This window comes from Caretta caretta, chromosome 6 (genome assembly GCF_965140235.1).
Source record: "Caretta caretta isolate rCarCar2 chromosome 6, rCarCar1.hap1, whole genome shotgun sequence".
In the NCBI taxonomy this organism is placed as follows: domain Eukaryota; kingdom Metazoa; phylum Chordata; order Testudines; family Cheloniidae; genus Caretta; species Caretta caretta.
In genome coordinates, this window is record NC_134211.1 from 64,755,640 (window position 1) to 65,036,674 (window position 281,035).

Below are 281,035 nucleotides of genomic sequence, written 5' to 3' on the forward strand. Positions count from 1 at the left end.
GAAAACTGCCACTAACCAGATTCCTCCACCCCCAGCCCTTGCCCACATTATCACGGTGACTAAGGGGCCCACGACACCCTCTTGTCACCCTCCCGCCAGCAGCTACTCCCATGGGGCCTAGGCATAGGGAGACGGGGGTACTGCCAGGTGAGGCGGCTCTTTCCGAGCCTCGGCCCTGCTGCACGCTCTCCTGGCCGAGGCAAGCGGCAGCCCCTGCGCTGCTGACTCAGAAGTGCTGTTCCTCCTCCACGCCGCACGGGGGCACCCCAGGCGGGGCGGGCTTTGCCGGGGCCGCCGCTCTATCAGGCAGCGCCGCTCGTTGTCTCTCCCTGGCAGCGGCGAGAGGGGCGGGCCGCTCCAGCCGCAGGGGCTGCCGGTCCAGAGGCGGCGCGGGGGCGGCCGGGGGCCCGGACCTAAGATGGCGGCGGCGTTGGCGGGGGGGAGGCGGTACTGGCGGCAGCGGGCGGGCGAGCTGTCGCGGGGTGCAGGCGGGACGCGGCTCTGGCCGGGCTCGCAGGGCGGATAGAGCGGGGCCGGCGCGGCGGAGCGGGGCCGCGATGGGCTCCCAGGCGCTGCAGATCCTGCGCCAGGGCGTGTGGGCGGCGCTAAGCGGTGGTTGGTACCAGGACCCGCACCATGGCGCCGGGGTTAACGCGCTGCACCTGTATCTGTGGCTCTTCCTGCTGGGCTTCCCCTTCACCCTCTACATGGTGAGTGCGGCCCCCACCCCTCCGTGCGCGCGTGCGGGGCAGTGGTTGCGTCTGCCGGGGCGCTGCCGCTGTCAGGGCTTTCCCCTCCCCCCCCCTCGCGGGTGCGGCGTCTGCTGCTCGCGAGCTCTTCGGGCTGCTTCTGCTCCACCGAGACTGAATCCGAGCCGAAGCCTCGTGAATACCCTAGCCGCGGGGGCTGGGAGTGTACGGCCCCGTCCCTGCCAGCTCCGGCGGGGCCCTTCCTGCTTAATTCCATTTATGGTTAAAATTCCCAGGTGCGGGAAAGACGAGAGAGTCCACTTGGATTTACTCTAAACTTCTTCAGAAAGAACAGGAGTACTTGTGGCACCTTAGAGACTAACAAATTTATTTGAGCATAAGCTTTCGTGGGCTACAGCTCACTTCATCGGATGCATAGAATGGAACATATATATATTCATACAGAGAACATGAAAAGGTGGAAGTAGCCATACCAACTGTAAGAGGCTAATTAATTAAGATGAGCTGTTAGCAGGAGAAAAAACTTTTGTAGTGATAATCAAGATGGCCCATCTAGACAGTTGACAAGAAGATGTGAGGATACCCAACATGGGGAAATAGATTCAATATGTATAATGCCCCCGCCACTCCTAGTCTCTGTTCAAACCCAAGTTAATGGTATCTAGTTTGCATATTAATTCAAGCTCAGCAGTTTCTCTCTGGAGTCTGTTTTTGAAGCTTTTCTGTTGCAAAATTGCCACCTTTAAGTCTGTTTCTGAGTGACGAGAGAGGTTGAAGTGTTCTCCTACCAGTTTTTGAATGTTGTGATTTCTGATGTCAGATTTGTGTCCATTTATTCTTTTGCGTAGAGACTGTCCAGTTTGGCCAGTTACATGGCAGAGGGGCATTGCTGGCATGTGATGGCATATATCACATTGGTGGATGTGCAGGTGAACGAGCCCCTGATGGCGTGGCTCATGTGATTAGGTCCTATGATGGTATCACTTGAATAAATACATGAACAGAGTTGGCATCGGGCTTTGTTGCAAGGATAGGTCCCTGGGTTAGTGTTTTTGTTGTGTTCTGGGTACTCTTCTGGCTCTGTCAATCTGAAGTCACCTACTACAGAGCAGGCGCAACAAAGAAAGTAACATAGCGCCACTAGCCATCACCTTCAGCTCCCAACTAAAACCTCTCCAGTGCATCATCATAAAGATCTACAACCTATCCTGAAAAATGATCCCTCACTCTCACAGATCTTGGGAGACAGGCCAGTTCTGAAGCAAATACTCATCAGTAACCACACAACAAAAACACTAACCCAGGAACCTATCCTTGCAACAAAGCCCGATGCCAACTCTGTTCACGTATTTATTCAAGTGACACCATCATAGGACCTAATCACATTAGCCACGCCATCAGGGGCTCGTTCACCTGCACATCTACCATTGTGATATATGCCATCATGTGCCAGCAATGCCCGTTTGCCATGTACATTGGCCAAACCGGACAGTCTCTATGCAAAAGAATAAATGGACACAAATCTGACATCAGGAATCATAACATTCAAAAACTGGTAGGAGAACACTTCAACCTCTCTGGTCACTCGATTACAGACCTAAAAGTGGCAATTTTGCAACAGAAAAGCTTCAAAAACAGACTCCAGAGAGAAACTGCTGAGCTTGAATTAATATGCAAACTAGATACCATTAACTTGGGCTTGAATAGAAACTGGGAGTGGCGGGGGCATTACACATATTGAATCTATTTCCCCATGTTAAGTATCCTCACACCTTCTTGTCAACTGTCTAAATGGGCCATCTTGATTATCACTACAAAAGTTTTTTTTCTCCTGCTAATAATAGCTCATCTTAATTAATCAGACTCTTACAGTTGGTAATGCTACTTCCACCTTTTCATGTTCTCTGTGTGTGTGTGTGTGTGTGTGTGTGTATATATATATATATCTATATATAATGTTCTATGCATCCGCTGAAGTGGGCTGTAGCCCACAAAAACTTATGCTCAAATAAATTTGTTAGTCTCTAAGGTGCCACAAGTACTCCTGTTCTTTTTGCAGATACAGACTAACATGACTGCTACTCTGAAACCTGTCTAAACTTACTGCTCTTTCTGTGGGACCGAGAGCCAGTGAGGTGCTCTCCTGTGCCAGCCTGGGCAATAAGAGTCAGAGTTTCCTATAGCTACCATGGAAATGTCAAAGATGACAGAATCCTTTAGGTTTGCAATGCATATCTGAACTGGTTTAAACTGATGGTTGCTGCTATAATGACCTAGATAAAATAAAAGTTTCATATATTGTAAATTTCCACAGTTATAGAGCAGCAGACAGGGACTAAGGAAATCTGGTTTCCGTTCCCTGGCTCAGCTTCTGGCCTGCTGTGGGAGACCTTGGGCAAGTCACTTCACCTCCCTGTGTCATAGTGTTCCCCATCTGTAAGATGGGAATAACATGGCTTATTTCCTTGTTAAAGTACTTTGATTAAAAGTGCTATGTAAGATCTAGGTGGTATTGCAATATTTTATTTTCACATAAATGTTTGCAGTCTGTGTCTACAAGAACCTTTGGATGAGACATTGACCATGGTTTTGTCTGGTCTAATTGCAAAGATTCTGTGGCTCATCTCTTAAAATTAGAGGATATACTTCAAAGATCATAGTCTAAAGGTCCATTCATATATTGTGTGCACTGTGTGGTGTCTGCTCTCCTGTCTTGACTGTGTCGTAGGAGTAAGGGAAGGCATTCTTATGCCTTGCAGCTTGTAAGGTGGTTTGGGATCCTCTGGGGGAAATAGATGCTGCAGGAATATAATCTGCTATTAAAGGTACCTTCGTATTTAGCATCTTGTTTTGTTTTTAGGTTTTTTAAAGAGGCTGAGTTGCAAACCCAAAAGCTCCTCTTATTTTTTTGATGACCCTTTGTAGGTTCCCCCTTGCCTTCCATCTAAAAAATCCAAAAAAATTCTAGATGTTAATATGTTGTGTTTGGGTTGTGGGAAGGAGGGCAGGCAGACTGTGTGTAGCTTCCCATTGTATACTACTCACCACTTTTATGTTTTAGCATCAAATTCTGACTTCTGTGTCATCTATGATGCACATTAATATTTCAGTTTATGGATTTCTCAGCAGTTGTACAGTGTGATCACTTAGGTGTGACATGATTGGTCTCTGGCACAGTCAGATCTAATCTGCAAATGTGGGAAATGAAGATGCTTTGACAATTTAAAGTAGAAGCTGGCTTGTGAAAAATGTATGTGGATTAATGAATGAGTCCCCAGGGTAAAACCCAGTGTGAGTATGTAACTGCAGGAGAACTAGAGGTCATAGGTCAGGCTGCTAGATTCATTAGTAAACACTACAACTTGGTGGAGGAGGAGGGTAGACTCAATATCAGTAATTAGAATATATTAAGAAATTAGTGAGATGGAGGAATCTTGTAAAATTTTAAGACTACAGCCTTTGAGATTACTTCTCCTTTTGTATTTTGGTGTTCTTTGGAAAATGAAAAGGGCTTTTCACGTTATTGAAAAATAATACATTCCTGACAAGAAAACAGGAGGCTGTTAATTAACAGCTGCCTTTTTTTTTTTTTTAAAGCCACAGTGTGTGTAATAGATGAGCAGTCTAATCCAGTTTACAACTAAATGGATGTTGTATTGGGAATCTATTTCCATGCAAAGGCAGGAAGATCCTTTAGTCTTCTGCTGAGGTGCAAGCTTGTTGTAGTTTGTTCTGTTCTGCATTTTTATGGTAATTTTCTATATCCAGTCATGCTTGACAAAATAGCTTATCTAATTAGTAGTGTCACTAGGGCTTGCCATAAACATTGTAACAAACAGCAAGATGTATATTCAGGAAACTCCTTTAGAAAGGATCTTCTCTGTCCTTTTCTGATACCTGATGGAATTGGAGTAACATCTGAATCTTGTGCAGCTTTTGCAGCATGAGTTGGTGCTTTAGGGATGTTTGCCTTGAGCGAAACTTTAAGCACTATTTCTGCCTGTGTGTTTTGATAGAAAGAAAAAGCAGGCAAAAGCAAACAAACAAGCTGTTTCTTTTTGAGGTAGTTAGAAAAAAATTCTCCATTGCCTTTGACAAACAAAAGATGCAACAGCAAATGCCAAATGTTCCAAGAATAAGTAGGAAGATTAGTCACAAGTTAAAGCAGATTGAATCATATTTGGCTGTTCTCCCTTTTCCACCCTTTGCCGTTTTTAAGTGTTGTCTAGACATAAACTAAACAGACAGAACGACTGTGGTCATCTTATTCCTGAATATCCTTCTCTTTTTTTTTTGAAGCATCATTTACTGTTGGTATTCTGGAACTGTATCTTTGCAGAAATTGCACAGTTAAGTAGCATTTGTTAAACATCCCTGGAGGAAACCAGGTGTGTTTGTTTTGTTTGTTGTTTTTGGAGTGTGGCTCATAACTATGTGTAGGAGAGGATTTCTAAACTAGCTTCAAAGTAGTTTGCTGACAAACAGCCTATGTTATTTTTAAAACAAAGATTTCAAATGCTGGGAGATCTTATTACATTTAACTTTTGTAAAACTACTTGTGTTTTCCCACAGTAGGAAATTCTAGGAACAAATTCCCACTTGTTTTGCTGCTTTAGGGTAGTAACGTTTGGGACTTCTTCCTACCACAGGATATTTTAGAAATGCCACAAAGTCCCTCCAGTTCTTTGCTTGTAGCAAGCTCTCTGAGGGTAAACGTGACTTAAGTTTTTATAATCAAATTACATTCAAGTGTAACTTAGTTTTTAGGCAAGAAATACTTTATCTGAGAGGATGCAGCTTGTCCTTCAAAGTATTAAGTTCAAATATACCTCCATTGTCTAAAGATGTAGTTTGTTGCACCAAAAGTCTGTGGGACTGTTCTGGTTGCTTTAGCATCAGCTGTTAACCTGTTCTGTTCCCAGAGATGTACAGATACTCAATGATCAGTATACATACAGCAGAAAACAAAACCTTGTTAATTTCAACTGTTAGATTCCTGTGCCTCAATCCAAGTCTACAGGCCCATTGACCCATGCTCCCTCCTGGAGACACCACATGAGGCAGGAACCTCCATCTACTGGAAGAGAGAGGCTGGTAGGGGGCAAAGAGGGTTGGGCTGGGCTCCGCAGCAGCCCACCTCCTTCACCCTCTCCCCAAGGGGCAGCCCATAGACAAGTGCTCTTCAGACTCCCCGAGAGGTGGAGACAGTGGAGCTGTGCCACTGCAGCATTTTAAATGTATACAAGCCCTGCAGCACAGGAAGGGGAAGTGACTTGTCACAGCATCATCTAGCACGGGGGTGGGCAAACTTTTTGGCCTGAGGGCTCCATCAGGTTTTGGAAATTGTGTGGAGGGCCAGTTAGGGGAGGGAGGCGTGGCCCGCCTGCCCCTTCCCTCCCTCCCCCCCGACTCCTGCCCCATCCGACCACCCCGTTCCCTGATGGCTCCCCTGGGACCGCTGCCCCATTTGGCCCCCCTGCCCGCCCCCTGACTGCCCCCCCGCTGCGCCGTCCAACCCCTCCTCTCCTTTCTGACTGCCTCCCCCCTCCGGGACCTCTGCCCCCATTCAACCCCCCTGTTTGCCGCCCTCTGACTGCCCCGACCCCTATCCACCCCTCCACCCCCTGACCACCACCCTGAACTCCCCCTGCCCTCTATCCAACCCCCCTGCTCCCTGCCCTCTTACCGCGCTGCCTGGAGCACCGGTGGCTCGCGGTGGTGCGGCACAGAGCACCGGGTCAGACCGGGCTCTGCAGCTGCGCTGCCCCAGGAGCTCACTGCTCCGCTGCCCAGAGCATTGCGCCAGCAGCTGAGCTGAGGCTGCGGGGGAGGGGCCGGGGGTGAGCCTCCCGGGCCAGGCAGGAGGGTCCCACGGGCTGTAGTTTGCCCACCTCTGGTCTTACAGGTCATGCCAGAGACAGGAGTACAAGTCTCTTGAAATGAATATTATATAAATGCTAACTGTTAGTCCAGTAAATGTAGTATTCAAATCCCTGCCCATATTATTTTAAACTCTCCACTCCCCCATCCAAAACAAAAACAAAAGCACTCAGAAATGAAATGGGGGAAATCTTGGCTCCACTGAAGTGAATGGGAGTCTTGCCACTTACTTCATTGGGCCTGGGATTTCACCCATTATTGCTAAGTGTGGGACATGTTTACGGAATATGTCTGTATCTATAAGATCTCTTTAGATAACTGGAATTGATATAATAGCCAGACATACGTAAACTGGTCACTTAAATGTAATGTAGAAGTGAGTTTTATGGTAGGACTTTTTAGATAAACAGGTATGGTTCCTTGATTACAGTGAGGAAGCCTAGGCACTGAAATGCCTTTCAGTTAGATGTTTTCCCTGTGACTTTGTGCTTGCTTTCTCTAAGTGGTACTTAGTGTGGTGGTGGTGTTCCCAACTAGATTTTTTTTTTTTTCAGAAAATCCCATTATTCCTACTCTTTATTGTAACTTAACAGTTGAGGTCATAAATGCATCATACAAAAAAGAACTAGATAAGTTCATGGAGGATCGGTCCATCAATGACTATTAGCCAGGGTGACAGAGATGATCCCCCATAGCCTCTGTTTGCCAGAAGCAGGCAATGGGCGACAAAGGGTGGATCACTTGATGATTACCTGTTCTGTTCATTCCCTCTGGGGCACCTGGCATTGGCCACTGTCGGAAGATGGGATACTGGGCTAGATGGACCTTTGGTCTGACCCAGTGTGGTCATTCTTATACTTGGGGGATGTCTTTACAGATTTTGAGAAATATAAGTGAAAAATCTGGAATTATCTTGGGCTTGGGCCCAGCTTTTTTAGTGCTTCAAGTATTATCTATTCTTTAAGCTTTAAATAAAACTAACAACTAGATGCAGCATACAAAATGTGGGACCTTACTTCTTGCAATTAATAATATTGCAGCGTCTTGTTCTACAGGCTATCTAAAAACATTCAGTATTGACTCCAGTTTGGTCAAACTTTAACTCAAACTGTAGCACTCTACATATTACTGCAGAGGAAATGTCATACACTTCCTGTTAAATCTCCTAGGACACCCAAATGCTTCAAAGTCAGAAGTTCTTAAACAAATATTTTTCAGTTTGGATTGCCTGAAGCCCCAGTATTGGCTGTTCCAAAACAGAGGTATAAACTTTATGGAGAAATCTTTGGTTCAGTAGCCCGAATTTGCATATTGTGTCTAGCCAGTTTTAAAACATAAAACTTTTTTTGCTGAGTTGAATTAATTTGTACGTTTAAAAAGCTCTTTTCCACCCTGTCATAAATATAAAGGGAAGGGTAAACCCCTTTGAAATCCCTCCTGGCCAGGGGAAAGCTCCTCTCACCTGTAAAGGGTTAAGAAGCTAAAGGTAACCTTGCTGGCACCTGACCAAAATGACCAATGAGGAGACAAGATACTTTCAAAAGCTGGGAGGAGGGAGAGAAACAAAGGGTCTGTGTGTCTGTCTGTAGTCTGTCTTTGTCGGGGATAGACCAGGAATGGAGTCTTAGAACTTTTAATAAGTAATCTAGCTAGGTATGTGTTAGATTATGATTTCTTTAAATGGCTGAGAAAAGAATTGTGCTGAATAGAATAACTATTTCTGTCTGTGTATCTTTTTTGTAACTTAAGGTTTTGCCTAGAGGGGTTCTCTATGTTTTTGAATCTAATTACCCTGTAAGATATCTACCATCCTGATTTTACAGGGGGGATTTCTTTATTTCTATTTACTTCTATTTTTTATTAAAAGTCTTCTTGTAAGAAAACTGAATGCTTTTTCATTGTTCTCAGATCCAAGGGTTTGGGTCTGTGGTCACCTATGCAAATTGGTGAGGCTTTTTATCCAACATTTCCCAGGAAAGGGGGGGTGCAAGTGTTGGGAGGATTGTTCATTGTTCTTAAGATCCAAGGGTCTGGGTCTGTAGTCACCTAGGCAAATTGGTGAGGCTTTTTACCAAACCTTGTCCAGGAAGTGGGCTGCAAGGTTTTGGGAAGTATTTTGGGGGGAAAGACGCGTCCAAACAGCTCTTCCCCAGTAACCAGTATTAGTTTGGTGGTGGTAGCAGCCAGTCCAAGGACAACGGGTGTAATATTTTGTACCTTGAGGAAGTTTTGACCTAAGCTGGTAAAGATAAGCTTAGGAGGTTTTTCATGCAGGTCCCCACATCTGTACCCTAGAGTTCAGAGTGGGGGAGGAACCTTGACACACCCTATATCTAATGAACAAGCAGTTCTTGCATTTTGTCTACTTGATCTTTTGAAGTATATCCTACCAATAAATAGTTCCTTTTAAGAGACAAGTCAGTTTCTAGTAAAGGCTTATGATTTTTATCTGTACCATATAGTAGAGCTGCAAAAATATTGTAGAATAAGCAATATATGCAACAAACTAATGAACAGGATTTCTCTGAGGTTTAAAATGGGTTATTTATACAAAAGAGGCAGAGTAACAAAAGCTAATAAAACTAATGTAACCTCTCCAAAGTAGCAGCTTTGTTTCAGTCACAGGTGAGAGTGAGGGCTTGTCTACACTGGCAATTTACAGCACTGCAACTTTCTCGCTCAGGGGTGTGTGGAAAAAAACCTCCCTGAGCGCAGCAGGTTTCAGCACTGTAAAGTGCAAGTGTAGACAGTGAACCAGCACTGGGAGCCGCACCCCTTGTGGAGGTGGTTTTTTAGAGCGCTGGGAGAACTGTGCTGCAACCACACAAGGCACGTTAAAGCGCTGCCATGGCAGCGCTTTAGCATTGCCAGTGTAAACTAGCCCTTAGTTGTGAAGTCATTGTTAGACTTTATCAGAATTTGTTCTCATTATAGGACCATAATGAATGAAGCCCAACTGGCAGCCTTCTCAGGAAAGGCCCAGGATTAGAATAGTGTATGTACTTGTAGGTCAGGATGAAGTTGCAAAATTGTGAGTGTGAGATCTGTGTAGGAAGGCTCATGCAATGCCTGTCTCCATCAAGTGTGGCTTTAACCGCTATAAGAAGGCATTTTTATGAGCACTACCATTCAAACTTCAAGAATTGCTATGCAATGTAATAGTTATGAGATAAAGGACATATGTGATGATTGGATTCTTTCAGACTGAAATAGACCATCTTAGTTATCACATTTGGTCATGAAACACAACCCTCGTCTTCACTTCATTTCAAATCTATAACTTTCTTCCTTGGCTGAATGTATTTAAACCAGTGTTCTCTGTTACTGTGAAACCTTAAGTTAGTTGCCATAAGAATGGCCATGGGGGGCAGAAAACTAGCCCATCTAGTCCAGCATCCTGTCTCTGACATTGGCCGGTGCCAGATGCTTCACAGGGAATGAACAGAACAAGACAATTTCGAGTGATCCATCCTCTGCTGTCCAGTCCCACCTTCTGGCAGTTTGGAGTTTAGGGACAGCTGGAGCATGGGGTTGCATCTCTGATCATCTTGGCTAATGGCTGTTCATGGCAAATAGGTACATAAACTGATTTTTTTTTTTTTTAACCCAGTTATACTTTTGGCCTTCGCAACAAATTCCACAGGCTGACTGTGTTGTGTGGAAAAAGTTTTTCCTTCTGTTCCCCCCTCCCGGTCTCCCTAAACCTGCTGCCTGTTAATTTCACGGGTGACCCTTAGTTCTTGTTTTATGTGAAGGGATACCTAATACTTGCTTATTCACTTTCTCCATACCATTCATGATTTTGTAGTCCTATCATATTTTCCCCCTCCCCCTATAGTTATCTCTTTTCTAAGATGACCAGTCCGTCTTTTTAATCTCTCCTAATTATTTTGATTGCCTTTCTGCGCACCTTTTCCAATTCTAGTATATCTTTCTGTGGTGGGGCAACCAGAACTGCACCCAGTTTTCAAGGTGTGTGAGTACCATGGATTTTTATGGCATTAAAATATTTTCTGTCTTATTATCTGTCCCTTTTCAATGGCTGCTAATATGAACCCGTCACTTGTCCTCTAATTCAAAGTAGAAAATGAAATGTATTTCCCTATGGATCCTGCTTCTAAGATTTGTTTGGCTGATCTTTACAGGCTTGCTTAACCAGAAATATATTTAAGTCTGGCACAGGCACAATTTATTTTTCCCCCCCCAGGACTTCAAGAATCTAGATCAAAAGTCAAGTGTATTGCCTTTGCAAATCTATTTTTACAAGCAGTCTTTTTCTAACTGAACAAAAGCAGTGAATTCCATGGAGTGGGTTAATTAATCAATAGATTGTTAGTGACGTGTTAGTGATTATGATTGTAGCTTAGTTAAAGTAACTTCTGGATAAGTTTATTGAAAACACTTAAATGTTGATGTCATGGCCTAAAACGAAGTTCTTTCTCTTGCGCAACTCAACCACGCTTTAAGAAAACAAAACAAAAAAACCCCCTCAACTTTGGACCCCTACCTAAGCTACTCTGCTCCAGACAAGTTTTTAAAATATTTTGAGTTAGTGAATCAATTTCATGGTAAAATTTTCTTTTTGACCTGTTTATTTTGTTTTCAAACATTCAAAGCGAGTTTATCAGCCACACCTCTAACTCCTGTCTTTCTCTAATTGGGACCTGTTGATGCTTGCAGTTACAGTTTAAAGTTCTTGCAGCAGCGTCACTACCAACACGTATGTAAATGGGAAAAGCTTGTATCGGTTCCCTTGACTAATTACTTACTGGTAGGAAGTTCCTAACTCCTCTGCTAATTCCAGCACCTCTTACTGCTGCTGAAGTTCTACTGGGTCTGTTAAAGATTTAAAGAGCTTCAGCAAGAGCAACAAGGCAGGTTAGAAGTCAAAAACTTGGGGGTGGGGAAATACAAGTTACAGAATAACAAGCAAAAGTAACTCTCCAGAGAGGTGGGGGTTGGAAGTGTCTGTATATCTCTACTGCAGAGGTATTCCTCTCATCTCTTTTGAGCATCTTTAAAAAGTAGTTATTAGGTTGTGCCTGGACTTCTACCAGGCTCTTATGTTCGACATGGCCTTGAGAGATGGGGTTAAAACTAGAGGAACACCTTTGCTCCTTCAGTTAGTCAGAGTTCCTGGATTCAGAGTAATAGCCGTGTTAGTCTGTATTCGCAAAAAGAAAAGGAGTACTTTTGGCACCTTAGAGACTAACCAATTTATTAGAGCATAAGCTTTCGTGAGCTACAGCTCACTTCATCGGATACAACATCGGATGCAGAGTTCCCGGAGACCTCCTATTGGTCTTTCAGCAAAACCTGGCAAGATCAGCTCTCATTTTTCATCCTTCAGTTGGAATAAGTTGAAAAAAAAATGTCAAGCTCTTTTACGCATCAGACCAACGCGTGTGTGGTGGTGATGTGAAAAATCCTTTCCAGATCACCTTTGTTGTGTTTCTACTTCCTTCTGGGAATGTATAGCTGTTGCAGCACAAATGTTACTTGAACCGTGCAGTCTTGCAGGTTAATTTCTGGTGTCTAGTCAGTATGATATAAACAATATTTCTGCATAGGCAGGAAAACATGTTAGGCTGCCATCATACTGGTGTCTAGCATGTGGGAGTAGCTGTTGTGTTCTGACTTGATTAGTCAACTTATCTAAACAGGATCTTTTTCCTCCTCCCTCACCTCACCCCCCAAACTCTTTCCATAATTCACATGCGGTTGCTGCTTTTCATTGACGAAAACAAATTGATCATGAGACCTTGCTGCCCAGTCATCCCCACTCCATGTCCACTCTTGGCACCCTGTAAATTGATTCCCACCTGAGTCCCCTTTTCAGGTTTGAAAAAACTAGTTGAAACAAGTCTTACATGCTGATATCCTATGTGTCTTTTTATATATATATATATATATATATATATATATATATATATATATATATATATATAAATATAAAAAAAATTGGTTTTGGGGAATGATGAAAGCGTACATGGCACAAATAAAATTCTGTTACTACACACTCCAACAATTTTATACATGCTTGGTGATCTTGTCTTTAACATCTCTTGAATCCACTTCATTTTTTTTAATTTTCCTTTTGAAAGGCCCTTCCTTCTTCAATGGTGATAGTAGCAGTCTACTGTCCAGTGATAGCAGCTCTCTTCATTGTTCTGAAAATGGTGAACTACCGTTTGCACAGGGCATTGGATGAGGGAGAAATTGTGGAGAGGAATGCCAAACAACATATGGACAGGGGTGCAAAAACTGAACAAGGCAATACTTCAACCAGGAGAACAGACAGCAATGGGCCCAGGTAAGAGAGCTGCATCTGCTTACATGGTCAAAGCTGTTTCTGCATGCACTACTTACTTGTAACAGTAGTCCTCATCAGGCTGATAACTCGTAAATCAAGGTAATGTGAAAAACCTGTGGGGATATTACCTGTATCTGTAACTTCGGATGTTTCAGGGAGTCAGATAGCTTTTTAAAGTCAATCAGGAACAGCAGCTGCCTGAAATGTAGCTTATTTCATGTCACTTTGTGAGTTTGAGGGTGGAGTTTAATATGTAACACCATACTCTCCACTTGCCCATCTGGAAGATCCACAAGTTCTGTGCCTCTCATAGTGGCCCTGTTCCCAGCTCTGTGCAGGGAAATCTTTTTTGTGGGGAGAGTGTATTTAGGTTTGCTCTTAACTGAAGTTCAAACTAGTGATAGTGATGCATCTCTTTAGAGATGGCATCACATGGTAGCTTTCTAGCTTAATAATAGTTCCAAAAAGCACCTTTTCCCAAATATAGGAAATCACTTAAACACCCAACTCTACCGGTGGATTCTAGGTGGCTATAAGTGTATCTAATCAAATGGGAATTTTGGCTAAGGTTCTGATTCTGCAAGTATCTTCTAATGATGATTATATTGATAATGATGTAATGGTCAGGTCATGACTGACCATATTTGGTGTTTATGTCTGTTACGACTTACAAACATTGGCCAGCTAACCTTCACAACCTCCTTTACAGTTGGTAAGTATTATCCCCCTTCTACAGATATTTGGGATGGGTACATGGGAAGGGGAACTACTTGGTCAAGTAGTAATTGACTTGGCCTAGGCTAAAAATGGAGTCTGCATAATAGCTGGAATTAAATATCTGGTATTCTTTGGTTTAGTATGCCAAACCAGGCCCCCCTACCCATATGCCCTTTGTTCAGAGGGACAAAATACAATCCAAAAAATGCTCGTAATACTACTTCAAAAATTAACTGCTCTGACCTCCTTCTTTTGGAAGTTTATAGCTGGTTTTTGCAGACTGGCACTTTCAGGTGCCTGCTGAATGCTGTTTCCTGAAAGTGAGCATGTAGAAAGAAGCCTGTCAATCTGGCCGTATATTTGCTGCCAACAGCAGTTTACAGTCTGTTTCCATTCAGAAACTGGAACTTCGATCAAAAAGGGTTTTAAAATTCTGACTTGACTTCTTTGTGTGTTTCTAGCTGTAGCTAATTAACTGCAGGGTCTGTCTTTTATGGGATGCAGATGGATCTTTCAATCCTTTTCTTGAACACCCCTTGTAAATCTGAAACTAGTTTAAAAAAATTTCTGCCATAGCACACTTCAGCACAAATCACTATGAAACACATACTTTTTTGAAAAAGCTTATATTCTTTGGAAATAATTGGTCAAGGAAGGTGCACGCATGACATTGCGTAGTCTGTGCATACAGTTACAAAGAGGCCATAGCAGATGGGTACTAACGAATAAACGCTTTGCACCTAGTGTGTTCAGTTTCCAAGTCAGAAGGCCAATTTTTGAAAATGACAGGTTGTCAATTCACTTTCATGGACCTAAACTGGTAACTTCCAGATCAGAAAATTCCTGACTTCTTAAATAAAGTTACTTTTTTGGTTTTTCCTTGGAAGTGGCTTTACTGTAATTTACTGTTCAGTCAGGCTACTAAGCTTTCAAGATCTTATTTACACTGCATTTATACTTTAATTCATCGTTACAGTCACTAGCTGAACTCAGTGTTTCTAGCCAATTTAAATAAGATCGTGGTAGTTGACATTGAAATAACTGCTAATTTTTCCTGACCTTTTCAAGTTACTAATTCATGACAGTCTCATTTCTTAATTTCGAACTTCTAGTCTCATTGTTACTACTTGTTCTGGACATAGCTTTTGCATTAAGTTTTCTTCCCATCTTTGTATGATAACTTCATATCTGCTTCTGTGACTCTTGTTCTGAAACTGGCAACTTCTCTCTCACTCAGAATTCACTTGCAGAAGTCAACAGATAAATCAGGAATGGACAAATTCCAGTATTTCATAGGGAAAACAAATGAACATATAATTCACCCAAGATTATAATTGGTTGGTGGTAAATTGAAGGTCTGAGTTTGAGGAGTTGCAAAATCCTTTATAGATGCCATGATTTGAGTTTTGAAATCCATACTTCTTTCTGTGCCTGCAAAACTTATTTTTATATATTCCCAGCTTCAATAATGCTTTGTCAGTCTTTTATATCCTGCTAGGGATGACTGCTATACAACTCTAGGTTTACTTGTATAAGGGAGCCCTAGTGGGGTGAACTAATTCTCATGCTAGTTTTTTTTAGCTCATTTAAAAGAAAACTGTGCCAATTTTGCTCAACCCACCCATCTGAAAATTCACACTAAGAAGTAATGTGCCTGCTAATATTTTAAATGAATGCAACATTTCTGAGTATGCTACTCACTGGGGGAAAAATAGGAATATTTTTTGCAAGGCATTATTATCCTAGCACAGTTGCGGTGGTAATGTATACTGTAATTAAACTGAAATGCTCCTTTTAACTTTATTTTACTCTTCATTTATTTTAAAACCATTTAAGGAATATCCTCTGTTTTAGCTAAGACTTAAGTTAGTGAGCCAGAATTCAGTGTTTGCTTTCCTGGATCTGCCCAACCATTGTTCATGTTAGCAGGAATGCTTCAGTTTAAGGAATAGTTACTTGCTACTATATACTTTACACTGTTGAGCCGTACCAAAATGGGGTCCCATTTTCAAGTATTTCCTAAGTCGTTGGAGATGGAGCCTATTTATCCCTTTCATAAACTTTTATTGCAGAAGGCTCTAGCTTTTGGTCTATGTAGGTTGGCTGAAAAATCTGTTAATTTTAGTTTAAATAAGATTCAGTTTATCCTGCTCGAAATCTTCTGGCCCTAATTCTTAGGCTCAGGTTCAGGAGGTGGCTGGGGACCATTCTAGTTCCCAGCATAAATTAGAATGTCTTCAGGGACTGCTTTGCATTGTCTCCAAGAGCCTTTGCACAAGTCCAAAATAGCCAGATTGCAGTGTGACCAAACCCTCCTAGCATGACAGATGGTAAGTGAAGTAGAAAATGTACTTTGGTATCTATTTGTTCACATACCTTGAAGTTTAAAAAAACCACACCAAACCCAAATAGCCTGTATTAAATCAGGACCTGAAACATTGTGCCTTTTGGATTACTAGCAAATATGAGTAAAGGTAATGGGAATAGTGGTTTAAAAGCATCGTATTGTCTTTTTACTTTTTCTTTAGTGACCCTGGTGGAGGGATTGAGATGTCTGAGTTCATACGAGAAGCCACTCCCCCAGTTGGCTGCAGTTCACGCAATTCTTATGCTGCTCTAGACCCAAACAACCAGGTAGGAATTAAAGCTAATCCAACTACTGCTATCTAATCATTACTGCAGTCTTTGTTGCTGTTCCCAGTAAGCTTGCGGTCCCCCTTTTTTCCATCGAAAGAAAAACTTAAACGGTCTGTTCTGTCACCCTGTTCTTTTTTTAGTTTCTTTTGTAAAACACTTCTTCAGTGCCCTAGGACCAATAGTTGAAATGTCTTTTCTTTCCTACTACTCCATTAGCTCTACAACTTCATTTCTTTGGGAATTTCTTACCTAGCACTTCCATATTAAATTAACCTTTTTAGTTACCCAAATGGCAAATTTAATTTAAGTTGCTAAGAAAATTGAATGGAAGTTTCTTCCTAGGAAGTTTTTTCCATTACTACCTTGTGTGGCTATTTCGCATTGTGCTAACTGGCTTTTTTGAGAGACCTTACTCTTGACATATCAGGGTCAGTAGTCATAAATGTTGGCTAAAGGGAACAGAGCAAGATAAGCTGGTGGGAATGGAGAAACTCTAAATCTCTCTCATTCCAAGAAGAACTGTGTCAGTGTCCCAGTTACTTTAATCCTCTGTTACGTTTTTTGGAGGTTTGAGGGGAAGCAGGGTGGGGAGGGGTTATAATTTTGGGCCGCTGTAACCAAAATGGCAAGGTTGTGTGAATTTTTGAGATTTCAGTTTTAATGTAATCGTATTATGCCCTAATTTTCTATAGCATTATATGGGAACTCAGAAATGAAGTATGTTCACAGCAAACAATTATTTCCTTCACTAAACATGGAAACTCACTTTTTAGGAGGTTGGTCATTCTGTCTTGTCCACCTATCTTGCAGAAAGTGGGTATCATGGCTTTCTGTTTTCCTTTCCCTCCCCCTCAGGTCAGGACTGTAAGAACTTGCTGCTAGCATTTCATCTTTTAAATAGAACAAGTATTTTGGGGTTGTGGGAGGAATATATTCTTATAATAACAAGAGGGCTCTTTAAACCAGTGTTGGTTTTATATATATACACACATACATCTATATCTATCTTCCCCCATAGGTGCAGACCAAGTTTGAAGGGAACTTAAGTTTGTGGCTTTATAAACACTCCTCTGTGATTTTGATGCACTGGTATGACTGGTAGTGTTTCGAGCACATGGAGAGGGCACAAGCTGCTTTTTGCTGCTTGTGACCCATTCTTGTGTGTTTTAATGCTAACCGCACAGTGTTCTTTGGCTCCATAATGGAGAAGGAGGATGGATTAAAGCTGCATCTGTGCTGGAAAAATTGGGACCTTCTATTCTCAAATCATGGACGCTGTAATATTAACTGGGCATAGGGACAGTAAACACCTGAGCCTTGTGTATGTCTTAAATGCATTGGAGGAATTAACTTTTTCTAGTGCTTATGTACCAATTCTGCTTGTTCAGCAAAGCACTTGAAGGCAGCAAGATTTACAGGAGAAAATAGCTGGATTGTGGCAGTATGACCTACCTCCTTTCTTCATGAAGATGAAGTAAGGATGGTGCTTTACATAATCCCTTTGTTTTCAGCTGCCACTCCTTTTTGCTTTCTGCTCTATATTCTTTCCATCTCTTCTTCCATTTTCAAGTTTCAGCCTGTCAACCTTGATAGTTTCCTTTTCAAACCAGTAAATCATGAGCAGAATAGTGGAAATGCTTATAGCAAGTAAATTCCTGTGGCTTCTCTCTTTTTTTCAGACTAATGTGTTAATGACTATTTTAACTGAAAGTATAATACTATCACTATGTATTTGACCTCTTCCCTTCCGTAGTGCTGAGTGGAGCTCGACAAAAAATTTTCAGTGGATAGAAAGTTCACAACAAATACATTTTTTGGGACGCTGAAACAATTTCAGATTTGAGTTGCTGAATTTAATGAATAGTTTCAGCTGAAATTTTTTTGGGAAATCTGTTCCATTTTTACACTTTCAAAGGAACAGTTTTGGAAGTTCGTTTCAAAATGAAATGTTGATTCTAAATAACATCTTGTTTCATTTGTCTTGAACCATCTTTGTTTTGGCTTTTTGGTTTTTTTTTAAAAAAACCCAAACCCTAAAAACACTTCCAGTTCAAAATTAACTGAATATTTTTCTGGATTTTTCGTGTCAGTCACCAAACTGGAAAAAAACAGTTATTCATTCAGCTCTAGTGTTGAGTGAGGAAGCAGAATTTGTCTGCATGCTTGTATGGCTTTTTAATAGAACTAATGAGGTAAACTTCGACTCCACTGAATTGTTCAAAAAAGTGGATTATATACCCTCCTGCAGCTTTCATGTAAAGTGAAGACATAGTTCATAAAGAGAGCATTCTGAAATAAAATGTTAGTTTTAATGCTTGAAGGTAAAGAAATGTATCCAGCTTTCTTTAGAAATTAAGCAAGTCTTGCTTTTTTAACTGGTGGTTGGTTGCAAAAGTGATGCAAAGACAAAAGCATGTTTTGGCTTTGCGCAGTAAAACTTGTATCTTGAATGTATTTGTTTTCTTAAGTTATGTACTTAATGGAGATAATTTGAAGCAAAATATGTGAAGAAAGCTAAAAGTTCTTAACATAATAAGAACACAAGCTCTAGCTATTAAACAGCTACTGCTCTGCAAGATTTATCAAGCAAATTCAAATCTGTTACAGATTTTTCTTAGGGTGAGGTGTTTTGGACTTTGGTTTCTCCTGCCACCCCTTGGCTGGAAATCAGCCATTTTAACTTTGTTCTTAAATCCTTTTCATAAAGGGAAAGGGTGTAATGTGGTGGAGAGTGGGATAACCACCTGAGCGAGTGGGGGCAACAGCAAAAAGAGAGCCTGCTAATCTGCAGGCTAAAATAACTTCACATGATCAGAACACAGTAGGAGGTATTCGTTGCCGCTGGTCTGTTTTTGAAGGATTCTGTGGCAGTGGTGGATGAGGAACCTGGGAAGTGGCTTGGGAGTGTAGCAGCAAAACCAACCAAGAGGGTCAGCTCTGTGTTTTCAAAGGGTTTCATCACTTTAGGAGTACTGAAGCCCTTCATGCATAAAAATTGAATAGTTTATGAATCTGGGTTCTTAATTTTTCTCACAGCTGCATAAACGCGTGCTATTGTTACTGTACCGTCCAGAGCACAAAGCTAGAATTAATGTGTATCCTCCATCTTTAAAAAAATAAAAAAAATTTAAAAAAATGCTTAAATAGTAATCTCTCTGGGACAGGGACTCTGTTCTGTTTTGTACAGCACCTAGCACAATGGGATCCTGGTCTGTGATTTGATTTCTTAGGCACTATAGTAATACTTTTCAGATTTATTATTAATTGTATGCTGCAGAAGTAGTTGCCAGGAACAAAGCTGATTGAGTAAATGAGTTGTGTTCTGATACTGGATATGCTTTTGGGATTTCAGCATAACTTATTAAGATTTCATCTATACAATCAGTTATAGCCATGCAGCTTGTCAGAGAGATTTATGCTTTAATAGTGTAGTCATGATCACCAATTGTCCAAAGCTGTCTTGTATAACTCGGACAATATAGACTCTCAGTATTGCATAGCTGGATCCTCATCACCAGTATGTCTCTGATTATTATTTTAAACAGGTTAAAGGAAATAGGGACAAATATTTCAATATCAATTTTTTTTTCTTGGACCATTATAGGCTTCATCTCTATAGGCACCTATAGCCTGGCGCTTGTCAGCCTGGCAACAATGTTGTTGTGGTTTATTTCAATATTGGATAATTTAAAGGGAAGCTGTCAGGTTAAAGTCTGCATATTTAAAAAGACTGAAGTCTCTACTTCCAATTGCTATAAAGAAAAGAATGCCACTTGGTAATAACTAAGGCCCTACTTGAATTGTGGAATGATTGTCAAGTAATTGCAGCTGAGTTGCAGACAAGAAATGGAAAATCATGGAAAAAGTAGTAATGGACCTTTATTAATTGCGGTAATTTGAAAAAGCCAGAGAAGACCTATTTGTTTTAAAAAAAATTTGCTGGAGCAATATAAACACTCAAGTATTGTTATGAATATTTTTTTTGATAACCAGACATTTTGCTTGAACTATTTTACTGTCATTAATGCCTGGGGTTGACATCAGGAGCCCCAGCCCCTATCAGCTCATATAAATGGGGTTCTACTGTATGAATGGAGAAAAAGTGTGTGTTGCAAACCTCAAAATATATGCAAAATTGTGGACTGTGCAAAGTAAGCTTAAAATTGCAATGAAGCCTAATATTGTGGGATCCATAATATTGCAAATTAGGTAGAGCCTTAGTGTTAACTCTTTAATAGATGAGATGGCTTATCATTCACAGACAGTTGTGAAGACACAAAGGATTGTTAGGTGCCCAATTTATGGCACCTAAAATCTCCCTTATGTGTATAGGTAAATAATGTACACACATTGCCACGCTATGAAACAGCAGGTGCCATGTAACTTGGAAAAGGCTTACTCTTCTTTTCTTCCTTTTTTTAATATGCCCTGTTTCCAGATTGGATCAGGATTATCTCGTCTTGGAACAACAGCAACCATCAAAGGTAAGATTCTGCCTATCCTTAATATTGCTTTGCAGGAGCATTTCAAGTCGGTGTCGATGTGATGTTTCCAAATCCTTTCCACCATCTTTATCTTTCAGCCTGCCATTGTTATAGGGGTGAGTGAGTACACTGCGTGCTGACTGGACAAATTCTTAATTCTTTGGGCGTTGTAATTACAAGTGCAGAGAAACTTTTTAAAACTTCACTGGGAAAGGAAAGCATAGAAATCCATGTTGTCTCACTTCCTGAAAGGTATCTATACTTATACATGTCCCAGAAAGGTGCTTACCTGACTTTTTTCTCCTCTCTCTCGCTCCCTATCCTTTTAAGTACTCATTTATTACTTCCCCTGCAGCCATTGCAGCCGGTGGACCAATACTTTAATGTGATATTACTGGATGCTAAGGATCCAACAAATAAGGAGAGAAGAAGTATTGTCCAGAATAACTATTTTAAAATGCATTTTAGTGGAAAAGATTATTTGTAACAGGCAAAATGGAAGGTGGCCTCCTTAAATGTGCAACTTTTTAATGTAAATAAGGAAATAACTGGTTTTCTTCCCTGCCTTGCTAGTCAATCTATGTACATTTTTATCTTCTTCATGGTTCTGTTCACCCTTCCATAGTTTTTAGCCACTAGTGTGGCTGTATTTGTGCAAAATTCTGATAGAGAAGCTGTACACTGGTGTAAACTGGTTTCAGAGTAGCAGCCGTGTTAGTCTGTATTCGCAAAAAGAAAAGGAGTACTAGTGGCACCTTAGAGACTGACCAATTTATTTGTGTTTAAAAAAAAAAAAAGTGTAAACTGTCTTGTACCAGTGCAGATTAACATGGCTTCAAACTGGGGAAGCTGCAGCAGTGTAAGTCACAGTTTATACCAGTGTGTTGTGTGTATGCTTCATTCCAGTGGCTAAAAACCCTAATGTAAACAAGGCTCAAGGAAAGTCATAGCATTTTGTTTCTGCTAGTCTTCATTAATCAGAATGTTGCTTTCAAAAATAGGCAACATTTCTTATTACAGGTTTATTTAAAAAAAAAACAACTGTTAAAAACAAATAACTTACTGTCTGCAAAATACAGTCAAGCTAGCATGATTAACCTAGCTTACTGCATTACCTGGCAAACTCCTCATATGCTCCGTCTTCTATTAGAGAATTGACATGATTGCTGTTTTGTGAAGTTGCATGTCAAGCTTATTTTAAGGGATATTGTAAATTTAAAATCTAGTAAAAAAATTTAAAAAAGTCGCTTCAGCTATTCACCTCTGAGCAAAACTAAATTTTCATCAGGCTTGCATTTTCCTTTTTCTCTCTGTAAGAATATCTTTTCCCTTCCCACTTGCTATATTGAAGACCCACACAATGAAAAGGAGAACCTGCTTATATACAAAGTAAAACTAACTGATAAAGTAGACACTTTTCTTCAATTCCTTTCTATTACAGTAATCTTATGTTACTTAATTATGGTAGTTAAAACATTTTCAAGCAAAGTGACTAAGCTGAGGTCTTAGTGCAAATTTTGAATCTTGTTATGTTTAGCGTCTTACTTGTAAGAGAAATATTTTTTTTTAAAGTGTATCCTCAATAGATTTAAAAGTTAATATTTTGAGCACTAATATGCTTTTTACAATATACAGGAGATACGGACACTGCGAAGACTTCTGATGATATCAGTTTAAGTCTTGGCCGGAGTTGTAGTCTTTGTAAAGAAGGGAGTGAAGAACAAGGTGAGACTTCTGGTTTATTGTGCTTTAATCTGGCATTATGGTCCATGATTGCCATAAAACTTCTATATCGATATGCACTTCACTGGGGCTATTCAGTTCGCCTAATGTCACTTTAATAAAAGTTAGTTTAGAACAACTCAAAACCTCATTGTTGGTCATACAAAAAAACCTAACACTTCAGTTAAATGTCAGGGTCTGTTACATGAAGCTCATGTTGTGTCACTATTGATACTGCTGGAAAGAATGTGGATAACTCATTTATTATTTAGCTGGAACCAAAAACATGGTGTCTTGGAGTTTCTTCTTTTCTTAATTACAGTAAGCCCTTGGGATATACAGTGTGCATCCTCTGAAGTTCACCCTTTGGATGCATGCTCAATTTTTTGGCATTGTCCAAAAGGTATTGGATGTATGCTGTACATTCTGGCCCCTTGCCACTGAAAACCCTCTAAAAGGCATGACGCTGGTGTAGTTGGGTACAAATTACAAAAGGTTAGTAAGATTTTTGGAGTGGGTTTTTGTATTTGATGGCATATTTACAGCAAAATGCTTGCAGGATCAGAAACTGCATGTTGCAGCAGTATGTGTGAGGAACTATTACTGTGATGCCTGAAAATGTGTGATCATGTATCCTTTCATTGCATGTTAATTTATATTCTGTGGTTGTCAGTAGTTTTATTTTTAAACCTGTTTTCATGGGTTTATAACTCCATGAAAAAATCTTGTTAGATGTGAAGCTTAATATAAATTTGCAGCGTAGAGAATTTTTTTCATGATGACTTCTCTTCGTCATATTTCAGAGGAGTGCACCTAAGTAATGGCTAAGTATAAATTGCACCATCTTACCCAGTAGCTAGGTTCCCTGTGTATTCAGAGTCACGACTATTTGCCTCACTGACAAGTAAGTTTCAGGCTTTCTACTCCAGCTTAGCAGTGCTAGCTAAGAGTCATCTGGATTCCGCTCCTTCTTGTGCATAGTCAGATCTACTGTGTATTAAGTTCCAATCAGTTAGTTACACTTGTAGGAACCCACTGTAAACAATGAGGAGTGGTAACTGTGTTGGCCTAATTTGGCCTCCAGGCCTTCTATATTGGTGGTAATGCACAAGAAGAAAAAGAGCTTCACTCTTGATGCTTTCTGCAAGGCAGGCAGAAGGCAAAATCTTTCTGTAAATATAATGTAAATAATTGTAATTTTAGTGCATGTGATACTACAGTTGTTGATACACTTTTGACGTCACCATTTTCCAGAGTAGAGCTGCAGTTCAATTCTGAATAAGTAGTAACTACTTGTTTACCTAAATCTGGGAGTCAACACTGCAGTTTAGAAGAATTCTAATAACTTTCCCTTCAGGTGGAGTGTGATCCAGCTGTTCGCTGCCAGTGCATGCAGATTTGTTAATAGCATTTTATAGTCTATGGTAGGAAACTATTGCACTCGATGGGTTTTTCTGTATATCTTTTGGATCTACTTAAGTCACTTCAGTCATGGGGTCTTATTGCAGTGACTGTTCTGATCACTTTTTTTAATTTATATAAGATTGTGAATGTAGTCACATTTACTGTATTTTCCTACAAAGGAGCAGATCTGATCCTTTTTTACAGAAAAAGGGACTAGATGCACATACTGCATCAAAGAACATTAAATATGTGACAAAGATCACTAACGAAGAGGAATCGCTTTTTTGACCTTCAATAATAAGGTGTGATGGGACATAATGTTTAATAATGCTGTTCTGTTGAAGTACTGAAGATGTATAAATCTCAGTACAAATGATGTACAACTGTGCTCTTTCTTGACACAGTCCTATGTTACTTCTTAGTGTTTGGTAATGTAGCCCATGTTTAACACTCTCACAAGTGCTGCAGCGATATTTATATTTTTGCTGGCATTGTCTACGAACTTACTGCTCAGCAAGTCTCCCAGAACCTGAAATGTTGCAGTCTAGCTAACTGGACCTGTAAAACTTATTTATTACTGTCATAGAAACTAACTAACTTTTTACTGAACTGTTTCTTTTGTAACCTGGTAGTAGAAAAGCAAAGCTGTATGTCTTGCTGACTTTAATATTTTCAAATGTACACTTACGCAGATTTGGCAGCTGATCAGAAGATTCTTCATCTGATCTCCAATGACTCCTTTGTCTCCATCCAGCCTTCATTATCCTCTGGACAGGATTTGCCAAGGGACAACAGTGATAAAGTGTGCCTCCCTAACAACCACCATGTGGATCAGTCTCTATCTAGTGCATGTGACACTGAAGTGGCTTCTCTTGTACCTTTGCATTCCCACTCCTATAGAAAAGATCACAGACCACGAGGTGTGCCAAGGACCTCTAGCTCTGCTGTTGCTTTTCCAGATGCTTCTCTAAATGACTTCCCTCTCTATCAACAAAGACGAGGACTAGATCCAGTCAGTGAGTTAGAAGCTTCCAAACCCCATTGTGGATCCAAAGACTCCTTAGCTGAGAACTCTTGTATTTCAGGAGTCTTTCAGTTAGATGACATCCTGAAAAGTAGTAGCCCCCAACAGCTGGCCAAGAGTGGGAAGAGCAAATCTTTGAAAGCAGACAAAAGCGTGGACAGTCTGAGAAGCCTGAGTGGTAGGAGTAGTGGTTCAACAGAAAGCTATTGCAGTGGAATTGATCGTGACACTAACAGTACCATCAGTAGCTACAAAAGTGAGCAGACCAGTTCAACTCATGTAGAAAATGTGTTGTCAGAGCATGAGGAGTCTCCTAGAGAAGAGAGAGAGAACAGCAAGAAAAAGGACTGCTGTACTGACTCGGAGGATGACAGTAGCTCTGCTACGGATAAAAGGTCTAGTAGTGAAAGGACTGCTGTAGAAATGAGCACTAATAGTGGTGTTCAAGAAGCAAAGGATTCTAACACATCCGATGAGATACACAGTCAAAGGGGTCTTAGTGCCTCTGCTTCAGAAGAAGCCAATAAGAACCCACATGCCAATGAACTAACTACACAAATAGACAGGCCACCTGGGAAGGCTGCTGAAACAAGAGATGATCAGAGTGAGAAATTGGCTGCCTTAGTTGATTCAAGAACTTGTAAAGAAACAGGTGGTAAACAAAAGGAAGGAGACGTAAGACCTAAATCCTCTAACTTACTCCACCGGACAGCTTCTGTTCATAAATCGAGCAGGAGACGGACAGGAAAAAAACGGGCTAGTAGTTTTGACTCAAGCCGGCATAGGGAATATGTTTCCTTTCGAGGCGTGTCTGGAACCAAACCCCAAAGCGCTGTGTTTTGTCATGACGAGGACTCCAGTGATCAGAGTGACTTGAGCAGGACCTCAAGCATGCAGTCAGCCCACCAGTTCAGCAGTGATAGCTCTTCCAGCACCACTTCCCATTCATGCCAGTCTCCTGAGGGCAAGTACAATGCTCTAAAGACCAAATACGTTAAAGAAAGAGGAGGCACAGAATTGAACACCCATAAAGCCCATTTAGGCTCTGAAGGAATTAGCAAAAAACGTTCAACACGTCGAACTTCTAGCACTAACAGTGTGAAGAGTCGTGCCAGAGTATTAAGTCTGGACAGTGGTACTGTAGCCTGTTTAAATAACCCAAATAGCTTAATGGCACCAGGTAACATAAAACAATTAACCACTTCAAAATCAGATTTGGAAGCCAAAGAGGGAGAGGTGCTAGATGAGCTATCTCTATTGGGAAGGGCTTCACATTTAGAGTCAGTCACTCGTTCTAGGAATAGCTTACCAAGCCAAGCTATGTTTCCCGAAGGGGAAGAGCAAGAATCAGCTGGTGGAGGTAAGTAAAAAAGCTACCAGAGGTAACATTACCACATGTTGCTACTAAATTTGGTATCCCTGATTACTTGCTCTTTGACTTAAACTATGCTTCAGTTCTTCATCCTGTTCTGGTTTTAGTTTTACTGGAGACAAAAGAAAAGTTTCCCCATGGAAGTTCTGTGTTTTAGAGGACACAAAACTTTTGGGACTGTGTGTAAGGGCATGTAATGAAATATTATAGAATCCATTGTTAATATTCTTTGTTTTTTTTTTTTTTTTTACCAAAACTGTGTCTTTGGGTTATATCATTGTAACTGAGATTAGACCTGCTTCACGATTGCTCTCAAAACAAATTTTAAAAATCCTACGTTAAATTATAAAGCTTTTTTTAAGACTTTGTGCTACTTGAAATTGTAAGAATAACCCTTCTGTGCCTGTTAATTGGAATTGTCTAGCATGGTTTGGCACTAAACTTAAAAAAAAAAAAAAAAAAAAAATCTACCCTTGTGTCTTGAATTGCTTTTTCTCATGACAGTTTAGTTACTTCACAAATTCTTTATAGGAGTTTGATTTTTTTGCATTAGCTTTGTTACCAAGGTGGTTGAGCAAAGTTATTTTCATCAGGATTAGTTTTTTTTCTCATTATTATGAGCCAACCCAGTCCTTCCAGTGACAATGAGGGGAATGTAGCTTCCTCTTGCTGTTTAAAATTGCTTGGATTACTGATGGAACATGAGATGTAAACTTGACTTATTGGTTGCAGACAAAGTGAACATAGGGATGTACCATTCTGTTTTTTTTTCATAATGAGGATTTCATCAGTATCAATCAATCATCTCTGTTTCAGCTTCTGAACTTTCGTGAGTCATTTTGCCAAACTGGCTATCTTAAACCAGAAGGTTGACTCTTGTCACTTGATTGTGGAAATTGAATGGACCAGAAATAAGAATTTTCAGGACCTCTGTATAGTTGCTGGTTATTTCAGTCTGACTTCTAGTTTCCTTTAAATTTGGATTTCATCTCTGATATCTGGATCCTGTTAATGAAAGTCATGAAAACTATAAAACTTCAAGTGTGTAGGTAGATGCAGCCTGTATAAACAGTTGTAATTAAGTTGTAAGAAATTGTAATTAAGTTACCTTTATTAGAGCAAGTATTAAGTTTGCTTAAATCATAAAAGGTAGCGAATATTTCATCTTGTTAGGTGGAATTTGTTTAAAGTCTATCTGGAAGACTAAACACAACTCATACTATCCCTTTACTGCCTTTGGTTTAGAAGCGAGCTTTATAACTTAAAGTACATTTAGTTTCTGAAAAATTATTGTGAAACTGGCATTAGGGTCTGTGATTCTTGATCAAATTTCATTTGGTTTGTAATATATATATGGTCCTGTTTAGTTGCCTTTAGTGTGAAATCTGCAAGTCAAATTGGGTTCTTTCTAGCTTGTCTATTATTAGTATGCTACGATTTAGTCATGAGTATTTTTATTAAAATTCATGGAGACATCACGGACAATAAACGGAAATTCACGGCCCCATGACCTGTCCATGACTTGTACTATAAATACCCCTGACTAAATCTTATCTGGGGAGCCTCCAGAGGGGGATCTCTACTTGGGGGTGTGCCTGAGGGGTCTGCTGATCTGGGGAGTGTGGGGGGGAATGGGGCTGAGCAACAGTTGCTCTGGCTGCTGCTGGGAGTGCTGCTGGGGGCCGCTGAGCTGTGGCTGCTCCCGCCGTCCCCAGGACCACTGCTCAAGCGGTCTCCAGGGTCGGCTTCAGAAGTCATGGAGCTTGTGGAAAGTCGGGGAATCCATGACTTTCCACGACTTCCGTGACAGACACCGAGCCCTAGTCATCAGTAATGAGTTCTGGAACTTAACAAATCACCTAATGAAGCAATCTGAGTCAGGAAAGAATCCAGCTTGTTCTTTCACAAATAGTTCAAGGTTAACATGGTTATAACATAGTAAAAACACCCTTGTCACCAAAGTAGTAAGCAGTTTTGATTTTAATACCTACTGGGAACAGATCTGATTAATAAAAGGGACTATGTATGTATTCACTGTTCTGACCATAACTGCACTCTTCTTAGTTTAAGTTCACTTTGGTTTTTATTAGTACAGTCAAACTACTTTAGTGTAAGTGTTTTTGTTTGTTTGAATGGTTTCTGATGTGCAAACAAGGATGGATACAATACACTGTCTCTAAAGATGACTGATCTTAATTTTCATGTGAACACTAATCACCTTCAGTTTGTGGAAGAAGTGGTACATTGATAGTAGAAATATGCTGCCAATTTGCAGGCCCTTTATGAGGACAATGCATACCAAACCAAGAGGGATTGACTCCTTGGTACTTAACTGCGGTGAGCTGTACAGTATAAGATTTTGTTTAACGTGGGAAGTCCTTCCATTTGCTGTTCCTGCCAAAATGCCTGTTTTCTGGCATAGATCCCTAAGGCTCTGAATAGGCTGCTTGGATGAACAAGAAGAATATTTGGGAGAAAGTGATCAAATTTGTACAGTATGTGCTCTAGTTATGGAGAGCTACCTAGTACACCTGAACTCAGTTCAGGGCTGGTGGGTTAGGAGGACATCTGGAGAGGAGTGTGAAGGGCATATCTTAGTGGGCTAAAACATTCTTGTCTCAAGCTGTTAGAAGGCAATGCTAGGCTTCTGTGCCTTGCTATATGTCTCAAGTTTTTATTTCTCCATTGATTTCATAAGCTGGGACTAGCTTCCATGTCCAGCCGCCTAATAAGCATCTACTGCTTTCTCCTTGACTTCCATCGTTCTCTTTTTTGTGTGTTTTCCTCCACTCCGTATCACTCACAGTAACTGCATCTCAAGGAATATTTTAATGGATTCTTACTGCCAGATCATCTTGTCTGACCCTCTATAACGCAGCCCAAGGAACCTCATCCAATAATTTCTGCATCAAGCCCTTAAGTTGTTTGAACTATAGCATTTCTTTTAGAATGACATTCAGTCTTTATTCAAAGACTTCAAGTGATGGAGGATCCACCACTTCCCAAGATGGGTTGTTCCAATGGCTAATTACTTTAACTGTTTAAAATTTGCACCTTTATTTCTAGTCTGAATTTGTCTAGATTCAGCTTTCAACCTTTGGCTCTGGTTATGTCTCTTTTTTCATACTAGATTAAAGAATGTTTTAGCAGAAGTCTCTTCCCCATGTAGGTACTTGTAGACTGATAGTCTCCTCTTAACTTTTCTTTCTAAGTAGACTGATCTTCTTGACAGGTTTCAGAGTGGTAGCCGGGTTAGTCTGTATCAGCAAAAATAACGAGGAGTCCTTGTGGCACCTTAGAGACTAACAAATTTATTTGGGCATAAGTTTTTTGAGTCACTCATTATAAGGTATGTGTTTTAGTCCTCAGATTGTTCTTGTAGCTCTTTTCTGAATCCTTGCAGATTTCCGTAGATTCTTTTTGAAGTGTGGACTCCAGAATTGGCCACACCATTTCCGTAGTGGTCTCACTAGTAACCATATACAAAGGTAATACACTTCCTGTTTACCCTCTTAGTTCTGGCATTGTACTGGAAGCTGATATTCAGTTGGTTATCTACTGTGACCCCAAAGTCCTTTTTGGAGTTACTGCTTTCCAGGATAGTCTACCATCTTGTAAGTGTGACATACGTTCTTTTTGTTCCTAGGTGTGTGAGCTTGATTTGGCTGTATTAAAAACCCATTTTATGAAGTGGTCCAGTTTCATCTGTATAACTGACGTGTCCCATCATGATTGGACACTCCTCCACTTTAAGTGATCTGCAGGTTTTGCTAGGCATGATTTTATAATTCCTCTAGGTCACTGATAGTTACTGAATAGCATTGGGCTGAGAACAGATACTTGTGGGACCCCAACAGAAACACTTTATTGGTTGAAGATTCCCCATTTACGGTTACTTTTTGTGATCTTTCATCAATTTGCTCTTAATTTACTGTGGGCAACATTGACTTTGTATAATACTAATTTTTTTATCAGAAAGTCATGAGGGACTAATTCTAATGCCTTACAGAAATCTAATTATATTAACACAGATACTTTCGCAATCAGATTTGTGATGTCCTAAAAAAATCCAGGTTTGTTTTAGCTGTATTTTCCATAAAAACATTAATTATGCTACCATCTTCTAATTCTTTACTGATTTACATCCCATATCAGTCTTTACATGATTTTGTCCAAGTTCATTTTTAGGGTACTTGGCTTGTAGTTACCAAGATCATCCTGTTAACTCTCTCTGATATTACCTTTTTTCAGTCTTCTGGTACTTCCCCAGTGTTCCAAAAATTTCTAAAAATCAACATTAATAGATGAGAGAGTTCAAACAGCTCCTCAGCCACTTCTTTTAATAATCTTGGGTATGAGTTATCAGTCTTGCAGATTTAAAAATGTTTAATAGTGCTGTTTAACATCTTCCCTAGTTACTGATGGAATAAAGTATTTCATTAGCACTGTGAGATATGAATACATCATCCTGCTTTTTTGAATACAGAACAGAAGTATTTAATTCTTCTGCTTCATCAGTAATAACTTCAACATCCATGTCTCACGTCAAACCTATTCAATTGCTAGGATTTTGTTTGTTCCTGACATATTTAAAGAATTCCTTCTTACTATGCTTAATTCTACTGACCACTGAATTTTTTAGTGGTAACCTTCAGCTTCCCTTATCAATTGTCTACAGTGTCTGTTGCTTCACTTGCTGTGTATTGATTTTTTTTAATTGATGCCTTCATTTCCCCTTGGATTTTAATGAACGAAGCCTTCTTTCATTTTTTTGAATGTAATAGAGCATGTTTAAACAATTCAAAGTTATTTACAATCTTATGTTTAAATATGTCCTCCCATTTGGTTTTGCTCATGTATTTTCAGCTTTGGAAACATGCATTTTTTTAAAACACCAAATATATATTTCTATTTGACATAGCAAATGAAATTAGTTTGATCTCTTGAACCTAGGCAGCCATCAATTTAATTTGGTAGTTTAATCTTTCCATCATAATATGGTCTAGTATAGAATTGCAATCCGCTTGAAGTAATTTTGTTTTTTAAAAAGCTTTCATGTATAAATCTAAGGAACTCCAATGTTGTTTTACACATCATAACATGAGACCTCTAGTGTATGACCGTTAGATTGAAATAGGGTGGATTGATCTTAATCAGCTACTTAAATTCACCATTGTTAATCTTGATTTAAATCAGCAGGAAGGAAACCTTGATTTGAATAATTTAAAAAGTAATCTTGCTTTGCATTTGGGCTTTTTAGTTACCTTCCTAAAGGCTTAATTCTCAGTGGTTGGTATCAACGTTTGCAAAGAAATTTAGCCTTTACACAACATTTGTAGTGCTTCTTTCTAGAAGGGAAGGTACACTGTATCTATATACATTTGTTTAAGCAGTTGTCTTAACATACACTTCAGATGCTTGATTTTTTTACATTTGGGTTAGAAAATGGTGACTGACGCATTTCTTGACTTGATTAGTTTTTACTTTTGATTTATGTCCAGTTACATTTGTCTGGAAAAACTCAATTAAAAATACACAGCAATAGCATTTTAAAAACTTGCTTTAGTGAACTTTTCATTAGTGAAATAAAACTACCTTAAATATGCTGGATACATAAGAAAAATTTAGCAAAACATGTTTTGCACTTAAAACTGATTTATTAAACAAAGGAAATATTAAATAGTTAGTGAATTGATGGATTGCTTCTGATCACTATGGGCCAGATTTCAAAGGTAGACAGGTGTCAAGAGCAGGAGAGGGCAAACTACGGGCCATGGGCCGCATCCGGCCCACGAGCCACTTGAATCGAGCCCTCAAGCTCTAGCTGGGGAGTGGGGTCTATGGCTTGCCCTGCTCCAGAAACTCCAGCCAGGGAGCAGGGTCAAGGACCGCAACGTGCTCAGAAGCAGCGGCATGTCCCCTCTCCGGCTCCTACGCATGGGGCAGGCAGGGGGCTCTGCTCCGCATGTTGCCCTGCTCCAAGTGCTGCCCCACAGCTCCCATTGGCCAGGAACCATGGGCAATGGGAGCTGCAGAGGGGGTGCCCATGGACGGGGCAGTGCGCAGTAGGGCTGTCTGGCCACTCCTCCGCATAGGAGCCAGAGGGGGACATGCTGCTGCTGCTTCTGGGAGCAGCTTGAGGTAAGCGACACCCAGAACCTGTACCCCTGAGCCACCCCCCCACGCACCAACCCCCTGACACCCCTCCCACCCTCTCAACCCCTCGGTCCCAGCCTGGAGTACCCTCCTGTATCGCAAACTGTTCATCCCCACATCCCCAGCACCACCCCAGAGCCTGCACCTCCAGCTGGAGCCCTCATCCCCCTCCGTGCCCCAACCCCCTCCCCCAGCCTTGATCCCCCTCCCGGCCTCTGAACCCCTCGGTTCCAGCCCAGAGCACCCTCATTCCCAGAGCCCATACTCCCAGCCCTCACCCCTCACCTCCTGCCCCAGCCTGGAGCCCCCTCCCACACTCTGAACTCCTCATTTTTGACCCCACCCTGGAGCTCACACCCCCAGCCAGAGCCCTCACGCTCCCCACCTCCCCAGGCACCCCAACCCTATTTTGTGAGCATTCATGGCCTGCCATACAATTTCCATACCCAGATATACAAAGTTTGCCCACTCCTGGCCTAGAGGGATTTTCAAAAGCCCTTTGAAATCAATGGGAGCTTAGCGCATAATCAAAGTGCTTTTGAAAATCCCTCTAGGAATCTGTCTACCTTTGAAAATCTGGCCCACAGTGACCAGAAACAATCCAAAGTGTTTTTGGAAATCTGTCTAGGTACCTATCTCCATCTAAATACCTCTGTCAATCTGGCTTCTTTTTTTCAACTTTATTAGAATTAGATCTCATCCCTTTCCAAATGGTTTTTAGTCATAGATTTGACAGGGAAAACAAGCTTTCCTGCTTTCATTCCATATTGGTTTCTCAATTTTGAATGAAATAGTCCAAGTGAAGAAAATATTCTCTCTGCTTCTGCTAACTAAACTGAAACCAAAAGTAAGGCAAAAAAGCCTTTGTGCACAACAGAAACTGTAGGTACTTGCATCTGGAAAAAGAAAATACAGTACCAGCGTTTGCTAAATTGTAAAGACTGAACACACTATCGATAATGTAGTACATAAAATTGTATTAATGCTTGAGTTGACATCACAAACATATCCCCCCCCCCCCAAATTCTTTGTATAACTAAAAAAAGCAGATCCATGGGCTTATCAAAATTTGAGGACTCATGGACTCATTACATCATGTTTTTATCTATTTAAATTTTAATAGATTATAACAACCTATATCAAGGCCTAAACTTCTTATAATTGCAAATTTAATTTTAAAGAGTTCTGTTTTTAGAGAGAGAAATGTGTGTAGTTTAAGAAATCCTTTAACTCTAATTTTATCCTCCCTGGATTGAAATCCCCCATGATAATGCAGGGTATTTTTCCTACACAGTACAGAGGGTGTTTAAGGAGCTGCTCATCCTATTTCCTTGTCTAATTTATTGGTCTATAGTAAATCGGCACCATTACCCTGTTTTTGTGAGCTGCAACTAGAATCCCATCTCTAATATGGGCAACCCAAGTCTCAGTGCCTTTTCAGGCTGAATGTGTCAAATCTACATGTCTGTTTTGCTGTCTGTAATCATTAGGCAACATTCCCCTCCTAAGCCAATAACACAATTCATGATTCCCAATGTTCCTCTGCAGTGTAACTGATAATTTAAGATAGTAGCACTGTGTCACTTCAGCCATACCTCGCCTCTAGTGTCTTGTCCACAGATGTAACAGTCTACTGCTACCAAGTTTTTTTTTATTATTTTATTCAATGTGGAGGTTAATACATTTCCACATGATGATTTTTTTTGGGTTCTTCATTGGAAATGACATACATAAAGCTGTTTAAAAGACTGTTCTGCTTGCTAAGTCAAGCCCTCTGAAGTTAAGAAATGCCAGAATTTGGTTACCTGTGCAACCTTAATTTGGCCTCCTTGTGTATATTCAGTAGGATAGTCTCTAATTGCCTAGTAACATAACTATTTGTTCTACAGGACTCCTGCCTCATTCACTGCACAGGATGGACTGTGATTTAGGCAGAGTTACAAGAACAGATAAGAGGCAATGTTCAAGGCATTGCTTTAGGACCCAGAAAAGCTGTTTCATTCTTTATTCTGCCAAACATATTTGCCTGATGTCACATAGGAAAACTATCATAATGCATATGCACCTGGCAGCTGAATTAATGTTGCAATGGCAGCCTTAGTTCTTGAGCTTCTTAACTATTGAGTGTCTAACTTCTCAGCCTTAATGTTCTTTTAACACAGTTTTTGGGGGCAGAGGGGCTTGGTATATAATAAAAGTAAAAATCTGGTGTGCAACAATGCCTTGAAACTACTTTAACTTGGTAGAACTCACTTATCCCTTAGACCTACCTGCAGTAAGAGGAAACAAATGAAGTGGAGTAGTTCAGAAACTTCCAATCTCATAAGTAGCCATTTAATACTTCATGGTGTCAATGGTAGGAGCAGAAGTGGGAATATGATTGCAGAGTAAGCAAGTTTAGTATTGAGGGGGTTTGTCATTAGCCTAAACTATATTTCCTCCTGCCCTGTGAGGGAACTTTTGCTTTCACTGGTGCTATTTCTAGCCCAAAAACCAAAATGGCAATGTCTATGAATGCTAGCCACTGGGCTCAGAATAAATATTTCCCACATATACCACTATATGCAAGAGCAAAAGCTTAACACAGTTGGAAAGCACAGTAGTGTACCTTGTGTGGAAACTCCCTCTTCTACCAATAAGTCAGCAGTTAACGCCTGCTTTCTGGTACTCTCTATGCTCTTCTGGCAAAGGTGGACAATCTGAGCCTTTTCACTGGAAGGCTTATGTACCAGGATAATCCTGCTCCTTACAGGTGCTTTGTATGACCCTAGAGAAACTATTGTTGTGCAAGACCTACTGTACTGAATCTTAGCCTTTTGATCTTCTCCTGAAGCTACCTAGCATTGTGTTCAATCTTGGGTGCCCAATGAGCAGTGGATCTGTGACACCTTGATCTGATTCAGGGGTGGTCAAAATACGGCCCGTGGGCTGGGTCTGGCGCATCTAACATTTCTGTCCAGCCTCCTCTGCCCCCTCCTGCACCCCAATCCCCTGCCCCAGCCTGGAGCTCCCTTCTGCATCAAACTCCCTCCCAGAGCCCAAACTCCTCACCCTCTCATGCACCCCAACACACTGCACCAGCTTGGAGCTCCCTCCTGCACCCAAACTTCCTCCCAGACCCCACACCCCCTCCGTTAATATAGTAGAAATGTGTGGCCCGTGATGACTTACCAAAATTCATAGCGTGGCCCCCCTGCAAAAATTATTGCCCACCCCGTATGCAATTGTACTTTATTGCTACAGATCCTGAGTGGGGTCCGCCGATCAGCCTTTGGGCAGGTGACAGCCTTATAGGCTTTTGCTGGAGCAGTCATAGAAGGAATTGAGGCATGTGTAACTAGCACAAACTTGCCTGACTCAAAGTAGTGGCTGTTGACAGTGAGGAGTACACCCTAGTTGCTTACTACAGGTGTTGGGTATTATTTACTGCTAAGAGTTTTCCTGTTACCCCAGGGAAACTTCCCCTTAGAATACCAATTACAGAATACTAGATATTTTACCTAGTTTTCCCCAGGGCTGAATGATGGAAGATACAGAGTGCTTGATTTCCCTCTCCCCCTCCACCCCCCCAAAAAAAAAAACTCCCCCCAAAACAAAAAAAAAACACCATTGTATTGTGGGATACTTAAAAATGGTTTTAAAAAAAAGTGCAGCCAAATGTTTTATTTTCCACCTGCACTGGGGAAAAAATTGTCTAGGACTAAATCATCTTGGCTTGACCTGAAATAAAGACAGTCTCAAGTGTCACGAAAAAATCAACAGACAATTATTTTGAAATATCTGAAATGGTGGATAATGGAAGCACAGTATTTGAATGTCTTGTATTGGCAACACTCGTGCAACTGTTTGATTGAAATACCTTTTTGCCTGACATAGATAGGTTCCAAGTATACTTTTCTATAAGAGAACCATCACAAGCAGTAGGACACTTCTCACATTTCTTAGCTGTTTGCTGGATTCATTGCTGACTTCAGCATTTACATATATTTAGCATTTGTTGTATGCCAGTCTGGATCCTACTTGATCAAATCTGATTTCCAGTTAAACTAGCAATTTATTTCTTGAATGTACTTCATAGACATGTTTGAATTTATTGTTACACAGGTAGCAATGAGTAACTTCTGATCTTCAAAGAAGGTAATATACGCTATTCTCTGTGCACCGCAGTGGAAACTTCATACACTACTGCTAGAAGGACCTATCGGACGTAACTCTCCGCTGTACAGAATGTAACTAAAATTTGGATACCTAAAACATAGTTTTGTGTTAAATGTGACTTGGAACAAGCATGAGAATAGTGATGTATATGAACTTAATCCAAAACACCTTCAATACCACCAAGAAAATAGCAGCGTGTTCTGCAAATTCTCAGTATCTTTCCTTAGGATTTATCCCACCTAGAAAGTCAAGTGTACAAAAAACTTCATAACAGCCATCTAAATTATGAAAGTTAGACTTTCAGCATAAATACTTCAGGCTTCTGGTTTTGATGCTCACATTACCACTTGAAGTTCTATGGCTTGTGTTTATGCAGGAAATCAGACTAGATTAAGATAATGGTCTCTAGCTGTAAAAACCTAGGTATATTACAATTAAGTGGACCATGTAGGAACGCAGAAACGTCATGTTTTTAATGTTCTCCCAGATAATGTCATAGCTCTGAGAAATAAAATAAGGTAAAACAACTGAGAAGGTTCATAGTTAAGTCTTTGGGCATTAATGCAAAAACGTATCCATTTGACTTCAAGGTGGCCTAGAAAAATGTTTGTTCAGTATTCAAAGCAGATGGTTTCATGCCCATAGTTGTTGACTAGTAGATAGTATTCTACCTCACAAACTCAGTGATACAAGTTGACATGGTGGGAAGTATACATTCGTCCGCCTCTAAATGCCGCTCTTGATGCAATCAGTCAAAACATTGGAATCTTAGACCATATTTTTCTATAGCTGCTGCTCTTTTTTGACCAGCAAAACAGTTGAGTGCTGGATTCTTACATTATGGTGTCATCATCTGCCCCATTTCCCTACCAAAGTTTGCTACCTTGTGGGGAAGGGAATGGGGCTGCCCCTTCTCTTTCACTGTCCCCCTTCCACCATCTCTTGGCAACTTCCTTGCAGAGATCAGTCTTGGGCATAACTTTCTGTGGATGCTTGGTAGATATATTACATCCACCAAAACTTGTGTATTTTCTTCCCTTCCTCTGGCAGAAAGCTAATCTCTGCAAAGAAATCACGGGTGCAGATTCTCACCTGGTATAAATTTCCATAGCTCCATTGTGAAGGTATGGCAATGATCTACACGAACTGATGATCTGCCCACAGGTATTGGATCTCCTAGATGTGTAAGCTTTCCAGTGTGTTACCTTTCAGTACCACTATCTTGAAATGTCTTATGTTCTCATTTTCTTGAGCTGTCTTTGCACCTCTATGCTGGACAAGAGATCCTTAAGCCATTTTCTGATTCGCTCTCTGAAACACACTTTTTACATATTAGAAACTAAAATGCCTTTTCTGTTTAACAGCTACTTGGTCTTGGAAAAAATTTTGAAGGAGAAAGTAGTTAAGGACATTGAGGTCAATGGTAATTGGGACAAAATACAACATGGTTTTACAAAAGGTAGATAGTGCCAAACCAACCTGATCACCTTCTTTGAGAAGGTAACAGATTTTTTTAGACAAAGGAAATGCAGTGGATCTAATTTACCTTGATTCAGTAAGGCATTTGATATGGTTCCACGTGGGGAATTATTAGCTAAATTGGAAAAGATGGGGATCAGTATGAAAATTGAAAGGTGGATAAGGAACTGGTTAAAGGGGAGACTACAACGGGTCATACTGAAAGGTGAACTGTCAGGCTGGAAGGAGGTTATTAGTGGAGTTCCTCAGGGATCAGTTTTGGGACCAACCTTATTTAATCTTTTTATTACTGACCTCAGCACAAAAAGTGGGAATGTGCTAATAAAGTTTGCAGATGACACAAAGCTGAGAGGTATTGCCAATACAGAGTGGGACCGGGATATCATACAGGAAGATCTGGGTGATCTTGTAAACTGGAGTAATAGTAATAGAATGAAATTTAGTTGTGAAAAGGTGCATGGTCATGCATTTAGGGATTAATAACAAGAATTTTTGTTATAAACTGGGGGCGCATTACTTGGAAGTAACAGGAGGAAAAGGACCTCTGAGTATTGGTTGATCGCAGGATGACTGAGCCGCCAAAAAAGCTAATGTGGATTTGGGTTGCATCAGGCGAGGTATTTCCAGTAGAGATAAGGAGGTGTTAGTACCATTATACAAGGCACTGGTGAGACCTCATCTGGAATATTGTGTGCAGTTCTGGCCTCCCATGTTTAAGAAGGATGAATTCAAACTGGAACAGGTACAGAGAAGGGCTACTAAGATGATCTGAGGAATGGAAAACTTGTTTTATAAAAGGAGACTCAAAGAGCTTGGCTTGTTTAGCCTAACTAAAAGAAGGCTGAGAGGAGATACAATTGCTCTCTATAAATATATCAGAGGGATAAATACCACGGAGGGAGAGGAATTATTTCAGCTCAGTACCAATGTGGACACAAGAACAAATGGATATAATAAACTGGCCATCAGGAAGTTTAGACTTGAAATTAGATGAAGGTTTCTAACCATGAGAGGAGTGAAGTTCTGGAATAGCCTTCCAAGGGGAGCAGTTGAGGCAAAAGACATATCTGGCTTCAAGACTAAGCTTGATAAGTTTATGGAGAGGATGGTATGATGGGATAGCCTAATTTTTGGCAATTAATTGATCTTTTACTATTAGCGGTAAATATGGGCGATGGGATGTTAGATGGGGTAGGATCTGAGTTACTACAGAGAATTCTTTCCCGGGTGTCTGGTTGGTGAGTCTTGCCCACATGCTCAGGGTTTAGCTGATCGCCATATTTGGGGTCAGGAAGGAATTTTCTCCCAGGGCAGATTGGCAGAGGCCCTGGCGGTTTTTTGTCTTCCTCTGCAGAATGGGGCACAGATTACTTTCTGGAGGATTCTCTGCACCTTGAAGTCTTTAAATCATGATTTGAGGACTTCAATAGCTCAGACATAGGTCGGGGTTTGTTACAGGAGTGGGTGGGTGAGATTCTGTGGCCTGCGTTGTGCAGGAGGTCAGACTAGACGATCATAATGGTCCCTTCTGACCTTAAAGTCTGAGAGTCCTCAAAGTCTGTGAGTCCTCCTCCGGGATTGCCCTTGACTTCCTGCTCCCCCTCCCACAGTACTCCAGTAGCTTAGACACACCTTCCAAATCTCCACCAAAGGAATGAGACTTCGGGTTTACCCCTTCAAGGGGCCATGTGATAGGTGTAGCATATAACACAGAATTCTAACGTACACAGTCTGAAACCTTTTAAAAAAAAAACAACCCTCCATGCATTTCTCTGCCGCAGTTTCCTCTCCACTAGAGGTGGCTGAAAAAAGGAATTCCTTTCTGTGAAAATGTTTATATTTTTTCGGAGCTTGCTTCTGAAGCAGGATGAAATGTCTAAAACAAAATATCCATAGAAAGGGATTTCGGGGCGGGAGGGGCGGACCGCTTATTTGTGAAACTGACTAGAGACTTCCAGCCTGTTTGCAAGGAAGCAAGAGAGCCCAGCCATTCCTTGCCAACATCCCCAACTGGAGCTAGAGAGGTGCTATGCCTCTCTGTCCCTAGGAGTTTGAAGGGAGAGGGAAAGAAGCAGGGCACGGTGGTGCTGGGCCTCTCTATGCCACTGGGGGTGGGAGGAGGGATCGGCACTCTGCTGTGCTTCAGAAGTTTTATTGGATTTGTAATAGATTCAGCAGACTACTTCACTCTACTGAACTGGCATTTGCTGATGAAACTAAGCTTCAGCAGAAAATTCCCAACCAGCTCTACTCTACCACTCCAGAGTTTTGTGTGTTTTTTTGCGGGGAAGGGAGTGCAGGGGCAAGATTCATGGTCCTCTGTGGGATGCAGGATCCTTCTGCTGCTTCTTTGAGTTCTCTTCTCTTCCAAAACATAGGGCCTCTCCCCCTTGGTCAGGTGGCTTCCTCTGACCTTGGCCTGTCTGTCCCCTTTCTTCCTCCTGCTCAAACTTCTGCCTGTGTCATGATTCGTAGAGCCCTGCAAATCTGCAGATATCTGCAGACCATGTTTGCAGATTGTGGATGGGATGCGGATACAAATTTTGTGTCTGTGCAGGGCTCTATCTATAGGTCTTTCCCCATTAATCTTTTCATAAACTTTTTGCTTTGTCTGTATGTCTTTCTCTTGCTCTAGTAACTTTAAATGCCAGTCCTGGGTTGAGAAGGTTGGGGAGAACTGATTCTACTGCTGACTTCAGCCAACTTCCTTAGCTAATCTATTATCCCAGGGTGCTTAATCCTCAATAGCCAGTCACTGAGTTCTAACATCCACCAATGTCCTTAATCTGGCAGAGATGTGACAGCTCATGGTGCATACGCACACAGGCATTCATAATACAGCAGTTTTCATAGTAACTTCATAATATCAACTGTTCCCAAATCATTGCAGCTTCACTTCAGCCTAACTGCATCTGAAGTTCCAAGTTTTTATACGTACATGATAAGTAGAGGTGGCACTTCACACCAGAACTCTTGAATGGGACACTTGAATTTTGAGTCTGGGTTGAAATTTTGTAGCTCAGGGCTTACCTCTAATTGCAAAGGGTATGGTACACTTCATTTGCACTCAATCTGTTTAGTTGATATGTGTATATGTTCAGAATAAAAGGCATAGAGTGCATCACTGGAGCTATGCGGACTGAACTGTCTTTCTTCTAGAAGGATGGAGTATTTTACCAGAACGATTGAAATGTAAATTGGGTAACTTAAGTTGTGTAAAAAGAAAAGGAATACTTGTGGCACCTTAGAGACTAACCAATTTGTTTGAGCATAAGCTTTCGTGAGCTACAGCTCACTTCACATCGAAGTGAGCTGTAGCTCACGAAAGCTTATGCTCAAATAAATTGGTTAGTCTATAAGGTGCCACAAGTACTCCTTTTTCTTTTTGCGGATACAGACTAACACGGCTGCTACTCTGAAACCTGTCATTAAGTTGTGTAGGAATGGTCAGAAAAGATACTGAGTAAAAATAAAAAGAAAAGGAGTTCTTGTGGCACCTTAGAGACTAACCAATTTATTTGAGCATGAGCTTTCGTGAGCTACAGCTCACTTCATCAGATGTATACCGTGGAAACTGCAGCAGACTTTATATACACACAGAGAATATGAAACAATACCTCCTCCCACCCCACTGTCCTGCTGGTAATAGCTTATCTAAAGTGATCAACAGGTGGGCCATTTCCAGCACAAATCCAGGTTTTCTCACCCTCCACCCCCCCACACAAATTCACTCTCCTGCTGGTGCTAGCCCATCCAAAGTGACAACTCTTTACATAATCAAGTCGGGCTATTTCCTGCATAGATCCAGGTTTTCTCACATCCCCCCCACCCCCATACACACACAAACTCACTCTCCTGCTGGTAATAGCTCATCTAAACTGACCACTCTCCAAGTTTAAATCCAAGTTAAACCAGAACATCTGGGGGGGGGGGGGGTAGGAAAAAACAAGAGGAAACAGGCTACCTTGCATAATGACTTAGCCACTCCCAGTCTCTATTTAAGCCTAAATTAATAGTATCCAATTTGCAAATGAATTCCAATTCAGCAGTTTCTCGCTGGAGTCTGGATTTGAAGTTTTTTTGTTTTAAGATAGCGACCTTCATGTCTGTGATTGCGTGACCAGAGAGATTGAAGTGTTCTCCGACTGGTTTATGAATGTTATAATTCTTGACATCTGATTTGTGTCCATTTATTCTTTTACGTAGAGACTGTCCAGTTTGACCAGTGTAAATGGCAGAGGGGCATTGCTGGCACATGATGGCATATATCACATTGGTGGATGTGCAGGTGAACGAGCCTCTGATAGCGTGGCTGATGTTATTAGGCCCTGTGATGGTGTTCCCTGAATAGATATGTGGGCACAATTGGCAACGGGCTTTGTTGCAAGGATAAGTTCCTGGGTTAGTGGTTCTGTTGTGTGGTATGTGGTTGTTGGTGAGTATTTGCTTCAGGTTGCGGGGCTGTCTGTAGGCAAGGACTGGCCTGTCTCCCAAGACTTGTGAGAGTGTTGGGTCATCCTTTAGGATAGGTTGTAGATCCTTAATAATGCGTTGGAGGGGTTTTAGTTGGGGGCTGAAGGTGACCGCTAGTGGCGTTCTGTTATTTTCTTTGTTAGGCCTGTCCTGTAGTAGGTAACTTCTGGGAACTCTTCTGGCTCTCTCAATCTGTTTCTTTACTTCTGCAGGTGGGTATTGTAGTTGTAAGAAAGCTTGACAGAGATCTTGTAGGTGTTTGTCTCTGTCTGAGGGGTTGGAGCAAATGCGGTTGTATCGCAGAGCTTGGCTGTAGACGATGGATCGTGTGGTGTGGTCAGGGTGAAAGCTGGAGGCATGCAGGTAGGAATAGCGGTCAGTAGGTTTCCGGTATAGGGTGGTGTTTATGTGGCCATTGTTTATTAGCACTGTAGTGTCCAGGAAGTGGATCTCTTGTGTGGACTGGACCAGGCTGAGGTTGGTGGTGGGATGGAAATTGTTGAACTCATGGTGGAATTCCTCAAGGGCTTCTTTTCCATGGGTCCAGATGATGAAGATGTCATCAATATAGCGCAAGTAGAGTAGGGGCTTTAGGGGACGAGAGCTGAGGAAGCGTTGTTCTAAATCAGCCATAAAAATGTTGGCATACTGTGGGGCCATGCGGGTACCCATAGCAGTGCCGCTGATCTGAAGGTATACATTGTCCCCAAATGTGAAATAGTTATGGGTAAGGACAAAGTCACAAAGTTCAGCCACCAGGTTAGCCGTGACATTATCGGGGATAGTGTTCTTGACGGCTTGTAATCCATCTTTGTGTGGAATGTTGGTGTAGAGGGCTTCTACATCCATAGTAGCCAGGATGGTGTTATCAGGAAGATCACCGATGGATTGAAGTTTCCTCAGGAAGTCAGTGGTGTCTCGAAGGTAGCTGGGAGTGCTGGTAGCGTAGGGCCTGAGGAGGGAGTCTACATAGCCAGACAATCCTGCTGTCAGGGTGCCAATGCCTGAGATGATGGGGCGCCCAGGATTTCCAGGTTTATGGATCTTGGGTAGTAGATAGAATATCCCAGGTCGGGGTTCCAGGGGTGTGTCTGTGCGGATTTGATCTTGTGCTTTTTCAGGAAGTTTCTTGAGCAAATGCTGTAGTTGCTTTTGGTAACTCTCAGTGGGATCATAGGGTAATGGCTTGTAGAAACTCGTGTTGGAGAGCTGCCGAGCAGCCTCTTGTTCATATTCCGACCTATTCATGATGACAACAGCACCTCCTTTGTCAGCCTTTTTGATTATGATGTCAGAGTTGTTTCTGAGGCTGTGGATGGCATTGCGTTCCGCATGGCTGAGGTTATGGGGCAAGTGATGCTGCTTTTCCACAATTTCAGCCCGTGCACGTCGGCGGAAGCACTCTATGTAGAAGTCCAGTCTGCTGTTTCGACCTTCAGGAGGAGTCCATCTAGAATCCCTCTTTCTGTAGTGTTGGCAGGGAGACCTCTGTGGATTAGTATGTTGTTCAGAGGTATTTTGGAAATATTCCTTGAGACGGAGACGTCGAAAATAGGATTCTAGGTCACCACAGAACTGTATCATGTTCGTGGGGGTGGAGGGGCAGAAGGAGAGGCCCCGAGATAGAACAGCTGCTTCTGCTGGGCTGAGAGTATAGTTGGATAGGTTAACAATATTGCTAGGTGGGGTGAGGGAACCATTGCTGTGGCCCCTTGTAGCATGTAGTAGTTTAGAAAGTTTAGTGTCCTTTTTCTTTTGTAGAGAAGCAAAGTGTGCGTTGTAAATGGCTTGTCTAGTTTTAGTAAAATCCAGCCACGAGGAAGTTTGTGTGGAAGGTTGGTTCTTTATGAGAGTATCCATTTTTGAGAGCTCATTCTTAATCTTTCCCTGTTTGCTGTAGAGGATCTTGATCAGGTGATTCCGCAGTTTCTTTGAGAGCGTGAGGCACAAGCTGTCAGCATAGTCTGTGTGGTATGTAGATTGTAATGGATTTTTGACCTTCAGTCCTTTTGGTACGATGTCCATCTGTTTGCATTTGGAAAGGAAGATGATGTCTGTCTGTCTGTATCTGTACAAGTTTTTTCATGCAGTTGATAGATGATACTCTAATAAAGAACCAACCTTCCACACAAACTTCCTTAACTGATTGTTAAACTAAGCTTTTTCAATTTAGCTTAAAGCTGTTAGTACCAGGGGTAGTCATAGGTGGACTGCAGGCCAAATCCGGACCTCCAGACACTTTTGAACAGACTCCAAAATCTTTTTATATACTTTTTTTTATAATTATTTTCTCTGGAATCTTGACCTGGCCTATTCTTTGACCAGGACATTCGTACCTTGACAAAAAAGAATTGACATTAGGATCAGGTTTAAACTAAACTGAAATATGTCCACACCAAGGTTTGCACTGTTCAGTGGAACCTAGCTAATCTGGTGCTAGTTTGTATGCAGGCCAGGCCATAGTAATAAAACCCCTGAGCAACTACATCAGTGGGTAAAATATGAATGTAGATCAGCGTTCTTGGCTTCACTTTGCTGTTGCTTGGGGAAAAAGCTATAAATCGCAACAGTCAGGCAATCAGCAGTTTGCAGTGGAGGGAGGACTAAAACAAAACAGAGGCTGAGGGTGGGATAAACTATTAAGACACCCCTCGCTCTCATCTGTTTCTTGCAGGATCTGGACGCAGGCAGGCAGAGACTGTCTCATCCAGAAATCAGGGAGGGATGCTGCACATCTAACACCCAAAGGCTTCCATGAAAGACAGACTTCTCCTCTCCCGCACACCGCAGGCAGGCTCTGGGGTGCTCTGGGATACATTCTACTTAATCTTCCTCCCAACAGCTGGAAGTATGGGTTGGTGGGCTGAGTTTCTCACTGAAGTTTTTGTTGGGCCTCCACAATAGGTCTTGTATTGATCTCTGAGCTGTAGCATACATATCTAGTTAATGTGTGTCTTGTAAACTTCACGTCCCAATTTTCATATCTTGGAAATGGATAGTAACAAGTCTCAGATGGCTCATTAAAATAAATCGCTAAACAGAAGGAAAAGTTTAACTTTTTCAAACACACCTTAACATTGTAGAATTTCAACACTTGAGAGCCAAAGGTTGTATTGGAAGCAGAACTTTCCGAGGCAGACATTTATGATCCTGGGGAGCCTTGCTTATGTAAACTGATTTACTTCAAAGATTGACCCATTGAAACTGGGCTTTTTATGAAGTGCAGGTGCAACTACTGAATGAGCTAGTTTTAAGTGAATTACAATAATCCTGTTGATATACTTTGCTAATAATATAGAACTATTTGTTCCTGTAATATTAAGATTACATATACACTCCACCTTCCTTATAACATACATGAATTTAGATTGATTGATTTTATGGTAGTGCCTTTCTTAGTCTAGAAATCTTCCCAAAATAATTCTGTGAGCTGAGTCTTGTGAGTGATGCCGTAGACAGTGGAACCAGTCCTGCACTCTTCAGTAAACACAAAATTCCTGCATTGTAGAGTAGAATCAGTTTCACTGAGAGCGAGTGTTGGCCAAGACCCAACAAAGGTTATCTGCCTCTCAAATGTAAATGCTATTGGCTTTTGAAACTTACATGTGAACGCAGATGCTAGACCTCTATCAAAGGTCTTAAGAGCCCAAGTTTTTGTATGGACCACAAGTTCACAGTCCCCAGATGGTAGCACCGTACAAATATGAGTTAATACTATCCAGTCTAGATAAAAGAGGTTGTAATAAACATCAATTCTGCTCAAATACTGACTTACAAAATAACCACCTGTTCAGCACTAAAGGAACCTTACATTCTAAAATAAAGCTATCATCATCATGGTTAAACAAATTCTAGAGTGGGAAGAAACTGGCTTATGAACTTGATCTTCCCTTACTACCTGTGGCAGGCATTTTGCTTGAGATTTATCAGCCTCCATCCCCTTTCTTCAAGCATAGGGTCAGATACAAAAGTACTAACTTTCTTTTAAATGTACTTAGTCTTACATGTTCATAATGATGCAGTGCTTTAAATCTTGTGTGCTTTCAGAATGATGAACTTTGCTTTTTTTAAAAAGCAAACAAATTAAACTTGTTCAGCCTGATGTCTTAATGGTCTTGTTTAAGTTGTTTTAAACTGGAATGCCATTCTTTGTGCCACTAGTTTGTTCTTTGTTTACATTAGACTGCGTTTCTTGCTTGCAGCTTTGACATATAGCTTCTTGAGAGGACAGGCTTGTATAACATTCACTAACTCATAACTATTCAGTGGTCTGAATTTGACCGTAGGAGAGGGCCTTGCAGTAGAAAGCTGTTTTTGTCCTGCAGTCAAAAGAAGTAATACATAATGGCTTTCATACAAGCAATTGGGTGGCCTACTTGCAACTAAGTCCCAAAATAGCTTGTTTTGGTTCGAGACGCTGCAATGCATCTGAGGGCTGCCCTTGCTACCCTTAGGGAAAGTCTTAAGATCATGAAAAACCCCAATAGGAGTCACTGTCAGATAATCTAGAATATTGTGTACACAAAAATTACATTAAAAGAACAACATTAAGGTTGCAAAGTCAAGCATGCATAAGCTAGTAAATGTCAGAATTACGGTTGCTTGTGCAACCTTAATTAGATCCCCCTGTGCATACGTACTCTGATATAGTCCTTAATTACCTGATCAATTTTTTTCCATAGGACCCCTTCTTCATTCAGTGTACAGAATGGACAGTGATCAGTCAATGAGCAGCTATTTCACTATTTTGTTTTCTCCACATTGTTCATTGTGTGGTCCCAGGCCCCTGTTTTGTCCTTCCTATTCAGATTCTGCTCTATAGACAAAATTATTAACTTTCTTTTGAGATTTCTCTGTGGCATTCATCACTATTCATCCTTGTGGAGCACTCAAAGACTAATGAATTTATTTTCAAAACCCCATTGTGATGTGAGTGGGGTGATGTTATCCCTGTTTTATAGGCCTACAACCTGGTTTTTGAGAATGATTTTCAAAGTATATAGCACTTAATATGTTTAAGACAGAGCTCCCATTGACTTCAGTTGCCGTGATGAATGCTCAGCACTTTTTGTAAATCAGACCCCACGATCGGAAGTCAGACAACCAAAACATGAGGAATACCACACAATTAGTGACCATCTGTGAAAAGGTTGATATAAGTGACTTGAATAGAATCATATAGGAACTGAGTGACGCAGGCAGAAATAGAATTCAATTCAATTCTCCAGGACAGTTCTTCAGAGAATTCAGTTATTTTCCAGCAGTCCCCTGCCTCATTCACTATATGCCTTCCAGTTTCTTCAAAAAGGGAAGCAGGGGTTCTATAGCCAACAGTCTCCTTTCAGTATACACCTCTGAATCATCTCCAGGGCAGGTCCATCCTGTACATTGAATGGGAAGGGGGGGTCTCTAGCATATGATCATGTAACTAAAGACTATATAAAAGCGTATGCACAAGGGGGCTGAATTAAGGTTTTATGTAGTCTTAACTCTGCAATTTCCAAACTTTGAGTTCTTGACTTTTCAACATTGATGTTCTTTTAATGTAGATTTTGTGTGTATGTATCTTCCTATCTTTTAAAAAAGCAAACCGAAAAAGCAGAAATGCCGTGTGCTATATTGATACTCATATGGGTCATCAGCAGGGTTGGAGCCTTTAGATACACAGCACAGACCTCTGCTGACCTAATGGCAGTAAATGATAGTAATGGTAGGTAGTCCTCCTCTGTGTGGACCAGCATGAGAGTGGGATAGAGAGTGTCTTTCAAATATTTGCTGACAGCAAATGAACGGTGAGACTCAGGAATAATGGGCTCTGTTCCAGATTTTAGAGAGGGAGTGTTCTTTACAGGGCTCACTTCCTGTCTACCCCCGAACATAACCTCTTTTGTCCCATCTCCTCCAACCTGTCACTGTTCCAGTCCTTTCTCTTTTCTATCCCTGGCTCCTCATTGTAGTACTATTCTGCTCAACTAGCCAGTCCCAGTCTCCACTGCTCAGGCTTCTTATTTCAGTCCACTCTCTGTGCTCAGTAAATCTTACCCTCATCCCTCCAGACTCCCAGTCCCAGTTCTCCTCTTGTGTCCCAGCTTCTCATGAATGTCTCCCAATACCTCTTTCTTCCTGTCTCACTGGTTCTCCATTCCAGTTTCCTTGCCCCATCTAGTCCTCCTAGGTTCACCGGTCCAGTTGTCATCTATTCTGCCTTCATATCAGGTAGTTTACTCCTTTAGAATGTCTGAACCCAGCAGGAGAGTCATTGAGAGCACAGAAGAGACAAGTGCCCTGCCCTCAGTTAAGGTGTCCAGACCTGGACCCAGAATGGCCTGCGGCAGCTCAGAGCTGAAAAAGCAGGAAAAGTCATCCTCTGCCCTGGGCAGAAAAAGGCCCAGTACAGATGCATTTTTCTGGGAATTTAGCTGCTCAAATGTAAGATGATGCCACTGAGTGTGTGTGAACTAACTTTTATTTCTAAGGTTTATCTTTGACCAAATATGGGAAATTTTTTCACAGAGATGGAAAAAGGTACATCTCTGACACACAGGCCACCTTGCTGCCACTCCCTGCTTCAAAAGATGGAAACTAGAGCTTTCCAAGGAAAAGTACATACGTTTTCCCATGTTAAAAGATTATTTTTCTCTAGCTTTGTTCTTGGAAACAGCTGAAGAATTCTGGCTGAAATTTTCTCAAAAATTCAGCCTGAGGCAAACACCCAGCATAGAAACCTTCAGACCAAATGATTAAAGTTTGGTGAAAGTTATGTGCAACTGAAAAGAGGGTCCTATAATGGGAAGTATCAAGCAACCTTAATAGGCAGTGGTACCAACTGCACATAATTTATTCCTTCCATTAGGGAGCTGGAGAAGTTAATCCAGTTCCCTTCCCAGCAAAATCTAAAGTTTTGAAGAAAACAGACAAAACTTTTTGGAATCCTGGCTATTTGGACATGGGGAAAGACCAGTAGGGTGTATATTTAAAGGAAATAAATCTAGCTATAATGTGCTTTTGTGATCCTATTTAAGGTAAAAGATGACAGTAGTAAATGACGAGTACAGTAAGTGAAAAGACCTAGTTTCTCTTGCTGCAAAATTCATTAACTGGGGTGTGGGTGGGGGAAGGGAGAGACTTCAGTTGCTGTGTATATAACTGGGGCTGGGTTCCTGTTTGACCTAAAGTCTGTCTTGATGCAGCAGCACAAGCCAGCGAGGAGACTGTCATGTTTCACCGTGAACGCAGCACATTTAGGCGTCAGGCAGTACGGCGCCGGCACAATGCAGGGAGTAACCCCACCCCTCCCACATTGCTCATCGGATCGCCCCTCAGGTATGGTATCTAAATATTCCACCATCTTTAGCATGCATGCAGCAGACTACATATTCCCCACACCCCCTAGCATTTCCAAAAAGTACTTCCCTTCTCTCCTCACCTTTAACCTTTTTGGGCTGTCTCTGCATGTCTTTGGACTAGTTGAATTTGTGCATGTGTACGTGGCACTTTTTCCCCCACAATGACAAGGTTAGCCTATCTCAACATGGCACATGTGGGTTTAGATCAACCACAAAACAAGTGAATGGTAACAAACTGACTTTTACTCAGTTCTTTCACTTTAATTTTGTGTCAAATCTTTAGATACTTTAAATTTCAATCATAAATAAGAAAATGTTAAATCAGCATCTCTTTTTTCTCCCAAGGGGGAAGAGGAGAATAGGAGTACCCACACTTCTCAGGGACTGTAGCGGGGAAGAGATCTGCACCATAAAATTAGCAGGATAATGTAAACAGCTAAACCGTCCTGCAAATGTTCTAAATCTTAGAATGCAGCAAACCACTGCATAAAGAGCCAGGAATCAACCCTGTCAAAATAGAAGTCTTTGAAATAATTCATAAACTATCGTAATCTTGTTTTTAAATGTAATAAATTCCATAATTTATTGTTGCTTGGTGCTAACTCTGCTTATATACTGATTACTTTAACATCCATTTGGTACTTGATATATCTGTGTATTCTTAAGGCCTGTCCTTAACCTTCTAAGTTAACAGTTAATTGCTCCCAATATTATGAGCTCTCCATCTTTAAATTTCAGTAGTACTCTTGTAATTTCTTTTAGTAAAAGAGTACAGAAATTGAGCAAACTAATGCCTTAAATCTTTAATACTGTCTAAACCAAACAGTTCGTAAGCAGGAGGCAGGGAATCATGTCTTCACCATGGCACTCCTGAAGCAACATCTGATGAAGTGGGTTTTAGCCCACAAAAGCTTATGCCCAAATAAATTTGTTAGTCTCTAAGGTGCCACAAGTACTCATTCTTTTTGCTCATACAGACTAACACGGCTACCACTCTGAAACTACTAGACAGAATTTCTAAAATATCTTGGATATCAGGATTGATGCTTGCAAGGTCTTGCTTTTAAACACTTGGCATCAATTTTTCTATTCTTCGGGGCAAAAGGAGAGACACACTTAAGTAAGAATGTACGCTTCTTCCTTCCCACTTTGAAGATCACATTTTATCCTGAATGTAAATGTAAAATGTAAAGCTAGTGTAAAACAGCTTACACTTTCCCACATTCCTCCCCAGTTTGGTCATCTTCTATTTGATTCTAAAAATAAGGTGCAGAATTTGACTTTCGACGAGTGGCTCATCCTTGTTTTAAGGGAGTGGGGGTGAGAGGAAGTTTAAAATCTGCTTTCTGTGTCTGAAGCTTACTCAAGTGTGTCTTCCATTTTCCCCCAAATGTGGGAATTTCTCCATTGTTCCCACATTAAAGATCAGTTGTTTTTTCTCTCCCCTTGATATCAGAGTTGCATTGGTTTATTGCAGGTATATAGGCATGCTCCTCCTGAATTTTGGAAGCCACTTTTTTGTGAAGATGCATAAGTGTGACCCTAGGCACTTGTAATCAGCTGCAGAGACAGTGCCAATGAGAGGGAGAAACTGCCCAAGAGACAGGAGCTCAAGAAGCTCAGATAACTGAAGTTAGACCAGAGTATAGTTAAGGAGTAAATAGTGATAACTTGGCTTCTGATACCCATCTAGCCAACTTTCATTATTCAAGATACAAGTTAGTGAGGTGCATTTTTATTGGCTATTACAGTACATAGCAATACTTAATTGAGTTGATTTTTTTTAAAATAAATTTTACTAAAGGGAAAATAGATGTTGATCTTTATTCTTATTGAACATAGATGATTTCAAAACAATAAAAAAATAAGTGAATAACTTAACAGTTAAGGCCATAGCAACTCTCCGTACTTTGAGTCACCTCTGTCTGCTCTGCATCATGTTCACTTGCATTGTGTTCTCTGCTCTTCTGACGGAGGGTAGAGCAATTGTGTTTTGTCTGTAGAAGATCATGCAGATCAGTGTGAGCACTAATCATTGTACATCAGCCTAAGAATGGTAACGTCTGTGACTTCTATGGATCAGAGAGAGCAGAATAGGATGCAAATGAGGAACTATCTCAGATGTCCCTGCTGCTTAAAACTGGAGTTGGCAGCTGCCTCCTTCTCCCCGCTAATATAGGCACCAAGATTTCCATGACACAATTGCCTCTGACAAACAGGTGGATTTTGTTGTGGGGACAATGAGAGCGCTGAACTTTAAGGACATAACTTCTTATTCAAAGACAAAAATTCAAGAACGAGAGAACATAGAAAAATTCTGGCCAAGTAAATTATGTTCTTTATACGTGTTGCCCATGCCCTGATTTGTTCCTGTGTAAACGAAAACCGGAACCCATTATCTCAGATCTCTGAACATCTACAAAGAAGCATATCACCAGGAATAAACGGAAATTAAGTATTTGAAATATACATGCAGAGCCAAATACTGGTAGCAGACACCCTACTAAAAGTATTATTTGTGATGCTGGCTAGGAGCCAAATATTTTATAGTTTAAAATGTCTTAGCCTATTTTTTTTAATCTGACTGCCAGTCAACCAGTGTTACAAATGACCTCATTTTTAGAGCAAAGAGGGTCACTGGTTATTTGTCACAAATTTGTTTGAGATACAAACTGAAATTTATTTGGAAATTATTCATGTTAAATATTCTTCAGACTTCAATATAACTAGTAGAAATAAAGTTGCTCCCTTTTTTGTGTGTAACTGGTGCTAATGGGAGTTGTATGTGCACTGAAGAGACCCATAGAGTAAGAAATAAAAACTTAGTGTGCAAAAAAGAAATGCAGAGAAAAATATGAATATATTCCGTTATGAACTGATTTTAGTAATTATGGGAAAAGTGTTGATCACTGCAAATATGTAGGCATTTCCTATCTCTGCTAATAGGAAGTGGTTCTCTATCTTGTTCCTATATTGCTAATAAACTCTATTGCTTCAAATTTTAAACTTTAATAACAGTTAGGCATATTAACCTTTAGTTGCCCTGATACTGTTTTTCTTTAATACTCTTGTCAATGAGACTTTTCTTTCCTAATCTCTTGACTGTGGCATAATATTAGATGTCATAGAGATATAGTCATTAGAAGGCCTGTGCAATCCCATTTGAAGTTTTCAACATACATTTTTTACAAGGGTGTCTCAGTAGTGAAACATTTTATTAAAATAGACTAATTGCATTGCATAACTAGACATTTGGCCATGAAAAAGATTTTTCAATTAAAATCTCCAGTAAACTCTGAAGGCATGGTGGTAAAATAAATACGTGGACATACATTGCCCCATTTAAAAACAGACTACTTCCAAGCTCCCTGATAAGTACCAGCAGTGTGCTGGGCACTTCAGACACAATGTTGTACACTTCAGTGTACTAGTGTCAGACTTTAGATTTGACTTCTAAATTTACTTGTGTTTGAAATGGAATGGCTCCAGAAGCTTTTTGTATTCAGAATTATCTTGTGGACGAGACAGAATAACACTCCTTGTTGGATATTCTATAAAACTGTTACTCAGTGTTTTGCTTTCTTCTTGTCATACGGTTTGATAGCTAAAAGAAGTTAAGTACAATTTTTAACTTATAGCTGTGTTTGAATGAAAATCTATTCAGATAATTATAGGCTGTTTAGGTTAGCTTTATTGCTCTTCTGGGTAATGCTCAAATGAGACAATGAAGCATTCTTGAGGGATGATGTATCTTTGAATCTTACTTCCCTAAAGGCTTCTGTTGCCATGTAGCTCACAGAGAGCCTTGTCTACAGCAGCAAAACACTAAATTAAATAAGATTGAAAAGCATTCAAACCCATATGGTAAAATAAAATATGGTGGTAGTGACTTGCAAGCTTGCTTTTCTCCATGTGCTGTGTGCATGTCTGTTTTATTTTGCATGTGCTTTTTTTAACATTCATTCTTAGTACATAATCTTGTGATTTTTCCAATGATTTTTAAGAAGGGAACTGAAAAGCAGAAGTTCTAGAATATATTCTGTTGCTGTAATCAGGTATAGTCCACACACATACTTTTATATATACTTAGTTGTTGCCTTCTTAGTCTGCTGTAGAACAGCATATTCCTTAAAGGCACCAGAAACCACCTACATTTTGAACTGCTAAAGGGAATGGACAGTGATGTTCTGTGCACACAGGAAACTTGTTTTGCCCAAGCAAACCATAAAATATACAACATATCAGGGCCCTCAAATAAGATAACTTCTTATTTGGTAAAAGAAATTGATATAAATAGCCTAGTATGTGATCTGCTAGAATATATGCGATTTTAAAAATGTCTGGGACCTTTTTGCTACTTAATTTTAGAAGATTTTAGTCATGGCTTGGTATAACCACCTGCAGTGTGTTACTCTGCCCATTTTTTGTCCTTTTAGATCTGTTTCTGTTGAATAATAAGACTTTTTATCAAAAAGGTAGTTTTGAAGTGGAAATAGGTAGTAAGAGGAAAATAGTATTTTTAGAACTTTTAAAACTGGAAGGGAAATAGTTCTGCTGTAAATGCCTCTTGACCCTAGGTAGACGTATATGAAAAGTTATTTCTTGGTACATGTATATCTTTGGGCTTAAAAGAATCTCTGGTCTTTATAACAAAACTGGGTGTTAATAGTTCTAATGGAATGTTGCCACAATAATCAGTTTAAAAAAATCCAAACTAATAACATTAGAAATTTAGTTTTAAAGTTTTATTTTACGAAGGTTTTGTACTCCATTCAGCTTGAACAGGTAAGCCACATAAAGCAATATATCCAGAGTTTATGTAACTACAGTCCAGTTACTTGTTAGGGCTACTCCAGAGTTTGACTAGTAACTTGGCCTGAAGGTGTAGAGAACAGAGTGTAGTTGGACAGCCAGCAGGCAAGCAAATGCTCCTGTGGGTCCCTGACAAAAGCAAATAGTAAACAGTTCAGCAGCTCTTGCTTTGAGAAGCACCAGGGGCACATAACTATCCGTGACACCATCTTTTTAATAGTTAAGTATTTTTTTTTAAAGTTAAAGTAATATCTTACACAACTTTGCCATTTCACATGCAAATGCACACATCACTAGAATAGCATTATGTGGGGCTTAAGGACAAATTAAAAAGCAGTAAGAATAAGCAATTTTTAAATGGTGTAGTAGAGGATATATATTTATTTAGTTAACTTCTAAATACTCTGCTCTACAGTACTCCTGAGTTGTGATAGCCTATTTAGTAGGCCTAATGGCTTTCTTATGGTATGCTTTATTTTAACTTTGTCTTTTTTTAATAGTTTTGTTTCATCACTTCTAGCTATTTTTTATTCTTCCCTGTAATGTCTCCCCAATCCATGTTTTTTCGTAGCCTTCAAGATGGTCAGCAAGACCAGCAATCCACAACACAGGTCAAAGTCCAGTCCTGCCCCCCTTCCCAGGCAGCTGTGCTCAGCGCTAGCGCCTCCTTGCTGGTGAGAAATGGGAGTGTCCACTTAGAAGCATCACATGACAATGCATCTGCTGTAGGCGGTAGCAGTTTGCACGATGAACTTGGTATGCAGGCCTTATGTAACCTTGGTGACATGGAAGTTTTAATGCCACAGATTTATGGGTAATAATGCACTGAAATTAATTTAAACTGAGATCTTCATTTCAGAAATGTGTGGGTGCATTTCTTAAAGGGAAATATTACTTCTGGTCAGTTCCCCACTCCTTCATAATTATTCCTTCCCCTCTCCCCATTTCCTTTAGCAAATACACTTTGAAAACACCCTTAAAAGAGGCATAGATTTAAGGGATGCTTTGCGTGCTTTCATGACTTGAACAGCACAATAGTACCAGTATATACACTCATTAGAAGTGGCTGAATTCGCTTTCTTGGTCTCTATTGACTCGATTTCATTTTGGTCACAGAGTTTAGCAGGGATTGAAGTCTATATTTTTCTGGTTCAGGAGGATGAGTGTTTAAAAATGTACTAGCCCTGAAAGCATCTTTTTATGGTTTCCAAAGAATTTCTGCTCCCAGTGGGCCATGATATATTGGACCTTCAAATGTGTGTGGAGGGGTTAGGGTGAGGAGGGTGAGAAATCGTAGGAAGTGAAATACAGACAATGTCAGTTACTGCAAGTTACATTTGAAAGAAGTCAGAAGCTTAATTCAAATTAAAGCATCTTATTGTTTGTATTTCTGAGATTGTCTCCTAATAAAATTTTAAGTTACTTGAATGTTATGCTGCTGCCATAATAAGCATTTAGGTACCATGGTCAGGAAGATATCTTCTGCATGTAACTTTACTGGTCAGATTGAAAAAATTCCAGACTTTTTCCCTCCTTGTCAGTCTTCTCTCATTCACTGGGCCATTTTAGTGCCTTTGTACATACAGTGTACTTTTAAATCAAGAGATCTTAAAGCACTTAGCAAATATTAATTAAACCACTCAGCCACTTCTGTAAGGTCAGTAAAATCATTAGAGATGGGGAAACTGAGACACAGTAATGTGAAGTGACTTGCCCAAGGTGATACAATAATCTCATTAGAGACAGAAATGAACTAAGGCAGTGCTTCTCAAACTTATTTCATTGGGCCCCCCTTCTTTGTGTTTGTAGTCATTTACAACCCCCACAAGTACATATAGTGCCACCCAGATCTGAAGGCAGAGTAGAGAGCAGTAGCTGCTGGCTGGGCACCCAGTATGAAGGCAGCACCACACCAGGAGCAGCTCAGAAATAGGGGTGGCAGTGTGGAAAGGGATATTCATCAATATCACTTTTCACAGCTGACTTAGTGCCCCATTGCCATCCTTACTATTGTGCTGCTGCAGCTGCTACCCTGGGCTGACAGCTGGAGCCCCACCAGTGAGGGATTGGGAGGGTGGAGGAAGGTAGCCCGAGCCTGGGCTGCCTCCCAGTGAGGAATTGAGGGACGGGGGGAAAAAGAGCCCATGCCTGGTGGCAGGCTCTAGCCGTCCCCTTTATTCCCATCTCCTGGGTGTACACAGCCCTTCTGCATGAGCCCCAGCCACCTGGGGCTGACAGCCAGAGCTTTTTTTTTTTTTTTTTAAAGGTACACAGCTCACACCTCCCTTGACACATTCCTTTGCCTCCTTTGGGAGGCCGTCCCCATAATTTGAGAACCACTGGATTAAGGTGATTTCAGGGGGTCCTTTCTCTAAACAACAAACTGTGGTTCCTAACTTCAACATGTAAACAACTGCTAATGATTTGGGCATCAACATGGGATTTCTAGTTTACTGGGCAAAAAACACAGCAAAGATATTAAAATAGGGCACCTGTAACAATAACCTTTATCAATGACTGCTAATTATTTTAAGGATCTACCGATCACATGGTTTGAGTGCAGTTCTGTAAAATCATTGTTGTTAAACTAACAGCTAGTCTGTTTTAGACCTCACCAATAATCCTGCATTAGGAGATAAATGTGCAACATCTTATTCTTCACAGTGCAGATGAGAGAATTTAAAGAGTTGCTTTGTGTAGTGCACATTTTAAGTACAGTTTTAGCATAGAACTTACCACTCAAAAGTATCTTCTGGTTCTATTGTGTGCAAATTTGAAAGCATAACTTTGCATTTCATGATATTGTGGTTTTATAACATTAACTGCAGAAATGTGAATCATACCCTTTCAAATCACTGACTGTTTTTGTTCTGTTTTTAAACCTTGGAACGCCTGCAGTTTCTAGACAGCTAGCCAAATGATGTTGAAGGATATATGTCTCCATCAAATTCAAGCAGTACCACACTGAAATTTCAGATTTTGTTGTCTATTTAGTATGAATCATTGAGTTCTCAATTGAGCATCGATCATTGCAATTTGTGTGTTGCAGGAATTATGAAAGTGTGTTGCTCCTGCTCCATAAAGTTTTGTTCTTAAAGCAGGAACTCAGCCACATTATGTATGAAGAATACACCAGGACTGCAGCACTTACTCTTTGGGGACAGAATGAATTTTCTGAGAATTTACAAGTAAATGCCTTTATTAGTTTGAGTCAAAATTATTTTAAAACTGAAATTTTAAAATTTAGCACCTGGTGTCATAGTGCCCCGAATTTTTAATTGTTGCCTTCACTTCGCCACTGAACTAGATTGGGCTTTTTTAATCAGTTATCCTCTTTCTTGATTATGGACTCATAGCCTTTTGGACACCTAAGAAGTTCTTCTTAAAGTTTTACTTTAAGTCAGTAAGTAAGTCAGTTTTACTCATTTTCCTGAGCTTTGATAAATTAACTAATTTGAAGCACGAAACGTACATGTTATTGGTTGGCACAATCCTCCATTTTCCCACGTTGAATGTAATCTGATCATGATCACTGGTTCCAAGGCAACCACCAGATTCCAGTCCAGTGATTAATTCATTTTAATCCATCATAATGAGGTCCAAAATAGTTACCAGGTGTTGGGTGCAAGACACTTCTTATGTTAGGGAAGTATCTATAATTTTTAGAAACTCTAATGCTTTCTTACTGCTGGTTCCATGGGGCCACCAGCATACTTCTCCCAAATTGAAGTCACCTATAACACAGTTTTTCTTTCTACGCGTTTTCAGACAGGTGCATTAGGAGTAACTCATCCTGTTCTTTGGCTTAATTAAGTGGTCTAATAGGCACCCTCTTTTTGGGGATTTTAGTTAACACATTATCCATATTCATTCAAAATCTTACAGTTCTGAGTTATCAATAACTGTAAACCAGGTAATATATAGCATCTTTAGTGCAGATTACAACCCCTACCTCTTTTACCCACTCAGTCGTTTGTAAACAGGTTATAACCAGAGATTTTAACAGTCCAGTCATGAAAATCATCCCACTGGGTTCAGTAATCAAATTTCTTCTCATCAATGAGAATTTCCAACTCTTATAGCTTGTTAATCAATTCTAACATTGATACATAAGCAGTTGAAAATGTTCTTCTCTTCATGTTCTTTGCCAAATTTGTTCAATTTGTTTCGGACATACAGAGTTTGTATTGCATTTGCCGCCTTAGCATACTCCCCTTGTGTTATTAGTTTTAATATTCTCCTCGCTGCTCCATCTTGTTCCCAACAAAGAAGATTAGGTCCCTTATCTGTGAGATCCAGGCTTTCTTGTTCATACAACCCCATCTCTCACTGGAATGTGGCCCAACATCCTTAAAACCAAAATTTTCAGCTTCACATGAATCATACAGCCAATGCGTCTCTTGCATTTTCTCCCTTCTCTTGCTCATGTGATTGGAAAGGTCTGTGAGAAGACTTCCTCTTTAGCTCTCTTCCAAGATCCTAGAACCCTCCTATAATGTTGTAGTTCTATTTGATGTTGTCACTTGATGGCATGTGTATCTTCACCACTGGAGACTTGCCAGAAAACTTCATAATACTGCCCAATCTTGCCATTGTATCGCATGTTGTATTTTTGCACCAGGGAGACAGCAACCCGTTCCTTTTGTGTCTCATATCCTTTGCTAAATGTTCTGTCCACTCTTCTGAATATGGAGTCTCTGATGAAAATTGCTTCCCTTCTTAAGAGGTTGAAGAACCTCTTTGGTAGCTGCTTGCTTCATATTGCAGGAGGCATCCATTAGATATGTCCCTAGTAGCTGTTCCATTCCTGCAGAGACAGGTTTCTTGGTTGTTGACTCACTGAGTATCTGAATTATGTGATAATTCTAGCTGGGTTGAATATCTGCTCAATTCATTCATTCTTTTGGTCACAAATCGCTGGTCTGATTCTTCAGTTGCTAATCTCTCCAGAGCCCTTATCACACATCCTCCTTGTGGCATCTGTGTCAATGATGTCTGAATTTGGTTGATGAGACATCTTCATTTTTCTCGAATGCTGTGTAGAGTTGAAATTTGCAGTTCCAGACCAGGCATCTTCTCCTCCCGTATGTCCACGAACTTGCACTTCATGAAACCAGGAATCTTATTTCCTTCAGCAGAAAAGAAATCGTAGCACATCCAGGGCAGGGCATAGCAATTGTTCCCCCATCACCTGTATCCACAACCTGGTGTAGCCATACCTAAATGGAAGGAACCACACTTCTTCCTTAACTCCCCTGTCTAAAAGAGCTCCCCAGACTGAGTGCCATGTTGTTCTGAAAATCTGTTCTTGCAACCTGGGAGGCTTTTATATAGTATTAATTTAGCTCCTTATATTTCATAATGTGTTTCCAATTGGCAACTTAGTTTGAGGACAGTCTTTTGGTTGAATTTCTTTAGTTAAATAAGTCCTATGTTCTCAATTTGGTATTCTCTTCCCTGAGTTATATCCAAGTACATTGTAATAGACTTTATTTTGATCAAATCTTAATCTCACCATCCTTTTTAGCAATCTAAGTAAATACCGTATTAAAGTATTGGGATGTTAATATTGAGGGTTATAAGACTAGAACCAGAAACTCTTCAATTAAAATGCCCAACTCTGATACTGATTTCCTCCCCTAGTATTGGTCAGTCTTCAACTCATGCTAAGTTTTCTGTCTCTGAAATCAGAGCTTGAAAACTCTGCTTGCACGTGTCACATAGGAAGTTTTCCTAGGTGAGTGCCATCAATTTACGCAAGATCTAAGCGTTCCTGTTTAAAAATAAAATAAATAAATAAATCCAGCCCTTGCACTTGCAAAGAGAACCTTCCGAACTTCTACAGTATGTAGAAATGCTGTGCTGTCTTAAGTTTGTAAACAGACTCTGCTGTTACTATTGTTAAGTTTTTCCAAGTTACGACGGTGTGAAAACTAATCTGATTATTATCCGCTTTCACTGCTGCTAAGCAGAACCCCCGGGTAGTAAAATCAGTTTCACCTATTGGTGCTTGGGAAGTCACTGAAGCCATCCTAACAGGAAAAGGACTCAAAAATAGAGGATGGGGAAAAGAGGTACAGACACTTCCTGCTTGGCAGCAACCAGAAAGTTGAGGGAAAGGAGTAGTAGTAAAGGCCACCTCTATTGTAGTAGCCAGGAAGCTGAAAGAAAGGTAAAGTAATGGATAATCATAAGGCTAAGGTTTTGTCATGGTTATTTTTAGTAAAAGTCAGGGACAGGTCACGGGCAATAAGCAAAAATTCAAGGAAGCCCATGACCTGTCTCTAACTTTTACTAAAAAATAACTGACAAAATGTGGCTAAGCCTGAGCCCTGCTGCGGGAGGGTAAAGAAAGGGGGGCGTGGTCCAGTGCCTGCTAGCATGGCAGCTAGAGCACAGGGGTCTGCCCGGGAATGGCGGCTTGGAGCTGCCGGGGTCTCCTGACAGCTCCAGCCTCACTGTCCTGGGGCTGACACAGAAAATGTCATTGAGGTTACAGAAGTGGTGGATTCTGTGACCTCCGCGATATAATCTTAGCCTTAATCATAGGACTGGAGGGGACGTCAACAGGTCATCTAGTCCAGTCCCCTGCACTCATGGCAGGACTAAGTATTATCTAGACCAGCCTTGACAGGTGTTTGTCTCACCTGCTTTTAAAAATCTCTAATGATGGAGGCTCCACAACCTCCCTAGGCGGTTGTTTAACCACCCTGACAGAAAGTTTTTTCCTTATATCCAGCCTAAACTGCCCTTGCTGCAATTTAAGACCTTAACTTGAAGATACGACAAGAAGCAGTGGAGAACAGTTTTTCTCCCTCTGCCTTATAACTACCTTTTACGTACTGACAATTGTTATCATGTCCCCCCTCAGTCTTCTCTTCTCCAGACTAAACAAACCCAATTTTTTCAATCTTCCCTCTTAGGTCATGTTTTCTAGACTTTTAATTTTTTTTTGTTGCTCTTCTCTGGACTTTCTCTAATTTGTCCACATGGTTCCTGAAATGTGGCACCCAGAACTGGACACAGTACTCCAGTTGAGGCTTAATCAGCGCGGAGTAGAGCAGAAGAATTACTTCTCATTTCTTGCTTACAACACTCCAACTAATACATCCCAAAATGATGTTTGCTTTTTTGCAACAGTGTTACATTGTTGACTAATGTAACCACACTTTTAGCAGCCAGTGATGGTAGTGAGTGAAGCACTTCAGATGTACAAGCCATTTCCAAATTGAATGCAACACACCAGATAACATATTTGAGCAAGGTCCAGGCACAGCACCCCTGATGAGAATCCCAGCATTCTTTCCTTTCCTAGTAGCTGGAGGCACAAGTGTGGCTCCTCAACTGGGCATTGCACTTGATGGATGGATAGTGGTGAGCAATATCTTCAGTACTTCCAAAGTTAGCTTTAGTAGTAGTTGTAGATACAGCCTTCACGTTATTAGATGTCTAATATTCTGTGGGAGTTTGGGGGCTTGTATAGATTATACTGTTACTTCAGAAAGAAAGTATCAAAGATTTTGAGGGGGAGGGAGAGGCAGAGAGCAAAATATAGGGTAGAAGACAGTGTTGGGAAGGAAAAGCAAAATGTTCTGAAAACAGACTGTCCTGATGTACTGTACACAGCTTTTAATTTGGTGTGAGCCCATGAAAGGGAAAAAATACACTTCAGCATGTTGGTTTTTGGAGCATGGCCTGGCAGCACAGATACTTTTCACTGTGATTAGTAAGTTAAGTCCGAGGGCAAGTAGGTGTCGGGTAAATTTTGTGAAGTCCTTTGTCACAAAGGGGTGTGGATGTTAATGTTTGTGGGGCAGTTTAAAAATGAAGAGTGCTAACTTACTTGAACAAGTGCTTGATTTCTGGACCTAGGAAGAGAGATGCCTGTAAACCATTCTTGTGAACTGCAGACAGCTGTATCCTTCATTTTAAAAAGTGTAATATGATTGATCTTGTGGTTATAGCACAGATCTAGGGGTTCGGAGCCCTAGGTTTTATTCTAAGCTGTGTCACAGACTTCTGTGACCGTGGGCAAATCACTTCACCCCTTTTTCCTTCTCTCTAAAGTGGCGGTGATGATTACCTCTCAAGTTTATTGCAAGGTTTTAATTTATTGATTTTTCTCAGAATTTTGATCCTTGGAAAGGTCCAATAGATGATCACAAATTACAATACGGTCTCTCAGCGTTACTTGAATCACTTGCCAGTATAAATGCTTGAAGCTTGAATCTGAATCAGTTCTCAAACATGCAAAATAAAAAAACAAATGAGTGGGTGGAGGAGGGGAATTTTTAAAGGCACAAGTAGTAGGCGCTTAGTTTTCATTTATACCTTTGGGAAATCTCCCTTTTGGTAGTTTGTCAGGTTGCTCTCGATTTTTGGGCTACTATTTTCATAAACTCTTACCTTTATATTAAAAAAAAAAAAAAAACAACCAAAAACCACTCGAGTTCCAAAAACATAATTATATGGACTTTACCCCAAAGCTGAACATGTGAGGTCAGTTAAATTGCATCTTAAAAGGAGAGGAAATTTTGCATAGCGGTGAATATCCTCAACTTCTGTTGACTTGAGTGGGTTTGTCTTGACTAGGATTTAAAGATATGGTGTTAGCTAATTCTTTTTAACATTTTCTAATTCATTCTAATGTTTAATGTAGACTTCACCACGTGCTAAGCTGGCCAGATTGCTTCATCAAGGCTTTCAGCATCTTTCAGAACTAGACCCTAGGAGGCTAGACAAAGGCAAACTGATCTTTAGCCAATTGGAAACGTGAAGTGCGTTCTGGAAGTAATTTGTCAGGCAAATACTTTAGAACACTTATATTCTAAGCATGTTTTATGCAAGTTAAGTATTTCTGGTTTCAGCTATCTGAGCTGCTGATTCTGCCTTTCTTGCGCCTCGTAGCTGCTGAAGGCCAGCTCAGACAGGATCCCATGGATCTCTACGCTTCTCATTCTAGAGCCGCCACCACTCTGTCTTTGGGCACATAGTATTCTCTGATCCTTGTAGCAAATGCCCACATTCATCTTTTCCTCTTGCCATCTCAGTTCAAAAATGTAATCTGTATTTTGGTGCTTGAGTAGCACTGTGTTGGTTATATGCCAATATCCAGAGCTTCTCTAAATAGGTTGACCTAACCTCTGGAAGTATTTTTAATCTGAACACATTTATAACCAGAGTTTTCTTCCTTTGCCTAAAAGGTTACTAAGATTTCTATCAAACAGTAACTAAGGAGTTGTGTGGGGAGATGCCATCTGGTGGCCAACCATATTACTGCCTGTATTTCTGTGCCTGCAGGATAAGTTTGGGTGATCTGCTGCACAGCTGAAATTTGTTGTTTAGTCTCCTTTCTCAAATCACAATTCTTAAAACAATTATAACTTAATAAAAATGTATATTGAGAATCTGAACACTTAAAACTGAAGCAGTTTTTAATCTCTTTATTCCCAAGAGTAAGCAATAGCACTTCTGCTGTGCCTTAGAAAATTGCAACATGATAAATGACTGTTCTGAAATTGTATAGATGTTTTGTACTCAAACTAGTTAAAAGTAACATGAGATTTGAAAAAATCTTAACTTTTATTTTCAAAGATGCCTGTGGCAAGAGGATGGAGAGGGATAGATTCTCAGTAGGTAAACATTCAATATCTATTTATAGTCTTCCATAATTAAAAATACAGAATTAGATGTGTGTCCATTGGCATCTTTTGACTAGAACTTTTGTGACTACTTCCTCATCTGGTCATTTCTACACTGCATTGTAAGGATCTCACACTTGAGCTGAAAGTCTGTCTACAATATTCCATGCTGCCCTAGTCCTTGGTTTTCTGAGCATATGATATCTAGCTAAATGACATTTTAGCAATTCATGAAGACTGTAGGACACCCAAAACTTAACTTCACCCCCAAAAAACAATCTTTTATTAGTCTTTCCTGCTTTGGGTTACTTAATATGTTAATAGAACATCACTTTCTTTCCTTTTAGAAAAGGACAACTATGTTTTATCAAGAAGATGCCAAAATTTGAATCTTAGAGCCATGTTTTTCACACAAATGAGCTAACTTTCACTAGGAAAAGTGAATGTTTTTTTTTAAAGCAAAAGTGTGAAGCATGACAAATATCTTGGTAAAAGTGCATTCATTCAAATGGAAATAAGAAATCTTACATTTTGAGAGTTTTGCCTTTTGCTGCAATTATTTTGTCATATTTCTACTTACATGGAATATTTTATCTCACCATGGCCTTTAAGAGCCTGACATATTCTGCATTTGCAGATCTGGATTTTGATAGCTTCAAAGAGGCGTTGGAATGAAGAAAGTGTATGTTAGAACTTCCACAGCTGCAAACTCTTCTGAGACAATGTTGATGTAATAATATAATCTTTTAAGATAATAAACTTTCTTCGATGACCAAAGTAGACTAGTCCTTAATGGCACATAAATTTTGTTGAACTAAATTATCTAAATCCAACAGATTGAGAGGGTATTTTTGGTGAATACTCAATTCTGATTGCATTAACTGGATTGCCTCTGTTGACTTCCCATAACAGGCTGTTAGCTCAGTTGTGCAAGAGCTTCAAGAATTGGGAATACCCCTAGCTGATTGATCTGTTTCTTTTAAAGATAATTTGTTCATGTGTTGAAATGTGATTTTTTTGATGAGTCATAAATAATATTGTCCTGGCCAGAATATGAAGCGTGTGATCTGACCTTGAAGTTCGCTTCAACTACTAAAATCTTTCTACAGCTGTAATTGTGAAACTTAATTATATAAATGGGATAAATCGGAGGTGATAGAGAAGATGTATGGGGCATTAGGTAAAATTAAACTTTACTTCAGTAACACAATTGTTTGTTTTGGCAAACCATGGACACTTATCTGGAGAGCCTAACCGAGATCTTAAACTTACAAAAAGACACTGACATTTGAAGCATTAATTCAAATATCTACAGTGTCCGCTAACTACTATAATCCATAGCAAGTATAATTAGATATAGTGGACAAGCTTTCCTTTAGCCAAATTTAGTGCACATTGTATGTAATTTATAACATGTATAAATGTCGGGCCAAAACAGCCTTTTTCCTTTTGGTTTAATTTGCAAGTGGCCAGGTTGCTCCAAGTTCCTTTTCCCTTACTCTTTTATAACTACTACTGTTATAAGTAGCACTTAGTCTCTAACTCAGTGGGAAGTTTTTATTTTTATGCGAATATTTTCCACTTATTTTGTGCATTTAAAAGCACTTTGCATTAGTTACACTGTTTCTGTTGGTTGTCAGTTGCGTTTCCTATCTCTTCACCCTCATATACTTCTCTAGGGGGAGCTCAGATGTACCTGCCTCCAAGACTCTACAAGAATTATGAGCAGTCAGGTGTATGTACAGAGAGGAGGAAAGTGAGGGTCTGATCATGTTAGGTGTTGTTCTTGGGACTGCATACTACAGCTTTTAAATATAGGGGAGCAGAAAAATATTTTTTGTATCAAATTAAAAAATGTAGGACCTACAAACTAAAGTTTACAGTGTTGATTTTGATTTAATAGCTCTAAAACTACAGTATCTCAATGAGAGATTGCAAGAGATCATATTTATTCTAGACAAGATAAAGCTGATAGCAGAACGTTTTCCATTAAAAGACTTTTTAGAATTCATTTTCTAACCTTTGGGCTGAAATATCGTGAATCTGGACTTATGGGCAAGCTTCCAGGTTTTTGGGGAGAGAAGGGCACAGTAAGGATAAATATCTTGTGGATCAGGCAGTTTACTGTTTGGGCTTGATTTTCATTTCTGACTGTTTTCTTCTTTAGTTCTTAGATTTAGGAACAGGCTCGCGCGCTCTCTCTTATCATTGTTGAAATAGATGTTGGTTTAGCCAAAGTAAAAACATCAAATTAATGGTGTTTCTTTAGGTCCCAATAATGCCTTCATTCTCCAAACCCTGTTAAATGCTTGATCCTAGATCTCTCTACTTGCAGTTCTTTTCTCCTCTCCAAAGACAAGCACGGACACGAGTATAACTGACAAAACACTTATGCTCTCTATAGAATTTTATTTTCAAGCAGAAACCTGGCTTTAAAAGCCTCTTAATTTTGCCACATGTGGGATTTCTACCTTAGTTAAATGTCCTGGTTGCCAATTGCTAATGGTGGATGATAGAGTAGACTGTTGTAACAGCCACATGGCTCAAAGCTTACAGTAGTGTGTCTTCTATGAAACCCCACAAATGCAATTTGCCATTTCAAGTAGCTTGTCTATATATTCACTGAAAGGCTACCACTGTGTTTCTGTTGGGTTAATTCACTGTTGTTTCCCTGTATCTCCAATATTGTTTATTTTCCTGACAAGCATAGTTGATAATGAATTGCAGTTGTGTCTAAAATATATCATGTTAATTGACATGAGAGACATCACTTTGGTATTAGAGGAGAATGCTAAGCAAGCTAAGGTTTTGCTACCTCTTCCTGATGTTTTGTTAATCCATGATGCTAGTCACATTTTATGTGATGACTTATTTGTTTTGAGATCTACATTTATAGCAATCCATTAAAATGTTACTCTTTAGAAATCCGCACTGCTGCGATGAAGCAGTATTGAATATTTGATCTTTCTTGACCTTTTCTTTAATAGGTAAGTTTAGTTCTACACTGTACGAGACGGGAGGCTGTGACATGTCACTTGTGAACTTTGAGCCAGCTGCAAGAAGATCATCCAACATCTGGTGTGTGTGAAGGCCAGTCAGAAGGCTTCTTATCTTATCTGTAGTATAGTTACAAGCATTTAATTTCAGTTATAGAAGACCTTGAAGTATAAAAAATGTAATTCTGTGTCTCTCTTTACTATTGTGAAATCTGAACAAGTTTAGCAGAAAACAGCATTAAGGTGACCAATACCTTGGAAAATGGCTATTCCAAATAATAGTAAATATGTTCACTCAAGGATTAACAAATGCACTTCCATATAGTCTGTAGAAAATGATTTTTTCCCTTGCGGAACTTACTATCAGTTTCTGCAGAGCATATGATCATAGATTAAAATTTAGCCGTTAGGGCTGCAAAATAAACTTCCAATTGTGAAGCAAACGTAAATCGATAATACTGTGTTCTTGAGTGTGCAGATGGTCTGAAACAGTGTAGAGAAATGTAACGTTCCTGAAGTCAAACATTTGGCCTGCCAACATAGTCTGAAAAGCAGGCTGTGCACTGGGAAGTTTTCCTGGTGCTATAAAGAGTTCTTTGTCCTCCAAAACGCCACTTAAGTGCAGCTGAATTGCTCTGGGCCTACTACTCCACCCTCAGGATTGAAGTAAACTCCACCACTTGCGCCCATAGGAGAACAACTGTTGGATCCATGTAGCCATGGATCATGGATCAACAGAACACTCCAAATCCCTGCTGTGCAACAGTACACAGGGACCTCCTATGGAGCTGACCTTTGACACAAACTTGTGTATTCCTTGCGTGGGCCTGCCAGATCTTGCCCTTATGCATTGTACGTTTTAACAGCAGTGGTCTTGCTAAGAGGGCTCTGCACAGCTGTAGAGTAAGCAGTGGGATTCGCACCCAAGAGCAGTATGAACTGACCCAATCTAATTGAGGTATTAACTTTCAACTTTCTCATTTCTGTGGGTAATTGTAATTTTGAGAGGTAAAATTAGTCTAGCTTTGGGAGACTTCAAACACTTATCTCCTAGCTGCACCAAAATCTCCATACACTGAATGCATTGGCATAGTGTCGAATAAGTCTTCTGACTATAGATTTATGGGGTGAATTGTCCAGAGTTGCTTTCACTGTTTTTTTTTTTTTTTTTGCGCCAGCGGCTCTGTGCAGGAACACATACACTAGAAGCTTCATTCTGTACTTATAGTAATTACTGAATTTTGCAGTTTTACAAAAAGCAAAACGAAAACTGATTCTACATCCTACGAATGTAGGACAGCCCCACTGAACTGAAGTAATGGAGGCTGGTGAACAAGTGCAGATAGGTGAGGCTTGTGGAGTAATGAATAATTGGGCACTTGGAGGAACAACAACATTATGGCCCAATTATAAATGACCCAGTCCAGTTCAGAATGCTATTAAATCCAAAGGGAGGGTGCAGGAGGTGTTGTGTTTTTTCCTTCCTACCATTAGTCTGCAGGGAATGCACAACTAGCTATATTGGCCATCACTTGCCAGAGCAGTGGAATCTCATTGGCCTGAACTTGCAGTCAACTGCAAACCCAAAAATCCTAAACTAAATTGGCCTTTGGTTAGTTCTTCTCACTGCCAGTACAACTTTTTCAGCCGGCTTTTTTGCACGAGTGCTTTTCCATGTTTTCCAATCTAAAGCATAACTTGTCTATGGCTTTTGGGTGTAGGCTTTAAAATTAACTGAAAAAGTCCTGCAGAATGACTCAGTCTTCATTTTAAACTAAAGACTACAACTTATTTCACATCGTTTACTCTTACAATGAGGAGCACGGTCCGATGGTCAGAAACAGCAGATGATGGAGCAGGCACAAACTAGAAAAAAATCTGGATAGCCACACTTCTGCTTACTCTGTTAAAACACCCTCTGAATTTTGATAAAATGCAAAATTAAGATACCTTGTATCTGAGGGAGAGGGAATAAAGGAAGTGTGTTTAAAATTGGTGTAGTTCTGACATAATCCTTGCATACTATATTTATGTGAAATTAATTGTCCAAGTTCTTGCTATAAATTTAACGTTGCTGTGAGAAGCAAGGGTTTGATATCAGAATCCATTAAAAACAATCTGGCCTAAAATGTGTGCAAATGGCGAGATAACTTTGTTTGTTTGAACTTCTGACTAGAGATTGAGGGTAATATTTTAAAAAATGCCTATGTTACATTTTCAAAAGTGTTTTAGTTTTTATAGAAGTGACTTTCAATGAAGGTTAGACTCTTAAGTTGCTTAGTTTTACCCTAACTATATAACAATCAGCAACAATGTTGAAATGCAGGAGAAATGGGAGAGAGAGAAGGAGGTAGGAGCAGAAGTCCACCAGATTCTCTTACCTTGGGAGCCCAAAGGAGACATACTCAGATTTTCATTAAGGGATGTCATCTTTTGAGGGCTAGCAAGTTTAAAAAAGGGTTCACTCAGGCAACAGGAAATGAGATGATTCCGTCTGTGACAACAGTTGCTAGCCAATCCAGGGATCTGTGGTAAGGTATAATTTAGATGGCAGAAATGAGGAAGAAGAGAGCATCTTTATTATTGTGGTTGTAGCAGATACTGTCACACATGAGCTCTTTGCCATTCAATATATGGGTAAAATTTGTTGTCCGTCGCCTTGGTTTACATGTAAGAAGCATCTTCAAACTCAAATACTTATTTGTTTAAAATGTTAGTGTGAAGTCTAAGAAATTACAAAAATGAGTGAAGGTGCTTATGCTAAAAGTTTGGTCTTGCATTGTGGGGGGTAGTAAAACTTCAGGCGTTTTAATACACTGGAGTGGCTTGTTGAAGTCAAATATAATATTAATTTAAAGTATTTTCTCTGTTCCTGTAGCGACACGGATTCTCATGTATCAAGTTCTACCTCAGTTCGCTTTTATCCACATGATCTAGTAAGTTTTTTTTTAAATTGTTTGTATGATAAAGCAACCTTTTGCCTATTTGCATGCACATTTTTTTAGAGCACTGATCCACCATACCTTGTTGTACCAGCTTTTAAAAAAGCAACTTTTTTGACTGGGAAAGAAGCTCATATTCAGTATTGCAGTGCCTTCAGACATATATACATGCAAATTTAAAGCTAAATTCATCTACAAGCACAACTATATGAGTAATTTACACCTTTTAAAATTGAACTAAGACTACAATATGATCTTTAATTTGTATAATTTGATCATAAAAGATGTTGGAATTAGGGGTGGTTCTGACAAATGTCATAAAGCTGGCCTAAAGATTGATACATGTACTCTGGTAGAGCCCTATTCCTATGCACCTCTAAGATCTGTAGGACACAGGAGGTGTGAATTTCTATGCTGCAGTCCCCAGAACCAATCATGACTTTCCTATAAAGGTATACACCCTGCCACCAGGATCTAATGCTCAAAGGTTAGAACATGTGAAGTGAGACACTTAAGTAAAGCCAAAGGCCCACACAAAATCACTGAACATACAGTATCGGTGCAAAAAATTCTGCAGTTCTCAGTGTTCCTGTGACACACACATCTCTGATATTACTGTCAACTCCAAGCATACCTGTGTACTTCCTTCAGCGTTCTACCATTCCCATACCATTCAATCCGCAAATAATCATCATTCTGATGATCCACACAACTTACGGTTGAATGATGAAACTTGTTAAATCACTTAAATAACCAAAAATAGAGGGAGGGTGGAATTTTGGTGCAGAACAGTGCAGAGCAGTAATAAGCTTGTTTCTGGTCCTGTCCGGGGTTATGTGATCTCCACAGCTCAATCCTGATGTGTTTTGGAAACACTGTGGCTTCCTGTGGAAGCTTCCTTTCAAGGGTGAGCTCCCACTGGTTGATGGGTACTAGCTGTGTATGCTGCCCCATCCTCTGTTCCCCTTTCTAGTAACTGTGCAAATTCAGGAAATTCAGAGAAACTCAAACCTTATGAATACAAATTGACACTTTAAGTCTCTAGTTAGCTTAATGGATCATTAAGATGTGACACATCTTTTGTAGTGACATTGCTTTAAAAAGACACCTGTCAACTTTTAAAAAACTAATATGAAAAAAAATTCAAGTTTCTACTAGGACTCCATTTTAAATTCCTCTTTTTTTTAAAAAAAAAAGACACTATAGGAGAACTCTGAAACTGACTATACACACATAGCTGTTGAATGTACAAAGTAACCAAAATGAAAAGTAGAACCTATTTATTTTGTTTACAGTAATCTTAGATGTAATTATATAGGTACACAATTTTTGGGCAGGTGTAATTTTTTTTTGTTCAAATTGACAATGTCTCGGTCTAATTTTTAAAAACAAAAAAGAGCTTCAATTAAATGCCAGCTACAACTCCATATTAAAATAATTTTTCCAACCTCTACAGCATTATACGTAAAGAGTAAATGGGACCTCTTTAAAATGTCGCTTGGCCTTTTCACAGTATTTACACACTTGGTTGGGCATTAGGGTTTCTACTACATACTTTTGTAACACTGTTTCTCACTCTTCAGTCATGTATCCTGAGGTATCAATAGTTTTGTGTGTTCTGTGGTGTTACTGAGGTTTCGGGGAAGAATCCTAACATTAAATGGCAGGGGAAGGAAGAGATAGGAAAGCATGGCCAATCATGAATAATGCTTTGCTAGTGAGAGCAAACCTTATTGTTTAAAACTTAAGTGTATATTAAATACTCTGGGCATAAGTCTGATCATTGAAACACGAGTATGTTGCTTTGCCTCACAAAATCAACTACTGAGTTGAGCATGGGTTTGCATGCAGCATAGCTGACTACATGAGATGTCAATATATAGCCACTTATCTAAAATCAGAATTAGTCTCTGTCTGTGGCAAGTATTACTTTTGCTTGCCTCATTAGTTCACCTCTCTTCAGATTTAGAGTTTCCACTCTAAATAGAATAATTAATTTAGCAGACACTTGCATGCTGCAAAAATAAGAGTGCCACTCACATGTCTGTCTATGGACAGAGAAAATAAGTGGTAACTAGTAAATAGTATTTCAAAACCAAAACTTCTTAATCTTCAAAGATGTAGTTAGTAGAAAGTGTAATTATAACTTGAAAGTACTCTTAATACTTATTTTCTTTTAGCTTTCTCTTCCTCAGATCAGGTTGAACAGGCTGTTAACTATAGATACAGATCTGCTGGAGCACCAAGACATTGACCTAAGCCCTGACCTTCAGGACCGTATGCAATCACAAGAGGAAGCAGCCCAGAAAGTTAAACAATACTATCGCTTTTGGATCCTACCCAAGCTGTGGATTGGTATTAATTTTGATAGGCTAACTCTCTTGGCTTTATTTGATAGGTGAGATCCTCATGTACTACCAGATTACAGCTCAAAGGAGCAAAGATTTAGAATTATAACTAAATTGTGAATAATATACCACATAGTACAAATGGATGTATCCTGGGCAAGCCATATAAATTTATCGAGCACTGAAAAAAGAAATCGAACAAATTTAATTGCATTAATATTATGAAAGCTAACCTCTGTTTTCTCCTCTAACCCCCATTAGTATAAATTCCAAATTGTTGATTCAAATATAAGATACCTTGTGTGGAAACAAGTTATTGACTTCTCTAGGAACTATTTAAAAACAGAAAGAGAAGGACTGCTGTTGCACACTTGGCTGTAAAGCCAGATAATTGGCTTGGTGCAAGACGTTAGCTTCGAAACCACTCCAAATGATGGTTACAAACGGAGATAATGCAAGTATGATTCAAGAGGTGACCGCAATCCCAGAGTGTCATCTTATAGGCAGAAACAGCTAAATCTTGTTATTTGGTGTCACCTGTTGAAGTGAGCACGAATTCCTTTTGGCCATGTTCAGTGTATTGAAGTTTAAACAGTAATTTTAAATTTTCCTCAGTACGATTGTCTGTGCAATAACTCTGTAAACACCTATTATTTCTGCTAGTCACCACTACACTGTAGTTTGCTTAGTCTGAATTGAGTGGCTTAGTGCCACTGAGTGCGAGAGTAATTTCAACTGTTGCATTACACACTCCTGTTAAATAAATAACCCTGTTGCATATAAATAAGATGGCTAAAGTATTTTTTTCTTGCCTTCCCTAATGTGATGATAGGCTCTTGAGCATCCTTTATGGAACTCTGAGACAGGCCCATGTTAGAGGCTACCATTCTTCATCTAGCTGAGCATTTAACTACTTTCTGAGGTCATCAAAGCTGCTTCTTAAAGGCCCAATTTTTCAAGATGCTGAGTGTCTTCAACCTTCATTGAACACATGCAGTGGGTGGTAAATGGGGGGTGGAGGAGGGAAGGGAATGGGTAATGGGTCATTTAGTGGTGGGCTGGAGAGCAAGCCAGCCCTGCACTTACCCAGCAGTGGCGGCCCTGGGCCACGGGGCCTAGGCCTCGTTCTTCATCCTGGGTGTTGCAACCTCGTACACAGGGTCAGAGTGCCATTTAGGTTTAGCTGGGCCAAATTTGAGTGAGTGGAATTGCAACGTGGTGTACTTAGCAAAGCGCAAGGTGCCCAGTCGTGTGGGACAGGAGCTGCTGCTTCTGGGTGAGGCCAAGCTCTCCCTCCAGCCCCTTATGAAAATTTGTGTTGTATACCTCCTTTTATCAATTGTAAATATGCTTCAAAAGGCACCATGCGTACATCAAAAGGCTGCTGGGATGGCAGTTATCACCCCCCCTCCCTGCTCCTGCCTCCATTCCCATTTATCTCAATCACTGAACTCATGGTAGTTTCTGCCTAAGCTTTGCTAACAGACAGGTATTACAGTTTGCTAATATGTACTATGCAAGAGTTCAGGCCCATTTTGCTACCAGCAGCATAGCTTATTTGCTAGGCTTTGTGCTAGCTGTTCTCTGCTAATCTCTTCTAAACCTATCCAGCTTTTTTATATTACTCTTTTTTTTTTTCGCCCCTACAGGAATCGTGAGATCCTTGAAAATGTGCTAGCTGTCATTCTAGCTATTTTAGTTGCTTTCCTGGGTTCTGTACTCCTTATAGAGGGCTTTTTCAAGGATATCTGGATCTTCCAGTTTTGCCTGGTAATAGCCAGTTGTCAGTACTCACTACTCAAGGTACCTTAGTTTTTTTATCTTCATTTTTAATTACAGTTTTGAACAATAGAAATAAACTGATGACTTGTGCAACAAACTTTCTTGTTCAAAGGTGTCTGTGAAGGTTGAGTACTTAGGCTACCAAGAACTTTGGAAAGAGAACTGTATAAAAGTTCGTAAAACAAAAATTTTGGCTTCTGCTAAAGTTTGGAATAAGGCCACACAAGGTCACTGGAGTAGTCTTGTGTATATTTGTTAAAAAAGGAACAATAAAAACCTAAACCTCTCTGCCCATGACATACTACCACAGGTATAATCAGGGGAAACAACTGAATTGAAACCCCATTGCTATAAAAAAAGGGAGTGATTGGTAATGTGTTCTGTTAGGGCCCTGGACCTTTGGAATTTGCTTCCTTCTGATCTGGTATGGCCTGAGTGTGTTAGCCGTGTAGACACATGGCAAGGGCCCATCCTTTCTCCCTGGCCTGTTCAAGATATGAGTGTCGGTAGAGTTGGGTATTGGTGGTTTGGGGATTATGTGGAGATGTCAGTTGTTTTATTTGTTGATTTGATCTGACGAGTCTGTCGGTGTATTTTTAAAAGATTGGCAAGGAAGGTCAGAACATTGAATGGACTCTTTTTTTTATTGTAATTTATAATTTAAATAAAAGGATTTCCCTCCAAAAATACATGTAGATATTCCTTTTTCTACTTTATATCCTGGCATTTCACCAGATGTCAAATTGCCAAGAAGTTCATTTCAAAATACAGTTGATTAAAAGATTGCTTACATTCTGAGAAGGAAAGGGAGTTTGAGAAAAGAAGAATGGGTCAGAAGTAATTTGGATCTCCTCTAGCATGAGAATTTCTTCTATAAAACTTAAAGATAATCTATGTTGTGATATGAGACTAGTAAAAATTAATCTTCCAGATTCCCAATCTCTATTTAACTGTCTACTCATGAGTCAAAAACTGCTTGCTGTAAGAAGTTAACTGTTTTTGCACTCTAGTCCTTACTGAAAATACGCGCAGAGAAGAAGCTTGTCAAAGTTAAATTTCCAAAGTAAAATGTTACTCAGTGTCAGATTAGTTAGTGTTGGAATTTCTGTCAGGTCCCCAGCATGGGTTTTAAATTTCATAAGGTATCTAGTGAATATTTACAAAGGTTACAGATTTCTAGTTGCTGAAAGCCACATGCTATGTCTCAGATGTAGCACTTGGGCCAAGTAACCCAGAGCTCTTCTTGACTGCTGTTCACAAACTGGGAAGAATTAGTAGGGGAAGCAAAAGTGGATGGGAACCTGGGAGGCATTGACCATAAGATGGTAGAGTTCAGGATCCTGACAAAATGAACAAAGGAGAGCAGCAGAATACGGACCCTGGGCTTCAGAAAAGCAGACTTTGACTCCTTCAGGGAACTGATGGACAAGGTCCCCTGGGAGAATAACATGAGGGGGAAAGGAGTCCAGGAGAGCTGGCTGTACTTTAAAGAATCCTTATTGAGGTTGCAGGAACAAACCATCCCGATGTGTAGAAAGAATAGTAAATATGGCAGGCGACCAGCTTGGCTTAACAGTGAAATCCTTGCTGATCTTACACACAAAAAAGAAGCTTACAAGAAGTGGAAGATTGGGCAAATGACCAGGGAGGAGTATAAAAATATTCCTCAGGCGTGCAGGAGTGAAATCAGGAAGGCCAAATCACACTTGGAGTTGCAGCTAGCAAGAGACGTTAAGAGTAACAAAAAGGGTTTCTTTAGGTTTGTTAGCAACAGGAAGAAAGCCAAGGAAAGCGTGGGCCCCTTACTGAATGAGGGAGGCAACCTAGTGACAGAGGATGTGGAAAAAGCTCATGTACTCATTGCTTTTTTTGCCTCTGTCTTCGCGAACACAGTCAGCTCCCAGACTGCTGCACTGGGCAGCACAGCATGGAGAGGAGGTGACCAGCCCTCTCTGGAGAAAAGGGGTTTGGGACTATTTAGAAAAGCTGGACAAGCACAAGTCCATAGCACTGCATCCAAGGTTGCTAAAGGAGTTGGTGGATGTGATTGCAGAGCCATTGGCCATTATCTTTGAAAACTCATGGCAATCGGGGGAGGTTCCGGAAGACTGGAAGAAAGCTAATGTAGTGCCCATCTTTAAAAGAGAAGGAGGAGGATCTGGGGAACTACAGGACAGTCAGCCTCACCTCAGTCCCTGGAAAAATCATGGAGCAGGTCCTCAAGGAATCAATTTTGAAGCACTTAGAGGAAAGTGATCAGGAACAGTCAGCATGGATTCACCAAGGGCAAGTCATGCCTAACTCACCTAATTGCCTTCTATGATGAGATAACTGGCTTTGTGGATGAGGGGAAAGCGGTGGATGTGTTGTTCCTTGACTTTAGCAAAGCTTTTGACACGGTCTCCCACAGTATTCTTGCCAGCAAGTTAAAGAGGTATGGACTGTAAGGTTGATAGAAAGCTGGCTAGATTGTCGGGATCAACGGGTAGTGATCAATGGCTCCATGTCTAGTTGGCAGCCGGTATCAAGTGGAGTGCCCCAAGGGTCGGTCCTTGGGCCGGTTTTGTTCAATATCTTCATTAATGATCTGGAGGATGGCGTGGACTGCACCCTCAGCAAGTTTGCAGATGACACTAAACTGGAAGGAGTGGTAGATACGCTAAAGGGTAGGGATAGGATATGGAGGGCCCTAGACAAATTAGAGGATTGGGCCAAAAGAAATCTGATGAGGTTCAACAAGGACAACACTTAGGACAGAAGCATCCCATGCACTGCTACAGACAAGGGACCGAATGGCTAGGCTGCAGTTCTGCAGAAAAGGACCTAGGGATTACAGTGGATGAGAAGCTGGATGAGTCAACATTGTGCCCCTGTTGCCAAGAAGGCGAACGGCATTTTGGGCTGTAAAGTAGGGGCATTGCCAGCAGATTAAGGGACAAGATCGTTCCTCTCTATTCGACATTGGTGAGGCCTCATCTGGAGTACTGTGACCAGTTTTGGGACCGACGCTACAAGAATGATGTGGAAAAATTGGAATGAGTCCGGCGGAGGATAACAAAAATGCTTGGGGGCTGGAGCACATGACTTACAAGGGAATTGGGATTGTTTAGCCTGCAGAAGAGAATAATGAGGGGGGATTTGATGGCTGCTTTCAACTACCTGAAGGGGGGTTCCAAAGAGGATGGATCTAGACTGTTCTCAGTGGTACTAGATGACAGAACAAGGAGTAATGGTCTCAAGTTGCAGTGGGGGAGGTTTAGGTTGGATGTTAGGAAAAAAAATTTTCACTAGGAGGGTGGTGAAGTGCTAGAATGGGTTACCTAGGGAGGTGGTGGAATCTCCTTCCTTAGAGGTTTTCAAGGTCAGGCTTGATAAAGCCCTGGCTGGGATGATTTAGTTGGGGATTGGTCCTGTTTTGAGCAGGGGGTTGGATTAGATGACCTCCTGAGGTCCCTTCCAACCCTGATATTCTATGATCTATATAGTCTCTCTCATACAACCAATGAAATTGTTGCATGCAGATTCGCTGTAGAGTCAGGGTAATGGTTGGGGTTTCCTCTATCACAATAGTTGAGGACTCTTGGCATGGCATAGACATGTGCCTTGCTGTCTCTCAAATGTTGTTCATAAAGTTAAAATGGCCGAGAACTTAAAAACTGGATTGTAACAGACCGTGAAACCCAGAATGATTGCAGCTGGTGATATTCTGAACCAAAAGAGCTCTCAACCATGCTTGAAACTGTTTCCATTGCTTTACTTCGGTTCAACAGGTTTCAGAGTAACAGCCGTGTTAGTCTGTATTCACAAAAAGAAAAGGAGTACTTGTGGCACCTTAGAGACTAACCAATTTATTTGAAGCATGAGCTTTTGTGAGCTACAGCTCACTTCATCGGATGCATACCGTGGAAACTGCAGCAGACATTATATACACACAGAGATCATGAAACAATACCTCCTCCCACCCCACTGCCCTGCTGGTAATAGCTTATCTAAAGTGATCATCAAGTTGGGCCATTTCCAGCACAATAGCCCATCCAAAGTGACAACTCTCTTCACAATGTGCATGATAATCAAGGTGGGCCATTTCCAGCACAAATCCAGGTTCTCTCACCCCCCTCCAAAAACCACACACACAAACATCACATCGCGAGTGGTCACTTTGGATGAGCTATTACCAGCAGGAGAGTGAGTTTGTGTGTGTATGGGGTTGGGGGGCTGAGAAAACCTGGATTTGTGCTGGAAATGGCCCACCTTGATTATCATGCACATTGTGAAGAGAGTTGTCACTTTGGATGGGCTATTGTGCTGGAAATGGCCCAACTTGATGATCACTTTAGATAAGCTATTACCAGCAGGACAATGGGGTGGGAGGAGGTATTGTTTCATGATCTCTGTGTGTGTATATAATGTCTGCTGCAGTTTCCACGGTATGCATCCGATGAAGTGAGCTGTAGCTCACGAAAGCTCATGCTCAAATAAATTGGTTAGTCTCTAAGGTGCCACAAGTACTCCTTTTCTTTTTGGTTCAACAGACATTCTAGGTTTCACAATGATACACAGATGGAGTGACACTCCTGGAATCTTATCTGTATAATAATCCTGGACTCTTACGTTGATTCAGGGTTACCACCTGAAATACTGCTCTAAAGATAGCAGGCCCCAAAATAATGTTCCTCTCTTTCCATTTTACTTTCAGAGTGTTCAACCAGATTCTTCTTCCCCTCGACATGTAAGTCAATGCGTATGCCATTTCAGTGCCCTAGTGGGTGCAGCACTTCCACCATTGAGGATTAACTCTCTTTGCCTGAGTCCTCTGCATTTGGGGAGAAGTGCCATCTTTGGGATGAGAGACTTCTATTGTTGTACAGGATTGGGAATTTGAGTATTTAATTCCAATTATGGCTTTCTGTGGGTTGGGCAAGTCACAACCTCTTTGCTGTAGTTTTTCAATCTCTAAAATCGTGACTATTTAACTCTCAGGTGTATTATGAGGACTAGTTATAAAGCACTTTTGAAAATGGAAAGAGTTCAGATTGTTACTGTGGAAGACTCAGTGGGAAATTTTATTATGCATGTATTAGATTGGTGTGACAGAAGTTTATTTTACTTGTGACCTAAGCCAGAGGTGAGAAACTGTATCAGTCCTCTTAAGGAAGCTATGTATAGTATTGTAGGTTGTAGTTACTGTATTTTTTATTACATATCTAACAGTGTGGCTTTTTAGCAGTAGCAAAATCTGACCAATAAATACAAAATGTTTCTTAGTTTGAGGTTTACATCTAATAAAAACAAACACATTTTTTCAGTTTTGTTTACAAGAACACTTGGAGTATAGTCCTGTTGTTTTTAATATCTCAGTAAGGAACGTTGTTTAAAAACCTGATGGAGAATAAAGGAAAATCTGTTCATCTAGAAAGGCATTGAACATTAGAGCCATAAGTGTCCTTGTCTTTACACCAATATAAGACAGATTAAAAAAACTCCTTGATGTACTGTCATAAAATATTCTTTGAGAGATATTGACAAACTATGGGAGAGGGCTTTTGGAGAAAAGGATGGACAAAAATTAAAATTTGTGGTTATGTGAATTTATTATTATAAATGTGAAGAGCACATTTCTGTTCAGTAATGAAACAAATCTTCTATAATTTTCAGGGTCATAATCGTATCATAGCCTATAGTCGGCCAGTTTATTTCTGTTTGTGTTGCGCTCTTATATGGTTGTTGGATTATGGTAGCAGAAATACATCTACAACAAGGTTCAGGTTGTATGGAATGGTTTTCACCAACCCGTTGCTGCTGTTGTCTGCCAGGGACTTAGTTATAGGTGAGTTATTTTTTTGTACATGAACATCCAATAACCGGGATATGATATTAACCATGGGTTAGAGTTGGCTATTCCACTACAGTGGAGGCATTTTAGGCTTTTATCATCTAAATCTCAGGTCCAGATCTCTGTGTCAGACTATTGCAGCACTACATTCTGACCCCAGTTCACTCGCCTTTCATTTGAGAGAGCAGCTTTAAGCTTTCTGGTGTCCATAACAGAGCTTTAGAGTGTGAAAATTTTCCTCTCTCAAACAGCTAGGAATTTAAAATAAGTATCACCGTTGGTGGGAGTGTGTTTATAATTTGTATTTGTATTACTGTAGGGTGTAGGAGCCCTAGTCATGTAACAGGACCCTATTGTGCTAAACACTGTACAAATGTGGAACAAAATACAATCCCTGCCCTGAGGAGCTTACACTCTATAAGACAAGAGGCAGCAGATGGCTATGGACAGCCTGGGGAGTACAAGTAAACAATGAGACAGTATTGGTCAACATGATTGGCAATGGTATTTTCTTTAGGCTCTGTCCATCTTTGAGATAGCTTTCAATGTACTTTAACTCTCTCTCTCTCCTCCCCCCCCCTTCTTAATCCTTTCCTTCCAGTATTCTGCTCAGGTAGGCTTGTCTCAATCCATGCAATTTGTACTTGTGTTGATAACTGTGCTCATAAAACCCAGTGATCAGTGCATCACCCCTAAATTCTTCTTCCTTCTGAACAATTAACAGTAATTTATTTCAGATAAAGTGCTTTCAAAGCAGCTAGTAACACTGAGGGCACTGTTTCACAAAATGTTTTGCATTCCACAAAGAACTGTACATTGATGGCAAACTTAAACCACTAAGGAGAAGCAAAGAGCACAGATCTGAACCAGAATTCGTTCACTCCTGGAGAAGTAAAACCTGTCTGCCAGAGAACACAGACGCAGGGCAAGACAAACCTCAGAGTTGATTGGCATCATTGCCATGTGCTGGCATTAGACTAATCAGAGCTCAACTAAGACATCTGTTATCATTTGGCCACCAAGTGGGACATGTGGACCTGGTTCATAGATAGTCTAAATCCACTCCAGATGTCTGTCAGAGAACAGTGCTACAACAGTTCGATACAGGTAGTCTGAACTAAGATGAGAGAGAAGGAGCTTAAGATGTCTCTATTGTGGTGGAAAAGCATATATAACCTATGTGTAATGTCCAATCGAATGGTTGCCCTCCATCTTGGGGGGCGGAGAGGAGGAGACAGGGATGGAGGGAAGCTAGAATTAAAGAAACAAACGTCCTCTCTTCTTCGATTTGTAAACTTATTTATCAGTTGCAGTGAGGTTCTTCTGATTGTTAAACAAACCTATGGTAGCACAATAAAAGCAAGGGTGAAATTTTGGCCCTGTTGAGTTAAATGGGGCCAGAATTTCCCTCCTGGAGTTCAAGTGATCTGATGAGAGGCATGAGAGCCTTCATTCTTGTGAGTGACAAATTTACAAGACTTTATACTTGAAGACCCTCTTCCTTGATCTTTACTATGTGAAAATGAAAAGGTTGTGATATAAAAGTCCAGTCATGTTAGACTGGCTCACACAGATTTCACTGGTGATTAAATTGGGAGTCAGCAAAGATGTACTTATCCCTCTGAATGTTGGAAAGTCGTGACTAATCTAAGTTGGAGGTGGATGTTAAAGTGAAGTCTAATACAATTGGAAACTGTTAGAAGGTCCCTATAGTATAGCCATAGCAATGTTGGATTGTATCTTGTTTGACTATATCACAGAGCTTAAAGAAACTATGAAGAGTATTGCAATATATCAGATTTTCCATACTCACTTTTTTCACCTTTCTTTTCCGTAGTATTTACGCTGTGTTTCCCTATAGTATTCTTCATTGGTCTTCTGCCTCAGGTGAATACATTTGTGATGTACCTCTGTGAACAGCTGGATATTCATGTCTTTGGTGGCAATGGTGAGTGCAGCTTTTATGTCAAAGATAGAGGGAAGTATTGAATAGACCAGGCAGCTGCTACCATTTTTCAAATCAAATTAATAATGTAATTTAAAAGTCTATTTAGTAACATGATTTCTAGGTCTGGGCTTAAAATACAGAACCCACTGAAGTCAGTGAAAAGAACCGATACTCATTTACGTAGCACAGTTCTGTAACAAAGAGCAATTCCTTTCACAGTGTAAGTATAAGTAAAATAGTCCCTCAAGTGTGCTTTTACAGTAAGAGAGCTTATTGTCAGAGCTTATTGTTTCAAAAAGTTGCAAAATAACTTACTGGTAGAAAATTCAATTCTGGGGCAGTGCAGAAAAGGAGAAAACTCTTCACTTCCCTTTTAAAAACCTATCAAATGTAAATCCAGTAAGAGACTTGTACTTGGGTGGGGGGCAGAAAAATGGTCCAGTCACAGAAAAATATTCCTTCAATTGTTGTATTTGGTATCTAGATACGATGGTAAAAAGGCAGATCATGAATGCCCAAGATATGTAGAACTGTGACATCTTTATAACCCGTTTATCAAAGCGCTTGCAGTTCGCACTTCAAGGCAGGTGAAAGTGTAACTGTATTGAGAACTCCCTATTCCCTTCCCATCTCCTTGTTGTTCTCTACATTACTTAAGGATTGCTTACTGCTTCTCCCTCACTTATCCATCCTAAAGTTTCCCTACTCTTATCCACAGCCTCTCTCCAATCTGACCAGGGCCAAACTTGGTTTTAAATCCATCAACATAGCGGCTTAATTAGCTAGCGATGTAACTGTTGAGCACTGCTAAGAGCTCTTTTCTTTTCATCTCAGATAAGTTATGCATACTGTACACTCCTCAGGGCCAGGGAATACAAAAGAGCAGCACTGAGCCCAATACGTTTCTTTGACTAATTTTAGTTGTGGTGAGGATGCAAACATCTTCAGTGTACCTGTATCTGTGAGGGTTCATGGGCACAGTTTAAATATTAGGTATACATTTAAATTAATACCTTTCCTGCAGCATCCTTTTATGATTCTGTGATTCTCAGATTTCTGAGCAGTCACTTTCAGTCGTGCAGTGCTCCTGATGCAGTGTTGACTTGCACTTTCACTAAGATTTGAAAACATCTCTCATCACTTCATTACCAAGCTCACCTATTGTGTTACCTAATCTCCTTATCCCAAGACATGTGTTCATTACTAGCTGCTCACTTTAACTTTTCAGTGATGTGTTTCAAAAACATTTTTTGCAAGAAATATTCATCAACAAAAACCAAAATGAGAACAGATTATATAAGTTAATAGTGCTATCAACTATGCGGGGCTCCGAATTTAACCTTCCATAAGAATATCGAGTGTCAAATTGCCTCCAGCTTATAAATTTATATTTTGTTTATAAAAGGGAAAATATTCTCTGGTTTATTGCTGAGAATTGAGAAGATTGATCACATGGGTCTAACATAGTGTCAGCTTTCATCTACTGCTTTTGTTGCAGCAATAGTTGACTATTCCCAAGGCAGTGCTGTTGAATAAATGGTAGAAAAAAAAAAAAATGTAAATCATGCTCAGTTAGAAAAATAACTTGTAGAGGAGAGAGAGATGGTATTTGCGACGTAGGAATTGGTAGAATTTTTCTAACATCTGAGCAGGTATTGAAGCAAAAAATTGTTGCAATTTTTGTAGTTTTTTGTTCAGTCCACTTTAAAAAGTCTTACGTTTTCAAGTTTGTGCAGCTGATCCTTTTCCCCACCCCACTTTTACTTCCAGCCACTACAAGCCTGCTTGCAGCTCTTTACAGTTTCATCTGTAGTATTGTGGCAGTAGCATTATTGTATGGATTGTGTTATGGCGCCCTGAAGGTAAGCAGTACATTGATAGTATATAAATAAATATTTAGGATTTGATTCTCCAGTGCCTTTCACTTTTGTCTACTTATTTACATTTGTGAAAAGTGTGTGTAAAGTGTTACCATTCTGATTTGGTAACATTTTACACTTACTTTGCCATATGTTTAATTTCATAAGATCATGTAACTATCTAATACGCACTTGTGTTCAGCGAAGCTCTCCCCATCTCCCTTAAATTTATTTTCTGCACTGGTTCTTGTGAGGGGCACATAGGAACTGGTCAACTTCTTGCATTGTTTTCATGCATTCATGTTTTTCCTGATTCATCCAAAAGATTGAATTTGAAAACTCACTCCCAATGATGCAAATTAGAAATAAAACATTTTTACAGTAATGCTAATTTTGAAAAGAAAGCAGGGAATAGTTTGCTCTGCTGAAGTGGTGAATATCTGTTTATGGGAGAGGGATTGAGAGGCAGCTGACAAGCACAAGGGAGCAAAGAAAAATGTATACTTGCTCAAGGTACAGTTTTACTCTGAAAAGCAACAAAAAATATGACGCTGACTTCCATGTTTGTGCGTAGTGTGTCATGATTTCTAGGTCAAATGTGCTCAGTTTACAAGTAAAATGATTTTTTCTAACTGTGTAGGTCCTGCAGGATCAACCTGGGCTTTGAGAGTCAACTTTGCTTCTTTTATTACTTGTGATGATGGAAAGATTTACTAGCCAATTTGTGCCTTCGGTGAACCTATAGATCCGCAATAGTTTTCAGTATCTTTGCAGGAGTGTAACTGATTAGATCGTAGTAAACAAATCAGTTGATATACAAGATAGAACAAAACGTTGTTAAATCAATCTGATCCCTGCAGATCCAGCATAGTAGGAGTAAGAGTAAATATTTTTTCATCTAAAGTCAGCAAACATTACAAAAGGATTAGTTCTATTGAGTAAGAGGGTGACAGTTTTTTACATAGTCAATTTTCAGAATGGAACTGCAATTTAAATAATTTTTTAAGGATTATGATCATGGGGTGTGTGGTAAATGGTATGTACAGTACATTAAAACTGTTGAACATTTAATTACATGGGTAAATTAAGTATGGCTGTGTGGTACTTGTAAAATAAACAGCAAATAATAAAACTATTGTAGTCTTCTAAAACCAAAATGAGGATTCCTTGTGAATTACTTTTGAACCCAAGTGATGCAGCATAGTAAACAGGCGCACCAATTTATTACAGCCTGAGATGGAGTTAACCACCAGTTTTGGGCTGCATTCCCAAGCAACCCGACTCCAAGAAGACCCAGTCCCAGCGTGTCAATAAGTACCACAAGGGAAAGTTGAAAACAGTTTATTATAGTATTCGTATGGTATTCGCCACTTGCATAACATGGTTATAGGCAAATTAGAAGCGAATACGTAGAGATTTATTAAATAAGCACTAATTATACAAATAAAGTGTATTAACATGGGCATTGTAACTTTATGCTTGATCAGACTATAGCACTCTTAGGACATGATCATTAAGGTTAATAGGAGTTTTCCATTGACCTGAACAGGAGAAAGTTCAAACTGATTAAAGGCTTTAACTTACAAAAAGTATAGGTTAACATTTTAACAAAATACCTTTATTTTTAAAAGCATATGACTTTTTTCATCTTTCCTTTTTCTTATTACTTTTTTTAAGTTTTCTGATTTGTGATATTGATTTTATATATTCTTGTCTTTCTGTTAAAATTTAATTCTTCTGTCCCCAGGATTCTTGGGATGGCCAGCATATTCCAGTCCTCTTCTCAATATTCTGTGGCTTGTTAGTAGCGATATCCTATCATCTCAGCAGACAAAGTAGTGACCCTTCTGTACTTTTGTAAGTTACTGACTGTACATCTGTCCTCAAGGCAACTCTCAAAGGAGATCCATTTTGACCATTAATAGAAACCCAGTAGTACCACTGAAACTGATGTTGGCCCAACCCTGTGGAAAACAAAAGGGAGGGATGAATGGTGGTCTGGTAGTTAGGCTGCTGGCTGGGAACTCTCAAAACCCAGGTACAGTTCCTTATGCTGCCACAACTTCCTTTGTGACATTGGGCAAATCAATTAATCTCTGTCTGAGTTCCCTATGTATGCAATAGGGATAATTGTACTTACCTACCTTATAGAGGTGTTGCAAGAATAAATACAGGAAAAGTGGTGAGCCACTTAGATACTGGTAAAGAGGCCATAAAAATACTTTGGAAAGCTTCCAGATGTGGCTATATCAAGCTTTATTACTAGTAGCATCTACTAAGAGTTTGGCTACTTGGTCAGTACGGCCCTACAAATTAAAGGAGTGTGGGTTGGTCTGTTAGAGCTTTAGTTGGTTGCCTATTTTGTATTTGGACCAACAGAGACTACTTGGGGGGTGGAAAATCTGAACAGATTTTATTGAGCTTTTTCTTTCTGTAAAAGAGAGATGCGGCAAACAGATAGGCTTACCTTTATATACCAATTGAGATTTCTAAACTCCTTTAAGTAAATTGAGCCACAAAAGATAGCAGATTGGGACTGCTTATGTTCTATTGATTTGTAATAGGCCTCTGATTTTGTTACCTCTTCTAAACCCACCCAAAGCAATGTATTTATCACAGTGAATTCTTGCTTTGCATCTTTTTAGCTCTTTAGTACAATCAAAATTTTTTCCTAATTCTGAAGACAAAAACCCAGAGGATCCTCTGTCTGAAGTCAAAGATCCTTTACCTGAAAAACTTAGAAATTCAGTGGTAAGTAGGCTTGCTTTTTGTAAAACTCAACCCAGACATAAACTGAATCCTGGCCAATAGAGTATGTACTAGTTTGGTGTTGAGTTAGTTGGAATTTGTTAGCACTATATACTCTGCAGTCCAGGGCTTGGACTTCCAGAGAGTGAGGCATTCAAGTCCCATTGACTTTCACTTGACTTCAAGAATTTTAGGTATATGTATTTAACACAGTGAAAAATAACTCCTTAAGGATTGAGTTAATGCTAATGGGTATTTGAGTCAAAATTTTACATTCAGAGGACCAATTGCATCTACCTTTAGAATGCATTTCCACTTTGAATATAAAATGCTGAGTTCGTTGCCTCATTGACTATCTGCATCTTTATCTATACATCTCATTAAAAATGCACAGCCATGAGGAAAAAGTATTACCTTTGTCTTGACAATATAAGCTATCAAAAAAGAGATACAATTAGGAAGGCCAGAACTCCCAAAATGATAGAGCAGTAAAGGATAACTGATCATAGAATCATAGAATATCATGGTTGGAAGGGACCTCAGGAGATCATCTAGTCCAACCCCCTGCTCAAAGCAGGATCAATCCCCAATTTTTGCACCAGATCCCTAAATGGCCCTCTCAAGGATTGAACTCACAACCCTGGGTTTAGCAGGCCAATGCTCAAACCACTGAGCTATGGTGTTCTGTAACTCATGTTCATAATTTAATATGTACCTAAATAAACCTAGTAATACCTGGTGTGTGTATAAAGGCTCAAATGAAAGAGTGATAGTGGCCAAAAGATGTTAACTCAGTATTTTTGGATAAACAAGAGCTTTGGGCAATCCAGCCCACACACAGAAACTAAAAACTAAGGAAAGCTGGTGGGGTTTTTTTAAATGAAGAATGAGTTGCTTCTAGTAACACTGGAGACTTGCTTTATTGACTTAATTTTATCATCACATTCTTTGGATACCTAGAGTAAATCCACTGTAAATGCTTGTGAAAATAACAGTACCCAGTTGTTATCCTGTTTCACATAAACAAGCAGTAAGTGAGAAACTTAAGAAGCTTAGTCTATTTAATTTATCCAAGAGAAGATTAATCGTGTTCTGAAAGTACCTGCATGGGGAAAAGATTTACTGCTAGATAGTACAGGGCTCTTTAATCTAGCAGACAAAGACGTAACAAAATCCAATGGTTGCAAACTGAAGTTAGACAAATTCAGGAAAAAAAATAATTTATGTGTGGGCATTATTTTTTTTTAATAGCAAGAGTAATTAAGCATTGGAAAAATTTACCTAAGAATGTGATGGATTATTTCATTTGAAGTCTTTAAAACATGATCACATGTCTTTCTAAGAGATGCTCTAGCACAGCAAGAAGTTATTGGCTAGATGCAGGAATTACTGGGTGAAAATCTTTGGCCTGTGTTATGCAGGAGGACAGACTAGATGTTTCCTTCTGGCCTTAAAAGTTGTTAATTCGCTTACCTACATTGAGGCAATAGGCTCAAATTTGGAAGGGAAGAATATCCAGAATGAAAGTGTTTTGTCCATTAACTTCTCACGTATGGCAGTGATTAGATGTTTTAAATTAAATCATTTGGACACATGCCCTTGATCAAGACCAGCTAAGTAAGGGTTATCTTCCATGCACTGGTGCTTGTTGCAGTTCTCTCTTGGGAGTTGGGAAATAAAAATGGTGGGATTTTTGAAAGCACTTATCTAACTGCTGCTGCTGTCAAAGTTAGAGAGGAAAGTTCAGTTGACTTCAGTGGAAGCAGATTTAGGCCAGTGCTGAAATCTTTTGACAGTAGCGCCCCATATTCCTTTAAGAGGTAAGTGGAGGTGACCCTAGGACTGGAAGAAGAGTACCAAAATTTATGTCCTCTAAGCTGTTTTCTTTTTATTCCATAGAATGAACGGTTACAATCTGACCTGATAGTGTGCCTCGTCATTGGTGTACTCTATTTTGCAATTCATGTCAGTACAGTATTCACAGTTTTGCAGGTAAGTTATTGCATTATGCCTCACAATTTATAAAATACCTGTACTTTCTCTTTTCTTGTAGATGCCTTTTTGTTAATGCTACTATTTAATACTCTTTTATGGTTGTACCCAATGGCCCCATTTGGGCTTGGGGCATGACTTACACAAGGTGCTGTTCAGACATACAGTGTGACTAATACCTGCCATGAAGACCTTTTTAAATCTCAATTTTTTTGTCTCCCCAATGTTCCTCTCCCTTTTCTTCCCCTCCTCCCCACTTCTACTTCTCTAAGTGCTCCACTCTTTTCGATAAAGTGCCCTTCTTTCACTCTACCCACCCACAGAAATACCTACAAGCTCATTCTAGAGAAGGGAGAGAGTAAATTGACAAAAAGGTTCAAAAGGGTTTCACCTGTTGTGGCTCCTAGACAGTGTCCGTCTCCCATGGGATGGAAGTGGGGGGTAGAGGGATGGTTCCTCGCAGGGTATCAGTGGGGGCAGGAGACCTTTCCTTACAGTTGCATTCTAAGTTTCCACCTATCAGCCTAGCTATCATTAGCATATGCTTCAGAATACGCTTAAATATTTTCAGCTTGACATGTGACTTAGGCCACATTGTGCAACAGGATTTGTGTGGGTGAAGGAGTCTGTCTAAGCAGATCCAGTGGCGGAATTTGCTGTTTACACACCGGAGTGGCTGCCTAAGTAGCTGGAGAAACCTTCTGAAACTGTCTAGTTTGATTACAGTATTGAAAGCAAATATAACTTTCACTCTGAGCAAAAGATCAAATTGCTAGGGCAAATATGACGGGCCAAGTTGCTACACAGATGACATATGCTGGATTTTGGCTACCTGGAAGAACTAGAATGTCTAATTTGTTTGTCTAGCATCACTGTTCCAAATAATGCGAAGAAAAGAAATGGCATAAATTCTGGAAGGATTCCAGTATTCTATTGCTCTCTCTAATTACAAAAATGGAGAGGCTATTCTTAAGCATTTGTCAATTTATTTTTAAATCTAAACATTTTCAGATGGAGGGTCCTTCTAGTTGAGTAGAGATGACCACATCCACACTAGTTTTTGCTAAAGCAGACCTCTCTTCCAAGGAAAGCCCAAACTCCACCCATCCCTGATGAATGTGGTTTCCATCCCCAACTAAGAAAGTTGGTTATCTGCTGTTGAGTTAACTAAATAGTTTATTACACTCAGGTTTATTTTAAATGACCAAAGACATCAGAAATTTGAAAATGAGCTTCTAGACAGACCCCTATGAAAAGTTTTAACTTTGTGAATTCACTGCCGTCTTGCTACCCATGAAAATATGATTCATAACCGCAATTTAGCTCTCGCAGTAGGCACTGCTGTAATGTAAAATGCATACCCATGTCTCTAAATATCAGAGGGGTAGCCATGTTAGTCTGTATCCACAAAAACAATGAGGAGTCCGGTGGCACCTTAAAGACTAACAGATTTGTTTGGGCATAAGCTTTCATGGGCTTATGAAAGTTTATGCCCAAATAAATCTGTTAGTCTTTCAGGTGGCACTGGACTTCTCGTTGTTTTCATGTCTGTACAGATACTGTGTTACTGTTAAATTCTTAAACAGCAGTGCGCTCACATACCTAGAGGTGATGTGTTATTGCAGTATGTAAAGGGTATACTTCAGTAAGAGGGTGCTATTCAACTCTTCTTCAAGAGAAATCTTAAAAATATCATCCAGAATGAGGATCGGTCTCTTCTGCACTTGGACCTCCTTTTTATCTAGCAGAAATTCTCCTTCAAGGATAATAGTTTTGCCATTTTAGAGAAGAAATGCAGAAGAATCAGAAACAACTGTCTATGAAAGAAGATCAGAAGTACTATAGAAGAAAAGGTAGCAACCCAGTCTTCAGGGAAGATCAAAAGTAGAATAATCTGTCTCTCTTAGAAGTGTTATCTTCTGAGGCAACCCTTGTTGTTTTACATTCGTACAGTTAACATACTTTCTCATATTAAAAGGGGAATTGCAGTCCAGACGTGCTTTTAGGCTGATTTATAAAGGTTATAGAAAACATCAAGTTGTTAACTGATTTGCTTCTTGTTTATAAGACTGAGAAACCTATCTTTTATTCAACTCTGCTTTTTCTTTAGCCTGTCCTTAGCTACATTTTGTATGCGTTGGTGGGCTCAGTAGGATTTTTAACCCATTATGTGCTGCCTCAACTCCGAAAGCAGCTTCCTTGGCACTGTTTCTCTCACTCATTGCTGAAAACCAAGGAGTATTATCAATTTGAAGTCCGAAGTAAGTATCAATAATTTTTTTTGAATTTGCTCTATTGGTTGAGCAGTTTATATTAACCATTACTTTACTTTAACTTTTTGCTTTATAACTTGTCATTGCTTAAATGTTTCAGGGTCTCTGATTGACAGTGTTAATTCTTTCCTAGCTCAGCATGCCTTGTTTGATCCTGTGGCATTTTATGTATCTTTAGTAAGTAGTAATGATGGCGTCACATTAACAATGCTATTGTTATGATGAATGCAATTGCATTGAGTCCTTGTTATTGGGGTCTTACAAGTGTCAAAAACTTACTCCCTGTGCTGAAACTTCTCTTGCAACATTTTGGCAAACATATTTTTTCAGTGTCTTTTTTTCAACATTTTGGAGGGTTTAAATTGTTTTTATTTTAGATGTTTCAGACCCACTTGTATACTTTCAGCTTGCTATCTTGGTCCGTATTAAAGACTAATGCTTTTGGCATGTTTCTAGAAATTTAATTGGGAAATAACAGCCAAACATCTGAAAATAGACTATAGTACAGTGCGTTATATTTGTTTAAAAGGGTACTAAGTGTGAAACTGCACATATATACATGCTTAAACATACATTTATCTGCACTATACATCTAACAAATGCACCTCCATTTTATTTCTTTTATTAATGAAACTTTTTATGAAACTTGTTTTCTAAGGAACTGCCATTTTTAAAAGGTAGCAAATTATACCCCAGTTAACCCAAAAAAACCTTGCAAAAAGTGTTAAAATGAGTTTATATTTACATACAGTAGTATCCTTCATGTGAGGATCTCAAAAGCCTTTATAAAGGTGAAAATTATTACCCCCACTTATAAGTGGGAAAACAGACAAAGCCTAAGGCCCCATTCTTGCAAGCCAGTCTGTGTGGTTGGACCCCCGACAGCTTGTATGCATCCCCCTTGGCTTTAGTGGAGCCTTACTGCACGTGCTGTGGAGTGTATTTGCATAAGCATTTGTCCCTGTTGATCAGTGCCTAAATATTTTAAACAAGATTACATGGCAAGCCAGTGGAAAAATCTATATAGAACCTGAGTTTCCTGACTCCTAGTTCCTGCTCCAATTGCTGAATTGGGCTAGTGAAAATACATCAGAGAACAGTCCAATTCTGCATTCAGATCTTGAGTTCACAGGCAGCCAGGCTTAGAGGTAAAAAACAATTTTTATTGAAGTTTATTAGTTCACACATCTCAGTGTTAACCTGAACCAAATCTAGCATTGCGTGCAAGAAGCAGCAAATTGTACTATCACCTGTTTGAGTCATTTAATGGCAAATAAGAACAGCAAGGTCAATGACATTCTAGTATCTCTGTAAATAGGAATTAGTAGATAGCTGAGTAGTAAAGAAGATGAAATAAATTTATAGCAAACAAGTATCTTGTTTCTTTACATAGTTCTAGAAGGGCTGTCAGATTTGTATCTAAAACTTCATCTCACACCAGAATGCATTTGTGGTCTTCTGATTAACCTGCACTTTAGCCAGGTACATTGCTGTCTCAGCACCAGTACCCATAGCTGCAGTTTTAAATTCCATTATTTCAGTGATTACATGTTCAAATAAATACAGTCAGTCTTTTGATTTGATATCAGATTTTTTTGATGGAAAAAAACCTACCTAAATACAATTTTATGGCTGAGAATTAACATGCACACAAACTGAGAAACTCTTTTGTTGCCAGCAGGAATTATAATTAGGCTGCAGTGCTCACATGTTTGTAATATTGTCTCACATACTAATGTTCATATTTTTTTCTACATGTATATGCAAAATTAAAGCCATATACATCAATATGAAATTTTACAGATCGTAATGTACCCTGGCTTGGCCCCTTGCACAGCAGAGAGAATTCACCTGAGGTAGGGCAGGCAGTAGTCTGCCCTCCCTAAGGGTTCTGCTTTGGGAGAGGAGCAACTTTAATTTCTGTTGGAGGCTCCAAAGAAGCCTTGCTACCAAAGGCTGCAGTGGAAATGTGTTTGAATCAGTAGGTCTCAGCTATCCTCACTCATTTCCTGGCTAGTGCCTCCCACTTTTCTGACTGTTGTGAACCCCTGTGGACTTCTCTGGTGATGGGGAGGTCGTGGCCACCTAGTACCTCTGCAGCCTCTTCCCAGCGGATTTGATATCACTGAGGGAGGGGCATAATTGAAAACTGACATAATCCAGAGCTGATTCCAGGCCTCTGTGTGTGCTGTCCTATAACCTTGATTTTTTTCCCATAGCTCTGTGTGTGTGTGTGTGTGTTGCTGTCAATAATAACAATGTTGTATTATTTTTTTTTTGCAGTTAATATAAAAGATCAAAAGAGGCTATTAGTTGTCAGTTTATAATTGCAGGATAATTAAATTCTTCTAGACTGTAGGAACATGTGTCTGAAGCATTTTAATTCAAATATGGGTGGAAAAACATTTTAAAATCAAAATGAAATGTAATTTGATCAGTAGCTATGGTAACAGCTTCCATCCCTTCAGAAAAGTAACTCATGTTTGCTGATATGCAGAAACTGTAACATTTACCAAAATCCAAAACTATGGACAACTTTATACAGATACGGTAGTGCAAGCTTCTCTCCGATGACATTCAGCCATGACTTGGAAGGATTGCTTTTATGGATGAGAAGGTAGTTCAGTCTGAGAATCCTTATTAGTCTTTGGCTTCTCTGCTGAAACTGGCAGGGAGAGAGCAGTTATTCACGTATTGCCTCACTACTAAAGATTACCAAATCTTTGTGTATGCCACCTGACAGTTGCCAGAGGGCCAGTACTTTTGGTGTCAGATGACCTAGATTGGTTTAGAACCACTGATCTGGAGCCGAAATGAACTGCGTCCTATTACAAATCTCCTGAGCTATTTAGGCCCCTAGTATAGTCTGTGATATCCTCTTTTGCTGTCCTGTTAGATGCTGCCCATGTAATGTGGTTTGAGAAACTTCATGTGTGGCTCCTCTTTGTGGAGAAGAATGTTATCTACCCACTGATAGTCCTCAATGAGCTCAGCAGCAGTGCCAAGAACATTGCTAGTCCAAAGAAACTGGACACAGAGTAAGTAGAAAAGATTGTCAGTAACTTGAGTGTACCCAATATGGTGGAAGAAAATGGCAAAGGGCGTCATAATTGACAACTGCAGTGGAAGTATAGTTAATACGAGTTGCAATTAAAGCAAAGTAGTAATAACTAGTTTCTAGTGTCAGTACCTGGCAAGCGTATATGTCTGGATCACCATATGGCTTGTACTGAATGAATATGTAAACTTTTTAAATGCAGAAATCATAAAATTGAGTTTTCTGATTTGTTAAAAAGGACCCCTCAGGTCATGTCAAATGCTATGCAGATTTCAAGCCACAGAATTTTCTGGAAATGTATCAAATTGAAGATATCGGAGATAGAATAGTTCTCTTACCATCCAGCTTATCCATGCCAATGCAGAAATAATCCCTCTGGTATTTTGTCCATTTAAATCTTAAAAAAAAAACCCAAGCCATGATGTCATAGTTACTAGGCTAAATGCACCTCTCACCTCTCCTTTAGTTGTCATATGGCACCGTTTGGAACCACAGAGGAGTTCTGCTGTCAGACTGGCCTTTACTGCACTCGGTTGGCACTGTGATTATTCCAGCAGGTCTGACTTTGGCTCTGGTCCCTCAGAGAGATATATCAAAGGTTAATACAGTGACCAAATGGCCTCCTTAAAGCAAGATGATATTTATTTAGAACAACAGCCTTTTAGAGAAAACAGATCTTAAAACAACAAAACTGATTGTATGCATATCTAGTCTTTCCCTAAGGCTTTGGGGATCTGGGAAGACTTAACTTCTTTAAATTCCCTCTGCAGAATCTCTCCATGTCAGCCAGTTGCCTCCTTAGTTTTGTAGGAATCAAATAACACTTGAAATGTTTGTAGCCCTTTAATTGAGTAACTCCCAGTTCTTGCAGAAAATGGTTTGCAACTCACTGGAGTCTGGATCCTTGAAGCTAACAGCTTTTCTCATTGTCTTTCAAGTGTTTTCTGGGGAGCTCTTGTCTGGGAAGCCATTGTCTCATCTTCATACACAAACCTCATTGAATTTGAGCATTATAGGTGTATGATATTCCATCACCCCAATATAGGTTAGTCCAGTATCATACAGCAAATTCTAATGACCAGTGCACAATAAACGTTCCTTCCTTGACCCTGTCACAGTGTTCATAAAATTATTGCCTCTCAGTATTCATGACATCATTACATATCAGCTCCACATCTGTCACACGTGGGTTTTTTGCTAGATCTCTTAGGAAGACTATCCCACAGACTGTGCTAATATTGTTATTGTAGAATGTTGATTGAATTCAGAATAATGAAGGAGAGACTATAGTCATAACCTAAAGAAACATTAACATGTCTATTAAGCATTGAATGTGAAGAAATTGCAATTGCTTAACAGCAGGTAAGCAGTAGACTGCAGATGAGTAACTTTTCTTTCTGCGCTCCTTTTGTAGGATTGGCGCTTTAATGATCACCATAGCTGGTTTGAAGTTGTTGCGTTCCTCTTTCAGCAACCCAACCTGCCAGTATGTCACTGTTGTTTTCACAGTGCTCTTCTTTACATTTGACTACAAAAGTTTTTCTGAGACCATGCTGCTTGACCTCTTCTTCATGTCCATACTCTTCAGCAAGGTAACTTTACACAAAATTACACACCCTGAAACTGAGTATTTCAGATCATCATATTTGAGAATCCAAGGAATGAAAATCCTACTGGTGGTTATGTAATCTCCCAGGTCATCCGTGCTATGAATAAATGACCATATACTATTGGATAGCTGGGAATCTCTGCTTCCCAGTATTAATGTTTTGGCCTTGGCATGTGTTAAGGTATCTGTTCTTTTAAAGTCCCAGCACTTCCTTGGAGCAGAGAAGATGTGAATTATGTGATTTAGTATGGCTAGATGCACTTCGGCAGACCAGTTCAAGTGCTTACAAGACCAGTAGTTTTCCAAAGCACTGATAGTGAACCAATGAGATTGATGGGGGAAACTGTGTTTTAGCCCAATATTTGGTTCTAGTTTTATGACTAAAACTGTTTACTTTTTTCCCAAAATTATGTTTTACTGTAGTTTGAGACTCGTTTAATGTTTATCTGTTTTACTGTAGTGATTGTTCAATATCTATATAAAGGAGTGTTTTTAACAAATTAATACAAAATTATATTGGTAAGTGTATATCTTACTGCAAGTCAAAATTATATGCATTTTCCGTTGAGAAGTTCATATGTAAAACACTCTGATTTTAGTTAAGTCACACAATGATTTATATATTTTATCTTCTCCCCTTTTCTCTCTAGCTTTGGGAACTCTTTTATAAATTGAGATTTGTGTATACTTATATCGCTCCTTGGCAGATCACCTGGGGATCTGCTTTCCATGCTTTTGCCCAGCCCTTTGCTGTGCCGCGTATCCTTTGAAGATTCCAACTTGTTGTTAATTACATCTATTTATACTTTGACTCTTACTGTATTATTCTTAATTAATTAAACCTAGAGAATACGTTATCCTGCCTAATGAATGTGATTGACAACTATATGCACTTGCCGTCTGGATATACTAGTAAAACTAGAACAGTTCCATCACCGAAAAGACCTAGACCAGGTTATTCCATTGGAAAAATTGTAGGACTGACCAACATTTCCCTTTTTTCAACAATTATCTCCAGTCTGTAGTTCATAGTTTCAAGCCTCTTATCCGCAGATAGAGACTTGCACTTCGTTGACTGTCCTGGGTCAGGTGTTGATTCTCATTTAATACAGAAGTTCCAGAATAAGAGTTGCCATGTGCAGTTCTAGTCTTGTTTTTCCTGTTTGCCAAAAAAAAAAAAAAAAATGGTGCCCCTTATTGCGGAATAATTTTTTCCTTTATATAATACATGAGGGATTTGGGAGAACTTGCTTTGTTCTTACTTGGTGCCAACATCGGTGCCTCACTTTCCCCTCTCTAAGATGGGGATAATGATACTTACTTTCCTTTTTGTAAAGCGTTTTGAGATCTGATGATTTAAAGTGCTACATAAGAGCTTGGTGGCATTGCAAAAGAACCACGCGGTAGTCTTGGCTTCCTTAACCCTGTCACCCCACAGATTCTGCAATGTTGTTCGTCCAAGCGGCTGTGTCAGCTTTCTTCTCCACCCCACTGAACCCCTTTCTGGGAAGTGCAATATTCATCACTTCATATGTCAGACCTGTCAAATTCTGGGAAAGAGACTACAAGTGCGTGAAGTTAAGCCATTAAGAAGCCATCTCAGCTCTGTTTAATAGAGAAAGCTGTGACTGAATGTGGTCTTTTTGTTTTGCTGTATTTCTAGGTGCTATGATTTTTTTTTAGAGAGAACTTGTTCATGGCTTTTAATACTTTCATACAAGTATATTATTTTTCTGAAACATCATAGCAGCTGTTTCAACACTGACAGTGCTTACACTTCATTCCTGTCATATAGCTTTTATTTACACTACACTGAATAATTTAAGCTCCAAAATGACAGAAATTTTAAGGGAAAATTGAGTCTGAAAAGTGACTGTATACAAAGGGCATTTGAGGGTTCCTTATTTGTACTAGTAACTCCACTTCACATTTGCTCATTTTACAGGTAAAACTTTTTTTTCCTAACTCCCAAAGCCAAAAACTCATCCTCGTATCTTAGTCGTTGTCAGTTCTTGGCTTATGCACCACCACCAATAAAAGATTCTTCAGGTAAGATAGTACCTTCAATTAAACCTTCCCTTAGACTGAAACAGTGGGGTTATGCAGGTATCATTGTGGTAAGAATCTTTTATTGTTGATGTTACCTGAGCCAGAAAAAACCCAGGAATGGCAGGGTGAGCTTGTAGTACTAGCATTTAAGGGGAAAATCATTTCACATGTAAAATGAGCAAGTTTCATGTCGAGTCACTGGCAATAAATATCAATGAAACCTAGGTGTCATTTATAGTCACTTGTCAGAGTTGAATACTTTCAAGACCTTGCTTTTAAAACCTGGTGTACAAATTTGGGTTTCTCCTTCAGCCAACATAATGGCAGTTTTTGGGTGAGGAGAACTAAAATGGAGCAGCACTTGTGCTTCTTAACTACTAGTGCCACGCTGAAAAGTCAACTTTGAGCGCAGCCAAGTGTTAGCTTTGCTACTTCTATTGACTTCAATGCAAGTAACATAGCTAAAACTTCATGCAGAACTTAGAAACTATCTACCTTAATTGGCCTTTTGTGGGCAAAGGTGAGAGCTTCGGTGTATTAGATTCTAACACTACTACGGCTAAAAGGCATTGTTATGTACGGGCAGGATTCTAAGTTGAATGTAAAGAAGAATTGCAGGCAAAGCTTTCAAAGCTATTCTAAAAAAATCTTTTCTTCGGTACAGCATCATTTACAACTCCTTTCTCTATATTCTCCTGTCGTACGAAAAACTCTTAAATATGTTTTTGTTTTAATTTTGTTGTCTTCAGCACAAAGCGTGTGGACCATTCAAACACAAGACTCGCTTCCCAGCTTGATAGAAATCCAGGTAATACTCCTGCTTTTTGGTTGAAATGGTACAGAGTGGAGGTGTGAGTCTGTCATGTACAGATATTACTAACATGAAAGGGACACACATCAACTTCCATTCTGTGTCTGGGAACTCCTTATGACAGAAATAAAAATTTGTTTGTATATCAAGGTGAGGTTCACCTCCTACACTGAATGTTATATGACTGTAGTACATGTAGCGCAGCTTATAATTGGGTTTCTTTTAAAGTATTTGACTTGTGTGCATTTATATACACAGCACCTGTGAAGAACACTTCCCGCCATTGGTGAGTGCGGGGAGGTTGGGGAAAGGATGCCCCCCGCACTCACCGATGGCAGGAAGTGTAGTGCCGCGGCTGGGAGCTGGCAGAGTGGAGCGGGCTGGGGCCGGGCTGCTCCGCTTCCGCTGCTGCCGGTGAGTGCAGCGGGGGATCCCTTTCGCCAAGCCCCCTCCTCCGAGCGACACGGCACGGGCCGGGGTGAGGGAAGTGGAGCGGGCTGCTCCCAGCCCCCTGCTAATCACCTGAGCCACTCTGTGCCTACGGGGCCCCCAAAAGTGCCCCCTCACAGCTCCTGCCTCCCAGACCCGGGGGGGGTAGGGGAGGCCTGCTTTACCGCATTGTATGCGAACCCGTGTTCTATCAGGTCAGGTTATATCAGGGTAGAGGTGTACCATATACTCTGCCTTGTTTTTCTTCTTTCTATGCCTACCTATTTCTCCCCTTCCTGTTGCAGTACCCGCACAGCTGTTTTGTTTTCTGTGGGGTTTCTGAGTGCTATGAACAAGGGCAGTTTGGGAATGGAGCACTGCTTAAAGGGTGTCTAGGTACCAGGGCGGTTGCATCCTAAAGTAGTGCTGCTGATAGCTGCTTGATTCCTTTGTGCCTACGTGCTTAAGCATAAAACACTGCATGGAGTGAGGCATATGGGAGTAGTGTGAGTGAAACGGAAGGAGTGGCTTGGAGATCACAAACAAAAAAACAAAACTGATTAACCTATCAATCCATTCAGAATGAATTTCAGTTAGTTGAATAGTTGCCTCCATAAAAAGAGATTGAGATCTTTGAAATAACATTACATTCATTCCTGTATTTTCTTGATGGCAAAGTACAAGTTTTAATTGATAGAAGCTTGGGTTTTTCCTGTAGGTTCAGATGATAACAACCTGAATTCAATCTTCTATGAGCATTTAACCCGTTCCCTTCAGCACAGCCTGTGTGGAGACCTGTTGCTGGGGCGGTGGGGGAACTACAGTACTGGGGACTGCTTCATCCTAGCTTCTGACTACCTCAATGCACTAGTACACCTTATAGAGATAGGAAATGGTCTGGTCACCTTCCAGCTGAGGGGGCTTGAATTCAGAGGTAAGAGTTCTGTGCTTTGATTACCCATTTGATTGACTTGCCAAATTGACTCTTTTTTGAAAAGTTTAACTTATTTACAGTTTGGTTCTCTAAACCAGTGGCTTTGAACTTGGGCTTCAGGGTCTCTGGTTTTCTCTCACTTACATAAGAGGGGACACAGAGTTCTATAACAGACCTAATATAGGTTTCTCATTACATTTTAATGTATTACAGGTACAATGATTGACACTTACCCTCTTTTCCTATACCTAAGTTGCATGTTTGAATATAGAGTGGTAAATTAAAACTAAGCCATTTTAATTTTTTTCATTAAATAGTTAAGCTAGAAACAGTAGTTTAATTTACCTGCTATTAACAGAAACATAACTTGTGATGTATTCTGGTGTCTCAAACTTTTTAAAATATCAATTATCTTCAAATTAGTCATCTAAATTCTTACTTTTCTTAACATCCCCTAAGGCACTTACTGTCAGCAACGAGAAGTAGAGGCCATCACTGAGGGGGTAGAGGAAGATGAAGGGTTTTGTTGCTGTGAACCTGGCCACATCCCACATATGCTTTCATTCAATACTACCTTTGGCCAACGCTGGCTGGCATGGGAAGTGCTTGTGACAAAGTATATTCTGGAAGGCTACAGCATCACAGACAACAGTGCCGCTTCTATGCTTCAAGTCTTTGATCTTCGGAAAATTCTCACCACTTATTATGTGAAGGTATGGCTCTGGACCTAGCAATCGCGGCTGTGGGGGAATTCAGCTGTCCATAATGTTATTTTGGGGAATTGGAAGCATGAACTGTTAACACTTTGTGTATATATAGTGTCTTTCAAGTGGAGGATTACACAATGCGATATAAGCTATGAATACACGAATCTCTCATTCACCAAAGGAGAACAGCTGGTTTGAGGGTATGTCTACACGTTGAGCTGGGGGTGTGATTTATAGCTAGGGTCCTACCAATTCACAGCCATGAAAAATGTGTCAGAGGGGAGACCAGCGTTTCTTAAACTGGGGGTCCTCACCCAAAAGGGAGTTGCTGGGGGGTTACAGGTTATTTTAGGAGGGTCCCGGTATTACCACAGTTACTTCTGCACTGCCTTCAGAACTGGGCAGCTGGAGAGTGGCAACTGTTGGCCGGGCACCCAGTTCTGAAGGCAACACCCTGCCAGCAGCAGCGCAGAAGTAAGGGTAGCAATACCATACTATGCCACCCTTACTTCTGCGCGGCTGCCTTCAGAGCTGGGCAGCCAGAGAGTGGCAGCTGCTGACTGAGGGCCCAGCTCTGCAGGCAGCTGCGCAGAAGTAAGGGTGGCAATACCATACCCTGCCATCCTTACTTCTGTGCTGCTGCTGCTGCTGCTGACGGCTCTGCCTTCAGAGCTGGGATCCTGGCCAGCAGCCGCCACTTTCCAGTTGCCCAGCTCTGAAGGCAGCGCTGCCGCCAGCAGCAGCACAGAAATAAGGGTAGCGGTACTGCAAGTCCCCCTACAATTATAGAATCATAGAAGATTAGGGTTGGAAGAGACCTCAGGAGGTCATCTAGTCCAACCCCCTGCTCAAAGCAGGACCAACTAAACTTTCAAAATAACGTTTTAACCTCCCCCCACCACCAACTCCTCTTTGGGTCAGGACCCCTACAATTACAACACTGTAACATTTCAGATTTTAATTGCTGAAATCATGAAATTTATGATTTTAAAAATCCTCTGACCATGAAATTAACCAAAATGGACCGTAAATTTGGTAGGGCCCTATTTATAGTGCAAGGAGCTAGTGTGAGTATGTCTCCTCGAGCTGAGAATCACGCATCCAGCTCCAAATGTAGACATGCCTTGTGGTAAATGTAACATCTATTTTCACATTTGGACAGCCATGTAACACAATCTAGGACAGAGAATGACTACTGTATCCAACTGAAACATCAGTGGAAGCTTAGGGTACAGAAGGTAATTTACCCAAATATGAATTTGGCCAGGACAGAGCCAAAGAAGGAAGAAAGTCCCGTCCCCCCACCACTACATAATATCCAAACCCCAAAACTCCTCCTTGCTGTTCGATTGATAGCTTTGAACAATCATTTTCTTTGTTTTAGATCTGGGTCAGTGCACCTTTTGTTAAGGTTATTTGCAGTAAGAATGCAGGAAAATGTTGTTAAAAATATTTCTGTAATTAGTTATTGCAAATCCAAAACTAAGATGGGCCTTTTTGAACCTGGGGGAATGTATGGAGCCTGCCATGCTCTCATTGCTTGCAAAGGATGCAAGTAAATACTGTTTTGTGTTAATGATAGGAAATTACACTTGTGATCTCTTCAATCCCAAAACTCTCTATTAAGTATGTACAGGCACCATCTTTGAAATTCAGCCACCTCTGGGATGGAGGAGTGGGGGCAGAAGGCCACTGTCATGCATTTCATACTTCTGAGGGGTAAATAAATCTGGCCTTGAAACACTTGTCAGACTTATGGTTCACATTTAGAAGGCTCTTTGCTGCCAGAAGAGCTTGAAGTTTGTTTTTTCTTAACTAAAAACATTAAATTCAGTCCTTTTTAAAAAACATACTAAACAAACAGGCCTGTCACAAATCCCGCACTAATTAAACCTGTGCACTTTCAAACAGTGTGGGGTGCTATTTCCATCCTCGTGTGTAACAGAGAAATACACAATTTAATACAACAAATTAGATTTAAATTATTTCCTGGATATGTAGTATAGGTCATAATATTTTCAACTTGTACCATTTCAGGGCATTATCTATTATGTCACAACCTCCCCCAAGCTGGAGGAATGGTTAGCTAATGAGACAATGCAGGAAGGATTACAGCCATGTGCAGACTGCAACTATGTTGATGTGGACCCTACATTTAATCCAAATATTGATGAGGATTATGACCACCATCTAGCAGGGGTCTCCAGAGAGAGTTTCTGTATGACTTACCTCAACTGGATAGAGTACTGCTGCTCCCGAAGAGAAAAGGTAAGCATGACTGAGTGACCAGAACTATTAAACTTTTCTAGGAAAGTCTCTTACATATGTTCTTTGGTAGCATTGGATTTAACTGTCTATTGAAACTTATATTTCAAATTGATTTGTAGGAAAGTGTTACATTGGGTTTGGGTTGATGAGTTAATGCTTTGAGCTTGATCTCTTGAGACCAAAGTTCAAATTAGTCTTAGATTGCAAGTAGTGTATTATGTAGTTGGAAGTGCACTAGGGAAAGGAAGAGGCGACCAAATCACACAATATAATTTGGCTTGCTTGGGCCTCTGTTTAGGCAGAGAAGAATGATCTTAGAATAGCCATGGTTCCCTAATGTTCAAAACAACCCTAACTGCAAAATAATTTCCTCTATAGTACGTAAAATCAACTGCTCAAAGCATTGCTAGGTACCTCATGGTCAAATTTGAAGCTCTTCTCTGGACCACTTCATCCAGATGAGCACTTCATCTCCTAGCCTCTTTGTCATCTCTCCAAACCTCCCGCACCCTTTTAAGGAAGTTTATACAAAAGTGTGTCTAGAGAATTACACTGGCATCTGGCTGCTTATTTAAATTCTCAAATGTGTGGTTTGACCATGGATAGATGTGGTCTTTCAGGGAGTGGGTAAAAGCATCTCCTGATCCTTTTCGATTTAGTGATGTACCTGGGTCTTTAGAGTTGGGGAGCTCCACTGGAGGTAAGTGACTAAAAGGAGGCCTCTTCTAGGAAGTATAATATTTGAAACCTTTTTTAGATGTGGAGAATGGCCATCAAAGAAAACTGTCTGCCTGTATTACATGATCATCACTTGGCAATTATTTTGTGGGGGTGGTGGAAAGCAGATATAATAACTTGGATACACGACATTTTACTGCCAAGAGGATTATCTTTATAATGAAGTGTTACATCAGTAATGTTGCTTTACAAAGCATCACACAAATGGCTTTTTGCTCTGGGTGTTTTGATGAGTGGAAGCAGTCTACATACTTCTGAAGTAAACTCACAAATATATATTAACTTTTAAGTGAGAGATGTATGCCTGGTCCATTAATATGCCTGTTACATCTCTGTTCATCAAGACTAGTCTTTTTATGAATCAAACCTAGAATTCCAGAACAGAGTATGCATGCAGGATAGTATGTACATTCATTCAGCTTGCAACTAATTCAAATGGCAAATGTAGTGCTTTTCTGTACAAATCTCATTAGTAAGGCAGCCGTTTACAAAGCACTGTAAGAACCCCTAATTTGAATTCAGGTGCTTCTGAGTGCCAACCCACTTTTATTTAACATAAGTGCCACTGGAAGTTGATTTCTGGTAGCTTTCTGTATTTGCCTTTTTGTCACTCCTCCTATCAGCATACACTTTGCTATAGTATGAATCTCTCCCTATCTTCTCAACATGACTCTTTATTTTTTTTATGTATTTATTACTACCAGCCGCTGGATGCAGATAAAGACTCCTCCTTGGTGACTCTTTGTTACGGACTGTGTGTTCTGGGGCGGAGAGCTTTGGGGACTGCTTCCCATCATATGTCTAGGTAATACTACGCTCTTCTTTTCAAGGATTTTGGAGGAGGGGATCCTGCGAACATTAGGTTTGGGGTAATGGCTAACTCTTCATACAAAAGCAGTGTTCTTCATGGACCCCCAAAATGAACAGATACTCTAGGCCACCCTCCTTCATAAATATTGTGGATGATCCCGTGAAGATGTGCCAAGATTCAGCAAATGAAGGATGCGGAAGACTTGTAGCCGAACATCTCACTTCCTTAACTAATGGAAGTTGAGAGTGGTGAAGTGGAGGGCCTTCATGCCTTTCTTGTCCATGATACCTGCTGAAAAATGAGCAGGATTAATCAAGTTTTGAAATTGAACTTCATTCCTTGCTCAAAGCATGAAGCCTATATATAAAAGTTCATGGAGGACTATTAGCCAAGAGGATGAGGGATGCAATGCCATGCTCTGGGTGTCCCTAAGCCTTTGACTGCCAGGTGCTGAGACTGGATGACAGAGAATGGCTCACTCAATAATTGCCCTGTTCCGTTCATTCCCTCTGAAGCATCTGGCATTGGCCGCTGTCAGGAGACCACATACTGGGCCAGATGGACCATTGGACTGACCCAGTGTGGCCATTCTTATGTTCATATGTGTACAGAGGAATATCACAACTGTACCTGTCTCTATAGTTCAGTGTTACATTATGTAAATCAATATTTCTACTGATGTAAGGAAGGGATGCTGTATATGGAGGTTTTTAAATATGTTAATGTTTTGGGGTTACTTTCCATCCCAAACAGTAATTTGGAATCTTTCCTGTATGGGCTGCATGCCCTGTTTAAGGGCGACTTCCGTATCTCTTCAGTCCGAGATGAATGGATCTTTGCTGACATGGAATTGCTGAGGAAAGTGGTGGTTCCCGGAATACGCATGTCACTGAAACTACATCAGGTAATAAGGTTAACGGGGGATGTATGTTTTTTGGCTATGTCCATGCTGATTGATTAAATTGTGATATATGGAGCAGTTTTCCACACAGCTTGCCTGGCCAGCATAGCAAGCTTTAAATCCTGTTTAAGATAAGTGTGTTGGGTAGAGCTAGCTAAGTCTATAATATGTTTTTAAAGACAGTGTTTTAAATGTTTATAGGGCTAATCAAACTGAGGTGAAACCATGTTCAGTTAAGACAGTATAATCTCTGCCTCGTCAAACTCATTGGCTTGCCTGACTGGCCCTGTTCCCTTTTTAGGAATTCATTCATTCAATCATTCTTCCTTCCCCTCTCTGTGTTTTGAATAGCTCTAAGGACATGAAATCCTCGCTTGTTAAGTGCCCCATGTCGGGCACAGACATTCTACTGACAATATTACCTATTAGATTGGTATCCACACTGCCCTTCTGCCCTATGTCCATTCTCCTACCCACGGCTGTATCCTTTCTTACTTCGTTTTCTTCTCTCTCAAAGAGAAAATCTGGCGTGGAGATTACCTGGACATCTCCCAACCATCTCCCCCGAATTCCTAGTTTAAAGCTCTCTTGATCAATTGTGCCATCTGCCATCCTAGAAGTCTGTTTCCCTCCTTACTCAGGTGAAGTCCATCCTGAGAGAACAGTCCTCTGTCCATGAATGCTTTCCAGTGGCCATACATCCCAAAGCCCTCCTTATAGCACCACTGCCTGAGCATCTGTTGAGCATCATAATCTTGTGTCACTTTTGTTGCCCTTCTCTAGGAACAGGTAGAATCCCACTGAAGATCACCTGAGCCTTGATTTCCTTAAGCGTCTTCCCCAGCCTGGCATAGTCTCCCTTGATATGTTCCAGCAAGAATCTGGCCGTATCGTTTGTTCCCACATGAAGGATAATCAATGGATTCTTTCCCACTCCCGTTAGGATCCTCTTCAGCCTCAGGTCCACATCCCGTATCTTAGCACCTGGCAGACAGCACACCCTTCTGTTCTCTGGATCAGCTGTTGTTACAGGCCTGTCTATTCTTCTCAGTAATGAATTCCCAATCACGTAGACCTGCCTTTTCCTGTGATGGTGTGATTCTCCAGTCTATCCCCTGTTTCATCTGGCTGCAAGTCCTCTTGATTCCTATTGTCCCTTGCAATCCTCTGCAACCCATACCATATCCTCCTGGAGCTCATATTTGGTGGTGTTATCTCCATTGACTCTCGCCCTCTTCCTAAAGGACTATCTGCTCTTCTCTTCTTCCTTGCCCTCTCACCTTCAGTGGCCACCTGCTGTGCCCCTTCTTCATTTTCCGCAAAACTGTTCCTGAGCTCTGTTTCTCCTTCACTGCCTGTCTTTTCCTCTGCCTGGTTCTCTTAGTCACATGAGAATCCTCACCCAGCAGTATCCCCTCAGAGTTCTTCGGTCCTGTTTCCATCTGCAAGTCTGATCTTTTCCCTTCAGCCTCCTCATGTCTTTGCTGCATCATCCGCTCGAACCCCCTTCTAAACTCAACCAGAGTCTCCTCCTGCATCTCCAATCCTCAGATCTTCTCTTCCATCAGCCCTATCAGGCAGCACTTCATGCAGATGAAATTATTTTCAGGTACCCCCTCCAGGATCATATACATGCCACAGCTTCTACATCCAGTCATCTTCATTGTGTCTTCCACTACTTGGGTCACTACCACTGCTACCTCTGTGTCTGTCGTAGCCGTCTCACCTAAGTCCTGTTAGTCTGGGAAACACAAACCAAACCAAAACACCACAGCAAAACAAACCCCCAACGAGCACCAAAACACCACACATTCCCTTCACTAGCCTGTCTGATCCTTTACCTGGCTCTTAATCTTCCCCCCCAAACTCACCTTACAAATTCCCACTCAAACTCCCGTTTACAGTTCTGTTTGCTGGCTCCTGTGCCGCTGCAGCTGTCTTGCATGCTTGCATCACTGCAATGTCCAAAAGTCACCAAAAACTATCATGCAATGGCATAGCAATAATTGAGTTAGCTTGTTCCATTAGATCATGGAATTCTCTTAATTTAGCAGTGTATATAAAATGAGAAACGGTAGGTGTAAATGCAGAAAAGAACTTCAGTAGAGTAATATAAAGTAATATAAATGACAAAGCCCTGGCTGGGATGATTTAGTTGAGGATTGGTCCTGCTCTGGGTAGGGGGTTGGACTAGATGACCTTCAGAGGTCCCTTCCAACTCCATATTCTATGGTTCTGTGGTGAAAGTGGCAGGATTATAATTTACGAATCCTGAAATATTCTCAAGATATTACATAGGCCACTACAAAGTATGCACCTGAATATGGAGAAATGAGTGAATATACACAAATATGCATAAAAATATAAATGTTTTTAAACACAACCCTTTGAACTAATACATAGTACAGATAACTGGTGACTTTTCATTTGCATTGTGGTAGTGCTCTGAAGTATCTCCACTCAGGATTGGGGCCTCATTGTGCTAGGCACTAAAACAAGCAAACAAAAAAAAGAAAAACCTAAACATGGTCTTCGCCCTTTGGAATTTAAATCTGTACTTTTGTATCAGAAAGAGCCATAACTTAATACTGAATGAGGCCTGTAAATATGTGGCTAGCAATAGTATGATGTTTTGAATGCATGATGAAGTATACAGGATGTTTTATCTGAAACTCGATTTCTTTTTAGTGTGTGACTGCGGGTCGGTGTTGAACACACATTCATGTGTTTGTTTTTCTTACTGTAAATGAGACCAACCGTTGAAAAGAAGCCTCTCACTGAATATTCAGTATTTTACTTCTTTGGCTTTAAACTTCAAGGCTTCTGAGCTCTGGAGTAGTTTACTAGAACCAAAACCTCTCCGTAGGCAATGTGACTAGATACACAATAAAATCAGCATAAAAATTATAATAACTAACTGTTACCAGTACTAGATAAATCCTTCGCACCCCCAAACTTAAAGAAACATTTGATGTGATGGATATTGAACTCATCTAAACAATGGTGGGAATCTGTTTTTGATTATTGTAATTTTGTTCAATGCATTATTTATAGTTTCTGAGGTCTGAAATCTCTACTTTTTTTTACTCATTTAGCATCTATGACACTAAGCCATTCTCAAATAATGCTTTTATTCTTGAGTTCAGGATCACTTCACTTCCCCAGATGAATACGATGACCCTACTGTCCTCTATGAAGCCATTGTGTCCCATGAGCAAAACCTGGTTATAGCACATGAAGGGGACCCTGCCTGGAGGAGCGCTGTCCTTTCCAACTCTCCCTCCCTGCTTGCCCTCCGCCATGTGATGGATGATGGCACCAATGAATATAAAATCATCATGCTGAACAAGCGTTATCTCAGTTTCAGAGTAATCAAGGTGTGTGTTCATTGTATATGCACATTGAATGGACATATGATGTGCTGCTTCATGCTGTTTTAGAATTTAGGTTAATCATTACAGAAAACTACTACTTCAGCCCCACCCGTTACCTTTCTCAGTAAGCGGTCACTGCTTGGGCTGTCCTAGAGTACTTAATTGGTTATCAAGATAGTGCTTTCCATGAACATTAAATATTGACAGAAAAATAAGTGTAATGTCATCTCTAAAAATACCTAGTGACAATATCAGCAAAACACAATTTCAGCAGTCCTTTATGTTAGTTTCATTGGACCTAATTGTTTATCTTCTTATTGCCCTTTTCTCCAGTATGTGTATGAGGTCTGGAAAGTGTCTAATACCTTGTAAAGTCAGCATAATATTCCTATTGTATAAACATGGCCCCGTGAAAGCATATCCATATTGTGACTTGTACTATTGGTGGCAATTTTGAATTTATCTACATTTAGATGACAGTGATAAATGTAGCCTTACTCTGACTATAGCTTTACTTCCGCCCCTTCGGTATTTACACAGCTGCCCCCTCTTCTGAACAAAGCTTAAGCTTTCCTTCCAGGTCTCTCCATAACTTTGGATTTCAGATATATTTCCTGCTGCTCCCCTTTGTCCACTCAAATGTCATTCTTGATATGAAGCAGATAAAAGGTCCATTTATTTTCTATGTATCCCCCTCCCCCACCCCAAAGGTATGTGAGAGAATCCTAAATTAACATATGCCAAACTGCCACTCTCTTCAAAAACTAGAATCCAGCTCCTATTAGAGGGCCCACCTGTCATTCCGTATTTGTGCATGTTATTCTGTACTGTTTGCAGCTTATGCCTATATATTGAGTCCTTTGAAGCAGGGAGCGTGAATGCTTGATGGTTGGTTGTATAGTGCTGTGTACACTTTATATGCTCTATCCACAATAATGTAATTCTTCTTTGAGTGCTTGCTCATGTCCATTCCAATGTAGGTGTGTGCTTGCCATGAGCATCGCCACGAGAAAGATTTTTACCTCAGTGGTATCCGTCGGCTCTGCTGCTCCCTGGAGTCACTCTCTCATAGCTTTGGTATAAAGGACCCTGCTGACCACCCAATTGCTTCTTACAGCCTGCAACAGTTGCTGGAACTTTGGCTCATTCTTGCTGTTGCAAGTACTCCTTAGTGAACTTTTCTCTACTCTTATTGTATATAGTTGATTGTATTTACTAGTTAAGTTTCAGTTATTAAGTTAGTTAGTTAGGAACCCTGTTAGTGGGGTTAACCGGCCCACTCCCAGAACCAGGGCATGCCTCAGTCTCCAGGTTTCAAGCCTTGTGAATCTTGTCACAAGTCTATGCCTGTGAGTGACCCCCCAGACACTTGGGGCAGCTGGAATGGAGAAGCTCAGCTGTGTAGGGATTTTAAGCCTGCACCAAGAAAAATAGAGACGCTAGACTCCACTCTATCCTCATGGAGGCAGCACTCTGACCTCCATTGGAGCAAGGCCACTTGGACTCGGCACCGAGTACGTTGGCCTCAGTAAGAAGCACCCTGGTTTCACTTTGGGACACCCGGTGCCATTCTCCAGATCCAGCACTAAGGTGAGATGCTCCGACCATGCCTAAGGAACCTCAGCACCATCAGTCATCCCCGGTGCCAAACAAGGATGTGAATGCGAGAGAGCCCAGGCACCGTTCACTGTCACTGATGCCTAGGAAGAAGCAAAGGAAGACCAACAGAGGCTGATCACCTACACTGAGGTCAGTGGGACACAGAGACGCTGCTAAGGTGTGACCCACATCGGGCTGTCCTCGGGCTTGCTGCAGAAGGTCCAACAAACTTTGCAGGACCTGCCATTTGAAGGTACGTCAATCTTTTCAGAGTGGAAAGACTCCAAACTTCAGTTTTTAAGAGTCAAGGGCCACGTCCTTGGGCCTTCATACTGTGGCCCCAGTGAGGAAGCGCTATAGCCACAGCAAACGACTTGCTTCTTCCTCCCGCCTGCTTGGCAGGACTATAGCAATAGGAAGAGCAGGGGCTACAGCAGGAAACCTCCCCCACAGCCTTCATCTGTAGCTGCACTCCCAGACACTTGGTGGGGTCAAAGCAGGCTTTTTGATGGGACGCTCAAGGACGATGTACCAGGAAGAGTTTATGGATCCAAATTCCTCAGATTTTGTGGACTGGTTATCCCACTTCGATAGGGTGCTATGCATGATCGCAGTGGGATACATCCTTCAGTTTTTTTGTTCCCCTCCTTGCCACCTACCCTTCCCATCCCTCTTCAGGGACCCTTCTCACAAACAACTTCTAACCCAAGAGGTGCAATCACTCTTAAGAGTGGGATCAGAGCTAAGGGATTGAGGGTTCTACTCCTGGTATTTCCTAATCCCAAAAGCCAGTGGCAGTCTCAGACCGATTCTGGATCTGTGAAACCTCAACAAATTCATAAAGAAGCTGAAATTCCACATAGTCTCCTTGTCCTCCATCATTCCCTCCTTGGATTAAGGGGACTGGTACGCTGTCCTTGACTTAAAGGACGCATATTTCCACATTGCCATCTTTCAGGGACACAGAAGGTTCCTTAAATTTGTCATGAACTACCAATTTACGGCACTCCCATTCTGTCTCTTGGCAGTCCCTCAGATATTCACGAAGTGCATGTCAGTTGTTGCAGCCTTCTTGAGGAGATAAGGGGTTCAGGTTTATCCATACCTCAACGATTGGCTGATGAAAAGTCGATCCAGACTCCAGGTAAAGACAGATGTGAGACTAATACAGTCGACCTTCCAGAACTTAGGTCTGCTCATAAATGCACAGAAATCCACCTTCTTCCTGTCCAGAGGATAGCATTCTTCAGGGCAGTTCTGGACTTGGTACAGGCCAGAGCTTCTCTCCCAGAAGCACGCTTCCAAGCAATAAAGAAACCTACAGAAAGCCTCAAGAATCACCCTGTCATCATGGTAAAAAATTGCTTACAGCTCCTGGTTCACATCACGTGTTGCACCTATGTGGCTCATCACAAGAGACTTCAGCCCCATACCTCTCCAAGCATGGCTGGTGTCAGAATACTCGCCAAACCTAAATCATGTAGACTCAGTCACTACAGTTTCCCCATTGGTGATTACTTCCCACGATTGGTGGCTAGACCTGCTAACAGTGTGCGCAGGAATACCTTTCTCAAGACCCCAATTGTCAGTCTCTCATCAGACTTTGGCAATGGGATGGTGACCTCACTTGGACTCCCTCAGGACTCAGGGCCTCTGGTCTCCAGAAGAGTTTTTGTTGCACATCAATGTCAGAGCGCACAGGGCAGTTCGCCTGACCTTCCAGGCATTCCAAACCCATGTAGCAGGCAGGTGCATGTCAGTCTGTAAAGGCAACACAACAGCCATGTTCTATATCAACAGACAGGGCGGAGCACGCTCTTCTCACCTGTGCCAAGAGGCACTTTGCTTATGGGAATTTTGCATAGCCCACTTAATTCACCTCAAGGAAACCTATTGCCAGGTTCTCAGAACCAACTTACCGATCACCTCAGCAGGGTTTTCTCCAACCACTACACGTGGTCCATCCGCCTAGAGATCCTACAAGTCATCTTCCGGAAGTGGGGAACTCCCCAAATAGATGCATTTGCAACGAGGTGCAACAGGAAGTGTCTCCAATTCTGCCCTTTCCTGGGCCACAGTCCAGGATCTCTGACAGATGTCTTCCTCTTGCCCTGGACGGGACATCTGTTCTATGCATTCTCATCCATTCCTCTCATACACAAGGGCTTGCTGAGGATCAGGTGGGACAGAGCAGGAGTCATCCTGATAGCCCTGGCCTGGCCACGCCAGAACTGGTTCATGACAATCTTGAACCTATCAGTAGAAACGCAAATCTGACTACCACAGGTTCCAGACCTAATATCCCAGGACCCCTGCGTCCCCCAAACCTCAAGGCTTTTCATCTTATGGCCTGGAAGCTCATGCTCCGGACTGGTTCGAGAAGCTCTTTTAGGGAGTAGAAAACCGTCCGCTAGAACTATGTACCTGGCAAACTGGAAAAGGTTCTTGATCTAGTGAGTGCAGAAAGGTGTCTTGCCCATGCAATCATCAGTGCCATTCATTCTGGACTGCTTGCTACACCTGAAGGAGCAGGTGCTATTGGTTTAATCGATTAGTGTCCACCTGACTGCAATTTTGGCTTTTCGTCTGTGGGTGAATGGCTGGTCCATCTTTGCAAACTCGATCTGCAGTAGGTTTCTCAAGGGACTTGACAGGTTGTACCCCTTGGAATCTCAACCTGGTGTTCTCAAGGATCATGGGTTCCCCATTCGAGCCATTGGCAATGCGTTCTCTGCTCTATTTGTCCTGGAAGGTGGCTTTCTTGGTGGCCATTACTTCGGCCAGAAGGGTATCCGAGATTAGGGCCCTTACTTCAGAACCTCCATACACAGTATTCTTCAAGGACAAGGTCGAGTTATGGCCTCACCCAGCCTTTATCCCAGAGATGGTTTCATAATTCCATAGTAATCAAGATCTATTCTTTTTGGTCTTCCGTCTGAAACTGCATGCCAACAAACCAGTAGCAGAGGCTTCACTAACTAGATGTCAGACGCACGCTGGCCTTCTACACAGAAAGAACTAAATCCATTTTGAAAAATGACTCAATTTTTTGTGGCTGTTACAGACAGGATGAAGGGTCTTTCCGTCTCAGCCCAGAGAATTTCATAGTGGATCATGTCCTGTAGCCGCAAATGCTATGATATGATGAAAGTCCCTGCTCTGTCCCCAAGGGCACAAACATCTTCAGTTGCATTTGTGGCACAGGTCCCTATCTAGGATATCTGTAGAGCAGCAATGTGGTCTTCAGTCCACACTTTCGTGTCTCACTATACCATGATTCAGCAGGCTAAAGACGATGCTAGGTTTGGCAGAGCAGTGCTATAATCTGCTTGTCAGTGAGCTCCAAAACCCACCCCTTACATCTGCTTGGGAGTAACCTACATTAGAATGGATATGAGCAAGCACTCAAAGAAGAAAAAACAGTTACTAACCTTCCATAGCTGCTGTTCTCTGAGATGTGTTGCTTATGTCCATTCTAAAACCTCCCACTCCTGCCTCGCTATCGGAGTTAGCTGGCAAGAAGGAACTGAGGGGTCAGTGGGTTGGCAGCATCCTTTATACCAGCGCTATGAGAGCATAACTCCAGAGGGCACCAGACCTGACCTGATGAATACCACAGAGGGAAAAACTTTCTGGCAGCAGTGCTCGGGGCAAGCATGCACGTATATTGGAATAGACATGAGCAACACATCTCAAAGAACAACAGTTATGGAAGGTTAGTAGCTTTTTTTTTTTTCTTTCTTCCTCTCCTTGACTAGTTTTCTGATGTCCTTTTTTTTTCTTGGTTTTTGTTGTTCTTTTGCAGGTAAATAAGGAGTGTGTACGTGGCCTCTGGGCAGGGCAGCAACAGGAACTTGTCTTCCTGCGTAACCGTAACCCAGAAAGAGGGAGCATCCAAAATGCAAAGCAGGCTTTGAGGAATATGATCAATTCTTCCTGTGACCAGCCCATTGGATACCCAATCTACGTCTCACCTTTGACTACTTCCTATTCAGATAGCCATGATCAGCTCAAGGAGTTTCTTGGGGGTGCTATCAGTTTGGGAAATATAAGAAACTTCATAGTGTCCACATGGCACAGGTGAGCTGTGGAAATGAGTTCTTAAGAGCACTCAGCTATTCAGTAACATCACTGTCAATGCTAAGATGTTAGTACATCTTAGCAGAGCATAATTTATGGAATTCACAGAAGTGTGGCTGCCTCTCAGTATTTTTCCCTTCAGTCACAATTGCAACACATGGCCCTACTATGGCAAGAGTGTTGTTCAGCAGGCCACGTGGACAACATCCCAAGCATTTTGCCAATTAGAATATCGTGTCCAGTTTTAACAACTCATAAAAATAATTCTAGGTGGAAACATTATGTCTTGAGATGGGATCTTAGCTGTGCCAGTGACCTGCTGTGGGGTTTGTGTGTCACTTTTCAATGCCTCAGTTTATTCTGTCCATAAGAGGAGTATAATAATCTACCTCACAAAGGTGTGGGGAAGATTCATGCAGGTCTTAAATATGCTTAAATATGTGAGTAGTCCCACTGAAGTAACTGGGACTCTCTCATGAGTAAAATTATGCAAGGCATTAATACTTTCAAGATTGATGATTTTGTACAGCACTTTGAATATGTAAGCAACATACCATTCTAAATGTTAGTACTACACGAGTATTTGACTAAATGTAGGTATAACCATGCTGTACACCTATAGTATATAAGTAGAAATTGGCTGTTTCCTCAACATTGTGTGGTGTATTTACTGCAAGCTGTTACATATCTCTTCTTCACCCCAAACCACTTCTCCAGCATATTGCTAGAAAAACCTGTCACAGTACCATAACAAAGCATTAGACCTAAGCTAATTATACTTCAAAATCCTAGATCAAGAAGCAAAGAGACTGGGAAATGTATCTGAGAACAGAAGAACAATAGTAGTACTAGGGACTGGAGGATGAGTAAATGTGCTTTCTTTAGTGAGGCTAAATGAAGTGTAGCCCTCCAAACAACATTGTAAAAATAAAAGCTTACAGGCTCCAGCTAACAAATGGATTAACCCACCTAAATGTTCAAATGCTGGCTTGGGCAGTATAAAAATCTCAAATAACCCTAGCACATCATAGTCACTAAAGTATGTCATAACTGAAATCCATTGCTAAAGCGATAAGAAAAGAAACAGATGAAAAGAGCTAACAGTTCTTTCCTGCTCATTTTAAACATAAAGAGAGAAAAAGTATGAGGAAAAGCCTGAAATTAGAGATAAATGACAGCCATTATAGACAGAACAGCATAAACTCTGATGCTAATATGACCACAAAATAGAAGAGCAATAAATTCTAGTATTTGTTATTAAAAGTATTACCAATGAATTATCCAAGTCACATTTGTAAACAGTTGATACTACATAAATAAAAGTAAGTATCACTTATATGTTTGTCAGGAAAATATTTTTAGTGCTGTCTCAGAGAGCAGCCTACAAGTTGGGGAAAGCATAGTACAGAAGAAAAAGCAATATAGTTGAAACTGATGTCTGGTCACTTTTTTCTGTTCACTAATACAATTGATTCTCATTCTGTTCTCAGATTAAGGAAAGGTTGTGGTGCTGGCTGCAACAGTGGTGGAAACATTGAAGATTCAGATGCTGGAGGTGGGGCTTCCTGCACAAGTAACAATGCAGCTGCCAATGAGTCGCAAAGCAGCATGTCACAAGGAGGAGGGAATTTAATTACAGGGCAGGGCCCTGGCGTGGGACTCCACCCTCCTGTCACTTCTCACCCCTCAACACTAGGTAAAACTAACCTAAAGTGTATATTATATAAAATATTGGAACTGTACATAAATACCAGCTAGCCTTTCACCACTGTAGATCAGGGCTGGGCTACAAGCACAAAATTAATTTTGATTCTGTAATCTTAATTCCCAATGGAAATGGATTCATATCGCAAAATCTCAATGCAGTTTAGCACAATGGCAGGTTTCTGGACTGCTACTGGAATGGTTTGAGGATTGCAGATCAGGATTGAGATGCTGACCAGAGTTGAGTGGGATAGCCTTTCTTAGCACCTCTCTACAGGATGGCTAACCTGCACCAGTTCTTCTGTTCCCTTGTGTTCACAAATACCAAACTCATAACAAGTGTTTTATAAATGTGACTATCTGTCTTTTATGCTACTACAACCTTACTGCTACTGTGGAGTAAATTGTCTGTTGCTGCAGGGTTTCAGTTAAACAGTACCTAAGGAGCGCCATTAGTGATCTAGTGAGGAACTGGAGGTAATTGAGCATATGTGTTTCCTGAGGTATAGTTGCTTTCATTTGCCTTTCAAGAAAAACAGAACTATTTTACAGATTAGTACCAGCTTCTGAATCTTATCATACCGTATAGCATTATAAGGTCCATAATTGTGATGGGGTATCTACAACTGTCTGGCACCAGAGAGGAGCATTAATTAATATGCATTAAATAACACTAAGAGCTAAAATTCTCATGGTTTTTCTTTGCCAACTTCAAATCTAATTAAACATTTCAGAACTAGTTAAAATAGCAGCAATAGTAACTAAACTTTTTGATGCACACTTAGGAGTCCAGTCAAGCCACATGTTTGACTAAGAATATTTGGTGGTTATGAAACACTGCAAATGTTACTGGCAGAATTAGACAACATAGAATGAGAAACTAAACTCTTCAGCATTAACGAAATACTTCATTAATGCAATAAGAGCTGGGTTCATACTTATCAAGGACACTTACACTGTTGCATCTATTCTCCTAGCAATGTAATATCAGTTTCTTAAACCAGTTAAGATTAATTGAACATATTCAAATATTTCATTGTTGAAAGGACATCTTGCCTCTGAAGTATTCCAGGCATTTCTGATATGCTCATCAATTTTGTATCAAGGTGCCAAAACACTTTTGTAAGTGTGTAAAGTCTAAAATATGTGGGAGGCATGTATTAAAACTATCAACTCTCCTGATTCCGTTTTTGTTTTTTTGTTAGGCACCAGTCACAGCTCCCATTCTGTGCAGTCAAGCCTTGTCAGACATTCCCCTGCTCGTGCCTCGGTAGCCAGCCATTCATCTTATTGCTACAGCAGTCGTCATTCATCACTTCGCACATCCACTACAGGCTTTGTGCCTTGCCGACGCTCTTCCACCAGTCAGATATCCCTTCGTAACCTCCCATCCTCCATCCAGTCTCGCCTATCCATGGTGAACCAAATGGAACCCACTAGCCAGACTGGCGTTGTCATCATGCAGCATGGCCTACCCTCTTCCAGCAGCTCCAGCCAAAGCATCCCAGCCTGTAAACAACATGCCCTTGTGGGTTTCCTAGGAACAGAAGGAGGGAATAACGTAACTGATGCACAGTCAGGTGGTAATGCAAGCCCTGCAAACCATATGCAAGCCAAAAGGGATGAAGTTATTTACAGAATCCAGGTGAATCAGCCAGAAGAACATGTTTAATCTACACATTTTTAGCCCTTATTTTTTCCTCTCATTTTTATTATTTTACACCTTGTAGCAACTAAAGAACACTAACCCTGTCTTCTATCCACACACTCGTCCTTGAGTTTCTCAGTGCAGAACAGAAGTGCAGTTATGACTAGAAAGGTTCATCTTTATTTTGCTGAACAAGTGGCCTACTGGAATACTGAGCAATATCTACGCACATTACAGACATGTTTTATTTTAGCACAGAGCTGTGAGAGGGCTAGATTCTGTTCTGCTTCATACATTAACAACAAAATTATAAGCTTAGTTTTGCTTGCGGTATCTTTATTTACTGGTTGTAATATGAAAGCCAGAACAGCTTCCTCAGCAGTGCTGGCAGTTTGTATTTTTTGATTTGCAAACTAAGAAAATTTTCTATAGTAGTCACTGTAAAAATATTGTCAGTTTCCTTTTCATTGTATGTGGCAATAACAAAGAATTGAACAAAGTCTTTGCGCATGTGCCAGTTCACCATTGATTTAAGTTGTCTGGGGAAACCTTGGTGGTTTTGTTGAAATCTGGAAGCTAAACACAAGCTCTAGCTCATGTGGCTTTCAATAAACCCTAGTATATGCTTACAATAGAGTGTTGCTAGAATAAATGAAGAAGTAGTCCCCAGTACCACAAAGGTCGTATCCAGCTTGCTTCACATGGTGACACAACTTAATGCCATACTGAAGCCTGTCTTGGTCGTAGTCATTCAGTAACCACGGACAATTGCGAATAAATTTGGCAGGCCTCAGTTTTGTAGCTTTTGTATGCTGGCAGGGGTGAGCTAAGTAAAATACAGCTAAGATCTGCTAACATTCAGTGCCCTTCTTTTAAAACTGTTTTTTCCCAATAATATTTCTTCCATGTCCCTTCTGTAAACTCTTAGTGTGATGGTGGGTATCTAAGCAGCTCCCTGCTTGTTCACAACTTGAGGGAGGTTTTCCACAATGCTTTCCTGCTGATCTCTTCCAGGTGCAGGAAGCCTGTTAATTTCAAAACACTGGCTGGTCTCTGCTGAGCATCCTAAATGGAACTTAGTTCTTTTGCCTGGTGATAAATCCTCTGAGCCTTCCCAAATCTGAAGGCCTGTGCCACTCAAGTTTTTTAAAGTGCAGCTCTTAGCTAACTTAGGGCTTGAATCTGCACTACTGAAATCCACTGAAGCTTTGCCATTGACTCTAGTGGGTGCAAGATCAGTCCTTTAAAGAGCAACATTTTTATGAGTAGCATCTAAGGGAACAGTTACAGTTTCACTATTAACCATTAATTGGTGGGCCTATAATAGTGTAAAATCAATTTCTACTTTTCATTTTAGATAATGGATCCCAGCCAAGTACTGGAAGGGATCAACATGTCTAAAAGGAAGGAGCTGCAGTGGCCAGATGAGGTGATACGGCTAAAAGCTGGAAGAAATAGCTGGAAAGACTGGAGTCCTCAGGAAGGCATGGAAGGCCATGTAAGTTTCACTTGGAAGCTGATTTTGTGAAAGGGGGATGGGGAGTCAACTTTGTTAAAGGTCAGTCTGAAACACTGTGCAGCCACCATTCAAAAGGCATATTTGATCATATGCTGGTGGAGCAGATGTTCTTTTGAGTTACTACCTGTATGGAAGAAGGAGCCTAGGTCCTCACTTGAACTGCATGAAATTTCTGAAACCAATCCAAAAGGTGCAAGATAGAGTCTTTAGTGCAAAAGTAGGGCTGTTTAAGTGATTAAAAAAATTAATCGCATGATTAATCACACTGTTAATAATAGAATACCATTTATTTAAATATTTTTGGATGTTTTCTACATTTTCAAATATATTGATTTCAATTACAACACAGAATACAAAGTGTACAGTGCTCACTTTATATTTATTTTTATTACAAATTTGTGCTGTAAAAAAACAAAAGAAATAGTATTTTTCAATTCACCTAATACAAGTACTGTAGTGCAATCTTTCTCATGAAAGTTGAACTTACAAATTTAGAATTATGTACAAAAAACCCTGCATTCAAAAATAAAACAATGTAACATTTTTAGAGCTTGCAAGTCCACTCAGTCCTACTTCTTGTTCAGACAAATAAGTTTGTTTACATTTGCAGGAGATAATGCTGCCGGCTTCATGTTTACAATGTCACCTGAAAGTGAGAACCAGTGTTCTCATTGTACTGTTGTAGCCGGCATTGCAAGATATTCATGTGCCAGATGAGCTAAAGAGTCATATGTCCCTTCATGCATCAACCACCATTCCAGTGGACATGCATCCATGCTGATGACTGGTTCTGCTTGATAACAATCCATAGCAGTGCGGACCAACACATGTTCATTTTCATTATCTGAGTCAGATGCCACCAGCAGAAGGTTGATTTTCTTTTTTGGTGGTTCAGGTTCTGTAGTTTCCACATCGGAGTGTTGCTCTTTTAAGACTTCTGAAAGCATGCTCCACACCTTGTCCCTCTAAGGTTTTGGAAGGCAGTTCAGATTCTTAAACCTTGGGTCGACTGCTGTAACTATCTTTAGAAATCTCACATTGGTAACCTTCTTTGCATTCTGTGAAATCTGCTGTGAAAGTGCTCTTAAAATGATGAACAGCATGTGCTGGGTCATCATCCAAGACTGCTATAATGTGAAATATATGGCAGAATGTGGGTAAAACAGAGCAGGGGACATACAATTCTTCCCCAAGGAGTTCAGTCACAAATTTAATTAACACATTTTTTTTTAACGAGTGCCATCAGCATGGAAGCATGTCCTCTGGAGAAGGTGGCTGAAGCATGAAGGTGCCTACGAATGTTTATCGTATCTGGCACGTAATTACTTTGCAATGCCGGCTACAAAAGTGCCACGCAAATGCCTGTTCTCACTTTCTGGTGACGTTGTGAACAAGAAGCGGCAGCATTGTCTCCTGTAAATGTAAATAAACTTGTTTGTCTTAGCGATTAGCTGAACAAGAAGTAGGATGGGTGGACTTTGTAGGCTCTGAAGTTTTACATTGTTTTGATTTGAGTGCAGTTATGTAAGGAAAGAAATCTACATTTGTAAATTGCACTTTCACAACGAAGACTGCACGACAATACTTATATGAGGTGAATTGAAAAATATTATTTCTTTTATCATTTTCACTGTGCAAATATTTGTAGTAAAAATAATATGCACTTTGATTTCAATTACAACACAATATTTATGAAAATGTAGAAAAACATCCAAAATATTTAATAAATTTCAGTTGGTATTCTACTTTTTAATAGTACAATTAAAACTGATTAATTTTTTTCATCACAATTAATTTTTTTGTTAATCGCATGAGTTAACTGTGATTAATCAACAGCCCTATGCAAAAGACAACAAACAAACATAAACAAAACCCTTTATGTGGATTGCATTTAAATTACTGTACTATTCACCCGGCCTTCAGTTTTCCTTTCCTAAAATTATGAACTCCTGAGAGTATGCAAAAGATGAATTTACCAGCCAGCCTTAATATTGCAGGAATTGCTTAGTTAATGGTATTTTGGCTTTAAATCAAATCACTATAATGCAGATAGGGTTGAGTCAATTATGTAGTGAGATAACACAATTAGGTCTCCAGTTTATTTCTGTATATAAAAAGGAAGTTCTGAGATTCAACTGAAAACAAAGATCTAGTCTAACTCAGTTTTCCAGCGGCCTATTAATTGTAATCCCTCTTCTCCTCCTCCGCTGTTATAGCTGCAACTTCACCTTTCACTGCATCTAGTGGAGAGGATTAGTAAGTACTGAAATAGTTTCCTTTCTAGAAAACTGCAGCTCTACCTTTCAGAAATCTCATCATTTTACTTATACACAGTTAGTCACTCCTGGATCAGTGCTCGGCCCCAAGAGAGGTGTTCTTCAAGATCACTATAATATTCAGAGCTGAATGATACAAGCAAATAAGTCAGAATGCCCTTAAATATGAAAGGCATAAGAACTACCAGGGAAGACACACTACTCTAAAATGATGTGTGCATGTATTGTCTGGCATTGGGAACAAGGACTTTCTAATGCTTTAGCAGTTCAGACTTCCCACTTAGGCATTCAGTGGTATGCATTAGAAAATAAACTGGTTGTGTTTGCAGCCTGCAAATAACACTCCACTCCACCCAAGCATCCAGGAAGCTATTCCAGGGAGGCTGGGTATTGAGATTTTTTAAAATCTTTGATCCACCCCACCCCAGTTCTTTTCAATCACCCCTGAGAAGCCTAAGGAGACTTTTTAAAGCATCCTAAACTTTCTTGTAGGGATTGTCATATGGGAAATTTTGTCCCGAAGGAAAAAACCAGTCTTTCAATTGGCAGCCAAAAATGCAACATACTTTTTCCTTTTAGCACCTTTCAACAAAGGCTCTCAAAGTGTTTTAAGAAGATGGTAAAAACTTATGCCTATTGTACCTATTGGGGAAGAGAGAGAAGGAAGAGAAGTGCAGAGTAGTTACAACTTGTTCAAGGCCAGACAGTGGCAGCAGGGAAACGAACTTGAATATCTTGACACCCAGTGCTCTGTTCTAACCACTATTAGTGTCTTATGCTTAGAAGTGTTGGCTTCCATGAACAGCTAGAGTCTAACTGGATTTTTAAGTGTGTGAATGAAGAACACGGAAATAAATTCCCCTTGTCCGTGACTGAATTTGTATTGCCATTGGCAGTCCACTCTTATGGCTCATGTGCATTAAATCTTAGTTGTAAACTTGACTTAATACAGCAGCTGTTAGTGGTATTGTATATAGGACATAATAAGCAAACTAAGGGTCTAGGTTGTTAATACTGTGCCTTCTAGTTTTGGAACTTACTTTGTTAGCCATTGCAGATAAGGAATATCCTAGTGATAATGCATATCATTCTGAATACTCCTTGGCAGTTGGCCAGCATCACTTGGGAATTGCTTCCAAGGAATTCGTTAACTGGCCTTGCTTGTCACAGGATGCCAGCATCTACACTGTTTGACGATGATAAGGAAAGAGAGGAAGGTTAAAAAGAGAGAGTTTGAAGATTAGAATAAGCTGCTGATCTAAATGTTTATTTGTGTGAATAGTTCTGTTCAATAATTCTGGAGCATTACTTCCTTTCTGGAACATAGTGCTAGCGGTTTTTCTCTAGGATGGTGTCTTTTAAGCTTGGGGAAGAGGGAGGGCACTCCCTCCAGGAGTATGCATAGAAGGAGTTGTGTGGTAAAAGCTTCATGACATTGGATCTACTTCAACTCTCTCTATAACAAACTTGCTGCTGTTGGTAAAGCTCACTTGAAACTCACTTCCCTTCCTGCTCCTTTTGCAGTCTTTTAATGCAACTTAGCAAAGGAGATGCTCATGCACACTGGGACACAAGAAAAAGCTTACTCGCCAAAGGCACTGTCTGCTCTCAAAACACCCAGCTCAGCTACAGGAGCATGTGTCTTGGACCACTGAGCAACTAATAGGCACACCCCCACACCAAGTAGTGCATAGCTTTCTGTTGAGTAACCAGGGGAAAGAGAATAGCTTTCAGAGGGAATAACTAGAGAGAGAAGCAGTGAACCAGAGCAAAAATGAACAAAAAGAAAGGGGAGAAGGTGGGGAGGGGAGAGAGAAGACTCAAGAGAGAATGGACAGAATCTGTTTTTGAAAACTGCATGATGGGACATGAGATGGGTAGGACCAGAGCTCCCACAAGGGTTCGGGACCTCTGCTCTAAGATCTGTGTGTGTCTTCTGTACCTGGTTTGTAAGCTGTTTTTCCAAAAAAGTGTAGAAATTACTTGGGTTTTGTTTGAGATGTTCTGTACATTGGCTTTCAGAAAGTATGTATTAATTCTCCTGTGATCAGTGAGGGGTTTTTGTTGGCCCCTTCAATTATATATATTTTTTTTAATTATGCTTTTAAAGGTGACTGAACTGAACTCGTCTCAAATTTCTCAACATTATGTGCATCCTGCTTCTTTCCTAAGTGGTGCTTCTGCTTTGCTATTAAATACAATACAGTACCCTGCTTTGTGAAAGTTTGTTAAATGTATACCAAAATAGCACAGATTTTCTTTGTTGAAGAAATGCAGTTTATCAAAGCTCCTACACAGACAGCAAATAACAGTGCTTCTGAAATCCTGTTCCTTTCTGTAGTATCTTTTGTGAATAATTTGTAGAGGTAGAGAACAAACCAGTGTTTCTGAAAGTCTCTTTTTGGGGAGGAGTATAATATTTCACGTCTCATTGGTCTAAGCATTTAGAGCATCACTGTAACCTAAATTGCAGTTTGTTCACTGCAGTGCACCGAAATAATTTGGGACTCTTTATTTTCACTGTCAGTGGAGCCTCATATCCAAGTTCCTCCTTGTCTTCCCCCACCGCCCAGCTCTTCACTGAGTTTGCAGTGGTTACATGGGGTCTGGTTGGGATTAACTTGATTTCTATTGCTGAAATCCAACCCCAGCTATTCTTTATTTATATGTAATAGTTTAAGCTTGATGAGTGTGTTTTTAAACAGACTTAAGTATTCTTTTAACACCCCACTGAGATGAATGACAGAAAGTAAGCCTCTTGAGTTTTCATTCTTTACTGCTATAGATGCAAAAACACAGGGGTGCGGTAATATGCAGTAGGAAGACTGTCTTCATCTTTTGTATCTAGAGGACTAGAAAGCTCTATAGTTGTAGGAAAACCAAAAAGAAAACCTAAGATTCTGCAGAGCACAGAAAAGTAAAGTCTTACATCTTTTATAGGCCCCTTCCCTCAAAATACGTCATCCTTACATTGGATTTTGTGTGCCAGACAGCATTTCTCTAGTTATTTAGTGTATTTCCAGGCTTTCCTTACTGGCATAAAGAGATTATAGCAGATTTTGAGGAAGTATTACAAGAATAATATATCTATGGATATGTTAGCATTGAAAAATGTGTGGTTAGATTGTATGACATTTTCAGTACTTTTGCCTCTGCCCTGTTATAGTACAGAATTATAAATCAACACCATGAAATGGCAGTAATCCGTGTGGAACTAACCTTTCATATTGTTATGATTGCCTTCTCCAGGTGATTCACCGCTGGGTGCCTTGCAGCAGAGATCCAGGGAGTAGGTCCCACATAGATAAAACCATCCTGCTGGTCCAGATTGAAGACAAATATGTTGCTGTGGTTGAAACTGGAGTCCTAGAACTTGGGGCTGAAGTGTGAGCCACACTGATAATTAAACTTCCCCTCCTCCAAAGATTCAGAAGAGAGGAGGGGTCAGGAGAGGATGCTCCCAGGGCATGAAACTTTAGTCCAGTTATAGGACAGGACCTGAAAACAGGGGGCTTGTAGAAGGCCCTTCCCCAAAATAAAGAAGTGTAAGAGCTGGATTTTTTAAAGTTGTTAGCTGCTGAGGAAACATTTGCATGAAGGGTAAAGATTTGTTGAGACATCATTTTTGTTTTGAAACTTTGTTTTATGCATTGTGTATTGCTTTAAATCAACAAACTTCAGTTCTAAAATAGGAGCCCCTCATATTTTTCTAATTGCTTTGCCAAAAATTGCCATGTTTTGTAACGGAGCATGTGGCGTCCATTCACCTTATTTAAAGAAACTGACTAGCATACAAACCTTTGGTTCAGCGTAAAGCCATATAGAGGTTTTATGTATGGCGAGAGACTGAGCAGACGTATAGACGTATAGATTATCTTCTTCCTTGTGAGCTAAAATCTTTAATGAGAGAACTGCACTAATTTTTTTACAGCAATGCACTAAAATATCTGAGATTGCTCAGAACATTTATTTATATATAAATAAAATATCATTATTTAAATTGCCTTTGGGATTAATCCCCTCCCTCTCCATATACATGTTGACAGTAAGAGCTGTGCCATGGATTCTGTTTGGTTCAGTAGTCTGTATTTCATATCATTGCATTGCATCCTTTTCACAATAAATGGCAAAATACCAAATATCTAGTAATGTACCTGAATATCCCCATAACTATATCAAAAGCTATTTTGGTGGTGGTGCATCAATCATCTGTACAACATATTCAGCTTTAAAGTGGGTCTCAATGCACTAATTTGCATCCTTTGTCTTTCTTAGATAGTCCTGGCTTCTCTGCTCCTTTACACCTGGAGCTAACTCAGTTATACTGATGGCTCTTCTCTGGAAGAGGCACTTGATTTTTGAGGGAGGTAGGGGTGAATCTTAGTCCATGGTCCATGTCTATTTTCTGCGACCTTGAAGGTTTTCAGATTCAGTACAGTTAAACAACTGGGGTTTGGTTGGTTGTTTTTTTTTCGTTTGTTTTTTGGTTTTTTTAAAGGACTTATGGAGGAGGCACAGCCCTAAACTGTTGTATCGTTTTTACCATCTCACCTTTCCTTTCCCTCTAGTCTTCATTCTTTTCTATGACTTGAATTTTATTTTCAATGATTATATATTCTATGTAACTGTAATTTGAGTATTTATAACTGTGAAGTTCAGTTATTCATGTGTTACATATCCTAGGTTTTATTGTGTTTTTTAAAATGTGTGTATTCAGGGAAACAAGTAAAACTCAAATTTACTATGGAGGTGTGAGGAGAAAACGGCAGTTTAGATTTAAGTTGCAGCTCCTCTAACTTGATTCTCTTAATCCATGTTGTGATTGTTTCCTGTCTCTGATCTGGAATTATGGTCAGTTCTGCAGAGAACTTCACGCAGTCCTAGCTTTTGAGAGCAGCCATCTTCTCTCCCCCATCATTACCTCTTCTTCCGAGGTAGTATAACTGGGGGAGAGTTTTAGCAGATTGCAGGGGATGTGTTGCAATTATTTCTCTGTAAGCACTGAAATCTAGTCCATTATATACTTATATAAGAGTAAACCTACAAGGGGTAAGGAACATGTAGGAAGCAAATGCCTCCTGCAAAGCAGTGTTGATATGCTGACTCAAGTTACTATCAAGCTTTTAGCGATGAAAAAGTAGTCTCTTCTATGCCTAGTGTCTGGTCAGTTATGAACCCAATTCCTAGTGCCCTGTTGTCGGGCTTTGCTTATGTTGTATACGATGCAAAGCGTGTACACTTTATGTACTGTGCATTTTACAATTCCATATTACTGTGCAGTTTATACATATGCAGTATTTAATCTTTGCATAAATGCACAGTTCAGAATCTGCCACCTTGGAAATCATTTGTCTGGTTGAAACACCTTACCAAATGTGCACGATAGTGTGGTTAAATTTATCTCCTAGTTATCTGAAAACATAGTGAAGTAGCTGACTTGATAGGCAGTTTTGTAGCTTTGCTGTCATGAGTGAAGAAAATTTCTGTTAGAGTTGAAGCCATTTTTAATGAAGGTTTGTACTTTTATGCCCTTTCTCTGCTGACAATTAAAAGATCCATTTCCTTTATCAGCTGGAATATGGTTTCACAAAGACTAACAAATGAGAATCCTCTCTGGGGATAGACCCTAATTTTGGTATTAATACAAGGGTCTTCACTGTTCTGATGCTTTGAGAGAATCAGATGCTTAAAAAGCAAAGTAAATACATATACCCCATTTTAAAAAAATCACAACTTGGATGAAGCACCTCTTCAAATATGGTTTTTATGTGCAATCTCTGTTACTCTCTTTTGGGAAAGATAATGAATTTCTCCTAGCAACAAGTCCATTCCTAATAATATGCTTTGAGGATATATAAAAATACTACTACAGTAACACTTTATTCTTCAAAGTTAAATGGTAAAATTTAGAAGAACCAAGGCATGTCTTAAACAGTAAATATGACTTGTGGATCTATATTTTTAATCTTAAGGCTTCCACTGTGTTGACATTTGAAGACCGATTGTAACTTGGTTAGTTAACAGGTTAATAGCTTCTCCTGAAAGCATTATTAGTAAGTCTGTGTGAAGTCATTCAGATAGCTGTATTTCACCAACACCAAAACTGCTTGTAAATCCTAATAAATTACTATTAACTGATTTCAGATATGCTCACTGAAAATTAGCTAATTGCAATTTTACCCTTCCATATGGCTTTTAAAAATTAGCTTTTTCACCTTCCAATATTTCAGTTACTTGGTTATAAAGTCCTTAAATTACCTAAATTATTTTATATTGGATTGTCTACTAAATTAGTGGGCTCTTGATTTCACGATTAAATGGACAAAACTTATCCAAATTCTGCTAACTCCGAATATGTTAGGTCAGCCCATGCTTCAACAAGATTTATTTTAAATTTATTGCTATGCTTTCTTTTTTGTGGTGGTGTAATCAATTAAGAGTTAATACTGATGCATAAGAATTTTGGGGGGACAGTGGAAGCCCTGAATATTCTCATATTGTTGTCCTACCAGACTAGTATGTCATGGCTGTAGAATGGAGTTCTTAAACTTTCTCAGTCCAACATGGAAACTTCAGCCATGTAGAAAGATGGTGGCAGGGTTTCACTCTTATCCTCTGGCAGCATTGTGTGTTGCTGGTATTTTGCTGTATTGACATTCCAGTTAAGACTAGCTTTGTAGCCTCTGGGAATATGATCCACATCTACTTTGTTTCTGTAAGTAGATGTTTCTGAAGGCGGTATCTATAGATACATACATTAAGGGCTTACCGCTGAGCTAAAATGAATATTCAAGTACAGAAATACACTGAATGTTTGTACTAAGCAGATTGCAGGGGCATTCAGCAGCAAAACACAACTTAAATTCTTGAATTCCCTCTCTCCCACACTAGCTACCTGTGAAATCTTTTGATACTTCCTGGTTTTGCTAATGATATCCCAGCATGCATTTGACCACCACTGTTACCTGAATTTCTATGCAACTCATGGTATCTGTGATGTCATAGAGTGATGGATTAATTTTGGGATCTCTCTTGCAAACCAGGAAGTGCCAGAGGATTTCACAGTGAGGTTGGGGGAGAAGGATTTTTTAAAAAGGTAAATAGTTGAATGGCCCTATATCCTGTTTAGTGGGGCACTTGCACATTTCTGACCTTGACTCAATTTTCATATTAGCTCTTTGCAGTTCATCTCCAGTCCTTCCTCTATCCCATCCTGCTTTCTGTCAGATGGTGATCTTTGAGGGCAGACCCTAGGTGCGTAATGAACTGAAAATTCAGAATAGATATGCTGTGGCAGATGCCCTAAAAGTTTTGCCTTGGGGAATAATAATAATAAATATCCAACTGGGAATCACTTCACTGATACCAGACCCAAGAGACTAAATGACCCAGTGTTTTAGATACATAACTTACACCTTTTTGAAGACCTTTATTAATAGAGAATGGACTCTCCTTCCACAAACTAGAGTAGAACAGCTTGGATTTCTTATAATGAATAATTAAAATATATAAGTAACTCATATTGGACATCTGGTTAAACCACCATAGGTTTTATGTAGCTAATTTTATTAAGGGGCTTTTATACCTATTATATAGGCTTCAACTCTTCTTGTTGTCTGGCATTACTCAGTACATGATAGCATGATGTAGTTCACGCAGTGAAGCTAGACAGTGTAAGAAATTTAGTTGTATTTATGTGCCTTAATAAAACAGTGGTTACATAACACCTTGGTGGGAACTACAGTACATGACTTATTTCACCCCAGTGTTGTATATTTATATTTCCAAGAAAAAATGATTTAAGATGGCTGCTCCAAAAGACTTCAGGAGTATATGTACATCACTCAGTCACAAACATTTGAATACAAGCAATCTAATAATTTCTGGTGTACAGTTTGAATATATAACCTCTGGTAAATTCAATCATTTCATGACTTTGATAGACAGACATCATATAGCTTAATGTTAACTTGTTCCATAAGGACCCTAAGTAGGCCTGACAATGAGCCGCTGATTAGAAAATTGATGGAGGAGGGGAATAAAACATAGATAGGGAGAGTGGGTTGAGTTTTGAATGGGCTATGAAAAATACACCTTGCCTCTACCAGCATATAGATATCTTGCCAGGGATAGGGATACATGTATTTGCGTGTGTCTGTAAGCGTGTATGTGTCTGCGTGTGTGTTATTGAAAACAGCCTGTAAATATTGTAGTTGTTTGAAATGGAAAAAGCAGAGATTTTTTTGCAATGTGTTGTATCAAAAAGGACAGTATTGACAGTGAAGAAACACTGAGAAATAAAATTTTCTTTTTTCATTTGTGCTATTCTTATTGATTGCATTTTCACTTCATTTTCCATGGGATGCCAACCTTGCAAATGACTATAAAGAACCGTTTTTTTTTTAAATTATACCTCAGTATATCACTCAGTTCCCCATTTATTATGAATAAGGTTCCATGTTTGTCACGGAGGTCATGGAGTTCACGGATTCCGTGACTTCTGCAGCAGCCCGTGCGGCTGGCCTGGGATCCACCTGAGCAGCTCGGGCAGCCGCTGGGGAACTTTGGGGCCCTCCAGCAGCAGGAGTTTGGGTGGGGTGGGCTCAGGATTCGGAATTAGGGTGCAGGGCGGTGCTTACCTTGGGGGGGGGGGGCTCCCCTGAAGGGTGACAGGAACTCCCTTCCCTCAGCTCCTAGCTCCATGTGCTGCCTCCACCTGCAGGCACTGCCCATGTAGCTCCCATTGCCTTGTGGTTCCCAGCCAATGGGAGCTACAGAACCGGGGCTTGGGGCAGAGCAGAGGTAGGGAACCTGCCTTCCCGCCTCAAGTTTTAGTCAGGGGTGTATAGTAAAAGTTATGGTCAGGTCATGGGCCATCACCTGTCCATGACGTTTACTAAAAATACCTATGACTAAAATGTAGCCTTAATTATGAAGGAATCCCTGGTATATTAAACTGAGTTCCCTTACTCTGTCTAGGCGTTGTGACATTTAGATGTTACCTATTAGTTAATACAAGCGTTGCCCCAACCACATTTGCTTCATAGTTATTTTTACAGTATGTCACTTAAAATCCTGCCCATCAGCACTGTTTCTGGGCACTTCTGTATATTATGGACACCAAATCTGTTAACAAATATTAACCAAATGTAGGCTTTACCCCTTAACTGCAGAATAATTCCACTATCCTTTGCCACAAGATACTAGTGCTAAATCTAGGCTTCTTTACTAATGAATTTATACAGTTCCCTAAAGCTAAAAATCTCTCTCTCCAAGAGGGAAGGCCCCTTCAGTAACTATTAAGTTTGTGTTCCTGTAGCTGATTTCAGTAGAGGAAGATGATGGTAACTCAGGAGGATGTTGACAGCAGCTATTAAAGTCGGACATTTTAAAATCTGGGTCCAGATAACCTGGATCCAAGAGTTGTAAAAAAAACTAGCTGGAAAGCTCTCTTGACTTTTCAAAAAGTCTTTGGACACTGGGAAATTCTAGAGGACAATATTTAAAAAGAGTAAATGTGATTACTACAGCAGTTGGCCTTTAGCCTGTCGTTGATATCAGACAAAATGATGGAATGGCTTACATAGGGCTTGATTAATATAATCAAACCCATGGGTTTATATACAACAGATTTTTTCAAACTATCTTTTTTGATGAGATTACAAGATTGGTTGACAAAGGTGATAATGTTGATGTAATATACTTACACTTCTGTAAGGCATTTGACTTGATACCACATTACAGAAACTAGAACAACACAAAAGCAACCTGGCCCACATTAAATGGGTTTAAAATTAGCACAAAGCGGCTGGGGGCCGGGGGGAGAAGTAAGAGGAGAGGTCACTGATACAGAGAAACCTGGATCACTTAGTAAACAGAGTGCAGGCAATCAATATGTTTTAAAACAGCTAAATGTAAAGTCATACATCTAGGAAGAAGAATGTAGGCTACACTTACAGGATGGGAGCCTCTATTCTGGGAAGCTGTGAATCTGCTGCCTGAACTTCAAAAGGGATGCTGGAGAGAATTCACAGAAAAGCCATGAGAAGAGAACATAAGAACGGCCATGCTAGGTCAGACCAAAGGTCCATCTAGCTCAGTATCCTGTCTTCTGACAGTGGTCAATGCCCCAGAGGGAATGAACAGTACAGGTCATCATCAAATGATCCATCCCCTGTCGCCCATTCCCAGCTTCTGGCAAACAGAGGCTAAGGACACCATCCCTGCCCATCCTGGCTGATATCTACTGATGGACCTCTATGACTTTATCTAGTTCTTTTTTTAATCCTTTTATAGTCTTGGCCTTCACAACAGCTTCTGGCAAGGAGTACCAAAGGTTGACTGTGCGTTGTGTGAAGAAATACTTCCTTTTATTTGTTTTAAAACTGCCGCCTATTAATTTCATTTGGTGACCCCTAGTTGTTGTGTTATGAGAAGTAAATAACACTTATTTACTTTCCCCACACCAGTCATGATTTTACAGACCTCTATCATATCCCCCCAATTTAGTCATAGTCTCTTTTCCAAGATGAAAAGTCCCAATCTTATTAATCTCTCCTCATACGGAAGCTGTTCCACACCCTTAATCATTTTTTGTTGCCCTTTTCTGAAGCTTTTCCAATTCCAATATAACTTTTTTGAGTTTGGGCAACAACATCAACATGTGGGCGTACCATGGATTTATATAGAAGCAATATATTTTCTGTCTTATTATCTATCCCCTTCTTAATGATTCCCAACATTGTTTGCTTTTTTGACTGCTGCTGCACACTGAGCAGATGTTTTCAGAGAATTATCCACGATCCAAGATCTTTCTTGAGTGCTAACAGCTAATTTCGATCCCATCATTTTATATGTAGAGTTGGGATTATGTATTCCAAAGTGCATTACTTTGCATTTATCAACATTGAATTTCACCTGCCATGAAAATGATTGAAGGACTGGAAAACATGCCTTATAGTGATAGACTTTAGAGACATTACTAGAAGAATTCATTGTCTGTTCAGTCACCCCCACCCCCCAGTGCTCATACATCAGCATTTTGCCAAACCTAACTTTTCCAGGAACCTTTTAAATGCAAATGAAACCTGACTAGTCCTTGCTGATCACTGAACTTGTCTAATCCTATACACCTTCCCTTGCACAGGTAAAGGTTTAAAAATTAGAAACCTGCCAGCAGATGGCAGCATCTATACATCCCTTATAGGAGAGGGATTTCTCTTACATCTGGCAGTCTCCTGAGGATGCCTATTTAAATTATATGCAGTGTACCTATCTGACCTCAATAGATTCATCTGCTTTGCTTCCTTTTTTCTAGCCTTCACAGCACTGTATACTAGGGGAGCTAGTTGTGAAAACCCTACTCTTTGTGCTGGAACAAGGAAGGAAGTGAGATGCATGGGTTCTGTGGAACAATGGCCAATAACAATGCGATTAATGCAGCCTGCCTGACCCAACTTGTTTGAGAGGAGGCTTCAGGATAAACACTATTCTTTTTAATTAGCATAAAATTACATTCTTGGCATGAAGAAGTAGAAGAGCCAGAGTAACTTTTTTGGTGTGTGCCACGCCCAGTAATTGCAAAGCCCAGGCATGAAGGGAATATTAAAATGCAATCTTTACATATATTTTGTAAAGTTGCTTTTCTGCTTGCTTATCTGTTGTCTCCAGGAATTAGATGATCCCCAGTCAGAATATCCAGACTGCTAAAATAAGCAGTAAAGTTAAGTGCTCACATTTAATTTGCCATCATTAGGCTTCAGGATTAATCACCTGTTTGAGATGAGTTTGGCTATTCATGTCCATCAGAGCTATGAGTTCAGGCTGTCTGCTCGTTCTCAGTGCTGCACTAGGGCCACTGAAGAAATCCCCATACATCTGGAAACCAGCTCAAGCCAACCCTGACTTGGTATGTTCACATAAACACTCATCCAACCACTTCTTAGCTGAAGTTACCTTTGTGGTCACTGGTGATATTCTGGGTAGGCACATCTAACACATTCTCTCCCCACCCCTGCTTCTTCCTTTCCCTTTTTATCTGTTTGTAACAGCCAATAATAGTCAACCTGCTGTCCTCGACATTATGTGGGATGAACTGAGTGGCTATGAAACTTCTCATAGGAAGACAGAACAATTTGTTTTCAATAAACTGGATATGCTCTTAAATTTAAAAAAAATCCATAATGCAACACAAACCATGTCAAGGGGGTGCCAAAAAACAACTATATACAGTCTTGCGTAAGATCAGCAAAAAGCAAGGTACTTCTAGAGAACTAGTTTAAGCCATGAACATTTGAGTGGAGGAAGAAAGGATAGGACTGGATGGCTTGGTGATGATAAAGAGGTATGAGCGGGGGGTAGTAACCAAATGTTGTTCTATCTATCTATCACAAATGTTTGTGTAGGAATTGGCTTGGTCTTCAACAAACAAGCAAACATTGTGTTGGTAGTCTCAGCAGAGAAGCCAAGGATTGAATGAGAGTGGACGACAGTACTCAAATCTCTTTTTGGGTCTCTCCAAAACGAGAAAAGGTGACTGTTTGGAGGGAACCTCCACTGCCTGTGTTATACTTATTCTGTGCCAGGAGTGCCTCAAAGTATAGCTGAGTAGCCATGTATTCATCATCTCCCACTGTGTCTCTGTGTCCCTTGATGTTTTCTGATCAATACTTTCCTTCCTCTCCTCCTGCCGTAATCCTGCAGTGTCCTGGCATGCAGACACTTCCGAAGTCCCAGTTAGTGGTCAGCTCAAGATTCACAGATTCCAAGGCCAGAAGAAACCATTGTGACCATCTAGTCTGAACTCCCATATAACAAAGGCCATAGAACTTCCCCACAGTAATTCTAGAGCAGAGCTTTTAGAAACACTTCCAGTCTTGATTTTAAAAATTGCTAGCAATGGAGAATCTACCACTAGCCTTGGTAAATTGTTCCAATGGTTAATTATCCTTACTGTTAAAAATATACACGTTATTTCCACTCCTAAATTTGTCTAGCTTCAATTTCCAGCCATTGGATCGTGTTATACCTTTCACTGCTAGACTGAAGAGTCCATTACCATGTATTTCTTCCCCATGGAGGTACTTATAGACTATAGTCAAGTCACCCTTAAACTTCTCTTTGTTAAGCTATAGCGCGAGAGCTCTTTGAGTCTGTCACTATAAGGCAGGTTATCTAATCCTTTAATGATTCTCATGGCTCTCCTCTGAACCCTCTCCAGATGATCAACATCTTTCTTGAATTGTCAGCACTGGAACTGGACATGGTATTCCTGTGCTAAATACAGAAGTAAAATAACCTCTCTACTCCTACTTGAGATTATCTTATTTATGCATCAAATGGTCATGTTAGCTCTTTCTGACACAACAATGCACTGGGAACTCATGTTCAGCCAATTATCCACCACCACCTCTAAAGCATTTGCAGAGCCACCGCTTCCCAGGATAGAGTCCCCATCCTGTAAATATAACTGTGGTGAGGTATACAAAGCCCACACTCGACAACAAGGGATTAAGGAGCTGCTCTGGGCTCAGGCAGCTCTGCCCCACCATGCATGATGCATGCATAGACTAGAGGAGGACTCTAAAAGGGAAGCAGAGCAGCTCACTCACTGGTAGAACAGGGAAGCAAACAGATTTTTGGCCCTCCACTCTCAAGGAAAGGGCTGACTGAAGCAGGCGCTTCCCAGGTGGCTGTTGCCCAATGGTTGCTCCCTGATGGAAGGGGGTGCCAGATTCTAACACACCTTGATAGGGAATCATTCCCCTCTATTTCCTGTTAGCTCAGTTTATTTGCAGTAATTCCCCTTGTTTTTTGTTCATGGATTACCCTGGAAGAGGAGAGACTTCAGTGACCTGCTGGAGGGCCAAGTTGCAGGAAGAGGCAGATCTCCGCAGAGGCAGAGCGACCATTGGCAGGGGGTACCCAACAGGAAGAGAGCTACTACACCAGTTCTGGCTACAAGGAGGTGCTAGCAGTGAGTCAATCCTTTCACAATGGCCTACATTCTTTGTTTCCCAGATTATATGTTTATGTTTAGCTGTATTAAAATGCATATTGTTTGCTTGAGCCCAGTTTACCAAGCAACATAGATCGCTCTGTATCAGTGACCTGTCATCTTCATTATTTACCACTACCCCAATTTTTGTGTCATCCATAAATTTTATCAGTTATAATTCCATGTTTTCATCTAAGTCATCGATAAGAATGTTTACTAGCACAGGGCTAAGAACTGATTCCTGCAGGACCCCACTATACACACACATGCTCAATGATGATTTCCCCATTTACATTTTTATTTTGAGATCTATCAGTCAGTCAGCTTTTAATACGTTTAATACCATGTTAATTTTATATTGACCTAGTTTTTAAATCAGTTACGCTACCAAGTCAAATGCACTACAGAACTCTATATTACATCAACCCTATTAACTTTATCAACCAAATTTGTAATCTCCTCAAAAAACAGATATCAAGTTAGTTTGACAGGATCTATTTTTCATAAATCCATGTTGACTGGTATTAGTTATATTACTCTCTTTTTAAATTCTTTATTAATTGAGTCCCATATCAGCCACTTTATTATCTTGCCTGAGATTAATGTCTGACTGACAACCCTATGCTTACCCTGGTTATCCTGTTTATCCTTTTCAAATACTGGCACAACATTAGCTTTCTTCCAGTCTTCTGGAATTTTCCCAGTGTTCCAAGACTTATTGAAAATCAACATTAATGGTCCACTGAGCTCTTTTAAAACTCTTGGATGCAAGCTATTTGGAACTACTGATTTTAAAATGTCTAACTTCAGCATCCAGGAAATACGCATCCTTTAAATTGAGGGTGGCATACCGGTCCCCTGGATCTAGAAAGGGGATAATGGAGGCCAAGGATACCATGTGGAACTTCAGTTTCTTCATGAATCTGATGCAGTTTCGCAGGTCCAGGATCAGTCTGAGATCACCTTTGGGATTAGGAAGTAACTGGAGTAGAACTCCCAGCCCCTTAGCTTTGGTGGAACCTTCTCCACTGCTCCTGCCCTTAGGAGCAACTGCACCTCCTGAGCTAAAAGTCTCTCAAGAGAAGGATTCCTAAAGAGGGACAGGGAGGCAGGGTGGGAAGGAGGGGAACAACTGAATTGAAGGGTGTATCTCACTTCTACTGTGCACAGTACCCTGTGATCTGTGGTAATGAGGGCCCAAGCCTGACAGAAGTGGGATAAGCAGTCCACAGATGCAGGGGACATAGGATCCAGACACTGTCCTGGTAAGCTGTCCTCAGGCACACTCTAAAAAGGCCTGCTTAGACCCTGCCAAATGTCTCAAGGGAGCAGATGAGGATTGGGATGGGGGCCTCCTCTTGTAGCCTCTGTTCCTTCTCCTACTGTATTCCTGCCTCTGCTGTGGTCTGTGGAGGATAAATGCAGACCATTGGTTGGGGCTTATAGTGCTTCCTAATGGGGGCTGGTGTATGCAGACCCAAGAATTTCAAAGCAGCCCTTGAGTCTTTCAAACTATAGAGTTTTGAATCAGTTTGCTCTAAAAAGAGCAATTTGCCTTCAAACGACAGGTCCTAGATCATTTGCTGGACCTCATAGGGCAGTCCCAAAGACTGAAGCCAGGAGCTCTGCCTCATGACCACTGCAGAAGCCATGGAGCGGGCTGCAGGATTTGCCATGTCCAGAGCCACCTGGAGGGATGCTTTGGCTACTGCTTTGCCTTCCTCCACCAGGACCAAAAATTCACCCTTGGATTCCAACAGCAGGAGCTCCCTGAACTTTGCCATTGCAGTCCAGGAGTTAGTCATACCGACCCAGGAAAGCCTGGTTGTTGGCCATCCTTAACTGGAGGCCACCTGTAGAGTGGACCTTTCTGCCAAAAGAGTCAAGTCTTATGGCATCTTTGACCTTAGGGGACAGCCCTTTTAGCCCCTATCTCTTCCTTTCATGTGCCATCAAAATGGCCAGCGAGCCTGAGGGGTGGGAGTGGGGGGTTGAATACAAAAACTCATACACCTTGGGAGGGACAACGTATTTCCTCTCCATCCTCTTGGCAGTAGGTTGGAGGGATGCATGGGTCTGCCAGAGCAATTTTATAGGTTCTAGGATGGCATCATTCAATGGCAGGGCCATGCATGATGGTCCTGAGGTCACTAAAATATCCACTAAGCCATGGGAGGATTCAGAGATATCTTCCGGTTTTATGCTCACGGTCTGGGCTACCCTCTGCATGAGTTCCTGGTGTGCTCTATAATCATCCTGAGTCAGCGTCATAGCTGTCCGCAAGCGCCCCCCGGGCCCCACTGCCTCAGTGGAGGAGGAAGATGATGAGGCCTGTACAGGCACAAGGCCCTGTACTTCTCCCTCTGCTCCAGATGAGTCCTCTGAGGGGAAGTCCTACGGTTTGCTACCAGGCGCGGCACCAGGGACCAATCCCCGCTCTGAGGGAGATGGGCAGGGGAGCTCATGCCTCCGATATCGCAGAGAAGAATCTTCTAGATTGGGATCCCTGGATAGATTGGAATTCCCAGGGGCTCCAAAATGGCCACTGGTAGCATGCCCTGGCTCATGTCCGCCACAGGGTGCCGTTGATTGGAGCAATGTCTGCGCCTGCGCAGGACTCTGCTTCTGACTCAGAGGCCAAGGAGTTGCTTCTTGGCGACCGGGGCAGTTGCAGAGAGCAGTGCTGTGAATGAGGGGATCTATGCTGTACTATCATGGCTAGCTTACCCTTTGCCAGTACCGGCCTCAGTGCCATGGTATCCCTCAGCTCTGATGCTGCTGCTGACATCTCTCAAATGGTATGGGATAGTGGCACCAGGATGGAAAGGAAGTCTCTTGCTGTCTCAAAAGCCTTCAATGTCGACAGTAGAGTCAGGGCTGTCACCCTGTGGTGGCTCTCCCTAGGTGGGGAGTCCGAAGGTACCAGACTCACGCGTCCTTCCTGGGGCCGGAGTTGACAGTGCCACATGCCCCATTGCTGCCTCTAAGTGGCTCAGCATGGGTCACACTGACCGCATCCCTATGGCCTGTAGACCTTGGGGTTAGAGAGTGCCATCTTTTTCTGTTTTTTCTTCATCACTGGCGATGGTGAGTGCTGGAATTGACTTCCTTGGCATCGAGGACTCATGTCAGTGTCATAAATCCTGGACCATCGGTGTGGATTCCTTTCTTGGTGCCGGGGACGCAGAATGGCACTGCGTCTCCCTCAGAGACACTGGGGCACTTCTTACTGACCTAGAAATACACTATGTTGATTTCACCTGAGTCGGTGCCAAAGGGGGATGGAGTACTGCCTCCATAAAGAGGAACTTCAGTCTAGTGTCCCTGTCCTTTTTTGTCCTTGGTCTGAAGCTCCTGCAGATCCTGCACCATTCCTGCACCTGGGCCTCTCCAAGACACTTAAGGCAACTCTTGTGCAGGTCACTAACAGGCATTGGTTTGTGGCACGCTGCACACAGTTTAAACCCTGGGGACCGAGGCATACCCTGGTGCCCACAGTGGGCTAGTCCCACTAAGTGGGGAATGCTACTAATTATACTACACTACTTAGCTAAGAACTAATCTAATACTAACAGTAACTATTTACAATTATTTTACAGAAAAGTCCACTGAGAAGAAACACTTGTGAAACGCAAGAGACAAGCTGAAGTTCCAGCGACCGTTACGGGCAATAAGAAGCAACTGGAGGGGTGGCAAGGCCACAGACCCCCTATATACCGGCACTATGAGGGTGCGACTCCAGGGGGCACCAGAGCCAACCTGATGGATACTACTGAGGGAAAACTTTCCAGCAGCAATGTATCCAGGGTGTGCACACCTACATTGGAATGGACATGAGGAAGCACTTGAAGAAAGAGAGTTATCATATGATATGCCTATATCATTTGTGTTTTTCCCAATACAGAACAGAAATAGTTACTGAACTTTTCTGCATTTTTCTGCATTATTGATAATTTTACCATTTCCATCTTGTAATAGATTAATACCATTGTCAGAATTCTTTTTTAAAAAACTCCTTATTCTCTTTAACTCTGCTGTCCATAGATTTCTCCTTGTCCCTTTGCTTCGCTCATCAATTTTCTACAATTCCTAGAATCTGATTTATATTCATTACTATCATCTTCCCCTTTCTCCCATTTGTTAGATACTTTTATAGTTTCCTTTACTTCCCCTGTAAACCAGATTAGTTTTTTAACCAATACTGCCTTATCAACAGAATGGGCTAAAAAGGTAAACTGACTAGGATTGTGCATTAGTAGGGGGTGTTTATACTTGGTGTTTATATTATACCCTATAATAATGGGTATTTGCAGGCCTCTCTGTTCTGTGTAAACAATGAAAGAAAATTATTTGGCCATTAGTAGATATGAGTATAACTCTAACATTTGTCATAGCAAAAAAAATTCTAGATACCTTGTTGTACCATGGGCTTTCTGTGACTAGTGTTATAAACCATTTGGCCCAGTTTATACTAATGGATGGACTGTTTTCTGCTTTAGTTGAGGGGATCCTGTGTCACTGATTATTTTTCGAGTGTAGATGGGGGTTTAGTTTCTGAACCCAATTGGTTCAATACATAAAGTACTTCAGTGCTCAGTCTTAGTCCTTTGTAAGTTTCTTAGGCTGGGAACCTTGTCTTTTTTTATGTCCTATACAGCAGTGATCACATGTGAACACTTAACCATGACTTGTAAAGGGAAAACATGGGGTTTGTGCTCTTTTTGCTTCTTTGACAGATTGTAAAGGCCTGAAAGTGACTTCTCCTTCACCTCTACCCCAAAAAGAGTTTGTGTGGCTGCGTCTCATAATCCTACAAATAGCAGGGATGTCATGTCTGCTCTTCTCTGGTTTTAGTGGAGGGTTGGCTGGAGGTTTCAGTGCTGAAGGGCCAGAGGCTTGACTTTTTCGCCATCCATTAATTAGGTTTCACTTGTGTGGTCTCTCTGTCATAAATCTACCAGTTTTCTAGTTCTTCTTAGTCTTCCAGGGAAAGCAGGGTAGAAAAGACCAGAATTTCAAATAAGAAAAAGAAGAAGCTGACTTTAAAAAAATAAAAAATAAAAAAATAAAAGGAAGAAAGAAAAAGCCCACAAATTTACTTTCAGGCCTTCTTCATATATCAAAAAGGGAAAATGGCACAAATCCGTTTTTTTCCTCTTTGCAGGTCACTTTAATCATAACAATAATAATAAGCCTTGGCTCCTAATGATGCTGTTACAGGGTAGTGAGTGAGAAGAGAGGAACAGAGACAAAAATAGCAACAGAAGAAAAGACAAACAAGAGTGAAATAGGGAAAAGACATGCAAAGGAAGAGAAACAACCTCTTCCTCATCTTTCTAACAGAGTGGAGTTAAGTGGGGGTGGCCCTCACAAGGATCCCCTCTGCATTGTCTCCATTAACTATGTTGTTTTAGAGTTTAGAGATGAACGCCCCAAATATGTGATTTGACCTTGCATACAATGCTGCTACAGCAATGGCCCATTCATTCCTGCTAAATAACCTTAGGAGCTCTCAAACCAGAGAACCAGAGTGTATAAAATTTTATGGTTTTAAAAAGACGGATTGTTTTAAATTGGATTTTTAATTTAAATTAAATAGTCATATATTATTATTTTTTAAATAAACCTATTTAAAATTGCCAGTCTACATTCAGGCTTACATTTATTATCAGCTATTAAAATAATTCAAATGAAATATAAGAAATAATATTAAGCACTACTTTTTGCTGCCAAACTGAAACCACTGAACTAGTGGAAGTCACTGGCTAAGGACCAGGACCAGAGTTTGCTGAAGTGCTAAAATAGCTTTCGATAGCAGTAGCTTTTTCTGCAGGTGCAGAAAGAATATTTCCTCTTCAGTTTATTCAACTAATTCAGTTGAATGACTAGTTCATTCAAAGTTAAGGAACCATTTCGGAGTTGAAAAAGCAGGAAAGCTTGTTTTCTTCTTCTGATCTATGGGGAAAAAACTATGTGTGAGAGGATGAGATCTACTATTTCTAGACTCGTAAGCGCACGGTGGCCATAACAATCAGTTCAACTCAGTAACTACAGATGATATTTCCCTTTGTTTAATAAATCAGTTAGTTTATCAAAATATGTTTTGCATTTAAAAATTTTTTCTTAGTTCATAGTTCAACACAGTTTTATTTAATAAACACAAATAAAATGCTGGTTTTGTGCATTTTTACTTGAACTGGAATTTCCATCCAAATCGAGCTTGACAACAAATCACAAGTAAAAATTTAAGCTATGTAATTGCTTAAATAAATGTATATAGATATAGGGTATCCTCCAGGTCAGCAAAGAGAAGCACCAAAGTTCATGTAAAATCTATATTTAGTTACAAATTAACATGTTTTAATGGTTACCAGCCAATGGGAATCAACCCTTCTTTAGGAAAATAACTAAAAAATATAAAGGCAAAACATGATTAAAATAAATTATTTAAATCAAGGTTTCCTGCTTGCTGATTTAAAGCAAGATTAAAATTGGTGAGTTCAATCATTCTGATTTAAATCAATTCACCTTGCTGGGAACTAGAGCTATGTTTAACAAAAAAAAATTCTAAGGCAGCTTCTTCCATGTAATGTTCCCATATACTGTGATGTATTTTCATTCTAAATGGCTTCTTACTTCTCATTAAGGAAAACAAGAAAAGTCTATTAAGTAAAATCTCCATGAGAGCACTGGGTCTCTCTCCTCTGTAAGATATACTTAGTAACACTGAGAATAAAATGGCTGCCGTCTTTGCACGCAGGCAGAGTTCTTAGAAATGTGAAGGTACAATACACAGAAAAAGGCATCACCGTTTCACAGCCACATCAGCCACTTCCAATCCCCTCCTTGCAGCCAAAATATTTCTTCATATAGCTGATATTCAAAAGTCTTTTCCTCACATGTGCAAACACACACTTTCTCAAAATCACAGGGAAAAGACTGTACTCAATAAAAAGAGAAACACTTTTTTTTAAAGGACAATTTCCAGTCTTGTCAATCTGGCACATTTTACAAGCTATTTTAAGGGGATGAAGGAGAGAGAGTCTGAAATTAAATTCTCCATGAACAGAAATTACTCCAGTCTCCTTCCTCCTTCACCATAGAAACCTCAGGGTTTTGAAGCAAGCCTGTTCCTCTCCTCCCCCAGCCCAAGCAATGTAATTGCCATGGTACATTAACTTTTTTTCTCTTGTTCATTTCATATTTACCAGAGCTTTGACTGATTACCCCTTATTGTTACCTACACCCACTGAGAAGAAGCCTAATACATTCTAAATGTTTCTCACTGCTTGAGTGTTGTTGCACATTAATTCAGTTGTGAAGAAAGCAAGATTCTTAGCTGCTCATCCCAATGTGAATTATAAGACAGCAGATCTCTTTGGAAGAGCAAGCACTCTGATGTACTAGAAGCAATTACAAAATACCTTTTGTGTCACTCTTAGTTGGGTACTGTTTGTTATTAATGGTGCATTTTGTTCCATCAAAACATCTTGTGCACATCTAACCAGGCGGCAACTGGAAGTGGTGATATTTCCTCCACTACGGCTAAACTGAATCTAGTCCACCTGTGTCTGGCACTAACTATTTCTCCTTCTTTCAGAGTAGCAGCCATGTTAGTCTGTATCCACGAAAAGAAAAGGAGTACTTGTGGCACCTTAGAGACTAACAAATTTATTTGAGCATAAGCTTTCGTGAGCTACAGCTCACTTCATCGGATGCGAATAACAAATTTATTTGAGCATAAACTTTCGTGAGCTACAGCTCACTTCATCGGATGCATGCATCCGATGAAGTGAGCTGTAGCTCACTAAAGTTTATGCTCAAATAAATTTGATAGTCTCTAAGGTGCCACAAGTACTCCTTTTCTATTTCTCCTTCTGTCATTACTCTAAACTTTCTGGAACTGCTAGATTTAACACCCAGAGCCTTTTATTATGTGGATGGCTTTGGGTCATAGGTGTTAATGGAAAAACATCCTACTGTCTATGCCTCAGTTTTCTCCATCAATAAAATTGAGGTGTAAAGTGCTTTGACATCTATGGATGAAAAGTGCTATATAAGTGCTAAATATTTTTGTTGTTGTTGTTATTTAGTGTATGCTGTTTTATATCCCTGGGGAAGTAAGCTGTGTATCCAGCTGCTCTGTTAGACCTTCAGAATGTCTGATTAAGATTGGATGGGTGTTATGTAAATGGTTAATATGAGTTGGTTAATGTCTAGAATAATTGCTTTCATAAAAAGAGACGTGATACTGGAGGGAACATACACTCTTCCAGTATCCCACCTACTTTCCAAGACATTTGGATGTCTGTGACATGTAAGGCCAACTTGTCTAGTTTTCATTATACCTGTTATCACTTGTTTAAATTTTAACGTTATTATCTGAGTGAATCTTACTACTGGCTTGTAATTTTCCTTCAGCGTCTGCTGGGATATGCCCAGGTAACATGCCTCAGAAATATTGACTGAGAATCCTTGAGCTATATCTGTACTTGAAATGTTCCCCTGGAAATGAGTGCTTAGAAAAAGCTACTTCCTGTGTCTGTTCTTCCTGTCTTGACACACGTCAGTCTGCATTTTCTGTCAGTAGCCCCCAAGGATTGCCCATCTGCCCACTTCAGAGCACTCAGGGTTTTGAAATGTTTTCTGGTATCTTGTAATACTGCTTTCTTGTTTCCTTGCTTAACTTGCATTTTCTGATAAAGTGACGTTTTCTGTTGTGCTCTCTGAGAGTGGTAAAAACCACCGCAAGTTTCCTTTAAGTCAAATGGAGCAGGTTTGGAGATTCACTCAGGGGAGTGGCTGGCAGGTGCAACCAACAAGGTAAAAATTCTTCTGTTTCTTATGGAAAACAGACACTTGAGGTTGCCTCTTACAATGGGTAAAGGGAGAGACAAAAGATTTGAAATGTAGTAGGCATAGTTACACTTAATGAATAAACCTAATAATTTTTGCATTCCAGACACTTGACGTGGCCTCATTTGTGCTAAGACTTCTCCATCTGACCATATCACGACCACTGTCTCTTGTTTTCTTCTGTGACTCTTCTCTGCCCATCACCAGTGAGGTTCATCTGAGAACCAGGTTCTCCACATGGTAGAGATTCTAAGGTACTGATATTGTATTCTCATGAGATGCAGCAAATTACCCTCCTCACAAATGGTTGCCTGTTGTTGATTGTGCGCAGAATGATCATACTAGTCCCTATTCATGCTCTTATAATATACAGCAACCAAAGGCAGAATCCTGTTTTCCTTGGGTAGACACAGTTTCGTCTTTGAAAGAGCCAATAAGGCTGTAATGTGTGAATTCTTTTGTACCTGGGGTGCATATATTCTTCTCCTCCAATACAGAATAATAGAAATGAATGGCTGGAAAGAACCTAGAGAGGTCATCAAGAACAGCTCCTTGGCTGAGACAGGATCAAATAAACCGTCCTGGACTATCCCTGACAGATGTTTGTCTAACCTGTTCTTAAAAACCTCCAAAGACGGGGATTCCACACCTTTCTTAGAAGCCTATTCCAGAACTTAACTACCCCTTATAATTAGAACGTTTTCCTAATATCTAACCTAAATGTCCTTTGCTGCAAATTAAGCCCATTAGTTCTTGTCCTATCTTCAGCTGACATGGAGAACAATTGATCACTCTCCTCTTGATAAGTCAACATATTTGAATACTAACATCAGGTCCCGCCTCAGTCTTCTCTTCTTAAAATTAAACATTCCCAGTTTTGTTAGAAAACCTTTCCTCACAAGTCAGGTTATCGTTAATTTGTTCACATCTTTCTCAAAGAGTGGTGGCCAGAAATGGACATAATACTCCAGCTGAGGACTCACCAGCACCAAGTAGCCCAGGACAATTACCTCCCATGTCTTACATATGAGATTCCTGTTAATACCCCCTAGAATGTTGTTAGCCTTTGTAACTGCATCATATTGTCCACTATAACAGAGGTGGCCAAACTGTGGCTTGCGAGCCACATGCGGCTCTTTTACCATTAAGGTGTGGCTCTTGGAGCCTCAGGACCTCTGCCTTGCAGCAAGGTGGTGGGATAGAGGCTTCTGCTCAGCAGGGAGGGGAGTGTCTCAGGGCTTCAACCCCGTGGGGCGCACCTCCCAGGGCTCAAGGCTTCAGCAGGAATGGGGCTGAAGCACCAAGCCCTAAAAGGTGCCTCCCAGGGGGCTGAAGCCCCAAGCCCAGTGGTGGGAAAAATAAGATTTTTCTGGATCTGGCCCATCTAACATTTCTGTCCTCATGATCTCCAGGCTGCTAAAAGTCCCACAGCACAGCGGGGCGCTCAGGCAGGCTGCCTGCTTGCCATGGCCTCACGCCACTCCTGGAAGTGGCCAGCTGCTGCTGGAATGTCTCTGCATGCCCCAGGTTTAGGGGAGGTGGCTCCGTGTGCTGCCCCAGTGCCATCCTCACAGCTCCCATTGGCTGGAAACCGGCCAATGGGAGCTGCAGGGGAGGTGCTAGTGGGCACAGGCAGCACACAGAGACCCACTGGCCCCCTCCCGCCAAAAAACGCACAGAGACGTGCCTGCAGCTGGCCACTTCCAGGAGCGGTGTGGGGCCACAGCATGCAGGCAGCCTGCTTGAGCCCTGCTGCTCTGCCGGCCGGGAGCCGCCTGTGGTAAACACCTCCTGGCCAGAGCCTGCACCCCCACCCCTGCCCCAGGTCAGAACCTCCTCCTGTACCCAAACTCCCTTCCAGAGCCTACACCCCTCACCCTCTCCTGCACCCCAAGACTCTGCACCAGCCTGCAGCTCCCTCCTGCACCCAAATTTCCTCCCAGACCCCGGACCCTCTCCTGCCCCCTCAGTTTTTGCACAAATTATTATGTGGCACTGCAGTGGAGGGGTAGAATTTAAAAATTTCATTAATATAGTAGAAATGTGTGGCCCATGACAACTCACCAAAACTCATGGAGTGGCCCCATGTGAATATTATTTCCCACCCCTGCCAAAGCCCCAGCAGGTGTGCCCCAGCTCTCAAACTTCTGAAGTTTGCCATGTGTGGCTTGGAGGGTCAGTAAGTTTGGCCACCTCTGCACTATAACTCTCAGATCCTTTTCAGCAGTACTACCACCTAGCCAGTTATTCCCCATTTTGTAGTTGTACATTTGATTTTTCCTTCCTAAGTGATGTAGTTTGTACTTGTCTCTCTTTAATTTCATTTTGTTGATTTCAGACTAATTCTCCAATTGGTCAATGTCCTTTTGAATTCTAATCCTGCCCTCCAAAGTGCTTGCAACCTTTCCCAGTTTGGTGGCATCCACAAATTTTATAAGCATACCCTTCTACTCCATTATCCAAATCATTAATTAAAATATTGAATAGTATCAGACCCAGGACTGACCCTGCGCCCACCCAGTTAGATAGTGAACCATTGATAACTACTCAACCAGGTGAAATCCACCTTATAGTAATTTCATCTAAACCACATTTTCCTAGTTTGCTTATGAAAATATAATGTGGGACTGTGTCAAAAAGCCTTACTAAAATCAAGATATAACAAGTCTACAGCTTCCCCCAGGCCAGTAACCCCATCAAAGAAAGAAATTACATTGGCTTGGCATGTTCTTAACAAATCTATACTGGCTATTCCTTAAAACCCAATTATCCTCTAAATGCTTACAAACTGATAGTTTAATAATCCAGTATCTTTCCAGGTATCAAAGTTAGGATGACTGGTCTAACTCCTGGTGTCCTCCTTGTGCTCCTCTTTAAAGGTAGGTACTATGTTTGCCGTTCTCCAGTCCTCTGTCCTCCATGAATTTTCGAAGATACTGTACTTGCTAATTGCTAAAGGTTCTGAGATTGCTTCAACTAGTTCTTTAAGTATCTTTGGATGAATTTCATTGGGCCTGTTGACTTGAATACATCCATCCTACTTAAATATTCTTTAACCTGTTCTTCCCCTATTTTGGCTTGCGTGTCTTCCCCCTAGCTGTTAATATTAATTGTGTTGAATATCTGGTCACCATTTTCCTTTTCAGTGAAGACTGAAACAAAATAGGCATTAAACACCTCAGCCTTCTTGATGGCCTTAGTTATTTGCTCTCCTTCCCTGCTAAGTAGGGGACCTACACTTTCTTTTGTTTTGCTTCCAATGTATTTAAAGAACCTCTTCTGATTGCCTTTTATGCCCTTTGCTAGGCGTAACTCATTTTGTGCTTTAATCTTTCTGATTTTGTCCCTAAGTGCTATTCTTGTGCTAGTCTTTATACTCCTCTTTAGCAATTTGTCCATGTCTCCACTTTTTGATTTTCAGGTCATTAAAGAGCTTCTGATGGAGTCATACTGGCCTCTTACTTTTCTTCCTGTCTTTCTTTCACATCAGAATAGTTTGCAGTTGTGCCTTTAATACTGTCTTTATGAGAAACTGCCAGCTCTCCTGAACTCCTTTATCTCTTAGGGCTACTCTACCCTGGGAATGTTAAAGCACTGACGAGGCATGTGTAGTCGCGGCAGAGCGCTGGTTGAGCTCTCTCCCAGCGCTCTAAAAAAACCACCTCCACGAGGGGCGCAGCTACCAGGGCTGGGGGTGCAGCTCCCAGGCCTGGTGCACTGTCTATACTGGCATTTTACAGTGCTGAAACTTGCTGCACTAGGGGGAGGGGGATGTTTTTTCACACCCCTGAGCAACAAAGTTGCAGCGCTGTAAAGTGCCAGTGTAGACAAGCCCTCAGATTTTCTTCTCATGAGACCTTTTCTGCCAGTTGTCTGAGTTTAAAGTCTGCTTTTTTGAATTCCATTGTCCTTATTCTGCTGCTCTCACGCCTTCCTTCCCTTAGAATAGTGATAGCTATCATTTCATGATCAGTTTCATCCAAATTGCCTTCCACCTTCAGATTCTTTACTAAGTCCTCCCTGTTGGTCACAAAGAAGTCTAAAATGTTTGTCCCCCTGGCTACTTCCTTCACTTTCTGGAAGTTGTTCCCAGTTCTTGGAATGCCAAGAATTTATTGGAATTTTTGTGTTTTGCCATATTACTTCTTTAACAGATGCCTGGATGTTTAGTCTCCCATTACTACCAAGTCTTGTGTTTTTAGATACTTCTGTTTGTTCTCTTCCTGATTGGTGATCTATAGTAGAACCAATCCCTACCATGAGGTCACCCCTATTTTTTCTCCTTTTATCTTACCTGGAGACTTTCAACTGGCCTCCTTCTGGACCTCAGAACAAGTGTATATATTCTTTATTTCTCTGTGATGCCAAGTAAGTCATACTTTAGCTTTTGTATTAATACTCCCAGTTCTTCCTGTTTATTCCCCATACTCCTTGATTTTGTGTACAAACATCTAAGATATTGAGCAGATTTCCTTACTGATTTCCCTCTTGTTGCTTCTGTGACCCTGCTGTAGTTGTTCATGTCCCTTGAAACATTTAACTCTCTTTAACAGATCACCTTTTTTATGCTTACTATGGATTTTTGTCACCTGCCCCCTTTGAACCTACTTTAAAGTCCTTCTCATTCTTATCTCCTGCTTGCAAGCAGAAAGACAAGACTGAGATTTGAACTCTTGATTGCTTGTGTGCCAGTTCAGTACCCTATCACCCTTTTGGTGAAAACTGTGTGTGGGGTAAGATACACTCCAGTATTTCCCCATTGACCCATTGACTAGGAGACTTGCTTTTGAAGAATCAAAGATTTACATCTGAGTCAAATTGAAACCCTAAAGATGGGGGCTATGTTTCAAGTTATGGGGAGATTACAGACAAGGGTGAGGGTTTGAGGGGTAACTTCCACCCTTGAGCTTGTTTTTGGATAATAATTAATAATAATCACTATCTCTTATATAGCACTTTTCATCCATAGATCTCAAAGCCCTCAGTGAGGCTGGTGGGCAGATGCATCAGTAAGGATGGTACTTAATGGCAGTAGAAGACAGTCTCCAGATATACGATGTCTCATGATCTATTGTTGGGCTTGTAACATAGCCACTTCTAAACAGCTGGTTGCTGTTAAGCAAATTAGTGGAAGAAATCCTTGTAAATGTTGGCTTAGGCCTCACCACTGCCTCCAGTTTACTGTTTAACCAGCTATTACAGGACTTTCTCTTTGGAGAATTCTCTGTATGTAGGATGGTTACCTTGACTGATCACTTATGAGAGGCACATTCTACAGCAGTCTCCAGTTTCTTGCTTTGCATTTTAAAATCTATCTCTTGTGTAATAATGAATGGAAGTGGCCTCTGAAATGAATAATTGGTTCAGAATTCAACATTGGCTGTGATTATTAGTTCATCTGTACATTACATTATGGTGCATGATCTTCTAACTGTTTTAGACATAATCAGTTTTCATGACAGGGAAATAAATTCCTACATTAAAATGGCATTGCAAAGCTGTATTACATCTCAGACAATAAACAAATAATGTAAATGAATGTATTTTTCAAAGAAAATTGGGGAGAAACAGTTCTTCCTGCAAGGTCCAAGTACTTTTTACCCCTTACAACAGCCAAAAATTGTCAACACCCTAAAGCAGCAGAGAAGAACATGGGGGACTAGGTGTTAGGAGTTCTGGGTTCTTTTCCAGCTCTACCACTAACTTGCCGTGCAACTTTTCAGCAAGTTCTTTAACCTCTTTTTGTTATGCCTCAGTTCTCTTATTGTCAAAATGGGGATAATAATCCTGATCTACCGTGCAGGAGTTTGAGACACTTAGGGACAGATCTGCAAATGATGTAAATTCTCTGGAAATTTACACCAGCTGAGGATGTGCCCACGAATGTTTTCAAAGTGAATTGAGATTCTCAGAAGAAAGACACTACATAAAGCCAAAGTATGAAATTATTTTGTTTATTAAATACATAGAAATTAGTATTGTGAATGTTAAGGGGTAATTAAATTAGAAAAGAACAGACTATATTTACAGTTCCATTCCATAAGTGACCACTGCTACTCACATATTTCTTTTACATAGGAAATTGATTATGTAGGTTCCTGTAATAAGGCTATTTCAAAAGAACCAAAAGGTGAAAGTGACTAGAAATTGCTCAGTGTATTTTCATAGTCTATAGTGAATGTAGAGCAAAAGGCAAACTGGGTTTTGTTTTAATCATTTCATTTTTAACAATCTCAGGTCGCATACGTAACACAGGCAGGAAACTTGTTTTCTTTAAATATGGTAGACCTCAATGTCTATTTTTCCTGTTTGTTTTTCGGTCAAAGTAATGGGATGCTATTAAGAAAGAGAGACTATTGTGAGTAACTTCCTGACATTGAACTGTGTTAGCCTGTGAAACAGATTCCCAAGAGTGGCAGTGGAAGCTTCATTGCTTGGGATATTTACACCTAGATTGGACACAACATCAGAACATGTAATGTAGTGAGCTATCTTGTATTAGGAGGAAGATGGGGTGCATGACCTAACAAGTGTGCTAAGCAAATAATTTATTTACAAAACAAAGGGTGTCAAGTTTCACCTCCTCTCTCTCTTGAAATGGTTACAAGTAGATCACAGTATTTTCAAATATAATTACTCAATTATTGACTAATTTCTTTTAAAATGCCTTTCCCATAATGTGCAAATAGTTGGTTGTAAATAGTCAAAGTTCACATACTGCACTGTTCTGTTCAGCAAGCATCACAGCCACAAACAGCTGAACTGAAATGTGTTCCTAGAATTCAGAGAAATATACGTGATCAGTATTTCCCTCTATTCACTCAGTTTTGCTATAATGGATCTCTTCTGCCCCTGGATTGAAAAAAAACAATTAAATCATAGAATCACAGAATCATCTCTCTCAAGGACCATGAAGTATCTATTCCTACACTATAATCTCAATTGCTTCATCCAGTTCAATTTTAACTGTCCTAGAGATGTGCCAACGATTCCCTGGAAAATACTAATCTCTTCTTGGTTGATGTATAGATGATGGCTGAACTGCCACTGAGAAATCTCCTTGGAAAGGTAACTCTGAGTGATGCTTTTCACAGATTTTTGTGTTTGTTGCCCTTTGCTGAATTCAAAATTTTACAATAAGGATAAAAAATACTAAGAGAATTACTGGTCAGTACTTCACTGAGAGTCTAGTTCAGCACTCCTCAGCTTCACCAACCACGATCCCTAGTTACAAGTCCTCTTTTTTGTTGTTAGGCAGGCAGCAGTATTCAGTAATAAAGGATGAAATGTTTGCGAATATATCTAGAGAGAAAAAGTACAGAAGAAGCTAAGGGTTTGCTCTGAAATGAGAGAGATGCAGTGAGACCTTTTCTGTGGAAATTACTGACTTGCCACCATAAAGTGTCTACTCCCAGTAAGCTGGAAATATACAGCTGGTGTGACAGTTCTGACTATGCATAAGGCTAAGATTTTGTCATGGTTATTTTTACTAAAAGTCACGCACAAGTCAAGGGCAATAAACAAAAATTCAAGGAGCCCGTGACCTGTCCGTGACTTTACTAAAAATAACCAGGGGCAGGACTAAGTAGTGGGGAGGGGCTGACAGGCCGAGACCCCTGCCAGGGCAGGGGGCACAGCCCCAGCTCCAGCAGCCGCAGTGAGGGGCGCACAGCCCCTGCTCTGGAGCTGGCTGCAGCTGCAGAACAGGGGTGCATGGCCCTAGGATGCAAGGGGAACTCTCAGCCCCCGCCACAGGGCAGGGGTGTGTGGCCCAGCTGCAGCACCCTGGTGGAACCCGTTGGGCTGAGGCGCATTAGGGGGGCGCAGCCACAGGGGGTGCACAGCCTGGCTGCAGCCCCTCCTTGCCGCTGCAGGGTCCCGTTTCCAGTCCCAGTTGCAGGGCTGCGAGGCAGAATCCCACCTCCAGCCCCAGCTTCAGCTGCTGATAGCTAAAGTGGAAGAAGTCATAGAGGTGCAGTAAAGTCATAGAATCTGTCACTGCCGTGACCTCTGTGACTAATTTGTAGCCTTAACTCTACAGGATGTCATGGTTATAAACAGGGATGGAGTTTGGGTCCTTTTGTCCAAGAAATACAGGAGTGTCCCCTGTTCCCTGCCTTATTTACTGTGGTTATAGTGGCAAGGCAGTATCACTATAGTTAAGGTCGGTTTCAGAGTAGCAGCCGGGTTAGTCTGTATTCACAAAAAGAAAAGGAGTACTTGTGGCACCTTAGAGACTAACAAATTTATTTGAGCATGAGCTTTCGTGAGCTACAGCTTGCTATTCGATGAAGTGAGCTGTAGCTCACGAAAGCTTATGCTCAAATAAATTGGTTAGTCTCTAAGATGCCACAAGTACTCCTTTTCTTTTTATAATTAAGGTAGCATCATGACATCTGGTTAAAGGTTGACCTGAGTTGTTCTAAAATCTACATGCTTGGTTGGATTTCTTTAAAAGTTGGTGTGCCTCAGGAGGGTGCAGGGTAGGGTTAGTGACCCAAATTTTGAGTCATTTGAGTTGGGGGGGGGCACATGCGCAGAAATATAAGCCCCTCCCCAAGTAGCAATTGCTCAAAAAGTTTCCAGATGGAGTTTTTTTCCGCAGAGCTAGAGATCAAACTATTACTGCAATGGGTCTCAGCTGGCCAATTTTTAGACAAGGTAGTGCATGGCATCCACTAAATGTTTAGGGGACCAGATTGCAAATGGTATTTAAGAACATGTTCACTTCTTCATGTGCATAGATATGCACAGTCTCATTGTGCACATGCTCTGATAAAGAAAAAAACCATGAGAGGGTTTCTGTGCAGGTAGTTCAAGGGAATGTGCTGACACCATTGGCCCTCAGGGATATCCCACCTCAGACATTTTTAGTCCAAACCTTTTTTTTGTACAGCTCATGTTGCTTGCTATAAATTGTCTCTGTTATAACATGTTTTTATTTTATGGGAAGGTTTACTGTGAACAGAGCCGGATAGTCAACAGCCGGTCAACCAAAATATTTGTTAGATTGTGTGAGAAGGAGCTGGAGACAGAGGATTTGGGGAGAGGAAGGGGCATGCAGAGGGACTGTGGCTGCGGAGGGTTTGGGCAATGAGGATGGGTGATAGGCAAACCTTTAGTTGGTTGGTTGAGGAAAATCTGTATTTTACCAGCCCCTGGAGAAAGGCTGGGGGAGAGGAGAGGGAAAGGCTACTTTCTGCTCCTGGGGTATATTAATGTGGTGTTTCCAAAGACACACTATGCTGAGGTTTGCAGTTGACAGCACAGGTACCTTAACCACTGAGGAGAAATAAATATGTACACTGCCAGTGTTGCCAGCATGTGGATTCCCGGTGATTCCTGGATCACAAGGTTGCAGAAGTTTGCTGAAGACCGAGGAGTATACCATGACATGGAGATTGCTGCTTACAGGCTGATTTGGCTCGGTACGCAAATTGCGGGACACTATATGTACAACTGTCTAGGTGATTACTAACTCACACCAACAACATATCATTTCCTGTTCATAAATCGAGGAAATTCAATGGCAAAAAAATACATTAACACAGTAGCTGCCACTACTGCAGCACCCTCCTAGCTTTCCCCTCAGCTTCCCCTAGACAACCACCAGCTTTCCTCCGCTATCTTCAGCCACAGCTACCAAGATTTATGTAACTCCAAGTCCTACCTCCTCCTCCCACACACACTACTTGGGGCAGAGTGTGTTGATCATAAACTGAGATTTTTTTTATATGTTAATTTATAGATATGGATTAAATAATGTGCATAAAATGGAGCTGCCCACAACTTGGCAGCTATGAGAACTCCAATGAGTATTTGAGGTAGGCCTCCCTATATACAAAGTCAAATTAATAGAGAGTTGCAGATCTATCTGTCTGACTCCAGTTAACATGAATAGTGAGTCTACAGACTGCAGGCAAAAACTACTGACTTGGCCTAGGCAGGTGGCTGTGCTTCTCCTCACCTCCCATGCATCACCAGTTTGCAGCAGGCACAGGAAGACAAATGGGAGCCCGTTTTTGATGGGGATTCAAAAGATTGAGAGGGTGAGCCAGGAGAATGAAATCTAGGAAGGGAAGAGGGGAGGAGGAATAGACTGAAAGATGGAGAGAGAAGAAAGGAAGAAACAAAGGAGAATGTGGGGGAAAGAGAAAACTAAAGTATAGGAACAGAAAACCCAGCAAGAGCTGGGAGTAGAGAAAAAAAAGACGAGCATGGCATATGATAGGAACTCAGTGCTGGTGAGTTTTTTAGAAGGAGCTGGGTCTGCAGACACAGGAAGAAAACAATAAAGGGGACACAGATGGGCAAATAGTTTTCTTCCAACTTTTACTGTCATATTTCCTGGGTTGCATTCTGAAATGGCAGAGAATGCACTGGGATGATACTTGGTATAGGTTGAGGAGAAGGCACTTCTTACTCTCTCTCCCCAGCCACCACGCTCTCTCTTGCACACTACCCTGGCCACTATCCTCGCCACCATTCTCCCAGTTTTGCATTTTGAAAAGTTGGATAGCCTACTTATACCAAAAGCCCCAAGCCTTTACCCCTTGAACTAAAGGAGAATCACCATTTGCACTGAAACATCCAATAGAGAGCACTGGTAACACGTGGTCATTTAGCCAGCATGCTGCATAGATCTACCCAAATCTCCAGGTGAGAAATCTTTTATTTAAAATAATGACTTTGCCCCATAACCTTTGATTAGTGCTTCCCAAAGTATTTTCAGGTTTTTAATCTGTATTCCGTTACAGGTCAACCAACAATTGCAAAGCTTAAAATGAAAAGTGAGTTAAGATAAGAAATACAGACTGACTGTCCCCACTAACCTGGCTATGAAGGGCACTCAGACAGAAATGAGCGATAATTAATCTTTGTAAAAGTTAATGATTCCCTGCATAATCCCCTGGTACTTCTTGATTTGGTAAAAACTTCTCAGAGTACACTACTCTGTGACATGAGAATTATGGTATCTGGTATCGATGTCGCAAAAAGATGCATTCTGGGATGTCTTTAGTAAAGGAGGAAGTGCCAGAGAATTTCAGAGGAGGAGAGAAAGTTAAGGAAAAGCTAGCTATAACTTATTCCTGCCCGAAAGCCTCTCTCAACCTATGTAATATGGGCATTCAGCACATATTTTTGAGCTTAAATAAATTTACATTTTATTTTTGCAATTCACGTTTTAAAAATCCCTCTAGGCATTATTTTACTTTCATTTTTCTCATACTCACTTCCCACTTTTCCTCAAAATTTTTTTCCCCTCACTAGTTTATTAAATACTAGGTTTGAAAGGCCAAAAATGATGGCCGTGTTATTACAATGTGAAATTATGCCTCCTGTGTGCGGACAATTACAAGTGCTCTTTCCAAAACCATAATCACTTGAAAGAAAATTGCCTAAAGTATTAGTTTTGACTTAGGTAGCAATGTGTGTGATCCAGGGACCCCTTGATGCCAAGTGGCAGAGGGCACAGGGGATGAATAGAATTTTACTGGGATCCCAGGGTTATGCTTAACAGTTTATCGAAAGATGTTGTGTGAGGTCTCTACTGAGATTGGTCATCATAATCACTGCAAAATGTATGAACAGATAATATTTAAGAAGTTATGTATCTATTCTAGAAATAATGTTCTTCAGATCCAGGAGTTAAAGCAGGTCACCAGAAGGTGACATACCTTGGAAAACATTCTTTGAGGCAGGAGGAAACAGACACTCATCTCCCTGTCTGGTCATCTGTGTATTGTATACCTCAAAATGTATGTCTGTTTGTATACTGAGCCACAAGCAGAATAAGATATTGGATACAAAAAAGAAAATCTACATGAAAAAATGAACAGTTGGGAGGAGAGATCCTGTTAATGAATAAAGACAAAGGTTAATTCTGGTGTATCTTTGGATGTAAGGAAACATGGGTCCTTCACCAAGGAGGCAAACTGACAGAGTGCTTGTCTCATGAAAGGAGGATCGTAGTCAGCTTGGCTGTACACTGCTTCAAGGACTTTTGGGTGAGCAATACTTGGTTAGAAATGAGAGTATCTTGTTAAGCTCTATGCTTTGTTAAATAAACTAATCCCCTAGTTTCACTATAAACATTATCTAAGTACTGTGTTGAGCGGAGCGGTGATCTGGTGTAACTGGTGAGCTTGGGTATACTGCTTCTTTGAAAGCAGCTGATCTGTGAATACTGAGAGTGCCCAGTGAACCAGGAGCTGAACACTCAAGGTAGATGCTTACAGGGCTTGAGGAGGGTTGGAGTGTGTAATCGCTAACCTGTAAAGTAACAGCAGGGTTTGCAAAGCCTATAGGGGAGGGCTTATGTTGCCCATGGCTGCTGGAATTGGGGAGGTGACCCACAGCAAGCACAGACAAGAGTTCCTCATGCTAAGGGGAGGTGTTAGTGGGGTGCCTCACAACCCTAGTGGGGTGCCTCACCAGGAAGCATTACAATGTGTAGATAGGGATTGATTATAAATGTTGGGTGAAAGTTTTTATGTAGCAATTAAAGCAGGGAACGGGACCACAGAAATCCTGGATTCCAATCCAAGTTCTGTTACTGTTTGACTTTGGGTAAGGTTGTTTCAACACTTTGTGCCTCCATTTACCTATCTGGAAAACAGGTGGAAACATTTTTAGCTACCTCATATGAGAGAGGGGTGTTGTGAGGCCATTAGTACTTGTATAGCAGCCAATATATATGAAGTATTACTGTTGCCTCTGAAGAAGCTTCTCTATGTATGTTTTTTTTTAAAGGTAAAATTGAGCAGTTGCAATTCAACACAAAACTAGAAAGTAGCCCAGACCTGATCTGAATACTGCTGAACGTAAAAGTGTTAAAAACCCACACCAGGATCAGGACTTGAATTTTGCAAATCTGACCTTTCTTTAAAATGGACTAAACCAAAATCCTGTGCCCAAATACTCCCACACCCTTAAATCTAAATCTGAATCTAAACTTTTGAGTCTTCTCTGTATAAGGCCAGATAATTACTTCCACTAGACTGTGTGCCACAGGACTCTTTGCCGCTCTTCCACTAGAGTGTTTTGTGAGGATTGGGAATAAAGCTTTTAGAGCAAGAGTGATGTAAATGTGAAATGCATCAAACACTGATACTAGGGTAAGTCCAGTTGTCTGTGAGAGTACTGGAAGCAGGACTTGGACATTTTTCTAAGGAAAAGTGGGAAGTGTGTCTGTGAGGGGGAAAAAAAGAAAATAATGCCTGAGGGTCATTTAACAAGTGAATTGCAAACCCTGAGCTAAAATGTTCATTCTACATTCAGTCGCTAGGGAAGTGAGGAAGAGAATGTAAATACAGCTAACCACCCAGAAACAAACTGCATTTTAAGAGAGATACTGTCTGAAATTCAAAAGCCTGTCAAATTGGATAAATCAAAAAGGGTCAGAACTGCTAATTCTTAACTCTTTCTTGTCAAATAACTTCCTGTTATCAAGTTAGTCAAGGTAATTCATTACACAAAATGTCCAGACATAGCAATTTGACCATACATATTAAAAAGACAAGAGCTGGCTAAATTCAATGCGAATGACCGGAAAAGCTCACCAATTTGCCAGGAGAAGTTTAAAGGTGTCCCACTAAGAATTCATTTAAACTAGTACAAAGGAAGCTAATGCAGCCTGTAAGATACTCTAACAATTTTATCACCATCTAAGAACTTCATGGATGTCACTGCTCTTCAGTGCTGCTCTTGTCTCTTTCTGGGTCACTTTCCAAACCCCACTCTCCACCAGTGATATCCGCCTTGATGATGCCCATATTTCAGCTTCTCCCACAAATGTCTCCATGTTTTCTGCCCCTTACACATCTAGTGCCCTCCTTGAACAGGTCCATTAGGCTACTGCCACTCTCATGACACTTCTGCTGTTATGCCTTTAAGAAATCGCCAGCTAATGACAAGCATGCTGATCTCCAGTCAGGTATAGCTGATTTTATTTATTTGTAAAAGGAAGAAGCTTTATATGATTCAAACCCTCAGGTTGTACACACTGTTAACCTAAGTGACTATGTGACCTTATTACCTTTGCCCTTGTCCTTCCCCTCATGACGACTCCTCTTTGTTACACTCTCTCATTGCACCTTGACTTAAATTAAATTGAAAGGGCAAAGATCTTGGGTTTTTTGTGAGACTGTACAGCACCTAAAATAATTGTGCCTTTGAATGTTACCATAATACTTCTGCTAATACTGCAGTAGCCATTCAAATTTCACAGACACAGTGGTGATATAATTCAGATCCTCCTGCTTCACAAGTACAGGTCTCTTCCACCTCAGCTACTAGAAAAGAGAATCTCCATCGACAGCATAGGATCTATGACATACAGTTGAGAAGCTTTGATTCCAGGAAGTATAGCCTAGTGCTACCGACACTAGCCAGTTCATTACAGTACATGTCATTTCTCCCTATGCAAAACAGATACCTTCCCTGATGCTGCACGTATGATAACTCATGATTCCTTTATCAACATGGCTGTGAACAGTTCCATATGTCTGCATTAGCTCAGTGCCATTTCCTCATTATGCCACTGTCAAGGTTCCTTCCCCACTCTGAACTCTAGGGTACAGATGTGGGGACCTGCATGAAAGACCCCCTCAGCTTATTCTTACCAGCTTAGGTTAAACGCTGCCACCACCAAAGTGTCTAACAATAAAAACAGGGGAAATGCCCACTTGGAAACGTCTCCCCTCAAAAATATCCCCCCAAGCACTACACCCCCTTTCCTGGGGAAGGCTTGATAAAAATCCTCACCAATTTGCATAGGTGAACACAGACCCAAACCCTTGGATCTTAAGAACAATGAAAAAGCAATCAGGTTCTTAAAAGAGAATTTTAATTAAAGAAAAAGTAAAAGAATCACCTCTGTAAAATCAGGATGGTAAATACCATACAGGGTAATCAGATTCAAAACATAGAAAACCCCTCTAGGCAAAACGTTAAGTTACAAAAAGACACAAAAACAGGAATATACATTCCATTCAGCACAACTTATTTTATCAGCAATTTAAACAAAACAGAATCTAACGCATATCTAACTAGATTGCTTACTGACTTTTTACAGGTTTCAGAGTAACAGCCGTGTTAGTCTGTATTCGCAAAAAGAAAAGGAGTACTTAGAGACTAACCAATTTATTTGAGCATGAGCTTTCATGAGCTACAGCTCACTTCATCGGATGCATACTGTGGAAAACAGGAGTTCTGACCTGCATTCCTGCTCTGGTCCCGGCAAAAGCATCACACAGACAGAGAGGACCCTTTGTTCCCCTCCCCCCATCTAGCTTTGAAAGTATCTTGTCTCCTCATTGGTCATTTTGGTCAGGTGCCAGCGAGGTTATCTTAGCTTCTTAACCCTTTACAGGTAAAAGTGTTTTTCCTCTGGCCAGGAGGGATGTATAGGTGTTTACCCTTCCCTTTATATTTATGACCGTCACTTACAGAGAAATGGTTTTGTGCATCTCCCTCTCGCGCGCTCTCTCTCTCTCTCTTCCCCCTCTGCTGTCCCTTGCTTTCCACCACCCAGGACTGTAATTGTAATTCTTCTCTGTTCCCACAAGTGCAGTGAGGTCTGCGGGAAATTATGTCGCTAATTAAGCTATTCAGGAGTGTACAAAAGCTATAAACCATAAACACTCAGTCTGTGTTAAAATTCACTTGATATGCATTGTCATTGCTATTTAGATGCCAGTGTGGTTATTAAATGGATTTAAAACTTCTACCAAAAGGCAGTACAGAACGAGAATTGTCTGAAGGGCTAAAGGTTGTTGCCTCCAAAAATTAGTGTTGTTGCAATAGGGGAACACAAGTACAAGTAAAAAGATTATTCCAAAATTATATTGCTCTTCTAAATATGAACTAAATCAAGTGCAAGTGTTTTACATAATGTCTTAAAACAGAGACAAGGTGGGTGAAGTAGTATCTTTTATTGGAACAACTTCTGTTGGTGAGAGTGACAAGCTTCTGAGCTTGCACAGAGCTCTTCTTCAGGACTGGGAAATGTACTCAGAGAGTACGTCTACACTACAATTAGACACCCATGGCTGAATCAGGTTCGTGGCGCTCAGGGCTAGTCTACACTGGCAACGCTAACGTGGCTTGTGTGGTTGTGGCAGAGCGCTGGGAGAGAGCTCTCCCAGTGCTCTAAAAAACCCACCTCCACGAGGGGCGCGGCTCCCAGCGCTGGTGCACTGTCTACACTGGCGCTTTACAGCGCTGAAACTTGCTATGCTCAGGAGGGTGTTTTTTCACACCCCTGAGCGAGAAAGTTGCAGCACTGTAAATTGCCAGGGTAGACAAGCCCTCAGGCTAAGGGGCTGTTTAACTGCACATAGATGTTTGGGCTCGGGTTGCAGCCAAAGCTCAGGGACCCTCCCACCTCGCAGGGTCCTAGAGCTTGGGCTCCAGCGCGAGTCTGAAAAGGTTGCAGGATAGGGTGCGGAGTGCGGGAGGGAGCTCAGGGCAGGGGTGCAAGGAGGAGTGTAGCAGGGGGCTCAGGATGGGGTTAGAGTGCAGGGGGGTGTGAGGTGCAGCAGGGGGCTCAGGGCGGGGGTTGGCGAGGGATGAGGCAAGGGGTTGGGGTGCAGGAGGCATTTGGGCTGCAGGCTCTGGCCCGGCGCCGCTTACTTGGAGGGGCTCTGGGGTGACAGCGGTGCGTACCAGGGCCAGGGCAGGCTCCCTGCCTGCCTGCCCTGGCCCCACCCTGCTCCCAGAAGCGTCCAGCACCACGTCCCTGCAGCCCCTGTGGGAGGGGGAGCAGAGGGCTCCGCGTGCTGCCCTCGCCTGTGGGCACCTCCCCTGAAGCTCCCATTGGCCGCGGTTCCCTGTTCCTGGCTAATGGGAGCTGTGGAGGACAGCGCCTGCAGGCGAGGGCAGTGCATGGAGTCCTCTGCCCCCTCTCCCCCAAGGGCTGCAGGGACGTGGCTCTGGCCGCTTTTGGGAGCGGCATGGGGCCCGTGGCGCCACAGGGGTGGCAATCCCGCGGGCTGGATCTAAAGCCCTAATGGGCTGGATCTGGCCCACGGGCTGTAGATTGCCCACCCCGACTTAATATATTGTACGCATTGTGGGAGCTATGGTACAATAATAAAATAGTAGTAGCTATCAGTGAGAGCTTGTCCACAGTGTATATTGTTGCATACAATTGTTTGAAATATATGATTAACTTATTTTCTTGCTCTTCAGTATAATAGCTAATAAAAACTAACAGTATTTAAATAACACATACTACATTGAGGTCTTCATTGGGGTGCACCCAATCTTTCTCTCGCACTCACAAACACACCTGAGTACACCTAAATTAAGCATGCAAGTCAAGTATGTGCTCATGGCCAGTTAGACACTTAAATGGGCCATGTGGTTTTCAAATAGCAGATCTGCATGCACCCATGAGGTATTTGTTCACATACGTTAGGCACATGAAAACATATACACACAGTCACACTAGCCTAACTTTTAAAATCTTTGCATGTTAGAGGTATTGTGAGGCCATGCTAGAATGATGGGATTTGCCAGGCAGTTAGCAGTATGAAATTGCATCCACAATCCATTGGGCAGCCAGAGCACAGAATATATGAATGATTTACACATGCTGAGGATGCTCATGTTGGTGCAAAAAACTGATGGAATGGGGCACTGAGGTTTCTTTTCAGTTTTATCCAGCAAATTTGCTCTAATTTACTGTGAACTTTTTCATCTTCATCTATTTCTGGATGGCTTCTAAGTGTCAGGGAAGAGGAGACAACTGCAATATTGCCAACATCCAAAGATCAAAATTCAGGGGTTGGACCCCCTTAAAAGTTCAAAAATCACAAGTCAAACTCCAAAAATCATGAGGTTTTTTTTGAAGATTATACTGCCGTTTTCTGTTTTATCTTTTGATTTCTGAACTCTCTCTGCTCATTCCCAGTGTATGTGTTTGGAAAATTAGTGACGCACACTCTCCGAAGGTGATTTTGGCCCCAGCACAAGGAGCTCTCACCACTTCTGCTTGACAATTAATTAGGTTCCCGCGCAGACTGCACACCCATCAGTTCAGCCCACCCAACCTCAACTCTGGGGTTCCTCACCCCACTCTCTCACACCTGGGAGAGGCAGCTCTGCTCTTCATCCCACTCTGCCCCTTCCCAGGCGCTGCAGAGAGGGAGAAGAGAGTGGCGAGGAGTAGAGGTGTTGCCCTGTCCCCATAGCTCAGAGAGAGGGAGGAGAGGAGGGAGTGGAGCTGTGCGGTTCTTTAGCTCTCTTCCTGCCCCTCTCCCTCCACCCCCTCAAGAATGGCTTTGGGTTGCTATGGGTAGGAGAAAAGAGGTCTACCTGCAGCAGCTCTGATTGGTTATTGTGACCTAGGAGGTAGGCAAGTAAGTGGGGAGGGCAGCCAATCAATCAGAGGGCTCAAATTCACTAGAGGGTTGGAGCTTCTTGAATCACCACTGGCTCCAGCACCAGCCAAAACCCTGTCAGTCAAGAAAAAATCATGATGCCTTGTAAAAACTTTAAGCAGGCTGGGTCTTGATGCTATTTTAGAAGGAAATGTGTTTATTAGAGGGGGAAGCTGTTAGCAACCCCTATGTTTTGGTTGCCTAATAATTTCCATTCTAAAAGAGTCTTATGACAACTTCTTTGAGAAGTTCACAGCTCTGTTGTTTGCAGGTGACAATTGATATGCATCAGGGGATAGCCTTCAGGCTACAGCAGTGCCTTTTCTTTGTTCCATGAAATTCCAGTAAGCTTTTGCAGAGATTTTTAACAATCACCACTTCCTTTCTCTTGCTTGTGTTTCTCAATAAAAACGTTGGCAGCATGCCAAAACAATAACTGAAGGTGAGCATTCTTAGGTGGGGGCTGACATCACCCTCAAAGCATCAGCCACACACATGGCAGTTGCCAAAGCTGCTATAAGCAGGGAGAGAGCAGGGGCAAGGTTGCCTTTGGCTTCTCCTCTCCTCCTGTATCCCGCTGCAAGAGAGACAGACAGGCATGGCTTCTCCCCCACCAAACTCTGCACCTGCCTCAGGAAGTCTAGTCCCACCCCATCTGGGAGCACCACCTGGGTCTCCCTAACTCCCATGCAGAGGAGAGAGAGAGAGAGAAGCCAGGCTGCAACTACTCACCAGACCCAATGATGCCAGATAATATAATTAGTCTTATAGCTCAGGTGGTAATAATCAGTGCTAGAATGCTGAAGGTTTAGGGTTCAAGTCTAAATTCTGTCTCCCTCCCCCCCATGTATGTGTTATGATACTTTCGTTTAATTACATAGTCATATACTGATTTTTTTCCACAAGACCCCTTTGCCTCATGGACACACACGGGAGCAGAAACGCGGTTGCATGGGAAACCATAAATCTGGCATTTCGTAACTTTCGAGTGTTTCACTTTGCAGTCTAAATAATGTTCATTTAACACAGTATTTTCTATGTAATACACATGTAGATGTGTGTGTAAAATACAGATGCACACATTAGTTGCAGGCAGAGGCAGAAAGGAGAAAGCACTTTGTGAAAACGTTTATATCACTCTGCTATTCAAGAGATTGTAATTTTGCACATATTTGGGAGGGGGGATTTGTATTAGAAATTTTAAACAGCTTAGGTGAATTTTTGTAAAAAGTTATTTAATAAATTATTAAATTCTATATTCTCATAATTTGTTCATGATTCATCTTAAAATTGATTAATTCTAATACCTTCCAGATAGCTCAATGCAAAAACAAACCTAATACCATTGGAGAATTCATCACCTGCCTAGTTCATATGAGTATTAGTGTTCACAGTTAAGTGGGTACAAGCCCCAGTTCAACCAGTGACCTAAATTGTCAGTGGGACTCGGACGTGATTAAGTGCTTTGCTAGACAGGGATGAATTTAAGGACATGCTTAAGTGCTTTGCTGGATCAGGGTCACAATGGGGGGAAAAGTCCCTGTGTCCTTGCTAATGAACTTTGTAATAAAATAACAAAGGGGAAGAGAAATACCTGTGAGATGCATTGTCACTATATACATAACTTTCTACTGGATATCAGTGAGTCTTTCACGTACCAGTTTGAATGTTTTCAGACAATTATTTACTGTATTATAATGGTTTTTTATTTTATTTCTTTTGCATGAAGGTGAGAGCCAGTTAGAAATCTGGGCTGACATTCTCCAGTGGATATATACCAAAGGTGTAATTTCACAGCTGTTCCAGCTTTCTTCCTTAGGAACTTAAGTTTTAATAAAAAAGGAGATGATTCATTGACATCTGTGAAATTCACATTAGTGGTAACCGAAAATGTAACTTTCTTTGCCAGCACCAAAGATAATTCTGGTTCTCTCAGGTTAGGTGACTACGGTCATGAAGGAAGTAGCAATAATGAATGCATCCATTGGTTTTATATCTGGGTAAAAAGATAACCCCAGCCGGAATGATACAGAATTTTAAATACAGTCAGTCTAAAGAACCAATGATTTAGAAGATATAAAGGTAACAGTTGGTTTGATATTACATCAAGTGCTGCTCTAACTTGTTCAGAAATAAATATTTATAAAGTATTGATACTAAAATAAAAACAAAACCTGGTAAAAATGCCTTGGTAAGCCTTGATGATGCAGTGGGATTAATGCACTAGTCTTTCCCCCTCTAATGTAGGGTGAATTTAATGATCAAAATCCTCATATTTACTGGGCATTTATCTACTATACTTCATGCACAAAAAAACCACCCAAACCAAACCAAACTAAAAATCCCACGCTAGTATTATTGCTAGTTTCTGTTGAAGAGAGTGACTAGTGCTGCAATAGCAAGGGATGCAGGAAGTGAAGATGGAAGTACGTAGAAACAACTGTGGGAGCCCGGCAATGCAACAGGTGAGACTAGAGGTGCTTTAATGCAACAGTTGTGGGTACCAAGTTCACCCTAAGGATTATTTTAATAAAAAACAGCAGAGGTTTTCTTGCTAGGAGCAGAATATTGGAATTTTTGCTGTTTGCCTTTCATCCATCCAGCTATCCAATTTAGGAATTCTACCAAAGAGTGACACACTAGAGTGTAATTATACAGTAACTAGAGGGAAAGTCTGAGTTATATCACATTAGTTGATCCATTTCTGAGAGTCTTGGCCCTTTTGGCCAAGATGAAGTTATTAAATGAGTCTCTTCACCCTGTGCAGAACTTGGCTAAAATCTGTTTAACTAAAATGGGCTGAAAGTGGATGGGATTGCAAGAATGCCTATTGCTCTTTTTTTAATAGATAAACTTCCTTTTCTGTTCTCAAATGGTGCAAAATAAATTATTTTTTCTGAATGCTTTAAATGTCTATCCATCACCTGAATATTTCTTGATGTCACACCATTGCTATGAGGGCATCTGTCATCTGTTTACTTATGCATTGAGAGCCTGTCCAAGATGAACTGCTGATGGAAGCACTAGGCGCTTCTCTGTTCATCAGAGCACTTTTACTTGTTTAATCAGTAAGTCTGTGCTCCTGGTTCTCCACATTCTGTTAGATGCAATACCTGCCCTTGTGTCTGTAGTAGTTCAATTCAATTTGATCTTTCCACTGAATGTGTACCTATTGTTAGATATTATTTATATAGGGACAGATCCTTAGAGTTCAGTTGAGCTATGTCAATTTATACCTGCTGAACTGGACTGAATGTGCATGGTTCTTTACAAAATATATAAAGATGGAGTCCCTTCACCAAAGGGCTTACAATCTAAATTACGATAACTACAAGAAGATGACAACACAAGAAGAGGTTTTAAGAAGGAAGCCAAGAAGATCATGCACTCAACTTGAGAGAGTTACGCACACCTTTGTCTGTCAGTGTCTTAGTTCTTTGTGGGACACCAATCACTCTATTATTAATTATTATTATTTTTATAGCACCCATCAGTCAGCAAGGAACTTAATCGATGACAGGAAGAATTGAATTTATGTAGTTCTCTTTTAAACCCTGTTAAGGCTAGGACTATAACAGGGTTTAAAAGAGAACTAGATAAATTCATGGAGGTTAAGTCCATTAATGGCTATGAGCCAGGATGGGTAAGGAATGGTGTCCCTAGCCTCTGTTTGTCAGAGGGTGGAGATGGATGGCAGGAGAGAGATCACTTGATCATTACCTGTTAGGTTCACTCCCTCTGGGGCACCTGGCATTGGCCACTGTCGGCGGACAGGATACTGGGCTGAATAGACCTTTGGTCTGACCCAGTGTGGCCATTCTTACGTTTCTTATGTTTAAATCTATAAAGATAAAGATGATGATTATAACAGTGAATGCTGTAGGTTCCTTTATAATGGGACTGATGAAAAAATGAGTTTTCAGGAGGGATTTAAATGACAAGTGGCTAGAAGCCAAACAGACCAGCATTCTATCCAGAAGGAGTGGTAGTGTCACACAATCAGAGCAAATTTATATTAATTTTGAGTTCCTCACAAATTGTTTTTGTTTAATTATCAAGTCTTCAGTAGCTAGTTGCCTTTTTGGACAGATGTTTTCATTAAGTCTTTCTGCTCATGATTTCAGGTTTTCTCTACCTGAAGCTTCTAGAAACATGAGGTACCAGCAAAGACAGATGGTCTGGATTTTCGGTCCTCTAAAGGCCCTTCAGTTTTTTAGGTAAGTGTTTCAGTTGCACAACAGGTCTATTACAGCTTTGGTAAAGGCTCGCTTTCATGAAGGTGAGGGCAACCCCCTTTCACAGGAGAGGGATGTATGCCTCCCTCAGTGAATGAAGTTGATGCCTGTCTTTCCAGTATGTGCTGCTTTTCTTCTTTCAGGAATATTCAAACAATCTTTGAATCAAAACTTTGCCCAGAGGCACAGATATCACCAAAAGAAAATGACAATCAGTGGGGAGTCCTAACTATTGCAGGAGTATTTAAATATAAAGGTGATGTTCGAAAGATCATTAAGATAAAATCTGAGATGAATTTCTTTCCGACTTCACTTGATATCAACTTTTTTGTTTTTAAATCACCTTTCATAAACACTGAAAGAGGCAAGATAAGGCCAAACTGTAATTTGAAACACACATTTGAACCAATTATTAGGTGAAGAAAGCAACACTTTAGCAAGGAGAGGTAATAAGGCATATAGATGAATAGCGAAGTAATAAGAATATAAAAATACATGAGATAAATGCGTATTTGTTTGTAATCTTTCAGCCTTGAGAGTCCCACAAACTACATAGCAGTTGCTACCTTGGAATCTTCAACCAGGATGATCTATATAGAAAAGCACAGATAAAATAACCACTGTAAAGACATTTGGTTTTCTGTGTGTGAAGCTTTGTGAAGGTTAAAAAAAGTCAAAATAGTGGGTGGTTTTTAATAGCTAATTTCTGTACCGTTATTTACTTTCCCTCTGGGCCCATTGCAGGCTCGTTCCCAATCATATATTTTCCAATACTTTCTCCAGTTTAATTTTAAATGACTCAAGTAACTGGGCTCTCTCTACTTCGGGTATGTCTACACTGGCAGAGTTATAGTGCTGGCCGTTAGAGCGCCGCTCAGAGAGCACTGAAGGGAAACCGCTGTTGTGCGTTCACACTGTTAGCTGCCTGCGCAATAGCATGTTCACGCTTGCGGCACTTGCAATGATGCACTCTGGGCAGCTATCCCACAGAGCATCTCTTCCTCTTCTGCCACTAAGAGCTGTGGGAAGGCGGATGGGGTTGCAGGGCATCCTGGGTCCTGTCCCAATGCCCTGTGATGCATTGCTTCGCATGCCAGCAATCCCTGTGCTTCTGTCCGCATTTGGCACCATCTTTCAATGGTTTGTGTACTGCGTGCTCTGCCTCTTCAGTCTGCAGGGATGGATCCCGAACTGTTGACCAGTATGCTGCTCACTCTGACTAACACGTCACAAGTGGAAGTAGAGTTATTCCTTAAGCTAAAAAGGCAAGAGGAGTGCAACATTGATCTTGCCATGCATACTAGCTACGACACGAGATTGCTAGTGGCATTCACGGAGGTGCTGACTACATTGGAACGCTGCTTTTGAGCTCCAGAAACAAGCGCTGAGTGGTGGGATCACATCGTCCTGCATGTCTGGGATGGTGAGCAGTGGCTGCAGAACTTTAGGATGAGGAAAACCACATTCATGGGACTGTGTGATGAGCTCGCCCCAGCCCTGCGGTGTAAGGACACAAGAATGAGAGCTGCCCTGCCATTGGAGAAGCGCGTGGTGATTGCACTGTGGAAGCTGCCTACTCCAGACTGCTACCGATTGGTCCCTAACAAATTCGGAGTGGGAAAGTCGACCGTGTTGACGGAAGTGTGCAGGGCCATTAAGACCGTGACTCTGGGCAACGTGCGTGACATTGTGGATGGCTTTACACAAATGGGCTTTCCTAACTGCAGAGGGGTGACAGATAGCACGCATATTCCAATTCTGGCACCAGACCACCTACCCATTGAGTACATTAATCGGAAGGGGTATTTCTCAATGGTTCTCCAGGTGCTTGTGGATCACCATGGGCATTTCAGACATTAACGCAGGCTGGTCCGGAAAGGTGCATGACACATGCATCTTTTGGAACACTGGCCTGTTCAGGAAGCTGCAAGCAGGGACTTTCTTGCCGGACCAGAAGATCACCACAGGGAAAGTCGAAATGCCCATTGTGATCCTGTGAGACCCCACATACCCCTTAATGCAGTGGCTTATGAAGCCATACACCGGGCACCTTGACTGCAGCAAGGGGCAGTTCAACAACAGGCTGAGCAAGAGCAGAATGACTGTTGAGTGTGCTTTTGGCCATTTAAAGGCCCCCTGGTGCTGCCTATATGGGAAGCTGGACCTGGCTGATGTCAACATTCCTAGGCTTATAGCCGCATACTGTACACCCCATAATATTTGTGAAGGGAAGGGTGGAATCTTCACTCAGGGCTGGACTGCTGAGGCTCAGTTCCTGGAGGCTGAATTTGAACAGCCAGAGACTAATATTTGCTGCTATGCTTGGGAGTGCTGTGCTTATAATGCTTGGAGGTGATTGTGATTGGTGCAGATGATGCAATATGAAGGTTTAAGATAACTGTCTGTTGTTTTCCGGGGTTCTGTTTGCTTTCAAACCAACACATTTTTTTTATTAAAAAAAAAACAACAACTGGAGGAGAGAGACAAACAAAAAAAACCATATCAGCACTGAGGAAGATGGGGGAAGGGAAGGTCCCAGGAGGAAGTGGGGGTCCCAGGACAGTTAAAGACTTGTCTATGTCCAGGAATCATATCCAATCTTCTCCTTTGGAGTACAGTGCAGTGGGTATTGTACTTCAGCAGGGCCAAACTGCAGAGGGATGGGTGTTGAGTGCAGAGAGTACTGGGAGTCCGCAGTGCTGGACTGTGATGGGGGAGGAGTGGAATGCCATGGGTACAGACTGGAACCAGGAGGGTTGATAAGAGTGTGTTGGAAGTGTCTGGGAGGCACATGGGAAAGAGATTTGTGACAGCGGCTGCAGGAGAGGGCAGGTGCGGAGCTGCTCGATTTGCAGTGCTAGTATCACCTGGAGTGTGTCCTCTTGGCATTCCATAATGTTTGAGAGCCACTCTGTGGCTTCATTCTGGCATGCTGTGTGCTCATTTCGGTCCCGCTTCTCTCTGTCCCGCCACTCCTTCAGTTCCTGTTTTTTGGCTGCATCATAACATCATGCAGAAAGTCCCCCTTAGTTCTTCATGGCCACTTTCTAATTCTGTGCAGTCCTTCAGCCGGCAATAACAAAGGGAGGCTGGGCTCCCAAGATCATCTCTGTGAAGCACAGAACACTAATTCAGTGATTTAAAACACAGCCAGTATTCACATTCCTGTCACTAACTGGCTAACCCCAGGCAAGCACATGAGCCACAAACCCCCCAAAATGGTGAGTAGCCACAGGGGCAGGGTAAATCAGTGTTCTCAGACCCTACTGTACACTGGGCATGTGGCTCTTGGGGAGAGCTAGCACTGGGGGGGGGGGGGGGGCTGATAATCGTTCCTGTCCCCACATTTTCCACAGGCTGTGTTCAGTATGGAAGATATCTCACTGCTGAGGGTGAGCAGGGAATCAAGGGAGGGTCTTCTCCAAGACTGCGGCTTCCTCCCTGGCCCTTATGCAGCTCGCCTATGTGCAGTAATGGTCCCCTCCCCCCGTGACAGCAGAGTGGTGCAGGAAAGTTACCATTAATGGGGCAAAAAACAAAGCAGCTCTGCCAAAGAACATACTACAGTGGATTGCCCAGTATCTCCGTGAGAGCTTGGTGGAGATCTGAGGCAGATTCTTGTGAAGTGAGGGAGTCAGTCAACACCCTGTTCCACCACTCAGACTAGGCATCTATGATTCTATGTGGTGGTGTGCGCATCATATAGACACAAGCCCGCTTTCTGCAACCCTCCTGCCTCCAACAATTCACTTCAGCGATTCCCAAAATCAAATCCACTTACCAAGGGCCTCCTCGCCTGTTTGTGCTTCACCAAGATCCGACAGCTGTGACTGGCTAGCCTTCTCCGGGGTAGGAAAGAGCTCCTGGCTGCATGCATCTCTGACCTCCAAGTCGTCCTCTGCCTCTGGGTCCCATCCCACCCTCCACATCCTCATCCAAGATTTCCTCCTCCTGGCTTGGTCCCCTCTCGACTGGCACACAACCGACCAAAGTATCCACAGTGGTCTTCGCAGTGGAGGTGGGGTTGCCACCGAGTATTGCATCCAGCTCTTTGTAGAACTGGCAGCTCATGGGCGCAGCACCAGAGTGGTGGTTTGCCTCCCACGCCTTGTGGTAGGCATTCCACAGCTCCTTCACTTTGACCCTGCACTGCAGTGTGTCCTGGTCATGGCCCCTTTCTGTCATGCATTGTGAAATCTGTCTGTAGGTATCATAATTCCTACGGCTGGAGTGCAGCTGGGACTGAACAGCCTCCTCTCCCCAAATGCTGATGAGGTTCAGCAGCTCGGCACTGTTCCAAGCGGAGGATCACCTGGTGTGTGGAGCAGGCATGGCCACCTGGAAAGATGCACTGAGACCACTGCATGCATCACTGAGCAAACAGGAAGGGGACTTCCAACTTTCCAACAGAATTCATGGGGTGGGGATGACAGTTGGTCACCTGAGGGCAGGGCAGTAGAGTTCAAACAGATGACCAGAGAGGCAAGAACAGGCATTGAGGGACACCTCCCAGAGGCCAATCGCAGCACTGTAATTGACTAGGGTGTCTACACTGGCACTGCAGTGCTGTACCTCCAGTGCAGAAAGCTGTACGCCTCTCATCAGGGTGGTTATTTTACAACACTGCAACTGCACAATTTCTGCACACTAAGTGGTTTGGCAGTGTGTACACCTCAGGAGTTACAACAGAGAAAGCTGCTTTACTGCGCAGAAACTTGCCACTGTAGACAGGGCCTTAATCTGGAGACTGTTCTACAGTTTAGCAGCTCTCCTCGTTAGACAGAACTATGCTCAGGGAATATTTTGGTTTCATCCCATTTCTCCTGTTATAGCCCTGTGATTTTTCCCTGTAATGGATTTCTTTATTTTTAATTCTTAATTATGAGCATTAAACCATTTGAAATTTGAGTCTAGGAGCTGAAAATGTGGAGATTATATAATGTTCTTATTCCTAATGTTTAATGATTTATCGATCATAAAACGTATTAAGACAGATTCCCAGTCCCACTCCCCCTTCTTTTCCAGTGTGGGAGAACCCAGTAGGACTACAGTAGGATGAAAGTGGCTGTGTTGGCTGAGGACTACTACAAATTTGTAAAGGTCAGAGCAGCCCCAGTGGATTAAGCTAATTTGGAATAAGGACATCTATACAAGGAGTTAATCAGGAATAGCTATTCTGCTTTAAAGTCACACCCTACCTTAATCTGAATGAATTTTTCAGTGTAAATAAGCCTTTAGTGTTTGTGTGAAAGTAGTGCTGGAATATGAGTCATGGAGCTGTCTACTTCGCTACAGAACAAGTACAACACAGGTAGCCACAGTGCATCCATCCCCTGTGTTTTGCCAGTGTGCCTTAACCATGATCTGAAGTGTCTAATTTTTAGGAAGACAGGACAGTTAACACTCCATCCCCGACACTTTGTTTACAGATGAGCCACTTAGTACCCCTTTCACATGCACTGGAACTGGCATCTCTCTGACTGCCTTGATCTTGTTGAGATCTGTTTCAGTCCCTGAGCTATTAGCAGATGTCCAATGCATATCACTTCACTCGGTCACATTTTTCTGAGTTCAGTTTTATATTCTTGTCTTTCCATCTCTGTAGAAAAGCTTGTAGTTTTCTCTCATGGTCTCGTTCAGCTTCTGTATCATTGCTCCCGTCACCTACAATGATGACATCACCAGCCATTATTTTCAACTAACACAGTCCTTCCCCAGAGCTTGGGTGAATCTTCTCTGGAACACCTCTGATGGTGGGCTTCTGCCCATCAGCATGTGCAACTATCTGGAGAGACCAAATGGTGCTGCAAAGTTCATTTACACTTTTTTGCCAAAATCCATTCCTCACATCACAGACCATAAAAATTCTGGCTTTGGAAAGTTCTGGAAAGAGGTCATGAATTGTGGGCAGTGCATAGTGGCATCTTTTTAATGCCTGGTTCAGTGGCTTTGGGTCTATGCAGCTGCTTAATTTGCCTGATGGCTTCTTTACCACTCTCATGCTGCTTACCCAGAGTGTACTGGCCTCCACAGGGGCTATGATACCCCAACTTTACAGACTTTTGATCTTCTTTTGTACTGGATTATGTAGTGCCACTGGAATTTTCCTTAGTGGTAAGCACACCGATTTCATTGCGGGGTCTTAACAGTCACAGCTTTCCTTTGAGGAACTCCTCACCTTTGAAAACATCCCTATACGCTTTAGAAAATTGTCTCCATTGCCTATGGAACTCCCTTTTTTATTTATTTATTTTTTTTGCTTCTAACACTACAGCTATAAAATTCTAATGCTACACCCTGATCAGATTCATGGGTTGTACGGTCTGTGGTATTACCATCCATCACTACAAACTTCAGTTGGTACTGGCTGTTATTTTTTGGGTTAGTTACTATGAGGTCAGATTTTCCCAGGGGCTGCATTATGCTCTCATTGCATATTATCAGATTGTGCCTGCTCTTTGTAATGCATGTGTTTTGAGTCCAATTCACCCTGAAGAATCATTTTTCAGGACACCCTGCTATCCATAGGGCATTTCCCTATTAACATTACCAACCTCCATGTATGCAACATTGTCCCTTGTTGCTTTCCTGTCCTGACAGCCTGAATCTGATATACTTTTGGACTCAAAGAGAGAGTCATGATGTCATCACCGCTATCTGATGTGCCACAGCTGTCTTGTACAAGTCAGTCATTCTGGACCTTCCTCTACTCTAGTGCATACTGCTAAAATGATTCAGCATGCCATATTCCTTCCAATGCTATCTTAGTGCAGGACACTTCTCCTTTACCCATATATGCTGCCTCCCGTAGTAAATGCATCTCTCTATGGGTTTGGGACCCTGACCACTGCTCTCCTTTGGTGTTATCTCACAGCATGTACTTCAGGGGGTGTTGTGCCTCCTACAGCTTTCATCTTTTCCCTTGAGGTTTCCACTGCACGACCAATGTCTAAGCATCTGTCTAATGAGAGACAGCCTTTCTGGAGCAACCTCTCCCACAGGTAGTGCTCTCAAGTGCCACAGACTATCCTGTCAAACACCCAAAATTGTATGTAGCAGCCAATGTGTGTAAGGCAGTAACATAGAAGTCTATCCCCTCCCCTTTGGATTGGTCTCTAGTGACTAACCTGTGTCATTTCACAGTTTTGTTTTGCTTTGGGGAGCAACAGGTCTCCAGGGCTCTAGAACTGGACTGCTGTGAGCTTCAGAGTGGCGCAGAGCTCTCTGACTTGTTCTCCAATAAAGTAAAATAAATGTTACTTTCCTGCTGTTGTCGTCATCCTGCACGGCCAGGTCTGCAGACAGCTCAAACTCCTCTTTCCACCAGGTCCATCTCTGGGCTACTTTTTAGAGATAATAGTGCATTTGTGAGATGGAGTTTATTGGATTTAGCAGGAGTTAAAATGCATTCTGTAATACCTTTTTCAGGGTTATATTAGTTCTCTCTAGCTCTATCTTGAAAAATGTTTTATAATAGCCTGTGTTGGGAAAATGTATAGGCATGTCTCAGTTCTCCTTGATATTGTTTGAATAATCTTAATTTGTTTGTAAATAAATCTTGCAAACAGTTGGATCAAAGAATCTAGAGATAGAAAAGACTTATTTAATTCATCACCCTGCCAAAGTACGATTGTCCCTTATTGTACATTCATTATTGCCATAGTGGATTGATTTAAATCACTTTGATTTAAATCCATTTTAATCTTGATTTAAATCAGCAAGCAAAAAACCTGGGTTGAAATAATTTATTTTAACCTTGATTTACATTTGCATTTTTTAGTTATTTTCCTAAAAAAAATTTATTCTTTTTTGTTTGTATAAGTTGGTACTACTTTTTGCTAATCAGGCAGATACACTATATTTTTCATAGATGCCCAGGACAGAACGGATCACTGTGATAATCTAGTCTGATCTCCTGTATAACACAGGCCACAGAACTTCCCCAAAATAATTCCTAGAGCTTAGCTTTTAGAAAAACATCCAACCTGGATATAAAAATTGTCAATAATGGAGAATCCACCATGGCTCTTGGTATGTGTACACATTTACACAAGTATATAGCTTGATATACATTTATTCAGATTCTTAATTTTTAAATTAGAAAATGATGAATGACATTTACTAGATGAGGATTAATTTTTTACTCGTGATTTGTGTCAAGCTGCATTTGATGGAAATTGGAATTCAATTAAAATGCACAAAACAGGATTTTAAATAGTTTTATTTAACTCATAAACAATCTTAAATGTGATACATTACCTTACTTTCTCTGTTATAAAAATATTTGCATTTAAACTAACTGATTTATTAAACAAAGGAAGTATTATCCGTAGTTAGTGAGTTGAATTGCTTGTTCTGGTCTCTCTGGCCCAGATCCTCAAAGGTATTTAGGCTCGTAACTTCCAGTGATTTCTACGGAATTTAGGAGCCTAAGTATCCTTGAGAATCTGGCCATATGTCCTTTAAAATTTCAGAACCAGTACATGTTGTGATGGGTTGTTTACCCTACATTAGCATAAAAGGGGTTAATAAAGTCCTAGGGAGACTGCACAGGAAGCAGCTAATAGGAGAGAAGCTGCAAGGAGCAGCCAATCAGGGCCCAGAAAGCTGACATAAAAAGGGCTGTAGGGACCGAGGTTGTCAGTTGCTGCTGCCAGGGAGTAAGGATTGTGTCCCTGGAGGGCTGAGAGAACAGTAAGCACCTTGGACAGAGCAACTGCTAACAGGGACCAAAGGAGCAAGAGGGAGCTCTTGGCTGGCTGCGGGGCAGAGCAGCTGAATGCCCTGAGGTAAGGGTGAAGAAGGTGCTGGGGCCATGGGGAAATGGCCCAGGGATATATAGCAGCATTGACAGGAGTTAAAGAGGTGCAGCAGGAGGCTGCTGTTTACAGGGTCTCTGGGTCAGGACCCAGAGTAGTAGGTGGGCCCGGGTCCATCCCCCACTTGCCACTGAGGAAGTGACTGGACTGTTGGACAGAGAAACACACCATCAGAAGGGGGAAACACAGCTGGCACCCTAGCCGGAGGGTTGAGTTGGGAAGAAGGATGCTGCAGTTCCTGAAATGGAGAGAGGGGCTGTAAGCAGAATCAGAGAGAGTGACAATGTGCAGATCACAGAGGAGGGTGTCTGCCTTGAGCTAACCTCCAGAGTGACCAAGAAGAGGCACCAGTTTAGTGGTGAGAGCTGCACCCTGTGACAACTTGATGGAGAACGCGGGCAATCGATCGCCCCTGAAGTAAGGGGATGGTGTGAAGGATTGAGCACTGGGTGAAGGATTGCATGAGGCAGTTGACCCCGAGGAAAGGGAACTGAAGGAACCTATATAGCACAGTCATCCCAACATAAGGGAAGGTTGTGGTGCAGTGCAGGACAGACACCCTTGAGGTGAGGGGAGAAGAGAAAAGGACTATGGAGCCGCTTTGGGCAGAGGCACTCTTTGCAGAGGGCAGCAAAACACCCCCAGGCTGGACTCCAGACTTGCCACCTCCAGCAAATGGGATAGATAAGCAACAAGGGCGAATCCAGACCGTGCTTGAAAATTAGCAAAGATTGTGGGAGGTGAACCAGTACCTGCAGGAGTGAGAGCTGCGTCTGGTGACAGATGTTGTCCTCAAACCTGATTATTATTTATAGTTTGGAACAGGAAAACCAACTTTTCTGCTTTGTCACTACCAATGAGTTTTCCAACTTTTGAATTAGTCATTGTACTGCACTATCTGAATAAACTGAAATGAAGACAGTATTTTGTCTGTACCTGCAGGAGAGACTACTGCTCTCAAAAGCTGATTTACCACTTCAGCAAACTCTAGTTCCAGGTACTTAGCTAGCGTCTTCCATCAGTTCAGTGGTTTGACTTTCTATACAACATTGGCAGCAAATATATACTGCTTTAATATAATCTTTTTATTTAATTTATATTATGTTTATAGACTACAGCAAATTTAGACTAACATAGGTTGTCAATTTAAATTTTAAATAGGGTTTTTAAAAAGGTATTTAAATTTTACAAATCTAATATAAAGGATTTTTAAAAAATTCTTAAAAATCATCAATTTTTATCCACTCTGACTATTCATTTGTCCAAATTAACTTTAAGTGTGCCAAGTGATGGTGCTTCCACAATTTCACCCTTGTGAAATAATTCCACAGATCTCACTTCCAGGAAGTCCTTTCTGATATGCTATGTTTTCCTCCCATAACATCATCCTTTAATTCTAGTCCTACCCTCTTTTATTATGCTCAGTAGTGCCTCTCTCTTCAGGGTGTTTACACCTTTTTATATCCCTCCAGCTATCACTTAGCTATGCTATATGTATTAATCCTTTTAGGGTCAGATCCATTTCTTCTTGCAGACAATGAAAGTTTTGTCGCTGGCTTTAATAAGAGAAGCAGTAGGCATTTAACATAGGCTTGTAAGTCTATCCTGTAGACTATGAAACATGGGCTCTTCACTGTACTCCCTATAAATTGTTAATATCTGTAAGTAATGCAATGTCCAGCAGTAAATGCACTACACCGCCATCTGGTCACACCAGAGATTTGTTCAGAAGGACTATTACCTTCCTGCTCTGTGATGAGATGCCTTTGTGCAGAACTAATCTTCATTTTGTAAAGCAATTTCTTAAAAGTCAGTCAGTAGCTGTGAGTAAACACACTGGTAGCCTATGTTCTTATCCGTTCATGGTTCCCAACAGCATGAAGTCTTCCTTCCATATTTTTACTCTAAGTTAACATACAAATATCTCATTTTGAAACAATTTTAGGAAGTTCTTGCAGAATGTTTTGAGGTGAGATGTCTCCCACTTGTGTTTGATCTGGCTTGTTTGTTGGGATAGAGGTGAATCGTATCAGGGAATACATAAACTGGTTAACTGGGTAAAAGTGCTAGGTTGCCATTCATAAAACTGGGTAATAGTGACTTTCCTTCTCTAACAATAAGGTTATTTGGGTAAACAGATCTCCCAAAACTGGCATAAGAAAAGAACTTATAATGAAGTTTAACGATTTAAAAGGCAGACTTCCATGATTTGTTTTAGTATGTTAGATAATAAATATTGAATATTATACTCAAGGTGACAGCTTTGATTAATTGCTTGTTTTTATTAAAGTTAAGATACAAGTGTTTTTTATTCTCTGTAATTAGAGACAATGAAGATTAACTTATCTCACACTGGAGTTTTCCTTTGTATAATACTTTGGACTTCTCAAGAGTCTTCTGTCTGAGAATCTCAAGTGATTTACAAACAGTAAAGCTATTAGGGATCCAAAGAGATATATATATTTGGATAATGGTGTAGAGGTGCAATCATAAGAATTGTTGTGAGGATCAGGATTGAAATGAAATGGGATTAATGAGGGCATCTACAAGTTCAGTGGAGACATGTTCTTCTCACCCCTTAGTGTCTGCACCTATGTAATGTTGCCATTTTAACACACATTCCTAACCAGTGATTGTCAGGAGTAACCATATCCAATTGTTGAAACATTTACATGTTTCAGTAAGTAGGAATTTTATAGCTGAAGTTATATTATTCACCTCCATTGTGATATTTATTTCATGGGTCTTTATGCTTGAAGAACTTTTTGTACTGAGTTGCTTTCTGGAATAACAAAGCTATTTTAGCAATGCTGAATAATTTATTCTTTTTGCACCAATTTATGGCTAGTCCAAAGCATTCTCTTAAAGTCCTGAGTGTTTAAAAAGTGTGATGCAAGGCCCCTCTGTGATTAAAAAAATATATTAGTGAACCATCCCTGTAAAACATACCCTATTATTAATCTCCCCTATGTATATCCCATCTAAACTGTTGTTAAACTGATGACTGCTGCCAGGGGTTGTCATAAATATAAAGGGAAGGGTAAACCCCTTTAAAAATCCCTCCTGGCCAGAGGAAAAATCCTCTCACCTGTAAAGGGTTAAGAAGCTAAAGGTAACCTCACTGACACCTGACCAAAATGACCAATGAGGAGACAAGATACTTTCAAAAGCTGGGAGGAGGGAGAGAAACAAAGGGTCTGTGTCTGTCTATATGCTTCTTTTGCCAGGGTTAGAACAGGAATGGAGTCTTAGAACTTTTAGTAAGTAATCTAGCTAGGTACGTGTTAGATTATGATTTCTTTAAATGGCTGAGAAAGGAACTGTGCTGAATAGAATGACTATTTCTGTCTGTGTGTCTTTTTTGCAACTTAAGGTTTTGCCTAGAGGGATTCTCTATGTTTTGAATCTAATTACCCTGTAAGGTATCTACCATCCTGATTTTAAAGAGGTGATTCCTTTACTTCTATTTCTATTAAAAGTCGTCTTGTAAGAAAACTGAATGCTTTTTCATTGTTCTCAGATCCAAGGGTTTGGGTCTGTGGTCACCTATGCAAACTGGTGAGGATTTTTACCAAACCTTTCCCAGGAAGTGGGGTGCAAGGGTTGGGAGGATTTGGGGGGGAAAGACGTGTCCAAACTACGTTTCCCAGTAAACCCAGTTAGAGTTTGGTGGTGGCAGTGGATATTCCAAGGACAAAGGATAAAATTAATTTGTACCTTGGGGAAGTTTTAACCTAAGCTGGTAAAAGTAAGCTTAGGAGGTTTTCATGCAGGTCCCCACATCTGTACCCTAGAGTTCAGAGTGGGGGAGGAACCTTGACAGGAGTTCTACCACAATCATCAATAAAGAGAATGAGGACCAGGCACCCCTGTAAGATTCCATAACAGGAAAAAGGTGGATTTTAAACTAGATCTCCCCAGCAAGCAGTTTCATACGATAAGAAAAAAGGTCTCTAGAGGGCTTTTTGTAACCCAAAAAAGAGCAGTATAAAGTTTGAATCCTGCCGACAAAAAGATGAAATCTCCCTTAATGACAAAACCACCTCAGGGGCTTCCTGTGAACTAAACCCTCCCTGCCTGTGGTCTTTAGACTTCTCAGCAACAAAAAGATTGCCTAAAACGTAGTTTACCAAGACTATGGGAACAGCAGTCATGTGTTCTCAAATAAACCTGCATATGCCATAGTAAGATGAATTTTAAATAAATCAATCAGACAGTTGCAAAATCAGCAGATGAAGGGAGCACATTTAAAAAATGGAATATATCTGGATTTGACAGTGTACCTCAAAATTAATTTAAATTGGCTTGGATATGACAAAGACACCTGAGTATAAAAACTAACTGAAGGTCTGTAAAAACAGGTAACAATATGGCAAAATATCAGCTGGAGGCGGGGGTGAGGTGTTCAGTTTAGTGAGATACTGCAGGAATCTAGGTTAGCTCTATTGTTATTAATGATCTAGGAGAGGGAGTAAATGTTATATTACTGATACTCACAAATTATACCGAATTGGGAGGTGGTGGTATAAACATCAGTGAGCACAGAGAAATAACATGTCTAGAAAATATCAAAATGAAATTCATTTTGGAAAAATGTAAGGCAATTGCCAAACATGGCTATTCATTGGGAGGATGATAGCTAGAAAGTAGTAATGCTGAAAGAGACTTAGGCCCAGAGATTTAAAGGTATTTAGGCACTGCTGTGCTCAGCAATAATTTAGAAGCTTAACTGTCATTTTCAAAAGGGATTTAGGGCTTGTCTTCACAAACATTCATTTTGTGCCAAGTTGGGGTTTGAATCCACCCCCGACTAGCCTGTCACGAACTATCTGTCCATGTAGTCCCTGCTGATGCTCATTAACAATTTGTTAATGTGCTTTAATGTGGTCTCAAAATTCTATTGACAGTCAATGGGATTTGGGCTCCTAAATGCATAAATCCCTTTTGAAAATTAGATTTAGACTCCTAAATCAATTAGGCATTGCTATACTGATGCCTAAATACCTTTAAAAATCTAGACCTTAGTGATAATAAATGGTAAATGACATTGAATTTGTAATGCAGTAAACCTATCAAGGTATTCATCACCATTCTACCTGAACACCTTGCACAGATTATATAAACAGATAGATCCCTGATCATCTTTCTTTCCACTGTTAGAGATTTTAGGCACTGATTATTCATTATTAGGGTCTTTTGTTTGTTTTTTGGGAGTCAGATAGGGGTGATAAACTAGGATGCAAAGATGGAGTTTTGCATTTAGTCCTAATAGTAAGATCTATGGGTATTCTCAACTCTTGTGAAAGGAAATTCAATGCCATAGTGATGGCACCATTGCTGAGAGAGCACCTTGTCCCAAACTCACTCAAGCTTCAGTCTAGCCTAGACAGTTTCATTGTTCCTGGTGAATGCAACTGATGTGTCTCTCTCTCTCTCTGAACTAGTATAGTCCCCGTCTATTTGAGGGCTTTGAAGTTCAGAATCAGGCCCCTGAACCTAATCTGGTATTGAATGGTGAATCCATAGCACCAGAGTGATATGTTCACAGCAGTCTGTGTGGGTGAGCAGATGGGCTGCTGAGTTCTGATTCATATGAGTTTTTTCTGAAACCCCAACTTCACTTCTAGGTGCAGTACACTGTAGTCATGAAAGTGGGAGATGACAACAGGCCACCCACAGGCAGAAGAAGGTTCTCTTACCTGCTGATGGTACCTGAGTATTCAGTAGCAGTGAGGGTCCACGAGGACTGCAGACTGACTTAACTATCAGATTTCAGAGTAGCAGCTGTGTTAGTCTGTATTCGCAAAAAGAAAAGGAGTACTTGTGGCACCTTAGAGACTAACAAATTTATTTGAACATAAGCTTTCGTGAGCTACAGCTCACGTCATCTGATGCATTTCCACTGAAATCCTACAGCTCACGAAAGCTTATGCTCAAATAAATTGAATGATGCAGTTGGTCTTGGAGCAGAAATAACCTCCCTCTGCAGCTGAAAGGGCCTCTCTGTTCTATTAACTTCCTATTGTAAAAAAACAAGAAACCAGATGAAGACTTGGCTATAGCTTCTATAGTTTTCACCCTGTGACCACTATTGGTAGTAAATTACAGTGGTGGGCTATAGCTTCTGTATGTTTCCTTTCAAGTAAAATTACAGTGGTGGGCTTATTCTATGCTGCCTTGTTCTGGCTGTAGTTTAAGTGAAGTACATTAAGCCCCCCCATCTGAAAGAGGCTGGGTTAGTGCTAAAACAAGAACAGTAAGCAGCACAGAAACAACATCATGTACTTCTTTTGATTTACACCCTCCTATTTACACTGGCCAATTGCCATCACAGATATATTTCAGCACCAATGCAATCTTAAAGCAATGATCTATGCATCTAGAATTCTATTGCAAATTAAAGCTAAACATTCCTTGAACCTTAAAAGGTGAATTTTTCCCTAAAAGGGCCATGAGTTTCTTGTCTCTCAGTAACTCAGATATCTTGAAGGGTGTCATGCTTGAGAAGCTGCCACATGTGCAACAGAGAAAGGGAGAAACTGAAAGAATGATTTGTAACTATAATAATCTGTTTAAGATAACCCTGGTATTGTTTGTCATTTATCAGCCCTCTCCCAAATCCAGTATTAACTGTTCCTGTGAGCACCAATAAGAGAAAGAAGATGGTAATTTATGCTGTCCTAGGACCTTCTATTTGTGCTTTACAAACACTGAATTTTGCCTCCTGGCACTCTTGTGAGGTTGCCATTACCAGCACAGTTATACAGATTGAAAAGCTGAGACACAGAGATTAAAGCAATTTGGCTAAAGGCATATAACACATCTGTGGAAGAACTGGGAACAAAACCCAGGTCTCCTGGTCCTCTCCTTTAACCACACGACCATCTTTTCTCTCGATATGAAGACAGGCCACCCCTCCCATAGGTGCCGACTCCATGGGTGCTCTGGGGTTAGAGCACCCTCGGGGGAAAATGGTGGGTGCTGCAGTCCCACTATCAGGTCCCCCACACCCCTGCAGCGCCTCGCGCCCACCAGTGGGCCCCGTGAATCAGCACCTCCCCCTCCCTCCCTGCGTCTCCAGCCTGCTGTAATCAGCTGTTTCCCAGCAGGCAGGGAGGGAAGGGCGAGGAGCGAGGACACAGCGTGCTCGGGGGAGGGGGTGGAACTGGGTGGGAAGAGGTGGGGTGCGGCCTTGGGGGAAGGGGTGGCGTGGTGGCAGGGCCGGGGGGTCCAGCACCCCACTGGCATTTTGAAAAGTCGGTGCCTGCGACTCCTCCTATACGTGATACCAAGATGTAGTCTCAGTGTGCCCAAACACTGCAGGCTAGTTTCGCAACTTGTCTGGAGCCAGAGGGCTAAATTGAATGTACATGTACATCCTTATTTAACAAAGAAATACCTGTAACACTAATATTTTGTTTTGACAAATGAATAGAAATTGCTTGTTGCTTAAATTCATGGGTAATAAAATCCAAAGCTGATCAGCTTTGTCCTTACTCAGCCATTGGAAAGACCGAAAGCAGATTTAGCCACAGGACCCATGAGTTGGACCACTCCTATGTCTGCACCCACTTACAGTATATGTCTTCTGGTGAAGTAACACAGCAGAATAAAAACAGCTGCAGTCCACAAGCTATTAGTGTTTATAACCAAAAAACACAATAAGTCAACATAATGAGGGAGAACAGAAGGCAGTGCGTGGTTTAACTCAGTCTGTCTGTCTATTTAGGTACTGATATAGCCCATCACCATAGCACCTGAGCACATCACAGTTTAATTACTGTGATAAAAATTGTTTTTTACTGTGGATTTTTTTACCCTTTCAACACCCCTGTAAGATAGATAAACATCATCATCCCTATATTATGGATGGGAAATTGAAGCGCAGAGTAGATTAAGTGGGTCTTGCCTATGGTCATACAAGAAATTTACAGGAATTGAGCCCAAATATCCTCAGTTCCAGTCGCAGTCCAGCAGGCTAGCCTTCTTATGGCCTTGGTGTGAAGTTCAACCTTTCTAAAAGCATTCTCTCTCCCTGCCTGTTTGTAAGGAGCCACTCCAGCAGTCCTTCTCATGCTGAGTGCCTGTGCAAGGAAGTGAGGAAGTTGAGGTTAACCCATTTTTCACAAGGGAGGAGGCAATTTCACTGCCCATGTCACAGAGTGCTATAAAGCATCACTTGGGGCACCAGAACTCTGAGATCAGGGTGACTCTACAGCTAGAAAAAAAACTTTGGAATGAAACTAAGCATTGCTAAAGCACATAATTACAATAGAACTTCAGAGTTACAAATACTGACAAACTGAGCAGTCAACCACACCTCATTTGGAACCGGACGTACACAGTGAGGTAGAAAAAAGGCAAATACAGTACAGTACTGTGTTAAACAAACTATTAAAATATAAAGGGAAAGCCGCATTTTTCTTCTGCATAGTGAAGTTTCAAAGCTGTATTAAGTCAATGTTCAGTTGTAAACTTTTGAAAGAGCCATGTTTTGTTCAGAGTTATGAACATTTCAGAGTTACAAACAACCTCCATTTCCGAGGTGTACATAACTCTGAGGTTCTACTGTATACACTTAAAAAAAACAAAAAACCCCACAGCTACTATGGAATAAATAAATGTAAATAAGCAGATATTGAGACAAGTTGTCAAGGTTCCTCCCCCACTCTGAACTCTAGGGTATAGATGTGGGGACCTGCATGAAAAACCTCCTAAGCTTATCTTTACCAGCTTAGGTCAAAACTTCCTCAAGGTACAAAATATTCCACCCTTTGTCCTTGGATTGGCCACTACCACCACCAAACTAATACTGGTTATTGGGGAAGAGCTGTTTGGACGCGTCTTTCCCCCCAAAATACTTCCCAAAACCTTGCACCCCACTTCCTGGACAAGGTTTGGTAAAAAGCCTCACCAATTTGCCTAGGTGACTACAGACCCAGACCCTTGGATCTTAAGAACAATGAACAATCCTCCCAGCACTTGCACCCCCCCTTTCCTGGGAAATGTTGGATAAAAAGCCTCACCAATTTGCATAGATCCAAACCCTTGGATCTGAGAACAATGAAAAAGCATTCAGTTTTCTTACAAGAAGACTTTTAATAAAAATAGAAGTAAATAGAAATAAAGAAATCCCCCCTGTAAAATCAGGATGGTAGATACCTTACAGGGTAATTAGATTCAAAAACATAGAGAACCCCTCTAGGCAAAACCTTAAGTTACAAAAAAGATACACAGACAGAAATAGTTATTCTATTCAGCACAATTCTTTTCTCAGCCATTTAAAGAAATCATAATCTAACACGTACCTAGCTAGATTACTTACTAAAAGTTCTAAGACTCCATTCCTGGTCTATCCCCGGCCAAGACAGAATATAGACAGACACACAGGCCCTTTGTTTCTCTCCCTCCTCCCAGCTTTTGAAAGTATCTTGTCTCCTCATTGGTCATTTTGGTCAGGTGCCAACGAGGTTACCTTTAGCTTCTTAACCCTTTTCAGGTGAGAGGAGCTTTCCCCTGGCCAGGAGGGATTTCAAAGGGGTTTACCCTTCCCTTTATATTTATGACACAAGTTCATTGCTATAACAGTCATAGAGCAGTTGAACTAAAGTCTTTCAGAAATTATGCAAATTAACATTAATATTGACACTTTTTTAAAAATGAAAAGTACTTTTTCCTCTTCAGTTACAAGCTGCTAAATAGTTGAAATATTATATTGAAGAGATGCCTTTTTTCCTTTATAAAACCTTCAAAGAATAAACTTTTACCAGATACAGAAGCTGCACTGTGGCTTTACTGTGCTGGAACCTCTGTACTGACAGGGAATGCCTGAGGGATGAGCAGGGTAAAGGGAACCATGATTTACGGAAGGCATTTATTCTGGCTAGGAATACTCACATGTACAAAGGCCTTCACCACTCTGTTCTGGTTACAAGGTGAAGACTACAGTGGAAAAATGGAATTTCGCCAGTGTTACACTGAAATTAAGAAGCAAATAAAGTACAACTGGAGTCATCTCAGAAAGATGAGGAAAAGGGGCAATGGCAATTCTGAGCCCAGATAACCGCTATTGAGGTTGGATTCTAGAGCAAGGCAGCACTCAAATGCATTATGTTCACGTTCTACAGCCAGACCTCAGCACTAGAGGTGAATGTACTAGGTTGGGGTCCATGAAGTGACTTAGGAATTGCAATGGTGAGTGGCATAGCACCTAGAAAATCACAGAAACAACACTGTAATCCACAAAGCCTGAGTTATTCACAAAGCCTAGACTACTTGGACAATGAAGGGGGAGTGTTAGGCACCTTAGAATGTGACCCACAAAAGACAGCACAGTAGGCAGGGGGCCACCTAAGCTAGTCAATGGGAAATACCAACGAGAGCAGTGTGTCCTAAGTCCCACACCTCTCATGAAGATAGGCACCTACCTTCACAAATGGGAACCCCTCTCCAGGAGTCAGGCACCTAAGTTGCCTAATGCATTTCTTGCAGGAATGAGTGAAGCACCTGCCTTGCTCCACACAAAATGGTTGGAGGTGGACGTGTGTTGTCCACCTCATAACTTTTTGTCCAGTGGTTAGAGCAATCTGGTAGGCAGCCTCTGAACATGGCTACTGGATAGGGCCCCACATGCAATTTAAGAGGATGAATGCCTATTTTCCCCCAGTTTGTGGATCACTCTGGGGCTTAGACAGGGAGATGGCCGTTTGGATGCCCACTGCCTAGAGGGAAGCAGAGTGAGCATTCCCAAAGGCAGAAACAAAGGCACCAAGGTAACTTTTACAATGAAATCATAGCTGACACGTGGAGGAGGTACACGGGGTCCCATGCCTCCCCCTATCCCTCCCCAGATTTCTGCCAGGGTGGGACTTGGGCACAACTGAGAGGGATATGCTTGGGAAAGGCACTGGCACTGAGCCCCACAAAGTGGCACCTAGAGCAGGGAAGTGAGACCAGGCTTGCAGCAGGCACAGTTACCACAGCTCAGCAGTGGACCCTGCTTGGAGTGCGTGCAAAGCTGCAGAACAGAGCTTGGGGCAATGAAGGGTAAGGAGGCAGCAGGGGCTGCAGCATTGTAAGTGTAGATCAGTCCTAGGGTGACCAGACAGCAAGTGTGAAAAATCGGAACGGGGATGGGGAGTAATAGGAGCCTATATAAGAAAAAGACCCAAAAATTGGGATTGTCCCTATAAAATCAGGACATCTGGTCACCCTAATCAGCCCTAACTTTAGTAGCTGCTGTTTAGCATCCTCCTGAAATACTAGCAGAATGGAAAGAGTCATCATCACATGGTGAGAATACATCTGTTTCACTCCCTCCCCCAATACAGAACAGAAATATTTGTTGAACACTTCTGCCTTTCTGTATTATTATTCATAATTCTACCATTTCCACCTGGTACGGGACCAATGCCATTGTCAGGATTCTTTTTGGTCCGAACATAGTTAAAAATTCCTTTTGATTGTCCTGAACTCTGCTGGCCATAGATTTATCCTTGTATATCTTTGCCTCCCTTATCAATTTTCTACAGTTCCTAGCTCCTGGTTTATAGTCATTACTGTCAACTTCCCCTTTCTTCCATTTGTTACAGATATTTTTATTTTTTAAGCTGCCTTCACTGACCCACTAAACCAGGTTGTTGGTTTTTTAAAATCAGCACAGCCTTCTCCCTCGATTGTAGATTTTTAGGGATGTAGTAAAGTGCTTATAAACAATTCCCAATTATCATTAATTTCTTTCTGATAAAATTTTTCCTCCCAGTAGATTTGGCTCATAATTGTTTTCAGCTTTGTGAAATTGGCCCTTTTAAAGCACACATAATATTTATTTATTTACACTTGATTGACCTTTATTCTGTTTGCACATTATAAATGTAATCAAGTCACAATCACTTAGCCCTAAATAGCTTCTGCTGTTGTGGCTAAAATATCAAGCAGCTCCAAGAAGGCCCCTCACCTTCCCTCTCTCCCACACTGACCCCTAATTAGAGTGACCAGATGCCCCGATTCTATAGGTAGTCCCACTATTTGGGGTTTTGTCTTACATAGGCGCCTTTTACCCCCACCCAACCCTACCCCCTGTCCTAATTTTTCACACTTGCTATCTGGTCATCCTACCCCTAATGTAACCAGATGCAGAGACAACCCACATGTATGGTAGGCGGCTACCCCAAGCTTCCCTCTGGTGCTGGAAAGAGTGGTATCAATTGACAGCCCATCAAGAACAGTATACAGCCCTATGAAGAGTGGGAGAGGGAGAAGTAGCTGTTTAAGGAGAGCTCAGAGGCATGGGGGAGCAAAGAGAAACAAATGAGGGGGAGAGAGGGCTAGAAAACTGAAAGGAAAAAAACACAAAAGAAAAAACAAAACAAGGAAAACAAAGACAGGAGATAAAGGAAATGAACCAAAAAAGTGACAGAGATAAAAGTGTGGTATGGCAGTGCAAAGGGACACTGAAGAGGGGCTCCCAGCCGTTAATCCATCACGGCAAGGGGATCCCCAGTAAAAAAGGCTGGGGACCACAGGATTGAAGTGAAGGACTGGGGAAGTTGGTCTTATTCCTGACTCTATCACTGTCCTCCTGTAAGACCATAGGCAAATCATGAAACTTATCTGTGCCCCAGTTTGTCGGTCTATAAAATGATGACAATGCTACTGGGGTGAGGGTACCTGTTAATTTATACGGCTTCAGAAGCAAGATGTCTGCAATTTTTCTTAACTTTAAGGTTTTTTGTATTTTGTATCTATTTTTGGGGGCAGGTTCTGACCAAAAGGTCAAACTCTGGCTATTCTGATCAGCTTTCTGAAACTCTGGATGACACAATGTCTGTGGTACAAACATTATGAAGTGTAAATATAGAGCAGACTGAGCTATACTTTCTAACTCCGTTTCTCCGGAAGAGCCCAAAAGACTTGCCCAACACAATAGATCAAGTATAGGCGCCAACTTCCTCTCTACCTGGCTGGGGGGGGGGGGCTTCTGCCCCAGGCCCACACCACTCCACCTCTTCCTCCAAGCCCCCACCCCGCCCCACCTCTTCCTGCCCCTGCTCCACCCCAGGCCTTGCCCCCGCTCCACCCCTTCCCAAGGCCACACCCCAACGCTTCCCACCCCCTCCACTGAGCACGCCACATCCCCACTCCTCCACCTCCCTCCCAGTGCCTCCTGCATGCCGCAGAACAGCTGATTGTGGCGTGCAGGAGGTGCTGGGACGGAGAGGGAGGAGTTGACCAACGGGGCCACCAGCAGACAGGAGGCACTGGGGGGAGGGAGGGAGCTTTGCTGCCAGTGGGTGCTAAGCACCCACTAATTTTTTTCTGTGGGTGTTCCAGCCCTGGAGCACCCATGGAGTCGGCGCTTATGAGAGCAAGTCAGTGGAAGAGATAGAAACAGACCTTAGTTCTGACTCTTGACCCTGTGCCTTAGCCGTGCTGCCTCCCCCAGCACAGAATACAAGAAGGTAAATAATGTTGTGCATCGGTAGCTCACACCAGCACAAGAGGACCTGAACTGATATTACTGAATATTGCTAGGCATCTTATTTCAGCGAAGGGAAAAAGTTAACTCCCACTCATTTCTACTGCAGGAGAGAGAAGATGGAAATGTTTCATAGTGTGCTATTTTTAAACTGTTCAAGAAATGTATTTCTAACAGCAGAATAGCATAACAGACAGCTCCCAGCATCAGGTAATACAAGTGCACAAAATTCCTCTTGGGTAGTCCAGGAAAGGTAGAACACCTTAAAATAGTCTGCAGATAAAAGTAAAAACAACAATCCAATTCCTAGCTATCAGAGCAAGCCCATTTTAGTTCCTAAACCTTTTTTAAAGGTAATAAGGTGTAATTAAGCAATGAGAACATTTGTTTCCCAAATGTAATCTAAAAATAGTGTTAATTTAAAGTTGGTGAACAATGTCAGACCAAAGGGCTCTATCCAATGCGAATCAAACTTCTGCTACAGGGGCCTCTTCTAATGAGGGCATTCAGTATCTCTGACCCCCTTCAGTCCCTGGTCTTCTCCTTGAGACTGACAATAGGGGAGTGATTTGAGCTGGTTTGTGATGTTTATTCCAATCCAATGGGAAATGGACTGAGCCCCACCACCGCACTTCACACAATCCACCCAATGACTCAAGTGTACCTTTACAAAAACTGTAAGTGACATAAATTAGTTTATTTAAAGCACACAGCAGCACAGGCATAACAACCCAGTACAACTATATAAGGAAGGGTTTGATTTGTCCAATAAAATCAAATAAGTATTACTCTGGTTGGACAGGACTACTATCTTTCAGAAGGCTTATTAATTTGCTTGTTACATGCATGTTTTGTAAGGATTATTCCACAGTAAATTTCAAACAGGAATTAATTCAGAGAAGTTCAGGAGGTCAGACTTTGATGGTCACAGAATCATAGAACTGTAGGATTGGATGGGATCTTAATAGGTCATCTAGTCCAGTCGCCTGCACTGAGGCAGGACTAAGTATTCTCTATCCCTTACAGATGTTTGTCTAACCTGTTCTTTAAAACCTCCAGTGAGAGAGATTCCACAACCTCCCTTGGCAATTTGTTCCTTTGCTTAACTACCCTGACAGTTAAGAAGTTTTTCCTAATGTCCAACCTAAATCTCCCTTGCTGCAATTTAAGTCCATTACCCCTTGTCCTGTCCACAATGGTTAAGGAGAACAATTTATCACCCTCCTCTTCATAACAGCCTTTTAAGTACTTAAAGATTGTTATGTCCCCTCTCAGTCTTCTTTTCTCCAGACTAAACAAACCCAATTTTTCCCAATCTTCCCTCATAAGTCATGTTTTCTAGACCTTTAATTATTTTTGTTCCTCTTCTCTGGATTTTCTCCAATTTGTCCACATCTTTTCTGAAATATGGTATCCAGAACTGGACATAGTATTCCAGTATCCCGGCCTTATCAGTGCTGAGTAGAATGGAAAAATTACTCCTTGTGTCTTGCTTACAACACTCCTGCTAATACATCCCAGAGCAATGTTTGCTTTTTTTGCAACAGTATTATATTGTTGACTCATATTTGGTTTGTGAAACACTATAATCCCCAGAGCCGTTTCTGCAGTACTCCTTCTAAGACAGTTATTTTCCATTTTGTATCTGTGCAATTGATTATTCCTCATTAAGTATAAAACATTGCATTTGTCCTCACTGAATTTCATCCTATTTTTTTCAGACCATTTCTCCAGTTTGTCCAGCTCATTTTAAATTCTAATCCTGTCCTCCACAGCACTTGCAGCACCTCCCAGGTTGGTATCATCCACAGTTTGTAAGTGTACTCTCTGTGTCATTATCCAAATCATTTATGAATATATTGAATAGAACCAGACCCAGAACATGCAGGGCTCAGGACCCACAACAGTCCCTTTGGGCCTTATAATTGATTACTCTGTGTCATGGACATACAGTGCCTGTGCTCTCTTGGCTCCTTAAGGTCCCTGGAAGGTACATCCTTCAGTGTGACAGCCCTTTCTGGGGGTCCACTCTCTGTCAGGGTTAAGCCCTGGGCCTGCACCTCTCTGGGCCTCCAGCACATCTGTCTCTTGCTGTGGGCCCCCGCAGGGAGTCCATTTGCTCTGAAACCCCAGGGGGCCTCCACACCCAGAGGGAGCAATGCATTCCCGATCTCTAGACTGCAGTGACTCTCAGCCATCGTGAAACAGAAGGGTTTATTAGTCCTCGGGAATACAGCATAAAACAGATCTTGTTAGCACAGAAATCAGGAACTGCAGCAGAGTCCATCTTGGAGCAGGGGTCCCAGAGCCCAAAGCTGTGGGCTCTGCCACCCGAGTCCCAAATTGGGAGACTGACTCCTTTCAGTTGCCTGGCCTCAGTTACGCTTGTTGCCCCTCTTCCTTTGTCTCTTTCCTGTGCCAGCACGTCACCAGATCTGCACCAACACCTACTCTTGCAGAGGAGCGGGCCTGTCATAAATATAAAGGGAAGGGTAAACCCCTTTAAAATCCCTCCTGGCCAGAGGAAAAATCCTCTCACCTGTAAAGGGTTAAGAAGCTAAAGGTAACCTCGCTGGCACCTGACCAAAATGACCAATGAGGAGACAAGATACTTTCAAAAGCTGGGAGGAGGGAGAGAAACAAGGGGTCTGTGTGTGTCTGTATGCTGCTTTTGCCGGGGATAGACCTGGAATGGAGTCTTAGAACTTTAGTAAGTAATCTAGCTAGGTATGTGTTAGATTATGATTTCTTTAAATGGCTGAGAAAAGAACTGTGCTGAATAGAATGACTATTCCTGTCTGTGTGTCTTTTCTGTAACTTAAGGTTTTGCCTAGAGGGATTCTCTATGTTTTGAATCTAATTACCCTGTAAGGTATCTACCATCCTGATTTTAAAGAGGGGATTTCTTTACTTCTATTAAAAGTCTTCTTGTAAGAAAACTGAATGCTTTTTCATTGTTCTCAGATCCAAGGGTTTGGGTCTGTGGTCACCTATGCAAACTGGTGAGGATTTTTACCAAACCTTTCCCAGGTAGTGGGGTGCAAGGGTTGGGAGGATTTGGGGGGGAAAGATGTGTCCAAACTACGTTTCCCAGTAAACCCAGTTAGAGTTTGGTGGTGGCAGTGGAGATCCAGGGACAAAGAATAAAATTAATTTGTACCTTGGGGAAGTTTTAACCTAAGCTGGTGAAAGTAAGCTTAGGAGGTTTTCATGCAGGTCTCCACATCTGTACCCTAGAGTTCAGAGTGGGGGAGGAACCTTGACAGGGCCCAACCATCAGTTGCCAGGCTACAGTGTGTTAGCCATTCTCTGCAGCCTGTCAACAGTGACACCTGCCCTCTAGAGGTCTCTGAACACATCCTTATCCCACTACCTAGATACTTTAGTAATGCATAGGGGAAACTGAGGCACACACACAGTATTCAGAGAAAACTGTAAGAACATTCCTACTTTGTCACACTCTGCTAACTCTGTTTCTTGCCACAATATAATAAGGCACAACATAATGTCTACTATTATCCCACAATCACACACCTAAGATGTGCTGTGACAAGAAATGGGCTCAAACCAGAACCTCAGCAGGGAGGGCCCTTGAATTTTATGTGTGTGTGAAATCTAGACCCAGGTCACAATTTTGCTAATAGCCCTATCTTTATTACAGACTAAAACAACCAACCCTGAACTTTGGGGAGGTGGAAATCCAAAACCTATTTTGCAGTTCAGCCAAATCTCTAGTTGTGAGGAAAAAGTAGGCTCAAAAGATCTGTGTGTTCAACTGTTAGAGGAATACAATCGCATGACAATTCTGTATGCCCTGAAGTATCTTACTGCTATTTTAATATTTGACTTGCATGCCAACCCTGGTGGCAATGCTCTGCACTAGCATTATGTTGTCAAGATCAGCGAGGGCTGCAGAAATGGTGCTCCCAGCCCTAGAGAAGGTATAAAGTAGAACAAGTTAACATGTATATAAAGAAATACAAATTAAGCCAAAGATTCATCTTGTTTGTTTATTTATTTGGTTTGTGATACACTAGTGTAGTTTAGCCTTATTTGTGATTATATCTCATAATAGGTAAGTAAATGCATAAAGAGAAAGCAGAGTAATCTGTCCTACAACTGAAAGAAGAAATACCAGCAAACAGGTGGAGTTTAGCTGTCCCTATACTAATTATGATTAAGATTCAGATGAGAACTAAGTCTGGACCCAACGTGCGGTGTACAGTATGTAATTATCAAATGCAAGTATATTATGATTCTGTTTTCTGTGTGTGGAACCTGTTAAATGTAAGGAGTCTCTGCCTGTCTGCTATGAGGAAGTACTGCAAGTTAATTCAAGACGACTGTTAGAGTAACTAACACACTGTGCTCTTAAATATAAATTTTGTATTTGTCTTTTCTTTAGCCCCAATCCTGCAACCATTTACACACCCACTTAACTTTATTCACATGTGTAAAGTTAAGCACTTGCGTAAGCATTTCCAAGAGTAAAGCCTTAATTTATTGTTTTCTTTAATCTGAAATAAACATCATTCAGACTGAAAGCACATTCTTGGCAATTTCGGTACAGAAAATATCACATGGGATTTGAGTTTGGGTTAACCCCCGAATGAAAACAAGCATTTAGTTTTTTCGCACTAGTCCCTAAATTCTGGGTGTGCTGCAGTAAACTTCAGAATATCCTAAAAGGTACATGAGACAACTCCAAGCTCATCTATTCTATAGGGTATGGAGACAGTGTCTCCCATAGAACAGTTTCCTGAGGCCTCCTGCTAACCCTGGTGACTAATGCTAAAGAATTGACATTTATTTTGTTCTGCTTGTTTCCTTTGCTTTTGCTGTTTCCTTCTTTGCACATTTTAGAGCAGTTCATGGTGGATGGAGGCTTGTGCTGTTGCCTTTTACTCCTTCTGTTATTGATTTAGATTTCAGTAGCAGTTAAAGGATAAGGATTGGGGCCAGTTCTGTTAGGAGCTATAGAAATACATTGGAAGACATGGCCCCTGCCCTAAAAAATTACAATTTAAAGAGAAAGACAGATGGTGGAGGAAAGGGATACAACATACAATGTAACTGATCTGGGTGATAAATACATCTTAATGGTTTTTAGGGTTTGTTTCTTTTGGGGAGGGAGGGAATGTTTTTTGTTTTAATGTGTGTATATCTACTTGGTGAACGGAAATGGGGGACAATGAATTTGTGAATGAGTTTGAGGAACCAAAAAGGGGAGAAGTCAGGCTGGATATGAGATAAAGACTAAGCAGGGGTCGGGGGGAGGACAAGGAAGTGAATAAAGCAAATGGAGAGGAGTGTGAGCCTCAGTGATAGCAAGAGGGGGAGGGGATTTTGGTAGAGCCTTTGGATATTCTCCAGAGTCAGGTGCTCCAGTTGTGCTGTTTGGCAGAAGTGAATCATAGATATGTCCCTGAGCGAGTCATGTTTGCAGATCAGATGCAGATACAAATTTTGTATCTGCGCAGGTTGGCCCAACTGGTCCCTGCCACTTCCTCTGCTGCTCCCAGAGAGGTTTAACCTGTCCAGTTCCAGCTGGCAGCATCCTCCTGCCCATGCATATGAGGGGCATAAGAAAGCATAAACATCTCTCCTAGGAATCAACACCTCAACAAGCAGATTCATATTAAGGACAGTCAAAGGAAGCCCACAATCATTATATAGCACTGTGAATCACCAAGTCTGCTCAATATGTTCTTACTAAGGCTCTCATAAGTTACTTAACTGAGAAAGTATATGATCAGCGTGTATATAGCTCCTTTTATCTCACAGCACTCTAACGTACACAGATAGGACTGCTGAAATACTGCTACTAACTGATGCACAACATTGAGCAGGGAGGAAAGGAAATTCTAGCCAAAGACAGCAGGACAAATCCCTTCTCTTCCAAAAAGAGCCAGGAGATCCTTACTGTCCACTCAGAACCCCAGAAACACCCCCTACGCATGGTATTCTGTCTAAGGGCATGGCTACACTGGAAACTTCAAAGTGCTCCCGCAGCAGTGCTTTGAAGTGCGAGCGTGGTCGCGCAAAAGCGCTGGGAGAGAGCTCTCTCAGCGCTCCTGGTAATCCACCTCCATGAGGGGATTAGCTCCCAGCGCTCGGAGCCTGTTTACACTAGCGCTTTAAAGCGCTCTGACTTGCTGTGCTCAGGGGGGTGATTTTTCACACCCCTGAGCCAGCAAGTTAGAGGGCTATAAAATGTAAGTGTAGCCAAGCCCTAGAATACCTCCGGAAGATGAAAATCTGAGTCAAACCTGCTGCAATCTGAATCCATGTTCCCAGCAGTGTAGGTATTTTGACCCTGTTCTCACCAGACCAACTCTTTCCACATTGGGGATAGCAGGGTTCTAGAAAGGTGTCAAGGAGGGTTGTGAAGCCAGACTGATGAAATCCAAAAGTGCTTTGAAATGAAGATTCTGAATGTTGAAGACAAAGAACGGGGCTGGGATCAATTCAATGAGACCTTATTGGCATAACAAGGTTTACCAGTGATGCCTAAGTGGATGGTATGGGGCATGACAGACCCTTTGAGTATCTGTTAGAGGCTGATAAGATCCACTCATGATATTCTTATATTTATTCCTTCCCTGCTATTTCATTTCCTTCCCTGTTTTATTCATGTATTTGGAACCCCTTTATTTGTTTGAATTTTACATGATTTCTGGACTCTCTCCCCTCCTTCTCTATTTACAAGGAAGCCTCCCTCTCCTGTTCTTCTAAGTACCCTTCACAAACACATGCACATTATGGACCCACGCAATTTATCATTGTGCTATATCCCCTTTACGTCAGCTACGCTGCCATTAAGAGACCACAGAACAGAAATAAAGGTCCCGAGAGGAATAGCTCCTCTCTCAGTGCAGGGGGACCGTATGCTTGGTGTGTGGATCTAGCTCAGGGGTGGGCAAACTATGGCCCGGGCCTTGGATACGGCCTGCGGGATTGCCACCCCCGTGGTGCTGCGGGCCCCGTGCCGCTCCCAGAAGCAGCCAGCACCACATCCCTGCAGCCTCTGGGGGAGGGGGGTCAGAGAGCTCCATGCGCTGCCCTTGCCTGTGGGTACCTCCCCCGCAGCTCCCATTGGCTGGGAACGGGGAACTGTGGCCAATGGGAGCTTCGAGAGAGATACCCACAGACAAGGGCTACATGCGGAGCTCTCTGTCCCCCCCCTCCCCGACCCCGCACCCCTTCTGCACTCCAACCCCCCACCCTCAGCCCCCTCCTTCACTGGGCATCCCCTCCTGCACCCCAACCCCCTCCTCTGAGCCCCCTTGTACACCCTGCACCCCTTCTCTGCACCAACCCCTTGCCCTGAGCCGCTTCCTGCACACTGCACCCCCTCCCAGACCCCGCATTCCCTCCTGCATCCCAGCCTTCTGCCCCAGCCCTACATTCATGGCCCTGCAAGCAATTTTCCCACCCAGATGTGGCCCTCGGGCCAAAAAGTTTGCCCACTCCTGATCTAGCTCCACCAGGTCTGTGTCACTACAAGAGGCCAGGAGGAGTCATTCAGGTGTGTTCTACAATGGGACACGGAGGAAGGAAGGAGGTGGCATGTGCCCCAGGTATTCTGTTCCCCTGCTAAGCTCCATAGTAGGAGCCTTTGAAGTAGAATCACAAGTTGGGTAGCCCTAACTTGTGCTATGGGCCACTCTAGCCCTTGACAGACTCTGAAAAGGAGAGATACCAACTGCCTTCTGCCCTATTACTTTTGTCCACCTGGACCAACAACCTCCCTCCCCCAAGATGGGCTGGCTTAGAGTTTAGTGCAAGTGATAGGGAGAAAGCTACCTGTTACATCTGGGGCCTTGTGTAACCCACACACCTTCTGGGTGTGGTGTTCTGTCCCATCTAGTGGCACCAAGACCACTCAAAGAGAGAGCAATTAATGACCCTGCTCTACAGCATTAGCTAACAGCCACTTGGCTTTTAGCTCATGCGGTAGAAGCTCATGCACTAAGTTTCAAAGGTCTGAGGTTCAATTCCGCCTGCTAACAACCAGGGTCTGTCAGTGTTACACCTGCACTGGGAATGACTCAACAAGATATCTTCATAGGTTTTCTTGAACTTACCCTGCCCTCACTGTGAATTAATCACAACAATCTATCCTTTTCTATGCAAGTTAGATACAGAAAACTCTAAAGGCAAGTCTCCAGTAGTGAAAGCAAGTGCATGAAGTACACCCACTGCTCCTCCTAATGCTAATAGTGAAAAAAGTAGTAAGTCACTAGCCCTGCACTTGGCTCCTTGAGTAGTGGCTTTGGGAAGAGAAGAGAAAGTGGGAACAGAGAAAACGTGGCCCTTTTTTTGATGGTAATGTATTTATGAGGATCTGCTCTCTTAACTGAAGGAGCGGTGTTTGAAAATGTTACAAGTAAAGCAGGGCTGAACAAGAACCTTGGATCCAGAAACACCCAAACTTTAGCAAAGTATGGGCCGATAATTTTTTTTAGCCTGAGAATGATAAGCATCCTGGGGAAGGGTCTAAAGCAGTTAGGCTAAAAGGATTCCCGGGGGAATAAAATGCGCCTGTTTCAGTGATGAAAATGGTGCTGGACCTGCTACAGCATGGTTGCAGCTTCTGATCCCAGCATGGAAAGGACAAAATGATTTATTTGCTCAAAGAACACAAAAATAAATGTGTGTGGCAGTCTATTCTTCAAAAAAGTGAGATTAAAATGTAAAATAAAATATAAATCCTGAAAGTCACAAGCTTTATCTTTTCCAGATTAAACTCACTCTCTCTCTTTCAATGTGTAAAGAAAAACACCAAAGCTGTGAGACATTTGTTAAAACACACAAAAAGCCCCAGTGAAGTGAGAAATAACTTACAGAATAATTGCTAGGGAGACTAGAGAGCGTGTGTGTAAGCTGCTGCGCTACTGAGACTCATGTAATATGATGTGATAATTACATGGGGGAACCCACCTTTCTTCTTCTGTCAGAAATGTCATTTAAACCCAAAGTCATGACATGCAGCAGATTCTATCAACAGTCCTGATTAATTGAGCAGATGAGTTCTCCTTCAGTTACCTCAGCTCTGCCATGAGTAAGAATGACAATTCGTCTCAGGGGATTTGCACAAGGCACTGGGCTCAATTACACTCCAAATGGAAACATATCAAAAACACACACGCAAACAAACAGAAAAATCCAATAAAGTGAAGGTGTCTAGCAGGCAGGCATGTATTTGGAACATGCTGTGGTAAGTTCAGATTGTGAGAGATTCTGTAGAGAGAAAAGAGAATTTTCCTGAGAAATTTGTCTGTAGTTCATGTTGTTTAAGGGAACGACCACAGGCTTAATAGGTGAGAGCTGGAGGGCAGAATGATGTTCCACCCTAGGCTGTCATATTTGAGTCCTGTCTGATGGTAAAAATGGAGGAACTGTCATTTACTGTATGTACCTCACAGAGATGCTGACAGGCTGGCTCTGCTCTCCTTTAGATGGACGGAGAAGAGAGTGGGAGAGTAACATCCTAATATGAAGGTATGTATGAGTCCTATGAGGGGTCAGGTCACTGGATCTGGCAGTAGGCTCTTCAGAACATATGCATATGGTGCCATGCCAAGACTCAGGTGTGAGTGTGCCACTAGATACCAGGTGGTTGGCACTATGCAAATGACTGTACAGACAGAATCATCAGACCAAGGACTCGGGGAGGGTAAGGATACTAAATTTGCTTTTAGGGGTGTGTGAAGTTCATCAGGTAAATTATTTAGCATGTGATTACTATTTAGCTTGGCCTGAGTATAACAAAAACAATGATGATACCATTAGGCTAATTGTTGTGAAAAGGGTTTAAATTCTCAGAGTATTTCTTGGAGCTTCCCAGTCCTCCTGCCCCCACATGCTAAAAAAACTCCAGGGGATTGAAAATATTTACCGGACTCTGGTCTGAACAGCTCCAGCTGAATTTAAGCCCTGGTTGTTAACCATAAGTATGGTATGCGCCATTTACTTGCTATCAACCTAACTGACCAACAGACGTCACTGTTCTGCTCCAAAAATATACAGAACTTGGCCTTTATCTGGCTGAAAAACAAAATAAAAGAATACACCATAATCATGTTTCCGGTCCTATTGCTGTGTAATATGATCACCATTGTAGTGTATTATATTGGTTAGTGAACAGTAGGATTGCATCTCACCTGTGCTTCCCACCCATGCTGAAAACAAAAGATTGACCATTCTGAGGCTGTCCTGTGCTTTCAGCATGGTCTCCTCCTTTATCGGTTCTCTTTACCACATAACCACAGCAACTCTGACCTTTTATTTCTACCTGGCTGTCTTCTACTGTTCTTCACTTTCTCCAGCTCAGTGGTGCTTTTTGCATGTGCACGTCTCTCTTGTATTTCTCTGATAGTATTATAGCGAAATTTGAGGGTAGGGTTGAGAGTAAGCCTTTTGAGACAGAGTATTAAAGGCAACACAACTATAGTCCCTTTTCTTCTCTCTTGTACAGTTCAGGTTTTTTGTTTTCTCTTTTTTTGGTGATATTACTTTGGCCAATAGCCAATAATCTTTCAGCAGTCGAAAAATTATTTAAGATCCATCAACAATAGCACTTATGTAAAACACACAGGTCACTTTTTGATTCTTTTTCAAGCACTGTAATTGGGAGTCAGAGACCTGGGTTCTATTCCAGGCCCATCCATGGGATGACTGTGTGTGTCCTTGAATGTCATTCGGGTCAAAATTTTCAAAAGTGGCCTCTGATTTTAGAAGCTTCAATGTTTGTGTGCCTGTTCTGAAAACCCTGAGCTTGATTTTCAAAGATGCTGACAATCTTCAGCTCCCATTATCTACAATGGCCTCCAAAATTGAGTCTTTCACCCCAACTTTTAGAGGTCCAAAATTTTGGCCATACCAGCTGTACAAAAATGTACTCTTGTGACTATATTTTATTGTAGATGGCTATTATACTAATGAGAGTCATAATCAAACAAATATAAAATTGGTAGAAAATATTACAGTTGTGCATGGCTCAGCTATTATTCTAAAATTAGTGCAGACACACCCACCTGAGAAATCTTATTGCAAATCTATAGAAGATGATGTGGCTAGATGTTGATAGATGTTTGGCTGCATGTGTGTTCCCTCTGTAAGTTCCCAGCACTGCGCAGACAGCTGGCACAGCAGACCTCAAGCGAATCACCCAATGACCATAAGATCCTTTAAGGGATGAAGACACCCAGCCAGGTTCATTGTCAACAAAGCACAGTACTAGTATCCCGCAGACTCTACCGGACTGCTAATATATGTATGCCTGTAACAACAGACCAGCTCCGTGAAAGGCAGGATCTTCCACTCCTCCCTAGGTTAAGCAAAGATACTCCCTCTGAGATATATCTTTATACCCCAATACAAACAAGTTAGTACTGCCCCTCTTACATAGTTAGTTACTGCCCCTGGATGTTGCTAATTATCACCCATCATCTTGTACATGTTAGTTCGATGAAAACATCTCTATTATGTACTGTCATCCTGACCTTATCTTTTAGGAGGGGTCAGTGTGTTCCTATTATCCTTGGGGAATGTTTTTGTACCATCTTTGATATCAAGATGTTCTGGTACCATTTGATATCAGGATGTGTTTCCGTGAGCACTCTGTGACTAGCACTTAGGAATGTGTATTTCTGCAATATCAGCCCTGTTCTTGCCAAATTCTGTGAGCACATCCTGCCTCATACCAGGCCTCTGATACAAGGCCTTATGTCTCAGGCTCTCTTCCTACTACACCTGACATCTCCAATGACATAAGGCATGACTGCTATCTCTTAATAGTCTAAGACTAGCTCAAAGCTGGCCAGTTATGCATTTAAACTGCCCTAATTTGACTTTAAAAGGTTATTTGGGATAAAGATCAAAATAAACAAAATCCTCCTTCCCAACCCCTGGCACAAGACACAATTATTATTTTATATATTTGGCTCATCTACAGTATCATAAGGCAACTCCATTCAATGAAAGCCAAAATACAAACCATTAAAATCAAAATAACCATCCAGTGCAGATGTACTATTTTCCTGGTTTCTGATGCCCGTATAAGACACAGTAGCCTGCAAGCCATAAACCATCAATTAAAGGGTTCTATTTCCCCCTGGTACAAAGGAGAAAGTGAAAGGGGGAGGGGGAAGTAACTTGGGTGTGCCCTATCCATCCATCCAAAAAGTAGAGGGTGGGAGAGGGGAAGAGATGGGGAGGAACTACAAAAAGTTTAGGATAGGCTAACCAGAATAAATAGGACTTAAAGAGAGCCTTAAAGACAGCATGTGAAGTCTCTTCTGGGGAGGAGTTCCACAATATCAGACCCTTCACCACAAGATGCTGCACCCATCCCAGCACTGACTGAACATAAGAACTGAGAGCAGACCTGCTCAAGCCAGCCAGAGCTTCAAGGCAGGATCAGAGCTTGGGGTTGATCACTCTAGTATTTGAGGCACAGAGTAGGAGCTATACTAAGACCATGAATTGTGTCTCTATAGGTCTGCCTTCTATATATGGGGAAAACACAACAGAAAGAGTATGTTTCCCTTGCCGTAACCAGTCTGCCTACTTACTGCCCCATAGGGTTGAACTGGCACACCAGATACTGTAGCTTCTGTGAAATGCAGAGATAAAACATCTCCTTCATAAGCAGCTATAACAAACTCCTCTAAGCCAACTGAGGAAAGGGATACATTTCAGAATAAAATAGTGGAGATAATTTTATTGGAACCATAGATGCTGTACTTCCAAACAGGGCTAGGGTAACAGGAGAAAATGCCCCATAATCCTCTTCCTCCTCAGGCCTCAGATCAACAATGTTGCCTTCCCTTCTTTTCCCTCACAACTATAATCTTACCAATAAAGGAAAAGCAGGTCCATTAGATAACTGCTCAATGAAGCACATTATCAGGAAAAATGGATGGTAAACAGCAAAGGCTGAAATAGCACTGTACTATGCAAAATACTAGTGCTCTGAAATATACGCTTGGGCTTTTTTATCAGCTTAAAAAAAAGATTTTTAACATTCAGACACTCACAGGAAAATTCCTTGTCTCAGAAAGATATCACCTCAGTCATGATATAGAGGCTACAACTGATATTTGGTTTCATCATTCCTAAAATAACACTGCCATCCAATAAGATGTCCCAAAAAGTCACTTCAGGCATCTATAATGCAGCACAATTAGTGCCATTGGCTCCACTGTGACCTGGAAATTTTCAGTTACATTTTCTATGCTATGGGCATTCCACATAGATTACTGGAAAGAAACCCCACAAGGAGAGACACCTTTGAAGAAACCCTCTAGTAAATGAGCCTACAGTGCCTAGAGCTCTAATTTATATCAAAAGGTGTTTGTCTTTTTCTCCCATGGTTTTGCCAATCATCTTTTCCAGAAAAGAGAAGCATCTGTATTGACATCGGGCACAAGACTGTATGCAGTCCAGCCAGCAGCAGTTACTGTGGGGTGATGGCTTGTTGAAAGGTGAAAGCCTTTTTTGATTCCAGTGATCTGCGGTAACACTTTAACCTTTCAAATATTCTGCAGGGTGTTGAGGTTTTTTCCCCCCAGGAGGTAGGAAAGATCCTTGCAGATCCCCTTATTTCTCTTTAATAATCATATGCGAACACATCTAAGCTTGTCATTACCACTCCTGGGCAATGCAGAAAGGGGTTGCTACAGAGATCTACAAGGTATGCTTCTAACACCCCCAGGAAAAAAGTGTGCTGCCTCTACAAGCCAATATTCTGTATTGTAAATGGCAGACCTTTGTTATTCCTTCAGGGATGCACCTTGCTCTAGAGGTGTGACACCTCCTGAGATCCTGCACAGGAACGCAGGGCTCCTCTGCTGAGCCATCCAAAGCTGAGGTGCTAGAAACCTCCCCCATCCCCCAAAAGGCAGAGGAACTACTGCTTATGCCTCTGCAGGTGAGGAGGGCCTGCTCCATGCAAAATGGGTGAGCTTTTGCTGCGTAAGGACGAAGAGCAGGGGAGGAGCCTTACAAGGTGTGTGCACTCCCAGTGCAAAGCCCAATGCTATGGGGTCTCTGGGCCATCCACTTCATGAATCCTCTCATTCCCTTCCCCCTCCCTCACCACTCCACACCCTGTGGAGGGGACCTGCACTATGGCTGTTGACACTACTCTACCTATTAGGCTGCTGAAGCCTCAGCAAAGCAGATCTGTTGTCACTTCTACGAGGTGAAAAGATTGCCCAGGTATAGATCCCAAGCCAAAACAAGTCACTGACAGAATAGGGAATAAACCATTTAAGCCCTAGTTCCCAGTCCCTGTTTCAATCATTAGGCCATACAGCCTCTCAAATTAAACCTAGTTTAGTTACTACCTCTAATGGCTTGTCTTCACTTCAAAGTTAATTCTATTGTTGCCATTAACTCAATTCCCACCCACAGATGAAAACGCTTGCATGCAGTGGTATGCATAAGTTGAGTTGGCTGGCTCATCGGTGGTATGGGCCAGATTCACTAAGGAATTTAAACACCTTTTTAAATTCACTAAGGAATTTAAACACCTTTTTAAATTCACTAAGGAATTTAAACAAACCACAAAACACCTGCTCCACAGCCCCCTCGCCTAGAAGTATAAACATTTTTGCTGCAAAAGTTCCTTAGTTACCTACGTTTCTGCATCTGGGCATGTGCATTGCTACTGCAGACAGGCAACCAGGTGCCTGTATCACGCCTAAGTCCCTTTCTGATCCTGAAGCTGGGTGAAAATAGGCATAGTCCCAGCTAGGTTGCCTCCAGGGCCCAATCCAGGAGGATGCTCAGAGCAAGCCCCCCACTCCACACAAAACAGCTAAGGGGGAAGGCCACTTTTAGCCCAGTGGTTACAAAACTCACAGGTTGTGGAAGGCTCCTCTTTAATTCCCCCCTTTGCATGAAAAGGAAAAGAGATTTGAACAGGGGTTTCCTACCTCTCTGGTGAATACACTAATCTCTGAGCTATGGGATATTCTGATGTGGGGCTTTCACAATCTCTCTTGTTCAAACTGTTCCACTTTGTATAATTAAAGATGCACTGGGCCAGAGAGAAAGAGAGAACAATGCTGTAATTCAGTGATGAAGGCACTCACCTGAGAGGTGGTAAACCCATATTCAAGTCTCTTCTCCTCATTGGACAGAGAAGGGAATTGAAGCAGGGTCTTCCACATCCTAGGGGAGCTCCCTAACCACAGGGCTAAAGGATATAAGGAAATCCTCTTCTCCTCCTCCTTCATCCCTGTTTTGTGTGGAATTAGGCATGCACCACCACTGTTCTTGCAAGAAATAGCTTAGGTGCCTGACTCCAGAAGAGGGTTTCCAGCTGTCCATCTCAAGTAAAATAGTTGCCTCCCTTCAGCCCAGATTTAGGCATCTAAGTTCCTGAGAAGGGCAGGGCTTGGGATTCCCCTCCTCTCAACATTTCTCCATTCAAAAAGTGTAGGGGAGACAGCAAGGGACTATAAAAAGTTTAGGATAGACCAACAAGAATAAACAGGACTTGCAGAGATCCCTAAAGACAGCAAGTGAGCTTCTCTTCTGGGGAGGAGTTCCACAATCAGCATCTGCTGTTGCCTAGTTTAGATAGCTCCCTGCCATCTAGCTTTTGTGGGTCTTACTCTCAGGTGTCTCTCTCTCCCCAGGCATTGTATAGGAAGTGTAAGTGCCTAAGACAGGGTGTGTGAATGCCCCTGGGTTGCTAGGCACCTAAAACTTAGGCATTGCAATGCCTAAGTCCCTTTGTGGATCTGGACCTACATAGGCACTGACTTCCTCTCTACCCAGGGGTGATCGACCCCCCCACCCCACCGCAACCCACACTCCACCCCTTCCTCTAAGCCCCCACCTCCACCCTGTCTCTTCCTGCCCTCGCTCTGCCCCCAGCCCTGCCCCCACTCCACCCCTTCCCCCAACACCCCACCTCTACACTACCTCTTCCCAACCCCGCCCTCCCTCTTTCCACCCCCTCCCCAGAGCGTGCCCTGTCCCAGCTCCTCCCCCTCCCTCCCAGTGACCCCTGCATGCCACGTGCAGGAGGCGCTGGGAGGGAGCGGGAGGAGTTGATTAGCAGGGCTGCTAGCAGGGGGAGGCGCTGGTGGGAGGGGAGGAGGGAAAGGAGCTTGGATGCCAGTGGGTGCTGAGCACCTGCTAATTTTTTTCCATGGGTGCTCCAGCCCTGAAGCACCCATGGAGTCGGTGCCTATGTGGACCTATAGCAGGGGTGGACAAACTTTTTGGCCCGAGGGCCACATTGGGGTTGCAAAACTGTATGGAGGGCCAGGTAGGGAAGGCTGTGCCTCCCCAAACAGGCCCCATCCACCCCCCTCAGAACCCCCGACTTATCCAACCTCCCCCGCTCCTTGTCTCCTAACCGCCTCCTCCTGGGACCCCCCATCCCTAACCGCCCCCAGGACCCTACCACCTATCCAACCCCCCTGCTCCCTGCCCCCGATAGGCCCCCCCAGGACTCCCACGCTTATCTAACCCCCCCCTTGTTCTCCATCCCCTGACTGCCCCCTCGAGGCTCCCCCCCCCCCCCGTCCCTTATCCAACCCTCCTGCCCCTTTACCATGCTGCTCGGAGCAGCATGTCTGGCAGCTGCACCGCCTGGCCAGAGCCAGACACGCTGCCGCGCTGCTCGGCAGGAGCACACAACCCCGCCGCCCAGAGCGCTGCTCAGCAGGAGTGGTGGGCCAGAGCGCTGCCCATGCGCCGGCATAACTGCAAGGGAGGTTGTGACAGCAGGAGAGCTAGCCTTCTCGGCTGGGAGCTCAGGGGCCGGGCAGGATGGTCCCGCAGGCCGGATGTGGCCCGTAGGCCATAGTTTGCCCACATCTGACCTATAGGCTGTATCTCCAGTGATCACAACTCATCAGCTATTAACGTCCATCCCACAATTTCCTTCATCTGACCAGAAAGGACTGGCAAGTTCTCCCACAATGCACTGCAAAACATTTCATAGAGCAGTTTACTGCAGCACTAAGAACCATGAGATATGCCTCCAGAAGTCTTAGGCCAGAGTACATCTACACAGGGATAAAAAACCTGCTGCTGGCCCAGATCAGCTGACTCAGGTTCACAAGGCTTGGGCTCCCAGGCTGAAAAATTGCTGTGTAGACATTAGGGCTTGGGCTTGAGCCTGAGTGTCTACAAAGCAATTTTTAGTTCCCAAGCCCTGCAAGCCCGAGACTGCTGCCATGGATCTTTTATCTCTGTGTAGACATATCCTCACCACCACACAAATAAGCTCAGCAACCATGCAGATGCAGGAGCTCAAAAGGTATTTTGCAGTGTGGCTGCCAGGGTTCCTTCTCCACTCTGAACTCTAGGGTACAGATGTGGGGACCCACATGAAAGACCTCCTAAGCTTATTTTTACAGCTTAGGTTAAAAACTTCCAAGGTACAAACTTTGCCTTGTCCTTGAACAGTATGCTGCCACCACCAAGCATTTTAAACAAAGATTTGGATCAGTTGATTCTGGGAAACTTTCACAGGAGAATGCATCAGCCACTTTGTTAGAAGCTCCTGAAATGTGTTGTATGTCGAAATCAAAATCTTGGAGAGCTAAACTCCACCGAATAAGTTTTTTGTTATTTCCCTTGGCAGTATGAAGCCACTGTAGCGCAGCATGGTCAGTTTGCAGGTGGAAATGCCGTCCCCAAACGTATGGGCATAGCTTTTCCAGAGCATAGACAATGGCACAACATTCCTTTTTACTGATTGGCTTTCCCTCTCAGACAGCTTCTTGCTGAGAAACACGACAGGATGGAACTCTTGATTCGGTCCTTCGTGCATTAAGACTGCTCCCACCCCACGCTCAGACGCATCTGTGGTTTCTAGGAACGGTTTGTCAAAGTCTGGGGCCCTTAGCACAGGGTCAGACGTGTCACTTTAAGCTGGTTAAAGGCCCTCTGACACTCTTCAGTCCACTGAACTGCATTTGGCTGTTTCTTTTTGGTTAGGTCTGTCAGTGGGGTGGTGATTTGGCTGTATTGCAGTACAAAGAGCCTGTAATATTCAGCCAAGCCTAAGAAGGATTGGACCTGTTTCTTTGACTTTGGGACAGGCCACTTTTGGATAGCATCCACTTTGGCCTGTAGGGGGTTGATAGTTCCTTGACCCACCTGGTGTCCAAGGTAAGTCACTCTGTTTAGGCCTATTTGACACTTCTTAGCCTTAACAGTTAGTCCTGCCTCCCTTATGCGCTCAAAGACTTTTTGTAGATATTCCAGGTGTTCTGCCCAGGAATCTGAAAATATGGCCACATCGTCAAGGTAGGCGACTGCATATTCTCCCAATCCTGCTAGGAGACCATCTACAAGTTTTTGGGAGGTGGCAGGTGCATTCTGCAGTCCGAAAGGGAGCACATTAAATTCATACAGCCAGACATGTGTGATGAAGGCTGACCTTTCCTTGGCGGATTCATCTAGCGGTACCTGCCAGTACCCCTTGGTTAAGTCCAAGGTAGAGATGAACTGGGCCCGTCCCAGTTTCTCTAATAGTTCATCTGTGCATGGCATTGGATAGTTGTCTCGGCGAGTTACAGCATTTAGCTTACGGTAGTCCACGCAAAAACGTATTTCCCCATCTGGTTTAGGAACTAGAACCACTGGAGATGCCCATGCACTGTGGGAGGGGCGGATTACACCCATCTGTAGCATATGCTGGATCTCCCGTTCTATAGCAGTTTTAGCTTGAGGAGACACCCGGTAAGGTTGGGCTCTAATTGGGTGAGCATTACCTGTGTCAATGGAGTGGTATGCCCGTTCAGTCAGTCCTGGGGTGGCTGAGAACGTCGGTGCATAGCTAGTGCACAGCTCCAGGATCTGCTGTCGCTGCATACGCCCAAGGGTCATGGAGAGGTTCACCTCTTCTATGCCACCAGCACTTTTCCCTTCGTAGTAGACACCTTCAGGCCACTCAGCATCATCTCCTCCCTGGGCTGTAAATTGACAAACCTTTAATTCTCTGGAATAAAAGGGCTTTAGAGAATTAATATGGTATACCTTAGGCTTTCGGTTGGAGGTGGGGAATGCTATGAGATAATTAACAGCTCCCAGGCACTCCTGGACCGTGAATGGCCCTTCCCATGGCGCTTCCATTTTATGGACCTGGAGAGCCTTTAAGACCCTGAGCTGGTCTCCTACTTTGAAGGAATGCTCTCTGGCATGTTTATCATACCAGGCTTTTTGCTCTTTTTGAGCATCCTGTAGGTTTTCTTTAGCAAGGGCTAGAGAGGTTCGGAGGGTGTTTTGTAGGTTGGTTACAAAGTCCAGAATATTAGTTCCTGGAGAAGGTGTAAACCCCTCCCATTGCTGCTTCACCAACTGTAATGGCCCCTTAACCTCACGGCCATCTACAAGTTCAAATGGTGAAAACCCTAAACTGGGATGTGGTACAGCTCTGTAGGCAAAGAGCAACTGCTGCAACACTAGGTCCCAAACATTGGAGTGCTCATTTACAAATTTACGTATCATGGTCCCCAAAGTTCCATTAAACTTCTCCACCATGCCATTTGTTTGATGGTGGTAAGGGATGGCAACCAAGTGATTTACCCCATGAACTTCCCAAAGGCTTTCCATAGTTGCTGCCAGGAAATTAGTTCCTGCATCTGTAAGGATATTGGAGGGCCAACCTACCCTGGCAAAAATGTCTGTTAGTGCCTGGTACGCACTTTTAGCCCTGGTGTTGCTTAGAGCTGCTGCTTCCGGCCATCGGGTGGCAAAATCCATGAAAGTCAGTATGTACTGCTTTCCTCTGGGTGTCTTTTTTGGAAAAGGACCCAGAATATCCACAGCTACTCGCTGAAATGGAACCTCAATGATGGGAAGTGGCTGGAGAGGGGCTTTGACCTGGTCTTGGGGTTTTCCCACTCTTTCGCATATCTCACAAGATTGGACATAGGCAGAAACATCCTTGCCCATTCCCTCCCAGTGGAATGACCTCCCCAAATGGTCTTTGGTCCTGTTCACCCCAGCATGGCCACTAGGATGATCATGGCTAAGCTCAAGAGCTTTTCCTGGTACTTAGTTGGAACTACCAACTGTCTCTGAGGATGCCAGTTTTCCTGGTGCCCACCAGAAAGTTTCCTTGAATTAAAAGTCCTCTTTCTACAACAAACTGGGATTGATTAGAAGAGTTGAAAGGTGGTGGGTTGCTCCGTGCCTCAGTCCAAGCTCTCTGGAGGCTTTCATCTGCTTCCTGTTTGGCTTGGAACTGTTCCCTTGATGCTGGAGACATCAGTTCCTCACTGGATTGTGGACCTGGCCTTGGTCCCTCTGGAAGCAATGCAGGTGATGGGGCTGTTTCTGTTGATGGTGAACCACTCTCCGCTGGTGCTCTATGGGGTTTTTCAGGATCTGGCTGAACCTCTTGTTTAGGGTCATCTGCTGCTGCTGCCAGTGCAGGCTCGGTGGTGTTGGAGCTGTAGATGGGATTGCAAGCGCTGGACTCAGTGCTGGCAATGGTTCTGGTGCTGGTTGCTTTGCCAGTTTCGGTTCGGGGACTGGCTTTGGCTGGGTCTCTGGGACTGGATCCACCACGGCCGTTGCAGTCATTGGCAGGGGATCCAGTTCCACCACCTCCATCTGGGTCTCTGGTAACACAGACGGGGCCCTGGTGGAAGGCTCAGGAAGGTGTGGAAGTTTGCTTAGTCTGGCTGCAGGTGACTATTCCCACCCTCTTGTCCAGCTCTACCTGGTTGGCCAAGTCTTCCCCCAGCAGCAAGGGAAAGGGATAATCATCATAGACTGCAAAAGTCCACATTCCTGACCAGCCCTTGTACTGGACAGGCAACTTGGCTGTAGGCAAATCGAAAGAGTTGGACTTGAAGGGTTGAATCGTCACTTGGGCCTCTGGGCTGATTAAGCTGGGGTCCACTAAGGACTGATGGATAGCTGACATGTGTGCTCCAGTGTCTCTCCACGCTGTAACCTTCTTCCCGCCCACACTCAGTTTCCCTTCGCTCTAAGGGTATCTAGGAGGCATCTGGGCCTGAGGACCTTTGGTGTGACCCCGGTGCAATGAACCGTAATCTCTTGGGGTTCTTGGGGCAGTTGGCCTTCACATGCCCCAGCTCATTACATTTAAAACATCATGCAGTTGACTGGTCACTGGGGCAAGGTGGGTTGCTAGAGAATGGTGTGGTGGGACGATAAGGTGTCTGGGGTTTTCCTTGGGATGCAGGTGGGGCCTTGGGTTGCCCCCGGTGATAGGGTTTTGTTTTGCGTTGCCCCTTCTGATATTTGCCCCAACTGCTACTAGTTTTTTTCTTTTCTGCCACCTCCACCCATTTGGCTCCAATCTCCCCTACTTCGATTACAGCTTCCTTTGCCTCCACCCTGGCTTTTTCTGCCTCCATCTCCAAGTGCCTTAAGGCCATCTGTCTATCATGCTCTTTTTGTTTCTCTTCAGCTTCGGATCTGGCCAGCTCTAGTTTATTAGCTGCTTCACTGGTAGTCATTTTCCTGCTTTCTTATGCTTAACTCTAGCTATACCTGAGAGTTAGGAAGGAAAAAAAAAGCTTGTTAATTTCCCTGCAGGAGGTTAACTACCCTACCTTTAGGTAGAGAAAACTCCAGCTCAAAAAAGAAAAATCCCTTTGCAAAAAAACTAACACCTCTGTCTCCAGGCAAATAGACAGAAAACCCTCTAGCTACTCTCAGCTTAAAAAAAGCAAAAAACAAAAAAAACAGACACCCTCTTCATGTCTGTGCTTTTGGTTCAAAATAATCTCTGGTTCAAAATGATTCTGCCACCATGTCAGGGTTTCTTCCCCACTCTGAACTCTCGGGTACAGATGTGGGGACCCACATGAAAGACCCCCTAAGCTTATTCTTACCAGCTTAGGTTAAAAACTTCCCCAAGGTACAAACTTTGCCTTGTCCTTGAACAGTATGCTTGCCACCACCAAGCGTTTTAAACAGGGAACAGGGAAAGAGTCCACTTGGAGATGTCTTCCCCCAAAATATTCCCCCAAGCCCTACACACCCCCTTTCCTGGGGAGGCTTGAGAATAATATCCTAACCAATTTGTTACAAAATCATCAAAGACCCAAACCCATGGATCTTGGAACAATGGAAAAATCAGTCAGGTTCTTAAAAGAAGGATTTTATTAAAAAAAAAAAGAAAGGTAAAAATCATCACTGTAAAATCAGGATGGAAAATACTTTACAGGGTATTCAGATTCAAAACACAGAGGATCCCCCTCTGGGCAAAACCTTAAAGTTACAGAAAAGAGGAATAAACCTCCCTCTTAACACAGGGAAAATTCACATAAAACAAAAGATAAACTAATCCGCCTTGCCTGGCTTACCTATACTGGTTGCAATATTGGAGACTTGGATTAGGATGGGTTGGAGAAGATGGATTTCTGTCTGGCCTCTCTCAGTGCCAAGAGAGAACAACCATGTAAACAAAGATCACAAACAAAAGCCTTCCCCCACCCCCACCCCCCAAGATTTGAAAGTATCTTGTGCCCTTCTTGGTCCTTTGGGTCAGGTGCCAACCAGGTTAGCTGAACTTTTTAACCCTTTACAGGTAACAGGATGTTGCCTCTGGCCAGGAGGGATTTTATAGCACAGTATACAGAAAGGTGGTTACCCTTCCCTTTATATTTATGACAGTGGCACTCTTACTCAAACTAGCCTAACGTGAGAGGAGTACTTCCAGTACAGATGACTCAAATTAACAATATAGTGAAGATCCTGCAAATGTGACTGCAAAGAGTGGGATCCATCCCCATGAAACCATAGCTGTGTAATGCATTTTATTTATTAATCTGAGCAGTAAATAGTATAATAATAATAAAAAATCAGGAGCACTGGGGTCTGGAGTTTTAAGCCTGTCTAGTGTGCTTTCCTCCCTACTGAGTGCTTGGATGAAGTCCCAGAATAACATATCTAGAAAAAAGGAACAGTGTTTCATAAGGGGGAGGAGGAAAAGCTAACAGCAATTTATCTGCCGGAGGCAATCCTCTTCATTATAATGAATAAATGTTTACTGTTCCTGAATTAGTTGAAGGTGACGTGTGCTTCAGACTACAGAGGAAGAAGATGAATTATCTGGAATCAATACCAGACATCCTTGCTTATAAAGAGGTGTGGGTTATATTACTCTTACCTAAAAGTGATTCTCAGCTGGACCCTGAATAAACTTGTTAGCAATTCAATGCCATACTAACTAGCCTAAAGACAGATTAACTACATTTTTCCATTGCTAAATCACTAGTGCATAACATCTGATTCAAGTGTTTTCAAGAGGATAAAAGTATGACTCAGGTTTTTCTCCCTCCCCCCTTTTGGGTGGGGGGGGGGTTGGTTGGTGCAGGCAGTGGCTATGTTCCAATTTATTTGTAATGAGCAAGTTGACAATATTCTAAAAATAAATTTGAAGGAATATTTTATGCAAGGTGGTATCACAAAGAAAACCATGCCCCATAAATGTCTTACAAAATGCTTGTTGCTTTACTTTCCAGAAATGGACAGGCAGCAACAAAAGAACTGAAAACAATGCATATATTTTTGTCAGCTTTGCTTGTTTATAAGCTATAGGATTTGTTGACATGATCTTTCTGATTTTGATCCAAAAGTTAATATCCTGTTTTTTTCTTCTTCATTTAACTGCCAGCAAATATCATCTGACATTAATACATTTCAGTACTGGCCTACTTTAGTACTTTACTGGCCTACGGTCATTCCAAATGTCCGCACTTGTGATTAATGGAGTGATGTCACTTGAGAAGTAAATCTCCCATCAAAAATAAATGGAAATCATCTTGCTTTTTTCTCTTTTAAAATTGTAAGTCCCTTGAAATGTGACAAAGCCCCCATGCAAGATTTTCAAAAGCATCCAAGTGATTTAGGAACCAAAGTCTCATAGAAAAATCAGTATGACTAATTGACTTAAGAGCCAAAGTGCCACTGAATTTCCATGAGACTTCAGCGCCGAAGTCACTTAACTGCTTTTAAAAATGTTACCTCAGTAAATTAATGGTAACAGTAAAAGTGAAATTCACTCCTCTGTGGACGGTCTGTACACCATAAGTCTATATCTCTTAAGCCCTGTGATGGGTCTACAGCAGTGGGCCCCAAACTGTGGGGGGTGCACACCTAGAGGGGCATGGAAAAATGTTCGGGGGGCACATGGTGGGGCCCAGGCCAGCTCCCATAGGGGGCAGGGAGGGAGCACCACTGCCCCCAGCCCAGCTCTGGACCTAGCTGCAAATCTGCTGCACCCCCAACCATAGCTCTACTCCACCCCCTGCTCTGCTCCTAGCCCAGCTCTGGCCCCAGCTGCAGCTCTGCTCTGCCCCCAATCCGGCTACAGCCCCTGCTGCAGCTCTACTCCGCCCCTTATTCTGCCCCCAGCCCAGCCCTCATTCCCTCTCCTCCCCGGCCAGCTCCTCCCCCCTCCCCAGTTCCGCCTTCTGCTCAAGCTCCTCTGCTGAGCAAACTGAGCAGTAATGGAGGGAGGTGGGGCGTGGATAGATTCCATTACTAGTAAGGAGGGCGCATGACAAGAAAAGTTTGGGCACCACTGCTCTACAGGGTCCAGGAAAGGGAAAGAAGGGGCTATACAGTGGAGTCTATGTATCACCCTACACACCATGGTGCAGGTACTCCATGTCAACTCCAAATAGGCTACCTAAGAGTGGTATTTGGAAGAGGTCACTGGATTCATGTCTTGAGCTGGACTGCAGCCACAGGGCCTGCCACCGGGTATGAAGTCATTGATTATTATTATTACTACAGCAGCGCCTAAGGACCAATCACAAATGGGGCAACATTGTGCCAAGCACTGTACACGCATAGTCCCTGCCCCCAAAGAGCTTACAAACTAAACAGACAAGACACCCAAAAGGCAGAATACACAAGCAGAGTGATCAATTATGGTAGCTAACATCATGTTTGTTCCTTTATTATTATTTAAGGAATAGTTAAGTGGGGATCAGCTAAATGGAAAGTAGAGGGTAAGAGGGGTAGATGTGGAGTGAAGCTAAAGGGAAATAACTGTAAGGGAGGAAAGGATTGGAGCAAACACCCAATCAGCACAAGGCATAGAATGTCTAGTATTTTCCACTGAATGCATCCGATGAAGTGAGCTGTAGCTCACGAAAGCTTACGCTCAAATAAATTTGTTAGTCTCTAAGGTGCCACAAGTACTCCTTTTCTTTTTGCGAATACAGACTAACACGGCTGCTACTCTGAAACTAGTCAACACTGTAGTAGGTTATCTGAATGACCAGAGGTCCCTGCTTTGGTCTCTTCTGCCCCTACCATCTGGCACTCTCTTTTAGCCCAGTGGATAGGGAACTCACCCAGGGCTGGGAGACCCTGGTTTAATCCCCACTCTGCATGATGAGGAAAAGGGTTTGGAACAGGGGTTTCCTACACCTCTGGTGAATACACTAATGACTGAGCTATGGGATATTCTGAGGTGGGTTTTCTCAATCTCACTTATTGAAACTGTTCCACTTTGTATAGTTAAAGATGCATTGGACAGAGACAAAGAGAGAGAATGACTCTGTAGTCCAGTGGTTAGGGCACAGTACCATCTCTGCATCACCTACACACCCTGGTGAAGGGACTCCATATCAGCTCCAAAGAAGCTACTCAAGCATGGTGTTTGGAAGAGGTCAGTTTTTCCTCCAAAGCCACATGTGGGGAAGATGAGACATCACCGGGTCCCAGTGCCTCCATACTAAGCAGAAGGCCATGAACCCTGCCAATTTCCCACCTTTACTTGGTTTTAATCTAGTTTCTTTTTAGAGGTCTTACTTTAGTTTTGTTTTCTTTTATTTTTTGTACACCAGCACCATCCCACAACTTCCACTTATTTCCATGATTCACAGCAACAGCAGCAGCAACACAGAGGCTCTAATTTGTTTGCTGGAAGCAGATTTTCATTACTAGAATTGGATGTCTTCCTCAGAGACCTTTGGAAAGAGCTCCATTTTACAAAACTGCAGCGTTTCAAGTGAGGTCTGATTGCTGAAAGATCCTATTTTACCGAGTAACCTAATATCATTTACATCTTTCCACAGCTATAAAGGGCTTGATTTTTAATTCATGTAATGTTCCCACTGAGAACAGTGCCTCTGCTAAAAGCCTCTAGTATATTAATTTGCTGGAAAAGAAATTCAAAAAGAATCTTTATTGGGTGGGAGCTAAATTGCTCAGGGGACTGATAATAAGATACCCAGTCTCACTTGTAAGCCACTCATTCAAATCCAGCTACTGTCGATACTAACAGTTGTATGATTGCTATTTAATGGTATTACTCCTGTTATGATGGACAGGTAACACTATCACAATTGTCAACCTTACCGACAGTCTCATTGAAAAGACTATGGACTAAATGGACCATGGAAGCAAGCTCACCTCTCATCCCAGCAGTGGCCTTTCCAGCTCATGATTAAAACAAGTTGACAGGCCAGTATGAGGGAGGTTTGCCTTGCTAAACATGCACTCAAGCCAGTAACAAACTGATGTCCTCCATCTATCAAACCAGCACTAAATTCACTTAAAAACTACTATTGGGGTGTTTTATTTATAGTTAAACACATAAAACTGAGTTTTTATGGGTATCATAATTAAATACCAGAGGATGGCATGCTTCATGGCTTGTGTAGGTTGAGCTCATTGCACACACTCAGGGTATGTCTACACTACGAAATTATGTCGAATTTATAGAAGTCGGTTTTTTAGAAATCTTTTTTAATATAGTCAATTGTCTGTGTCCCCACACAAAATGCTCTAAGTACATTAAGTGCATTAACTCGGCGGAGTGCTTCCACAGTACCGAGGCTAGCGTCAACTTCCGGAGTGTTGTACTGTGGGTAGCTATCCCACAGTTCCCGCAGTCTCCGCTGCCCATTGGAATTCTGGGTTGAGATCCCAATGCCTGATGGGGCAAAAAACATTGTCGTGGGTGGTTCTGGGTACATGTCATCAGGCCCTCCCTCCCTCCCTCTGTGAAAGCAACGGCACACAATCGTTTCGTGCCTTTTTTCCTGAGTTACCTGTGCAGACACCATACCACGGCAAGCACGGAGCCTGCTCAGCTCACTGTCACCGTATGTCTCCTGGGTGCTGGGCAGACGTGGTACTGCATTGCTACACAGCAGCAGCAACCCATTGCCTTGTGGCAGCAGACAGTGCAATAGGCCTGAAAACCATCCTCATCGTGTCCGAGGTGCTCCTGGCTGCCTCGGTAAGGTTGGTCAGGAACACCTGGGCAGATATGGGCGCAGGGACTAAATTAGGAGTGACTCGACCAGATCATTCTATTTAGTCCTGCAGGCAGTCCTATTGTACCATCTTATGGTGAGCAGGCAGGAGATGAGGATGGCTAGCAGTCCTATTGCATCATCTTCTGCCGGGCAGCCAGAAGATGTGGATGGTTTGCAGTCCTACTGCACTGTCTGCTGCCAGCCAAAGATGTAAAAGATAGATGGAGTGGATCAAATCAAGAAATAGACCAGATCTGTTTTGTATTCATTTGCTCCTTCCTCCCTCTGTGAAATCAACGGCTGACAATCGTTTTGGTGAGGTCTGTCAGGAACACCTTGAAAACTTTAATGGAGATTCAGTCCTGCCTGAAATACCAGAGGGAGGGATAGCTTAGTGGGTTGAGCATTGGCCTGCTAAACCCAGAGTTTTGAGTTCAATCTTTGAGGGGGCCATTCTGTGTGACAGTTGTTTTTGTTTCTCCTTGATGTAAAGCCACCCCCTTTGTTGATTTTAATTCCCTGCAAGCCAACCCTGTAAGCCATGTCGTCAGTCGCCCCCCCTCCATCAGAGCAACGGCAGACAATCGTTCCACGCCTTTTTTCCATGCACACACCATACCATGGCAAGCCTGGAGCCCACTCAGATCACTTTGGCAATTAGGAGCACATTAAACACCACACACATTATCCAGCAGTATACGCAGCACCAGAACCTGGCAAAGCAAAACTGGGCGAGTAGGTGATGTCAGCGCGGTGACGAGAGTGATGAGGACATGGACACAGACTTCTCTCAAAGCATGGGCCCTGGCAATGCAGGCATCCTGGTGCTAATGGGGCAGGTTCATGCGGTGGAACACTGATTCAGGGCCCGGGAAAGAAGCATAGACTGGTGGGACCGCATAGTGTTGCGGATCTGGGACGATTCCCAGTGGCTGCCAAAGTTTCGCATGCATAGGGCACTTTCATGGAACTTTGTGACTTGCTTTCCCCTGCCGTGAAGCGCATGAATACCAAGATGAGAGCAGCCCTCACAGTTGAGAAGCAAGTGGCAATAGCCCTGTGGAAGCTTGCAATGCCAGACAGCTACCGGTCAATTGGGAATCAATTTGGAGTGGGCAAATCTACTGTGGGAGCTGCTGTGATGCAAGTAGCCCACGCAATCAAAGATCTGCTGATATCAAGGGTAATGACCCTGGGAAATGTGCAGGTCATAGTGGATGGCTTTGCTGCAATGGGATTCCCTAACTGTGGTGGGGCCATAGACAGAACCCATATCCCTAGCTTGGCACCGGAGCACCAAGCCGGCGAGTACATAAACCGCAAGGGGTACTTTTCAATAGTGCTACAAGCACTGGTGGATCACAAGGGATGTTTCACCAACATCAACGTGGGATGGCCAGGAAAGGTATATGACGCTCGCAATCTTCAGGCACTCTGGTCTGTTTCAAAAGCTGCAGGAAGGAACTTTATTCCCAGACCAGAAAATAACTGTTGGGGATGTTGAAATGCCTATAGTTATCCTTGGGGACCCAGCCTACCCCTTAATGCCATGGCTCATGAAGCCGTACACAGGCAGCCTGGACAGTAGTCAGGAGCTGTTCAACTACAGGCTGAGCAAGTGCAGAATGGTGGTAGAATGTGCATTTGGACAGGCGTGCTGGCGCAGTTTACTGACTCGGTTAGACCTCAGCAAAACCAATATTCCCACTGTTATTACTACTTGCTGTGCGCTCCACAATATCTGTGAGAGTAAGGGGGAGACGTTTATGGCGGGGTGGGAGGTTGAGGCAAATTGCCTGGCCACTGGTTATGCGCAGCCAAACACCAGGGCAGTTAGAAGAGCACAGGAGAGCACGGTGCACATCAGAGAAGCTTTGAAAACCAGTTTCATGACTGGCCAGGCTACGGTGTGAAAGTTCTGTTTGTTTCTCCTTGATGAAACCCCCCGCACCTTGGTTCACTCTACTTCCCTGTAAGCTAACCACCCTCCCCTCCATCACTGCTTGCAGAGGCAATAAAGTCATTGTTGCTTCACATTCATGCATTCTTTATTAATTCATCACACAAATATGGGGATAACTGCCAAGGTAGCCTGGGAGGGGTGGTGGAGGAGGGAAGGACAAGGCCACACAGCACTTGAAAAGTTTAAAACTTATTGAATGCCAGCCTTCTGTTGCTTGGGCAATCCTCTGGAGTGGAGTGGCTGGGTGGCCGGAGGCCCCCCCACTGCGTTCTTGGGCATCTGGGTGAGGAGGCTATGGAACTTGGGGAGGAGGGCAGTTGGTTACACAGGGGCTGTAGCGGTGGTCTGTGCTCCAGCTGCCTTTCCTGCTGCTCAACCATATGGTGGAGCATATTAGTTTGATCCTCCAGCAGCCTCAGCATTGAATCCTGCCTCCTCTCATCACGCTGCCGCCTCCTTTCAGCTTCAGCCCTCTCTTCAGCCCACCTCTTACTCTCTTCAGCCCGCCACCTCTCCTCCCGGTCATTTTGTGCTTTCCTGCACTCTGACATTGTCTGCCTCCATGCATTCGTCTGTGCTTGGTCAGTGTGGGAGGACAGCCTGAGCTCAGAGAACATTTCATCGCGAGTGCGTTTTTTTCACCTTCTAATCTTCACTAGCTTCTGGGAAGGAGAAGATCCTGTGATCCTTGAAACACATGCAGCTGCTGGAGAAAAAAAAAGGGACAGTGGTATTTAAAAAGACATATTTCATAGAACAATGGGTACACTCTTTCACGGTAAACCTTGCTGTTAACATTACATACATAGCACATGTGCTTTCGTTCCAAGGTTGCATTTTGCCTCCCTACACCACGTGGGTAGCCCCTCCCCCCTCCCCATGGCTAACAGCGGGGAACATTTCTGTTCAGCCACAGGTAAACAGCCCAGCAGGAATGGGCACCTCTGAATGTCCCCTTAAGAAAAGCACCCTATTTCAACCATGAATGATATCACTCTCCTGAGGATAACACAGAGATAAAGAATGGATGTTGTTTGAATGCCAGCAAACATACACTGCAATGCTTTGTTCTACAATGATTCCCGAGTATGTGCTACTGGCCTGGAGTGGTAAAGTGTCCTACCATGGTGGATGGAATAAGGCTGCCCTCCCCAGAAACCTTTTGCAAAGGCATTGGGAGTACATCCAGGAGAGCCGCAAATGCCAGGGCAAATTAATCATTAAACATGCTTTCTTTTAAACCATGTATACTATTTTAAAAGGTACACCCACCAGAGGTCCCTTCTCCTTCTGGCGGGTCCGGGAGGCAGCCTTGGGTGGGTTCAGGGGGCACTGGCTCTAGGTCCAGAGTTAGAAACAGTTCCTGGCTTTTGGGAAAACCAGTTTCTCCGCTTGCTTGCTGTGAGCGATCATCTTCCTTGTCCCCAAAACCTGCTTCTGTGTTGCCTCCATCTCTATTGAAGGAGTCAAACAACACGGCTGGGGTAGTGGTGGCTGAACCCCCTAAAATGGCATGCAGCTCATCATAGAAGTGGCATGTTTTGGGCTCTGACCCAGAGTGGCCGTTCGCCTCTCTGGTTTTCTGGTAGGCTTGCCTCAGCTCCTTAAGTATCATGTGGCATTGCTTCGGGTCCCTGTTATGGCCTCTGTCCTTCATGCCCTGTGAGATATTGACAAACGTTTTGGCATTTCGAAAACTGGAACGGAGTTCTGATAGCACTGATTCCTCTCCCCATACAGTGATCAGATCCCGTACCTCCCGTTCGGTCCATGCTGGAGCTCTTTTGCAATTCTGGGACTCCATCACGGTCACCTCTGCTGATGAGCTCTGCACGGTCACCTCTGCTGATGAGCTCTGCACTCACCTGCAGCTTGCCACGCTGGCCAAACAGGAAATGGAAATTCAAAAGTTTGCGGGCCTTTTCCTGTCTACCTGGCCAATGCATCTGAGTTGAGAGTGCTGTCTAGAGAGGTCACAATGGAGCACTCTGGGATAGCTCCCGGAGGCCAATACCGTCTAATTGTGTCCACAGTACCCCAAATTCGACCCAGCAAGGCTGATTTCAGCACTAATCCCCTTGTTGCTGGTGGAGTAAGGAAATAGATTTTAAGAGCCCTTTATGTCGAAAAAAAGGGCTTCGTCGTGTGGACGAGTGCAGGGTTAAATCAATTTAACGTTACTAAATTCGACCTCAACTCCTAGTGTAGACCAGGGCTCAGGGCTCCTTGCACTCCTCCATTTCCCACCCCCAAAGCTCCCTTCATGCCACCCTTCCATCTCTTTCTATTTCAGGGACTCCCTGCAATTCCCCCAACCGCCTCCCTCATGCTTCAGGCTCCGTATATCTGCCACTCTCTCCCTGCAATGGCAGAGGCTCTATGTGCCCCCCCACAGTAGGGTGCCCCTTTCTCCCCTGCATAGCAGGGATTCTGTGTGAACCCCATTCTCCCCCATTGCATGGTTTACCATTCTCACCCCCGTGCCAGAAGCTCTGGGTGCACCTCCATTACACCCTTCCCTGCATGCCAGAAGCTTTGTCTGCCTCCCTTTCCTCCCTCCAGCCTTACCTGCTGGATAAAGGCCACTCTACCCAACAGAATAACCCCCTTAAAGCAGAAACAACCAGTAGGGGAAATCATGACAGCTAAGTGCCATTGGAGGCCTGGGCTGTAACGCTGCTTGTTCTGTAGAGGAGAGGAGAATGGGTTCAAAATTCCCTGATAGAATCCTTTGGGGGAATTGGTAGAGTTTTTCTGACACCCTCCTCCAGCTTTTTCCCACAAGAGGGGGTGCTTTGGCCAACAAGTGTTTGGTATGTCTACACTACAATTAAACATCTACAGATCTGGCCCATATTAGTTGACTCAGGTTCACAGAGCTCAGGCTATGGGGCTGTTCAACTGCAATGTACATAGTTGGGCTTGGGCCCTGAGCCCCCACAATGGGGAGGGTCTCAGAGCCCAGGCTCCAGCCCGAGCCTGAACTTCTACACTGCAGTTAAACAGCCCAGGCCAGTTGACACGAGCCATCTGTGGGCGTTTAATTGCAGTGTAGACATGCCCATTTACTCCAGAGTTTGTAAACCCAGCAGGAAGTAGCAGAAAGCTCCCTGAATTAGGTTTCAATATACCTCATAGAAGAAGGAACTAGAATGTTCCACACAGGCGTGAGGGGAGACCTAATGTCATCTGAATGTGGTCAACTGCTACAAGAAATGTCCAAATTAGAGGTGCAAAATACTGCTGGCCCAGTCCTGCACCCACTGAAGTCAGTGACAAAATTCCCTTTGACTTCAGTGGGTGCAGGACTGGGCCTGTATTGTTTGGGTTTGAATAAGACGAAGCATAAAAGCGTGTTTTTCTTTGCTCTTCTCTTAATGCAAACCACCCTTCCTACTTCCTCCTGATCTTGCTTGGGCTTGAAAAGTGTTGAGCTCCTCATGTCACTGCTGCTCAGACTACAAAGGAATGTCTAGTTTGCTGTGCCTGGTTGATAATGTAAGATGCTATCTTCATATATTAAGTTATGTAGAGAGATTTAAGAGATGGAGAATAACACTTAACAAGCAGTTCTCAGCAATGAATCTTTTACAGTTGTGGTGAACAGAAATGGTTCTGCTGGGATGGGCTGCCACACAGGGAGAAAGAATTTTGTGCATTCTCCTCACTCCCCCAAACTGCACTTAAGGAGAGGGGGTGGTGGGAAGAGACAGTTACAGTGAGCTACATTTATCTTACAGATCCAGAGTTCTATACGGACGGAAGAACCCAATGCACAGCTACAGACTAGGGACCGAATGGCTAGGCAGCAGTTCTGCGGAAAAGGACCTAGGGGTGACAGTGGACGAGAAGCTGGATATGAGTCAGCAGTGTGCCCTTGTTGCCAAGAAGGCCAATGGCATTTTGGGATGTATAAGTAGGGGCATAGCGAGCAGATCGAGGGACGAGATCGTTCCCCTCTATTCGACATTGGTGAGGCCTCATCTGGAGTACTGTGTCCAGTTTTGGGCCCCACACTACAAGAAGGATGTGGATAAATTGGAGAGAGTCCAGCGAAGGGCAACAAAAATGATTAGGGGTCTGGAACACATGACTTATGAGGAGAGGCTGAGGGAGCTGGGATTGTTTAGCCTGCAGAAGAGAAGAATGAGGGGGGATTTGATAGCTGCTTTCAACTACCTGAAAGGGGGTTCCAAAGAGGATGGCTCTAGACTGTTCTCAATGGTAGCAGATGACAGAACGAGGAGTAATGGTCTCAAGTTGCAGTGGGGGTGGTTTAGATTGGATATTAGGAAAAACTTTTTCACTATGAGGGTGGTGAAACACTGGAATGCGTTACCTAGGGAGGTGGTAGAATCTCCTTCCTTAGAGGTTTTTAAGGTCAGGCTTGACAAAGCCCTGGCTGGGATGATTTAACTGGGAATTGGTCCTGCTTCGAGCAGGGGGTTGGACTAGATGACCTTCAGGGGTCCCTTCCAACCCTGATATTCTATGATTCTATGATTCTAAATATATGCCTATTATCACGTTGATCACTCTTGTATTTTTCATCCCTTTTTTCTTCTCTTGTCTGTATGTCTTTGCCTATTAACCCCTAAAGGGCAAGGACCATAGTCCCCTGTGTTTGGAAAGTACCCAGCATACTGGGCACCACTGCCATCTAAATAACAACTGCACCCCATGAGGTAGGTACATTCACCAGGAAAATTGAATCAGAGAGCCTGATTTACAAAGATGGGTTAGTATGATTACAAATAAGGCTTGTGCACAAGCAAATTCCATACTTGTGAGCACAAAACCAGTATATGTCTCCTCCTGTGGCCAGCTAGACATGCAGCTAAACATCTGACTGTGCACATTGGGTATTTATGTGTGCAGAATTTAGCATATTGCCATCTTTGAGAATCAAGCCATATGTGATTCACCCAAGGTCCTACATTAAGTCATTATGCTTTTTGGGTCAGGGACTGTCGTTTTGTTTTGTTTGTAGAAGGGGGGGGGGTCCTGTTTCATTATTGGAGTGCTCCTCTGTGCTACCATAATACAAATAATAATAAATAGAGATGGGAATACAAGCCAGGAGCTCTAGCTGTCATTCATTTCCTCTTTTCACTGGATAATAGTGTTGATCACAGAGGCAAAATATGCTTCCTTAAAATTGCTTCCAAATCCTCCATAGAAGAAATAGTACCTTAATTTTGCTATGAGTCTGATAGATTGGTGCTTATTAGAACTTCTCTCATTTAATTGCTCTCCTAGGGGAGATACATTGCAGGTGTTTCTCATTCTGTTTTGCAGCAGAAGCTTAGCAATCTTTCTCCACACTGCATTTTCTCAGTACAAATCTGTTCTTTCCAACTGGGGATACTTTTATTTATAAAGTTTCTCTCTCTCTTTAACGCTCCCAGATTATTGGAGAGAACACCACTGTTTTCCTGGCATGATCCCCTTTATGTATCTTTCTGGGAAGGCAAACACAGGCTGAAGAAATAATGCGAGTGCCTCAAACTCCATCTATCTGGATGCTTAAGAGAGAATCCAAATTCCTCTATTTTTAAAGCATAGCCCATCTCCTGAAAGGTCAGAGTAAGCCTATTCAAGGACATCAGTTTTATTACAGCGAGTCACACATTGGTGTACTATGGGTTAACTGCACTGCCCCAGATTGAAATAACGTAGTGAGGATCAGGATCCTTCAAGATGCCACTGTGGTATTGACTTATTTTAAATAGAAAATACTTTAGGATGCATGTGTGTGGCAGAAAAGTTAGTAATACAAACTTTTTATCAGATCACCCTTTAATTTTGGGAGTATTCAGAATCTAAAACTGCTTCTGAATTTTGCAAATGGTCTCTCTCTTTCTTTAGAGTTGGCTTTGAATCAAAACTTTGGATTTGAGTACCGCTGAGTGTGCATGTTGGAATCTCAATTTGAGCACTTAAGGACAGATTTTTAAAGGTATTTAGGTGCCTAAAGATGCAAACAGGCACCTCCCATTGACTTCAATGGGAGTGAGACATCGAGGTGCTTTTGAAAATCCCACTAGGTGCCTATCTGCCTCTTTAGACACCTGAATACCTTTTAAAATTTTGGCCTTAAAGTACTGTGGTGTCCAGAGCTATACAAATAGCTAAAAAAGTTGCAAAATTTGGATTCAATTTATGTAACTTGAGCCCCTCTCTGAAATCTTAGCTGGGGAAGCTGGAATCCGTATACTTTTTGCTGGGAAGCTTGGCATTGGAAGAGTGTGAAACTGATAAAATAATTGGGGACATACTATTAACAGTATTGACCTTTCCTAGTCTGGAAAAAGGGAGGCAGATCTGTCTAGTATAGTGCTTTGGGGATCTCTGGTAGTGGGTTCACGCACAGTTTGAAAAAGGATTTAGTGGCTTTTGCTGCATCTACTCTTGACTATTGTAACACACTGGCATTTTCTAAAGGAGGATTAGTAAAACTTGTTAGAGTTACAATAAGGGCTTCTGAGCAGGACTTCACAATAACTGAGATTCCTTTAATATCTGGAAAACTTTCAAATATCTTTGCTAATTCAGTAAATTAACTAAAGGACATGTCAGGGCTTGATGTTTAAACCAGACTATCACTGAGTGAAATTTTCTGTTCTACACCTCCAATTTTGATTATAATCAGGAGAGCTCTCACAAACTGATTCTTAACAGTTACTTTGGTCTTCCTTTGTGTGTGTCTGTAAGAGAGAGAGATTGAGAAAGAGGGCGAGTGGGCAAGAGTTGATATGCATGTTGGGAGTAAAGAGAAACTTTGAGCTGGCAGTAATATTTTTTTGATTGTTCATTTAGCTTAGTAGTAATATTACCTGTTCTCTCACTTTCTGTCAAAGTGCCACATATTTGTAACTATAATACACAATGATTTGTGACATAAAATGCTATATGTGCTGAAAACTATTAAGCCCAATAAGGGTATATCTATACAGTAAAGAAAAACCTGCGGCTGGCCTATGCCAGCCGACGGGGGCTCAGGCTAAGGGGCTGTTTCATTGTTGTGTAGACTTGGGACCTGTGCCGGAGCCTGAACTCCGGGATCCTCCCACCCTACAGGGTCCTAGAGCCCGGAAGTCTGCACAGCAATGAAACAGCCCTGCAGCCTGAGCCCCAGGAGCCTAAGCTGGCTGGCACAGGCCAACCACGAGTGTTTCTTTGCTGTATAGACATATCCAAAGAAAAACCTGCAAACAGATGTACCAAACCAGCAAACTCTTATTGTTATGATGCTGTTCTAGTAGCTTCCATCCAAGATTTTCAAAATCAGCCTCACAACATCCTTGCAAGGGATTTTTTAAAAAGGGGAAATTGAGGGATAGAGAGTCTCCTCTGCCCTAGTTCTCTCACACAGATTCTCCACTGCCTTGTATCTTCTGTAGTATTTGACACTCGTGCAAAGTGTAAAAGCTACAAATTAGAATTGTAGCATTTTACATCCACTTTGCCCGGGTATGTGTGACTACACAAGGTGCCAGGCAGTGGAGAACTAGGCCCAGAGAGTCTATGACAGAAATAGGAATAGAACTTTGATCCCTGGATTCTTAGTCTTGTGCTTTAACACTAAGGTTTTGTCTGCACTAGTAAAATGTATTCTATAAAATGCACGAGTACCCCCGATATAGTGAACAGCCTTAAAAGCTTGAAGAATGGGCTCAGGCATTTGTTGACACCAGGTCACCTGGGCTTCCTCTGACAGTAGTAAACTATGGTGTAAAAACACCTGATGCCTTTCTGCACTTCAGCTTGCATTGCCATCTGGCCAAGGAGCAGGCAGTCCTCTAAAAGGATGACAGAGCTATTGTTCCAGTATGCAGGATCCATCACAAGAAATTCTACATCCTCCAGCATACTTTTGTGATTCCAGGAAAGAATGTTCCCCTTAATTATCTGAGGAGTTATACAAGGCAACTGACATTTTAAGATGACCATTACATAGGTAGCTATACATACATGTATGCATACTTGTATATTAAATATGAAATATATTGGGTTTCATAGTAGCAGGTAGGAAGATTCATTGTTTATTATTTATCAAGATTTATTTTATGGAATTTATTTAGCACTGTAGCAGCGGCTGGCTTAGAAGCCAGCCAAGTGCGTCATTCCCACCTACACTAACACATGTTGAAATGGTTCCCGTTGTGTGTCTACATGTTACAAATAAACAAAAAACTACTCTGAACTTCTATAGCACCTTTTATCTGAGGGTCTCAAAATGCTTTACAAACATTACTGAATTAAGCCTCCCAATGCTCTTGTGACATAGTAAGGACATACTATTATATGCATTTACAAGACGGGGTAACTGAAAGACACAGAAGAATTAATTTATTTACCCAAGATCATGTAGCAACTCTGCAACAGGATCAGAAATAGAACTCCCAGTCACATAATCTAACCACTAGACATACTACAACTAAATAGAAATGTCGTTTCTTGTGTTATTTCCAACTGGAAATACCATGATGGAGGATTTTTCCTCCCTGTTGCTTAGCTACCTCAATGACCTTTGAGTATTCTCTCTCAGTTGTCTGGGCTAATTCATTTCCTTTCAACTGCAGTGCCTGGATTTGGTCATGCCTCATACCTTCCTCTGTTCCCCCCAGCAGCATTTCATTAACTGCCCAGCACAGTGTTGGTTTCCCCATTTTGCTGAGAGAAGTTTTTGCTATTCTCTGTGTAATGCCTATCTGTAACAGTCTGAGGAGTGTTGGCAATAACACAGCAGGTGCTTCCAGAGATCATGTCTATCTTTCTTATTGGCAAAATGACATAAAGAGACTCCTCATTAATCAGGAAAACTCTGATTTATTACGGTTCTGCTTCTTTGGACTTTTCTGTGACCTAAAAAATCAATCGGGTTTCCTGCTTGAGACAGTTAAGCCTAGAGACAGATTTGATCTAAAACCCCAAGTCTGAACAGTCTTGGATCTGAATCTTGCAGCTGGAACATGTCTGTTTGACATATGATCCTGTTGCTCCCAGAAACCACTTGCCAATAAAGGGCTTCATGAGGGGTCAATTTGATCCATGGAGCTTTAAGCCTCTCCTCTAATTAAGGTGCATTAGTTGGTGCGATTTGTAGTTTAGGGGTACAATAGCATCACACCACCACATGTGGAATTTGAGTCCCATCTCTGATTTGGTTGCCTTTTCCTGAGCCAAAAACCGTTAGGAGTGTTTGACTGATGCTTTCTATTGTTATCCTGATGATTCTCACAGGCTAATTTGAATGGAAAATAGGGCTGCTGTTGGATTCATTTCTTGTCTTGAACATTTTGCCAACACACACTTTTGTGCTGGGGACAGAGCACAATATTCTGTCAGGCAGCAGCAATGCCTGGGGCAGGAGATGTAAAGGAGTGAGGAGAAATGCAGTGTGTCAGGAAGCTTTGTAGCTCTTCTTGCATCCTTTAATCAATTTTGGAATCCAAAATCCAAAAGATTGGAGAGCCATAAGAGAAAACTAAATGGCAAATGTGTGGGTTGGGGGGAAGCTTCATAGTACATGAGGGGCTTTTCCATCTCTCCTTGGTCTTTTTTGTTAAAATAAATGAAACAATCACATCAGTTTGAAGTTGCTCCTTCAGCGTGGTGTGGTGGTTAAAGTACAAGGGAATAATTCTTTTCCTGCCTCTGTATGGACTTGCTATGTGACCTTGGATGAGTCAATTAAACTCTCAGTCTGTAACACGAGATGATACTGTGATAGGCTGGTTGGTGCACAAAAGGATTTTGCACTTCTTGGTGGAGTTTTAATACCTTTGCCCTGCATTTTATTATGAAACAAAATGTAAAATCTTTCCTGTCTCTTTAAGAGCCAAACCTAGTGCAGTAGGTCATCTATCCCTCAGCCATGTCCAAAAGAAAGGAATAAGATGTAGTTCATTTTAGCCAAATTCCATAGAAAAGTTAGGTGGGGGAGCCTGGTTTTCTTCTGAGCTCCATTGTCCCACACCTCATGCAGTCATTTACACTAGGGCAGAGTTGATGTAAATTGTTACCAATCCGATTTGGTAGCATTTTACACCCACTTTTCACTGGAATAACAAGGTGCCAGGTGTAATGCAGGATCTGGCCCCCTCCAACCTGCTAAACCCACACCCCAATTCCCCACAGCACATCCCTCCCATAGATAAGTGCCAGGGGTGATTAATTTCCTACAGCTCACCCTGGCCTACTACCCTGTAAATCCCCATGCTCAGCACAGACAACTGGTTCATGTTCTAGACAGAGGGAGAGGGTTAACTCCTTTCTTGCCAACTTCTGGACACAAATATCTCCTTCACATGAGAGACAAGAGTTTATTCCACAGGAATTTGAACAGCTTTTGAGGTTCTTGGATGGAAGTCTGTAGAGGTGCAAACTATTTAGCCACAAAGCTCTTTTGAGACTTTGTCCTTTGAAGCCTAGAAGAGATCATTAACAACTTCCTCGTATAACAGTATATAATATTCTACTAAGAATGCAGCAAAATGAAGATATCCTCAGGATGAGGAAAAAAGACATGTTGTACTTCCTCTCCTGGGAGAGAGCATAGGAACTACGCTGCTCATTTTGGCTGATCAGCCAAGGAATTTCAACATGTGCTTTCTTTCAAGAATGAAGAATTTGTGGGTCTCTTTCATAATGCAGAGAATTTCTGAGAGAGCTTTTATAGCCCTTGCAATTTTTTCCTAGACCCTTGTGCTGCCACTGATTAGTATGTTTAAGGATTTCTTCATATTTTTAAAGGATTTTCTTAATATTAAGTGGAGAGTCTCCCTTTTCTTTATAATGGGGTGAACCAAAACCCCAGATCTGAACATCTCTAAGCAATGAAAAGTTGGGATACAGATTTTGATCCAAGCCTTTTGGCTTGACTCCATCTCACAGCAAGAATGCTATGCTATGCAATTAACTTTAAAAAGATCCTCTTTTAACCCCTGATTCTGCATTCCTTGGGCTGGCAAATCTCCCACTGGGAAACAACTCCAGCCTAAGGGGGTGTTCTGTAGCCTGCATCCAACTGCCACAATGAATCCACTAGTCCCTGCTTTGTCAGGAGCACCAAAGGAAAGAAGGGACATAGCCACAGCACACTGTGCTGCTCTAATTTGCACCAGGTGCCAGGCAGGCAAGCCTCTAGCTGCCCCAAAAATATGAGGAGCTCAAAGGAGGCTGGTGCAGGGATACAAGAATGAGAATCAGGACCTTGTTTTGTGACTATGAAGTAAAGCCTGGGCTTTAAACCAATTTACCACAAAGAGCAAACTGCTGAAATTAAGTTTCTCATTGCACTTACTATTACCCCCTCACACACCCAAACAAAGAGAATGGCATGTTTCTCCGTTGTAGTTGGTCTGCATACTTCTCTTATGGTCAGCCTTAAACAATTTTGTAAGGAATTTCTGCTCATTATTAGTGTTATTTAAAATACTGTAAACATAATTTAAAATCCTGAAAATCATAACTAAAATGTATACAAACAAAAGGTACTGGTCCTAAGGTCACATGTATCCAGGAATTCATTAGTATCTGTAGGATCAGAAAGATGTACACCATTAAAGTGCCTGCTAGTTTTAGCCTCGAAGCAAATAATTACTAACAATGGGCCAAAGCAGAGGTAGTTTTGTGAAATCTCCACTGGCCTTCAGCACTCATGGGAAAGCCTCTATATCTACCCATAATTTCTTTGAGGGATTTAGTGCACTGAATAGGGAGAATCTAAGTTTTCATTGTCTGGGTGTGGTGTATGTACCTATGATCCAGTTTTCTGTATACTGGACCTTTAAACATAAAAAAGCGCTCTGACCTGTCCATTGCATGGCAGGATTGTGAGAGGACTGAAAATGCATGGTTTGCTCTTTGTGTATGGAAAACATTACAGTGGAGAGTGTCTCACTGTTGGCATTGGATTGTGGGAATGTTTGTGTGTGTGTGTTAAAGATTATTAATCACTCATGTGCCTAGAGCGTGGAAATACCAGTAGGCACATTGTCCAAATAGAAATAAATGTATGCACGCAGTATATTTACTTTATATGTCAGATATAGATTTAGTAAATACCTTGATGATTGTTCTTTCATTGAACAGTACGCTGTGTACCAACAGCAGGTCTGTTACAATTGCATTATTACAGTGACATGTCTACTTCTGTTTTCAGCAATCCTTTTAACACAACCTCAAGTGCCATGATTTGTCACATCAGAGCTTTAAATCACAAAGAAATGTAGTTTCATCATCATCTGCATGGAAACGTTTTTCATTGACATTATAGTATGCATGCAGCAATGTACATACAATCCCAAACTATCGTGTGCCTGGCATTTTCTTTCACATCTGTTATAGTCACCTTTCTACAGGATTTCTTTCGAATTACCAGTAAGAGAGAAACAGTTCTGTATCAAGAAAAGGAGTACTTGTGGCACCTTAGAGACTAACCAATTTATTTGAGCATGAGCTTTCGTGAGCTACAGCTCACTTCATCGGATGCATACCATGGAAACCTCAAGCCCTACGCTACCAGCACTCCCAGCTACCTTCGAGACACCACTGACTTCCTGAGGAAACTTCAATCCATCGGTGATCTTCCTGATAACACCATCCTGGCTACTATGGATGTAGAAGCCCTCTACACCAACATTCCACACAAAGATGGATTACAAGCCGTCAAGAACACTATCCCCGATAATGTCACGCCTAACCTGGTGGCTGAACTTTGTGACTTTGTCCTTACCCATAACTATTTCACATTTGGGGACAATGTATACCTTCAGATCAGCGGCACTGCTATGGGTACCCGCATGGCCCCACAGTATGCCAACATTTTTATGGCTGATTTAGAACAACGCTTCCTCAGCTCTCGTCCCCTAAAGCCCCTACTCTACTTGCGCTATACTGATGACATCTTCATCATCTGGACCCATGGAAAAGAAGCCCTTGAGGAATTCCACCATGATTTCAACAATTTCCATCCCACCACCAACCTCAGCCTGGTCCAGTCCACACAAGAGATCCACTTCCTGGACACTACAGTGCTAATAAACAATGGCCACATAAACACCACCCTATACCGGAAACCTACTGACCGCTATTCCTACCTGCATGCCTCCAGCTTTCACCCTGACCACACCACACGATCCATCGTCTACAGCCAAGCTCTGCGATACAACCGCATTTGCTCCAACCCCTCAGACAGAGACAAACACCTACAAGATCTCTGTCAAGCTTTCTTACAACTACAATACCCACCTGCAGAAGTAAAGAAACAGATTGATAGAGCCAGAAGAGTTCCCAGAAGTTACCTACTACAGGACAGGCCTAACAAAGAAAATAACAGAACGCCACTAGCGGTCACCTTCAGCCCCCAACTAAAACCCCTCCAACGCATTATTAAGGATCTACAACCTATCCTAAAGGATGACCCAACACTCTCACAAGTCTTGGGAGACAGGCCAGTCCTTGCCTACAGACAGCCCCGCAACCTGAAGCAAATACTCACCAACAACCACATACCACACAACAGAACCACTAACCCAGGAACTTATCCTTGCAACAAAGCCCGTTGCCAATTGTGCCCACATATCTATTCAGGGGACACCATCACAGGGCCTAATAACATCAGCCACACTATCAGAGGCTCGTTCTCCTGCACATCCACCAATGTGATATATGCCATCATGTGCCAGCAATGCCCCTCTGCCATGTACATTGGTCAAACTGGACAGTCTCTACGTAAAAGAATAAATGGACACAAATCAGATGTCAAGAATTATAACATTCATAAACCAGTCGGAGAACACTTCAATCTCTCTGGTCACGCAATCACAGACATGAAGGTCGCTATCTTAAAACAAAAAAACTTCAAATCCAGACTCCAGCGAGAAACTGCTGAATTGGAATTCATTTGCAAATTGGATACTATTAATTTAGGCTTAAATAGAGACTGGGAGTGGCTAAGTCATTATGCAAGGTAGCCTGTTTCCTCTTGTTTTTTCCTACCCCCCCCCCCCCCAGATGTTCTGGTTTAACTTGGATTTAAACTTGGAGAGTGGTCAGTTTAGATGAGCTATTACCAGCAGGAGAGTGAGTTTGTGTGTGTATGGGGGTGGGGGGGATGTGAGAAAACCTGGATCTATGCAGGAAATAGCCCGACTTGATTATGTAAAGAGTTGTCACTTTGGATGGGCTAGCACCAGCAGGAGAGTGAATTTGTGTGGGGGGGTGGAGGGTGAGAAAACCTGGATTTGTGCTGGAAATGGCCCACCTGTTGATCACTTTAGATAAGCTATTACCAGCAGGACAGTGGGGTGGGAGGAGGTATTGTTTCATATTCTCTGTGTGTATATAAAGTCTGCTGCAGTTTCCACGGTATACATCTGATGAAGTGAGCTGTAGCTCACGAAAGCTCATGCTCAAATAAATTGCTTAGTCTCTAAGGTGCCACAAGTACTCCTTTTCTTTTTGCGAATACAGACTAACACGGCTGTTCCTCTGAAACCGGTCATTATGCAAGGCACTGCATTTAGCCGTATGGAGTGGAAATCTATCAACTGCATGAAAAAACTTGTACAGATACAGACAGACATCATCTTCCTTTCCAAATGCAAACAGATGGACATCGTACCAAAAGGACTGAAGGTAAAAAATCCATTACAATCTACATACCACACAGACTATGCTGACAGCTTGTGCCTCACGCTCTCAAAGAAACTGCGGAATCACCTGATCAAGATCCTCTACAGCAAACAGGGAAAGATTAAGAATGAGCTCTCAAAAATGGATACTCTCATAAAGAACCAACCTTCCACACAAACTTCCTCGTGGCTGGATTTTACTAAAACTAGACAAGCCATTTACAACGCACACTTTGCTTCTCTACAAAAGAAAAAGGACACTAAACTTTCTAAACTACTGCATGCTACAAGGGGCCACAGCAATGGTTCCCTCACCCCACCTAGCAATATTGTTAACCTATCCAACTATACTCTCAGCCCAGCAGAAGCAGCTGTTCTATCTCGGGGCCTCTCCTTCTGCCCCTCCACCCCCACGAACATGATACAGTTCTGTGGTGACCTAGAATCCTATTTTCGACGTCTCCGTCTCAAGGAATATTTCCAAAATACCTCTGAACAACATACTAATCCACAGAGGTCTCCCTGCCAACACTACAGAAAGAGGGATTCTAGATGGACTCCTCCTGAAGGTCGAAACAGCAGACTGGACTTCTACATAGAGTGCTTCCGCCGACGTGCACGGGCTGAAATTGTGGAAAAGCAGCATCACTTGCCCCATAACCTCAGCCATGCGGAACGCAATGCCATCCACAGCCTCAGAAACAACTCTGACATCATAATCAAAAAGGCTGACAAAGGAGGTGCTGTTGTCATCATGAATAGGTCGGAATATGAACAAGAGGCTGCTCGGCAGCTCTCCAACACGAGTTTCTACAAGCCATTACCCTATGATCCCACTGAGAGTTACCAAAAGCAACTACAGCATTTGCTCAAGAAACTTCCTGAAAAAGCACAAGATCAAATCCGCACAGACACACCCCTGGAACCCGACCTGGGATATTCTATCTACTACCCAAGATCCATAAACCTGGAAATCCTGGGCGCCCCATCATCTCAGGCATTGGCACCCTGACAGCAGGATTGTCTGGCTATGTAGACTCCCTCCTCAGGCCCTACGCTACCAGCACTCCCAGCTACCTTCGAGACACCACTGACTTCCTGAGGAAACTTCAATCCATCGGTGATCTTCCTGATAACACCATCCTGGCTACTATGGATGTAGAAGCCCTCTACACCAACATTCCACACAAAGATGGATTACAAGCCGTCAAGAACACTATCCCCGATAATGTCACGCCTAACCTGGTGGCTGAACTTTGTGACTTTGTCCTTACCCATAACTATTTCACATTTGGGGACAATGTATACCTTCAGATCAGCGGCACTGCTATGGGTACCCGCATGGCCCCACAGTATGCCAACATTTTTATGGCTGATTTAGAACAACGCTTCCTCAGCTCTCGTCCCCTAAAGCCCCTACTCTACTTGCGCTATACTGATGACATCTTCATCATCTGGACCCATGGAAAAGAAGCCCTTGAGGAATTCCACCATGATTTCAACAATTTCCATCCCACCACCAACCTCAGCCTGGTCCAGTCCACACAAGAGATCCACTTCCTGGACACTACAGTGCTAATAAACAATGGCCACATAAACACCACCCTATACCGGAAACCTACTGACCGCTATTCCTACCTGCATGCCTCCAGCTTTCACCCTGACCACACCACACGATCCATCGTCTACAGCCAAGCTCTGCGATACAACCGCATTTGCTCCAACCCCTCAGACAGAGACAAACACCTACAAGATCTCTGTCAAGCTTTCTTACAACTACAATACCCACCTGCAGAAGTAAAGAAACAGATTGATAGAGCCAGAAGAGTTCCCAGAAGTTACCTACTACAGGACAGGCCTAACAAAGAAAATAACAGAACGCCACTAGCGGTCACCTTCAGCCCCCAACTAAAACCCCTCCAACGCATTATTAAGGATCTACAACCTATCCTAAAGGATGACCCAACACTCTCACAAGTCTTGGGAGACAGGCCAGTCCTTGCCTACAGACAGCCCCGCAACCTGAAGCAAATACTCACCAACAACCACATACCACACAACAGAACCACTAACCCAGGAACTTATCCTTGCAACAAAGCCCGTTGCCAATTGTGCCCACATATCTATTCAGGGGACACCATCACAGGGCCTAATAACATCAGCCACACTATCAGAGGCTCGTTCTCCTGCACATCCACCAATGTGATATATGCCATCATGTGCCAGCAATGCCCCTCTGCCATGTACATTGGTCAAACTGGACAGTCTCTACGTAAAAGAATAAATGGACACAAATCAGATGTCAAGAATTATAACATTCATAAACCAGTCGGAGAACACTTCAATCTCTCTGGTCACGCAATCACAGACATGAAGGTCGCTATCTTAAAACAAAAAAACTTCAAATCCAGACTCCAGCGAGAAACTGCTGAATTGGAATTCATTTGCAAATTGGATACTATTAATTTAGGCTTAAATAGAGACTGGGAGTGGCTAAGTCATTATGCAAGGTAGCCTGTTTCCTCTTGTTTTTTCCTACCCCCCCCCCAGATGTTCTGGTTTAACTTGGATTTAAACTTGGAGAGTGGTCAGTTTAGATGAGCTATTACCAGCAGGAGAGTGAGTTTGTGTGTGTATGGGGGTGGGGGGGATGTGAGAAAACCTGGATCTATGCAGGAAATAGCCCGACTTGATTATGTAAAGAGTTGTCACTTTGGATGGGCTAGCACCAGCAGGAGAGTGAATTTGTGTGGGGGGGTGGAGGGTGAGAAAACCTGGATTTGTGCTGGAAATGGCCCACCTGTTGATCACTTTAGATAAGCTATTACCAGCAGGACAGTGGGGTGGGAGGAGGTATTGTTTCATATTCTCTGTGTGTATATAAAGTCTGCTGCAGTTTCCACGGTATACATCTGATGAAGTGAGCTGTAGCTCACGAAAGCTCATGCTCAAATAAATTGCTTAGTCTCTAAGGTGCCACAAGTACTCCTTTTCTTTTTGCGAATACAGACTAACACGGCTGTTCCTCTGAAACCGGTCATTATGCAAGGCACTGCATTTAGCCGTATGGAGTGGAAATCTATCAACTGCATGAAAAAACTTGTACAGATACAGACAGACATCATCTTCCTTTCCAAATGCAAACAGATGGACATCGTACCAAAAGGACTGAAGGTAAAAAATCCATTACAATCTACATACCACACAGACTATGCTGACAGCTTGTGCCTCACGCTCTCAAAGAAACTGCGGAATCACCTGATCAAGATCCTCTACAGCAAACAGGGAAAGATTAAGAATGAGCTCTCAAAAATGGATACTCTCATAAAGAACCAACCTTCCACACAAACTTCCTCGTGGCTGGATTTTACTAAAACTAGACAAGCCATTTACAACGCACACTTTGCTTCTCTACAAAAGAAAAAGGACACTAAACTTTCTAAACTACTGCATGCTACAAGGGGCCACAGCAATGGTTCCCTCACCCCACCTAGCAATATTGTTAACCTATCCAACTATACTCTCAGCCCAGCAGAAGCAGCTGTTCTATCTCGGGGCCTCTCCTTCTGCCCCTCCACCCCCACGAACATGATACAGTTCTGTGGTGACCTAGAATCCTATTTTCGACGTCTCCGTCTCAAGGAATATTTCCAAAATACCTCTGAACAACATACTAATCCACAGAGGTCTCCCTGCCAACACTACAGAAAGAGGGATTCTAGATGGACTCCTCCTGAAGGTCGAAACAGCAGACTGGACTTCTACATAGAGTGCTTCCGCCGACGTGCACGGGCTGAAATTGTGGAAAAGCAGCATCACTTGCCCCATAACCTCAGCCATGCGGAACGCAATGCCATCCACAGCCTCAGAAACAACTCTGACATCATAATCAAAAAGGCTGACAAAGGAGGTGCTGTTGTCATCATGAATAGGTCGGAATATGAACAAGAGGCTGCTCGGCAGCTCTCCAACACGAGTTTCTACAAGCCATTACCCTATGATCCCACTGAGAGTTACCAAAAGCAACTACAGCATTTGCTCAAGAAACTTCCTGAAAAAGCACAAGATCAAATCCGCACAGACACACCCCTGGAACCCGACCTGGGATATTCTATCTACTACCCAAGATCCATAAACCTGGAAATCCTGGGCGCCCCATCATCTCAGGCATTGGCACCCTGACAGCAGGATTGTCTGGCTATGTAGACTCCCTCCTCAGGCCCTACGCTACCAGCACTCCCAGCTACCTTCGAGACACCACTGACTTCCTGAGGAAACTTCAATCCATCGGTGATCTTCCTGATAACACCATCCTGGCTACTATGGATGTAGAAGCCCTCTACACCAACATTCCACACAAAGATGGATTACAAGCCGTCAAGAACACTATCCCCGATAATGTCACGCCTAACCTGGTGGCTGAACTTTGTGACTTTGTCCTTACCCATAACTATTTCACATTTGGGGACAATGTATACCTTCAGATCAGCGGCACTGCTATGGGTACCCGCATGGCCCCACAGTATGCCAACATTTTTATGGCTGATTTAGAACAACGCTTCCTCAGCTCTCGTCCCCTAAAGCCCCTACTCTACTTGCGCTATACTGATGACATCTTCATCATCTGGACCCATGGAAAAGAAGCCCTTGAGGAATTCCACCATGATTTCAACAATTTCCATCCCACCACCAACCTCAGCCTGGTCCAGTCCACACAAGAGATCCACTTCCTGGACACTACAGTGCTAATAAACAATGGCCACATAAACACCACCCTATACCGGAAACCTACTGACCGCTATTCCTACCTGCATGCCTCCAGCTTTCACCCTGACCACACCACACGATCCATCGTCTACAGCCAAGCTCTGCGATACAACCGCATTTGCTCCAACCCCTCAGACAGAGACAAACACCTACAAGATCTCTGTCAAGCTTTCTTACAACTACAATACCCACCTGCAGAAGTAAAGAAACAGATTGATAGAGCCAGAAGAGTTCCCAGAAGTTACCTACTACAGGACAGGCCTAACAAAGAAAATAACAGAACGCCACTAGCGGTCACCTTCAGCCCCCAACTAAAACCCCTCCAACGCATTATTAAGGATCTACAACCTATCCTAAAGGATGACCCAACACTCTCACAAGTCTTGGGAGACAGGCCAGTCCTTGCCTACAGACAGCCCCGCAACCTGAAGCAAATACTCACCAACAACCACATACCACACAACAGAACCACTAACCCAGGAACTTATCCTTGCAACAAAGCCCGTTGCCAATTGTGCCCACATATCTATTCAGGGGACACCATCACAGGGCCTAATAACATCAGCCACACTATCAGAGGCTCGTTCTCCTGCACATCCACCAATGTGATATATGCCATCATGTGCCAGCAATGCCCCTCTGCCATGTACATTGGTCAAACTGGACAGTCTCTACGTAAAAGAATAAATGGACACAAATCAGATGTCAAGAATTATAACATTCATAAACCAGTCGGAGAACACTTCAATCTCTCTGGTCACGCAATCACAGACATGAAGGTCGCTATCTTAAAACAAAAAAACTTCAAATCCAGACTCCAGCGAGAAACTGCTGAATTGGAATTCATTTGCAAATTGGATACTATTAATTTAGGCTTAAATAGAGACTGGGAGTGGCTAAGTCATTATGCAAGGTAGCCTGTTTCCTCTTGTTTTTTCCTACCCCCCCCCCCAGATGTTCTGGTTTAACTTGGATTTAAACTTGGAGAGTGGTCAGTTTAGATGAGCTATTACCAGCAGGAGAGTGAGTTTGTGTGTGTATGGGGGTGGGGGGGATGTGAGAAAACCTGGATCTATGCAGGAAATAGCCCGACTTGATTATGTAAAGAGTTGTCACTTTGGATGGGCTAGCACCAGCAGGAGAGTGAATTTGTGTGGGGGGGTGGAGGGTGAGAAAACCTGGATTTGTGCTGGAAATGGCCCACCTGTTGATCACTTTAGATAAGCTATTACCAGCAGGACAGTGGGGTGGGAGGAGGTATTGTTTCATATTCTCTGTGTGTATATAAAGTCTGCTGCAGTTTCCACGGTATACATCTGATGAAGTGAGCTGTAGCTCACGAAAGCTCATGCTCAAATAAATTGCTTAGTCTCTAAGGTGCCACAAGTACTCCTTTTCTTTTTGCGAATACAGACTAACACGGCTGTTCCTCTGAAACCGGTCATTATGCAAGGCACTGCATTTAGCCGTATGGAGTGGAAATCTATCAACTGCATGAAAAAACTTGTACAGATACAGACAGACATCATCTTCCTTTCCAAATGCAAACAGATGGACATCGTACCAAAAGGACTGAAGGTAAAAAATCCATTACAATCTACATACCACACAGACTATGCTGACAGCTTGTGCCTCACGCTCTCAAAGAAACTGCGGAATCACCTGATCAAGATCCTCTACAGCAAACAGGGAAAGATTAAGAATGAGCTCTCAAAAATGGATACTCTCATAAAGAACCAACCTTCCACACAAACTTCCTCGTGGCTGGATTTTACTAAAACTAGACAAGCCATTTACAACGCACACTTTGCTTCTCTACAAAAGAAAAAGGACACTAAACTTTCTAAACTACTGCATGCTACAAGGGGCCACAGCAATGGTTCCCTCACCCCACCTAGCAATATTGTTAACCTATCCAACTATACTCTCAGCCCAGCAGAAGCAGCTGTTCTATCTCGGGGCCTCTCCTTCTGCCCCTCCACCCCCACGAACATGATACAGTTCTGTGGTGACCTAGAATCCTATTTTCGACGTCTCCGTCTCAAGGAATATTTCCAAAATACCTCTGAACAACATACTAATCCACAGAGGTCTCCCTGCCAACACTACAGAAAGAGGGATTCTAGATGGACTCCTCCTGAAGGTCGAAACAGCAGACTGGACTTCTACATAGAGTGCTTCCGCCGACGTGCACGGGCTGAAATTGTGGAAAAGCAGCATCACTTGCCCCATAACCTCAGCCATGCGGAACGCAATGCCATCCACAGCCTCAGAAACAACTCTGACATCATAATCAAAAAGGCTGACAAAGGAGGTGCTGTTGTCATCATGAATAGGTCGGAATATGAACAAGAGGCTGCTCGGCAGCTCTCCAACACGAGTTTCTACAAGCCATTACCCTATGATCCCACTGAGAGTTACCAAAAGCAACTACAGCATTTGCTCAAGAAACTTCCTGAAAAAGCACAAGATCAAATCCGCACAGACACACCCCTGGAACCCGACCTGGGATATTCTATCTACTACCCAAGATCCATAAACCTGGAAATCCTGGGCGCCCCATCATCTCAGGCATTGGCACCCTGACAGCAGGATTGTCTGGCTATGTAGACTCCCTCCTCAGGCCCTACGCTACCAGCACTCCCAGCTACCTTCGAGACACCACTGACTTCCTGAGGAAACTTCAATCCATCGGTGATCTTCCTGATAACACCATCCTGGCTACTATGGATGTAGAAGCCCTCTACACCAACATTCCACACAAAGATGGATTACAAGCCGTCAAGAACACTATCCCCGATAATGTCACGCCTAACCTGGTGGCTGAACTTTGTGACTTTGTCCTTACCCATAACTATTTCACATTTGGGGACAATGTATACCTTCAGATCAGCGGCACTGCTATGGGTACCCGCATGGCCCCACAGTATGCCAACATTTTTATGGCTGATTTAGAACAACGCTTCCTCAGCTCTCGTCCCCTAAAGCCCCTACTCTACTTGCGCTATACTGATGACATCTTCATCATCTGGACCCATGGAAAAGAAGCCCTTGAGGAATTCCACCATGATTTCAACAATTTCCATCCCACCACCAACCTCAGCCTGGTCCAGTCCACACAAGAGATCCACTTCCTGGACACTACAGTGCTAATAAACAATGGCCACATAAACACCACCCTATACCGGAAACCTACTGACCGCTATTCCTACCTGCATGCCTCCAGCTTTCACCCTGACCACACCACACGATCCATCGTCTACAGCCAAGCTCTGCGATACAACCGCATTTGCTCCAACCCCTCAGACAGAGACAAACACCTACAAGATCTCTGTCAAGCTTTCTTACAACTACAATACCCACCTGCAGAAGTAAAGAAACAGATTGATAGAGCCAGAAGAGTTCCCAGAAGTTACCTACTACAGGACAGGCCTAACAAAGAAAATAACAGAACGCCACTAGCGGTCACCTTCAGCCCCCAACTAAAACCCCTCCAACGCATTATTAAGGATCTACAACCTATCCTAAAGGATGACCCAACACTCTCACAAGTCTTGGGAGACAGGCCAGTCCTTGCCTACAGACAGCCCCGCAACCTGAAGCAAATACTCACCAACAACCACATACCACACAACAGAACCACTAACCCAGGAACTTATCCTTGCAACAAAGCCCGTTGCCAATTGTGCCCACATATCTATTCAGGGGACACCATCACAGGGCCTAATAACATCAGCCACACTATCAGAGGCTCGTTCTCCTGCACATCCACCAATGTGATATATGCCATCATGTGCCAGCAATGCCCCTCTGCCATGTACATTGGTCAAACTGGACAGTCTCTACGTAAAAGAATAAATGGACACAAATCAGATGTCAAGAATTATAACATTCATAAACCAGTCGGAGAACACTTCAATCTCTCTGGTCACGCAATCACAGACATGAAGGTCGCTATCTTAAAACAAAAAAACTTCAAATCCAGACTCCAGCGAGAAACTGCTGAATTGGAATTCATTTGCAAATTGGATACTATTAATTTAGGCTTAAATAGAGACTGGGAGTGGCTAAGTCATTATGCAAGGTAGCCTGTTTCCTCTTGTTTTTTCCTACCCCCCCCCCCCCAGATGTTCTGGTTTAACTTGGATTTAAACTTGGAGAGTGGTCAGTTTAGATGAGCTATTACCAGCAGGAGAGTGAGTTTGTGTGTGTATGGGGGTGGGGGGGATGTGAGAAAACCTGGATCTATGCAGGAAATAGCCCGACTTGATTATGTAAAGAGTTGTCACTTTGGATGGGCTAGCACCAGCAGGAGAGTGAATTTGTGTGGGGGGGTGGAGGGTGAGAAAACCTGGATTTGTGCTGGAAATGGCCCACCTGTTGATCACTTTAGATAAGCTATTACCAGCAGGACAGTGGGGTGGGAGGAGGTATTGTTTCATATTCTCTGTGTGTATATAAAGTCTGCTGCAGTTTCCACGGTATACATCTGATGAAGTGAGCTGTAGCTCACGAAAGCTCATGCTCAAATAAATTGCTTAGTCTCTAAGGTGCCACAAGTACTCCTTTTCTATATACACACAGAGATCATGAAACAATACCTCCTCCCACCCCACTGTCCTGCTGGTAATAGCTTATCTGTATCACTGGTTCTTTTTAACTCAATCATTTCTTATTGTTTTTTAATTTGGAATTATTCAGGTGTGTAACTGGTGATTTGGAGGGACGGAGGGAGAGAGAGGGGGAGTGTGAATGAGAGAGAAAGAGAGATCCATAGCATCCTGCCTGCTATATCCCCATAATCTCCTAAACCAAAGAGAAGGCACATATACTTGTTGAAGCACACTGTTCCTGAATGCAAAAAGGCACAGCCATGCCAATCATCCGTTCGCTGTATTTAAATGAACATTAAGATGATGAAAGTGAAATAATGGTGACTGTGACGCTTCAGACACAGGATGATGTGCCTTTGCAGGGATTAGCTGAAAGGGTAGCTTAAGGGTCTGTGAATTGATTGTGAAACTCTGGGAATACTGGTTCTAATCCTGGCAGGGTCAACTACCTGTGTCTTTTGTTCTTGGTAGGCAAATAAAACTGAGTTTACTCTGCGTAAGTGGTGGGGGAAGGGTGTCTTTTGGATGAGCTCTTAAAAAATGAGGTTCTGTGTGGCTATTAAAATATCATATGGCACGTTTTATAAGAATACGGGATTGGCTAGGGCAGGACTGCAGACACTCCCTGCCTCTGGAGGAAGCAGATTAACCCTATTGCTGGAGACAGATTTTAGAGTATGCCAGCCCAGCCCCAGTAGACAGATGCACTAGCTCTGCTGAAGCTGGTGTATCAAAAATAGCATTGTGGCCGCAGCACTGGAGGCAGCAGCTCGGAATAGAATGTACTGCAAGGTTCAGGCGGGTTTGTACTGCTGCAGCCACACTGATATTTTCAGGGTGCGAGCTCAAGCAGGTCTGTCTGCCCATACTGGGAAGCACGCTCCCAGCTGCTGTGTAGACATACCCATAGAGACAAGCCCACCAGGCAAATATATGGCTTCTTGGGCATCCATTGGAAATCTGTTATAAAGCTGAAACAGTTGGTCCATTCTGTAGGCTACATCCTGCCTTGTCATATGTGCGTGTGCAGGTTGGAAGAAGATGCCTGAAACTTTTAACCCCACACAGTACAACCACACTAAAGCCAGGCAGAATGGTAACTAAATGTTCCACTGAGTGCTAAGTGGGGGGCCTCGCTAATGAGCATGCTGATGCTTCTCAGCCTCAAGAGGGGTTGTCCAGGACCTTGTCCACCCTGTATGCCTGCTGGCATCTAGTAGCAGGTACTGGAGGTAGCCAGACATAAGGAACACTATAATGTACACTGTCCCCAGGGTCCCTGAGACATTCCGCTTGCATCTGCTTAGTACAAATAGACTGGTTCCTGGACCGTTGCTGAACCACTACAGCTCCACCTTCTCCACGGCTCCTAGCACATATCTGGAAACTAGACCCAGAATTTAGCCCCGTAGCTTCATAGCGGACAATTTCTGCGTAACAAAACATGGTTTAAAAGGGGGATGAAGGGTAAAGTGGTAAAAATACAACAAATACACTCTGTCTGTCTGTGTCTGAAATAGAGAAAAAGAAAAGAGAAAAGGAGCATGTGCATAAAAGAAAGAAAATAAAAGCTGAGAGAACTGATGGGGATAAAATATTAGTGATGAAAATCAAACAACTGAGAAATAAAAAAGAAAAACTGAGGATTAATTTTAAAAATGGAAGGGAATTAAAAGGAGACATTTCTAGGAAGCAGAAATGAGTCTGAGCTGCAAAATTCAGTTCCTTGGAGTTCACATTCAGGGGATGGAGTCAGGGAGTTGGAACTAAGGTATTGATACATGTCCATTTCTAACAGAAAAAGGGGAAAACCTAAATAAAGCTGAGGTTAAAATGAATAAAATAAAGTGATAACTGAAAGAACAATCTCTACAAAACTGACACATACTGACGTAGAAGACCAACTGTTTTGAAATTATGGTTCGTGTTTTCTCTTCATTTTTCTTTTTTCAAGGTGTAAAGTGCTCTTCTTTGTAAGAACAGCCAAATTTTATTGCATTTTCAATCATTTTTGATTTTTAAAAAGTGTTAAAGCATTAACAAATCCTCTAAATCCTTCTAAAGTGCTCCACGACCAATACAGTATTTCTACAACTGTTGTAAAGTATTTGGAATTTACAAGCCTCCTCCAGCTCTTTCTACCCACCCATTCATTTGTGCTTCTTTACTCATAGGTAAGGCTACAATTTAGTCATAGGTATTTTTAGTAAGTCACGGACAGGTCACGGGCAACAAACAAATTCACGGCTCGTGACCTGTCCATGATTTGTCCTATATACCCCTGACTAAATCTTAGCTGGGGGGCACTGCTCTGGGGAGGAAAGGAGGTGGTGCTGCTCTGGGAGGGTGGGGCAGATGAGAGGCTGCTACTTGGGGGGGCCCAGGGGCCAGCAGCACCAGCTGCTGGTGGCTGCCGAGCAGCAGCTGCTCTGGCCACCCACCCGCCACCGCTCCCGCCACCCCCAGGACTGCTGCTCAGGCGGTCCCTGGGGCCAACTGCACCAGCCGCTGCTTGGGTGGCCCTGGGGTCAGCCACTGCAGAAGTCAGAGGTCACAGAAAGTCACAGAATCTGACTTCTGCAGCCTCCATGACAGACACAGAGCCCTACTCATAGCAAAGTGTGATTTTTACCATGGTCCTATAACCTTATAACCCTATAATTTAATTTCAGTGAGGGCTTTAATGAAATGATGATTTAAAAATGCAAATGTTAAGACAGGGTGTCATTTTTACATGGTTAAAATTATGCTGCAGTCTGTTCTGTGTCTCTTGTAAAGAACTGGATCTTGATTCTGGTAAACTTACTCAGGGGGAGTATTCACATCAAACTCACCAGAACTACTTGTGAGAGTCGTTACTTCTCCAGATGAGTTATGGTGGCTTGAATCAGATCTAAGTATAGATGACAGAGCAAGAATGGCTTCTACAACTATTGCATTTTATTATAAGATAAACATTTGAACTTTCCTAATGATCACAAGATCCAATTAAGGTTCTATTCTTCCAAACACATTACCAGTCATACTGCATGTTAGTTTCCCCTTTGACTTCAATGGGGACTACTCCTGGTACTAAGCACTACAACCTCCAGTGTTTGAAAGGATCGAGCCTTTAAAATAGTTTTTCTAGAAAACATCTGGATTTGTCAAATGAGACCAGTAAAAGCTAAATTATGACCCCCTGCCTCCCAACACCAAATTAAAGGAAGACAGGGTGACAATTTATAAAGTTACTTGTGATAATTTCAAGTAAGTTTGTTTTGTAAAAAGCAATTTAAAAGTGATGAATTCTCTGTACAATAATGTTTCTTCATGAATAAAGAGAGGAATTAGTTTATGCTCACAAGCTAAAACATACTGAGTGTTGCAAGGGAGACAATTATTTTAGAATATCATTTTGCAAACGTTATGGGATCTGTGTTAAGTGAAGTTATGAATGTTATTTGAGATGACATAAGCACCTCTGCTACTCACATGGTTTAAGTACATATGAACCATTTAATAACGACTTATACAGACCAGTTTCAGAGTGGTAGCCGTGTTAGTCTGTATCAGCAAAAAGAACGAGAAGTACTTGTGGCACCTTAGAGACTAACAAATTTATTTGAGCATAAGCTTTCATGGGCTAAAGCCCACTTCATCGGATGCATGCAACGGAAAATACAGTAGGAAGATTTTATATATATCACACACACACCATGAAAAAAATGGGGGTTGCCATACTAACTCTAACGAGACTAATCGATTAAGGTAGGCTATTATCAGCAGGAGAAAAAAAAACCTTTTGTAGTGATAATCAGGATGGCCCATTTTAAACAGTTGACAAGAAGATGTGAGTAACAGTAGGGGGAAAATTAGTCTGGAGAAATAGTTGGACACCATTAAATTAGGCTTGAATAAAGACGGAGTGGATGAATCATTACACAAACTAAAAACTATTTTCCCATGCTAATTTTTGAGCTTATGCGCAAATAAATTTGTTAGTCTCTAAGGTGCCACAAGTACTCCTTGTTCTCTTTGCTTATAGAAACAGGGATTTAAAAATGGCTGTAATTTTACAGGATGTCTTTGGTCATGAAGAGGCATCTGCCAAGAAATAAACTCTCCTTATAATAGACAAAACTTGACACTATCTATTTTTATTGGTGTCTGTCACAAGGTTGGGCTTCTCCCTGGCTTCCAAGCACACACTGCCACATCCAGTCTCCTTTAAGACCATTTATTTTCTTAGAACAGGCAGTAAACAGTCTTACTTACTCTTTTGTGTCAGGCTTCAGGGCCTCCCAGGGGTTTCTGACCCTCCTGCTCCTGGCAGCTTCCCAGTTTTAATCAGCATTGCTCCCTTACTGGATCAGCACCCCAGGCCTGCTTCCCTGAGCACCTGGCCCCTTGCTCCAGGGACCCACCACTGGCATTAGCTCCACTCTACTGTGGCATCCCTTCCCCAGACACCACCTGTCTCAGATACCCCTCTCCTCCATCTCTCATTTCCTGCCCTTTATAGGTTCAGGAGTTGCCCAGCTCCCTTTAGATGGCTTGAATGGGCTCTTCTGCTCTGACACAGGGGAGCTGGGCCCAGCTCTACTCCCAAGGGCCAGGGACCCTGTGGCACACCTACCTTCCTTTCAGGGAGAAAAAACTCTTGTATTCTTAGTTCTTTTTACAATGACATTCTTTAACGTTCCCGGACCCCCAAAATTCCCCAGACCAGCCAAAATATTCCCCTTAGTTTAACGTATCATAAACACCCCATACACCATTTCACATACACTTTGCTCAACCACAGAGTGTCTCCCCCAATCCCACCTACCCTAGCACACCCTCCAGCACAAATCCTAGGCCAGTTCTGAGTCTCATATAGGGGGAGGGAGTCAGAATCACATTCCCAGCCTCACCAGGCACAAGCAATATACAGTCTTATCTTTGCCACCTGGACTTCAAGGTCCCTGCATGCACAGGCCTTTCTGTCTCTGTGCACAGAACTTCTACCTCAGGCTCAAGTTCATGAACCATGAGGAGTAAATGTCCTCCTCACTCCTCGGTGAACCAGAGACCTGTGGCAAATTGTTCTTCATTGAACTTGAGGTTCTGTAATGTGCATTCTGTTGCTTGCAATCACTGTAAGCTTCCCAGCCCTCAGGACAGGAGCCTTAACACAGTTACTTGTTATCTCCTTCCCCATGCCAGAGTCCAGGCACAGATGTTATCCTCTGGTCTTGGACTACACCACTGGCATAACTTGCTGTAAGGTCCATAGAACACATGCAGGGTCTTTCTAAAGCTCTATCTTGTCACAAATAAATTGCTGACAAAGAGCTCCTTCTATTTGGCAAGAACTCTGATGTTAATCAGTTGACTCTCCTACAGATGCTATAGTATGTTCAGAACTGGTTTACATAGGCTGCCAACTCTGCAGAGGCAGGAAGCACTGGCTTGGAAGGGGCCTTTACAGGAAGGCAGTTACAGACTCCACCACGGCTTCTTCAGTTCAGTCTCACTGCTCCTGTGAGTGCCTTCTTCAGTACCTACTGGTTCTGTTCCTGCCTTTGTCTCCCAATGGCCCTCCCACTCAGCTTGTTTCTTTCTTTCCCTCTACTCTCCTCCTTCTATAAGTCCTCTGTTTTATTTATATGCTCACAGTGGACTTGAATAGATCTGCAAGTGGCCCTTGATACGTTTGAACAAGTTCTGAGTATGTTGGAGTGGTGGAGTTCCCTTGGACATGCCTTGATCTAAAAACTGAATGGTTAACTTAAAGCATCCTGCATCTCTGTGGAGATCTACTGCAGGTAGGTCTCCAAGAGGCTTCCTAAAGATTTTAGTCCAAGGCTCTCACAGCTCAAAAAATTATGACTGTTCACAAAAAGGTCAGACTTTCTGTTTGTAAGGGTGCTCAAAGGGGGGGAATTAGCTTTCTCTAGTACTCCAGTCGTCTGGCTGGGCAGAACAGTATGGCAGTGTATGAGCCCCAGGCCCAGTCAGAGCAAGGCAATGAATGGGCTCTGGCCTGCAATCAGGGCAGAGCAGCTAGGCAGTCTGTGTCCCAGTAGAGGTGAGCACCGTAGAGCCTAGAGGCTCAGGTACAGGGTGAGCACCACTAAAGTCTATGGGGCTCCAGTAGGGTTGAGTACCAAGAACGGTCTACGGGGCTCTAAAAGTTGCCCAAGGAGCACAGGAACTCCTGGCCTAAGGAGGGGGAGTAGTGCCACCCCAGGGGTCGGGTTGCAGGGGGATGTGGGCCCACTCAACTCCGCTGCCTCCCAGCCTAGGGCCCTAACAGTGGCGGAGTGGTCCGCCTCTGGATCAGCAGGGATCCACCCACAACACACTGACCTTGTATCAGGCCAGCTCCCAACCAGACTGTTGCCTGGTTTCCCTGGACTGCTTCCTAATCTCTCCCTCAGGTGTACCTGCTTCTGTGATCACGGGGAAGCTCTGGCCAGTCTGCAGGCGGCAACCCCAGCAGTTCCCCAGTGTCTCGATCAGCCTGCGGATCTTAGTTCTTAGGTGGCAGTCCCAGCAACTCCTCAGCGTGTTGGTCAGCCAGTAGTCCTGGGAGCTCTGGCCAGTCCTCAGGAGGCAACCCGGGTAGCTCCTCTGCAGGCTCCAGCAGCAGGCAGGATGCGTCCATCTCCTGTGGCTCCACCAAAACTGAGCTGCAGGGCCCGCCTTTTGTACTTCCCCTTCCTGTCCTGCCCTTCTGCTTCCGGTGGGGCAGACGTGGCTCTCCTGGTTCAGCCCACCAGGGGGCATGTTGTGGTCTCTCTCTGAGAGAGGCCATGTCTCCTCGCTACACTGTTCTACATATTTACCTTCATTAATCTGTGTCCCCTATAACCATGTACAAGGTGGGATGCTGCTAAGTGTTTGATCATTTTCAGTTTTGTGGTCTTGGACAAATGGTGATGACTTTGATAGCATTAGAACTTACACAAAAAACATGTTGTTTTAGATAATGCAACCTTTGATTAGTTTTTATATTGCTGTCCTGTGGGCTTGCGTCTGTAGCCCTAAATGTTACCTTGGGCTTCCGTGGTCTTCACTCCAACCTCCTGAGGCTTTCCCATCTTTAATTTGGCTGATGGACTGTGACTCCAACAACTTTTGCTATGTGGTTTTCTCTCCAGTATCATAAGCCTTTCACTACCTCAGTTAAACTATTGGCCTGTGGCTAGTGTTCCACATTTTTTATTTTTACTGATCTTCACTGGTAAATTACCAGTTTTTTTAATTAAAAGAATTTGGTTTTTACTGAGTTACACCCGTTTATCAACCTACTCAGTATTTTTTGGGCTACTTATTTTTGTTAAATACTAATGCTTTATGTGATTGTTGTGTCCTGCAACTCTGAGATTGAAGCAGTACGACAACAGTGTAAAAAGCAGAACACATACACAATGGAGGTCGGAAAATAAAACAATGTTAATATCACACTATGATTGGTTCACAAGGAGATGCTGCCCTCCTATTCTTTTCATCCATTTAGTGCAGCACTGAGTTTAAATAATCTTCCACAGATAAAGATAGATAAGGTAAACATGGGACAAAAATGCAAATCTGTGCCTGGGTACCAGCAAGAAAATAAGCACTTAGAAATTTTAAAGAAAAGTAAAGATGGGAGTCAAGAGGATGCATTGCACTGCAAGTACTGCAGCGTTGAGGTCAGCGCTCATGCTGACAGAATAAAGGAGCATGTCGAAAGCAAGCAGCAGAAGAAGCTTAAAGAAGAAAGTGAGCTTCAGAACAAACAGTCAATATCAGGAGAGGAAAGAGAGGACAGCAAAATTGTGTCAATGAATTTGTCCATGCTCTTTGTTTTGCCGGACAACTGTTGTTAATTGCAGAGTGGCCTATTGGTGACTTTGTGCAACATTACTGTCCAGCAGCAAACCCCCTTCCCAATGCAGACAATCTCACTAGTAAGTATCTGAAACAAAATGACAATACTTTAGTATGGTGTTTAATCTGATATTTTTACTAGTCTCCTGATGTTTTTGACCCTCCAATTCTTAGACTTTAGTTTTTGTTTTTTTTATTTCAAAGCGAATAAACTTGTATTGTTTTTTGCTGACGTGACATTCATCACCTCTGCTCACAGCCATTTTGTTGACGCAGCAATAACTGACATGTTTGAGATGTACCAACTAAATTGGGAAAATGTGGTCACAACTAACACAGATTCTGCTTCCTACATGGCTAAGTTTGCACTGGAGATTAAATTCAACCAGAAACTGTCCTGTTCATCTAATTAATGTGTTGTCAGTAGCTACTGATACAGAAGAAATGAAAGATGTGAAATCTTGCATCATTGGATTTGGCCCATTTTTAAGCATGCGAACAAGTTGAAGGCTTTGTTTTACATAGTGTGAGATGAGTGCAGAGCTGACTGACAATTACCTATCCCATTGATCCACATTGGTGGATGAGCTTGTACTTCGCTGCTTGTCATGTAAATAAGACGTGGACTGTGCTAATGTGTCTCCTAGACCATCCCAAGTTTGTTGGTTCTAAAGCAGAAACTCTGAAGAGACTGACAGATTACCAAAATGAATGCCAGATTCTGTGCACCAAGGTAATGTTCATTGTTGAAAACTTGTGACACACACAAACAGCGGAGTTTTCTCCGACTACTGCCTATACAGACGTTTACCGGATCCTGACAACCAAAATCTCAGCTGAACTGAGCACAAAAGCTGTAGGAGAAACATATGGCAAGAAAACCCAGCTGTTTCTGGAAATCCTTCTGACCCTAGAACACGAGAGAAGCAAAAAAGTGTTCAAAACCTTCAACCCAATGCTCAGCGAACCCTGAAGTGTTTGGTGCCAAAGATTCTTTTTGGAATGTCATCCAGAGGTTGCACCACTTCCTCAAGGTGAATTTTGCAGCACACTACAACCATGATGCCAGATGGTTTCAACCATTTGCCACTAAAGATGAAACTTCAAATCTGAAAGGGGAATTTACTACTTACATGAACATGTCAAACCCTGACAATGTGAAACTGGATGTGCTGGCTTTTTGGAACAGTCAAGACACACTTCCCAACTTCAGCAAAATGGCACAGGCAAACTTTGAGTCTACCCCTTGGATCTATTGATGCAGAGTGCTTATTTTCAAAGTTGGACTACCTCCAAGACAGCAAGACGCTCAACATGAGTGAGGATACTTTGAAGAAAAATATGCGAGCATAGGCAAACAGGATTTCTGGAAAAACTACTACCTCTGAGAAAGACAAATAATAACTTTGTACATAAAAAAAGTTTCAATTATACTACATGTGCATATTAGGAAAGGTTTTTTTGTTTTTCTTTTTTCCCCAATTTTTCCAGATTTTTTTAAGAATTATTTTTAACCTGATTTCATCCAACTTTTAATGTTTGAAAAATGAACACTGAAGATTCCCAGAATTTTTTTTAATAAATAAAAAATGAAAACACAGAACATTACCAATGGCTTATCTGGTCCTATGAAGGGGTTGACTTACCACTGGCACCTCCTTGTGGCCAGGCATGGTATAACAGGTCTCTCTCCACTGGGTGTCTCCTGCTGATGTCTGCTCCACCTTGCAGTGGCCTGCCTCTTCCTGTGACTTGGCCCTCTGGCCTGATCACATCAAATTTGGGGTAGCCTGAGAACAAAAAGCAAGGGGGATTAATGCATAAGAGAATAAGAGAGAGGGGGAATGACTCCCTCTCAGTATGTTATCTGGATCCGTCCTTCAGGCCATGGTCATCTGGGAAGCTCCTGCCCATAAGGGCTTTCCTCAGGGTTGAAGATCTGTTCTTTCCCCTGGTCTGCTAACAAGTGAGCTGTTTTGCTCCCCTGTTAAGTTCCTCCTCCAGCCTGTGCCTGCCTTGCACATCCTTGGGTTGGAGCTCACTGAGACCAGAACAGTTCTATAAACTCTTGTTGTCCAGCTTGTATACCCCATCACAAGCCCTCATTATTGCCTTGGGTTTCTGTGGTCTTCATTCAGGTCTCAAACCTTCCTTGACCTACATCCAATGGCTTCTCTCCTTGCTGGAGCCCCAGTAAGCCTTCTCTGAAGCTTTCTGTGGCTTTCCCAACCCCAAACAGCTTTTCTACATTCACCTCTCTTTCATATTCATCTTTTGGTAATGTAATTGGGTTACTATAACTGATCTATTATACTGACTCTCATATAAGATGGATACCAGCAATGGCTTGAAATCTTAGCACAAGTTTCTCGGGTTATAAACTGCTTATATACTAGATCAAATTCAGTTTTCCCGCCCAAATTTATCATTTTACTAGTGCATCCATAACCAGTTGATATATAAAGTCAATGCATGGAGACTTAAGGCATCTTGCTTGCTACTAAGCATGCTGTAGATAAGAGGTATCATATTATAAGAGGTGAGTGTAAAGTTATGTCAATAAAAATATGACTGGCAACAGCATAGCATAGAAAATGTTGAGAGAGATATGCAGTAATAAGCCTATGTGAAATTATTTCATTTGTGTAATATTCTCATGTATTCATCTTGTCAATTTTTCCCTCTGAGAGAGAAAAATCCTTCTTTTAAAAAATTTCATTCTGCAAGTTTATTTTCAAAAAGGCTGCTGGCTGGCTGTCACAGAAGAGGAAGATTATGATTAACTGAAATGTCATCAGCCTGTTATTCTCCACAGAGGCGATATGAATGGGAATTAAGTCATGAACTTCTGCAAACAGATGATAGGAGAAGGAGCAGCAAGTAACAAGCTGATTTCTCATTTAATGCTGGGGCTTTGCTGAAGGGAAGGGAACAGTGAAATTCTCCCTCCCCCCTCTTCTTATACCTCATCAAATCTTATTAGCAAAAAAATAAAATAAAAGGGCAAGCTTCTTCTCTCGTGTTAAAAAGAGCTCTCCAAAATCAAATGGAAAAAAAGAGTGATTTTTTTTATTTAACCACATTACTTACATTTCTAAATCTTAATCTTTGTGCTTTGTTTTAGTATTGCCATGGTGTATGTGCTATTGACCCTTCTTAAAATGTTCCATGATCGTATTATTGCATTCGTAACTGTGATGCATTTAAATCAACAGTCTCAATGGAATACTGTTTAAGTTTCTCCTATGGGAAGCTCATGCCAGATTCAATCAAACATTCTTTAATTACTTTTTTTGTTATCAAAGGAAAGAGAGCGTATTACATGTTAATCCATCATGTTACACATTATAACTAGAGATGAGTTCAAGCCACCAAATTTGGATCTGAATTTCAAAAGCCCTTTATAAAGATAGGGGCCTGTAGCGGGGTCGTATTGGAAAACCTGGGAGGTGGGCGGGTGCAAGCCCACCCACTGCTAAAGGCCCATCCCCCAGCCTAGTCCACTGTTCCTCAAAGCTGTCGAGGGAGCCAGCGGACGCTGCCCAATGGAACTCTGCCCGGATGCGTGAAACTAGGGAGAAACAGAAATAGGCCCCGCAGTCACAGAGCACCCCCTCGTCCAACATCCTCCACCTGGTATTGTAGATGGAGACTTTGGCCAGAGCCAGGAGGAGGTTGACGAGGAGGTCTCGCAACTTCATGGGGCCATGGATAGGGTGTGCAAAGAGGAACAAGTGTGGGGAAAAGTGCAGCCAGAACCTCAACAAGAGGTTCTGGAGGAGCCGGAATAGGGGCTGCAATCTGGCACATTCGAGATAGGTGTGCGCCAGGTTCTCCCTCACACCGCAAAAGGGGCAGGCCTCAGGTGAGGGGTGAACCGCGCCATGTGCATGCCCGTGCTCAAGGCTCCGTGAAGGAGCCGCCAACTAATGTCCCCGGCGGGCCGTGGGATCAAGGTGGAATAAAGGCTGGCCCACCGGGTCTCCTCACCCTCTTTAGGTGGAAGATAGTCCCACCATTTGGTGTCGGGGCGGGACACGAGGGTGAGGAAATGTAACGTATGGAGCACGAGCGTGTACAGATGGTTTCTGGGCTCGGTTCGAAACTGGACCAGCTGCAGGGTAAGCAGCCAGCTTGGAGTGTGGGTGCAGGGAGGCTGGGGACGCTTGCGGAACAGGGGCCCAAGAAAAATGTCCGGAGGGCCAGGGGTGAGTGGGGAACGCCCTCTCGCAGGGCTCGCAGCAGGAAAGCGAGAGAATTGGGTGACAATGCAGCCTTCACCTTCTGGAGTACGTGCCTACGGGTCGGAAGGAAAGCCCCATGTGTCGTCCGAGCGCACAGGGCTCCACCCAATTCCCCCTGTCGTAGTCCAGGAGGTCTCCGACTCTGGTGGTTTGTGCCAGGACCAACCTCCGACACACCGAGGGAGACTCTGCCACCTGCACATGGAGATCAAGGTTGTGTAGCAGGGGCTCCGCGAGGAGGTCCGCTCCCTCGGTGGCCACAAATGAGCTGGTCGCCGAAAAAAGCTTCCAGGTCTGGAGGAGGTCCTGGTAGAAGTCTGGCAGCTCGGAGAGGTCTCACGGAAGGCCTCTCAGATGGAGAAAAAAGAGCTGCCGGTCATATCGGAGCCCTCGGAGGTGGCGGAGGAAGGCGTGCGCCAACATGCTTCATGCTGGACTACCTGCACCGTAAAGGAGCCTCTGCAGGGCCTGGAGGCGGAAGACATGGACCTGGCTGCGCAAGCAAATCAGGCCCTGTCCTCCCTCCTCCAGGGGGAGACTCAGAGCCCCTGCAGAGACCCAGTGCAGCCCCGGCCAGAAGAACTCCAGAGCCATCCTCTGGAGCCTGGCCAGGATCCTCGGGGCTGGGCTCAGGGTGTTGAGTCGGTGCCAGAGCATGGACAGGACCAGTTGGTTCAGCACCAGCGCCCTCCCTCGCAGGGAGAGACACCGGAACAGTCCTGTCCATCTCCGCAGCCGCTCACCCACCCTGGCCTCCAAATTCTGCCAGTTCTCCAGTGGAGAAGGATGCGTGGCAGAGAGATAAACGCCAAGATAGAGTAGCGGACCTGTGCTCCACCGGATGGCTTGAAGCACAGGTGGGAGGGAGCTCGTCTGCCACCCGTCCCCGACCACCAGGCCAGAGCTCTTGACCTAGTTGACCCGGGCGGAGGAGGCCACCGAGTAAACGGCCTGGTAGGCCTCCACCCACACCAGGTCGTCCGGGTCCTGGACCACGAGGAGCATGTCACCGACAGGACCAGCCGCAACTCCGGCTCCCGAAGCGCCAACCCCGTCAACCTCCGGCGGAGGAGACGGAGGAAGGGCTCGATCGCCAGAGCATACAGCTGGCCCGAGAGGGGGCACCTCTGCCGTACTCCCCGCCCAAAGCTGACTGGCTCGGTCAGGGTCCAGTTGAGTCTGACCAGACACTCTGCGTTGGCGTACAGCACCTGGAGAAAGCCCACAAACTGGGGCCCGAAGCCGAATGCCCACAGGGTGCCCAGGAGATACTCATGGTCCAACCTGTCGAACGCCTTCTCCTGGTCCAGGGACAGGAGGGCGAATGACAGACTATCCTTACACCCCAGCTCCAAGAGGTCCCGGATCAAATACAAGTTGTCAAAGATGGTCCGGCCCGAGACGGTGTAGGTCTGGTTGGGATGGACCAGGTCTGCCAGCACGGACCCCAGCAGCAGCGAGATGGCTTTCGCTATGACCTTGTAGTCTGTGCTAAGGAGCGAGACGGGACACCAATTCCATAAGTCGCGGAGGTCCCCCTTCTTCGGCAATAAGGTGAGCACAGCTGGCCTGCATGAGAGAGGGAGGACCCCGCTTTGCAAGGACTCAGGCCAGACGATGACAAGGTCCAGGCCGAAGACATCCCAGAACATGCGATAGAACTCCATGGTCAGCCCGTTCATGCCTGGAGATTTGTTAGTGGGCATGTGACGGAGGGCTTCTGAGAGTTCGGCCAGAGAGAGAGGCAGCTCAGTCACCCGCGCTGACCGTCAGGAGTTTGGTCCAGAGCACCCTGTGGGCATCAGCGTCAGTCGGACCTGGGGAGAAAAGGTTAGCGTAGAAGGCCCTGGCCCCTCCACGCATCTCCTCCGGATCCATGAGGGGGTCCCGTCCTCCGCCAGGAGGCAGGTGACGTGCTTTTTGGCCCCCCTCCTTTTCTCCAGGGCATAGAAGAAGCGGGAGCCGCGATCCATCTCCCGAAGGAGGTGGATGCGGGTGTAACCCTTCTGCCCGTCAGAGTTGGCAGCAACAAGGGCCGGGTTCAATATCTAGGGGATCCATTCCAATAACACAATGCAAACTGGTTTGAGCCCCCACCCAGTGACCTGGGACAAATATATACCACCCCCGCTGGGCATCTCCCAGAGGCAATACTTCCCCTCTTGCAAGCACCTACTCTGAGTGTAGCAAAAAGCCTTTTAATAACAGAGAGAAACAATGTGACATTATGTTGGGGAAACACCACCAACAGGATTCATAACACAACCCATGAGCAAAAAAACCCACCCCAAGCAAATTGGGGCATGCCTTTCCCTTTGGTTCTTGAGTCCAGCAAGCCCAAATCACCCAAAGTCCCAAAAGTCCAATGACCCAAAAGTATCTGTCCCTGGTCAGGGCAGCCCCCGAGTTCAAAAGTTTATCTGCACAGCTTTACCTCCCAACCTGGGTCGAGATGGGGGCGGGGGTAAAAGGCACCTTACATGATCTGAAGCTGACCGCCCCACAGCTCCATAGGCCTTCGCTCTGCTCCACTCCACCAGCCACCCCACGAACTGCTTCACTCAGCTCCGCTCCGCGGCCCACAAGCAACTCCTGCCATCCCACAAACTGCTCCACTCCGTGTCCCACCAGCAGCTCCCGCCGTCCCATGAACTGTTCCACCAGCCTGACCACAAGGCACTCCAGCCATCCCGCAAACTTCTCCACGCTATATCTTCAGGCTCCCCCACTACTTAACGCAACGCTCAGTGATTTTAGCTCTTAGTCAGTTCAGCTCTTTGGTGAATTCAGCTTGTAGTCGAGGAACCTCAGTGCTGGTGCACCATTAGCCCAAAGTGAGCTCAGCAGCATGTAACTAGACTCCTAATGAAATCAAAATTAGCTCTGATATTCCACAGTGGAGAGAGGAGGAAGTGCAATTAGCATGTAAGGCCCTCACCAAGGGGCCCATACCACCAAGTATTAATACTTGTCCCCAACCTCTCTCAAGTCACAGAGTTTTGGAACCCAAGACCCTTGCCTAGCGAGTGCTACTTAGTTGATGGTGAGTCCCTCCATCATAACAAAAGGCCAAGTACAGTTCCAAGCACAGTTCCCATAATCAGCGTAATAACAATTTATTCTTCCTGCCCCAATAACAGAGACACTGGAGATCCCACAGCAGCCAAAGTGACCATTTGGGCAGCTATGGCCTCATTCTAGGCGGGGTGGCTGTGACTATGCAAATGAGATCGGCCCCTGAAGTTCTTTTCCACAACTTGCCACACCTCACCACCAGATGTCAGGGTGGAGCTCATCCTGACACTGCTTACACAGGATTGAACAGAAGTGCCCTGGGCTCAATGGTCCTCCAGGGCCTGGTGCTCCTCCCGCTTCTCCCAATATGCTGCGCGGAGGGGTGGATCCTCGGGGCCGGAGGCGAGATGCCTCTCTAGCTCTAAAATCTCCTGCTCCAACTGCCCTATCACCGCATCCCTCCGCCGGGTGGTGCCCCGGGTGTAGTCACAGCAGAAGAGCCGTGCGCGCACCTTCCCCACATCCCACCACCGCCTCGCCGAGGGAAAGGCATGCCGCTGCCCCGCCAGGCCAGCCAGAACTCCCGGAAGGATGCCACGAAGCCCACGTCCTCCAGCAAGCTGTTATTAAAATGCCAATAGGCCAAACAGCAGCAGCAGCCCAGGGAGGGAGAAAGGTCCAGCCAACAGGATAGCCCAAGCACACTGACCTCTCCTTCCGGTAGCGAGGTGGTCATCTGCTCTGGCCCTTCCAGGCTTAAAACAGCCCCGGGAGAGGGCTGGGGCAGGGGAAAAGCTGGGCTGATTGGCAGAGCAGCCACAGCTAGAGCCATGCCTCAAACAGACCCAGCTGGCCCTATAAAGGCCATTGAAGCCAGGCGCTGAGAGAACTCTCCCTCTAGCTGCTGAGGGAGAGGGGCCTGGTTGCTGGGAAGCTGAAAGAGTATCTGAGGTGGAGTAGGACTAGGGGAAGACCAGAGGAGCTGGGGGAGCTCCGGACAGGAAACCCCTCAGGCTGCAGGCCTAGAGTAAGGCCAAATAGGTACTGGGGTTGCAGGGAGCAGGCAAAGGCAGCAGGTCCAAACCCCCCTTGCCTATGTTGAGTGGTGCTTACACTGCAGTTGGCCCCAGGGAACAGGGGCTAGCTAGGTGATGACTGGCAGTGGCCATAGACTGAGGCAAGGTAGGGGGAGAGGGTTGGGGGTTCCCTGGGGCGGGGAGACCCAGATCTGTGTGAGGTACTGCAGGTGGCAGCACCCCGACGTGAAAGGGGGCACCGGGGTCCAAGAGGGACTCGGAGGCCCAGCAGCAAGTGGGACATCGGCCTGCAGAGGGCACTCCAGAGGCTGGAACACTAATTCCCTGGAAGACCAGCAGGAGGCAGCGCTGGGGTGAGTCCTGCACCACTACAGGGCCTTTTGCACAATACCGATCTGAATCTATATTTGGAGGTTGAACTCTCTACAGCTTGTGGAGTTTCGGCTTCAGGGTTTCAATTTGAGCCCATCTCTTCTTATAATACAATTGATGAACTCTGAAGTGATGATGCGAGCCACACAATGCAACAAATGGCAGTGGAAAATATTGTCATCATCAAGAATGGTGGTGGCATTGCCTGCCTACTGGAGACAGAGCTACTGGTTAGTCAAAGAATCAGAGAAATCTAGGGCTGGAAGGGATCTCGAGAAGTCATCACGTCAAGCCCCCTGTGTTGTTGCAGGACCAAGTAAACATAGATCATCCCTGGCTGGTGTTTATTAAACCTATTTTTAAAAACCTCCAATGATGGAGATTCCACAACTTCCCTTAGAAACCTAGTCCAGAGTTTAACTACCCTTATAGATTAGAAAGTTTTTCCTAAATATCTAACCTAAATTTCCCCTTGCTGCAGATTAAGCCCATTACTACTTCTCCTGCCTTCAGTGGACACACAGAATAATTGATACAAGTCCTGTTCAGAACAGCCCTTAACATATTTGAAGACTGTTATTGGGTGCCCCCATCCTGCCCTGAGTCTTCTTTTTTCAAGACTAAACATGCCCAGTTTGTTAACCTTTCAACCAAGGTCAGGTTTTCTAAACCTTTGATCATTTTTGTTGCTCTGCTCTGGACCCTGCAATTTGTTCCACATCTTTCCTAAAGTGTGGTGCCCAGAGCTAGACCTAGTATTCCAGCTGAGGCCTCACCAGTGCCAAGTAGAGTGGGACAGTTACTTCCTGTGTCTTACATATGATTAGGGATCCTAGAAATCCATTTGTCATGGAAAAACTCGGAATTTGCATTTTTACAAAGAATCTTTAATTTTTACATTTTGTGAAAAAATAAAAACATACACATCAGAACCCATCTTATCCAAGCCTCCATTATCCAGCTCTCCATATTAACCAAATCAGGGCTGACAGCCCAAGTCCCTGGTGATGGGTCTCCTGCTATTGGCCCCAGGTGGCAAGGCTCGGGCTTCTGAAGCCTGAGCCCTATGGCTCAGGGCTGAAGCTCTCCAGATTATCAAAATTTTTGATTATCCAGTCTGGCTCTGGTCCCAATTAGATTGAATCAACGGGGTTCAACTGTATCAATAAAACACTTTGTTCAACTGATACCTATATATATTTTGACAGGTTTCAGAGTACAGTAACACCTAGTCTCTAAGGTGTCACAAGTACTCCTTTTCTTTTTATATATATTTTGGCTATGGAAACTAAAGTTCAGCGCTTCATTGTAATAATGGAAAAACACAGATTTTTATGTTTTTTTTATTGGAGAATTTTGGGTTTTTTATCATGGAAAAACTAGGAGCCCTGCATATGACACTCCTGTTAATACACCCCAGAATATTGGCCTTTTTTTACAGCTGCATCATATTGTCAATATTCAATTTTTGATTGAATATAACCTCCAGATCTTTTTCAGCCGAATTACTACCTAGCCAGTTAGTCTCCATTTCATAGTTGTATATTTCTTTTTTTTCTTCCTAAGTGAAGTACTCTGCAGTTGTCTTTACTGAATTTCATCTTGTTGAATTCAGACCAGTTCTCCGATTTGTCAAGATTGTTTTGAATTCTAATCCAGTCCTCCGAAGTGCATGCAAGCCTCCTATCCTGATGTCATCTGCAAACTTTATATGCATACTGTCCACTCCATCATCCAATTTATTAATACAAATATTGAATAATACCAGACCCAGAACTGATCCTGAGGGATCCCACTAGATTACGCCCTCTCAGTTTGACAGCAAACCATTGATAACTACTCTTTGAGTATGGTCTTTCAACCAGTTGTGCACCCTCTTTATAGTAATTTCATCTAAACTACAGTTCCCTAGTTTGCTTATGAGAATGTCATGTGGAACTGGGTCACAAGCCTTACTAAAATCTAGATATATCATATCTGTCTTCCCCTTTCGCCCCTAGGCCAGTAATCTTGTTAAAGAAGGAAATTCGGTTGGTATGGCACAATTTGTTCTTGACAAATCCATGCTGGCTATTCCTTATTACCCTATTATGCTCTAAGTGCTTACAAATTGATTGTTTAATAATTTGTTTCATTGTCTTTTCTGGTATCAAAGTTAGGCTGACTGGTCTATAATTCCCTGGGTCATCTTTGTTCCCCTTTTTAAAGATAGGTATTATGTTTGCCCTTCTCAATTATCTAACAGTTCTGAGATCTCTTTAGCTAGTTCCTTAAATACCCTAGGATGAATTTCATCAGGCCCTGCCTACTTGAATACATCTAATTTATCTAAATATTCTTTAACCTTTTCTTTCCCTATTTTGGCTTGCATTCCTTCCCCCTTGTTGTTAATATTAATTATGTTGAGCATCTGGTCACCAATAACCTTTTTAGTGAAGACTTGAGCAAAATGGGCATTTGACACCTCAGCTTTCTCGATGTCATCAGTTGTTAGCTTTCCTTCCCTGCTAAGTACTGAATCTACACTTTCCTTCATCTTTCTCTTACTCCTCTTTTTACTGCCTTTTATGTCTTTTGATAGATGTAACTAATTTTGTGCAAAAAGAAAAGGAGTACTTGTGGCACCTTAGAGACTAACCAATTTATTTGAGCATGAGCTTTCGTGAGCTACAGCTCACTTCATCGGATGCATACCGTGGAAACTGCAGCAGACTTTATATACACACAGAGAATATGAAACAATACCTCCTCCCACCCCACTGTCCTGCTGGTAATAGCTTATCTAAAGTGATCATCAGCCACACTATCAGAGGCTCGTTCACCTGCACATCCACCAATGTGATATATGCCATCATGTGCCAGCAATGCCCCTCTGCCATTTACATTGGTCAAACTGGACAGTCTCTACGTAAAAGAATAAATGGACACAAATCAGATGTCAAGAATTATAACATTCATAAACCAGTCGGAGAACACTTCAATCTCTCTGGTCACGCAATCACAGACATGAAGGTCGCTATCTTAAAACAAAAAAACTTCAAATCCAGACTCCAGCGAGAAACTGCTGAATTGGAATTCATTTGCAAATTGGATACTATCAATTTAGGCTTAAATAGAGACTGGGAGTGGCTAAGTCATTATGCAAGGTAGCCTATTTCCCCTTGTTTTTTCCTACCCCCCCCTCCAGATGTTCTGGTTTAACTTGGATTTAAACTTGGAGAGTGGTCAGTTTGGATGAGCTATTACCAGCAGGAGAGTGAGTTTGTGTGTGTATGGGGGTGGGGTGGGGGTGTGAGAAAACCTGGATTTGTGCTGGAAATGGCCCACCTTGATTATCATGCACACTGTAGGGAGAGTGGTCACTTTGGATGAGCTATTACCAGCAGGATAGTGAGTTTGTGTGTGTGGTTTTTGGGAGGGGGGTGAGGGGGTGAGAGAACCTGGATTTGTGCAGGAAATGGCCCAACTTGATTATCATGCACATTGTGTAAAGAGTTGTCACTTTGGATGGGCTATCACCAGCAGGAGAGTGAATTTGTGTGGGGGGGTGGAGGGTGAGAAAACCTGGATTTGTGCTGGAAATGGCCCAACCTGATGATCACTTTAGATAAGCTATTACCAGCAGGACAGTGGGGTGGGAGGAGGTATTGTTTCATATTCTCTGTGTGTATATAAAGTCTGCTGCAGTTTCCACGGTATGCATCCGATGAAGTGAGCTGTAGCTCACGAAAGCTCATGCTCAAATAAATTGGTTAGTCTCTAAGGTGCCACAAGTACTCCTTTTCTTTTTGCGAATACAGACTAACACGGCTGTTACTCTGAAACCTAATTTTGTGTCTTAGCCTTTCTGATTTTGTTCCTACACGTTTGTGCTATTCTTTGGTACTTCTCCTTAGCAATTTGTCCATGTTTCCACTTTTTGTAGGGTTCCTTTTTGATTTTCAGTTCATTAAAGAGTTCCTGATCCAGTCATATTGGCCTCTTACTATTCTTCCTATCTTTCCTCCACATCAGGATAGTTTTGCACTTTTGCCTTTACTACTATCTCCTTGAGAAACTGCAAGCTTTCCTGAATTTCTTTTCCTCTTAGATTTTTCTTCCCATGGGACCTTACCTACAAGTTCTCTGAGTTTGTTAAGGACTGCTTTCCATTGCTTTCACTGCTTCCTTTCCTTAGACTCATGAAATCTATCATTTCATGATCACTTTCACCCAAATTATCTTCCAACTTCAGATTTGCTACCAATTCCTTCTTGTTGGTCAAAATCAAGTCTAAAATGGCTGCCCCTCTGATTACTTCTTCCACTTTTTGGATGTTTGCAAAATATTGTGATGAGTTAATTTAATATTTACAGATAAGAAGTTATCCTTAAATATTAAATTGTTCATGTAGTCTATGAACATCAGTGGGAGTTTTTGATGCATAAAAATGCAGGACTGGGCCCTATCAATGGTCTATCAGATAGTATAATTGCACAGTAAAGTGAAAGGGTTACACCACTAACATAAAACCACTTCAGCACAAGGGCTAAGCTTTATGTTTAAAAAAAAGGGGCAATAGTCAATACTTTGGATCAGATTCTTTGCCCCGTTCCACTGCTTTTGTAACAGTCAGTTGGCGCAAAGGGAACAGAAATCCCCTGCAGGGGATTTCTCTGGCATTGTGGAGTCTTCAGTGGGTATGTATCTGACTCCTTTGACTCCCTCCCTGCACCTCTAATGTAAGGAGTGAGGAGGAGGAATGGTAGGAGCATGCTGCACTGTGGCTGCTACCAGCTAGTTTATGGTCACTTGGAGATCATAGCTGATTAGCACAAGATAGAGCAGCCACCCAGGCTGCTTTAACCTGCACCAGGACTGGAGCACAGAATCAGGAGCCAAAACTGGAAGTTGGTTCTCACCACTTTTGTATTCTTCCCCTTTCCTGTGGTGCCTGGGTGGCTTTGTTGGAGAAGGGAGCCATCCTTTGTTGGGTTCTCCCCTAGCTTCAGGCAGAGCCAGTTGAGGTTATATCCTGCTCTCCCTGGGACTTCCATATCCCTCAGGGGAAGCAAGTGATAAAGCAACAGTGCTGCTCCTCTCCTCTTTCTCCCCTGAGAGACAACAGGCAGCAGTAGGGAGCTGGTGAGAAGCTAGAATAGAAAGGGAGCACAGCTGCTTGGAGCACACCTAGGTCAGATCAGAAATGGTCCTGGGGCTTCAGGGGAAGCAGCAGGAGGCAGCTGGGGGGAAGCTGGCTCCTACCATCTCTTTGTAGTGATGGGGGTGATTCAAATAGTTAATTTTAAATATTGCAAGGTGCTGCTCAGGGAGCAGATTTTAAATTCATAATCCAAAACAATTTAACACAGGTGCTCCCAAGAACCATAATGTAAAAGCCACTAGTGGTTGCCCAAGCCATAGGCTGGTCACTAGTAATTTACACTGATGTAACTAAGAGTATAATTTGGTCATAATTATTTAATGTAAATAATAAAACATAACTCATTCATCCACTCTTTTGCTGATATTCTCAAACATTACTGTATCTCCTGGGTGCAAGCCTTCCATTAAGGTAATTTTTTCTTTCCAAATTGTTTGCTTCCTTTTTTCAAGTGGTACTCAGTAGAATTTAAAATAATTCTAAAATGAATAGAGGAATTCAAAATCTTGTAATTTCTTGCAATCGTATTTCTTACCTTTTTGAACAAACCACATGTTTTTGACAAAAAGTTATCTTTCTGATCTGTTCAAAATACCTTTCCACCCTTCAATCAATCCCATTAAAACTGTCCTCAAATATTTTCATTTTTCTGTTAATAATTTTAAATTCATTCGCATCTTCTATTTGAAACAGAGAGACATTCCTGCAGCTCCTGGTCGTGTAGGGCCAGCTTTTGCCACCCTTATGCAAGCTGAGCAGTACTTTACTCAATTCATAATCTCAGTGAAGTCAGTGGGACTGCTTGCAGCATCAAGGACTGCTCAATGTAAGGGTGACAGAATTGGGCCTTAAGAGATTTGCAGGGTATAAAGAAGGTGTGGGTGAAGAGTCCTTGCAAATTGATTTTACAGCAGTAATTCTCTCAATTGTACTGATGTGTGAAAGCATTTTAGGCATGGCTTAAAATGGATTGAGTTCTCTTCAATTTTCAAGGCAGCTCTCAATTCTGCCTCCTTCCTCTGTGCTGAAACTAGAGCATGATTGTTTATTGACAGGGACCTCCAATTTCCTACTTGTGCATCAGCTCCTGTAACACCACAATGGACAGCGTATTGCAAAATAGCCTACAGCAGGGCCACGTGTAGGGTTCTTGGTGAGCTACAGTTACTATTGCATCTTCGAGTAACACCTGAAAAGTGACCTGATTAGACATAATAGTCTTATAGAAATATTCAAGTATGTGCTAGAACTAGGCTCCCAAAAAACCTATAGCCACATAGCTTCATACTTGTAGTTAAATGCTTGTGATGTGAAGTTCAGTGTGAATAGCTGCTTGTGTACTTTGATCAATTGTACATGATGATACGTGATGCAATAGTTTATTGTAATAAAGATCCTAATGATCACATAATGAAGGATTTTCACTTATGCGAGTGTTGTGGACCCAGACAACAGAGGAAGTGAAATTTCATTTCTTCCACAAAACAAGTTGAGAGATGTCCAGTGTTAGATAAAAAAACACTGCTAATATGTGGTTCACAGGTCCCTGTTCCAATCATCTACATTCTATAACAATCTTATCTGGCTAGTATCACCAGGTTGGGAAACTGGCACATATAAAAGAAAATTTCAGTGAGATTAAAGGGCTATTAAATGGAAAGAAAATACCCAAAAGTGTAATAGTTACTTTTTGTACATTTAACCTAATATTAAAGAAACATATTCTATCTCCTAATAACAATGGCACAACAAATAACAAAGATGTGAAATAAATAATTGCTAAGTTAATTTGACTATCCCTGGATTTCGATATACAGTCTAAAAAGCTGTTAACTCAAGTTGACTGGCCAGGCCTTTTAGAAGCTGGAGCAATGTTCACTGCCCAGATGTGATGATCACTCCTCCTAGTCTTGCTGGTTTTCTTTCCACTAACATTTTATTTCTTCAGTTCAGTCCTTTTAAATTTCCTTTCTAATTTCATTGTTTCCCTCTTAGCTCAGCTGCTTTTTTTTTTTTTTTTTTATGACATAGCATATATATCCCACTTGGACATCAATGGCATGAGTCTGGTTTACACTGAGTAGCCCCCTTTTCTCTGCTCTGGCAATATAATTTACTCCCAATTTAAGGCCCCTTTATACTGTCAAAGAGCTGTAAATGGACCTTTGTGAAAATGAGAATTAGGCCCCATAAATCCAAATATTAAATCCTTTTCAATCTCTGAAGGTTCTGTTTTACAAATAATATAACCTAAATCTAAACAAAATGCAATGTTTTATAGTAAAATGACCAAATACTGGTTGGTCTAGTACAGGGGTGGCCAACCTGTGGCTCCGGAGCCACACGTGGCTCTTCAGAAGTTAATATGCGGCTCCTTGTTTTGGCACCGACTCTGGGGCTGGAGCTACAGGCGCCAACTTTCCAGTGTGCCAAGGGGGGCTCACTGCTCAACCACTGGCTCTGCCACAGGCCCTGCCCTCACTCCACCCCTTCCTGCCTCCTCCCCTGAGCCTGCAGTGCCCTCGCTTCTCCTCACCTGCCACCCCCCCCCCACACACAAGCCTCCTGCATGTCATGAAACAGGTGCGGGGAAGGAGCAGGAGGCACTGATCGACAGGGCTGCAGGGGTGGGTGGGAGGCGCTGGGAGCGGGGTGTGGGAGCTGATGGTGGGCTGCTGATGTATTACTGTGGCTCTTTAGTAAGGTACATTGGTAAATTCTGGCTCCTTCTCAGGCTCACATTGGCCACCTCATCTAGTAAGTGTAACAGCAGCAGCCCTTGGGGCTGCCATGCAGGAAATTAGCATACTGGGGAGCATGATGAACACTGATCCTTCATCAGTTGGCGGAGGTCATTAGAGTGGTTTTTTTTTCCAGGTGGCAATCTCCAAATCAAAAAATTTAACTTGGATTTCATCGTATCTCACAAAATACTATCAACAGGCCATGGGACCAGCCCATTAAAAACAAAGTTAATGGCAGTATTTAATTTATTTGAAATGCAATTTCCAAAGCTTTAAAAGCCTTCACCCATAAAATATGATTGTCTCAGTAAATAGCAAATGGAGAGTTTAAGTGGAGAATTAAATGGAGAATTTCTTCATTTGGAGTATGGAGCTTAGATGGAGAATTTCTTGCTCTGTATATGTGCTTGCTGTCAACTGGGAGAGGCAAATAATAATATAAGGTTGCAAATAACAAAAGCAATAGGTTGCCACAAAAATTTTGTTGGGAAGGATTTGGGGCAGGAGAGGATACAGGCAGCTACTGACTCTGTAGTTGGGTGGTTAGGGTACTGGCCTGGGATATCGGAAACCAAGGAGCAAGTCCCTGCTCTGCTTCATTCATATTGATTTCAGATTAAAAACTCTGCTCAGAATCAGGTAGAGCAGGTTTTGTTTTTGTTTTAATCCAAAATGAAAACAAATCTTGAAACTTCAGAAATTGCCAGGAAATGGATTTGTCTTCCTTCAGTCAGCTTCACCGTCAGTAGGCAATTACTATAAGAATGGAAGATATGACAAATATCCCAAAGCACTTCACGTAGGCAGGTGCCTTTTACTCATGTGGATAGTCCCACTAAGTTCATTAGAACATTGTGTGCATAAAGCTATTCACGCATATAAGTGTTTGCAGGACTAGGACCTATATCAGTAAAGCCCCATCAAAATGCAGCCACCGCTTAAAATGGAGGGTGTAGCTAACTTGTACACAATGTGTTGTAGAAGATGGGGAGAAGTAGTTTTGGCCAAAGATTATGCAGCAAACATTTAATCTAATGAGGAGTGTTATGGGATGTTCAATGTTTACATAGAACAAAGGGGACTCCAGTTTTAAAGATCTCATCTGAAAGATAACATCAAGAATATTTTATTGCTTATGCTTACAGTAATTACATGTTTACATTTTTAAAAGGGCAGCAGGGACCTATCTAAAAGCAAAGGGAATAGATTGCTACATCTGAAACGCTATATTAGATCTAGCCAACTGTTTCTCTGCTTTTACAGCCAGATTCTGATTGCTATTAAATCAGTGTAAATCTCAAGTAGTTCCACAGTAGTCAACGAAGTTACGTGCCAGTAATGGATTTCATGGAACAGTTTTCTGCCCCCACATCCCGCTCCCCCTTTCTCTTGGGCAAGGGACAATCACAAGGACACTTGCACCAGGAAGCAAACCTAGTCTATACAATTGTTGCATATGTACTTTCATTTACTATCTTCATCTACATTTGGTCAGTATTGAATAGCAAAGTATGTGTAGCTTTAAATAAAGAACTGCAGTATTTGTTCCATTTAGGGTTCAAATTATACATGAAATGAGTGTGAAATAATCAATGCAGTTTTTGAAAAAGTTGACTGGTGCTCCTGCTTAAAATAATCTTTGGTCCAAAATCCTTGCTGCTGAGCTGTTGTCACTACTATGTGTCACTAAATTATAGGGAGGGGGATACAACAACTGGACTGGGGATAAAATGCAGAAATTTGACAGCACGTGAAGAAATTTGGCGGCATGCGACCTCCAGAAGAAGAAAGGGGAGCAATGCAGATACAGGTAAGCAACCGTTTTCATGTTCTCTCCACAGGTACTAATGCGGAGAGTGGACTAGATGATACATCTGAGGGAAGGGAACAGAAGGGGACTCCGCCGATTGGAAGGCATGAGATGCACTGTCCTAGGGACGGGGGTTCCACGACCACCGCTCCCAAGAGAAGGAGGCGGGTGATGGTGGTCGAGGACTCTCTCCTCAGAGGGACAGAGCCATCTATCTGCCGCCCCAACCGGGAAAACCGAGAAGTCTGCTGCTTGCCAGGAGCTAGGATTCATGATGTGATGGAGAGAGTGCCGAGACTCATCAAGCCCTCAGATCACTACCCCTTCCTGCTTCTCCACGTGGGCACCAATGATACTGCCAAGAATGACCTTGAGCAGATCACTGCAGATGACGTGGCTCTGGGAAGAAGGACAAAGGAGTTTGAGGCACAAGTGGTGTTCTAGTCCATCCTCCCCGTGGAAGGAAAAGGCCTAGGTAGAGACCATTGAACCGTGGAAGTCAACGAATGGCTACGCAGGTGGTATCGGAGAGAAGGCTTTGGATTCTTTGACCATGGGATGATGTTCCAAGAAGGAGGAATGCTGGGCAGAGATGGGCTCCACCTAACGAAAAGAGGGAGGAGCATCTTCGGAAGCAGGCTGGCTAACCTAGTGAGGAGGACTTTAAACTAGGTTTACCGGGGGAAGGAGACCAAAGCCCTGAGGTAAGTGGGGACATGGGATACCAGGAGGAAGCACAAGCAGGAAAACATGAGAGGGGAGTGCTCCTGCCTCATACTGAGAAAGAGGGACGATCAGCAAGTTCTCAAGTGCCTAAACACAAATGCAAGAAGTCTGGGAAACAAGCAGGGAGAACTGGAAAGCCTGGCACAGTCAAGGAATTATTATGTGACTGGAATAACAGAGACTTGGTGGGATAACTCACATGACTGGAGTACTGTCATGGATGGATATAAACTGTTCAGGAAGGACAGGCAGGGCAGACAAGGTGAGGGAGTTGCACTGTATGTAAGAGAGCAGTTTGACTGCTCGGAGTTCCGGTATGAAACTGCAGAAAAACCTGAGTCTCTGGATTAAGTTTAGAAGTGTAAGCAACAAGGGTGATGTCGTGGTGGGAGTCTGCTATAGACCACTGGACCAGGGGGATGAGGTGGACGAGGCTTTCTTCTGGAAACTAACGGAAGTTACTAGATCGCAGGCCCTGGTTCTCATGGGAGACTTCAATCACCCTGATATGCGCTGGGAGAGCAATACCGCAGTGCACAGACAATCCAGGAAGTTTTTAGAAAGTGTAGGGGACAATTTCCTGGTGCAAGTGCTGGAGGAACCAACTAGGGGCAGAGCTCTTCTTGACCTGCTGCTTACAAACCGGGAAGACTTAGTAGGGGAAGCAAAAGTGGATGGGAACCTGGGAGGCAGTGACCATGAGATGGTAGAGTTCAGGATCCTGACACAAGGAAGAAAGGAAAGCAGCAGAATACGGACCCTGGACTTCAGAAAAGCAGACTTTGACTCCCTCAGGGAACTGATGGGCAAGATCCCCTGGGAGAATAACATGAGGGGGAAAGGAGTCCAGGAGAGCTGGCTGTATTTTAAAGAATCCTTATTGAGGTTACAGGGACAAACCATCCTGATGTGTAGAAAGAATAGTAAATATGGCAGGTGACCAGCTTGGCTTAACACTGAAATCCTTGCTGATCTTAAACACAAAAAAGAAGCTTACAAGAAGTGGAAGATTGGACAAATGACCAGGGAAGAGTATAAAAATATTGCTCAGGAGTGAAATCAGGAAGGCCAAATCACACTTGGAGTTGCAGCTAGCAAGAGATGTTAAGAGTAACAAGAAGGGTTTCTTCAGGTATGTTAGCAACAAGAAGAAAGCCAAGGAAAGTGTGGGCCCCTTACTGAATGAGGGAGGCAACCCCCTAGTGACAGAGGATGTGGAAAAAGCTAATGTACTCAATGCTTTTTTTGCCTCTGTCTTCACGAACAAGGTCAGCTCCCAGACTGCTGCACTGGGCAGCACAGCATGGGGAGGAGGTGACCAGCTCTCTGTGGAGAAAGAAGTGCTTCGGGACTATCTAGAAAAGCTGGATGAGCACAAGTCCATGGGGCCAGATGTGCTGCATCCAAGAGTGCTAAAAGAGTTGGCGGATGTGATTGCACAGCCATTGGCCATTATCTTTGAAAACTCATGGCGATCGGGGGAGGTCCCGGAAGACTGGAAAAAGGCTAATGTAGTGCCCATCTTTTAAAAAAGGGAAGGAGGAGGATCCGGGGAACTACAGGCCAGTCAGCCTCACCTCAGTCCCTGGAAAAATCATGGAGCAGGTCCTCAAGGAATCAATTCTGAAGCACTTAGAGGAAAGGAAAGTGATCAGGAACAGTCAGCATGGATTCACCAAGGGAAGGTCATGCCTGACTAATCTAATCGCCTTTTATGAGGAGATTACTGGTTCTGTGGATGAAGGGAAAGCAGTGGATGTATTGTTTCTTGACTTTAGCAAAGCTTTTGACACGGTCTCCCACAGTATTCTTGTCAGCAAGTTAAAGAAATATGGGCTGGATGAATGGACTATAAGGTGGATAGAAAGCTGGCTAGATTGTCGGGCTCAATGGGTAGTGATCAATGGCTCCATGTCTAGTTGGCAGCCGATATCAAGTGGAGTGCCCCAAGGGTCGGTTCTGGGGCCAGTTTTGTTCAATATCTTCTTTAATGATCTGGAGGATGGCGTGGATTGCACCCTCAGAAAGTTTGCAGATAACACTAAACTGGGAGGAGAGGTAGATACGCTGAAGGGTAGGGATAGGATATGGAGGGCCCTAGACAAATTAGAGGATTGTGCCAAAAGAAATCTGATGAGGTTGAACAAGGACAAGTGCAGAGTCCTGCACTTAGGACAGAAGAATCCCATGCACCGCTACAGACTAGGGACCGAATGGCTAGACAGCAGTTCTGCAGAAAAGGACCTAAGGGTTACAGCGGACAAGAAGCTGGATATGAGTCAACAGTGTGCCCTTGTTGCCAAGAAGGCCAATGGCATTTTGGGCTGTATAAGTAGGGGCATTGCCAGCAGATTGAGGGACGTGATCGTTCCCCTCTATTCGGCATTGGTGAGGCCTCATCTGGAGTACTGTGTCCAGTTTTGGGCCCCACACTACAAGAAGGATGTGGAAAAATTGGAAAAAGTCCAGCGGAGGGCAACAAAAATGATTAGGGGACTGGAACACATGACTTATGAGGGAACTGGGATTGTTTAGCCTGCAGAAGAGAAGAATGAGGGGGGATTTGATAGCTGCTTTCAACTACCTGAAAGGGGGTTCCAAAGAGGATGGCTCTAGACTGTTCTCAGTGGTAGCAGATGACAGAATGAGGAGTAATGGTCTCAAGTTGCAGTGGGGGAGGTTTAGGTTGGATATTAGGAAAAACGTTTTCACTAGAAGGGTGGTGAAGCACTGGAATGCGTTACCTAGGGAGGTGGTGAAATTGCCTTCCTTTGAAGTTTTTAAGGTCAGGCTTGACAAAGCCCTGGCTGGGATGATTTAGTTGGGGATTGCCTCTGCTTGAGCAGGGGGTTGGACTAGATGACCTCCTGAGGTCCCTTCCAACCCTGATATTCTATGATTCTATAATAAAAAGTCTTTACATATGGCACCTTGAAAGTCCAGTTTGTGGTAAATGCCATGTTGATATTCAAAGATGAGATATACGTGAATTAATTACTGGAGGGTAGGATACAGGCTTTACTGTATTTCCATCTGTTCTGTTCAATACAGCGGGTACTGGAGGCAATATATTCTGGAAGAATCTTGAACTTGGTAAAGTATAGGTTTTCTAACAGAGAAACACGACCTACAAGAAGTCTGGACATCTAAAGCTTACCTCATTTTTAGACTTTGCTTACATTCCTATGAGTCTAGAGATCATGGCAGGCAAGAATTTAAAATTACTAATCTATTAAAGTTCTTTGTTTGTTTGTTTCATATAAGGCCTATGAATTCCTGCATCAACAGATGTCTCAGATTAATATGACTCATAGATATCGTGCTGCAATTAGGCTGTTTTTGCAGTGAGAAACATAATGAACTCCCCTACACAGTATCATTAAAAACAATATAAATTTTGCAAATTTTACTAAAGTATTTGTGTATGGATGTATCTATGAAAGCTATATCCATTCCTCTGGAGAATGGTACAACTGAAAAGCATTATCATTGTGAGAAAAATATATATATTGGAATTTTTGTGTTCTTATTTTTAAATAAAAAAAGTGAAGATAGATATATTTTGTTTTTTTGAAAACTTTGATTTTCAGTAAAATTCAGTTTTCACTTTTCAAAAACAAAAAAATTACCAAAAACTGAACATTTTGGCTCTCAGATTTTGCTTTTTCATGGAAATGATAGAAAACTTTGCATGAAATTACATTTTTTCACAAAAATGTTTGTTTAAAAAGAAGTAATATTTTGTTGAAAAAGTTGCAACAAAAAACATGTGACCAGCTGTTGTCTGGAGATTGTTAAACTTTAACAACGCATTGTTAAAGTGGCCAGAGACTTTCTTGGTTTGTCTTCTTTTGGTTGAACAAGAATCCTGTAAATAGTTTGGAAAACCAAGAGATAATTATTTCCTTACCTATGGCCTCCTGTGAACTTTTCTCTTCAGCTTCCCAGGTGCTTGCCACTGGCCTAATTCTCTCAGGTTTTGAGTTCTTTCTTAGAAATCGTAAGTGATCTCAAATACCATTAATGTCAATGAGTTTGATAGCCTTCAGAATGCCTTAAGAGGTTCTCAGTACCTACGAGTCTCAGACCTTTAGTCTGCTATTTCTGAATAGCAATCGAGCTATGTTAGGCTAAAATAGAATATGTTTTGGCTTAATCTTGTGGAGAAGGTTTTGTCTGCCTGTAGGATTATTTTTAAAACCTGTCAGCATTCATTGCGTGTTTGTACTAACAGACCAATTTCTGTACTTTGAACCCACAACTTACAATACAGTGATTTTTTTTTTTTGTGAGGACCTATTTGTGAGGGTTCTGCAACATAGGAATCAGGATGGGTGGAATTAAAGGTCCTGCTGTTGAGAAGGCATTTCCTCAGTGAATAATATCTTCACAACATAAAAGAGCTGTGAAGTCTCTGTGACTCAGTGGGCCAGGAGGAGATTTTGCTGGATCATACCCTTATGTTCTCTTGTTTGTCAACAAAAAAAATGTGTGTGGGTGTGCAGGAGGGATTTTTATTCCTTAAATAACAATGAAATAATTTCATGATAAAACAAACATTCATCTGGTCACCTTATGTGACTCCTCAATCACTGTCCTTAACACAGACCCTAATATTGCCATGGCAAGAAATCTTGAACTCATCCTAAACTGAGTTTGAACTTATTTTTTTCCTCCCACATCTCTCCTTACTGTAAGATTGCCTGTCATCACCTCGAGAACTTGGCTAGAATTTCTATTTACTTTGACACTGCCTCTGCTGAAATTCTTATTTAGACCTTAATCACTTCCTTGTCTCAACTGCTGCAGTGAACTCTTAGAGACAAGCTGGGTGAGGTAATATCTTTTGTTGAACCAACTTCTGCTGGTGAGAGAGACAAGCTTTCTAGCTTACACAGAGCTCTTCTTCAGAGGTATCTCTTTCACCAACAGAAATTGGTCAATAAAAGATATTATTTCATCCACCTTTGGTCTCGCTAATATCTTGGGACCAGCATGGCTACAACAACACTGCATTAACTCTTACAATCAGTCTAAAAACTTTGAGGTTCAGATAATGGTACACCCAGACTTCTTCACTCTAGGAAGCAAAACCACTTCACCCTAATCTTCCAGTCCTAATCTTCACTAGCTCCTTAATTCTCTCCAAATCCAATTCAAAAGTGCCATCTGACTCTTCAAAACTCTCCATAGGCTTGCTCCCACCTCTGATCTCATATCTACCCATAGGTCAACTTCTTTTCTGTCTGTTCATCCAACTCTATATAGCTGTGGATAAAGTCTGTGCAGCAGAGGGTGCTATATTATTCTTTCACTTGTGCCTCCCATCTACTGGTACAGGTGGTCTATGATACCCATCAATGACTTATGCTGCAGGAAACATTTGCATGCTCTCAGGGCATGATTAGCCAATAAGAGCTCTGATGATTTTCAAGATTATAGTTTTCCGCATCTGAAAGTGATAGGGTTAGATTTAGAGAAAAACAGTTTTAACATTCATTATATTTCTGTTCCTGAGAGATATTTGTCTAATCCATGAATATGGAAGATCACAAATGTCTGATTTTTTAGTCCCAGCTACACTGTGAAATTACCTCATTGCTCACAGTGGCTGTGGATTCCCTTTAGCATGATTTACATTGCCTGGACAGGATAAAACTGTTTTGGCACAATTAAAGAAAGCATGACTGAGATCACTTTCTGTAATAGTGTTGAAACTGTTTTTGTTTTGTACACACAAGCAGCTAGACTGTTTTCAAGGGGAGAAGATTAGTGGACCTGCTTTTGAAAATTGCCTTATTCCTAATATAAATGGATCCTTACCACATTTCATTCCCTTTTGTTCTGAATACCTTTGGCATTTCTAAGAAAATGAATGATCAGGGTTGGTTGGTGCTGTGGATTCACTGTGCTGGGTGTTGACATGTAGATCATCCTGATGCTGTATGCAGACTATTATTGGATTCACAGTGCAACTACTTCAGTTTGTAATTATATAACACTGATTTCAGAAAATGCCTAGATTTAAATGAGGCATGGATGCTTGCATCTACAAGGAAAGGAAGCCATGACAGAAGATTCAACAGCCATCACATTTACAGATCAGCATGTGCATAGTAATAACTGTATTTCATCTGAAATATAAGATTCAGACTCAGAGAAAAGTTAACTTAAAGTGTGTATCTGGAACATTCACTCTATTAATATTTTCCCATTATACTGATTTTTTTTTCATCCTAAGGTGCTCTAGAGGCAAGAGACCAGTAAAGATCTCTTGTTCCATAGCAGAAATGCAGCCACCACACTGTAATGGAGCCTGATCTTCCAAACATTCCATCATTGGGAGCCCTATTAAAATCATTAGAGAATAACCAATTTATGTGAGCATAAGCTTTCGTGAGCTACAGCTCACTTCATCGGATGCATACTGTGGAAAGTGTAGAAGATCTTTTTATACACACAAAGCATGAAAAAATACCTCCCCCCCACCCCACTCTCCTGCTGGTAATAGCTTATCTAAAGTGATCACTCTCCTTACAATGTGTATGATAATCAAGTTGGGCCATTTCCAGCACAAATCCAGGTTTTCTCACCTACCCTTCCCCTTCCCCACCCCCCCCACAACCCACTCTCCTGCTGGTAATAGCTTATCTAAAGTGACCACTCTCCTTACAATGTGTATGATAATCAAGGTGGGCCATTTCCAGCACAAATCCAGGGTTTAACAAGAACGTCTGAGGGGGGAGGGGTAGGAAAAAACAAGGGGAAATAGGTTACCTTGCATAACTCAGCCACTCCCAGTCTCTATTCAAGCCTAAGTTAATTGTATCCAATTTGCAAATGAATTCCAATTCAACAGTTTCTCGCTGGAGTCTGGATTTGAAGTTTTTTTGTTGTAATATCGCAACTTTCATGTCTGTAATCGTGTGACCAGAGAGATTGAAGTGTTCTCCGACTGGTTTATGAATGTTATAATTCTTGACATCTGATTTGTGTCCATTTATTCTTTTACGTAGAGACTGTCCAGTTTGACCAATGTACATGGCACAGGGGCATTGCTGGCACATGATGGCATATATCACATTGGTGGATGGGCAGGTGAAAGAGCCTCTGATAGTGTGGCTGATGTTATTAGGCCCTGTGATGGTGTCCCCTGAATAGATATGTGGGCACAGTTGGCAACGGGCTTTGTTGCAAGGATAGGTTCCTGGGTTAGTGGTTCTGTTGTGTGGTATGTGGTTGCTGGTGAGTATTTGCTTCAGGTTGGGGGGCTGTCTGTAGGCAAGGACTGGCCTGTCTCCCAAGATTTGTGAGAGTGTTTGGTCATCCTTCAGGATAGGTTATAGATCCTTAATAATGCGTTGGAGGGGTTTTAGTTGGGGGCTGAAAGTGACGGCTAGTGGCGTTCTGTTATTTTCTTTGTTAGGCCTGTCCTGTAGTAGGTGACTTCTGGGAGCTCTTCTGGCTCTATCAATCTGTTTCTTCACTTCCGCAGGTGGGTATTGTAGTTGTAAGAATGCTTGATAGAGATCTTGTAGGTGTTTGTCTCTGTCTGAGGGGTTGGAGCAAATGCGGTTGTATCGCAGAGCTTGGCTGTAGACGATGGATCGTGTGGTGTGGTCAGGGTGAAAGCTGGAGGCTTGTAGGTAGGAATAGCGATCAGTAGGTTTCTGGTATAGGGTGGTGTTTATGTGACCATTGTTTATGAGCACTGTAGTGTCCAGGAAGTGGATCTCTTGTGTGGACTGGACCAGGCTGAGGTTGATGGTGGGATGGAAATTGTTGAAATCCTGGTGGAATTCTTCAAGGGCTTCTTTTCCATGGGTCCAGATGATGAAGATGTCATCAATATAGCGCAAGTAGAGTAGGGGCGTTAGGGGACGAGAGCTGAGGAAGCGTTGTTCTAAGTCAGCCATAAAAATGTTGGCATACTGTGGGGCCATGTTGGTACCCATAGCTGTGCCGCTGATCTGAAGGTATACATTGTCCCCAAATGTAAAATAGTTATGGGTAAGGACAAAGTCACAAAGTTCAGCCACCAGGTTAGCCGTGACATTGACTAACCTGGTGGCTGAACTGGATTTGTGCTGGAAATGGCCAACCTTGATTATCATACACGTTGTAAGGAGAGTGATCACTTTAGATAAGCTTCAGAGTAACAGCCGTGTTAGTCTGTATTCGCAAAAAGAAAAGGAGTACTTGTGGCACCTTAGAGACTAACCAATTTATTTGAGCATGAGCTTTCGTGAGCTAGAAGTGAGCTGTAGCTCACGAAAGCTCATGCTCAAATAAATTGGTTAGTCTCTAAGGTGCCACAAGTACTCCTTTTCTTTTTAGATAAGCTATTACCAGCAGGAGAGTGGGGTGGGGGAGGTATTTTTTCATGCTTTGTGTGTATAAAAAGATCTTCTACACTTTCCACAGTATGCATCCGATGAAGTGAGCTGTAGCTCACGAAAGCTTATGTTCAAATAAATTGGTTAGTCTCTAAGGTGCCACAAGTACTCCTTTTCTTTTTGCGAATACAGACTAACACGGCTGTTATTCTGAAACCTATTAAAATCATTGGGAGTTACATGCACAGATCGCTGACGAGATCAGACTGACACTGTAAAGCAACATTACACAACAGTTTAGGCCAGAAAGTGAAAATGCCAGTGTATGACTGAGAACCTAGGGAGAATTAAGTAGGCAGAATAACTGCCCAAATCTAAATTTGACCAGAACAGGATGAATACTGTTCATATCTGAACTAATCTATCTCATTTCACAGGAGTTCATGTCATAAACCAAACTGGGCTCTAATTTCTCCATACAGGATATGACTAACACCCATAAACTTCATAGACTTGCTTGGAGTCTGAGGTGTTTTATTGTTGTTGTTCATTATTATTATTTGCTGCTGCTGCTGTTGTTTTTGATGTTTTATTGTCTGGTCTTATTCCCTAACCAACCCAGGGTTAGAAGTGAACTTGTCGAAGACGAAGTGGATACGGAATGAGCATTGTGAAGAAGGAATCATCACTGTAAATGGGAAAAAAAATCGAGGAGGTCGACAAATATATTTACCTGGGTCAGCTGCTGAGCAGAGACAACTCACTGAAAGGGGAATGCAGTAGGAGGCGAAAGTTGGGATGGGCAAGTTTCAACAAAATAAAGACGTCTAACTGATGATGAACTGCCCATGAAGAAAAGGAAAGAACTGTTTAACTCCACTGTTCTGCCAGCAATGATATACGGAGCAGAAAGCTGGTCAACAATGAAAGCGGAGGAAGAAAAATTCGCTGTCATCCAGAGAGCAATGGAAAGGCAAATGTATAAGATACTGCTCTGTGATCATATACCAAATGAGGAGATCAGAAGGTGTGCAGAGATGACCTATATAGTGCAGGTAATGTATGATGCAAAGCGAAGATGGGCTAGTCATGTAGTCCACAGGCAAGACAATAGGTGGACAACCTGCATCAGTGACTGGATTCTCAGAGACCACAAGTGATCACTGGGCAGACTGAAATGCGCTGGGCCAATCCCATGACAAAATTTGGCCAGAAATGGAAATAACATGCTGGTAAGAAAATAGAATGGTGTGGCATTGACTTGTGTTTGTGGAGGGACAGATGAGGACAAGCCGGACAAAGGTGATATTCCCTAAGCATTTCTAACAAAACCCTCAAACTTTAAAAACTGTTTTTGTTAAAAGATCACCATCAACCTGAAATTTAGGGTTTATCTATGTACAATTTTCTAAACCAGTATAGTTATGATATAAATTGATACAGCCCCTAGCATGGATACAGTTGTGTATATCAATATAAAAGTGCTTTTATCAAACAAACTATAGCTGTGTGTAGACCAGCTCTCAGTCCGCTTTTAAAAAAAGTGTTAAAAGTAATTTCAGGTCTTTTCTTTGTTCTGCAGTCTTCCTGCCAGTTGTTGGAGTTTTTACAATGTTTTTTCATTCCCCCTCCCCTCTTGCATGTGGCGAGGCCCGGGCTAGTGCCCAGGATAGTCAGAGGGGAGCACCACCCAGCCCCATTCCTCTCCTGGCCCAGCCACAGCTCCACTCCACCCCTCCTGCCCCTGCCACAGCTCCACTCCATCTCCAGTCTTGTGCTCTGGCCCCAAGCCAGCTCAATTTCTAGCTGCAGCTCCATCCCCATCCCCAATTCAGACCCCAGCTCCACCTTCAGCCCAACTGCCTCTGCAGAGCCAACTGTGCAGTAATGGAGCCGGGAATGGTACAGACAGATTCCGTTACTGGTAAGGGGGTAGATGTGACAAGAAAAGTTTGGGCAGTATTGCGCTACACAAACTGCAAGAGCAACCAATTAGTCTCTCCGCTGTAGAGAAGCCTGAGTGAAATTGACGATTCATTTCTATTAAAAGCATGGAGTAAACAAACTAAAAAAACAGATTGTTTTTCCTCCAATGTCTTTCAGTTACAGTAATCTTTGTTGTGAATTGTAGGTACAAAAATGTTCAGACAGAAGTGTGACTTAAATTGATGATGTTTAAATGGACACCAAATTAAAAACATAAAAAGCCATAGCTATGCTAATGCTAACCTGGAAATACTGACCTCCTCACCTCTCCAAAGACATTTCTTCAACAGGAATTCTATCAATGGATTACACTTCCTGGGCACTACAGTGCTAATAAGCGATGGTCACATAAACACCACCCTATACTGGAAACCTACTGACTGGTATACTTACCTACATGCCTCCAGCTTTCATCCAGACCACACCAAACGATCCATTGTCTACAGCCAAGCTCTACGATACAACCGCATTTGCTCCAACCCCTCAGACAGAGACAAACACCTACAAGATCTCTATCAAGCATTCTTACAACTACAATACCCACCTGCTGAAGTGAAGAAACAGATTGACAGAGCCAGAAGAGTACCCAGAAGTCACCTACTACAGGACAGGCCCAACAAAGAAAATAACAGAACGCCACTAGCCATCACCTTCAGCCCCCAACTAAACCCTCTCCAATGCATCATCAACGATCTACAACCTATCCTGAAGGATGACCCGTCACTCTCACAGATTTTGGGAGACAGGCCAGTCCTTGCTTACAGACAGCCCCCCAACCTGAAGCAAATTCTCACCAGCAACCACACCTCACACAACAAGAACACTAACCCAAGAACCTATCCTTGCAACAAAGCCCATTGCCAACTGTGTCCACATATCTATTCAGGGGACACCATCATAGGGCCTAATCACATCAGCCACACTATCAGAGGCTCGTTCACCTGTGCATCTACAAATGTGATATATGCCATCATGTGCCAGCAATGCCCCTGTGCCATGTACATTGGCCAAACTGGACAGTCTCTACATAAAAGAATAAGTGGACACAAATCAGAAGTCAAGAATTATAACATTCAAAAACCAGTCGGAGAACACTTCAATCTCTTTGGTCACTCGATTACAGACCTAAAAGTGGCAATTCTTCAACAAAAAAACTTCAAAAACAGATTCCAACAAGAGACTGCTGGTAATAGCTCACCTTTCTTGATCACTCTTGTTACAGT

General features: G+C 42.3%; 1 protein-coding gene across 8 annotated transcripts; it reads left to right on the plus strand.

Annotated features, from left to right (window-relative positions):
• Positions 1–443: 443 nt before the first annotated feature.
• Positions 444–129,880, plus strand: PCNX1 (pecanex 1). 8 transcript variants are annotated; one of them, XM_075129655.1, is made up of 38 exons: positions 444–710; positions 12,695–12,903; positions 16,149–16,254; positions 20,696–20,741; positions 20,840–20,857; positions 22,377–22,466; positions 24,560–26,251; positions 49,720–49,852; positions 55,259–55,443; positions 64,282–64,323; positions 67,316–67,406; positions 70,203–70,260; positions 72,447–72,664; positions 74,264–74,417; positions 79,093–79,125; positions 80,052–80,223; positions 82,067–82,177; positions 83,948–84,039; positions 85,784–85,893; positions 86,682–86,787; positions 88,684–88,776; positions 90,887–91,037; positions 93,946–94,087; positions 95,522–95,699; positions 96,367–96,475; positions 97,155–97,284; positions 98,515–98,573; positions 99,724–99,939; positions 100,399–100,652; positions 102,684–102,914; positions 104,357–104,457; positions 105,217–105,367; positions 108,511–108,741; positions 114,143–114,417; positions 115,908–116,113; positions 117,327–117,766; positions 119,127–119,267; positions 124,814–129,880. In XM_075129655.1, exons 1-38 carry the CDS (start codon positions 558–560, stop codon positions 124,952–124,954), a joined length of 7,068 nt encoding a protein of 2,355 aa, XP_074985756.1. In that variant the 5' UTR covers positions 444–557; the 3' UTR covers positions 124,955–129,880. The 8 variants fall into 8 exon arrangements, with proteins under 8 accessions (XP_074985756.1, XP_074985757.1, XP_074985759.1 ...); XM_075129656.1 differs by having other exon boundaries at positions 49,723–49,852; XM_075129658.1 differs by having other exon boundaries at positions 12,790–12,903.
• Positions 129,881–281,035: the final 151,155 nt, after the last annotated feature.

What these genes read in the sequence shown, in the direction of transcription:
- PCNX1 (XM_075129655.1), top strand. Translation starts at nt 558, where the DNA reads ATGGGCTCCCAGGCGCTGCAGATCCTGCGCCAGGGCGTGTGGGCGGCG. An exon ending in TTATCAATTTGAAGTCCGAA is followed by an intron (nt 91,038 to 93,945) that starts GTAAGTATCAAT and finishes CTGTCCTGTTAG; the next exon opens with ATGCTGCCCATGTAATGTGG. An exon ending in GAGGGGGCTTGAATTCAGAG is followed by an intron (nt 99,940 to 100,398) that starts GTAAGAGTTCTG and finishes ACATCCCCTAAG; the next exon opens with GCACTTACTGTCAGCAACGA.